This window comes from Oryctolagus cuniculus, chromosome 3 (genome assembly GCF_964237555.1).
Source record: "Oryctolagus cuniculus chromosome 3, mOryCun1.1, whole genome shotgun sequence".
In the NCBI taxonomy this organism is placed as follows: domain Eukaryota; kingdom Metazoa; phylum Chordata; class Mammalia; order Lagomorpha; family Leporidae; genus Oryctolagus; species Oryctolagus cuniculus.
Genome location: NC_091434.1, coordinates 20,264,615 through 20,497,606, shown reverse-complemented (window position 1 = coordinate 20,497,606; position 232,992 = coordinate 20,264,615). Strand labels below are relative to the sequence as shown.

General features: G+C 52.0%; 7 protein-coding genes and 1 non-coding gene across 34 annotated transcripts; 1 reads left to right on the top strand and 7 right to left on the bottom strand.

The window, feature by feature from the left end:
• Positions 1 to 8,251: 8,251 nt before the first annotated feature.
• On the bottom strand, positions 8,252 to 14,229 carry FEV (FEV transcription factor, ETS family member). Its single transcript, XM_051849862.2, has 3 exons — positions 11,760 to 14,229; positions 10,989 to 11,063; positions 8,252 to 9,293 (listed from the first exon to the last, which is right to left on the bottom strand). Exons 1-3 carry the CDS (start codon positions 11,809 to 11,811, stop codon positions 8,707 to 8,709), a joined length of 714 nt encoding a protein of 237 aa, XP_051705822.1. The 5' UTR covers positions 11,812 to 14,229; the 3' UTR covers positions 8,252 to 8,706.
• Positions 14,230 to 16,112: 1,883 nt separating this feature from the next.
• CRYBA2 (crystallin beta A2) lies at positions 16,113 to 18,850 on the bottom strand. The gene is made up of 5 exons (NM_001099970.1): positions 18,819 to 18,850; positions 18,463 to 18,627; positions 17,702 to 17,843; positions 16,737 to 16,879; positions 16,113 to 16,316 (listed from the first exon to the last, which is right to left on the bottom strand). The coding sequence occupies exons 2-5, from the start codon at positions 18,621 to 18,623 to the stop codon at positions 16,169 to 16,171; spliced, it is 594 nt and encodes a 197-aa protein (NP_001093440.1). The 5' UTR covers positions 18,624 to 18,627; positions 18,819 to 18,850; the 3' UTR covers positions 16,113 to 16,168.
• An 8,505-nt stretch (positions 18,851 to 27,355) lies between these two features.
• On the bottom strand, positions 27,356 to 27,412 carry MIR375 (microRNA mir-375). Its single transcript, NR_162622.1, has one exon. It is a non-coding gene; the product is annotated as a microRNA mir-375 (primary transcript).
• Positions 27,413 to 28,476: 1,064 nt separating this feature from the next.
• CFAP65 (cilia and flagella associated protein 65) lies at positions 28,477 to 64,658 on the bottom strand. 9 transcript variants are annotated; one of them, XM_017343133.3, is made up of 35 exons: positions 64,544 to 64,658; positions 63,618 to 63,798; positions 62,537 to 62,669; positions 62,025 to 62,262; positions 59,940 to 60,124; positions 56,562 to 56,664; positions 55,645 to 55,811; positions 55,275 to 55,474; positions 54,876 to 55,021; positions 54,182 to 54,404; positions 53,589 to 53,854; positions 52,628 to 52,828; positions 52,044 to 52,403; positions 49,549 to 49,686; positions 47,142 to 47,387; positions 46,018 to 46,242; positions 45,077 to 45,232; positions 44,695 to 44,845; positions 44,169 to 44,297; positions 41,571 to 41,784; positions 41,123 to 41,251; positions 38,454 to 38,630; positions 38,111 to 38,177; positions 37,816 to 37,926; positions 34,539 to 34,730; positions 34,294 to 34,452; positions 33,065 to 33,208; positions 32,775 to 32,888; positions 32,465 to 32,572; positions 31,422 to 31,466; positions 30,999 to 31,201; positions 30,424 to 30,555; positions 29,493 to 29,978; positions 28,730 to 28,867; positions 28,477 to 28,628 (listed from the first exon to the last, which is right to left on the bottom strand). In XM_017343133.3, the coding sequence occupies exons 4-35, from the start codon at positions 62,187 to 62,189 to the stop codon at positions 28,511 to 28,513; spliced, it is 5,598 nt and encodes a 1,865-aa protein (XP_017198622.3). In that variant the 5' UTR covers positions 62,190 to 62,262; positions 62,537 to 62,669; positions 63,618 to 63,798; positions 64,544 to 64,658; the 3' UTR covers positions 28,477 to 28,510. The 9 variants fall into 9 exon arrangements, with proteins under 9 accessions (XP_017198622.3, XP_008257396.3, XP_051704108.2 ...); XM_008259174.4 differs by having other exon boundaries at positions 62,025 to 62,196; XM_051848148.2 differs by having other exon boundaries at positions 62,537 to 62,584.
• An 11,859-nt stretch (positions 64,659 to 76,517) lies between these two features.
• On the bottom strand, positions 76,518 to 83,222 carry IHH (Indian hedgehog signaling molecule). Its single transcript, XM_008259184.4, has 3 exons — positions 82,271 to 83,222; positions 79,600 to 79,861; positions 76,518 to 78,008 (listed from the first exon to the last, which is right to left on the bottom strand). Exons 1-3 carry the CDS (start codon positions 82,580 to 82,582, stop codon positions 77,350 to 77,352), a joined length of 1,233 nt encoding a protein of 410 aa, XP_008257406.1. The 5' UTR covers positions 82,583 to 83,222; the 3' UTR covers positions 76,518 to 77,349.
• A 15,314-nt stretch (positions 83,223 to 98,536) lies between these two features.
• LOC100353345 (protein CNPPD1) lies at positions 98,537 to 215,828 on the bottom strand. 17 transcript variants are annotated; one of them, XM_070070173.1, is made up of 16 exons: positions 215,698 to 215,828; positions 215,280 to 215,437; positions 214,475 to 214,570; positions 214,003 to 214,111; positions 213,469 to 213,550; positions 213,192 to 213,312; positions 212,980 to 213,108; positions 212,146 to 212,207; positions 211,422 to 211,539; positions 196,728 to 196,904; positions 195,733 to 195,945; positions 182,099 to 182,237; positions 181,433 to 181,491; positions 100,744 to 100,861; positions 99,749 to 99,867; positions 98,537 to 98,995 (listed from the first exon to the last, which is right to left on the bottom strand). In XM_070070173.1, exons 3-16 carry the CDS (start codon positions 214,541 to 214,543, stop codon positions 98,921 to 98,923), a joined length of 1,590 nt encoding a protein of 529 aa, XP_069926274.1. In that variant the 5' UTR covers positions 214,544 to 214,570; positions 215,280 to 215,437; positions 215,698 to 215,828; the 3' UTR covers positions 98,537 to 98,920. The 17 variants fall into 17 exon arrangements, 16 of the variants coding, with proteins under 16 accessions (XP_069926274.1, XP_051704098.2, XP_051704095.2 ...); XM_051848138.2 differs by lacking the exon at positions 215,698 to 215,828 and adding an exon at positions 214,993 to 215,040 and having other exon boundaries at positions 215,280 to 215,691; XM_051848135.2 differs by lacking the exon at positions 215,698 to 215,828 and adding an exon at positions 214,993 to 215,139 and having other exon boundaries at positions 215,280 to 215,430.
• On the bottom strand, positions 203,124 to 208,731 carry SLC23A3 (solute carrier family 23 member 3). Its single transcript, XM_070071453.1, is given in 10 exon segments — positions 203,124 to 203,464; positions 203,690 to 203,833; positions 205,801 to 205,831; positions 205,901 to 205,992; positions 206,067 to 206,357; positions 206,359 to 206,411; positions 207,166 to 207,408; positions 207,411 to 207,483; positions 207,608 to 207,802; positions 208,696 to 208,731. Coding segments are annotated over 10 exon segments (1,362 nt in total). The 3' UTR covers positions 203,124 to 203,260.
• Positions 215,790 to 221,105, top strand: RETREG2 (reticulophagy regulator family member 2). Of its 3 annotated transcripts, XM_017343137.3 has the most exons (9): positions 215,790 to 216,199; positions 216,464 to 216,570; positions 217,231 to 217,261; positions 217,604 to 217,739; positions 218,139 to 218,223; positions 218,467 to 218,610; positions 218,766 to 218,860; positions 218,999 to 219,134; positions 219,369 to 221,105. In XM_017343137.3, exons 1-9 carry the CDS (start codon positions 215,925 to 215,927, stop codon positions 219,989 to 219,991), a joined length of 1,632 nt encoding a protein of 543 aa, XP_017198626.2. In that variant the 5' UTR covers positions 215,790 to 215,924; the 3' UTR covers positions 219,992 to 221,105. The 3 variants fall into 3 exon arrangements, with proteins under 3 accessions (XP_017198626.2, XP_069926273.1, XP_051704094.1); XM_070070172.1 differs by lacking the exon at positions 215,790 to 216,199 and having other exon boundaries at positions 217,692 to 217,739; XM_051848134.2 differs by lacking the exons at positions 215,790 to 216,199; positions 216,464 to 216,570; positions 217,231 to 217,261 and adding an exon at positions 217,280 to 217,411.
• Positions 221,106 to 232,992: the final 11,887 nt, after the last annotated feature.

Sequence of the window (232,992 nt, the reverse complement as noted above, 5' to 3'; positions counted from 1 at the left end):
CTGTTGCTATGGTAGTGAGTGCTATTCAGCAAGATTGACAGGGGAAAGGGGGCGGAGCCAGAGTCTAGAATGAGGCCCTAGGATGCTGTGATGAGCTCTGCTGGTCCCTGAGGCAGTGAGGAGCCCTGGAGGCCTGGGCCTCCCATGAGTTCTCTTGTGACCTGGGTGACACGTGTTTACTCCTGGCTACCATGCCAGGGCCCCGGTGGGACCCACGTGCCTCTCTGTGGAAGGCCAACCAGGGGATTTGCTTCAGCTGCTGGAGTCTACATAGTGGAACCCACCTGGCTCAGCATTCCTGAGGCCAGGCGCCTCCTGTGCCTCCTCCTGTGCTTCCATAACTCACCTACTTGGTGACCTGGGAGAGGAGAGGGGCATCTTGAGACGCTAGAATGACCCCAAGAATAATGCAGGGTGCCAGTGCCTGTGCTAATACCCATGCTACAGGGTGTAGTGGCAGCTTGGAAATACCCTGAGATTTTCGGCAAATCTTCACCATAGGACCTTGAAACTTTGTTTTGTTTGTCTGTCATACAGAAATAGTAACAATCCTCTCATTACTAAAGACTCTGTTGCATGTCAGGGAAAGCAGGTCTGTGGGTGCACCTCATAAGCTGCAGAAAGGAGTAAGTACGAGGTGACCCTGAGTCTGGCCCTCGGGCGCAGGTCAGACATGCCCATCGCACAGGCATGTATACAAGGCAGACCCCTAAAAGTGTCAAAGCTGGAAAACCGAGGGTAAGAGCTGGGGCATCAGGAAGGTGATCCCAGGAAAGGAGGATGGATCCCGGAGGTTGTCACCACAGTCGGACCCTCCCCACTCTCCCCATCCATCTCCCCGCCTGGTGTCACCCTCCATTTCTCAAAGGACACACTGCCTGCAACCTCCCTAAAAGCATCCTGCTGTGTTGCTAGGCAACCTGGCCTCCTCCTCCAGTGAAGGGAACAGCGCTCAGGGCCTGGCCTTCCAGCCTCTCTTAGCTGCTCCCTCCTCCAGGCTCAAGGCTGGAGCTCCTCTGACTTGGAGGGAGCGGGAGCGCTGGGCCGCAGCACTGGAACATCAGAGTGGTGGGAAAAGGTCCTTGGTTGAAGGGCAGATGTCCACTTCCGGGCTGCGCCATGCTGGGGGCGTGGACAGCCGCGGAGCAGCCAACTGTGCTGGGCTCTTTAGGCGCATGCTCTGTCCTTGCAGCCAACCACAAGGTAGGTTGTAACCAGCCCAGAGAGAACCAGTGGCCTTCTGAGCTCCATGGGAAATGGGCTGGGTTTGAAGCCTTGTCCAATGAAGTCAGACTGGATACAGACTCTGCCCTGCCCTTTTCCACTGTGCGACTTTGGACAAGTGCCTCAGTTTTCTCATTTATAAAATAGATTGTTGTAAAGATCAAATGTGATTTGGGGGCGGGTGTTTGGCCCAGCGATTAAGACCCTGCTTGGAACACCCACGTCCCATACCTGGAGGGCCTGGGTTCAAGTCCCAGCTCCGCTTCCGATTCCAGCTCCCTGCTAATGTGCACCCTGGGGAACAGCAGAGATGGCCCAAGAACCTGGATCCCTGCCACCCATATGGTAGACCAGGACTGAGTTTTGGCCTCCTGGCTTCAGCCTGACCCAAATCCAACTGTGTGGACATTTGGGGAGTGAGCCAATGGATGGGAGATTTCTCCCCCTCTCTCTGTCTCTCTGCCTTTTAAGTAGAACAACTTTAAGTTGTAATGCGATTTGAGTATTAGTTATGGTGATGTCAGTTGCTGTAACAAAAAACCTTCTCTTCCAGATTTCATGTAATAGTCCACATGATAACCATGGAAGTAAGCAACAGTACTATTCATACTTTATTTTTATTAGAGATTTTTTTATTTATTTGAAAATCAGAGTTACAGGGAGAGAGAGAGAGGTCGTCCATCCAGTGGTTCACTCCTCAGATGGCTGTAACGGCTAGAGCTGGATCTGAAGCCAGGAGCCGGGAGCCAGGAGCTTCTTCTGGGTCTCCCACGTGGGTGCAGGGGCTCAAGGACTTGGCCCATCTTCCATTACTTTCCCAGGCCATTAGCAGAGAGCTGGATTGGAACTGGAGCAGCTGGATTGGAACTGGCGCCCATATGAGATGCCAGCATTGCAGACAGCAGCTTAACCTGCTGGTCACAGCACTGACCCCATGCTATTCGCATTGTAGAAGCGGAAACTGAGTCTCAGGATGGTGTAGACACAGGAGGCCACTTCAAACATTCGTGGAAAATGGAATTAAAGGCTAAGTTCATTTTGGTACAAGAGGTTTTGAGATGCACACATACTTTTTTACAATATGCATTTTCTATGGACTTTTGGAAGTAGCCTCACATCCCCCAGAGCACCTAAGGAGTACCTGGACGAGATGTAACTCATTCAGCGCATGCTCTTGCTGCCCCACACAGGAGTACAGATGTTCTGGGTTTAGGAGGCCAAGGCAGGTGATGATGAGTGTGGCTCTGTAATCACTCAGCAAACGTGGAGAAGCAGCCATGGGGCCCAGACAAGGTCTGGACTGGCAGAAAAAGTAACTGAGGCCACCCAAGTGCCTCTCCGGGGTGCATGGAGGGGGTCTGGTTGAGACTAAATGGGGAGAGGGAAGGGCAGGTGCTGGATTTTTTTAAAAAAATCTGTTTAATAAAAAAAAATGGGGCAGGCATCTGGTGTAGCAGTTAAGAGGCTATTTGGTACACCTGAATTCTATATCATAGTGTTGGGTTCAAGTCCCACCTCCACTTCCAATCCAGCTTCCTGCTAATGAGCACCCTGGAAAGCAGCAGGCAATGGCTCAAGTAATTGGTTCTACACCATTATATGGGCTACATGGATTGAGTTCTGGGCTCCTGGCTTAGGTCTGGCCCAATGCTGCCTGTTGTGGACATCAGGGAATGAACCAGAGGGGATGAAGATTCTGTCTATCCTTCAAATAAATAAAAATAAATTTTTAAATTAAAATAGAAAACATTTTTATATGCACCAAGGTACTTATATAATCATGTGATCTTTATAGCAACTGTATGAGATAGGTTCTGTTATTAGCATGTCCATTTCACAGATGAGATAATTGAGGCACACTGAAGTAAAGTAAGTTACTTAAGGTCACACAATTGGTGACAGAGCCAGCACTAAAAACCAAAAAGCCCAACTCAGAGACTTTACTCTTTTTTTCATTTTATTTTTCATTTGAAAGGCAGAGTTACAGAGAGAAAAGAGACAGAGATCTTCCATCCGCTGGGTTACTCCTCAAATGGTTGCAATGGCCAGGGCTGGGCCAATCAGCAGGCAGGATCCTGGAACTCCATCCAAGTATCCCACATGTGTGGCAGGGGCCCAAGCACTTGAAGCATCTTCTGCTACTTTCCTAGATGCAGTAGCCTGGAGCTGGATCAGAAAATGAGTGTGGGATGCTGGCATCACAGGTGGTGGCTTAACCCACCCTGCCACAATGCTGGGACCAAGTCCTTGCTCTTAACCATCGTGTCATGCTGGCTTTAGTTACAAAGGATGGAATACCAGGATGGAAGAGATAGCTAACAGGCTCCAGCAGGAGAGACTTCTCAGGGAGAGTGGCAGTCAGCAGGCCATTGAGTCTCTCGCTTGTGCACATGAGATGCAGAGAGAATCCTGCCAAGCACCTTGAGGTGGACATGCCACCAAGTCCAGATACACGAAACTGCCACCGCCTCTCTCCCATTCGGGGCTTACAGGCAGAGAACAAGCTGTAGGGCCACGGTTAGGAAAGCAAAGGCTTGCAAAAGATGATCGGGGCAACAGAACAATCTCTGGTGTGTGTGCTTGTTTAAGTTGATTTTCATTTTCTAAAAATATTTATTTCATTTACTTGAAAGGCAAACTGACGAGAGGGAGGGAGGTAGAGTCGGAGGGAGATAGAGATGAGGTAGAGGTAGAGGTAGAGGTAGAGGGAGAGGTAGAGATAGAGGGAGAGAGAGAGGTTGATCTTGCACCAGCTGGTTTGTTCCCTATATGCCCTCAAAAGCCAGAATTGAGCCAGAGCAAATCCAGCAGCCTAGAACTCCGTCTGGGTTTGCCTGTTCGTGGCAGGAACCTAATTACCGGGCCATCATCTGCTGCCTTCCAGGCTGCACTGGAAAGCTGGATTGGAGGCCAGGACTAAACTGGAACGTTGCTATGGATTGCAGGCATCCCAAGTGACAACTTGAGCCATTGTGCCACAAGGCCCACCCCTGATTTCCTTCCTTCTTTTTTTTTTTTTTTTAAGATTTATTTATTTATTTAAGGGGCATACAGAGATAGGGTGAGATAGAAAGAGAGGTCTTCCATCTGCTGGTTCACTTCCCAAATAGCCACAATGGCTGGAGCTGAGCTGATCCAAAGCCAGGAGCCAGGAGCTTCTTCCAAGTCTCCCACATGGGTACAGGGGCCCAAGAACTTGGGCCGTTCTCTACTGCTTTCCCAGGCCACAGAAGAGAGCTGGATCAGAAGTAGAGCAGCTGGGACTCAAACCTGCATCCATATTGGATGCAGCCACTGCAGGCAGTGGTTTACCCACTACGGCACAGTGCCAGCCACCCCTGATTTGTTTCTTATCAGGCACAATTGCATTTTGTTATCAGACAGGGACTAAGCCAAGAACCCTTACAGGGCAAGCTGTCAATTTGCCCTTTATAACCAGTTGTCTTCTGTCATGAGCAGACCGTTAGGTGTGTGCACTTGCTATGGGCAAGCCCTGGGTCAGACTTCTGTGAGGAAGAAGCTCCCTAGAAGGCCTAGCAAGAGGAGTTATGGTAGGAGGGGAGGACTTGTGCTCTGGGGTCACAGGTGTGCCAGCCTCTAGCTCCTCTGAGCTTCTGCTTCTTTATGTGAAAATAGAGGTGACCACCCTGCCTGTCAAGGTTGTGGCCAAGTCAAAGGAGTTGGATCCTGTAAAACACCAGCATGTGGCAGATGCTGGGACATAGTTGGGTTCGCTGAATAGCTAGGCATATATATTAAATGTTTTTTAAGCATCTTGATTTTGCTCTTTAAAAAATTTTATTTAAAAATCCAGAGAGACACAGAAGACAGAGTAACCTCCTGTGTACCTGTTCATCCTCCAAATGCCTGCAACAGTTAGGGCTGGACCAGGCTGAAGCCAGCAACCAGGAACTCAACCCAGGTCCCCTCTGTGGGTGACAGGGATCCAATTGCTTGAACACTCACTGCTGCCTCCCAGGGTGCACATTAGAGGAAGCTGGACTCGGGAGCAGAGCTGGAACTTGCCCAGGCAATGCAGGCATCCCAAGAACCATCTAAATGCTGGCCAAAGGCTCACTCCTGGTTAGGCAGAATTTTAGTATTAGCAGACCCACTTAACATGAATTATAAAAAGCCCCAAGCAATATGCCGAAGTGAGTTCTGGTGCATTTTAAAGACATGTTGAAGAAAAGATGAAGGCCAGGCAAGCAGCTGGCTTTGAGAAATGACATCACAGCAACCCCCTGGGATGTGTCCACGGCCACTTGAGCTAATGTGAGAAAATGCTCTGCACACTTAGGGCCCCAGGTGGCGCTGTTGCCATGCAACTGTGCAGGGCAGAGTGTGGACAAGGATGTCCTCACGTGGCTTGTAGCAGGACTCCAGGTTCCACCTGCAAGAGATGGCAGGTGGGGCTTAGGGTACATGAGCACCCCCTGTTGGAGGAGACCTGGGTGTGCACAATCTTTAAAAGCGAGGAGACCAAAGGCCACTCAAGGCAAAGAAGTCACTCAGAGCAGTGGGGAAGGGTCTGGCAGAGGACACAGGTCCTAGAACCGGCCACTGAGACTTTGGCCAAAACACGGAACATCTTGGGCCTTGGTTTATTTCTCTTCCAGACAAAGCATGACAAACGGCGGAGGTGAAGGCATTTTGTAAACACTGTGGTGCAAATGTACAGCCAGGGGTGGGAGAGTGAGCTGTATCTTCATCAACGATCAGTACAACAGGGAATGCAAAGGGGCTGGTCCTGGATTGGCGGGGGGGGGGGGGGGCGATGGTGGGATCAGTAACTGGCAGGACAAGGGGTTAAGGGTCCGTGAGGACAGGACTGGAGTACTCAGAAGCTGAGTGCGGGGTGAGAGAGTGGCTTCTCCAGGGACTGTCTGTGAGGCGGCACCATCTCAAGACCACAGTAACTCAGCACTCGGAGGGATCACAGAGCTAGGGGAGGCAGCAGGACTGAGCTGGGCTGCAGCACAGGATGTGCATCTAAAGGAGGCCCAGGCTGGAGTCATAAATCACATTTGATGGGCACTGTCTGGTTACTTGCTTTCGGGGGACAGAGAGAATCTAGTGACTCCTGAGGTCTCACGGAGCAGGGGAGTTGGAGACCCCCGGTTTGGCCTCAGTATTTTAACACACTAAGGACGGAACCCCAGAGGATGCGAGCTCCCAGGTCAGAAGATCCTGCAGTCCAACTTCTCTCCCAGCTGCCAACAGTGGCCGAGTCCCTCCTCCACCAACTCACAAGTCTCAAGGCTGAAGTCGCCTGAGTCTGCCGCCTCCCTCGCAACTCACAGAAGGCTCTGTGGAACACCGCTGAGGGGCAGCTCATCTACCACGCAGAGGCTCTCCCGTGGATCGGGCCACGTCTGTCCTCCGCACGCTTCCCCCACGTGTCCTGCTACTGCCCTGGGTCCCCTCCCTCAGGACAGCTGCCCTGTCCCTTCCCCGCCCGTTTTCCTTTCCAGCCCTTGCACTGTGGGTGTGTTCCCCGCATTCTTCCTCCTTCCTTCCCAGGTTGGCCCCTGCGCGTGTGTGGCCCTGCTCCCTTCTCTCGTCCTAGCTGCCATGACTCCACAGCGCCGCAGGGACCACGCGGCCTGCCACATATCCATGTAGCACTGTGTTGCCCAAGAAAGCGCTGATTTACAATATCTCGACCGGGTCACCCCCCGCCCCTTGCCAAGACTCATACTCTGGCCTCTTGTTTCATTTTACCAACCCACGTGCCTTGCTAGGAAATTTCATTTATTACACTCAGGCTGCAATCCTTAGTGGCCCAGATCATTCTAGAACCTGGCTCTGCCTCCCCAGTGTGTTCTCTCTCCCTCCCAGCTTCCGCCCCCGCCCCCAGCACCACTGTGAAGAGACCCTCCCCATGGTTCATGTATGCTATAAGCAAGGATGGTGACAGTTACCTCCGTGGAGTGGGACTCCAGGTGACGTCACCCCACCCTGCCACCCTTACACTCTTCATCCAATATAAGACGAAGATGTTATGTGTGCTTTCCAATTTTTCTGCCCCAACTGTATGCAGGAAAAATGCGAAAATGAGTTACAAGTCTTTGCCTTGGTGGATTGTTCAGCAAGCAGCCCCACCCCCACCCGTGCCTGGATTCCCGCCTTCCACCTGCTCTTCCCCCCTTACCCAAGGGGCACGGGAAACGGTCAGCTGCCCAGTGGGGGCCCAGGGCACCCCCTTACCCCCAGAAGGAACCTTTGGCCCTTGGGAGAGAAATACCCGGACCACGGGGAAGGGGGAGCGGCTATCACTTCCAGCACCTTGCCCGGGGTTGCTTGCGTGTAGGGGGAGGCGTTTTTGGCAATTTTCCTGCCATGGCGTTTGGGTGAACGCGTGAAGCCATCACCAGGGCCGTGGCCGCGGCATTCAGAAGGGCCTGTAGGTGTGGGCCCTCTCAGCCTCCAGACCTGGGATGCAGGGCAAGGTTCCCTTCTTCGCCCTCTTTGCAGGCCAGAGGAGGTCTGAAGGCGACCAGGTCCTCCCAACCTCAATCTGGTGCCGCCCCGCGGCGGCGCCATAGCCCGCCTGTGTTTAGGATTAAAACCAGGCCCCGGCTTCCCCTCCTTCGGCCAGCAGAGGGCGCGCTCCGCCCGCGATTAGCAGGCGCTGTGGCGAGCCGGGGCTGGGAGCCGCGGCCCGGAGCGCCCTTGGGAAAAAGAAGAGGCAGATGCTGAGAAAAGATAGGGGTGGCGCAGAGTGACAGTACGATGGGGAGGGCTGGGCATGGAGAGGCTGCGGGCAGCTTGAGGTGGGACAGGTGGGCTGGAGCCCGAGAGGAGGGGAGGGGCAGACGGAAGCCCGGGTGCGGCGTGTCTTGCTCAGAGAATGAGCCCACCCGCCCGGCGTCCGGCTTTGTGGCCCGCAGCACCCACCCACCCCCCCCCGCCCTCGCCCCCTCCGCGGCGGGCCTTTCTGCTCTGGCTTGAGCCGAACCCCATCCTCCTTCCCCACGCTGAACGAAGGTTCGGGTGCAGCCAAGAACAGAGGCGGCGGCGGCGGGCAGCGCGGGAGCTTTAATGGGGGCTGGAAGGGAACAGAACCCCGCCGGGCCCTCCTGGGGGGCGGGGAGCGAGTGCCACGGGAATGACCTCTACCGAGCCTGCTCCGTCCCAGGTGGCAGGAGGACAGTGAGAGGCCTCCACGTGCCGGGATGCGGGCAGAAACAGGAAAAGGTCACGAGGCTAGGCGAGGGGCAGGCGGAGGAGGGACAGAGAGTCAAGGGGGCGCGCGGTCGCCTTCCCCAGGGGCCGGGGCGGGTGCAGCAGGGGGCGAGTCTAGAGTCACAGGAAAGTTGGGGAGGCCACCGGGGTCTGCCCCGGGGCTGGGGGCGGCCTGGTGAGGGCCGTCTGGGCTCCAGGATCGCGGAGGGAGGCTCCGGGGCCCCTCCCCGGGCCTGGGTGCGTCGGGCGAGGCTCAGCATGTGGGGGAGGCCGAGTGGCACCCCGCCGCCCCGTCTAGTGGTAATGGCCCCCCAAGTGCGAGGCGGCCGCCACGGCGCCGAAGGGCCCGGGCGGCGGCTGCAAGCCCGGGCTCGGATAGAGAGCGGCGGTGGCGGCGGCGGTGGCGGCGGGGCCCGGACCCGGCCAGTAGGAGAAGCCGGCGGGCGCGACGCCGGCCGAGGCGGCCATGAGGTTGAGTTTGGAGAGGCCGGGGAAGGGCAGCGGCGCGAGGCCGGCGGGCAGCTTGTAGAGCGCGCCGTCCTGGGCGGCGGCGGCCGCGGCGGCTGCGGCGGCCGCGGCGTGGGCGTGCGCGGGCGGCGGCTGGCAGGCCTGCGCCAGGCCCTGGAAGTCGAAGCGGTAGGCGTAGCGCTTGCCGTGCACCTTGCTCATGATGTTCTTGTCGTAGTAGTAGCGCAGCGCGCGGCTCAGCTTGTCGTAGTTCATGTTGGGCTTGCTCTTGCGCTCGCCCCAGCGCCGCGCCACCTCGTCCGGGTCGGTGAGCTTGAACTCGCCGTGGCCGCCCTCCCACGCGATGCAGCCGGCGTTCGCGCGGTCCGCCAGCAGCTCCAGCAGAAACTGCCACAGCTGGATCTGCCCGCTGCCTGTGGGGGACGGGGGAGGGGGGGTCAGCCACAGGTCGCCCGGAGAGGAGGCTGCAACTGGAGGAACAGGTGCCAGGAAACCGACCCAGCCCGGCGGCAGGCGGGAGCGGGCACGGCCAGCCGTGGCCGCTGCAGCTGGAGTCGCTGGCCAGCGAGGGGCCACTGAGGCCATTTCGCACTTCAGCACAATGGACGGACGTTCGGCTTCCACTTAGGAGGACGAAGCCCCCGGGACCCGTGGACAATGGGGAGAGAAGAGGAAGCATCATATTCTCCCCACGAACGCGGCAGCGGCACCACCGTGCGCAGGGGCAGCTACCAGCCCCGAACCGCCACGGAGTACGTGAGCCCTTCTTCAGGTGCCCTGAAGCACAGAGCAGGTCGTTGGCCTGCCCCACCCCTGCTGGACCAGGAGGGAAGAGGCTGGCGAGCACCACTCCTGGAGGAGGACCAGCCATGCCCCAGGCCCTGCCTGAGATGGGGTGGTGACTGTCTTCCCAGGGACACCATGTCAGATAGGAGCCAGGACAGTGGCCCACTATAGGTGAGAAGAGGCCTCCTATGACGTGCGCAGAGCTCTGCACTGGCACTGCTAGGATTCCATCTCTTTTTTCGGATCAGGCGGGACTCCCCCAGTGCTAAGGTGCCCTTAATTGCCAGGGGCTGATGAACTGCTAGGATTGGGAAGCAAGGGTACCTGGCTCTGGCCTCCTCTTCTGCGGGATTTCAGGGTAAGGAGGTTTTTCCTGGTTATGCAGGAGGTGAGAGTGGGAGCCTAGAATTCCTGCTCCCCAAGAAAAATCCTGACACACTCCCCCTTTTGAAATAAAACGGTTTTCCTCAAAGTCATCTGACTATTGCTTCAGATCCTGCGGGGTGAACCTCTCTCCTTTGCATGCGACCCTCCCAGAACCCAGATGCTGCCCTTGCGCCATAATTTCAACTCTGGTCACACCCAGCCAGCTCAGCGAGGACGTTCGGTTTTAGGGTCAGAAGCAAGGGAAGATTCAGATGAAACCGTGCACCTGACAACCATGGCTGACTGCCATCAGCGGTTTGGAAGCCCGTTCTTAAAAGGCATTGTAATTGCTCCTGGATAAAGCAGTTTGCCTATCTCGTTTTTTGTGGTTACTGTAACTTTGTGAAATCTGGGGAACCAGCTGGGGCAGGGGTACCACCTGTGGTGAGGCACGGCCTGCGGAACCAGCCGCCACAGGGTGATGTACTGACCTGGAGCTTGCTAGAGGTGAACGGATCGCGGTCCAGTGCGCTGTCCAGTGCAGCAGGAAACCCTGGCCAGGGTCTAATGGCTGGATAGCCCCGTGTGGTGGAGGAGGGATTTTTTGGGTCCCTTTGCAATCCATGCTGTGGCCATGTACTCCTGCTGCCAGCAGGGACAGGAGCCAAGGGCCTCAGCTGTGGACCCAAAGCCTGGAATACCCTACTCTGCAGAAACACAGTATCCTCTTCACCTGCCCTGGTTCCCAAGTCCAGCGCTGGGACTGGCAAATGCAGGGGCCAAAGGCCGAGTGACTGGCTCCCCAGGGGCCCCTGCCAAGGACCCTATGCTTCCCAGAGCCCAGGGTGCACCTCGCTCCCATCCCCTCTTGGGGTGCCTGGTGGCGCCAGCTCCCCTCTTGTCGGCCCGGCCGCTGCCCTCGCCTCTCCGCGCTCCCAGTGTGCCGTCCAGCTCACCTTTCTGCACCGCGGGGCTCAGCGGCCCCCAGCCGGGGCTCTTCCCTTCCTTGAAGAGGCTGTCTCCGACGGGATCTGAGGAAGCAGGAGAAAAGGTGGGCGGGGGTGAAGGTGACGACTTTGACCTACGGAACCCGCGGCCAAGTCTGGAGGGGAGATGCCATGGTCCCCAGGCTCGAGGCTGGGGGCCCCGGGGCCACCGGGCTCCTCCTCCTGGAGCCGTCCCCGGCGCGCGCCGCGCGGAGCTCCTCTGTGGAGCCCAAGTCAGGAAACGCGTCCAGGAAAAAGGAAATCCGCTTTCCGAAGGGGCCGGCTGGAGCTTTATAAAGCCGGGCGGGTATTGCGCCAGCCGAGCCGCAGCGCGGAGCCCATTCGGGAGAAGAGGAGGGCGCCTGGAGCGCCGGGCCGGCGCGAATGCTCGCAGCACGAAGGTGAGGAGCCGCGAGGGCGCAGGGTCGACGCCCTGCGGACCGCAGCCTCCCGCACGCTCGAGCACGCAGTCCTCTACCACGCCGGAGACCCCAGCTTCCCTTACCAGGCCCCCAGTCTGCTCACTTGGAGTCCTTTGGATCCCAGGCTGACCCCCCCCAACACACCCCCGCAGCTCTCTCCCTGCCCTTTTAGGTTCCCCCGAACGCCCTACATTGTAATCAGACCTCCCAGCAATCTGATTCTGCGGACCGCGTCCCCTTCCCTGGGACCCTGGCACCCCCTTCCCGCGCCCGAGCCCAGGGTCCCGGCGCCTCCAGCCCCGGGCTGCTCCCTGAGTACCTGGCAGGTACATGTTGATCAGCAGGGGCTGGGAGGCGCCGCTCTGTCTCATCGCTGCCGGGGGACTGGGCGGTGGGAGATGGGGGAGGGGAGGGGGGGACCGGGGAGCGTCAGGCTTTGCGCTCCAGGGCACCGGTCCCCGCCCGAGGCGACCGCGGGTGACAGGGAGGAAGAGACGGCGCCGGGTCCAGCAGGGCCTGGCGGGAGGGGGCAGTCCGGGTGTGGCGGGGATGGCGAAGGTGGGGGTGGGGGTCCTCGAGCGGCGCTCCCAGCTACCGGGCCGCTTGGAACCCTCGGGCCCCCGCGCGGGCAGGGGCCGCAATTTCCGTTTTAATTAAAGCACGGCCGCCTCGGCCCCCCGGACCCCGCCCCCGCCCCTCTTATCGTCCCATCGCAATAAAGTCTCCAACGCGCCGCGCCACAGCCAAGCGCACCCGGCAGCCCCCCGCGCCCCGCAGCCGGGGAGACGCGGGGGATGGGCCCCCGGGCCGAGCTCTTCGAAGGGGGCCGAGAGCGCCTTTTTTTTCCGCCTCCGTGATTCTCTGCAAACAGTGATGGGGCGGGGGTGTAGCAGGACCCACCTCGGACCCCCACGGCCGCAGCCCCCTCCCCCAGAGCCCTCCTTCCCTCCTGCTCCCACCCCGTCGCCGCTCACTCTGCTCCCTCTCCCTCCCCTGCCCCCACCCTGCCCGGGTTCCCGTCTCCAGGCTGCGTTATCTGCATCTTCACTTTTAAATTTCCGCTTCCCTCCCTCTCGCCTGTCGCTGCGCTCCGGGCTCGGCAGCCGTTGCTCCCTTTATCTATGCCCACCCCCGCGCCTTCTCCCGCCTCTTCTCCCTCTCTCTGCTCTGCCCTGGAGACTCAGCCCCTTCCCCGTCGTCTCCCCCTCGCTTTCGCCCCGTCTCCAGACTTTCTACAATCCCCGCGCCTCGGCCCCACCCCGGGCAGCTCCCCTGACAGCTGCAGTCCCCCCCCCCACGCACGCCCCTCCTCTCCACGCTCCATCCCCCTCCTGGGGTCCCAGCTCCCCCCTCGGCCCCGCCTCCGTTCTCCCCAGCTGCTGAGTGCCCTCCAGTCTCCTCTCTGCCTCCCCGGTTCTTCTCCCTCCCCTCCATTCAGTCCCCACAACAGATGAGGTGCGACTCTGCAGAGAGGATCCATGCTGGCTTTGCTTGGTGGGCTCCTGACCTCCTGCCAATCCCCTGGCAACTCTTCTTCCACCGTACACACAGCGCATCCGCCCAGTCAGCCTGGTTTTTTCCATTCTGGGCTGGACAGGGAGAAGGATGAAACCGGGCTAGTGTACAGTTAGAGGGCTGAAAGCCCCTTCCAAGAAAGCGAGACCTTTGTCTAACTCATGCAAAGATGCTGACACGGTTCCCAAGGGGGCTAGAGTCTCTAGTGACCTGTGGGGCTTTAACCAACGGACCTGAGCCAGGGGCCCATGCAGCACCCAGGACTACTGTCAGAATTTGTCTTCTCAAGGCCCTCTCTCTCCCGGTTTGAGTCCAGGGACTGCAGGGGCCTGAGAGTGGTCCAGTTCCTGCAGGGTCCCTGCCCCTGGGCGCCCACCCAAGGGAGATGGCTGGAAAATCCTCTTGCGATGCAAAGGAGTCAGGGGGCATTGTGAAGGCAGAGTGTGAGGGTATCCTTGAGGGATGGGGAAGGGAGCTTTAGGAGGTGGCCGTGGAATCTGGTGGGAGCAAAGATGAGAGGTTGGGATGTTCTTTGGGGACCAAACTCAGTGCTCTGTCAGAGGGAAGGACCTTGAAGGTGGGGCTGGGATGCCAGTCTTTCTCCTTTGGGTGCTGTCTTGTTTTTTTCCCCCAACCTCTACTGACAGAAACCGAGAAGGAGCAAGGTGTAAGGGCTGGGACAGCCACTTGGAGACTCGCCCACTGAATGCTGTCAGCAGCAGGCATAAGGGAGAGGTGCTCAGAGAGGGGTGTCCTCCCAGGCATCCCAGATCAGCTGCATAAGCTCTGGGTTCCAACCTCCTGGAGGACCCAGGTGCTGGGAAAACTGGGGTGAGGGGAGGGTGTCCCCCACTGCCTCTGTGTCTCAACATCCCCTGTGCCCTCCTGCTTTGAGTACAGCCAGGGTGGAGGCCAGTGGGAGTCTGGCAGTTTTCCTTCCATCCCCTCCGACCTCTGGCTGGGTGCTGGTCCCTGGGGCCTTGCAGACACCCCACCCCGAGCCTGTCCAGAATGGAAGGACATAAAGGTGAAAATTCTCACTCTCAGACTGGCCTCAGACCCCCGACTCCCTAGCTGCTGATAGATGTGGGGAACAGAGCCTGACTCCTGGATCCAGGAAAACCTAAAACTTTCATGGTGGCAAGGGCTATGGCAACCCAACTCCTTCACTGCACAGAAAGCACACTGAGATCCAGAAGACCACGACCTGTTCAGGGCCATATGGCCACTTCCTGAACCCATCTTTGTAGACTTTTCCTGGTGCCCACAGAGAATCCTGGCAGGAGGACGGCTCAGCCCAGGACCTATACCAGATCTCCCTTTCATCCATTGCCTGGTCCTCAAAGCAGGCAGCAAGGAGATAGGCTGCTGGACTCAAGTCAGTTTGTGTTCCAAGTTCAACTTCTTACTCCCTCATTTCCTAGTTGTGAAACTTGGGGGAGGGGTATATAACCTTTGAACGCTACCTTTGTCTCATTGCTGGTAAAATAGGGATGATGGTATCTCACATCCAGCATTCTGAGGTTTATATAAAATAACACATGCAGTGCTTAGAACAGGTGCTATACATTGAGCTATGCTTACCATCTCCCTTCCACAAAGGGACAAGGAGCCTGTGACCAGCCGTGAATCTCAGGCTCCTCAGGGACCCATAGAAATTTGGGGCTCTTTTGAGGCCTGAGGCTCTTAGCTACAGCTTGTCACCCTCCATTTAGCCTGGATTTGGCTTCAGGAGCCCTGTATTCAAATTCTGGCTTTGTCACAAATTCAGTGGGTGACCTAATCAAAGCTCCTTCCTGGAGCTCTGGTTTTTTAATTGGTTAAATAGATGAAGGGGGGGGGGGAGGTATCAGGATGACCACAGGCAACAGGGGCTATGGATTTCAGAGTCCACTCAGGCTCAGAATTCTTACTCCACCTACAGCTCTGTTCCTTGACCCCCTGACCCAACCCTGTGATCCGTGGAGGGTATGGACACAGGATAAGGAGGGCCCTGCACTGACTGCCTGATTTCCCAATGATTTTCCATAACTCTAGAAGCATCTTCAGGGGTTCTCATTGAATCTCTGCAACTATCCCATGAGGTGGGCAAGGCAGGCCCCCAGTTCCACAGATGAGGGAATGCAGGCTCTGAGATGCTATGTGCTTGGACCCCTGGTCTGACTTATGATCCAGGGGGTCTTCCCAAAGGAACAACCACCTGACTTCATACAGCTGGACCCCAGGAGACTGCCCAGGTCCAATTTTGACAACTCTGCAATATGGCCCTTCCTTGCCTGGACTAGGCCTATGCTGGACCACTCCTCCCAACTGGTGACTTCAAAACACAAGAAGGACAGGATGAGCAGAGTCTCAGTGGCCTTGGGAAGGCTCTCCTTATGGGGGATGAGGGTATCTTTATCTGGGGCAGAGAGGGAACTGGGGAAAATCCATACTGGAGCCAGGGTCTCTGGGCTGCTACCATACTCAGCCCCACCACGGCTGTGGGCCATGAACCCACATTGCCTCAGTGGCTGGGGCTTGCCCATCCTCTGAGGCAGAGGGAGGAGTCCAAGAATGAAGAGGAGTTGTTTGGAGCAGCCAAAAGGAAAATGCTTCATAAATGCTGGAGTCCAACACCTTGCAAGGAACTGTGATTCAGAAAAAGGCTCTGGGGGCTGGGCTCACGGAGAGGAAATCTCCCCCACAGAAGACCCTCGGAGGCAGTGGGACTCCCAACTGATTCTTCCTCTGGGAAAGGAGAGACTTCCCTGGCTGGGTAGGAACCAGGGTGAAAAGTAAGACTGGGAATTAGAGAGGAGCCCAATGGAACTTCTGTGCAGGGTTCAGAAAATTCTGTGTGATGGCAGTAGCTGGCCTGGGGAAGCTCTGAGCCCTGCCGTGGGGGTGTCTGCCTCCACCTCCATCTGAGCTGACAGTACCCACAGCTCAAGTTGGTGGGTCTTTTCCAGAAGAGTCAGGGACTGCTTGTCCTTAACAAGATCCCAGGGATTCTTTCCGATCCCACCAGATCCCACCCACATACAACCCAAGCCAGTTTATGTTTGAGAGTCAAGGGTCCTGGAGCCTGAGGTGGGGGTCTGATGGATCAGGAAAAACCCTCAGAGGGAGGAGGATGGAAGTCACAAACGAGACACCAAGGAGGCAAGAGAGGCAGGCAGGTTCAGAGGCCTTTATTGAGGGTCCCTAGGGAGGCGTCCGGGGCTGGGGAGCCTAGTGCTGGACTCTCCGAATGGACTGCAGCTGCCCAGTGTGGGCCTGCGTGCCGAACTCGCTGTAGTTACGGAACTCGCCGCTGTGCCGGTCCCGCTCTAGGACGTACTGGTAGCCTCGGTAGCCTGGATACTGATAGGCCACCCACCTGGGCCAGTGAGGGAACAAGGGTGATGAGTAGGCCCTCCACCCTCACTCTGTCCTCCCTTTCTCAGCTCCCAACCCCAGCTCCAGAACAACGGCTTTGACCTCCCCTATATGGGTCTCTCCCTGCCCTGCCCACTGTCCCGTCTTCCTGCTGCCCGCCTCATCTCCTCTCACCACCCTCCACTTCCTCTTTACCCATGCTTCCAGTGCCTTCCTCTACTCCTACACTGTTGCCCTGACACCCGTTCTTCTGTTACCCCTTCCCTTCTCTCCCTGTCCATCAGTCTCATCCTCTCTCTTGCCTTGGGCTCCAAATCCTCAGCCTCTGGACCCTGTCCCTCAGTTCCACCCATCACTTCTCACCCTGCTTGGCACTGCCTCCATGCTCTTCCCATCTCCCTGTTCCAGTCCCAGTACTCACGCTCCGGAGCTGACTTTGAGGGAACCCACTTCCTTGCTGGCCCATCCCATGGAGGGCAGGGATGGGTAATCATCACTGAGTTCAAACTTGCAGCCCTGGAAGTTCTCCCCCTCAAACAGTGTCACTCGGCTGTCACTGTGGTTCTGAGGCACAGGAAATTGGGGCCAGAGAGGTCAGACCCCACAGAAGTGTGTCAGTGGATCCATCCTCATGCCTACTCTCCCACCACCCTACTGCCCCAGAAGCTGTGCAGCCACTTAGGCTCCTCAGGCACCCCAGAGCGCCTCATCTGCTCTCTGGCAGTTGGGAAGCTGGGACACTCCAAGGGGCCCCTCTGCTCCTCCTGTGCTGTGGGTTGAGGTGGCAGGTGTGGGGTAGGGTAGGGGAGAGTTCTGGGAGATCCTTTCAGGTCGGAGCTGGAGGGTGTCTTGTGACATAGGCCTGTTTTGCACGAGGAAAATCAGAGGCCCATTAACCAAGAGTTTCCCTAAGGGCCTCAGTAACTATGCAACCCCCTGCCCAGAACCCTGAGTACAGCCAAAGGCCTAAGGGGTACTGGATGCCAGTCAGTATAGACACACACACACACACACACACACACCCTCTTCTCTGCCTCCATCCCTGGATTCAGTTGTAGTCTCCTCTGCATATTAACTCTTGTGGCCTTGGACAAGTCACTTTGACCCTGTGTGTGGGGCTAACGGCAGCCTACCCAGCCTCAAAGGGCTGGGTGGTGATGGAGGACTCCAGGGGCGCCCCACTGGGACGGCCTCGGAGCTGTCCGTGGTGCTGATCTCAGCATGCCGGCCCACTCCCTTCGCTAACTTTGGAGAGCCCTCTGGTGCGGGGAAAGTAGTGCCGCCAGCTCCTAGCCAGGAGTTTGTTTACACCTCCCTTGTAGGGGGCCATGGGGCCAGGGCTTGGAGCTGGGAGGCGGAGGAGGAGGGGAAATGGGCTGTGCTCACCGCGCAGAGCACTGGCCGGAAGGACAGCAGCTGGTTGCTGTGGTGGCCGCTGCTGCCGCTCCAGGCGCTCCAGCGAGGATAGTCTCCCTTCTCCAGGATGAACTGCTGTCCCTGGAAGTCGGGGTACTCAAAGGCCACCCAACTGAAAAAGGAGATGGGGAGCTGGGAGGCATCTACCCCGCCCTGGGGCTTACTGCCATAGAAAAGAGACGCCCCATCTTTTGCTCCAACCACAGCCCCTCCCCGGGCACACCCATTGCCTGGCAATCTGGCCCTTCTCCAGGGCCCAGGCCAGCTGCTGTTCCTGGCATGAGGATCCCAGGATTTCCACTCAGAGCGCCCAGGTGGGGAGGAATTTCCCAGGTTAGGAAGATCACACACCATGCGCTCCTACCCCAAATGTTAAGGGGCAGAGAGGCATGGAGCCCCCAGCCTGTTGCCAAAGCGAGTGGTCTACCTTCACACAAAGAAGTCTGGAAAGGCCAAAGCTGCACTGGACACCCTGTGGGGCCCAGGCTGGCCCCACGGTGACCCGAAGGGGTAGCTTTTTGCCTTTCTTCAGCTAGAATGCGAGCTTTCTCTTTCCTAAGATTATTCTTGCCATCAGTGAGTTTTGAGAAGACCGACGGATTTCTCGCGCTGGGGGTGGGGTCTCCCTCGGGGCTCACAGGGCCGGGGACTGAGGTCCCAGGCTCCGCGCTTGGGCTAGGAGAGCGAGGCGCCCCTGTATCCCCGCCCAGCCGCGGCCGGGAATCACTCACGCTCCGTTTTCCACCTTGACCGAGCGCACCCTGCGCAGGCCTCCGCGCTCGCCGACGTTGGCGCAGTCGCTCAGCAGCCGGCAGCGTCGGCCTTGGAAGTCCTCCTCGTCCCAGAGGGTGAGGCAGGCGGGCGCGGGGCCCGGCGCGGAGGCGCTGCTCATGCCGCTGCGGACAGAAAGGGCGGGACCACGCCGTCAGCGCCTCGCCTGGAACTCCCTTTCTAGCCAAAGCCTGCCCAGCCCGGGTAACGGGGCCCAGGACCCGGGGACTGGACCCAGCCTGGCTCTAGCCCCGGGCTGCCAGGGGCCCCCCCTCATCCCGCCCTTCCCTCCCCGGACCCAGAAGCGGGTGTTCACCGGGTGGGTGAGCGCGGCACACGAGGGAAACGGAGAGGCTGCGCGCGGGTCGGGCGTGCGGGGCTTTATACCCAAGCCTGGCCCCGCGCCCCGTTGGCCTGGGGGGAGCTGAGTCAGCAGGCGGGCTGCGGTCCCCTCTGGCTCCCGTGGGGGCTGCGGCCTTTCCCGAGCTGGCCCCAGCCCGCGGGGATTACAACAGAAAGTGCTGAGCCGCGCGTCCCGCGCCCGCCCAGGCCCAGGCTGACACCGCGCTTTCTTTCTTTCGCGCCTGAGCCCTGCAGGGCGCACCGGGCCTCGGGGCAGGACGCCCCCTCCCTGGCCCAGATCCTCTGGGGCGGAGCTACGAGGCTTCTCTGTGGGCCTTCTGCTGGGGCCGCGGGTTCCTGAAGTTCTTCTCTGGGTTAGCTAAACGCCAAGACCTCTGCAGCCCTAAGTGAAGACTCTTCTTTTGGGCGGAGATCTCCGCAAAAGAGAGACGCTCCCCGCTCCCTCACCCCTACACACACACGCCGCCATTCAGTCCTCTTTTCTCAGCAGGACGGTTCCATCGTGCAGCCTTTCCTCTCAAGGCTGCGCTCCCAGGGCCTGCGCGGGGCTCCGGGATTTTCCAGGCCCCCCAGACCCGAGACGAGGCACAGAGCAGGACTCGCCACCAGGCGGCGCCACAAGGGAGAGCGCGCGGCTGGCGCAGAGCGTTTAGAAGTACCCGAAGGCAAGGCAGCGGGAAGAACGGACCAATCTCGCCTGGTCCGGACCCGCGACGCTGCCAGATCCCCCCTTTACCCGCTCTTCGGGCCCGGGGGCTCAGGTCCTGCCTGCTCAGGCTTTCGCGTGCACCACCTCGGCTCCGGCCGCCGGTATTGTCCTGGACGGCCCTGCTGGAGAAGCGCAGGCTCTGGAAGGTTCTGGAACGTGGTCCAGGTGTCACAGCCGACACGCGGCCCAGCTGACCTGTGGACCTGAGCATCTGTTGTGAGGTCCTGGGCTCTTACACCCCCGCGATCCCAGTGCCAGGGCTGGGAGGGGGCAGGAGGAGCCGAGAGAGCAGGAGAGAAAGGCTTGGAGACCCTAGGGGTTGCACCAGGATGGAAATGTCCTGGCTGCAACAGTTTCCTAACCCCTGAAGCTACCACTGAGACACAAAGATTTCTTGCAGAACTTCGAGTTTCCCTTAATGGTGGTGGTTGGGGGGGGGTGTATTCCAGCTGTGAGGGGTGGGAACGGAGCTGATGTTGCTACCATGAGCCGAGTGCTGGAGTTATAAACTCACAACAGCCAAATGAGTAGATTTTCCACTACAGATACAGACATGGAACAAGGGCAGGGTGTGGTCCAAGCACAGTGTCACAGCAAGAACACAGCCCAGTCTGAACCGGAAGCCAGCCAGCACTCTGATACTACCCATCTCCAAGGGCTCACCGGCCAGACACAGTTCCCCAGCTCCTGGCCCAGTGCCGTTTGCCACGGTGTGCTCCTGTTACACTGGAGTGTCACAGTCACAGGACCTGGTCCTGCCTGGCCCCTCCGCCACCTCCTGGCATGGTCGCTGTCCGTCACACCACCCTGTTTTCTTTCTATCTTCTGTCTCGCTCTGCTGTGGCATCTGTCCATCTTAGGTTGGTGGGGGTGCAGATGTCCCTCTTGCTCTGATGTAAGCTCCATGTCAAGCCTAGCACTGTGCTGGGCATACAGTAGGCACTCAATAAAACTTCTTGAGTGAGTGAACAAGGTGGTCAGATGTGGGCCAGATGTTGGGAGGGAAGAGGTGCCGAAGAGACTCTCCAGGAAGTGTGTGTGTGTGTGGGAAGGTGCTAGTCTAGACGGCTGAGAACAGGTGCTGGGGTCAGACCTCCCTTTGCTGGTGAGGAATTGCTGCGGGGCCCTCGTGTGTGTGAGAGTAAGTCCTCCAGAGCTGGGCAGGGCGGTAAAGGCTAAGCTAGGAGGAACGGGCCCAGACTTGGTTGGGATGGAACCAGAACCGTGCCCAGTTCCCTGCCTCTACCCTGCAGGAGGTTTGGACAAACACAAACAGAACATCGCTTCTCCCCGAGTCACAAGAAGGGAATCTTATGGGGCCAAGAGCCAGTCCCGGACCCTTGGCATGCTGGCCCGTGCCCTTCCAGTTCACAAGCTGGGCCGTGGCGGGGTAAGGAATCAGATCCCACCTTCCCTTCATTTTTCCACCACATCTGCACCCGACAATTGTGGATGGGGGCCACCAGGGGGCGCGAGCAGGCCGGGCTGGCCCGCAGCTGGCGGCGCGGTGGGGCGGGTGGCCACGGGAGTGGAAGGCGAGGTGGGGGGGGGGGTGGCGGGAGGGGCGGAGGGCGCGGGGGCGGGTTCGACAGGACGTGCGTCCTCCCTCCAGTGACGCGGGCCCGGCGGGCTAGTCCGGACGGCGAGCGGTCACGGGCGCTCGGTGTGCGTGCGCCACCGGGGCTGGGGGTGCTGGGGGCCGCTTGGCAGGCTGGGTGCTGGCCAGAGGGCGGTGTTCCCCGGGAGGGGTAGTGGTGGTGTATAGGGTGTATGGGTGTGTGTGTGTGTGTGTGTTTTCCAGGGCTCCGTGTTAGAATGCAGTCCCGCTGGGATTTAGGTGGAGATCCCGTGGGTGGGAAAGACCTGATCGTGGGTGGGAAAGACCTGATCGCCTCCTCCAAGTCCCAAGTTCTGATCTCAGCCCCAGCCAGCGCCTCCCCTTTCCCTCAGTTTCCTTCTCAGGGAAAGGGCCCTCTCCCGATTCTAGCTGCCTGCCCCTAGTCCTCGCCGCGGAGGGGAAGGGGCTGTTGGCCGCCCCCGCCCCTGGCGGAGCAGAATGGAACTCTGGAGTTGCAGGCCGCTGCTGTCCCCAGCAGGCTGGTCCAACTCCGGCCCCTGCTTCCCCCTCTGCCCCCCCCCCCCCCCCCGCCTCCGGCAGCTGTTCCTGTTTGTTTTCCCAGATCAGTGGCGCTCAGAGCTTCCTGAAGGATGCATGCCCAGGTGGCTTTGTTTGCCAGCTCAGCACTGTCACCCCTACCCCCTCCACATGTACGGACCCGGCTTTCAGGCACGGAGCTGGGAGTTAGGGAGATAAACACACACACACACACACACACACACACACACCCCAAAACCCCAGCGTCTGTAGATGTACCCTCAAAGGGACCTGAAGATGGCACGGAGATTTCATCACCCTCGGAGAAAGCTCACTGTGACCCCGTGTGGCTCTGCACATCTTAGAGGGAACTTTGGACCCTCCTGTACGGACTCAGGCCCTCACTCTGCCCCCTGCCCTCTGCCCCTTGCTTTGCGATTCTAGCAAAATAGCATCTTGTACAGACTTGTAGGATCCCAGAGAAACCCTTGTGAAGCCCCTCAGATCCCAAGAGAGCCCTCCTGCGTGGAACACACAGATCCTCTAAAGAAATGCTCACATCCAATCCTGAGTTCCCCGTTGACTGGGCCAGCCAAGAATCCCCAGGGAAGTGACACCTCCCCAATGTGGTGGGACAGTCGGGCTTCTCAGTGCCGCTGGGCAGCCCAGGGATGCTGGTGGCCAGTGCCCGCCTCCCTGTCAGCCTGCCCCCGCCCCGTCCCCTCATTTCCCTTGGAAATCACCCAGGGCTTCAGTGACTCCAGATGCAAATTCTGTGAATGGCGCCTCCTCCACCCTGGCACCGCCAGCCCAGCCCCCTGCAGTCCCCACCCCCACACCAGGTCTGGAACAGGCAGATGAGAGCTTCCCTGGGGCTGTGCAGGGCAGGGCCGGTCTCCGGGGAGACAGAGATAACTGGGAGCAGAGACCAGCCTGCTCAGGGCTCAGGCAGGCTTGGGAGGGTGCCCCACCCGCAAGCACCCATCGTCCTACCTGTTAGAAACAACAGAGCCCCTTTTTCCTGCTCCTCAGTGGGCCTGGAGAACTGGCCAGCATCCAGTGAGACAGGAGGCAGCTCTCGTCACCACGCAGTCCCCGGGTGCACAATGCATGGGGCACAATGCATACAGATGTTCCACCAGCTGGAAACTGTCATCCCGGGTTGCAGGCACGTGGACGCCATCTCGCACTCTCCACACGTGACACTGTGCTCCAGGGATTCAACAGACACCTCCGTCTCCCACTCTTCTATGAGCAAACATTTGCTCATTCACTTATTCCTCCAGTATTTGACGAGATGCACTATGCGCTGGACACCACGCTGCGTGCAGGCTGTGAGCACGAGGGAGCCCTGTGCGCTTGCACACGCACTCATACCCTCTCCGTGGTCACACACGGAGGCATCACCTTAGCCACCTCCCCATGATCAGACATCGATTGGAGGGCTGAGACTGGGCTCCACAGTCCCACTGCTGCCTGCACTCAAATGTAAGTTCCACCTGTATAAATTGGATGAACTTGCTTTTCAAGATTGATTTGTTTTATTTGAAAGACAGAGTTACAGAGTAGGGGGAGATCGTGAGAGACATCTTCCATCCACTGGTTCACACCCCAAATGGCCGAAATGTTTGGAGCTGGAGCAGGCTGAAGCCAGGAGCGGGGAACTTCATTCGGGTCTCCCATGAGGGTGGCAGGGGCCAAAGTACCTAGGCCATTCTCCAGTGCCTTCCCAGGCACACCTGCAAGGAGCTGGATCAGAAGTGGAGGAGCTGGGACTGGAACTGGTGCCCATGTGGGATGCCAGAATCGCAGGCGGTGGCTTAACACATTGTGCCACAGCACCTGCCCCTTAGCTGTTACTATTGTGTTTTTTTTTCATTTTTAACATTTATTTATTTATTTGAATGGCAGAGTTATACAGAGAGGAGGGGGAGGGCGAGGAAGAGAGAGAGAGAGAGAGAGAGAGAGAGAGAGAGAAAGAGAGAGAGAGCACGCTAGTGCTTCCATCTGATGGTTCATTTCTCAAGTGGCCACAGTGGCCAGGGCTAGAGCCAGGCTGAAGCCAGGAACCTGAAACTCCATCCGTAGCATTTGGGTGGCAGGGCCCAAGCACTTGAACCATCGTCCACCACCTTCCCAATCCCATTAGCAGGGAGCTGGAATGGAAGCAGAGTAGCTGGGACTCAAACCAGCGCTCCCATATGGGATGGCACTTTGCTACAACAATGGACTCTTTCACTTTTTAGTTGAAAGGCAGAGAGACAGAGACAGACACCCAGAGATCCTCCACTTGTGAGTTCACCACCCAAGTGCCCACAGTGGCGAGGGCTCGGCCCAGCTGAAGCCAGGAGCCCAGAACTCAGTGCAGGTCTTCCTGTGGGCTGTCATCTGTGGGCTCCCAGGTGCACAGTGGCAGGAAGCTGGAATCAGGAGTGGAATCAGTCAGGACTCAAACCCAGGCGCCCAGAGGTGGGATGTGGGTGTTTAACTGCTGGGCCCGATGTCTGCTAATGTCTGTGGTTCTAACTGGCTTTGTTGTACCGTTCTGCCCACCATCGCTAGGAAGAGGCTGGGCTGGGCTGGGCTGTGTAGAGTGTTGCGGGCAAAGCATGCCTCTGGGATCTGTATCCCGCATCCTGCCCTGGCCCTCGGGGTGAGACCCCTTCCTCCCTCACCCTCTGCAGACGTCAGTTTGGGAGGACCAGAGGGGTGCATTCCATCTGTGCTCTTGCCCAGCCCTCTGCGCTCCAGGAAAGACGGCTTGGGACTTGAACCCAAGAGCTGGCCCCCCATTGGTGCTTTGCCTTTCGCCAGTCACTCCCATCCTGGGGGTCTTAGGTTTTTACCGTCCATTAAGCTGTCTCCTGGGACCCTGTGATATCTTGGGGAGGCTCCCTCTGCTGGCCAGGCTGACTCTGCCTGCCCCACCCGCCACCCCCTTGCCTAGCCAGGCGTGAGGGGGCGAGTTCCCGCGTCTCCATGGGGACTAATCTCCAAGAAGGTCAGCGAGGCTCTGCTACTGCCTTGGCCGGATGGGGATTAGCACCTGACTGTGAGCGCCCCGTCCAGGCTCCCCACTCTCACACAGGTCCTGGATGGCCTCCAAGCCCAGAAGTTCCAAGGCTGGGCCAGAATCAGCCCAGGCGGTGGGGGCAGGACAGCCGCCACAGCTGCTGGGCTATCCAGCTGTGACTGCAAGGGAAAGGTGGAGAGACGGGGTCAGGTCTGTGTTCCTCACTGCTCATGGCAGTCCGTGTCCAGCCAGGGCCTGGCCCGTGCGCCTTTCCACCTCCTGGCTTTTAATAGGGGGAAAGGATCTCCCACGACCAGGGCATCACTCCCCACTCCAATCCTGGCTGTCCCCATTTGCTGCCCACCTGGGAGCCAGGGGCCACCTCTTCATCCTCCGTGGGGTTAATCTACCCCTGGTGGGATGGGGGCTGCTTCCTCAGTTTCCCCTCCCTCTACACAGACTGTGCCCCCCGCCCCCGCCCCGGCTGCCGCACCTCTGACCCCCGGCTTCCAGGTCCTCAGCCTCTCTGCAGTTTCCACGTCTTGCTCTCGCCTTGTCCCTAGGTGTGTGCCTCTCGACCATCTTCTCTGGCTGCCCTCTGGGGATCTCTGCCTCCAGCCTCACTCTCTGGGGGTTCCGCAGCCTCCCTGGGCGTTGAGCTCTCCCCTGTGGCTCTGGGGACCACACCACTGTCTGTCCGTGCGTCCTTCTGCCACTGTTCCGCAGCCTCTTTGCCCATCCTCTTCCCCTCCCCACTGCTCCGAGCCCGTTTCCCAGGCCCCTGGCTGCTGCACCTGCTCCTGCCCTTTCCGTTCCCCCCACTACCTGCCCCCTCCCCCACCCAGGGTGCTGACAGGGACGACAGGAAGCAGGCCAGGGCTTTGGGCAGGAGGGGGAGGGAGCCCTCCTCGCACACCAGCTGCTGAGCACCCCCATTCAGCCCGGCACCTGCAGGCCTGCCAGGCACCCGAGACTCCGCCCCAGCCCGGCAGGGGAGGAGGGACCTGGAAGGGTGACCAGATCCCCAGTAATGGCCAGGAAATGCGGGCCTAGGGGCGGGGTGGGGTCTGAGGGGACCAGGCTCTGGGGGAGGGGAGGGGCAGTGGTTCTGTCACAGGGGCAGACCCCAGCCCACTGGATGGCTTCATGCTTCTCACCACCCGTTCCTCCGAGGACCTGTGTGTGTGCATGGTGGGGGGAATCATCCCGGGAGGAGGTATCTTTGTTGTGCTGCCTTAGGATCTGGAATCCCAGCTGGAGAGGAGCTCTAGCCCCCTTTCCATGATGGGGGGAGGGGCGAGGAAGCCCTCCAAGGCACAGGGAAAGTGTGCCCACGCTAGGTCAAACAGGCAAACAGGAAGGGCTGGGCGGAGGGGACAGAAGCCTGGCCAGGGAGGCCAGGCTGGGGCTGCACCCACCTCCCACCCCCACCCGGGGCTGCTCCCTGCAGAGCCCACCTGCAGCCCACTGTCTACCCAGACCTGCCTGCTTGGGGGGTGTCAGAGCCGTCTCAACCCCTCCCCTCTTTCCATGCCAGGGACTCAGCAGGAGACCCTGGGAGGCCTCTGGAAGGGTGGGGGACAGAGTGGGTGGTGGGAGAGGGTGTGAGGCAGCACCTCCAGGAATATCCAATTTCACGCTACTTTTCCCCTTGTTGCTGTCTCCATGGGGGTGGCCTCAGCCTGGTGTGTGGGACCACAGGTACCCACCGTGCTCACCTAAGGGGAAACTGGGGCTTCTACTGCTATCTAATGAGCCTTCCTCCACCTCCCCACCTCCAACAGGCCCCTCTCTGGGGCTGGCTCAGCACCCTGGGGAAGAAGGAGGACAGCTGGAGTCCCAGGGCAGAGCCCGCCCCAGCTCAGCCATCCCCAAGGCTTGTGTGGAGTCCTCCAAGCAGGAGGCAGTCCCCCATCTCCTCCTCCACCCCTGCACATCTGGAAAGCAGGGGTGATTTGTCCTAGTGGGGTTGTGCCCACCCGGCCAGGGTGGGGATGGAGGCTGGTGAACGAGAGAAGAGAGATGGTGGAGTCTGGGAAGGGAGTGAGCCGCTGTGCCTGGGGACCCTGAGTTTGGCCTTTCCTGTCAGTCTGTGTCAGCCATGGTTACCCTGACACGGGGACCAGGAAGGTGGCAGGGAGTGAAATCCAGGGATTCCAGCAGCATCCAAGAGATGGGGAGGAATGGATTTGGGGCTCGGGGTGGCCCTGCCCCACCCAGATTTTCCACACCTCCCAGCCTCTCTCTTGTCAGGGCAAGGGGCTCAAGAGCATGGCCAGGAGCCCAGGAACCAGGATATGGAGGTGGGGAGGCCCCAGCCCTGTGGGAGGCCAGACCCCTGGTTGAGAGATGGGACAGAGCCCGAGAATCAGGTTTCCACCCCCGGAGCGGCTCCTGTTTCCCTTGGCTCACAGCCCCCCCCTCCCCGGCCATCCGGTGGAGCCTGCTCGGCCCGGTCCGGATCACCCGGGATCCAGCCGGGCAGCCCAGAAGCTGCAGGGCTGGCCAGAGTGGGCGGGCAGGGCCGGATGGCAGCCGGATGTCTCCCGGGAGCGGCGACAGCCTCTCCGACCCGTATGGTAGCGGCAGCGGCGGTGGCGGCGATGGCAGGTGCCTGCGTGGCGACGGGACCGGGCCCTCTCCCCGGGCGGGTGCTGAGAGGCCGCCCCTGCCTCACGCGAGCCGAACGAACAAAACGCTCAGGTCCGGTTTGTGCGAGGGGCTCGTCGCGGGGCGGGAGCGGGCGGCCCGGGGCCTGGCGGTGCCCTCGCTGGTCTCCTGGCTGGTCCCGGTCTTCCGCGAGCGCAGTTCCGCGCGGCGCTCCGCTAGCCGCCGCCCTCACCTGCGCGCCGCTGTAGCTGACACGTCGGCGGCCACCGCAGGTGCGCTTGGGCCCGCCCCTCTTCCAGGCCGCCCTCCACCCGGCCCTCCCGGTCCCTCCGCCCTGCCGGGGCCCTGTTTGGCTTGGTCCCCAGCCCACGCCCCGGAGCTTGTGCAGGAGCTGGGCTCAGCTCACTCTTATACGGCCCGCTCAGTCTCCGCCCCTACACACACGCGCGCGCACGCACACACACACACACACACATACACACACTCACTCACACCTGTCCCGGCGCCCGTTTGCTCGGGGCAAATATTGACTCATGGAGGCGGAGCGCCCCCTCCCCCGCTCAGGCACTGAGACGCAGGCCTTGGCGGAGGGGGTGGAGGGGAGGGTGCTGGGGACCTGGGCGCCTCTGGAACAACACCAGATGTCACTTTTCCACCCACCTGCGGGGGCGGGGGAGGCGGGGAGGAGCCGAGGAGCGGAGGACCAGGCTGCTGGGCGCGGGTGAGGGGGAATGAAGGAGTGGGTGTCCCAGGCAGGACGGGATCGGCGTCACGGTGGGAGTGATGGCCTCGACCGGCGCCCCAGGCCCTCCACTGCGTGCCTCAGTTCCCCTCTTTCCCAAACTCCTGGCAGAGTTTCCGGGAACTGGACAAATGTTGAAAGGCTGGCCGTCGGGAAACAGGCGTGGGATGGCGGTGCGTGTGGAGGTGGGGGGGAACGCCTGCTTCGCCGACCGGTCCTGGCGCTCGATTCCCGTCCCCCAGGGAGCGCCCTCCACCGGCCAGACCACGCCCAATGCCAGGCCGTGAGCGGCGGGAACTCTGGCCCAGCTGCGGGGCGCGATGGACAGGCGCTTTCTCCCAGTTTGGCAGGTACTTGCCGGGCCGCTGCAGCCCACCTGGCCTCGGGAGCGCGCGCGCACGTCTCCGCGTTGGGGAAATCAAGTCAAGAGAGGCGCAGAGGAAGAGCGGGATGCTTTACTGGGGGGCTGAGAAAACCTAGGGCAGCGGGTTAGCGGGGCTGGGGATAGGCGTCGTCAGAGAGTCCACACGAGGTGGCGCCGCCTGGCGGGGTCCCTCCGCTTTGTGCACTGACATCTGGTCCGGGTTCAGATACCTGGAAGACAGAAAGCCCCAGGCAGTTGTGTGGGCGGGGCTCCGGGACGAGCCAGCCCCTCGCGCCCCTCCCACCGCGTGCGCGCATTCGCTGGGCCCCACCTGGGCGCACTGAGCGGCGGCAGGGCGATGATGCGTGGCCGTGAGGTGAGCACCACTTCTCCTCGGCTCGCCTCCACAAGGACGTTCAAGATCATGTTCTCTAGCAGCGCCTCCTGCAGGTTGGCGAAAGCCTGCAGCCTGCCAGAGGCGGGGCGCCGGCGTCAGCACGGCTGCCATTGCACCTCCACCCGGGAGGCCATGCTCCTCGGCGGGGTACAGCGTGCTCCACGTCCATTCTCATTTAACACTCCCCACCCCTCCCGTCAGCACTGTGGGGCATGCTCGTTCCGGTTTCACAGATTCTCCAAGTTCGGCTGAGACAAGCCAGGTTGCCAAATACGCTGCTGGTAGAAGCGGTGGGGTTCAAACCCGAATAACTGTAATCCCCACTCAGCATCAGGCTAGGAGTGGAGACAGGCAGGGGTGAGAGGCTGCGGAAGGGACGTGGGAGTTCCAAGGACAGAACCCATCCATGAAGCAGCCCGGGGCGAAGGGGGTGCGAGAAGCCGCTGCTGAGCTTCTGGCTCTAGAACCCCCTGGAGGAACCAGCCTCCGCGGAGGTGGCTCAGTTTCGCTGGTTCTGGTTCTGGATATATTCCCACCAAGGCCCTAAGCCACTAACATGATGTCGCTGAATGCCAAGTTGGGAAGAGACACATGCATAGGCAGGGGCCAGCCTCCACACAGCGCCTTTCCTGGGCACCTGCACGCATTCCCTCCCCCCCCACCCCCCGCTGAGCCCTGCCTGTGCCCGGCCTCTCACCTCCTGATAGCCTCCTTCTCGTCCTGCTCTTGCTCCTCTTTGATCATGGCCTTCAGCTCCTGCTGCCACTGCTGCAGTAGGGACTGCCCCGACTCGGGCTGCTGCGTGGGCTCATTCCCCAGCGAGGTCAAGTTTTCTTCCTTCTGTGTTTCCTCCTCCTCCATGTCCTCCTTGTACAACTCCTCCTCCTCTTGTACCTCCTCTTCTTCCTCCTCTTCCTCCTCCAACTCCTCCTCTTCCTCTTCACCCTTCTCCTCTTCCTCCCCCCTGGCCTTCCTCCCCAGCCCCGGTTTGTTCTCCTGCTCCTTGCCTTTCCCATCCTCCCCAATGCTGGAGGACACAGACAGGACTGGCATCAAGTATAGGCTGCTCTTCTGGGCCGCGAACCTGGCTGACTGCTCATTCCAGAACTGGCAGAAGTAAGGCACCTGCTCCACCAGGCTCTGGCCAACAGCTTCGTGGAAGTTCTTGTCTTCCAGCAGGCCCCTGGGAGGCAAGGAGGAAGAGGAGGTCTGGGCAGGCCTGGCTCCAGCTCCCCGAAGAGCAGTTCTTGGCTATTTTCACCAGCAGGGGTTCAACTGGGGAGGGGAGCCCCTGGTCAGTAGCTTCTCCCATCTCTTCTCTAGAGGAAGGCGTTGTGGGGCAGCATGGGTTCTCAGAGGTGACCAGGCTAAGGTGGAGGCAGAGCCCACAGGTCAGGTGAGGGACAGGCATTCTGGGAAGACAGGATCTGGTTCCAGCCTCATTGAGCAGCCATGAAATGGGACAGAACTCGGGACCCAACCCTGAGGCTCCCTCCAGCCAGCTCCACTAGACCTGTCCCATCCCGGGCCCCCACCACCCCGAAAGTAAGATCTTGCAGGGAAGTCTGGTATAAAGGATGCCAAAGCGGGGTTTCAAGGGGCTGTGGCCGGACGGGCCGGAGCCGCACCTGATGATGGCGGTGAGACAGTCCTCTAGGAGCTGCCGCTTCTGCTTGGAAACGGGACCCCACTTGGGGCCAGGGGGTTCTTCCTGGAACGTCGTGGACTCCTGCCTGGGGGTCCTCCTCTTTGGCAGCTCCCTGGGGGAGGCCAGGACATCCTGAGTGGCCTGGGCCAGCCACCATGCTGGGGTTGGGGGCACAAGCAATGGTGGTGGCTTCCCAGTGGGGAGGACGTGGATGAGTCTGAGCCCCAGTCTTGGCCCAAAGGCAGTGCTGCCACACTCAGGGAGCCAGGGCCAGCGCTCACGGGCAGTGTAGGGCCCAGGCAGACTCCAGGTTGGAAAGCAAGGAGCAATGAGGGGTGAGGAGACCTCGGCAGGTTCCCTGAGGGGCTCTGGCTGCCTTGTCCCTCTCCTTCTAAGGGCCTATGCAGTGAAGAGGGACATCTAGGCCTGGTGGTTCCACTGCCCCTGCACTTGCTCCAGCCCTCACCAAAGGTTGGGTCCAGGCAGCCCCTGCCCTGGGGTGGGAGAGAGGGGACAGAGAGTAGAGGAAGGACACTCCTGACCCTGAGAGTTCACCTGTGCAAGAAGTGGCAGGGGAAGTCTGAGAAGAAGTTGGCCAGGAAGCAGTGGGTGGCATGGGCCCGGGCGGTGAGGCCCAGGCACAGCATGCCTGGTGGGGGCGGCTTGGGGCACGGCCAGGACAAGTCCTCCTTTGGGATCTGCAGGTTCCAGCTGGCAGGCCGGTTGGGAGACTGCTGGCTCCTGATGGGTGGCAGCGTCTTTGGGAAGGGGAAGACATGGGTGACAGGCATCTGGGGACCGCACTCCTATCACAAACAGGTCCCCTGGCCTGGTCTCCTAACCAGACCCTTTGGGCCACAAAAGGGTACAGCCCCTCCCTCTGTACTTTCACACCTCCTTTCTAGAGGTAACTCTGGGAGGAAGCAAGGACACTCCCGAGTTACCCCAAGAAGGTGGGCCTGGGGCCGACAGCCTCACCTTGTACTTCCTTGCAGGCTCACAGGCTGTGCAATAGAACCTTCTCTGTGGAGGAAGAGAACCAAACTCAGGACGTAAGAGGCATAGAGACCCGCCCCACCTTCCAGCTCTTATTGCTGACCCATGGAGGGCCTGAAACCAATGCCAAGCTTGTTGCCCTCTGGGTTCTGTCCATCTCCTCATCACCTGCTTCCAGAACCTTCCCTAGGTGAGCGTCCCCTTGCAGACAAGGACGGTCTGGTTCCCCAAGAGAAGGAAGCAAAAGGATATGGCACCAAACATGGGCAGGCTATCCGCAGGGGGCTTGTTCCTGTGCCCTGGAGCTTTGGGGCTCAGTGGGATAAGGAAAAGGTCTCTGTTACTGAGACTTTATTTGGAAGTCCCTTCCGCACCTGCTGTTGGGCGGAAGGGAGCAGTGGTTCCCTAAGGATTCAGGGTGGTGGCCACCGCGGTGATGGAGGAGCACGGCCAAGTCCAGTGCCTCCCCACAGCCAAGTCTGGCACCAGGAGGCACTGACATTGGCTGAGGACCGAGGTGGAAGCTCCATCTCGTGTTTGTTGCTGGGGTCCCACCAAGTCCGAGGAGCCCATGTAGAGTGGGTGGCAGGCCCTTTGCCTGTAGTAACTCATTCAATCCTCACAACAATGGTGAGGAGCAGTTATTTTACTTACATTAGGAAAATAGTTTTAACCTTTTTAATAGCATGGAAAATGTCCAATGTGTGGAAAAGGGGAGAGAATGCTCCACTCCAGACAGCCAGCTTCAGGACCTCGGGGCAGTCCTGTCTCATCTGTACCTTAACTCTGGATGATCATGAAGCACATCCCCGATGTCAAGTGACCCTCATTTGACCAGTGAGGGAGCTGAGACCAAGTTAAATAAGGTCACGCAGCTGTGCAGACGGAGCCCAACGAATGGAGTGGTCTCTTAGGACAGGCTGGTCAGTTTTGCACGGACAGCCACATCAGCTCACCACCCTGTCCCCGCCGCTAAGGCCAGTCAGAAAGATCGGAGTGGCCGAGGCCCGCGCAGCCTGGTTCACCTTCAGTTCCCTGTCTGTGATGGTGAACTCCACTTCCTGCCGCAGCTTCTCATCCTTCCACTCCTGTAGCTCCTTGTGGTACCGCTTCATGAGCTTCTGCCGGTACACCTGCAGCCCAGGGCGAGAGGAGACGAGGTCCAGGGCTGGGGGAGCTGCAGGGGAGGCATGCTCTGGCCTGTGCTGTGGGTTCCCCATGCTTCCCAGGGCTAGCTCCTGCACCTCTCTGGGGGTCTGGGAAACTCAGAGCCCACCTCACCCCCAGGACGGAGAGCTGCACCTCCATCCCACGTGGTCTCCGGCTGCCTCCTACCTTGCATACCAGGTCCACGCTGTAGAAGCTGGCGTGCACTGAGGCTTTCAACGTTACCACGAGCGGGACAGTCTCTTCGGGAGCCACCTCTCCTTCCATGGGACTCACGGAGACCTGTTGATTTGGGGTAGAAGACTCTGGGGTTTCACGGGGATGGGACTGGATGGGGTGGTGTGGGATAGGATGGGACCATGTGGGATGGGTTGGGAGAGCACAGGGTGGGATAGATGGGATGGGATGAGTCCACAGCCCTGCTGGAGGTTCTGAACCCACGGGCACAGGGGTCTCACCTCCCCAAAGTCTACAGAACTTGGCTGCCAGGCAAAGACGATTGTCTCGTTCTTGGAGATGTTGTTGAGGAACAGCAAGCGGCTGCACTTGCTCTGCACAGGGATGTTCCCCAGGGAGATGTGAGACTGGGACAGGACGACATTCTGGTGATGGAGACAGCCGAGCAGAAACTTCAGCCGGTGAGGAAAGAGTAGCCACACGGCCACTACAAGTCACTGCGACCTGGTCAGGTGCCTTCCCCGCTTCTGATCCTCACAGCACTATCGCACGGGCACTACTGTTGTCCCCGATTTACAGACAGGCTGCTAAGGTTCAAGGATTGGAAGAATTTTTCCAAAGTTTGTCATGTGCATGGCTGGGCTAAGCCCAGACAGTCTCATGTTAGAGCCCAGGATTTCAACAGTTAACATAGGCTTGTAAAGGTTGAATTAGTATTAGCTTAGGGAAGACAGAGCTAAAGCCAACACAATTGGGGTCTCTGAGGGAGAGTTGTGAATGAATGGGCGGCCAGCCTTTGGCATGCTCACTACCCAGAACAGGAGCTGCTGCAGGGATGTCTGGAAGACCACGCAGAAGCAACACTTTCTGACCACACGCTGTGTGCAGCCGGGGCAGGGATTTTCTCTGGCTCTTCTCTGTGTCCCTCAGGCCTCCGTGGTACTCATCCTGGAGTAGTAGGAGGATTCCAGTGGTAGGTGGACAGGCGGATATGTGGATGGGGGAAGTGAGTGTATGGGCTCATGGGTGAATGGGTGGATGGATGCACTGATGAGTGAATGGGTAGATTCATCAATGGGGAGATGGATGAGTGATGAAAGGGTGGGCTGGTGGGTGAGTGCGTCAGACCTCCCAGCAGTGAGGGGCACATGAACTAAACACAGTGTTATTCACCATAGATATCTTTCATCAACACCCATCTAGGTCCAGGCAGAGACTGTTATGTATGAAGATCACACCTAGAACGGGACCTCGCCATCCTACACCTTCCAACTTCCCTATCCTGATGCCCAGAGCAGAGGGTGGGTGGAAGACAGTGAGGGGAGTGGTTGAGCAGGAGCACCTGTGGGCGCTCGGTGGCAGGAGCTGGTAGTGCCTTCTAAGTCCATGGGAGGGCTGGTTCCAGGCCCCACCTCCGTGTGGGTAGCTCCACAACTCCGTCTCATGTCCTCCCCGGCTCCCCGTGCCTCCCTTCCAAGGCCTAAGGCTTCCCAGCTCCCTGTCTCCTCACCTGCCCGGGAACCAACATCTTAGAGTGTGTGGAACCGCTGTCCCAAGAGGAGATGTTGTAGAACGGAGCTGTGTCACCCATGATCTGGGGGTCATAGCCCACTCCCTGGAAGTGGATGAGGGCCGAGTTCCATCCCAGGATGTGTATGGGCACATCCACCTGGGAAGTTGGGGCCACACAGAGCGACTGGTCAGAGCGAGGCCTGCTGGGGAAGCCAGCTCCGCCCACTACCCTGCAGTGCTCACAGTGTAGGTCTTGGCCTCGATGGGTGAGAATATCCACAGGGTCCGAGCGGTGGTGCCTGGCTGGATCTCCCCTTTGGGGTTGAGGCAACAGAAGATGGGGTGATCGAAATTCTTTTCCTGCACCTGGGACAGGATGTTGGTCTGGATCTCGTACGTCACGGGCACCGAGCCACCGTTATAGAGTTCATAAATCTGCAGGGGACAAAGACAGGCAAAACGCCGCCACAGCTCAGGACCGCAGAGCTGGTTTCCCTTATGGTTTGACCCCAAGAAGTGTGCGGCTACACTGTCAGCCCACTCCACGTCAGGGTGTGCAGTAATCCTGTTTAAGGGGTGGTCTGTTTTATCGGCACTCAATTTACCCCTGTCAAACTCTTAAAAAAAGATTTATTTATTTGAAAGACAGAGTTACAGAGAGAGAAAGAGAGAAAGAGAGAGAGAGGTCTTCCATCTGCTGGTTCACTCCCCCAAATGGCCACAATGATCAGGGCTGAGCCTATCTGAAGTCAGGAGCCAGGAATTTCTTCCAGGTATCCCATGCAGGTGCAGGGGCCCAAGCACTTGGGCCATCTTCTACTGCTTTCCCCGGCCACAGCAGGGAGCTGGATCGGAAGAGGAGCAGCCGAGACTCGGACTGGTGCCCCAAGCACCACAGGCAGTGGCTTTACTAGCTATGCCACAGCGCCGGCCCCCTCTGTGAAGTCCTAAGGGAACCTGGGTCTTGGGTTTGTGTCAGGACTTAGGGTGTATTACAATAGCAAAATACCAGAAGCAGCTAACTTACACAGAGAAAAAAACTTCTTAGCTCACAGTCCTGGAGGCTCAAAGCCACATGGCCTAGAGCAGGCTTTGGTTCTGGCTAGGGGCCTGTGGTCGATGGTGATGTGTGCGGAGCAAGGACCACATGGCAATCCAGGAAGCAGAGAGCCGAGTCAGGCCCAAACTCCGGCTTTCATGGCAATCTTTTTGCAAGCACCACCTGTAGAAGGCACACCCCCAGTGGCCCAAGGACCTCCCACGAGGCCTCATCTCCCCAAGGTCACTTCCCCCAACCTGCACTTTCCAACAGCACCACCCTGGAGGCCTCTGAGGGACATTGAGCCTCCAAACTAACACGAAAGCCATAGCACAGGGAAGTGTCCACGTGTCCACCACCCAGACCCCTCAGCACTTTATAGGCTCCCGTTCTAATCAGTGGCTGCCCCCTTCCATGCCTGCCATCAGAGAGAGGTGGGTATTGGGGCAGAAGGGAAGCTCTGAGGGACTCAAGACTAACTCCCAAAGTTGGGAATCTCAGAGTCACCCTGGACGAAATCCGAGATCTGAGCTAGTCCTCCCTCCCAGCGCTGAGAAAACAAGCCAGAGGCCATGAAGAATTCGCCTGCACTGAGGGCGTCCTTCCCGAGTAAGCAGGCTTGGCTTCTCTATCCTGGCCCAGCCCTCTGAGCTCCAGGCGTGGTGCTGTGGGCTGAGCCACCCCCAAGGCAATAGTGCTAAGAGGTGGGGCCTTTAGGTGGTGGTGAGACTATGAAGGAGGGGCCCTCGGGAATGGGATGAGCGCCTTGACGAGGGGCCCAAGGGAGCTTTGTGCCCCCTCGACCACAGTGAAGAGCCATCTATGAACTGGAAGAGCCCTCACCAAACACTGGATCTGCCACACTTGCTCTTGGACTTCTCCTCATTGGAAAGTAGGAAATAGGGCCTGACATTGGGTGCAGCCATTTAAGATGCCACTTGGGATGCCCACAATCCATAGCAGGTGGCCTGGCTTTGAGTCCTGGCTCTGCGTCTGATTCCAGCTTTCTGCTAATGCAGACCCTGGGAGGCATCAGGTACTTGGGTCCCTGTCCCCCATGTTCAAGACCTGGATTGAGTTTCCAGCTCCTGGTTTTGGTCTGGCCCAGCCCTGGCTGTTGCAGGCATCTGGGAAGTGAGTCAATCAAAGGGAGTTTTCTGTTTATCTGTTTTTCTCTTTCTCTCTGCCTTTCAATAAAAAAATTAAAAGAACAGTAAGAAATAAATTTCTGGGGGCTGGCATTGTGGTGTAGTGTGTTAAGCCACCACCCATGACACTGGCATCCCATACGGGCACCAGTTCTAGTCCTGACTAATCCACTTCCACTCAAGCTCCCTGTTAATGACCTGGAAAAGCAATGAAAGATGGTCCAAGTGGTTGGTCCCCTCCTGGCTCCTGGTTTTGGGGTGGCCCAGCTCCAGCCATTACAGACGTCTGGGGAGTGAACCAGCAGATGGAAGATCTCTCTCTCTCTCTCTCTGTCTCTCCTTTTCCCTCTGTAACTTTGCCTTTCAAATAAACAAATCTTAAAAAAAATTTCTGTTCATTACAGCAGCTGGAATGCACTAAGACACCTTGCATCCAACCTCTACCTGACTACCTGCTTTGTTGTCTCACAAACATCTCAAACTTGGCCAAAACCAAACTTTTCAGTCCAAAATCTATTTCTTTCCCCAGTTCATCTCCTTTCAGCAAATGCCAACTTCACTGTAACAGCCCCTAGTGTGGCCCCTGGAACAGTGCAAATGGTGCATGGAGGTGAACAGAGTTTGGGGCCAGGGACTCATTTCTCAGGCTGGAGGCTGAGTAGCTGGAGACCCCTGCACAGAAACATGCGGATTTTTGGTGTCTGGAAATTTCACAGATCTGAAAGCTTTGGGGAAACATGATGTGTCCTCCTGGACATTTCTGATGGACAATTTCAGAGCAAAGGAGCCGAATTCTGTCTGATCAATAAAGAAAGAAAAGTCTACAGTTTCCTGTGGATTCACATTCCGGTTCTTCACCCTCTAGAAAGACACCCTTCTGGTAGCAGTGCTGTCCACCCTGTGGCTGAGATCTTTTAATGGGAAGTCTATGTCCCTTGAGTGAGTCACGTCTTGTGCTTTGCACGTAGTAGCTGAGCTGTTGATTTGTGACACTTCTGGTGCAGTTGTGTGTGAATGCAGGCATATGTAAAATAAAATATATCAGTGTGGTTCATGGTCAAAGAAGTAGGAAGAAGCTTTTGCTGGGGGAAGAAGTAGCCCACTGTGGTTTGCGAATGGTTCTAGCAAAAGGGCTCAGTACCAAGCATCAAGGAACTTGACATCTCTTGGCTTCAGTGTCCCCAGTTGTCCAACCTGGGGGTTCAGCCTAGCAGCTCCACCTCCTAGGTGCTTCTGGAGGGCAGCGTCTTTGCCTCCCTGTCAAGGGCTGACACAGACAGGCAGGGGTCAAAGCTTATGCCTCCCAGTGCCCAGGACGACACAGACCACTGACCTGCCGTGGAGGCAGCATGTCTCCAATGGGGACGGGGATGAACTGGTGGCTGGTGGAGGTGAAGTGCACGTACTTCTGCTCCAGGCTCACTGTCACACCTACAAAATTTAGCTGGAGAGAAAAAGCTTCATGGGAGGCATCCTTCCCTGGGGGAAAGGGCACAGGCAGCAGACAGAGCTGGACCCCAGCTTCCCAGGGGAGTCTCTGTTCCCTGCTCTTCTCTTGGCTGTCCCATGAGCACCCTCTCCCCCTACACACACACTCCAGCCTGAGACCCAGGGTGCTGGGGCCATACCAGGATCTCCCGGCCGTGGGACACCTTGAAGAGCACCGGGAGGCGGTCAGTGCCAGTGAATACGTGGCTGGAAGAGGGGAGACAAGTCCAGTAGTGAGTGCTTGAGGCCTGGTGAAGTGGGAGAGCAAATAGACATGGCATGCCCATGGCTTTGAGCCGGCTACCCCTTGGGAGCAGCTCAGTGGAGGTGGTACAAGGAACAAAGGGAATTAGACCTCTCCAGGAGATAGGAAGCTGGTCCTCCCAGGGCGCTGGCCATTGGGGTGCTCTGGAGTCATGCAGTGAAAGGCCAGGGGAAGGGTGTCTCCAGGGAGTGCAGGGTGGGGTGGGCGTGGGGGAGCACCTGTATTTGAACTGCACCATCTCCTCCTGCCCAGGACTCAGGCCCCCTGCCTTGGGGCTGATGGAGAAGATGCAGTTGTCCTGCACACGCATTTGGTGGAGCTCAGTGCAGTCAAACTCTGCTTGCTCTGCCCATAGCTCCAGGTCCATCTGCTGGTCGCTTGGGAAGAGGAAGGACCTGGGAGAGGGAGTGCAAAGCAAGGGGCCTGAAGCCGTGCAAGGGATCTGTCAGTCCAAGCAGAGGGGTGGAGCTCTGATCCCTGTTCCTCCTGCACCTCATCCTTCCAATTGGCAAACTGTCTTGCGCATGGCTGAGCCAGTGTGGCTGCTGTTGGTTCTCCTTTCAGAATGGTCCCACAACCAAGAACAGAAGCAGGGCTACAGGCTACTTAGGAAGGACTCCCAGTGGCATGTGCCAGGATCAGAGGCGGTTGCTTGTGTATGTGGGCCACTTAGCGCTGGCCACCAACCCCTCTGCAGCAAAGCTCTGAGGAAGAGGCCATTTGAGGCTCCTAGGATTGCTGGCAGCACCAGCCAGAGGCCCCTCCCTGCGCCGGAAGCTGTCCAGGCCACCCTGGGCACAGGGTGGGAAGCAGGTGCCCCAGCAGGGCTGGTGTTCCTGAGACAGAAGCAAAGCCGGGCACGGAGTGCAGGCCCTGGATGCCTCCGTGCAGATGCCACACTCGGCATCATTGACAAAGGGACCCTGAGTCACAACCGGACAGGAGAGGTGCTCACTCTCAGAGAGCACACAGAGCTGGTCCCTGTGGGGAGCAGCTCGGACTAGACTAAGTTACTGGAATTAAGACTTATTCTATGCATCTGCTCTCCCACAATATGGCGCTGGGAGAGAAGTAAACAGCTTCCGCACAGCTGCCTCCAGTTCAACCAATTAACTGTAGGACTTGTTCCTGATTGGAGAGCAGCGTACTCGGCGTGTGGGCAGCCGAGTTGGGATTGGCGGAGGAGGACTATAAAGGAGGAGAGAGACGGCATGCACCGGGAACATCTATGGGGAACATCTAAGGGAACCCGTGCAGCCACCGAGAAAGCCGGCCGGCGGTGTGCCGCTCCCCTGCGGAAGTGGGGAATGCGGCCAGGGGGAACTGCCCTTCCACGGAGGTGGAGGGGATAGTAGCCAACCCGGGAAGAACCAGCAGCAAACCCGGGGAGGGCCGAGCAGACGAAAGAACAGCGCAGGGTCCTGTGTCGTTCCTCCACGAAGACGGGGAGCGACAGTCCCGGCAGCAGCGGGCAGCGGATGTGAACAGCGAGCACCCAACAAAGGAAAAGAGAACGGCTGCCACCGGCTGATGCGCCACAGCCAGGGAAACAGCGCGAAACTCTCACGGGGAAGCGGTCTGGGAGTTTTCCACACCTGGAGCGTGAAGAAGAGCTACAGCCAGCGCAGCTGGGCCGAGAAAGAACAGACACCTTCAAACACAGGCAGGACGAGAGAGAACTGCTACCACCTTTTAGAAGGAATTTTGGCAGCATCTATTTGAATAAAGAGTGCACAGGTGCCCGGCACTGTGATAATGCCGGCATCCCATATGGGCGTTGGTTGGAGTCCTGGCTGCTCCACTTCCAATCCTGCTCCCTAATAGTGCACCTGGGAAGGCAGCAGAGGATGGCCCAAGTCCTTGGGCCTCTGCCACCACCGTGGGAGACCTGGATGGAGCTCCTGGTTCCATCTCCCTCACTCCATTGCTCTGCCTTTTAAATAAGTAAATCTTTTTTTTCTTTCTTTTTAAATGCATATTGCCAGCACTCTGGCATAGTGGGTAAAGCCGCTGTCACACACCTGATGATGCAGCCCCCACCCCGCCTTCACCCCGCACGCCCCCCGGCTCTCCCGACCACAGATGCCCTTGTGTGCATATTTCACTCTCAGGCCAGGCCCCTGGCGCCCTCTCCCGAGGCTGACCTAGAAGAACATGCTGCTTCCTCACCTCTGTTTAGCCGAGCCAGGCTAGAAGCCGTCAGAAGGACATCTGCTAGGAGATGGAGGCGGCTGGCCCTGGCGGGCAGGTGGGGTTTCCTGGGCCCCAGTGGAAGGAAAGACCACCTCGCCAGGCTCAGCTCTCCAGGCCTGGCCTCCAGGACTCGAGGCGGGCGCCCCACCCCTCAGTGTCCTTGCCCACACAGGCCCAGCCCCCAGGGCATGGGGATCTTCGGGCACCCACTCAGGAGCAACTCAGAGCCTTCTTGCTGCCTAACCATGTCTGCTCCAAAGTTGGACAAACCCGGGTTTGACAGAGCCTGGCTCCTCCTGTTCATAGCCTTGGCGGGTTCTTTAGCCTCGCTGACCCTCAGCCTCCCTAAGAAAGGGCCAGAAGAGGAGGCTTTGTTCACAGGTGGCTGCGGGTGCCTGAGGCTCGTGGGCTTGTAAAGCACGGTGCCTGGTGCCAGCAGATGCTTGGTGACGGCTTCCCATGCATTGCGCTGCTGGCATGGCACCCAGGCTCCATCAGGGCACCTCCAACCCCACGACGCAGCCCAGCCGGAACCAGGTCCTGAGGGCTGTTGGGCAAGCACAGCACCCCTGTGCCCCACCCCACACCCAGGCCCACTCTTCCCAGAGACCCAGCATCCAGGCCTACCCCCGGGGAGAGAAGACGACCCTGCCACCCTTCTGGCCTCATCTCCGGCCCCTTCAGACCAGCCTACCAGTGCACGGGCACCACGCCCCTGTTCTTCAGGGTCAGGAGCACCACAGAGGCGGGGGCATTGATCGGTGCCGCCCCAAAATTGAAGTCAAGCTTCAAAGGAGTGAGGACCGGAGGTGTCTGGCTTGTGCTGCAGAGGGCAGAGGAATGGGCTCAGAGCTGGGGATAGGGACAGGAAGAGGTCCTCCCACGGGGGCTGGCTTGGGTACCTCCTCCCCCCGGCACAGGTGGGTCCAGGGAATCGGGGACTCCATACCGCAGGGGCAGGGATGGGCTGGCTGCATAGACTTCAGGCTGAATCCTGTCTTCCCCAGGCCCCTCCAGGGCTGGGCAAGAACTGGGATGGGGGATGGGAAGCAGCTTGATGGACAGGGCTGGGGCCTGGCTGCACAAAGGCCCCACATAGACCTTGCCCCCCGCCCCTGCGCTGCATGGCCTGCGCAGCTCACCTGTGCCGAGTGGGCACCTTGTAGGTGAGCTCCTGGGGGGTGGGGTCGCGCTCCAAGTAACTGTTGAGCGTGTCCAGGGAGAAGAGGCGCCACAGGTGTTTGCGGGTGATGCCCTCGGCACTGCCCATGGAGCACACGTCCAGGATGGAGAGAAAGGGGTACACAGCCTCCAGGGTGACTCGACTCAGCTCCTGCTGCTCTCCAGCCTTGTTGTCTGAAAGAGAGGAGGAGCAGGGGTGCAGGCAGAGCGTGCAAGACCCTGGTCTGGGGGCAGTGGCTGCCCCTGGGCTCCGAGCCATTTCTAACCACACCGACTCTTTTCTGAAACCTATATGCTCTGAGTGCTTTCCATATTTCCCTGCATTTAATATGCACTGTTAGTTGTTTTCCAATTAATTTAAAAATCTATTTATTTGAGTGACATCGTGGCACAGCCAGTTAAGCCGGCACCTGTACCATCAGCACCCCATGTGGATGTCAAGTATCAGCTGCTCCACTTCTGATTCAAGTCCTGGGAAAGCAGTGGAGAATGGCCCACGTGCTTAGGCCTCTGCACCCACTTGGGAAGAAGCTCCTGGCTCCTGGTTTCAATTTGGTCCAGCCCTGGCCATTGTGGCCATTTGGAAAGTGAACCAGTGGATGGAAGATCTCTGTCTCTGTCTCTCTCTGTCTCTCTCTCCATGTAACTTTGCCTCTTACATAAATAAAATAAACATTTTTTTCTTTCTTTTTTTTTTTTTTTTTTTGACAGGCAGAGTAGACAGTGAGAGAGAGACAGAAAGGTCTTCCTTTGCCGTTGGTTCACCCTCCAATGGCCGCCGCGGCCGGCATGCTGCGGCCGGCGCACCGCACTGATCCGATGGCAGGAGCCAGGTACTTATCCTGGTTTCCCATGGGGTGCAGGGCCCAAGTACTCGGGCCATCCTCCACTGCCTTCCCTGGCCACAGCAGAGAGCTGGCCTGGAAGAGGGGCAACCAGGACAGAATCCGGCGCCCCGACCGGGACTAGAACCCGGTGTGCCGGTGCCGCAAGGCGGAGGATTAGCCTAGTGAACCGCGGCACCAGCCACATTTTTTTCTTTTTTTGAGAGGAGGGAATACCTATTTCATTCACTCCCCAAATGGCCACAACAGCTGGAGCCAGGATGGAACCGGAGCCAGGATGGAACCGGAGCCAGGAACTCCACCAGGTCCCCCACACAGGTGGCAGAAACCCAATCACTGGAGCCATCGCTGCTGCTTCCCAGGAAGCAGCCAGAGCTAGGAACTGAGCCCAGGCACTGCAGTGTGGGACACAAACATCTTTATCACTGGACCAAACACCGGCCCCCAAACTAACTTTTAATAACAGCATTATGTGGATAAAATTTAGGTACCCTAAAACCCAACCTCTGCACATGCAATTCAGCTGTGTATTCACAGAGCTGTGTGCACTTCCTAATGTTTGAAAATTTCCATCATCCCAAAAAAAGAACCCAGCACCAATCGGTCATCACTCTCGGTTCACCCTTCCTTTCCCCTGGAAAGCACGAATCTACCTCTGTCTCCGTGTATGTGTCCATTCTGGACACCTCCTGCAAACACAGTCATTTACTACGTGGCTCTTGGAGACAAGTTTCTTTCACTGAGCAGTGGGTGGCGGCACTGCATTCCCATTTCTGGCCTGTGTGTCACTACGTTTGGCGAGAATGGAATGAAAAGAGAAGTTTAGGGGCAGGCATTTGATACTGTGGTTTACAGACTGCCTGTGTCCTGGACCAGGGCGTCCAGGTTTGAGTCCTGACGTCTGACTCCACCCAATTCCACCTTCTGCTATTTCCAGGACCCTGGGAGACAGCAGGTGATGGCTCAGGTACTTGGGTGCTGGCCTCGCATGGGGGAAACCTGAATTGAGTTCCCAGCTGCCGGCTCTGGCAAGGCCCAGCCCTGGTTGTTGCCAGCCTTTGGTATAGGGTTGAGATATCACTTGTAATGCCTGCACCCCATAGCAGAGTGCCTGGGTTCAAATCTTGGCTCCTGGCTCCATTCTGAATTCCATATTCCTGCTCACGTGTACCCTACAAGGCAGCAGGTGATGGCCCAAGTCCTTGGGTTCCTGCTACCCACTGGGTTTTTCCATTTTCCATGGATGCTCATATTCCTCCCATTTCACACACGAGGAAACCAGGGCACAGGTGCTAAGATCCCACTGTGGACACGCACTGCAGCCCAGCTCGGGCTCACTCCCTGCCACGTGCCTGCCCCCTCTCTGGGGGCAGCTGACAACAGCTCCATTGTACAGAGGGGGAAGTGGAGGCCCAGGATGGCTGAGGATTTGTCTCAGACCCCACAGCTCCCAACTCTTCACGCCAAGCCCTCCACAGCTGAGACACACACACACACACACACACACACACATATGGATACCCATCTGGATGGAGGTGGCCGGTCCCGGCACCTACACCAGCTGCCCAAAGGTTCGGCCTGGCACACCCTGCTGGCTCTGCCGGCTCTGTCTGGATCCCGAGCATCGGCGCCCCCAGCCCATGTCACAGTATAGCTCCCCGCCTTCCCCCTGCCCTTTGCAGGCCCCGCCTCCCCATGCCTGGTCCCTGGTACCTCTGTGGGAGAGCAGGGAATAGCTGAGAGTCCAAGAGTACTGGCCCCGGCGCTTTGGGCAGGCAGTCAGGCAGATGGTGTCCTGGGAGTGGGGAGGCAGGCTGCCCTCCGTCCGGTCCAGCTGCAGAGCTGCTCAGGGATGGCGCACGTGGGGTTGGCGGGCAGCAGAGGCCCTGCAGGTACCTCCCCCTCCCCCCAGGCTGCAGCGTGCAGGCCTGAATCAGCCAGTGGGAGTGCTGCCCCCCCCCCCGCCCCCGCCGTGGGGACAGAGGGTGCCATGCTTCTTTGCATCACGGGCACCTGCTTCACCCTTTCCTCTGCCCTGCAGCCCTGCAGCCCTGCGCGGGGTGGGGGTGGGGGGCCGCTTTCAGCCCCACTTTACTGATGAGGAAGTGGGAGCTCAGAGAGGACCGTGGTTCTCCCGAAGCCACACGGAAGCACCAGGATATACGCAGTCTTTGATGGACCCAACCATGGTGTGGTGGTCACCCAGCCCCCGCCTCCCTGGACCCCGGGCTCTGAGTACCAGGGGGGTCTTCGGCGTCGCCCTCTGGGCTGTGCTGCTCCAGGTGCAGGTGGTAATAGAGGGTGCAGTCGCCATCATTCCCGAACTCCAGGGACCTGTTCTCCTCGCTGCCCACCAGCATGTTCCCAAAGTCCAGCTCCTTCTCCTTTGCCTGAGGCCACGGCCAGGCAGCTGGGGGATGGGCACTCCCCCAGGGCCACAGCCCGCCCTCCCAGCCCACTCCTCACGCACCTCCCGAGCAGGTGCAGGTCCAGGGGAGGCCCAAGGAATGCCCCGCCCTGCCCTCATGGAGCCGCCTACCCCGAGGCCTTCCCGCCCACCTGGGCCTGGAACCCCACCGCCGCCGCCACCGCGTTCCCCTCCCCGGGGCCCTGTCACTCACGGAGATGCTGCCGGAGATGCCCATGCCCACCAGCCGCAGCAGGTAGTGGGTGCTGGGGGGCTTGGCGCCGGGGGGCAGGCCGGCTTCCCAGGCCCACATCCCCACCTGGAACAGGTACTTGGTCTCCTCCAAAGGGCTGAACACCCATGTCAGCGTCTGGGTCCCAGAGCAGACACGTGCGTGAGACCTCCAGAGCCACCCTGCTCCCTCCTCCCCAGCCCGGGCACCTGGCTGCTGGAGGTCCCCCTGCAGGGTGGCCTGAACTGCTCCTCTCCCTGGGGGGGGGTGGGGGTGGGGCTCGGTCCCGCAGCCCCAGGAGGGGTCAGCAGGGTTCTTTTTGGGGCTTGTTTTCCGTTAAGAAACTGGAACTTCAGAGAAGTGGGGTGACATCAGCCAGAGGGGGCAGCAGCGCCAGCCCCCGAGGGCCTGCCTCCTCTCACCTCCCGCTTACTGTCCCCTGGGCTCTTGTCTCACGTCTGGCCTCCCCACCTCGTCTGCGAGGCCCTGGGCTGGGGACAGGATCTGGTGTTTCGGGCTTCTAGCTTGCACCCCCGCCTCAGACTGCCCCTGGGACCTCCGGGGCTCCCCTTCCTCATCCCTTGCTGAGCCGCCCATTCAGCCCAAAATCCAGGGGCTGCAAACCACCTGGCTGGCATTCCCATGGCTTTGGGGACAGGCACGACACAGCGGGCTCACATCCGGGGCCCTGGCACCAGGAACGCTAGCCCGGTGCTCCTGACTTGTGATCTAAGTGTCTTTTCTCTGTAAAATGGGGGTGATGAAGGTGGCACCACTACTAGTAACTACTTGTTACTAGTAGTAACAAGGGGCGGGGCTTGGGAATTGAGTTGGGGGCCCTCAGGGTAGAGCTGGCCCCGAAAGGCATGAGTAAGAGATGAAGATGGAGGTGAGAAGGTGGGCGCCGCGGGGAGACCACTCACCACGTTCTCATTGGGCTGGATGAGCCCCCTGGGCGGCTGGACAGCCAACAGCTTCCGGTGCTGCTGGGAGACCCTCCACTCAAACTCCATGGGCAGACGCGTGGGGTTGTGGAAGGTGAAGGTGCTGGTGGAGGAGCAGCCCACCCAGGTGGGCTTGAAGAACACGCTCTGGGAGGTGTCCAGCTGCAGCTGCCGGGGCTCCTCTCGGCTCTGCAGGATCACCTCCTGGGCCCCGAAGAAGCAGGGCAGTGCCTGTCCTCACCCCGCAGGCGTGGCCGGAAAGCCGGGCGTGGGGCAGCTCCTCCCCTCCCCACCCCCACCCTGGGCGGGAGGGGCGGCAGCAGGTCCTCTGCCAGCCTCAGCAGGGGAGCCAGTGACGGACCCAGGAGATGAGGCCTGAGCAGAACCAGGGGCTGAGAGAGTTAGAGATGGCTTCACGGGGTGGGGCGTGGGCCTATGCCTGGCTCAGCCTCAGGTCCACTTTCTGTGGCTTGTGCGTGGTCTGAGTGTGTCCTACATAGGTTCATGTGGTGGAAGCTTGGTCCCCAGTGGCAGGGGTGGGGGGGAGGGCACCTCTTGGAGCGGGGGCACAGGTCCTGGGGCTCTTCCTCATATGATGCTAATGCAGTCTTGGACTAAGTCTGTTCTCACGAGGCCACTCCACACACTGAGCCCCTCAGCCCGTGGCTTCTCTGCCACGTGGTAACGCGGTCGGAGGCCAAACATTTGGAGCAGCCTGACCTTGAACTTTTCCACCTCCAAAACCGTGAGCTCCGTTACTTAAGTGCCCCGCCTCAAGCCTTTTGTTACCGCAACACAAGTGGCCCGAGACACCTCGCTGCCACCCACAGACCGAGCCTTTGCTGTCCCAGAGCCTCCCTCGGGGACCTCGGCACCCTTTTTTTCTTGATCTCAGACCCCAGGAGTGGGGCAGGCAAGGCCCGGACAGAAGGGAGAGTTGTTCACAGGTGTAACCAGAGGGGTCTTCTCCCTGCGAGGTCACTTCCTGGAGAGCAGTGCCCCCTCCCCCCAGCATAGCTGGGGGGACCTTGAAGGCCGACCTCAGAATGTGACTGGGAGAAGACACACGTGGGGGACCCAGCTCCTGTCCGCCTGCCTCCTACCTTGAGGTACTGAGGGCAGGAATTGAACTGCAGGTAGAGGTGGTGTTGCTTCCAGGTGGTACCCTTGGGGTAGGCACAGAGCAGGAGGATCTGGTGGGCGCCGGGGGCCACGAGGCCTGAGGTGGGCCGCAGGGTGACGTCCGCGCTGCTTCTGGGGGCCAGGGCGAAGGTCAGCAGCATGGGCCCCTTGTTCACCAGCAGCAGGCTGCGGTAGGAGGGCTCGCTGGAGGGTACCGCGGGGAAGAGCTGCGGCGGGGAGGAGAGGACGGAAGGCCCCCAGCTCTGATCTCCACCCCGGCTCGCAAACACTCAGAGCTGTGTGTGCCTGGCCTTGGGGTGGAGCCTCCATGGAGCCCATGCCACACCGGAGGCCGCAGCCTGGCACCAAAGAATTCCCAGGAGCGACTCAGGCCTCTCCGGGAGCTGAGAGAGGAAGTTGTGTCCCTTTCGGGTGCTTGGGAATCGCCCTTCGGAGGAGCCGCCCTTGGAGATCCGAGCCCAGGGGTGTGGGGTGAGCAGCTCCTTCCAGTTCTCACGCAGGTGGCAGTGAGTAACCGGTCCCAACAATCCCAGCTCCCAGACATTCCTTGGGCCTTGGGGACGTGGCCTGCACGAACTTGAATCCTCAGCAGGCTACCAAACACAGGAGCCCAAATCCTGGACCTAAGCCCCCATCCAGCTGGGGCAACAGGTGCACATGTGGGAGGTGGCAAGGGAGCAACGCTGGCCCCGGATCTGCAGCAGAGCATGGCAGGAGGGGGCATTGGCCAGCAGGAAGGGGCCGAGGGAGTTGGCAAGCACCTGGTGAGTCAGGGAGAGCTTCGGGAAGGGGCAGCCCCCAAGCAGGACCCCAGGGGTGGCAGAGGTTTGGTATTGGAACTGCAGCTGGTGGCAGGGAGCAGGGCTGCCACCAGGCACACTGTCCCCAAGTGGCACCTTTCCAGCAACAAGAAGACGAATGAGAAAACTGAGGACTGTGATGGAAACCAGGGACGGCATCGGCAGTGTGAGGCCAGAATCAGCAGCTGGGGGCCGGGCTCAGGGTCTGAGCTTTGCAACCCTGTGTCTTCCAGACAGGCCTCCAAGGGCCCTGGGCGGGGCCTGGGAATTCTGACTCCCGGAGGAAGGGGATGGCTCTGCCTGCAGCAGGGCTGGGAGCTCCCCATGGTGGGGACTCCTGGCACGGCTGCTGTGTCCCTAAGGCCTGGCCCAAACTCGGGACCTACGGGCACTCGGGAAACAGCCCCAACAACTGAAGGAGCTGCAGCTTGAAGCCTAAGGGCAGAGGCCCAGGCGGGCGGGGCGGCCGTCCAACTCCCACGCTTCCCAGTCCCGGGGCCGGGGACCAGGGCAGCTGGCTGCCTCCCTGGGACTGGCTGAGTGTGGGAGACAGCCAGCGAGGGTTCTGTGTGTGTGTGCATATGTGACAGGCATGGAGGGTTCTATGTGTTCGTGTGTGTGTGTCATCCAGAGAGGCTTCTGTATATGTGTGTGTTCATGCGTGTGTGTACAGATGTGTGTGTGACAGCCAGCGAGAGTTTTGTGTGTGTGTGTGTGTATGTGAGACAGCCAGTGATGGTTCTGTGTGTGTGTGTCTGTGGTGTGTGTGACAGCCAGCAAGGGTTCTGAGCGTGTGTGTGTGCATGTGTGTGTGTACAGATGTGTGTGTGACAGCCAGCAAGGGTTTTGTGTATGTGTGTGCGTGGGAGACAGCCAGCGAGGGTTCTGTGTGTGTGTATGCATGTGTGTGTGTGTGAGACAGCCAGCGAGGGTTCTGTGCGTGTGTGTGTGTGTGTGTGTGACAGCCAGCGAGGGTGCTGTGCATGTGTGTGACAGCCAGCGAGGGTTCTGTGCGTGTGTGTGTGACAGCCAGCGAGGGTTCTGTGCATGTGTGTGTGACAGCCAGCGAGGGTTCTATGCGTGTGTGTGTGACAGCCAGCGAGGGTTTTGTGTGTGTGCGTGTGTGTGTGACAGCCAGCGAGGGTTCTGTGTGTGCATGTGTGTGTGTGACAGCCAGCGAGGGTGCTGTGCGTGTGTGTGACAGCCAGCGAGGGTTCTGTGCGTGTGTGTGTGACAGCCAGCGAGGGTTCTGTGCATGTGTGTGTGACAGCCAGCGAGGGTTCTATGCGTGTGTGTGTGACAGCCAGCGAGGGTTCTGTGCGTGTGTGTGTGACAGCCAGAGAGGGTTCTGTGTGTGTGTGCGTGTGTGTGTGACAGTCAGCAAGGGTTCTGTGTGTGTGTGCGTGTGTGTGTGACAGCCAGCGAGGGTTCTGTGCGTGTGTGTATGACAGCCAGCAAGGGTGCTGGCATGTGTTTCTGAGGTCATCAGAGAGGAAGAAGGATCTACAGGCCACGGCAGCAGGCAGAGCTTCCCGGAGCCTTCCCGGGGCTGTGGGACTGCACTCACCTTGGGGGCGTCCAGGGAGTAGTGGGGGACGTGGTGCTCGAAGGCGGCGTGGTAGCTGTGGCCCCGGGCACGCACGGTCAGGCACCAGGACGGGCACACCGTGCAGTCTTCCTCGATATTGTTGTAGCTGCGCAGGACCTGCAGGGGGCGGGCCACAGGCAGGCTCAAGCCAGGGCCCGTGTCGGAGCCTGGGGGGCACTGTCTTGCCCCCTCCCCACCTCTGGGCTACAGGAGGCCTGTGCTGGGCTCCCTGGGACAATGGTGCAGAGAATCGAGCTCCTGGAGCCTGAACCAGGGCCCGGCTCTCCCCAACCTTCCAAGGAGGGTGGGGTGGTCATGGAGGCAGCACCCATTGCTAGGAAGATGCCCAGGCAGTGAGGCCAACAGAAACAGCGTGAGTGGCAAACAGGCGTCATTTTAGATGTCCTGACAGCCATGTCAGAGAAGGAGACACATGAAACTGGTTTTGGTAATGTGTGTTACTTAGCCTAATATTGGAGCCTAAATTGTATCCTTGTAATGTAGCATCAATATAAAAAGTGGTTTTTTTTTTAAATATTTAAGAAGGAAATATATATGAGAAAGAGAAAGAGAAAGAGAGATTTTCCATTTGCTGGTTCATTCCCCAAATGGCCGTGATAGTGAGGTCTGGACCAGGCCTGAAGCCAGGAGCCAGGAACTCCATCCTGGTCTCCCATGTGTATAGCAGGGGCCCAAGTACTTGGCCCATTATCCGATGCCTTCCCAGGCACATTAGCAGGGAGCTGGGTCAGAAGTGGAGCAGCTGTGACTTGAACAAGTGCTCTTGTATGGGAGGCCAGCACTGAAGGCAGCTTAACCCAGGGCGCCCCAGCACCTACCCCTATATAAAAATTACGAATGGGCTTTCACCTTTTCGTACTGAGTCCTCAGAATCTAGCATGTATCAGAGTTCTTCAGAAAGTTCATGGAATGAGGCAAAAAGATAAGTTTATTTTGGTGCCATACTCAGTTTTTGCATCATTTGAATCATGAACTTTCTGAAATATCTCTCCCTTCATTTATTTATTTGTTTAAAGATTTATTTACTTATTTTGAAAGTAAAGATTTTTACTTTCAGATTGGGGGGGGTAGAGAGTTAGAGAGAGAGAGAGAGAGAGAGAGAGAGAGAGAGGTCTTCCATCTACTAGTTTACTCCCTGGATAGCCACAACAGCCAGCACTAGGCCAGGTGAAGCCAGGAGCTTCATGCAGGTCTCCCATGTGAGTGGCAGGGGCCCAAGTACTTGGCCCATCTTCTGCTGCTTTTCCCAGGTCGTTAGCAGGGAGCTGGATCAGAAGTGGAGCAGCTGGCTTCCAATCCAGCTCTCTGCTATGGCCTGGGAAAGCAGTAGAAGATGCCCTGGGTCCTTCAGCCCCTGGACCCACATGGGAGACCCGGAAGAAACTCCTGGCTCCTGGCTTCAGATTGGTGCAGCTCTGGCCATTGCAGCCAATTGGGGAGTGAACCATCAGATGAAAGACACCTCTCTCTCTCTCTCTCTCTCTCTCTTCTCTATCTGTGTAACTCTGACTTCCAAATAAATAAAATAAATCTTTAAAATAAAAAAAGAAATGGAGTAGCCAGGACTCAAACCAGCACCCATACAGGAAGCCGGCATCACAGGTGTGGCTTTTACCTGCTATACCACAATGCCACCGCCTTATTGATACTCACAGCACATCTCAATTCAGCCCCACGTCAGATGCTCAGTAGCACGCGTGGCTGGTAACCGCCCTGTCAGGCACAGCAGGTCCAGAGCCTGCAGCCTACAAATCCGAGGTGTCCAGCCTCAGCGAAGCACCTACGTTTCCCCAAGGCTGAGATGCTGCGATGGAGGCGAATTAAAGACTCGCTTCGGCAAAGCCTCCTGGAAAGCTCTGATGTGGCCCCAAGTTCATGGATGAAATGACCAGGGCTCAGAGACACAAAGGAACCTGCCCAAGCTCACTCAGCTGGTAGGTGACTGTGACCTCGACTGTGGGGCTCCACACCTGCCCCAGCCCCAGCGCTCTGACCGCTGGGGAAGAAGCAGGTGGGGCAGAGCCAAGTGGGAAAGGCAGGGCGGAGTGGGGACACGGTGGGGAGCAGCTCGCACTAAGAGGCCTGGACCGGTGCCGCAGGGCTGACAGTCATCGGGCACCCCTGCGCCTGTCCCCCAGGCCCTGTCTGGCCACAGCTTTAAAGGGACCATTGCCTACTTCAAGGACTAGAAGAGAAGCCAGGGCACCTCTGGCCCTGGGCACCACGTTTTCCCAAAGGGCTTGATCCCAGCTGAGTTCACCCCTAGAGGATGGAGGCCACCATGAGAGCAGCCAAGAAACCCTTCAGCCACGAGTCTGGGAGGGCATGGACTGGCAGGGGCTCCTCCTGTCCAGCCAAGGAGGAAGCGGGAGACACCGGGCACGGACAGGACAGGCTGTGCAGTGCCCTGTGTCATCCCCGGCCACCCCTCCCAGCGTCCAGGCCCCAGGCACCTTATAGACGGCGAAGGCTTCGAGCTCCACGGCATAGAGGCAGTTGGAGTAAGGCGGCTGGAAGTGCAGGCGCATGGCCATGGACTTGAGTGGGGGGACATCGCAGGTGTCCGGGGTCACCCAGAAGGGGCAGTCAGGCCTGTGTGTCCAGACCACGGTGATCTTGCCTTTGGTGTGGTTCATCAGGTACAGGGGCACAGGGTTGGGGGCCTCGGGCCCCGGGCAGGCGCCAAAATCCACTTCAACGGGCTCTATGGTGACAGGCGGGGGAAAGACAGCCATGTTGCCCGTGCCGTCAAGGAAGAACTCGGTCATGGGAGGGACGCTGGGGTACTGCGGCGCTGGCGAATCCTCCAGGTCCTGCACGGAGAGAGACAGGCGTGTGGGGCGGCTGCCGCGGCTTCTGCCCCCGTGCCTCTTCCACACCCGCCTTTCCGGAACTGGCTCCACCCAAGACGCCGTCGGCTGCCTACGGTGCCCACAGGGCTTCTGGGCTCCCAGGCGGCCTCAGAACTGCTAGAGCAGGGGGCAGGCACCTAGGAGGGCAGCCTGTCCCCGCTCCCCCAGGCAGGGGCCCCTGGTACCTCCACGGGCAGCATGAGGGCCCCGTTCTGGTCCTGCTCCAGCTTCTTCTCCTTCAGCATGGTGCACAGGACGTGAGGGGGGTAGAGCGTCAGGCCTCGAGCCAGGTGTGTGCGGTACCAGGTGAGATGCTGCGGCTTCAGGATGGCTGGCTTACTACTGTCCGAGTGGCAGGTCCCAATCAGGTCCAGGAACAGTGGGTCCTGTGATGTTTGTGCACATGGGACAGGGACGGGGGACAGAAGCTGGGCAGAGGTGGCAGTAGCAGGTGAAGGAGCGCCCCGAGAGCTGCCCGGCTGGTGCGGGGGACAGTTGGCGTCCAGGGAGGCCCAGCCCTCAGGATGCTCAGCCGTTGCTCGCTCTCCAGCTACCGCCCACCCCTTGCGAGCATCCTGCAAACACCAGCCCTCAGGCCCACAGCAGGAGAGGAGAGAGAAACGATGGCCTCCCCAGGCCCCATCCTCCTGCTGCTCACCCAGGCCTCCCCGGCACACACAAGAATTAGAAGGCACCCACTCCTCCAGGCAGACAGGCGGGGATTCTAAGCTAGAAGTCAGCCCCCACTTGTCATCTTGGCCGGACCCCCGCTGGTCAGGGCACAGTGTGTATGAGCTTGCCCAGGGGCCCCAGGAGGTGGGGGAGGAGGGTACATGTCTAACTCCAAAGCTCTCTGCCCTGCACCTGCTGTGTGGGGCGATAACCAGAGCTCCCTCTCCCCAGCCCATCAGCCACAGCAGCAGCACAGGCCTTGGCTGGCGGCAGACAGGCAAAGCTTGGCACTCCCACGTTGCTCACGTGCCCCTGGCCAACTCTGGGGCTGCAGCCCTGGAGGGGGTGACAACCCAGGTAGCAACCCCAGAAGTTCCAGAACACGGGACAGTACCCCCCAAGCCTTGTCTGCATCACTGGGTCTCAGAGGGAGCCCCCTCTTGCCCTCAGCCTTGCCCCCTCCCCTGCACCCACCTGGTGGTGGATGAGACAGGCCACCCGCCGGAAGTAGATGATGGGGTGAGTGGGCTGGAAGGTGCAGAGCAGGGTCGCGCGGGCCTTGCCCAGCAGGGTCCCGAAGGCAGGCCTGATGCTGAAGACACTCTCCGGGCAGTCGATGGCGAACTGGAAGTAGGCAGTACAGTCCTCCTGGTTCTCAATCCACAGAGACTGCTCCGAGCGCTCCCCGAGGTTGATCCAGCTGAAGTTGATGCAGTACTGCTGCAGGGACACGGCGGGACCTGGGCACAGGAGACGGGGTCCCTGGGAGGAGCCTGGAGTACCAGCCTCCCGAAGGATGCTTCAGAGGGGTTCCTGTTGACGGGAGGTGCGTCATCTGGGGACAGAAGGCCAGGACGGAATGGCCCAGAGGCCTGCAGCCTGTGCACAACTCCAGTGTCATAGCTCCAGGTGTCTGCAAATGATTCCCCACTGGGCCACCAGGGGGCAGCAAACACCCAGGCTAAGGACCAGGCAACGCCAGCTCTTGGAGCAGTCAGGGAGTGTGCAGAGCTGTAAGTGTGGGGCCGCCACCCAGAGGGAGTGCAGTGTCCTGGGGCTGCCAGTACCTCTACAGAAGCCCACGACCTTGAGCAGGGTTTGGGAGGCACAGCCGGAAGGCGTGATGGAGAAGTAGTCCACAGTTCTGGTGCTCAGGGCCTCGGGGTGGAAGATCACCGACACGCATTTCTTCTCTCCTGGGCGCACGACGCCCTGGGCCGTGGGGCACGAGAAGGCCTGGTCTTGGGCCAGCAGGTCTGGGACAATTTCAATCCTGAAGGGGGCGTTCACCTGCGGGGCAGGAGGCAGAAGTCAGGTGACAAGGTGGGTAAGTCTGTGCACTGTACTGAGGTGCCCAGTGGAGGGGGCAAGGGGCAGCTGGCATCCGCCCAGCGGTGAGTGTGGAGGCAGGAAGGGGCCAAGCCATGTGCCCTGCACTAGGGCTGCCCAGAGAGGGGGGCCTTTTTCTTTTGTCCAAGGTGCCGTGGTGGCTGGTTGTGTCCAGGGGTCCGTACAGGGCAGTCACTCTAGGGACTGTTCCGGGGAGCCAGGGGATGACCCCACGCAGCTGTGTCTGGGAGAGGGGGTGGACACAGGACACCTGTTGACAACTCTTGGTGCAAATGGGTTATGGGAAGCTTGGGACCAAAGGTGTGGACGGCAGGGGGCGTTCTAAAGAGGGCATGGATTTTGGGAGCACCCATTCCTGGGGTCCCAAGCCCTGCCTTGGGCCTTCCCACCTGCCCCTGGCCCTGCGCGTACCACCGACGGGTTATGCAGCCTGATCTGCCGCTCGGCTGTGCAGCCCACAGCCACGGAGCCAAAGTGCAGCACTTTGTGGAAGCCTATGGCATCCTGGTCCTCTGGTTGCTTATGCCTTATGCTCACCAGCAGCTGGGCGCACTTGGCTGTGGCAGAGAGGGGATGGGTTGGTGGGAGCCCGCCAGGGCCTCCGTGGCCCCAGCTGAGCAGCGCCTGGAAGAAGGCAGTGTCCCAGGGAGAAAGCAGCCGGTGATATCATTGGAGGCAAAGAAGGGGTGAAGCCTGTGGGCTGTTGGGAAGGGGGGGCATGCCAGGGTGAAGATGGGGACACACTGCAGCTTGCGACCTAAAGGAGGGGCAGCGGGAGGCTCTGGGGACAGACAGGACGGCGGGCCTCACCCACAGCTTGCAGCTGGATGCTGCACTTCTGCCGGCTGTTCTCCCCGTACCAGCACGTGGCCTCGGCATCGTGGATGACAGCCACGAGGGGCTGAAAAGCCACCTTGATCTGGCAGGCCAGGCCTGGCTCCAGGAGCCCCGTGGCGGGAAACATCTGGAACGGACTGGGGAACTCCCAGGTGAAGAAGGTGGGTAGGTCCCTGGGGGGAGGGGGAGAGGGAGGGGCTCAGGCTCTGGGCTCCTGCCTTGGAAAGGTGGGCACTCCGGCCAGCCTCTGTCCTCTCCCGCTTGCCGCTGCGTACCACTGCTCACCACTATCCCCTCCTAGGGCTGCTGCTCCCCACCTCCGAGTCTCAGCCTCTCCCCTCACCCCACATTGTCCAGGTCGAACCAGGCCTCAACTGTGTCCCCTACGGCACACATGGGCAGCTGCAGTAATGGCAGGCAGGTCAGCTTGTGGCAAGGCAGGGTGGCCCTCAGGTCCACAAAGAATGTCCCCTCGGCTTTCTCAAACCACAGCCTGTCCATGTACTCCTTCTGTAGTGAGCAGAGACAGCCACAGGTCAGTGGGACGTGGATGGCCCCAAGAGAACACCCACTCCACCTGCCTGCAGCAGCCCTCCCAGCCTCTGAGGGAGTCAGCTACCCGCACACCTGCCCCATTTTGGTCTCAGAAATGGCCAAATGGTATTTTCATGTGACTGGCATTGTGGCATGGTGGGTTAAGCTGCCATCTGCAATGCCGGCATCCCATTTGGGCGCCGGTTCAAGTCCTGGATGCTCCAATTCCAATCCCGCTCCCTGCCTGTGCGCCTGGGAAAGCAGCAGAAGATGGCCAAGGAATCCAAGGCTTTTTGAAAGCCAAATTGAGTGGACTCCCCAAAGTTCATAGAAAACGGAATTAAAAGATAAATTTATTTTTGTGTATAAACTTGTTGAAATCCACGCATAGTTTTTCCATGATACACATTTTTCGTAAGCTTTATGAAGACCCCTTGTACAGTTTCAAAATATTTTTGTGCCAGAAGAAACTTATCTTTTAGTTCCGTTTTCCCTCAACTTGTTGAAGTGCCCTTACACAGTGCCCCAGCCTTTATCCTCCAGTATCCAATGGGGAACCCCTCTGCCCACTAAGACTGAGGGGCTTCCCGAGCTGGGCGTGTGCTCCCGTTGACAGCCTGTGTGATGCCTGGGGGAATCGCTGGCCACTCTGTCCTGCTTCCTGCCCCAAGGCCTCTAGGCCTCTGTTTCCGTGTCCCGGCACCACCCCTGGCCTGGGGACCTCACCTCCTCCAGAGGCCGGAAGATGATGGGGAGCGTGAAGCTTATGCCTGGGCTCAGGAAGAGGGGCTGAGGGATGACCGTGAAGAAGAACTTGCTCTTGGGAGGCCTGCGGGAGACAGCCCTGGGATGAGCACCTGGGATCAGGGCTCCTCAACCGGAGGAGGCGGGGAGAGCAGAGGAGCTCCTGTGGAACTGAGGGGCTCGAGAGGCCCAGGGGGTGGCCATGGAGAAGGGGCCATGGGGGCTGGTCACAAACAAAAGGATCCCTTCTCCCTCCTCCTCCTCCTGTTCCTGGAACAAAAAGGAGGAAGCATTTGTGCCTCTGATGAGTGTGAGGACCTGCAGGAACAGGGATAGGGGAGGGCCCCTGCGACACAACAGAATCCCTGAGCACCAAGACATGGACCCCCAGGTCTGAGAGGGGAGAAATGGGGTGCAGGGACCAGGGTGGTGGGGACCATTGATGCTGCAGCCCCTTCACACAGTAAGATGATACCAGAAGTTCTTTTTATTTTTAAAGATTTATTTTATTTATTTGAAAGAGTTGCAGAAAGAAGTAGAGTCAGAGAGAGAGAGAGAGACTTTCATCTGCTAGTTTACTCCCCAGATAACTGCAACAGCCAGAGCAGAGCTGATCTGAAGCCAGGAGCCAGGAGCTTCTTCCAGGTTTCCCATGTGGGTGCAGGGGCCCAAGCACTTGGGCCATCCTCCACTGCTTTCCTAGGCCACTAGCAGGGAGCTGGATCAGAAGTGAAATAGCCGGGACTCAAACCGGCGCCCATATGGGATGCCACACTGCAGGTGGCGGCTTTAACATGCTGAGCCACAGCACCGGCCCCTGACACTAGCAGTTCTGTACCAATGAATGCTTATTTTTAGGTGAAATGAACACATGTCTAAGACACTGTAATTTGCCATAACTGAGAGGTTTATGCACTAGAGCAGGCATTCAGCACGGCTGTTTAGATACCTGCGCTCCCTGAGTGCCTGAGCCCCACCTCGAGCTTCCGGCTCCAGTTCCTGCCAATGCAGACCTGGGAGGTGGCAGTGATGCTCAACCACTGGGTTCCCAACACCCACATGGGAGACCAGGATTGCATGTCCAACCCCCAGCCATCCCAGGCATTTGAGGAGTCAATCAGCAAATGGGAACGCTCTCTCTCTCTTTCTCTCTGCCTCTCAAATAAACAAAATTATGTTTAAAAAGAATTATACACTAAAATTTTTAAAAGATTTACTTATTTATTTGAAAGGCAGAGTTACAGAGGCAGAGGCAAAGAGAGAGAGAGAGAGGCCGGCGCCACGGCTCACTAGGCTAATCCTCCACCTGCGGTGCTGGTACCCCAGGTTCTAGTCCCAGTTTGGGCACCGGATTCTGTGCCGGCTGCTCCTCTTCCAGTCCAGCTCTCTGCTGTAGCCCAGGAGTGCAGTGGAGGATGGCCCAGATCCTTGGGCCCTGCACCCGCACGGGAGACCAGGAGGAAGCACCTGGCTCCTGGCTTCGGATCGGAGCAGCGCACCATGTCTCCCACATTGGTGCAGGGGCCCATCTTGGGCCATCTTCCAATGCTTCCCCAGGCCATAGCAGAGATCTGGATCAGAAATAGAGCAGCCAGGTCTTGAACTGACGCTTATATGGGATGCCAGAACTGCAGGCGGCGGCTTTACCCATTATGCCACAGCGCCAACCCCTATACAATAAATTTTATGTCCACTCTACCTGTAGCCCTCAAAGAAATGGAATATGTAGTCAACAGTCTTCTCACAAAAACACACTAGGGGCCGGCGCCGCGGCTCACTAGGCTAATCCTCCACCTTGCGGTGCCGGCACACCGGGTTCTAGTCCCGGTCGGGGCGCCGGATTCTGTCCCAGTTGCTCCTCTTCCAGGCCAGCTCTCTGCTGTGGCCCGGGAGTGCAGTGGAGGATGGCCCAAGTACTTGGGCCCTGCACCCCACGCGAGACCAGGATAAGTACCTGGCTCCTGCCATCGGATCAGCGCGGTGCGCTGGCCGCAGTGCGCCGGCCGCAGCGGCCATTGGAGGGTGAACCAATGGCAAAGGAAGACTTTTCTCTCTTTCTCTCTCTCTCACTGTCCACTCTACCTGTCAAAAAATTAGAAAAAAAAAAAGACACAATAAAGAGCAGAAAAGACAAGTCACAGGTGTGAGAAGATATTCACAACACATAACTGAGCAAGGATTAGAATCTGGGATGAGAATTTACTAAAAAAAGAAAGAAAGAGACAATCTCATGAAAAACAGGCAAAGATTTGACATGGATTTCACAAATGAAATGCAAATGGTTGTTAACCTATGAAAAGACACTCAACCTCATTAATAGTGGTCAGGGAAATCAGTAATCAAGGAAATGCAGATTAAAACCACAACAAGTTCTCATTGCTGGCAACATTTTTTAAACCTAACAGTAGCAAGTATTGGTAAGAACACTGAGAGACAGGAACTCACATATATTGTAGGTGGGAATATAAACAGACACAGATGTGGGAGAATGGTTTGACCTTATCTACAAAATGGGAACTCATACATCTCCCAGGCCTCGGCAACCGGCTCTGTAAACCTCGGAGAAACTCTTAGACATGTGCAAACAGAGAGGCACACACAGATGCTGCTAACAGTCCCAAATGGGGAACAACCCACGGGTCCCTCAACAGAAGCCTGGATAGACACAGGCATGCACTGGAACACAAGAGCACAGTGAACCATAGTTGCCCACGGATGAGCCAGAGATGGCATAGGCAAAACAGTTACACTGCCACTAGGGATGCCCACATCACACATCAGAATGGCTGGTTTGAGTCCCCAGCTACTCTGTGTCCAGTCCAGTTTCCTGCTAACGTGCACCCTGGGAGGAAGCAGGTGATGGTTCAAGTATTTTGGTCCTGGCCACCCACATGGCATTCCAGGTTCCTGGCTTCAGCCTGGGCCAGCCCTGGTTGTTGTAGCCATTGGGGGAGTGAACCAGTAGATGGAAGATCTCTCTTTCTTTCTCTCTCTCTCTCTCTCAAAAATACAGAGAAAATAAATCAAAATTTTAGACAAGAATTACAAAGTTATACTATATTCTTCCATGCCTGTAAAGTCATCAGAAGACAATATTCAACTGTATCATCTCAGCGTGCAAACACAGGTTAAGTTCATTTGAGAAAGGCAAGAACACTGTGCACAGGAAAGTCAGGACAGTAGGTCTCCTTGGGGTGGGAGGTTCCCACAGAGGAGGGATGCCTACGGGGGAAGGCGAGCCCCAGACAGTTACTCTGTGACTTCATCACACTCTCCTGATTTTCCATGAAATTTTAAGAGGGCTTGTAAAGAGAGCCTGTGTTGGGGGGCTCGAGAGCACAGGGGCTGGGTGCCTGGTACCTGTATTTCATCTTCTGGATTTTCAAGGAGAGGTTTTTCAGGACCAGGTTCCGTGTGGTCTCTTTCCCCAGCTCCCAGTCCTTCCACTGCAGCTCCTCAGCCACCTCAATGCCCCAGATGATCCTCTTCTTCACTCTGTCCTGTTTCTTTGAGATGCACACCTGAGTGTCCATGGGGCTGGCAGGCTGTTCAGGTGGTGAGGAGGAAAGGGAGAAGAAAGGAGACATTGGATGTTAGGAAGCAAGGACCAGGAGGATGGGCAAAGATCTCTCCCCCTCCAGCACACAGTGGCGCTGCCACTTGGTCCGGGGAGAGGTGAGGCATGAGTCAGCCTTACTTCTTCCAAGGTCACTGGAGCCGTTTGCAGCTAGAGCCCCTGCTGCCCCAGATGCCTTCCCAGGTCATCCCACCTGGCATCCAAACGCAGCCTCGGCCGGCCTGTTCAGTGCCTCAGTGCACCTCAGCTGCCTCTCCTGCAGGTGCTTCCCCCTCTTCTTCTTTGCCCCTCTCCAGCTCCTCCCTACAGAAGCCCCTCCCAATGCAAATGGTCCATCCCAGGTGCCTTCCCAGACTACAGGGACACTCCACAGTTCCCTCTGCACCCGTCACCTGGCTGGCAGAGCAGAAAAAGGAGCTAATTTGCCTGCAAGCAACACCCTCGTGTGCTTCTGGGGCCACTCCAATATGGTCCTGGTGACGTCAGACAGGTAGTACACCTACGTTTCCTGTCTCCAGTGGAAAAATGCTTCCACAGGATGATCCATAACTGCTATCTCTCCGAGGAGAGAGATATGGAGAGGCGTGGAAAACCACTCAGGGACAGGAAGACAGAGCGAAAATCAAATAGGTGTCTTTCCCTACCATAGCTCAACTCGTGGCTGTTTTGTCTTTGATCAAGTCTTGCTTTTCCATTGTAACATACACAAGCGTGTAGCCATCCATCCCACAAATATTTGCTGACCATCTATTCTACACTGGATACAGAGCTATGTGCTGGAACCATAATGGCAAGCGTGACAGGTAAACCCTTCCTCTCTCAGTGTGTATACCCTTGATACACACACAGTGTGGGATGGGCAAGATGAGATTTTCTTCCCCCGTTTGCACATGGAGGAGAGGTGACATGATGAGGGAAGGTAATGTTCTGCAAATATCACTTATAGCATCAGTCAGGATCCAGCCAGGAAAACAGAAGCCACTCTGTGGCTTTAAAACAAGGAATTTGGGGGCCAGCGCTGTGGCGCAGTGGGTTAACGTCCTGGCCTGAAGCGCCGGCATCCCATATGGGCGGCGGTTCTAGTTCCAGCTGCTCCTCTTCCAATCCAGCTCTCTGCTGTGGCCTGAAAAAGCAGTAGACGATGGCCCAAGTCCTTGGGCTCCTGCACCCATGTGGGAGACCTAGAAGATCCTGGCTCCTGGCTTCAGATTGGCCCAGCTCCAGCCATTGCGGCCAAGTGGGGAGTGAGCCATTGGATGGAAGACTTCTCTCTCTGCCTCTCCTCTCTCAGTGTGTAATTCTGACTTTCAAATAAATAAATAAATCTTAAAAAAAAAAAACAAGGAATTTAATGCATGACCAAGGAATAGCAAGGTAACCCAAGAGTTAGTGGCATCAAGATGCAGTCACACGCCTTGCTTACGTGGTGGCTACAGACACTTCTGACACGAAGTGGAGGCACAGGAGATGCTGTCAAAAGCAGAGAGAGGAAGAGAAATTCCATGACTTTTCCCTTCTTCTACCGTCCCACGCCACAGCCACCACCTTGAATAACTGCACCATCACACGGCGAGAGAACCAGAAGAGTTGCAAAAAGCCAATATCTACACTTCGGTAAACCCCAAAGTCCGAAGGGTCAAGGCCAGAGGAGCTTTCTGAGGGCAGACAGAAAACACTGGGCACCTGGGCAGCCTCCCACCTGCCCTTCTTCGGGGCTCTCCCTCCCCCCACAGCCCCTCGCGGCTAGCTCCCTGCCATCAGCGCACCAGTCTGCTTGGAGCCGCGTCTGTGCAGCATGGAGCGCTGCGGTGTCGACGGGAGACCCTGAGTTTCCCAGCCCCTGCCCTGGGCACTAGTCAGCCCCTCACCTGGGTACTGCCGCTGCTGCTGCAGGCGCTCATAGCGATGCTGCTGCCATCGAGGGTGGGCATGGCCACCGCGCTGCCACTCAGGCAGGAGCCGCCGGAGTTCCTGGTGCAGTCCCCGCTCTCCCTGGTCCTCATGGTGGGGCCTGGGGATGCCTGGACGAGCATCCGGCTCCTGGAACACAAGTGCAAGAGAAGCACTTGGGCTAAGCCAGCAGTTCCTGCCTGGTCCACGTCTGAGCTTGGAGTTGGGAAGAGAGTGGAAGGGACATGAGAAAGCAGTCGAGGGCAGAGACTCGCTGTGGGCATCACTGACACGGAGGAGGGGGGTCTGTTCCTAGCCATGGCAACGGGGGAAAGGGGGCACCACAAGCAATGAGACTGGATACGGATCTAGGGCTTTGTCCAGGAGTCTTGGGACTTGGGAAAGGCGCTTGAAAGAGGGACTTGGGGTGAGGCCCACGTGGCCACGCCCCTCTGTGGCCACACGCGGCATGGCCCAGCACGCACATTACCTTTATCGGGGTTCTGCTCCCTTGTTTCCTCTGACTGTGTCCTGCCTCCTGGGAGCAGGAATAAGAGGCAAGGAAGAGGCACGTGAGGCAGGCGGGTTCTTGGTTCTCTGGATTCCTTCTACCAGGGCACCACCTGTAATCCAGGTTGAAAGTCAACACTCGCTGAAACATCAGAGCAGTCCAAGGATAAATGAATGCATCTCTAAAGCTGAGGGACCCCCAGATGGACTGCAGCGGGGAGATGGATGCAAATATACGTGGTGCATATGCCACTGCTTAAAAGGCTGCTAGGTTTTGCTTTAGGGAATTCGAAATGTCTCCAACGGGCTCTGGCTCTATCCCCTCAAATCCCTGCTTCCTCCAGCTGACCCCCTCTGTCATCCCCAGCTTGTGTGACTTTGCCTCCTGCAAGGCTACGTGCTTTGGGCCCACAGTGTCCCCCCACCTCAGACATACCAAGGCCAGCCCCGCGCAGGCCGCTCCCAGGAGCCCCCCCCCAAAAAAAAGATACAGCTCTCACTTCCCTTTGCATTCATTTTGGAGCCATCACCCACAAGTCACCACAAATCACCTTCCCCAGATCGAACACGGGCCACAGCTGCAATTTAAAATTTTCTAGTAGCCACCATGAAAAAAACTCAAAAGCAAGAGGTGAAATTAATTATAATAATATATTTTATTGAATCCACCATATCAAAGAATACTATTCATTTACTATATAACCAATCTGGAGTCATTAAGGAACTGTTTCAGATTTTCCCCACTAAGTCTTTGCAATCTGGATACTTCACGCCACAGAACTCAGTTCAGAGTACCTGCATCTCAAGCACACAGAGCTCCATAACTGCTATTCCAGGAAGTACTGTAAGGTCTTTACAACTATTTTAATCCCTACAACGGTTTATGATTTCATGTGACTTGCCCGCCACTTGACCTAAAATGATCTCTTTTCAAGCCTGCGGTTCGGCTCCTTATTAGAAGGCATTCGGATTTAGTCATTATCTTTACAGTGGGAATTCACACACTTCCACTGGACACCTCCGCCCCAGAGGGAGACTCTGTGGGCTCAGTTTTTGCTCACCGGCAGCATTTCCAAACCCTCTGGAGGGGACCATCTCAGATTCACTCGCGCATTCCTTTCACAAAGTGCTTACTGGGCGCCTACTGTGGGGCAGCCCCTGTGCCGGACGCTGGAGAAGACAGGGACGACTCTTACGTTCACATGTGAGGTGGGCGTTCAGAAGGACTCAAAGAAACGCAAGCTGGGGAGACAGGGAGAAGAGTCCCTCACTTTTCCGCCACTGGGCGGCTCTGCAGTCCGGCTGACTGAGGAGTGGCTCTGGCCTCGGGGACTTCTACACACACCCATCCCCCTGTGCTCTGGGCTTCTGAAGAAGCCTCCACTGGACACACGCAACGACCCCAGGGAGATGGGGAACAGCGGGGTGCGAGGCGGGCCCAGTGGGGCTCTGGCATCGGTCCTGGGGCGAGGGAAGCTGGGGTCCAGCATCTCCTCAGACAAGTTTCTCCATCTCCGTCTCACCTGTAAAATGAAGATGACCCCATTTCACAAACTGATGTGACAAACCCACGTCACTACCACTAACCACAGCGTCCACATTAGCCTGCTGCTCTTCCAAAAGGTTTACCCTGCGAGGAGTCACTGGGCAAGTGAGGATGTTTGGGTTTGTTTCGATCCGATTTTTTAATCTCGAGGATTAAATTTTTTCCTATAAATTTCCTTTACTCGCCTGCTCTCTGACAAAAAAAAAAATTCCTAAACTGAGCCGTGGAAAAAGTGACGAGTCGTCCTGCAGAGTTGAGGGAAAAGGTAAGAAAAGGGTAAAATGAAGGGACAGAAAATAGACTTAGAGCCGCGTCTCTTTTCTTTCGGGATCCTCCGTCTGATGGATCTCGCCCACGTCAGTCCCACGGGGCTCTCGGAAGCGCATGCAGGGGACCCCTGACCACGAGTTCCTATAACAGGCTGTCTCCCGGGACCCATACCTTCCCTGGCCACTCGCGCAACTTCTGGGATCCCGGGACCAACGCTCGGAACTCACACCGCCGCCATGTTGCCGTCTCCATAGATACAGGACGCGCAGGACAGAGCGTCTCTTGGTGTCCCAGGGCAACGACGGCAGCCCGAATGAGCCAAGCTTCATAGAAAGCGAATGCCCCACCTACGTTTAGCGCCTACCGTCAGCTTTAATTCTTTGACTTTCCCTGCTAGTAGCCACTCTGGGCTTCTACCAGTCGCAACCCGATATATCCAATCCCCTAGCTGTCGTGAGGCCCCAGCAATGGCGACTTTAGTTCACAACCAAATTCATAGAAAGTTACTGGGCGGACTGGTCACCCAAATGGGAGTCTGTGAATCTTTTCACACACATGCTGGTGATATAGGGTCAGATCCTCAACCGCAGTTGTCGACTTAAAACCAGCCCATGAGTATTGGCGCTGAAGTGCAGTGAGCCGCCGCCTAAATGCGGGAATCCTATATGGCCACCGGTTCAACTCCTGGCTACTCCAAGTCTGATCCAGCTCTCTACTAATGCACCAGGGGAAGCAGAGGAAGATAGCCCAAGTGCTTGGGTCCCTGCACCCACGTGGAGGACCGGGAAGAAGTTCCTGGCATCAGCCTGATCCAGCCCTTTGGAGAGTGAACCAGGGAATGATCTCCCCACCACCAACTCTGCCTTTCAAAGAAATAAATTAATCTTTTAAAAAATGACAGTCCGTGGTAACTTCTAATCTGCATCTTGCTTTGTGGGTGGGAAAGAACGTTGGTGCTTTTGGGCCAGGAGCATTTCTTCATGTTCAACATTGAGACGAGCGGCTCTTTTGAGGAGACCTGAAGATTAATGTATGAAGGAAAAATTGTTACACATAATGTGGACTGGGGGAAGCCCATTTGACCATTTGCCGAGTGTGTGCACCTGCATGTGTGTGTCTGTGGCTGAAGATGTCTAGATATGTGGAGTCTCAAAGTTCCTTCGTGAGCAATTAAAGATGTTTCACTGTCCAGGAAGCGGATGTTTTTCTTCTCAGGTTGGAGGGCTGGGGGTATAGTCAGGGAGAGGGGACATCGGCAGTCTGGAGGTAAACCCAGACAGTAAGGTCTTACTGTGGGGTGCTTGGAGTGGGCTTGCGGACTCTGAAAGACAGCCTGAAGGGGCAAAGTATTCCAAGCTGGCCTGGGAGACCCCGTGGCCAGGGGAGGCCAGGACTAGGGGGAGGGGCAGCCCAGGCACCCCCACTGACTTAACCCCAGCACACCAGGCCTGCAGCTTGCCTGGAATCCAGGACTGTGGAAGTCAGTGCGCTTTCCCAGGTTTTAAAAGGACTCTCAGAATCTGAAACCCATACTTTGGACATGATGATGTTCGTGCTGTTTGTAGTTTCTTTAACAATCTCCTTTTTGTTTTTCCCTAAGTTCTTTTTGAAATGGTCACCCTGACTCAGCTGTCTGGTCTGAGGCTGAAAAAAAATAAGGAGCAAACTCTGCTCTGGGGGTGGAGTTTGGTGGTGGCCTCAGGAATCCCAGCAAGAAAACCCCGAGGTGGAGGAAAACCCATGTGTCCCTGTGTCAGCTTCTAGGGAGTGTTCCTCCTCAGCTCTCAACTGCCCGCACCGTGGTGGATCCTGGGCCTGGGACCATAAAAGTAGATGGTTGCTGCTCTCAGCAGGGCCCCTGTGGGCTCTTCTTCAGTGGATTCTAGCTTCTGCCTGGGAGCCCTGTTGGCCAATGATCTTGGCTGACATGGGGGACTCCCAGGGAAGGCACCGCCTGCTGGACTTTATCCAGGGTGGGGAACAGCATGGAATGAGGCATGGCAGGGAACTGGGCCTGAGGAGGGGCAAGAGGAAGCCAGGATTGCTTTGGAAGTCCCCCTTTCAGGAGCCCAGAACCCACAGGGGATAATAGGTGCTGGGCCCTGATCCTATCCTCCGTGGACCCCAAAAAGGCAATAAGGGAAGGTGCTGTTTGGTTAAGGTGGGTGATGATTTAGGACATTGAGGAGGATCAGGATGTAGAAGAAAGGAAAAAGGATGGGGGGGGGGAGTTGGGAGTGGGGAGAGACAGCCTCAGATCCTCCTAGACTGGAAGCTGGGCTTCCACGTCTGTAAAAGTTACCTTCCTCAGCCTTTTCTCCAAGTGTCTTCCCATACTCCTCATGGCATACAGAGGCTGGGCTGGGAAATCAGACAGACCTGGAATTAATCCTGAGAGTCTTGCTTACTGGTTGTCTGACCTTGGGTAAGTCACATGATCTTTCTGAACTTTAGCTTCCTCATCTGGTGCCTAGGATAATCTTCAAAAGTGGGTGTGAAGAGAGAATGACCAGGCCTGTGCCAAGCAATCAGCAGTCAGATACACAGATCCAGGAAGGTCACCTGCTAAGGGGAAGGTCCCTGCAGATAAGCCATTCACTCACTCTGTGCACCCTCCCCTTCCTGGCCTCTCTGCTGCACCCTGGAGAGGTGGGAAATCCTTCTCTCCACGTCGTTCTCATTTGTTTCACCAAGAAGGAGCCTGCCCTGCTGCTCTCTGAGGCAGAGAAAGATGGAAGGAGATGCCCTGCTGTCCAGGTGGAAAGTCCCCTCAGCCTCAGTCCTTAGTGCTCTGCCACCTTCCTTTGCCCTGGATGCACTCTACTGAGTGCTGCTACAGGTCTGCATCTCAAACGTCCTTGGGGAAAGGAGGTGAGAAGGTGGGGCTTTCCACCGAAGCTCTTGACCTGAAGAATGCCTAGGTCAGGTCATCTCAGCCCAGCTAGTGGGTAGAGAGGGAGACACTGTTGCTAAGCCCCTGGGATAGTTCTGGGCTAGATCTAGGAGCAAGTATGGAGCACTCTGCATTAGAAGGCCATGGTGCCTTGTAACTGTTGGGATGGGAGAGTTTTAACAGATGGGTAGTACCTCCAGGCTGAAGAGGCTCCCAGGGCACAAAACTGGTGAAAATTTTGGAGTAGACTACCACGTGTCAAGAGAGTTCAAAGGAAAAAAATTCCATTCTTTTGGTTTCAGCATAGAATTTCTAACATCCAAATACCAACCTAAGCCATCTAGATAACTTATTGCCTCTATTCATTGTCCCCACCACAGGGGAGAAAACACACAGGCCAACAGTAGGGGAATGGAGGGGAAAGGACATGGAGTTTGCTCTTGAAATACTCAAGTTCAAGTTCTGTTCCAACTTCTAGTAGCTGAGCAATGCTAGGCAATCATTAAACCTCCCCAAATCTCACTTTCCTCACTTGTAAAATGGAGATAAAAGAAAGTGGCACCCAAAATACCTAACAATTATTAAGGTATGGGTGCTGATCTGTGAGAAAGGACACCCTCAGGCCTTTGAGCTGAATCAAGGTCTTGGAAGCCCACATTGCACCAGGCCTTAACCCTTTAATTATTAGGTCATGAGGAAGCCTGGAGATGGAAGGAGTGAACAGCCAAAGTGGAGGGCCCAGTGACTGTTTTTTGTTTGTTTGATTTTGTTGCTTTTTTTGTTTGTTTTTACCCACTGCTACCAATCAGTATAGCTACCTGTACTAGTGGCAAGTCAGACATGAGGACAAATCCCTACCTCACAGGCTACTGTATATATTTACTTATTTCAACTTGAAGTATCTCCATCTCTGGCTTCTTCCTCGTTGGTGGAAGAGTTCTTACCACATCCAACTGCTCATTTCCCTCTAGTCTGATGAGGGTCCCTTCTCTGTGGACGCCCTCCCCTACACCGCTTCCTGCCAGCTCTGCAGCTACATGACTGTCTCTCTGACCAGCACCATGGACAGCGCCAGCTGATCAGCCCATCTTGAGCCATCCCCTTCCTCCTTCCTCCTGCCTCTGTCTCCTGTTCTTTCAGCCAATCCAGTCTAGAAATCCTGAGAGATGAACAGAATGAAGCTACCCCCATGAAGACAGTACAGTGGAGTGGTTAGGAAACAGCTCTGGAGCTAAGAAGATTGGATTTGAATCCCAACCCCAACAACCATGGGCTGTATAATTTGTCTCTTCCCTGCTGTAAGAGCCAGTCTTCACATCTGTAAACAGGGAGAACTCTGACAGCTACCTCAAAGGTGGTGAGGTTTGAATGAGAAAAATTTAAAGAATTTAGCATGACATCTGGCTCATTATAAGTTCCAAATAAATGAAGAATATTGTTATTCTATTGCTTTCCATCCTCTAATTCCTCAGACCCTTTCTGATCAATTTCTGACCACACAGCCCTCTCCTAAGTAAAAGAGTCAGAATACAGCCCCAGACTCAGGGAACGTGGCTTCCTGTGAGTGTGGAAGTTGCTTTGGACTCAAGTATAGTCAGGGAGCCCACTCCTTTGACTAGTTCATGTGATTTTTTTCATTAGATTTTTTTCACATTTTACATTTTTTGAGTTAATACTAAATGTACATCAGAGTCACAAAAATAGTACAGAAAGTCCTAGCTGCCTCCTGGATTCACATCTTACGTGACCCAAAACATTTACCAAAGTCAAAGATTTAAACTTGGTACATTAGGCCCTACTAACAAAAGAGCAGATTGATTTAGATTTTCCAAGTTTGTTCACTGATGTCCTTTTGCTGCTGCAGTATCTACTCTAGAATTGCACCCACCATCTGGCTGGTATGCTTTCTGGTGTCTTCCACTTGGGGCGTTTCCTGAGTCCTTCCTGACCTCTTGTGAGCCTGCTTCTTTTAACAGTTTGTCAATTATTTTGTAAGACACTCCTAGTTTGGTCTCACCATTTCTCAAGGTTTGAGTAAGCTTTGAATACTGGGAAGTAACACAGAGGTGTTACACCCTTCCCAGAGTATCATAGGAGAGAGGATACGGTGTCAGTACACATTTTTGATTATGTTGACCTTGATTGCTTGGCTGAAGTGGTGTCTGCAAGGATTTTCCACTGTAAAGTTGCTATTTTCCCTCTTATCATGCACATCTATTGCTTCTCTAGGATTAAGAGGTTGAACCCAAGAAACCTGTTCCCACACTAACCTTTCCATCTCTCTCCCAACCACTCCTCCAAGTCACAGCCTCTCCCTATTGTCTGCCTCGATGTGTTCCTCTGAGGTTTCCTATGTCTGGCATTCAGAGGTGTGTGCAGAAGCCAGATGCAGGTGCACTTGGAGTTTATTAGTGCAACCAGGTGCTTTCTGGTTCATCTTTATGACCCCATCTTGCTGAGGCCCTGTGCTTTCTGCTTGCAGGGGCCCTCTGTGTACATAAGCCAGCAACCGCCCACAGGAATGTCCAACGCCCTCCCCAGGTCTGGCATCAACCTTTGAGCACTTTCTTCAACATTTAACAGTTGGGGTTTTTAGTCACCAGCGCCCTGTCTCTCCACTTGGCCATGTATAATCCACTAGTGCAGCTCCATGGGCTTCCTTCCAGAACCACTGCAAGAATCTGCTGTCATCAGAGACCCTGCCAGAGGAGCAGACACACGTTTTCTGCAACCGATTTGAGTAGGGAGAGATGTGCTCATCCATACCTGCCCTTTGCCTCCAACTCCATCTGCCCCAGGTGGATGCCATTTCAGTGTCTTCTCATGCTGCCTTTTCAGTTCTTGAAGGACCCTCATCTCTCCCCAAGCTTTACAAAGGTTCCATTTTAAAGTTGATGTGTTTATTTTTATTTTTGTAAAATTTGTTTGTTTATTGAAAGGGAGCACCACAGAAAAAGAGATCTTCCATCTGCTGGTTTCCCTCCCCAAATGCCCACAAAACTCAGAGATGAATCAGGCTGAAGCCAGGAGCCAGAAACTCCATCCAGGTCTCCCACGTGGGTGGCAGGAACCCAAGGACTTGAGCCATCGCTGGCTGCCTCCCAGGGTGTGCATGAGCAGGAAGCTGGATTGGAAGCCCAGGCACTCTGATACAGGATGTGGGTGTCCCAAATACTGACTTGACCCATTGCACTACAAGGCCAATTGCAGGCTCCATTTTTAAAGCCATGTGTCAAAACATGTTAAAGGTTTCTGGAAGTTCTTGGGCGATGGCTTCATCAGTGCCCAGTTCCTTTTTGTTCTTTGTTCTTGTTACCACTGCCAAGGAAGAAGTTACTCCAAAAATGCAAAGTGTTTTATTTCGTTTCTGGTTTTGTGAGTCAGGAATCCATGAAATGTCTGACCAGGCATATTCCAGCTGGGGGCCTCTCACGCAGTTGCATTCAGATGTTTGCTCAACTGGGAAAGAGGTACCCTCCATTGAAAAACAGCAAAAAGTGCTGCTCTGGTCTGGTACCAGGAACAGGAAGTCTGTTTAGAAGAGGTGCATGCTGGGGCCAATGCTGTGGTGTAGCGGATTAAGCTGCTGTCTGCAGGGCCAGCATCCCACATGGGCACTGGTTCGAATCCTGGCTGCTCACTTTCTGAACCAGCTCCCTGCTAATGGCCTGGGAAAGCAGCAGAAGATGGCCTAAATGCTTGGGTCCCTGCACCCACATGGGAGACCCAGAAGAAGCTCCTGGCTCCTGGCTCAGCTCAGCTCTGGCTGTTGTGGCCATTCAGGAGTGAACCTGTGGATGGAAGATCTCTCTCAAACTGTCTCTCCCTCCTTCTCTGTCTGTAACTCTGCCTTCCAAGTAAATAAAAATAAAATCTTAAAAAGAAAAAAAAGACGTGCATTCTGGGGCCCAGAGCATGTCAGAATTTCAGCTTCCCAGTCTGCCTGGCCTAAAACTTTTGTGCAGTGTACAACTTGTACAATAGCAAACTAATCCTGGTGGGCCTCTGGCAGCCCCCTGATTGCTCTGGGGCTGAAGGCTGGGAGGGAAGCTGGGTAGAGTGAGACACTGGAGGAAGAACAGAGCCATCCACAGGGGTTGGGCAGGATACTCAAGGACCAGCTTCTTGGAGGTGGCTTTTGGATTTTCAGGGGGTGTGAAATCCACCAGGAATGGATGGGTGGAGGGCAAGTTCATGACACACTCAGGAACTAGGAGCCTGTGTAGCCTGAGCTAGAAGTGCCAGGAGAGGAAACAAAGAAATGGGAGGTGAGAGGGAAACCCATGCCCATGGCAGGGGCAGAGTGAAGAGGCGGCTGGAAGTGCCCCCGCAGGAAGCCCTCAGAGGTCAGACTCCAGCAACCGGAGCCGCTACCGGATGGTGCGGGAAACCTTCTGACAGGGATTGGGGTGGCAAGTCAGTTTCCCTGTCGGAGACTTCGCTTATCCTTCTGAAGAGGGGGTACCAATTTCCCTGGGCTCTGTCCCCAGGTGCAGGAGAGGAATCTTTAATGGGCTGCAGGGCCAGCCCCAAAATCAAGTCCTGCTGCAGCTCGGGGTGGGGATGAGGGGCAGGCCTGGACAGCTGGGGCAGATGTGTGTGTGCATTCGCGCGTGTGTGCGTGCGAGGTGGCTGGGTGGGACGCAGGGCGGCTGGCCCTCGTAGGAGTGGGGTGGGGCTGCTATCTCCCCAACAAGGCCTTATCAGATCCCAGCTGGCCAGACCCAGCCTGCAGAACAAAGAGGCTTTGAGAACCAGGCTGGGGTGTGTTAAGTTGAGCTTCGGGAGGTACAGCTGCCCTGGGGGGCCATAGGGCACCACCCCACCAACTCCTTCAGCCCTGCCTCTGCCTTAGGACTCAGCCCAGCTCTCCTCAGCCTCCTCTCCTCACACTTCCAACCCAACCACCCAAGCCCTGAGTCTTCCTCACTGGGGGGCACCCGCTATGGCCCATGTGTGCTATTTACATTGTCTTTTTAAAACCCTAACACCTATGAGGGAAGGGTGCTCCTAATTCCTACTTTGTGAGTGAAGAAGCTGAGACCCAGAGAAGGGAAGTCATTTGGCCCAAATCACACGTTGTTAACAGAGTCCTCATTGTTAACAGAGTCCTAGGTCCCATACTGCAGCCAATCCAGGGCAGAGGGAATTGTTGGGTCACCGCCCCAGGAGGTGGGAGGGGAGGTAACCCCTGTCCCCCAACCTAGAGGCTCTGATGGAGCTGAAAGTGGCCGAAACCCTAACAGAAAAGGTAGTCCTGGAGGAAGAATGTTCTAGGTGCTGTGAGGGGACCCAGCTGGGTCAGAGTGGGTAAGATGCGTCCATGCGTTCTTTGGCATCCCCCTATGGAGGAGCCAAGTCAGCCTTGAATCAGGTCAGAAATGGCTGTGCAGCTTCTGTCTGGGCCCACCTAGGCTGCTCCTCACCTGTAGATGGGGTTTCTGGTCCATGGTCCACAGGGTTTCTGGTCCACGGCCAAGGTGAGCTCTAAGCTGACCACCAGCATCAACCATCAGCCACGGGGAGTGCCATCTTGGAAATCTTTAAGCACTTTGTGCTAAGTTTCTCAATGGAGGGCACCTGTTTCCTGTTCTCACACAGGGGTCTCAGATGCTAACAGCAGGCCCCACTGCCTGACGGACTCTTGTGCTTGGCTCAGCCCCTCCCAACACAGGGCCCCTCACTGACAGAAACCATGTGGGTTGTTAGGGGAGGCCCACGTGTTAGGGGAGAGGGGCAAGTGCAGGCCGCTGTGGCTGCTGCAGAGCTGTGCCCAGCAGTGACTGGGGCTCTCCCAGTTCGAGAAGAGGTGGTCAGCACAGCTTGGGGAAGAGTGTCTGTGGAGAGGACCCAGCACCGTCGTGTCAGGGCACCCGGTTGCAGTGGGCTCCTGTGTGAAGGGCAGTTGGCCTTGGCAGTTCTGGAGGTCCCTCCAGCTTTGCCTCCAGGACCCCATCACTCAGTCTCACTTTCTTCAGGTGCCCCTGGGGACCCGTGGACTTGCACTGTAGGCATAGGCCTTGCACTTGGCCTGGGCTGGGCTAACAGGAGCTACTCTGAGTTTCTCCCCATGCATTTTCCAAACTGGGGGAAGGGTGCAGGGGGTACAGGCACAGCATGAATCTGGCTGTGTTTGAGTGGTCTTTAAAAAGCTCATGAAAGGGGTTGGTTTGGTGGTGTAGCAGGTTGAACTACCACCTGCAAGGCTGGCATCCAACACGTGCACCAGTTCTAGTCCCAGCTGCTCCACTTTCAATCCAACTCCTTGCTAATGCACCTGAGACAGGAGTGGAAGATGGCCCAAGTACTTGGGTCCCTGCCACCCACACAGGAGACTCCAAAAGGAGTCCCAGGCTCCTGGCTTTGGCCTGACCTTGTGGCCATTTGGAGAGTGAACCTGTGGATGGAAGGTTCTCTCTCTGTTTCTCCCTCTTTCTTTGTAACTCTGCCTTTCAAATAAATAAAATGAATCTTTTTTATGCATGGGAAATGCATATTATATAAAAACTATGCCTGGATTTCAACATTTTTTGCACCAAAATAAACTTATCTTTTGAGTCCACTTTTCCAACAACTTTTCAAATTACCTGCCTAGATGGGAAAGCCCTGGACAACACCTTTACAAGTGTCGCCACTGGGGCCAAGGAGGGTCCACAGGCCAGGGTGCAGGGTGCAGGGTAGGGGAGTAGTATCTCACGCTTCAAGACCCCCAAGTTGACTTGGGCCCTCTCCTCACCCCCACTGCCCACCCAACCTTGGTTTCTACCCTGTCTGTTCTATTTCCTGAATGCCTACAATATGTCACATTCTTTCTGTCACCCATGGCCAACTCCCCAGTCCAGGTCATCAACTTCTTCCCCCCCAGTAAATGGACTCCCTCATTCTACTATTGCCCCTCTAGCCTGGCCTCCATCCGTAGTAGGCGACTTTCAGAAGTAGTCTGGCCCTGTGCCCCCCACATCCCCAGACCCTTGGGATTGAGGCCAAGCTCAGGGTTACCTGACTCCTCCCATCTCTCCAACTCAGCTTTTGCCAAGTGTACATGCACCCACATTGCTTTGCGGCACTGGCCTGTTGGTTGTTCCTCCAAACCCCCCAGGCTCACTCCAGCCACCAAGCCCTTGACTTACGGGTCCTCAGCCTGGATCCTCTCCTTCTTCCTGCCTGCCAGACAAACACCTTCTTGCCCCAGTTTTAGCACCCTCGCCTTCAGGAGGACGTCCAGGCCACCAGCTGCTCCCCAGTCCTGCCAGAGCCCCTGTGAGACTGTCAGTGGCAGCACTCAGCACGTGGTGTGGAATCCTTGTCCTCCATGCTCCCCTCTCCCCTGCAGGCCGTGCCCAGTGCCCAGCACGAGGACATCTGGTAAACGTGGAGTGAATGAAGACCACGGTTGCAGATTCAGCAGCCTTGGAAGGGCTGAGCTTGGGCCCAAGGGGAGGGGCAGGCATTGGGGTAGTAGGTGCCTGGGTGGTGGGTGACCATCCCTCTCTGCACAGGTCTTGCCGCAGTGCGAGTTGGGGAAGAATCAGAGCCCTCACCTTGAAGCTGTGAAGGATGACTTTCCAGGCCGTCTTCCCTGTCTCCCTTTGGCCCTGTGTCCTCAGATCTGGGCCCAGGATCCCCAGGAAAGCTGAGGGCCCTACCCCCAGCCCAAGGTGGAGCTTTTGAGATGCTGAATTCAGACCAAGTCTTTCGTTCAGTCTTTGTGGTCTCTCTGTCTTGAATCTTTGGCTGAGGCGGGAACAGGAAGGTGTGGGGACACCACATGGCTCTGCTGAACCAAGTGTCCCCAGGCCCATTGGCAGTAGCACTCTCCCCCCTCCCCCCTGCCCCCCACTTCCATGACCTGGAGAATCATCCACTCCACATACCCATACTCATGCCAACTGTTATTAGAATGTCTACAGAGGGAGAATGTGTGAATGAGTGGGTAAGAGTACCTTGACCTTGACTTCACAGTTCTCATTATAAATGAGTGCACGGACACTTGGGACCCTGTGAGCCTGGAGAGTGCCTCAGAGAGATGGGTCCACTCTAGAGATGCTGACCGAGCAGATGTTCGGACCGGAAGTGCTGGGAGTCACCTTCTGAAAAGCCTTGTGGTACAACAGTGGCCCTGACAGCCAGACTGGAAGGACTCAAATCCTGCTTCTGCCACTTGCTGTGCGATCTTGGCTGAGCGACTCAACCTGTGTGTGTGTCTGGAAAATGGTACTATTTAAAGTATCCACCACGTAGGGTTGTTATGAGAACAGAATGAGCGGCTCAGTGTGAAGACCTGGAGTGAGGCCTCGCAGGGGTGAGTCTTCAGCAAGGGACAGCAGTCATCACCATAGCCCCTGGAGGCCTCTTTTCCTCAGGGCACCCTGGCCCCAGAGCCATGAGGGTGTCTCTGGAGTTCTCCTCCCTGGAGATCACCTATCTCCATAGGAGGCTAGAACTGGGGCAGTGGCGTGCTTTAACAATGGACACGGCACTCCAGGTCGACCTTCATTGGGACCATTTGCAATTTTCATGGTGTTCTGTAGCCGCCATGGCCTGTTGCAACAGGCTGAACCTGCAATCTTAGCTCATCCATAGTCAGGACAGAAAATCTCGCCTCGGGATGGAGGGATGGGAGACAGTGAAGGAGCAGCTGGTCTGTCTTGGCCTCCTCCAGACCAAGCAGTGTTTCTCAAAGGGTGGGCCACTGACCACCTGCCATGTTCAGAGGGTTTGTGTAAGTAAGTGCCTGGGCCTGACACGGGACCCATTGGAGCAGAATCTTGCAAGTGGGGGCCAGTGACCCAGATGATTCTGAAGTTTGAGAACCGCAAGGTTAGGGGCCTCTGAGTTGTCCAGAATGAGCTATGAGGCAAATGTGAATTCTCCCAGAATCTTTTCCTACTGTGGCCCACGACCAACAGCGAAGACCCAGAAACTCAGGCTCTGAGAAAGCCCAGAGTTAGCAGCGGAAAGTACCTTGCCTGGGGCGTTCTAGATGAGCGAAATGACCATGAATTCATTACCGCCATTCTCAGTGAACCACGTTAAGGCAAGCTCCAGGGTCAGTGTGTGAGTGTGAATTGTGGCCAGCTTTCCTTTGAGACTTTGCAGAGCCTGTGGGTGAGGGGTCTGCAGAGAGGGGGAGCGCTGGAAGATGTAGGTGAGCAGATGCTCACCAAGCAGGGAGCGAAGCCCTGGTCAGACTTGTTCGTGGCTCCAGACGCTCAGCCTGTTGGCTCCCTTCAGCGTCCTGGACTCTGTGGCTCTACCAACTTAAATAATTTTTATTACAAAAGGAAAAAAAGGCAAAAACAACCCCCCAATATTCCCATGGGCTCCCCCCTCCGTGCCAATAAATAAGGTGGGGGAGACTGACCGGAGGAGGGGGTAGGGGTCATCGTTCAGCAGAAAAGGGAGCTTAGCCTGGGCGAGGGTGGCAAGGACATGTGGACCCCACCCCCACCCCCTTTGCAGGCACTCGGGTCACATCGGCCTGAACACAGAAATTCTGCCGGCTGCCAGCAAGTCTCGGGTTGTGCTTGGAGCAGTGTAGCCAGGGAGGAGGTCCTGCCTCGGGACGGCCAGCCTGGCTGCCCCACCCCCAGGGCCTCCTCGGTTCTGGGCGGCCATGAGTGCAGCCAGCCCCCTGCCGGCTCCCAGGCACTCTAGCAGCATCAACTGGGGTGCAAGCCCACGTGAGGGCAGAACCTCTTCACCTTGCGGTCAGAAACCAGGCCCCAGGAAAGGCCAGAGGGAGCTGGCCTTTGACGGAAGGGCACGAGGCAGGGTGTGAAAAGCCGGAGTGAGAGCTGGCGGGGTTGTGAGCCACCGGGCCAGCCTCAAGGTGTCTGTGATAGGACAGTCGGCCCCCCCTTGCCAGCTCAGCTGACACCTCTATTGCTACACCACATGGAGGGGGGCAGGGCATGCTGGCGGTGTCCAGTCCAGGTCAATGGTGTATCTCGGGGCGGGGGGGCAAGAGATGGCAGGGACCAGTGCCCCCAGCTCAGGTCTCTTCCGGGGCCAGGGCTCTCTCCTGGCAAGGGGGATCTTGGGACCCAGCGTGGCAGTTCCAGAGCGCAGTGGCGGGGTCCTCTCAGCTCCCCGCCCCGGACATGCCCAGTGGGTGGAAGCTGCTCTCTTCCAGCAGGAGGCGCCCCAGGCGGTAGAGGAGCTGGGGGTACCAGTGCACACCCTCCCCCGGGGTCCAGCTGCCCCATGCCAAGCTGTGGAACAGTCGCAAGGGCCAGAAGGCCAACTGAGCCAGCCGGTGGTCAGCCACAGCCGCGAAGCAGGAAGCGACCACATCTTCTACCACCAGCGTCCCGTGCCTCGTGAGGGGGGCGTAGGCCCCGAGGGCCACGTGGGTGGACACAGCCGCCACTCGGGCAGGCTGCAGGCCTGGCACCCCGGCCACCAGCACGTACTGGCCAGGCTGCACGTGGCTGGCGAACGTGGCCCGGAAGCGGGCTGCTGTCTCTGTGCGATTGTCGGCCGTGAAGAGCAGGTGGGCCGGGGTGAGCGCCAGGCGCCGTGGAGGGTCTTGGGTCTCGATGACCTGGAAGGCCCTCAGCCTGTCCGGCTCGCGGTCCAGGAAAATGAGTACGTCGCTGAAGGTGGGGTTTCCGTCCTCCCCCATGGCTAGCACCCGGTCTCCCGGCCTCACGGCTGACATGGCCACGCGTGCGCCACTCTCCAGGCGCACCTGCGCTCCGGCGGGGAAGCAGCCACCAGTCTTGGCTGCAGCCGAGTGCTCTGTGGGAAGAAGGGACAGGAAGGTGTTACTGGTGGGGAGCTTGAGTCCCGCTCCATACCCCTCACCTGGACACCCCCAGCCCAGCACGGCACCTCCTGCTCCCCGGGGACCTCCCCAGGTTCCAGCCCTTTCCTCCCACTTAGGCAGGCTCGAACCCCCAACCTACACCGTGATCTTCTGGCCCCTGCTCCCCAGCCTGATCCTTTGCCAATGAGAGGTCCTACTGGGGCTCAGGACCCCGTGGACGAGAACAGAAGGGTCCTGGCGAGGCCCTGGTGACCCCTGGAGCTGTTCCCATCCTGACAAGACTGATACAGTTGGAGGCCAGAGGCCAGCTGAGCCAGGCGGTGGTCACTTGTGACTTGAACCAGGAAAGCCGCAGTCTCATGGAGAGGGGGTGTCACTTAGCTCCTCTGGGGTCTAGATGTCCTTGCTCAGATGCCCCCCCAATTCGTCTTCTCAGGCTGTCACCCCAAGTTACGCGATGGGGTAGGCCCCTTGACCCCTGGAAGGGAGGGTGGGGCCAGCTCAGGGGGCACAATACAGAGTCCTGGGGCAGACTCAGCATGATGGGCGGGGCAGGGCGGGCAGGGGTGAGGACACGATTGCCATCTTCAGTTCACATACTGGTCTTGTGCGGGGCAGGACACAGTGGCATCAGTGAGGGGGAGGTGCAGAACAGTGCTTGGGGGCAGGAGTCATGAATGGAAGTGGCCACTGGGCCTGGGCCAGGGTCTGCAGGTGAAGGGGGTTGTGACTTGAAGTAGACATAGTTGGTGGGGGAAGAGCCGAGCAGAAGGGGCAGGCTGTGGCTGTGGGATCACCACCGGGAGCTCAGCCAGGACCGACAACGCCAAAAGGCGGGCCCGGTCTCTGTGCCGGGTCTGTGAATGGAACTACTCCTGATGCCAGTGTGGAGCCGGCCTGGGACCCACACAGGAACCAGAGGGAGCACCCACGGCTGGACTTGGTGTAGGAGGGAGCAGGTGAGGCCCCGGTGCCTGCCAATTCTGATCAACAAGGCGGCCAATCTAGAAAAATCCACTTTATTGAGTCCACTTTTATTCCTGGCTCTCGTAGCTGGCTTTGCCCCAGAATTTCCAGCTTTGGGGCTCTGGTGAAGAGGTTGGGTCGCCTGCGCCCCCTCTGACCTGCAGCTGAGTTGCTGGGCTCTGAACCTCTGGGCTCCAGGCCTGGTGTCTGGGCACACCCTGGCCCCTGACCCCACCCCCAGCCTTGTCCTGCACCAGGCTGGGTGGGGAGGCGGTGGTGTCTGACAGCCTGGCTTCCTCCATCCGTCCCGTCCAGCTTGCTCTGTCGTGCACCTGCTGAGGCAGGTTCGGGACTGCAGACGGCCAGTGGCCCTGTCTCCCTAGGATCCTTCCACACTACCAGGCACGGAGCCGGAGGAGCAGGCCGTGGCGAGCAGCCGCGGGGAGCGCCGCCGCCGCCGCCGATGTCCTCTTCCCCCAGGGCCCCGCCTCCTTCCCCGGGCAGGCCTCTTCACCTTCTTGGCCCCAGCGGGCACTGCACTGCCTGCCCACGCCCTGCGGCCCCGACCCCGGGCCCAGCTCCCTGGCAGCAGCTCACCGGACTTGACCGAGCAATGCACGTGGGCCTTGGACTCGTAATACACCCAGTCGAAGCCGGCCTCCACTGCCAAGCGCGCCAGCAGTCCGTACTTATTGCGGTCACGGTCGGACGTGGTGATGTCCACTGCGCGACCCTCATAATGCAAGGACTCCTCCGAGTGGTGGCCGTCCTCGTCCCAGCCTTCAGTCACCCGCAGCTTCACGCCGGGCCACTGGTTCATCACGGAGATGGCCAGCGAGTTCAGGCGGTCCTTGCAGCGCTGCCAGAGGGACCAGGGCCAGGTTAAGGGAGAGGAGCCGGCCCGGGCGCAGGTGCGCTTGCAGCCTCGCCCTGGACTCTCCCACCGAACCCACTGGAGCTGGAAAAACGGAGAGGGTGCTCTTCCCCGCTCCCCTAGGCACAGAGGCCCGCAGCGTGCTCGCTCCCATCCTAGCATCCGCCCCCCACCAGCCCCGCCCCGTGACCTGGACCGCATGGTGGCGCCACCAAGGTGGCGGCACACGGCGCGCCCTAGGGCAGTCCTTCCCTGCTGTGCTTTCTACCCCTCTGCTCTGGGGGATCGGTCACTCCACTGGTGGGGCTGCCCCCTTCTGGCCCCCAGTCCTGTCTGAGGGGGAAGGAGGGCTGCCCGGCGGCCGGGAAGTGCAGGGGTTGCTGCCCAGCCGACCGCCTGCGGCTCGCCTTTGAGGCGTGCAAGGCCCGAGGTGCCCAGTAGGTGTCACCGCAGCCTCAGGGCTGAGGCCCGCGGACCCTGGGCCCTGGAGGCACGGCAGGTGCAGGGCGCCCCGGCAGCGCATGAGCGTGTGTTGGAGGGGGGCTGCAGGGCTTTCTTGGGTCTCTGAGTGCTCAGAGAGCATTCCTGCTGAGCCCCTCTTATGATTCTAAAGCCACCGGCACCCGCACCAGGATGCAGCGGCGGGAGACCCAAAAGTCGGTGGGCTAGTGCTTGGGCTCCCCCTTCCCCCATGGGGGGCGTTGTGAGGCGTCTCCCTCTGTCCAGGAGCACACGGAGTTGCTAATCCCAGAGACCTCAGCACCTTGGCCCAGTGCGCCGCGCCTATAGGAGAGAGAATTCAGTAAACTGAGCTTCTCTCTGATCTCCACGATCCTCCTCCCGTGGAGTGGGTTAGAGCCATGGGCAGGGGGAGGGCTGGAGACACCATCCGACGCTGAGGCCCCATGCGTGGCTGGGTCCAGGGCAGCTGACCGCGGGGAGGGGTGCGGAGGCCAGGGCTTTGGCTTGCTGGGGAAAGCACCCTTCCGCCGGTGCTGGGCTTAAAGGTGTGAGGTGCAGCCACGTGCGGGCAGCCCAGATCTCCGCCTGCCCCACCCCACGGAGCCCGGGGCCCCAGAGACCCTTGGACTCGGCCTCCCGGGAGTCAACAGCAGCTTCAACCCAAAGCCCGCAGGTCCTCCCCAACCCGCAGCCTGGCTAGGGGAGCTCATTGCCCAGGGAGGGAACCCTGGGCGCTCTTTCCGGGTCTTTGTGACAAAGCTTCTAGCCCCCACCTCCGCTCCCCCCCCCCCCCGCCGCCGCCCTGCTTCCCGCCCCTTTCTTCTCCACCGCCACCCTCCCTGGGTCCAGAGCCTGGGCGCTCGCTGTCAATGATTGCCCAGCCCGTGGTCCGGATCCTTATCTGCATTCCTCGGCGCCCGGCCCGGCCCGGCCACCAGCCAACCTTCGGCCCCGACACTGGCCGGCCAGCCCCGGCGCCAGGGCGCATGCTGAAGGCCGTGATCTAGCTGCTCTTCCTAAAAGGTCTAGAAAGCCGGCTGCCCGCTTGCTGGGCAAGCCCGGGGAGACCCCAGAGAAAGGGAGCGGAGGTCTCTCTCAGCGCGCATCGGGCTGCGGGGAAGGAAGTTTGCGCGCCTGCGACTGGCGGAGCGCGGGGTCCTGCTTCGGGAGTGCAGAGCCTGGAGTTGGCTCTGCCCCCAACCTCCCTCGGCATCCCTGCCTTCTCTTCCACTCCTTCCCGTTCCCATACCCAAGCCCAGGGGTCCCCCAAGTTCGGTCCCAGAGCCCGGAGATCCCGGCACCCCACCCTTTAACCGCAGCCTAGCCGCGGCCGCGCCGCTGTGCCCTAGGGACAGACACGTGGGCTCGCCCAGCGGGTTCCCTTCTCCGCCTCCGCCTCCCGCTCAACTCTTCTCGGCTGTTCCTTAACCCAGACCCAGACGGGGACCCTGCTCCAGGAGCCGGCAGCGCAGAGAACCCAGAGCTCGCGGGGGGAGGAAAGTCCACGGGGCCCTCGGCGCCCGGAGCGTCTTCAGCCTCAGGGGTGCCGAGCGGCTTCGACAGCAGAGCCGCACCGCAACGAGGGAGGCTAGGCTGGGAGGGGCCGCGTGGGTCGAGGTGCCTCCGGGAGCAGCGTCCGGCCCGAGCTGCCAGCACTCCGGGGCCGAGGCACGGCCGCCAACCTGCCGGGCTGTGGGGCTTGGCCAGCGGGGCGCTCTCTTCTCACATACTCCGGCGGGCTCCAGGAGGGCGACATTCCCGCCGAGACCCCTGGCCGGCCCGTATGGGACAGGAGGCAGCCGGGTTGGCGAGAGGGGCAGGTGCCAGGGGGGCGTGCCAGGCAGCGGAGAAAAGGTGCCAGGGGGGGCGGGCAGGGCCGGGCAGGTGGCGGTGCTTCGGCGGCGGCGCACTGGGAGGGCGGATCGCGCTCACCTGGGTCATGAGGCGGTCGGCGCCCGTGTTCTCCTCGTCCTTGAAGATGATGTCGGGATTGTAGTTGGGAGTGAGCTCCTTGAAGCGCTCCGAGCTGCGCGCGATCTTGCCTTCATAGCGCCCGCTGGCGCCCAGCGTCTTCTCGGGCACGTTGGGGCTGAACTGCTTGTAGGCGAGCGGCACGAGTTTGCGCGGCGGCCGCCGGCGGCTGCCCACCACCCGGCCCGGCCCGCAGCCCCGTGCCGCCGGCACCAGCAGCAGCAGCAGGAGCAGGCAGAACCGCAGTCGGGGCCGGAGCCGGGCGGGAGACATGGCCGGGGAACCCGGGAGAGCGACGGGCGAGGGCGCCGGGTGGGCTGATGGGTGGGCGGGTCGACGGGAGAGCGCTCCGGGGGCTCAGGCGTCCGGGTGGCTCCGGGGGGCTCCAGGCGGGGGCGCCATGGGCGGCGCGGCGCGGCGCAGGGCCGGCGGGACTCAGGTGCGGGGCGGGGGCCCGGGGCCCTGGCTGGTGGCGGCGCGCTGTCCCCCTCGGCGCCTCGACTCTGAGCTGCCCGGCTCGCCGGACGCCAATAAATAGGCCGGCCCGTTTGTTTTGGCAACGCGGCGGCGGCGGGGGGCGGCGGGCGGCGGGGCTGCGGGCCGCCGGGCTGGGCTGGGCTGGCCGGGCCGGCGGGCTGGAGGGCCCCGCGGTTAGCACCCCGGCCCGGCGGTCAGGCGGCTCGGGCGGAGCGGGAGCTGCTGCCGTCCGTGGCGCAGCCCGGGGCCGAGTGAGAGGGGAAATGGGAGAGATCCGGGCTCGGGCCCCGCGCAGACCGCACCCTGCCCATGTCCCTGCCTCCTGTGCGCTCGACAGCGAACCTGCAGCAGAGGGCAGCGCAGCCTCCTCCCCCTCGGGCGGGCGGCCTCGGCGCTGGCCAGCCCTGGTCCCGCTCGCTCCTCGGCCGCGCGTCCGCCCGCCCGCTGCCCTCTGCACCCCCATGCACTGCCCGAGTCTACCCTCCCCGCCCGGACGCGCCCCACCCCGCCCTGGGGCCTCGCCTCCCCACGCCTCGCGGCTCCGGGGTGCCCCGCCAGGCGCAAACCTCCCGGACAGGAGCTGCCACCCCCACGGAGACCGCAACCCACGGCGCGGCCGGACGCGAGGGGCGGGGGGCAGTGGCCGGACCGCACGGCCGCCCACGGTGTCCCCTGCGGGGAAGCAAACCCAAAAGACAGGAGGCCGCTCCTAACCTGGTGCCCCACCCGGAGGCAGCCGACCTGCCCTCCGCTCGGCGCAGCTGGGTTCAAAATCACCCGGGGCTCACTTCCCACGGCCTGCTGGGTGGGAAACTAGCAGTGGGGAGTGCAGCCTTCCGAGGAGTCAGATGGGGGTGTGTGTGTGAGTCGGTAACAGCATGGAAACACGCGAGATGAAGGGCATGGGGGGCACGGGTCAAGATGCAGACACTGGCTGCTAATGTGGGAGCGCCCACGGAACACCAAGAAGCGTCTCCAAGTGCCCCTGGCACCGGGGCTTGCTGAGAAAGCCAGAAAGCCTTGAAGCCACTGGCACCCAGAACTGCCAAATAATGGCTTTCTTAGTTCTACTCTGCAAGGTAAAGAGGCCGGAGACCAGGTCGAGGCGGCCAGAGATTCAACCAGGGGCCACGTATTTTAATTGAGGAAAATTTTAATTCAGGACGTTCAAGCAAGCTGAGCGAATTAGGACCCCATCTACCAAAGCGAGAAAAAAAGCAGCAGGTTAAAAGCCAACCAAAGCTCCGCCGCGGCATCCACTATCCGCTTTGGCTGTGATCTATTCTACTAAATCAGTAAGGATAGAAACAGAAGAAGGAGAAATGGGGCTTAAAAGTTCTCATTCTTCCAATATCAACACAGCAGGTGCCATTTGGTTGGTGCTTATGCAGCTGGTTTGTGGCCGCTACTTGATTATATGTAGGATTCTACAAGCTTTGTGTCATTTAAAGTCACAACAGTCGAATGAGCTACCATCATTCCCATTTTACAAAGGAGGACATGGAAGCTGAGAGAAGAGAAGCAACCTGCTGGGAGCTGTGGAGCAAGGATTCAAGCCCATGGTCTGCCCTGGGGCCAACCTTTGCCCGTGCAGGTGCACGGACCCTCCCGGTACAGGACTCAGCCACCCGGCGCTACCTGGGTTTGGGCTGCAGTAGCTTTTCACAGACTGGATCAGTTTGGAAGGGATACCAAAAAGTGCTCAATCTAAGCAGGGGCTGTTACAGCAAAGCAAAGCGAGGCCCACAGAAGGGCAGGGCGGGTGGCTCCACCCAGGAGTGGAGGGGTGGCTCATCTCCCCCTGGCCTCCTTGGGGTCCGCTCTTCCTTACCCTAGCGCTCAGGTGCCCTGTTTCCTCGTCCTAGAGTACTGCTGCTGCTTTCCCCTGGAAGTCTTCCAAGTGCTTTAACTTGTCTTTCCCAAGACCTCCCCCTGCACTGTTCTCAGCGGCTTCCCCTCTGCGCCCCACCCCCTTCAGGTTCCTGGGACAGACCATCCAATCCCAGCAGTAGCACCCAAATCCATCAGGCGCTCTCGATGTTGACGGAGCCAAGAGAAAGAAAACGCATCACCTTCCGAGGTCATGTCGCGGAGCCCAACTTCTCTCCTAGAGAAGTCCTGCCTCGGGTTGCATCTGCCTTCCCACCTCCCTCTCTGATGCAAATTCAACTCTGGCCTTAGGGGTTGGGGCCATTGTCCTGTGGTAGCGCCCCTTATGGTGCATGGATTTGAAGAGGTGTTAAATTCGCTTTCAACCTTCTCTTCTCCAAGGGAAAGGAAAACTCTCACAGGGGCTCTCCTTTGTAACCATTGATTAGCTCTGCCACTTTCCTTCTCCTTTCTCCTCCTAGCAGATACGAATGCAGTACAGATCTGACCAGTGTGAACCGGTGTTGCCCACCATGGGATCAGGTGCGCCCCTGCTGCAGTGCCGCCTCCCCCAACCCTTCATGAGACCCTCCTCTGCCAGGCTGACTTGGCAGTGGCGGCCAGTGTGTGTCCACAGGTTGACATGCGCCAAGTCTCTCCTCTGTGCCAGGTGCTTTACACAATTAATGAAAATCCCCACAGGACCACGCTGGGCGTGGCCGCTATTATTCTCACTTGACAAATCCACAAGGCTCAGCTTTAGAAGTAAAGCAATTTGCCTGTGGGCTCAGTTAAAATTGGCACCTGGAGTTTTTATACTCTGAAGTTATACACTAAAAAATAAAAAAAGATTTATTTATTTATTTGAGAGGCAGAGTTACAGACACAGAGAGAGGTTCACTCCCCCAAATAGCTGAAATGGCCAGAGCTGGGCCCATCTGGAGCCAGGAGCCAGGAGCTTCTTCCAGGTTCCCCACGCAGGTGAAAGGACCCAAGCATTTGGACCATCTTCTGCTGCTTTCCCAGGCCATTAACAGGGAGTTGAGTTGGAAGTGGAACAGCCAGGATTCGAACCGGTGCTCACGTGGGATGCAGGTGCTGCAGTTGGAGGCTTAGCCTATTGTACCACAGCACCAGCCCCTGAAGTTACACTCTTTTCTCATGACACCATGGTGCTTCAGAATCTGAATCTCAAATTTAAGGATCAGCTTCAACCCGGTCTCCTGCAGTGGAGGAAGAGAGAGAGGAAGGTGGAGATTGGAGGTATGGTTTCTATAGCAGTGAGCAGAGCTCTTTAAAAAAAAATTGTTTATTTGATATTGAAAAAGAGACAGAGAGACAGACATAGAAAGATCTTCCCCCCAACTGATTCACTCCCCAAATGCCTGCAACAGCCGGGGATAGGACAGTTTGAAGCGATTGTCTCAAGTGGGTCGTATGAACCCAAGTACTTAGGCCATCATCCACTGCCTCCCAGGTGCGTTAGCAGGAAGCTGGATCAGAAGCACACAGGAGCCAGGACTGAACCAGGCACATTGATGGGGATGTGGGCGCCCCAAGTGGCAGCTTAGCCCACTGTACCACAACACCCACTCAAGCACTTGTAACCCAAGTTAGGGCCTCAGACCCTTGTTCATTTCTTGGCTGCCCGTGTCCTTAGCTGTTTGGTACATATGGGGCTAATTTGTTAGACCTGTCGAATGAAGCCCGGCTTTTTGTGGTCATGGCTAGGTTCTGCCAACCCTAACACTGGGGTACTGCAGTGTGCCGCTCTGGAAGTGCCAGGGCCCAGAGCTCCCTGGATCTCCTCATTAGGAGAGAGCTGCAGTGACAGAGCTTCTCAGGGCACCTCACAGCTGAGTCCTGGGCCTGTTGGCAGAATCTCTTCTGTTGCCTTTATTTTATTATTTTTTAAAAGATTTATCCATTTGTCCAAAAGGCAGAGTTCCAGAGAGAGAGAGAGAAGGAGAGGCAGAGAGAGAGAGAAAGAGAGGGAGAGAGAGAGAGGGAGAGAGAGAGAGAGGGAGGTCTTCCATCTGATGGTTCACTCCCCAACTGGCTGCAATGGCCAGAGCTGAGCTGATCTGAAGCCAGGAGCCAGGTGCTTCTTCCAGATCTCCCACATGAGTGCAGGGGCCCAAGGACTTGGGCCATTTTCTTTCTTTCTTTCTTTCTTTCTTTCTTTCTTTCTTTCTTTCTTTCTTTCTTTCTTTCTTTTCTTTTTTTTTTTTTTTTTTGACAGGCAGAGTGGACAATGAGAGAGAGAGAGAGAGACAGAGAGAGAAAGGTCTTCCTTTGCCGTTGGTTCACCCTCCAATGGCCGCCGCGGCCGGCGCGCTGTGGCCGGCGCACCGCGCTGATCCGATGGCAGGAGCCAGGAGCCAGGTGCTTTTCCTGGTCTCCCATGGGGTGCAGGGCCCAAGCACCTGGGCCATCCTCCACTGCACTCCCTGGCCACAGCAGAGGGCTGGGACTTGGGCCATTTTCTACTGCTTTCCCAGGCCATAGCAGATAGCTGGATCAGAAGAGGAGCAGCTGGGACTTGAACCGGCACCCATATGGGATGCCAGCACTGCAGGCAGCGACTTTACCTGCTGCACCACAGCGCCGGCCCCTTCTGTTGCCTTTAGATCCCCACTACTCCTCAGTCAACAGTTTTGAAGAGAACAAGGATCATTCTATTGCTTTGGATAAAATGATTCTTTTTTGCCCCCCTCTCCAAAAGTGAAAGTTGGAAAGATAGGTTGGAAAGGGAGGAAAATACACCATGGAACCTTATAATTTATTTTTTTTAAAGATTTATTTTATTTCTTTGAAAGGAAGAGTTACAGAGAGAAAGAAGTCTTCCATCCACCAGTTCACTCCCCAGATGGCTGCAGTGGCTGGAGCTGTGCCGATCCGAAGCCAAGAGCCAGGAGCCTCCTCCAGGTCTCCCATGCAGGTGCAGGGACCCAAGGACCTGGGCTATCCTCTACTGCCTTCATAGGCCATAGCAGAGAGCTGGATCAGAATTGGAGCGGCTGAGACCCAACCGATACTCAAATGGGATACTGACACCACAGGCAGCAGCTTTACCTGCCACGCCAATGTGCCAGCCCCATGAACCTGATAATTTAAGCATTTGTCAAGTAGACTACTGTGTGAGTGTTTATAGTCGATCTCAGCTTAACGCTATAGTACAACTACGATATACTTGTAGTACATAACCACATCATAGTACATACAAATTATATATTATATATTCATACAGATATAGATCCTTCAAAAAGTTTGTGGAAAAGAAAATGGAATTAAAAGACGGATTTATTTTGGTGCAAAACATTTTGAGATCTATGCTTCGTTTTTTCAGAATACACATTTTTCATGAACTTTTTGAAGATCTTTCATTTGCGTGGCTTTCAAATACCTTCTCCACCAAAACAAACCCATCTCTTCCTTCCCTTTTTTGCTCAGACACATTTGGTGTCGGTCCATACTTCTTCAGTCACTTCGTCTGCTGTCTCCTAACCTCACCACTTGACCAGATCAATCCGGCTCCAAATCCAAGACAAGTCTGAGGAATGCAGTTAGTCCAATGTCCTCCAGGGTGTCAGAGCCGAGCAGCCCTGGCGCGGTGGAACCGCTGGATCTGGAGGTGACAGACCCATGCCTGAACACTGTCTTTGCTACCTTCTACTTGTGTGGCCTTGGGAAAACCACTGCACTTCTCGGAATTTGTTCTTTTCCCCTATAAATAGCAGCTATCTCCTAGGGTTGCTGAGAGGGTTAGCAATACAAGTGGTCGATCGCAAATCCAAGCATGTGTAATTCAGGGCCAGCCTCTGCTGGGTGCACTAGCAGCAGCAGCCGTTCTCTGATTCCATTCACGTGTGTGCCCCTGGGTAGCCGTGGTGATTAGCAGGCCCTTCGTCTTCCCAGTAGGGAGCATCTAGCAGTACATAGCAGTACAACGGTGGGCATAGAAGGACGGAGAATGCAAACAGCAAGGTGGAAGGTCCAGTCGTCCCCCAAAGAATTTCCTGTTCCACCTTGAAGAGGAATCAGGAGACTCCAAGGCCCAAGTGCTGCTCGTGGTTGAGTATGGAATAATTCTTGTAAACCAGATAGGCTAATAGAGAAGGTAAATTTGGTCTAGGAGAATGTGGAATTAATAAATGACCAGCCTGGGCTTAGAGCTCTCGGATGAAATCGGTTTTGAAGGAGCAACAGGAATGACTGACAAGAAGGAGGAGGAGCCTCGGGAAAAGTGGGGGTGGGGGTGGGGTGTGTGTGTGTGCAAGTCAGGGTGATGGCCCTGGCAATGAAGAGCCAAGGGAGCTGATCTAGGGAAGGGGGGAAGCCCACAGCATCTCAGGGAGCCTCACGAAGGAGACACTGTTGTCTTCATTATGCAAACGAGCTAGCTGAGGGTCAGAGCGTGTACGTGCGGGAGTTGGAGCTGGAATCCAGGCCTGTTCCACGGTGCAATAACACTGTTTCTCGGAGAGTGACTCCCAGGGCAGGCATGCTGGGTTGTTGACCTCTGTTCAAGTCAATCATTTTCTCTTCTAAGTCTAGGGAACTGTTTTTCCTCTCTCAAGAGTCGTTACCTTCCTCTCGGGCTTTTTCCATCTCGTACCCTGACCAATTCCCCAACTGGTTGGGATCACCCTGACTTCTAGTCTTGATTTTTTGGAGGAGGTTAGCAACTCTACCAAGTCTGACCCATATGCAGAAACACTTCTCTTTCAAACCAGAGAGCAGTCCAGAACACACTTAGAGATCGAATTAGAGCCACTCAAAATTAACAATGCCTTGAAAGCTACTGTTGATTAGAAATGGGAATGTCAAGTCAACTTTGCCCAGACAATAAGCTCATTACAAGGCACTTCAGAGAGATTCGGCATTAAAGACCTTGCTTTGATGACTTTGAAAAGGTAGGCACAGGCAGTAGAATCACTTACAAAGAGACTAAAGGTTGTGGGAAACTCTTATCTTGTAGACAGACATTTGCAGATAGAAAAGCATACATACAAATGCACTTCTGTGTGTGGATTTAACATGTTTATTAGCTGTTCCACCCCAGCGTCTCTGTTTGGAAGCACAGTTGCTTCAGAGAAAATCTTGGAAAATGCTAGCCCACCGAATGTTCCCTACGGGGATACCACTCTTCTCATACTGGGTGATTCTCCTGACACGCCGGCCAGCTTTCTCTACCCCACACTGTCTCGCCCAGTCCCTCCTGGTAGAGACAGCATCCTAAGGAGGCTGAGGATCTATAGCCAAAGAAAACACTTGATCACTTGTCTTTAAATAACACATGTTCTTAGACTCTGCAAAATTGTGGCTACAGCTAACACAATGGGATTTACTCCCCACTCCCACCCTGCAACAGGTTGTCCCCTCAAAAATGGCTAAAACCACCCCAAGATGCTATGAGTGGGTGTTGTGTGTATGTGTGCCTGTGTGCGATCTTTCTTCATTTATTCACTCACCAAGAACAATCTTGAGCACCTACTAAGTGCCAGACGTTGTTCTAGGTCCCTGGGATGTGAGAGAACAAGAAAACACTCACAGATGCCGGCATTCCTAGAGCTGTATTCTAATGGGGAGGAGTCAGGGAGATGGACCACTAAAAGCAAACAGTAAAATAGATGCCACATGTTGGCAGGGAATAAGGAAGGGCTAGAGTTTATGGCAGGGCTTTAGAAATAAGGATTATGAGCAAAATAGGTAAAACAGGGTAAAAGAACTGGGGGGAGGGGATGCCCAGTCAGAAGGCAGATGGCTGTGCTCCATGAAGGGGCGCGGCCATGGGAAGGTGTGAGAAGGCCAACACAACCCTGCAAGCCATGGTTAGGGGAAGGGCACTGTAAGCAGACAGAACAAGGCACACAGCAAAGGCCCAAGAGGCTAGGCACGCTGCAGAAACAGCCAAGACCATTGTGTTTGAGGGAGATAGAGCTGGGGGCAATGGGAAGAGTGAGCTTGATTTTCTGCCTTCTGATCGCAAGAGCTTTTTCAAATTTTTAAAGAGCTCAGAGTAGAGATAAGTTACCTTTCAAAGATATGTATTTCCATACCGGCATGTAAATAAAGACACAGCACAGTCCAGTAAAAGGAGGCACCAAAATAGCATTTATGCCTAGGCTCCTTTTAAAGAGAGAGAGGGCTGTGTTGACACAGCTCTCGCTTTCTATTTCATACACATGAAAATACCATCCTTTAGACATCAACATTGCATTGCGAGCTTATTGCAAGAGGAGAGTTTGCCTTTGTGGCCATTTGGTAGGTAGCATAACGCCCTTGATGGAATGGATGCTCGCAGGCACTCAATACCTACGTGATTTAATGCTTGTTTAATGGTTCCTGGTTCTTGTGGAATACGGGTATTTCTGTCTCATGCCCAACACTTTCCCTCTAAACCTGTTTCCCATTTGCAGTTCAAGCCTATGAACAACATGAGGTTCAAGCAACCAACCTGGCCTCTTACTTTCCCCTTCCTGGTCAGGAATATAGCACACTCTCTGGCGCTTCCAAGGTGAGTCTTTCTTCCACTGAATTCTTGCCACGGCTCACCCAAGTTGGCTTCACTAATGAAATGCTTTCCACCGTCTTTTTTAAAAAAGAAGTATTATTTATTTTATTTGAAAATCAGAGTTATACAGAAAGAGGAGAGGCAGAGAGAGAGAGAGAGAGAGAGAGAGAGAGAGAGGTCTTCCATCGGCTAGTTCACTCCCCAATTGGCCACGATAGCCAGAGCTGTGCCAATCCGAAGTCAGGAGCCAGGAGCTTCTGCCGGGTCTTCCATGCAGGTGCAGGGGCCCAAGGACTTGGGCCATCTTCTATGCTTTCCCAGGCCATAGCAGAGAGCTGGATCAGAAGTGGAGCAGCCAGGACTTGAACCGGCGCTGGGATGCTGGCACTGCAGGCGGCAGCTTTACCGCTACGCCACAGCGCTGGCTCTGCTTTCCATCATCTTTAGATCACGTTGAGAGCAATTTCTCTACCTGCTTCAATTCCATTGGACGATTACCATTATTTTTGAGATTCCCATCCAGAAGTGTGTATACCTCTCAGGTTCTCACTCCCAGGAACTGTTTCTGGTGGGAAACTCAAAGCCCACCAGACCAGCCCTGTTTCAGAATGGCTTTGAGGAATGACCCGCGGGAGCCACGCCGGTCCCTGAATCATCACACAGCACCTACGTGAGAAACAAGCCGAGTGTTCCTTTTGTCGCCCCACCCCCACCCTATACAGACAGACGAAGGAACTACAGTTTCATTTGGCACAGCTCGCCTATCTTCATTCTTCAGAGCCTAAAAACGCACACACACTTTGATCGTTCAATAGTCCACGGAGCTGCAGCTGGGGCCTCCGTGTACTTTTATCTCACAGGCTGGTGACACTTCCGAAGGCAGTGAGGCTGCGACTTGCGTCCAGGGCATCCTGGGAAAAGCACAGCCAACCCCACACTCTCAACCCCTGCCCCTTTCATGAGCTGGGTGCTTGCAAGAGGAACCCTGCTGGACGTCTCCGTGTGAAACTTCCCCTTCACTCAAGCTGCATCTTCTCTTGTTTGTTGATTCGAACGACCGTTGTACGGCTTATCCTTCTTAAGCGATCTGTTCCTCCTGGTCTATCTTAATTAGGTAGATCAGCCTGCCACATTTAATTCATTCCTATTAATGAGAGCAGCACATTACCAGTGCCAGAGAGCCACAAAGACCCCCTTCTAGGTTCCTGAGTATTATTTTTAATATTGCTATCACATTAGGGGACTAATGAAACAGAAAATCTTTATTACCAGCTCTGCTTCCCCAACCAGTGCCTTCCCCTTCTTCCCACAGGTGACACAGGACCAAGTGGCACTGCCGTGACCTGGAAGCCCCAGAGAGCGACAGCACCGGAAGCTGGCAGCCTTTCCTCGCCCCGTGGCGGTGGTCTGTGTCTCCATCTTGAATGAGGGAATTGTGTGACCAGCAGCCCCGCTCTGAGGGTCCCTGAATGGGGACCCACACCTCCGGGGTTTTCCGCTCACCTTTCAAGGCCTGGGGTGGGAGGGGACGGGCAGGATGGAGTGCCAGTCAAAAGGATGACCCTTCCCTATTCTGCTCTCCTCTCCTGTCACCGATTTCTGACCGGCCCTCGATCCTATCAGGGGTCCATAAAGCTGGGAGGACTCTGGCCCGGGAGAGGGGGGTAGGGGTTAGGCAAACAGGCCAGGGAGGCAGTTGGTTGAAATTTAACCACAATATTCTCGGTCTCTATTGTTTTGAGTGAGGCCCAATACTTCCACAGCAGGATTATAGGATCTGATTAACCATGTTAGACAACAATGCTGGCTGGGATGGGCTTCCCCTTCCAGCTGCCAATATTAAAAAGTAAATACAACACCCAGATTTCAGAAGGGACTCCAGCAGCCCCCGAGGCCCACTCCCCAATTCCAACCCCGCTACTGTGTTTGGCCCCCAGCGCGGGGAGGGAGGAAGAGTGTGGCATGGCATGCTCCTTTAACTACTGGCCCTTGGCCCAGCGAGACAAGTAATCCTGGCACAACCTTCCCAGGTGAGTCAATGGCCGTGTGCTCCCCACACCCTGGAATTCGTCCAGGGCCTCTTCCGGGTTCCCCTGGTCGGCTGGCTCGGATTCTGAAAGCCGGGTGCCGGGAAGCCAGCCTGCATCCAGAGGGTCCCAGGCTGGTAGAGACTCAGTGGGGGTGGGACCAAGTGCTCAGAAGAGCAATGGCGCCTTTGCTGGGATCCTTTGGTGCTGCCATGGGTTTCCCACGTGCTGGGGGAGAGCTATGAGAGCCTCGAGCTTAGGGGCTGCACACACGGCCACCATAGAGAACGGCACAGGAGAGGCAAAGGATCCCTCGGGTGTTCTGCAAGAGACAGAAAGTGGATGCATGGGGGTTTCCCAGGGCCCCTCCTCCTCACACACAGGCAGGCTGCCTTGGATGGGTTCCCCCCAGCATGAGATCCTCTGAGGCCCTGGCCAATAAGAGGAAGACACAGGAAGCAATGAGCCCCCGGACAACCCAACAGCATCTCCCAGGGCATCCGGCGGCCAGGGGAAATCCTCCTCCTCTGGTCCCAGCACTGCCTTCTGCGTCTCAGGGCCTCCTATGATCCCTTCCAGTCCACACGCTGATGGGACGTTGGTTCCACATCTGGGAACCCGGGAACCCAAGGCCTGGAGCTCTGAGTTCGGCAGCTTCCTTGCAGTAAATCAATCCTCCTAACAGTTTCTTCTGCAGAGGAGCTGGAAGATGGAAATCACTTCAGGGAAGAGGCTGGAAAAACACAGCCTGATTGGATCAAAACCCAGTTAAGATAAGGCCAACTTTGTTTTTTTTTTTTTTTTAAGATTTATTTATTTATTTATTTGAAAGGCAGAGTTAGAGAGACAGAGGCAGAGGGGGAGGGAGGGAGGGAGGGAGGGAGGGAGAGAGAGAGAGAGAGAGAGAGAGAGAGAAAGAGCCAGGAACTTCTTCCAGGTCTCCCACATGGGTGCAGGAGCCCAAGGACCTGGGCCATCATTTTTTAAAATTTTTTTATTTATATAAACAGAACAGATTTCATGTATTTCATATACACAATTTTAAAAATTTATTTATTTGATAGAGTTAGACAGTGAGAGAGACAGAGAGAAAGGTCTTCCTTCTGTTGGTTCACCCCCAAAATGGCTGCTACGGCCAGAGCTATGCTGATCCAAAGCCAGGAGCCAAGTGCTTCTTCCTGGTCTCCCACGCGGGTGCAGGCGCCCAAGCACTTGGGCCATCCTCCACTGCCCTCCCGGGCCATAGCAAGAGTTGGACTGGAAGAGGAGCAACCGGGACTAGAACCCAGTGCCCACATGGGATGCTGGTGCTGCAGGCAGAGGATTAACCAAGTGAACCACGGCACCGGCCCCAACTTGGGCCATCTTCCACTGCTTTCCTAGGCCATAGCAGAAAGCTGGATTGGAAGTGGAGCATCCGGGACATGAACCGGCACCCATATGGGATGCCGGCACTGCAGGCGGAGGCCCCAAGCCAACTCTTCTTTAGTAGCGTAATACCACCACGGTGAAATCTTTCAAGTTAGGGCTAAAAACTGACCCTGACCTCCAACAATATAATCAAAGCCGTGGTCAGACAAAAACAAAGTGCCCAGGACTTGTGTCTATTAACACAGATTACACTCCTGGCGCAGGGAGGGCTGAGCACAGCAGGCAGTGTTGTGCTGTACTCCTTGCCACAATCTTTCTACTTTTGTAAGCAGCAGAAAATGAGGGACAGAGTAATGAGAAGAAAATGTCCCTGCCAGCGCTGTGGTATAGAGGGTAAAGCTGCCACCTGTGGTTCAAGTCCCAGCTGCTCCACTTCCGATCCAGCTCTCTGCTATGGCCCAGGAAAGCAGTGGAAGATGGTCCAAGCCCTTGGGCCCCTGCACCCGTAGGTGAGACCAAGAAGAAGCTCCTGGCTCCTGGCTCCGGATCAACCCAGCTCCAGCCATTGTAGCCATTTGGGGAGTGAACCAGTGGATGGAAGACCTCTCTCTCTGCCTCTGCCTGTCTGTAACACTGCCTTTCAAATAAATAAATAAATTTGAAAGAAAGAGTGAGAGAGAGAACACCCCTGGTGACAGTGTCAGGAATGTGCCCGGATCCAGGAGCAGCAAGAGAGGCACAGCCTTCTTGGGTCCCCACTCCTCCATATGCTGTCTTTGCACAGAGAGAACACAGGTGCTAAGAGGAAACCAAGGCTGGGGAGGAGGGAGGAAGCCAAAGAAGACAGAAGTGCCCCGGACAAAAACCAGCAGCAGCGGCGGGGCTGCAGGTCAGGAGACACCGCAGCTCCGTCCCCCGACGCCCCACCCGGGCTCACTGTGGGGACAGGAGGATGGGGCTCTCGCTGCGCCAGATTCTTCCGCAGTCCAGAGCACAGCAGCACCCTAGAAATCCCAGGGCGAGCACCCCAGGACTTGGGGGAAGATGGAGCCCCTCATCAGGGAGGTTCTCCCCTCCCTGCTCCATAATTTCACTGTCCTGTGGGAAAACTCCTTGACCCCGGGAACTGGCTGCTTGGTGACAGGAAAAGCACGGCCCTGGTGGGACTTCAGGACCCAGGGCTGTTGTGAAGGACCCCCGTGAGGCATGAGAAAGGGAGGTGCTCAGGGATAAGAATTCCTTTTGCAGTCCAGAGCGCGCCTGTCCTGGCTGCCTGCGGGCGAAGCGGCCAGTAGGGTGGAGAAGGCCTTGCAACCTAGGTGGCGCTATTTCTCTACTTTTTAGGTCAAGTTCCTGCAGGAACTTCCTCGAGGTCTCCAGTCCTGCTCCTGGTTTGCTGGCTTGCTCGTGTAAACCACCTTATATTATTTTTTTTTCTAAAAATACTCCAAAGCAATTGAAAGAGTCCCTTCTCCCACCAGCCAGCCCTGGCCCCAGCCCCGGCCCCGGGGAGCGGGCGGGTAGGCGGGGAGGTGGGCCACTGCTTTATTAAACACAGGGAAAACTAATATTTACGGAATAAAATTTATGGAGCAGCCACGAGAATTCGACCCTTTTATGTGCACGAGGAGTGGGGGCTGGGCCAGGCTGGGGGCCTCAGGGAGGGGCCCCAGCCCGGGGGCAGGGCTGGAGTAGAGCCTGGCCAGGCTGACTTGTCAACGTGGGGATTGCCCTGGAGGCGCCCTGAGTCTCAGCTGTCACCCCAGCTCTGGGGGTGAGGGATCAGGGCACGAAGGCCCCAGTCAGGGCTCTGGCCGCCGTCTCCAAGGATGCATTTTGGCAGCACCCCCATGGAGGCAGCACCCTCTGGGAGGAGGTCACCAGGCACGCTCTGGCTTAACCTTTCCAAAAGTCGGACATTATTTTAAGGACAGGAACGAAGTTATGCTCCTAGGATTTTCCTTAAGCTGGAGGGGATTCATAGGCCTCTGGTCCCGGCCCTTGAGACTGTACTTTTAGGACACAGAGGGACCCCTCCTGGGTGAGAAACTGTATTTTTCCCAAGCGTCCTGGGGGAGCCTTTCCGTTTCCCACTTGGTCTCGTGCCTTGGAGACACTCAGTGTGGCAGTGACAATGATGCCGACAAGACAGTGGGAACAGATTGAGCCGACTTTGATGACAGCCACCAGCAGCGGCACCCCTGGGGTTCTGGAGTTCACAGCAGCCACTGGGAAGGAGCCCTCAGCCTCTGCGGGCAGGGAAGGCACACGCGGTAAATCCTGGCGTCTTCAGGGAGCCCACAGCGAGCAGAGCAGCCAGGGAAGGAGCGGGGTCACAGGCTAAGGATAGGTGAAGTGGGGACCACGATCCAGCTCTCCGCTAGGGCCCAGGAAGGCAGTGGAGCGCTTGGGACCCTGCACCCATGGGGAGACCCAGAGGAGGCTCCTGGCTCCTGGCTTCAGATCAGCCCAGCTCCGGCCATTGTGGCCATTTGGGGAGTGAACCAGCGGATGAAAGATTGTGCTCTGTCTCTCCCTCTCTGTGTCTGTAACTCTACCTCTCAAATAAATAAATAAAATCTTTAAAAAAAAATAAAGTGGGGGGCCAGAACATCTCTCCTGGGAGATGTTCTCGTGTTATGTAGAGAATACTGTTGATGAGAACTCAGCGGCGAGGGTTCCCATCCTGTCCCTTATTAGCTGCGGGGCCTTTGATAAGTCACTGAGTCAGTTCCAGGCTCTGTCTCCTAGTGGCTGGACAGTATCTCCTCATGTGGTGCTGTGAGGATTCAACACCAGGCACTACCCAGAGGGCACCAAGCCTACATCATTATTATAACACTTGTTTTATTATTGCTCAGATACTCCTCTCCCGTGACCTGACGTCAGCACAGGAGCACGGTCCCCACTGGAGAGGACAGAACAAGGAGGCGTCTGACAGTTCCTAGTAAACATCCGAGCTGCTCGCTGGTCTTCCCTCTCCAGTGTGAAGTTTCAGGTAGTCTTTTGTTTATTTTTCAAGATTTATTTACTGATTGATTTGAAAGGCAAAGTGACAGAAAGAGGGAGAGAGAGACAGAGACAGACACAGAAAGATATCTCTTATCTGCTGGTTCACTCCTCAAATGGTTGAAACAACCAGGGCCAACACAGGTGAAGCCAGGAACCAGGAACTCCATCTGGGTCTCCCGTGCGGGTGGCAGGGTCCCAAGTACTTGGGCTATTTTTGCTGCTTTCCCAGGTGCATTAGCAAGGAGCTGGATAGGAAATGGAGCAGCCAGGACTTAAACAGGCACTCATACGGGATGTCAGAGGTGCAGGTAGCAGCTTAACCTGAGGTGCCACCACTGGCCCCTCGGGTGGCCTTATCGAGAAAGGAAAATCTGGCAGAGAAGGTTAGGGGCGTGGCCAATCCCCTGGTGCCGAAGAACTGACTTCCTACCTGTCTCGGCCTCTGCCTATCTCCCTCGATCTGTCCACTCTTTCCTGCTCGGTACTCTGAGTTCTGCAGACCGAGTGTGTCCTCCCAGGGCACCCTGCAGTCACTTCCTGCTCTTTGTCCCACTAGCTGCACAGTTAAAGTAGAGTGGAGAATGAAAAAGTCAAACTCCTTTTTCTGCCACCCTAGTTGGAACCTCCCGTGGCCCTAGTACTTGAAGCTCTTGGTAATTTTAATCCCACGCTGTGGTTCAACCTGTTGTCTACGTCTTGCAAAGACAGAAAAGTATCCAAGTTTGGCACAGGAGAGCAGCGGCCATCTGTCTGTCCTGTGCCCTCCATGGACAGAGTTCTTGAGATCAGTTTCCAGATGGAGGCTTAAGAGCTCAGGCCACAGCAGAGAAGCTTGAGAGTCTAAAGGACCGGACAGAGGGCATCAGCTTGGGCCTCAGGCAGCAATGGGGTGGGGCCCAGTGAAGCCTTGTGAGGTGTGCGCTCCAGAGACACGCAGCTGCAAGGGCAGGGCGGTACGAGCGAGTGCATTTTATTCCTTGCTGGCGAGAGAAGTGGGTCTCTGGCGAGCACCTGGTGTGTCGCGGACAAGGTTTCCTGAGCAGGCTGTGCTTTTCTGCTGACTTGTTCTCCGCCTGGAGTGCATAGCAGGGTCCTAGGTCGAGAGAAAATCCAGCAGAAGAAAGAATGGGATGCCTAGCGCCTGGCTCCCACTTGAACGGGGAAGGGCAATGCTTGGTTAGCAGCCCCCATTCAGGAAGCTGGGCAACGTGCATTTCCATTCCCTTGACCTAGACTGTGAGACTCTGTGTCAGGGACCCTGCCGCCAGGCTAGCTCCTCCAAGGTGAAGACGGGCAGCTCCTCTCCAATCCATCTCCAGCAGCTGAGACCGCAACGCATTAACTGAAGAGCCCCCGTGGCTTCTTCCTCTTGACCTTCGACAGCTGAGGTCTCTGCAGGGAGGCTGAAATACCCTAGGAAGAAAGGAACTCAAAGTAATAGCATGTTCTACAAAATTTATTATTTTCACTTTATCTGAAAGAGAGACAGATAGAAAAGGATCTTCTACCAGTTCACTCCCCCAAATGCCCACAACAGCCTGGGCTAAGCCAAGCCAAAACCAGGAACCAGGAACTCCATCTGGGTCTCCTACATGAGTGTCACTTGAGCCATCATCATCTGCTGCCTCCCAGGGTGCACATTAGCAGGAAGCTGGATCTGAGGCAGAGGAGCCGGGACTTGAACAGGCATCCCAAGCAGAGTCATAACTGCTGTGCCAAATGTCCGCCCCAATAGGGCTTTTGAAACAGTTCCGCTTGAACTAGGAAAGGAACCTTCCTCTCGGGGCTCCTGCCAAGAGGATGAGGCCTCTGTGCTTGTCTGACATGGGTGTTTTGAAGCCTATGTCAGCAGTGAGCATAAGACCCTGAGTGGAGATGTGTACATCCCTCCTCCCCCAAGGAACAACCCCAAACACTGTCCCTGGAAGTGGGAAAAGGTGACAAAGGTGTCAAGGGCCATCATTCAGGACAAGGGCTGCAGAAAGTAGACAGCAGAGAGGACTCTCCCTGTGCACAGACACACTCCAGAAGCCTGGTTGTAAATATCCCTCAAAGCTGTCGAGGCCCTGTCAATGAGTGGCAATTGCAAGGGCTGCTAGCTTGGGGCTATGGGTGCCAACTCCTCCAGTGCCCAGAATGCCACCCAGGAAGCTGCTCAGGACTTACCACGGGCTCTTTCTCTGGCCCTGAGGGGGCCGGTGCTGAGAAGACCGGCTGTTCTGGCTGAACCACAAGTTGGCTATCAGTTCTTTGTGGGGAAGCACTGCTTGAGGTCTGAGGATCTCCTAAATTCAGAAAGGTCAAGAGAAGATGTTGGTAAATGCCTTCTTCCTATCAGGTAGACATTAGCATTTCTCAAGCACCTGATAAAGGCCAGGCTTTGGTACAAATATACAAATAGCAGAAGGAGCCACAAATCCAATTTTCAGCCGGCTTTTGGAAAGCCCTGTTTGTACCATGAGGATTTCCTAGGCCCACTTTCAGCAGGTAGAATAAGAGTTTCCTCAACTAAAAATAACCAACTGTTCTTCTGTACCTTCCCTGACATGTCACAAGGAGAGACAGGAAACTTTCTCCTGGGATAGTAAGCTTTCTCCTGGTTCTCTTGCTAACCTTTCTTCATGACCTTATTTAGTTATTTGAAAGCCAGAGCAAGAGAGAGAGAGAGAGAGAGAATAAATGCATGCTTGATCTTCCCTCCACTGTTCGCTCCCCAAATACCCACAATAGCCAGGGACCAGCCAGGTGGAAGTCAGGAGCTCCATCTGGGTCTCCCACGTAGGTGGCAGGGACCCAAGCATGTGAGCCATCACCTGCTACCTCCAGGGTGTGGCATCAGCAGGAGGTTGGATCAGAAGTGGAGTAGCCAGGACTCACACCAGACACTCCAATGAGGGATGTAGACAACCCACATGGTGGCTTGACCCGCTAAACCACACCACCTGCCCCTCTTGCTACAGTTGCTAAGCACCCAGAGCAGTGCCTTCTAATAGAACTCCCAGCAATGATGGAAAAGGCCCATATTTGCACTGTCAAACTTGGTAGCTACCAGGCTAAAATCCACATACTTGCAATATAGCTAGTACAAAAGAGAAGTGAATTTAAAATTTCACTTAGTTTCTATTCATGTAAACTTACCAGGGACCTCAGGAGCTACTTACCAGTGCCTTGATGCTTCTGTCCCACCTGGACCTCTTGCTTGGTGACTGCCATATACAGACTCTGCAGATTCAGGACAAAGGGTCTTCCATCGCTGACACTGCAAGCCTCTGGCAGCTTCTACAGAGCAAAGGAGACACTGCTTTGCCCACTGTCTGATCAGGACAGGGATCTGACAGCCTACTGGCAAAACTGTCACGGTTTCCCAATGAGTTTATATAAATGAGTAATATCCAAGATAGAGGATCCATAGCCAAGCCTCTTGGGACCAATATAAAGATTTTCTGGGGGCTCTTCTCTGAAAGACAACCCCAGAATACATTATTTCCCCCAGTCCTTGAGTCCTGTATGCTTTCTTATGAATACTCCATCATTCCTCGGCTCTTTCTCCCAAAGGAATGATCTCTTGGGGGGGTTATTGTACAACGTCATCTTCCCTTGAGCAGTACAGATTACTACTGTAATGAAATTTACTCCTAAATTTCTATACGAGAGAGGAAAGAGATGACATATAAGATAGGGGAAAGAACAAAGTGGGGATGACAGGTGGAGAGACCAGAAGGGAAGCCACAGTGCTGTGCTGACAGTCAGGAGAGGCAGAGGGAGTGAGGCTGACAAAGCTTCTGAGGCTGACCCGCCATTCCCCACTCCCCGCTGCCGACCCATGGTGCTTTTCAGCAATTCACACACGTACAATGGGGGTGAGCTGATTCTCGAGGGATGAAAACACTCACTCTTTCGAAGCCTAGATATACAAACAATACATAAATAGATTTTTGGTGTGTATCTGTGGCATTCAAGTTTCCCGAGAGGGAGTGATTAGGGAAAAAATGTCTTTCCTTAGGGAGGTGATAGCAGAAGTTGACAATCCCTGCTACAACTGCATCATACTTAGGTTTTGCTCACTATGGAATGAGCCGTGGCTCTATAGGCACACAAAAAGCTTTGCCTAGTTTTAGATACTTGGCTGAACAGAGCTGAGTAATGGTTGACGACTGAGCAAAGTGCAACAGAAATGAGAGGGTATGGTATCCAGCAGTCTCAAACCTGGCTGCACTTGAGAATCTTGGAAAGGGCCCAGAATGACTTTGCCTGCCCCTGTGAGGGCCAACTCTCATGGTTCCCTGCCAACTTAGCAGGTCCCCAGGAGCAGCCATGCCAGCAACTCACATGGGACCCAACCCAAGAATCCCTGGCCTATAGCTCATGTCAAGGGCACCTCCCTGTGCAACAGGGCATTCATTCCTGGGAACCCCCTGTGGGAGAAGAGTAGAGAGAGAAAGCGGGAGAAGCAGTAAGGTAGGTGCTGAGCCCTAGTCGGGAGGACAGAGTTCTCCTTCCCTGAGTGTAGCGTAGCTGGAAAACTTACTGACTGCCAGGAAATGTATGTTACACTTCCACCCCAACCCTCCCCTCATAGAGACCGTATCAGGCTTGGACTTTCACTGCAAACCACAGGCAATGACTCACAAGCCTTGAGTTCAAACTTTACCTCCTGCCAGTAATCACGCTAGAAGTATCACAGCCCTTTGGCAGCATTCCCTAAGGAATGACCTGAAACAGAGTAGGTGAACTCTCAGGTCACACCATCTCTTCCCTCCCTCAGTCTCTGTTCTAGGTTCAGTTCTCTAACTCCCAGGCCACCTCTTCCCCCAGAAGAAGGTCCTCTACTCTGTAGCCAGAGAGCCCTACCAGTGGGGGGCAAACAAACTGTTCTCCCTCCCTACAGCTCACGTTTCTAGGGTCTCTCTTCATAGTACGCAAGAAATGTAGCCTTCATATCCAGCTGGGTAGGCACAAATTTGTGCTGTTGGTACAAATAGGGTTGGGCAGAATCAAGGCGGTCCAGGGTCATTTCCTCCTTCCCTCTCTATGGAACTAAACAGGCTCATAAATTTTCCAGAGTGATCTTTACCCAGCTCATGTATTTAACCTCAAAACGAAGTGCCAGAAATGAAAGGCCATTGAAACTGGTGCTGCCCTGGACCTAAGGACAGACCTAGAACCTAATAGTAGCCCTCCTTCTATCCCGTCTTTCTCAGATCTGATTCTGCAGTTGCTGCCAGAGGTGATCCCACCTGAGTGTATGTTGTCAGAAAACGAATATGGATGTATGCTCAGGAATAGAATATTGCTTTATTTGCTTGGTACTTATTACATGCTAGGTACTGCTTTAAGTACTTTAAGTGTATTAACCTATTCTTGTCTTATTCACTACTATTTCCATGATATTTGAAAACTACCCTAGTCTATGAGAGGAACCCAATAGCTATCTGCAAATCAATGAGAATGACAGGCATGAAAATACCCCTATTTGGCTGAGGTCATTAATCTCAGCTAATAAGTGGTAAAGCAGGATTAGAATCCATGCAATCTGGGTCCAAGTACTTAAGCCCCTGACACCCATGGGGAGACCTGGCTGAAGTTCCTGGCTCCTGGCTTGCACCTGGCCCAGCCCTGGCTGTTGTGGGCTTTGCGGGAGTCAACCAGTAGATAGACACTCTCTCTCTCTCTCTCTCTCTCCCTCCCTCCCTCCCCTTTCACTCTCTCACTCTCACTCTGCCTTTCAACTAAATAAATCTTAAAAAAAAAAAAAAAAAAAAAAAAGAAGCCAAGCAGTCTGGCTTCAGGGCCCACACACATAGTCACAACCCTTCTCTCTTCTCTGAACAGTGGATTTTTACTTAAAAGTGCAATCTAGGCTCTCCCATGATCACAACCCACAACCCTTCACATCTCAGATCATCTGCCATCCAACTGAGGAACAAGCTCTCCAAGATGACATGAAAGGAGTGAGCAGATAGAAAGGAGGCAGCTGGTCCAAACTGGAATCCTTAAGGACTGAGAGGCCATACTCTCAGTCCTAGTCCAAGCCATTCCCCATCACCACTGATTCCTTGGGCGTCATTCTCAGAATACGCTGTGGGGAGAGGTGGAGGAGCCTGAGTTTGGGAAGGAGAAACACTGGCTCCCTGGGCAGGACAATGGTAGGGGCCACCTGGGGCGGGCGGCAGAGATCAAAGGGAAAATGTTGGATCAGGACTAAGCAAAGCAAATAGTGCCCCCTGCTCTAAGCACAACTGAGCCAGGATCACTGTGTACCAGCCACAAAGCGGGTCATTGCCCAGAATGGGAGGGGAAGAAGAGGCAGGTCAGCCTACTGTATAATGTGCTCATCTGATTAACCCAGAATCAATTCTAGCCAGCAAATTGTTGTTGGAATTCTCATGTGTGTCAGGCACTCCAGGGCTGGGGGCAGGGGAAATGGATGCATCAATCCTTCCCTAATCATAACAGGGCTGAGCTAATACAAAGAGAAGTCAGTCAGAGTCTCTGCATATTTACATGGGGGGGATGGGCACACGGATGTTGTTTTGTTTTGCTTTTCAAGAGTTTAGCTGCAACAGAGTTATGAACGAGGGAGCAGGAACCCAGAGAAGAAAGGGATGAGTTCTGACTGAGAGTCCTGTGAAAAGTTCAGGAGACGGTGACATCAAGGTAAGCCTTTGAATGTGCTGTTAGTACATAAAGCATAAAGATGTGAAAGACGGGCTCTAGGGACAGACCTCCCAGGCGGTGATACCACAGGGCTGAGTTCACACAGGAGATTGCAAAGCACTTGGTTTTCTGAATTAAGGGTAATGCCCATGGGAATCTCCTTTGGTTTCACAAAGTGACTTCTCCTTGGCTCCGAAAGTGAGGAATCACAAGCTCCACACTAGATTTCCCTCTCCAGGCTCTCTGCTACAGTAACTTCAACTCTTTCAGTACCTCTGCACTACTTACTTCCAGTGCTGTGACTTTGCGACTCTCTGGTTGCCAATTCAAGGGGACTTTTTCCTCTTGCTCTACAGCTGCATCAGAAACGTTAGGACATCCAATATTACCAAAATCCTACAAGGTATTTTATTTCTCTTCTTGCCCCTTCTGTAGCCCATCTTGGTTCCTGGGGCCCAAACTCCCCTTTTTCGTGGTAACTCTCATCTTCATCAAATCTCAAACTCTCTCCAAGGAGTGCAGAAATTCTAAGATTCCCTGTGGATTTGCCGGAGGGACCCCAACTGCCACTTTCAGTGAGAAGTGTCTCTCTCCCTGCTTCGCACTCCTTTTCTCTGAGACTGTTTTAGAAAATGAACCTTTAGAGTGCTGAGTAAGGAGAGACTCAACCCCTAACACACTGCTTACCTTGTAAATACGAGTGCAGGTGTAAGCGAGAAGGGAGAAAGAGAAAATGAGCTAACTGAAGCTCTCCGCATCTGTCTTGGAGCAAGTCACTGGTTCCGGCACCAGCCACAGTAGCTGGTGTAGCCCAAGCTCCTGGCACTGACTCTCACTGTATGTAACCACCAGGGCAGGGCCCCTCACATGTGACTTCTCTGAGGGTAAGGAATCCTCTCCTGCCTCTTGCAATCCAGTGAGCTCTGCTTGTCTAGACGTAACTGCCCTTCTCCAGGAGAACAAGTCTCAGTGGAGGGAGTCAGTGTCCATCATCAGCTTCTCTCAGGGATAAGGGCATGTAAAGAAACTCTTCTAAGAGCTCAACTGCCAGAGTTTGCCAAAATAAATAGAAAGGAATGAGAAAAATGATGTAGGAAGAGGACTCTGATGAGAAAGACTCTTTAAGAAACACACTCTGGGGCAGGCGTTTGGTGCAATGGTTAAGATGCCACTTGGGATGCCTATACCAGAATACCTGGTTCAAGTCCCAGTTACTTCTGAACCAGCTTCCTGCCAATGCACACCCTAGGAGGCAGTGCTGATGGGTCAAGTACTTGGATTTCTCATACTTATGTAGGAGACCTGGATTGAGCTCCAGGCTCCTTGGCTTTGGCCTGGCCCAGCTCTGGCTGTTCTACCCATTTGGAGAGTGAACAGTAGATGGAAGAACTCTTTGTGTCTCTCTCCTTTTCAAATAATGCAAAAATAAATAAACACTTTTTTTAAAAGTAGAAAAAATAAAAAAAATGCAACACTCCCTCTGCCAATCCATTCATATTTAACAAAAATTACTGACCAACTACTGTGGTGTTTGGGATAGCTCAAATGCTGAGGATATGGTGTGGGGCAATGAAAGAGGTGAAAACATCTTGAAGTTTATGTTCTAGGCAGCTCAACACAAACACACAGCTAGTTAAAACATATACCCCATCAGTTGGTGACAGCACCGCAGAGAAAAAGGGATCCACAGAGGCACCGTGGAATGAGGGTAGAAACAGGCTGCAGCTTCCAACAGAGGCCATGGAAGGCATCACTGAGAGGGTGACCTTTCAAAAAGACCTACATGGAGGAGAGAGAATGACTCCCGAGGCTGTCTGGATCAAAGGACTAGGTCCCCAGTCAGCCTGGGCCAGTCCTTACTCACACTTACTACCCCAATTTCACTACGAATAGAGCACCCCTTCTCTCTGAGCAGTGTCTCAACTTGCATGCTAAAGCCACTAGCTGCCTTCTATCAGAGAAACAGCATGGGCAGATATAGGGATGTGTCTGGTTTACCTGAAATCATGAGATAATGTGGCAAATTAGCTTTCATTCTGTAGGATAGGAGGCCACTAGAGCTTAGGGGCAGAAGAATGAAATGATGCTATTTACATTTTTAAAAAGATTTTATTTATTTATTTGAGAAACAGAGTTACAGAGAGGGAGAGACAGAGAAAGAGGTCTTCTATCTGCCAGTTGATTCCCCAAATGGGCACAACGGCTGGAGCTGGGTGGATCCAAAGCCAGGAGTCAAGAGCCTCTTCCGGGTCTCCCACATGGGTGCAGGGGCCCAAGCACCTGGGCCATCTTCCACTGCTTTCGCAGGCACATTAGCAGAGAGCTGGATTGGAAATGGAGCAGCTGGGAGTCGAAACAGCACCCACATGGGACGCTGGTGCCAGAGGCGGAGGCTTAACTTACTATGCCACAGCTCAGGCCCTGCTATTTACATTTTTTAAAAGATCACTTGGATTGAAAAGGGCAAGAAAAGAAGCAGACAGCCCTGTTAGGAGGCTGTTGTAATAACCAGGACGGTGGCAGTGGAGGTGGTGAGAAGTAATGACATTCGGATACACTTGAAGCTACAACCAACATACCTTCAGGCTGATGGACTAGGTGTGAGAGGAGGTGAGGACAACCCCACTCCAGGGCATACCGTAGATTCAAAAACCTAAAAGGAAATTCCTAAACCAAAGATGAGCTGACATGGCCCCTGGGTGCCCAACACAGACCCTGAAAGGGTGAGAATCCGAAGGAAAGGCAAGCCAATGCCCAAGGAATGTGTTGAAGTTTAAAAAAAGAGACTCAAATGGCTTTTCCCTGAAAGAAGAAGGAAAACTATTAAGAATTAAGAAAAAAATTCCTAGGGAAAAGAGAGACAGGGAGAGAGGGAGAGAGGAAGGGGGGAGAGCGAGAAATAGAGGGAGAGAGGGAGAAATAGAGGGAGAGAGGGAGAAATAGAGGGAGAGAGGGAGAAAGGAAGAGAGTGAGAGAGAGAGGAAGGGGGGAGAGAACGCGAGAGAGGGAGAGAGGGAGAGAGAGAGGGGGAGAGGGAGAGGAAGAGAGGGGGAGGGTGAGAGGGAGGGAGGGAGGGAGGGAGAGGAGGAGGGGGGAGAGAAGCAGAAACAAACTTTAAGTTCTGGCTTCAGAGTCTCAAGGACTTGGATTTGTACCTAAGGTCTTTGACTTGCCAGCTGTGACACTCTGAGCAAGTTACTGCATTTTATCACTGTCTTATTTTTTAGAGAGAGAGGGGTGGGCAGAGGGGACTGGAAGTAACGTGTGTATCATGGAGCCCGTGAGATGATTAAATGAACAGAGGAGGCACCCGAGCACTGTGAGCTCCTTCCCTCTGTGAGGCACACGGAGGGAGACAGCTCTCCTGGCCCCACTCCAGTGTCGAGCAGATGAAAGAAATGCCCTAATGATACAGTACTACAGGACCTGAGTCTGATCCAATTATTAACACCCACCCACCCCACCCCACCCCTGGCATCCCAAAGCATAGGATCCTCCAACAATTCAGGGACTAGTTCAGGTCCAGGTCAGGGAGAGAGGCACGGAGCCGCAGCTGGTAACCTGCGGGGCGCTCACGGCCCACCAGCACACACTAGCCTGCTGCTCCCTCTCTTGTGCAGACCAGGGTAGCCTGGCTTTTGCTTCAGAGGTCCTGCTTGAAGCCTGGCTTGCCAGTGACCAAGGACGCTACTGATCTCTCTCGGCCTCTGTCTGCTCTCAGAAGGCAGAGTCCAGTCCCTACGTTGAAGAGGCAGACGAAGGCCGCAGGGGATCACATGTGGCAAGGTGTCTGCTGAGGAGGCCTCACGTCTCCTTGCCTCCCCGGCACAGCCTGGGTTGCTGTGTCCTTTACTCGCCCTGACCTTTGGGCTTCCTGCTTTCTTCTGGGGGGCAGGTACGACACTGGAGAGAACAGCTGCGATTCTGTCCAGAAGCCATCCCCACAGCGTGCCATCAAAATCGCTCTCTGGACAGCACAAATGACCCAACAGTGCTTCAACCAGGAACTGTTTCTCACCGCCACTTCCTGCTTCCAAGCATGCCTTGTGCAAAAGCTTCGGCTAGGCCATTTCTATTTTTAAGCCATATACTCTCAGTAAGGGCTATTTGGAAAATTAAAAAAACATGACCTGCAGACACGTCATCCAAACAGTTAACAAATGATTTTTGATGGGATTAATCTCACAGTTTCCTCAAAGTCTGAGAGGAAAAAACGGCCCTAGTATAGAATGAAGAGAGGTGGTGGTGACGTCCAGGTTTGGAAAGGACAGCCATCCCACCCTGCCTCCTCCCCTCACTTCAGATTCCCCACAGCAGCTCCCTGGGCGAGCCGCTTCTCAGCGTCAGGCAAGATCCGACCCTGAGCTTCCTGTTTTGTCCCTCCCAGAACAGCCGTCTATCAGTCACTGGGCAGGAGCCTTGGTGACTGGGCAGGAGCCTTGGTGGGAGAGAACACAGGACTTTTAGGTACACAAGGCCTGCTGCCCTTGAAGAACTGGTGGGGAAATCAGCGAGACAGCCGACACGGCTCCTGTGTTTGGTCTGACTTAGCTGTGTTTGGGTCTGTGCCTCCAGCAAGGCCTGCCCTGCCCTTTCTGCCCTGCACGGCTGGCTTCACTGTGCCCTGCGTTTAGCTTCTGGCTGCTGAGCATCCACTCAGTGCTGGGCTGAAAGGAGAAAGATCACAGAAAGGCCTGAACTTGAGGTTGATGAAATCACAGTCCAGCTTACTCCCCCACCCAACCTTCTTGAGTTTTTTTTTAATATTTATTTTTTTATTTATTCAAAAGGCAGAGTTAGAGATAGAGATAGAGATGGAGATAGCCGGCGCCGCAGCTCACTAGGCTAATCCTCCGCCTAGCGGCGCCAGCACACCGGGTTCTAGTCCTGGTTGGGGTGCCGGATTCTGTCCCGGTTGCCCCTCTTCCAGGCCAGCTCTCTGCTGTGGCCAGGGAGTGCAGTTGGAGGATGGCCCAGGTGCTTGGGCCCTGCACCCCATGGGAGACCAGGAAAAGCACCCGGCTCCTGGCTCCTGCCATCGGATCAGCGCGGTGCGCCAGCCGCAGCGCGCCGGCCAAGGCGGCCATTGGAGGGTGAACCAACGGCAAAAGGAAGACCTTTCTCTCTGTCTCTCTCTCTCACTGTCCACTCTGCCTGTCAAAAAAAAAAAAAAAAAGAGATGGAGATAGAGATAGAGAGAGAGAGAGAGAGAGATCTTCCATCTGCTACTTCACTCCCCAAATGGCAGCAACAGCCAGGAGCCTGGAGCTTCTTACAGGTCTCCTGTGTGGGTGCGGGACCCAATGCGCCTGGGAAAGCAGCAGAAGATGGCCTAAGTGTCTGGACCCTAGCCACCCACTTAGGAGACCTGGATGGAGTTCCGGCTATTGGCTTCAGCTTGGCCCAGCCCCAGTCACTGTATCCATTCAAGGAGTGAACCAGTAGATGGAAGATCAATCTCTCTCTCTCTCGCTCTCTCTAACTGCCTTTCAGTTAAATAAATCTTTAAAAGAAAAAGATTATGACCCAGGAACCTGAACTCTAGAACCTATCCTTGAACTACTACACTGTAATGCCTCTTAGAATCACCCGATGGGATTCCACTTCTCCCTCCCGCTCCTGCTCTGTAAGGAGGCTGGACCCTGTTCTGAGATCTAGTGGGACTAGAAGCTGACTCTGTCCCTTCCTCCAATCTCCAGATAGCCCCAGCAGCTGACAGAGGAAAAGACAGACAGCCCTCTAGAGAAGGAAACCTTACTTAACCTCTCGTGTATCCTCCAAGGGTACTAGAAAATCAGAAAAATGAGTCTCTGGTTTGGGGGGCTCTAGATCCTGAATCTCCCTTTAATGTAAGTACAGCCCCTCAGAGTCATAGCAGGAAGGCCCCTCAGCGCTGCCCCAAAAGAAAAATAATGGGAAAGGAGTGGAAGTGGGGGTGGGGCAGGGGCAGCCGCTCTCATAAGAGCCCTTTGTGGTGGCTGCCTCTGAAAGGAGGTTTTGCTAGACAAGGTGGAACTTCTCAAGGTGACAGGCAAATGGTACAGACTGAGCTGTGACCCTCTGCTCCCTCCATAACCACCCCCTCCCCTCGGAGGGTCAGAGCCTAAACTGTCCCCGGAGCCCCACCCAGCCTCAGCACAAACCATGGCTTTCTAGTCTGGAGAGCAACTAACGAGCGGCAAACAGGCTCCGGGGACGAAAGTGGTTTCCTGGGGGGGACGAGTCCTCAGAGCCCCTCAGAAAGTGCAACAGCAACTCTCACTCCTTCTTTTCTCTGCTCCCACTCCTCCAAGAACAAGCAGCTCCTGTCCGCCCTGGCTCGGGCAGGGGGCTCCAAGCAGCCTGGCAGGGGGCTAACAGTCTGAACCTGAGTTTAGTACCGCTCTCAAATCCAGCCAGCCCAACATCCTCTTCCAAAATGGAAATGAAACAATGTGGTAGGAATCAGAAAGAAAGGAGCACCAGGTCAAAAGAAAACCAGGGCTCTCAGGCAGGTCAGCCGGCCCTGAAAGTCCTCGATCCGCGCTCGGTGCCACCAGCTCTGCACACAGGGCAGATTTCGTTTCTCTTCCTTCTGTCTGAGTGGAGAAGAGAGGACGGTCAGCTGGGTCTGTGGGCGCAGAGGTGATTTAGAGGATCCAGTAGCGTTCTCTAGGCCCTCTGCCACCAAAGGGATACTCTTTCACTCAGGATTACATGCTTGACAGCTGAGAACACAGCCCAGGAGGCTGCCTTCTGGGGGCTCCCTGCCCCCACTGCGCCTGCTGCCTGCTCTCTGCTCTCTGCTCTGGAGGGTGGCAGTGTCCTTTCTGCCCCGAGAAACCTTACTCTGTAGGGTGACACACCATCTCCTCAGACACAGCACTCACACACACACACCACACAACACTCACACACGTACACACATACATATACATTCAGTCACACACATATACACATATATACACAGCTCACATACACATCCCCATACACACACTACTCTCTCACACACTCACACGTACACATTCACTCATCTCACACACACTCACACACATGATAAGGCCTGATCTTCATGCCCTTGGTAAGGTAAATAAACAGACACAAACCATAAAGGAAAAGCTCAACAAATTGGACATTAAAATTAGGAATTTCTGTTCATTGAGAGAATCAATTAGCAACAAAACAAGCTACAAAGTAGGAGAAAATATTTGCAATCCATGTAACAAAGGATTAATTTCTAAAACATTGAAAAACTCCTTAAACTGAGTAGAAAGACAACTCAATAGAAAATTGGCAAAAGGATTAGTTATATCTAAATGACCAATAATTATATGGAAATGTACAGAACCTATCTAGTTATTAGAGAAATTAGAACCACAATAGGCGGGACCCATGTTGTGGTGCAGCATGTTAAGCCCCCACCTGCAATCCTGGCATTTCACATCAGAGCACCAGTTTGAGTCCAGGTTGCTCCACTTCCAACCCAGCTATGTGCTGAAGCACCTGGGAAGGCACTGAAAGATGGCCCAGTCCTTAGGTCCCTGCCATCCAAGTAGGAGACCCACATGGAGTTCCCGGCTCCTGGCTTCAGGCAGCCCTGACTGTTGCAGTCATTTGGATGCTGAACTGCACATAGAAGATCTCTATCTTTCTCTCTACTCTGCTACTCTGTGTTTCAAATAAGTAAATAAATAAATAGTTGTTTTTTTTTTTTTTTTTAAAAAAAACAACCCACAGGCTGGCGCTGTGGCTCACTTGGTTAATCCTCTGCCTGCGGTGCCGGCATCCCATATGGGTGCTGGGTTCTACTCCCGGTTGCTCCTCTTCCAGTCCAGCTCTCTGCTGTGGCCGGGAAGGCAGTGGAAGATGGCCCAACTGCTTGGGCCCCTGCGCCCACATGGGAGACCAGGAAGAATCACCTGGCTCCTGGCTTCGGATCAGCACAGCACTGGCCATAGCAGCCATTTGGGGAGTGAACCAATGGAAGGAAGACCTTTCTCTCTGTCTCTCTCTTTCTCACTGTCTATAACTCTACCTGTCAAATAAAAAAAAAAACCCCACAATAGAATAGAATATCATTGCATAGTCACCATAATGGCTAAAAGGAAAAAAGCAGATAATATCAAGTGTCGACAAAGATGTGGTACAATCAGAATTCTCAAACACTACTTGTGTGTGAGTGTAAATTAACATAGTCACTCTGGAAAATGGTTTGATAGTATCTGCTAAATCTAAACATATGAATACACATGATACAGTTATTCCACTTGTGTGTACATATCCAATTAAAATGGGTAAATGAAATATTATACAGACATGAAAGTTAACAAAGTATTGCTACATACAGCCATGTGGATGATTTCATAAGCATTTTGTTGAATGAAAGAAGTAATACACAAAAGAGTATATCCCATATGATTCCACTGGAGGAAGCTCCTGCTTCAAGTTCAAAAAACAAGCAAAATCCTTTGGAAGTAGTAGGTACTGGGAGGGAATAGGGGGATGCTTCTAAGCATGGGAAAATTTCTAGGTGTTATTTAGGTACTGGTTACATAACTATGCTCATTTTGTAATAATTCTTCAAGCTGGGCACTTATGAAATGGGTACTTTTCTATATGCATCTTGTATGAAAGGACTTTAAAAGGCTCATGAAAAATGGAATTAAAAATAAATTTATTTTGATGCCAAAAATCTGAAACCTATGCATACAAGGGATTTTCAAAACATTCATAAACTGCATATTATTAAAACAACTATATATGGATTTCAAAAATTTTTGGCACCAAAAAAAGTTAACTCTTAATTTGAATTTCCACAAACTTTTTGAAATATCCCAGTACTTTTAAATGTCTCCTTTATTTTTATTTTATTGGACAGAAATAGAGAAAAGATTGATCTTCCATCCACTGGCTCACCCCACTTTAAAAGGCTACAACAGCTGGGGCTGGGCCAGGCCAAAGCCAGGAGCATAGGACTCAGTCCAGGTCTCCCCTGTGGGTAGAGACCTAACCACCTGAGCCATCACTGCTGCTTCCTGGAGTGCACATTAGCAGGAAGTCAGAACTGGAAGTGGAGCCAGGACTCAAACCCAAGCACTCCTGCCATGGGATACGGGCATCCCAAGTGGCATCTTATCTGCTGCATGAAACACCCACTCCCAGTACACTTGTAATGTGATCTTAAAAACTTCATTAATAAAAGACAAATCATGTGGAAAACAGGCAGTTCTTCAAAAAGTTAAACAAAAAGTTACTATATGACCCAGAAATTCTACTGTTAGGTAAATGCCCAAGAGAACCAAAAACATATGTTCAATAAAATGTGTGTAAGGATGTTCATAGCAACACTATTCTTTTTAAAAAAGATTTATTTTATTTAATGGAAAGGTAGAATTACAGAGAGAGAGAGAGAGAGAGAGAGATATCTCCCACTTACTGGTTCACTCTCCAAATGGCCACCAGGAGCAAGAAGCTTCTTGTGGGTCTCCCACATGGGTGCAGGGACCCAAGCACTTGGGCCATCTTTTGCTGCTTTTCTAAGCATATTAGCAGGGAGCTGGATTGGAAGTAGAAAACTGGGACTCAAATTGGTGCCTATATGGGATGCTGGTGCTGCAGGCGGCAGCTTAACCCACTACACCACAACACTGGCTCCAGCAACATTATTCTGAACAGCTAAAAAGTAAAAACAACCCCAGTGTCCATTGATAGATGAATGGCTAAACAAAAAGTGGGATAGCCATATAATGGCATCTTGTTCTGCTATAAAAAGGAACCACATACTAATACTCGCTTCGATAAATGAAACTTTTTTTTTTTTTTTTTTGACAGGCAGAGTGGACAATGAGAGATAAAGAGACAGAAAGAAAGGTCTTCCTTTTGCCGTTGGTTCACCCTCCAATGGCCGCCGCGGCACACCACGCTGATCCGAAGCCAGGAGCCATAAATGAAACTTAAAAACATGCTGACCTGGCCGGTGCCGCGGCTCACTAGGCTAATCCTCTGCCTTGTGGCGCCGGCACACCGGGTTCTAGTCCCAGTCGGGCTCTGGATTCTGTCCCGGTTGCCCCTCTTCCAGGCCAGCTCTTTGCTGTGGCCAGGGAGTGCAGTGGAGGATGGCCCAAGTCCTTGGGCCCTGCATCCCATGGGAGACCAGGAGAAGTACCTGGCTCCTGCCATCGGATCAGTGCGGTGCGCTGCAGTGGCTGCAGCGGCCATTGGAGGGTGAATCAACGGCAAAAGGCCTTTCTCTCTGTCTCTCTTTCTCTCACTGTCCACTCTGCCTGTCAAAAATAAATAAATAAATAATAAAAAATATATAAATAAATAAAAAATAAACACATGCTGGCCGGCGCCGCGGCTCACTAGGCTAATCTTCCACCTGCGGCGTTGGCACCCCGGGTTCTAGTCCCGGTCGGGGTGCTGGATTCTGTCCCGGTTGGTCCTCTTCCAGGCCAGCTCTCTGCTGTGGCCTGGGAGTGCAGTGGAAGATGGCCCAAGTGCTTGGGCCCTGCACCTGCATGGGAGACCTAGAGGAAGCACCTGGCACCTGGCTTCGGGTCGGTGCAGTGTGCCGGCCGTAGCGGCCATTTGGGGAGTGAACCAACGAAAGGAAGACCTTTCTCTCTGTTTCTCTCTCTCTAACTTTGCCTATCAAAAAAAAAAAATTATGCTTATGCTAAGTGAAAGAGGCCAGGCACAAGACCACAAATTGTACGATTCCATTCATAGAGACAGAAAATAGATCAGTGATTTCCAAGGGCTGGGGGCAAGGGGTAGATGGAGAATGATTGCAAATGAGTACAATGTTTCTTTATGGGGTGATGAAACTGTTCTGGAATTAGATAGTGGTTATGGTTGCACAACCTGAGAATATATGAAGACCGCTGAATTGTATACTTTTAAAAAAGATTTTATTTGTATTTACTTGAAAGACACAGTGACACAGAGAAAGGGAGAGACACGGAGAAAGAGATCTCCCATCTGTTGGGTCACTGACCAAATGGTGATCGGGGCTAGACCAGGCTGAGGCTAGGAGCCATGAATTCCACCCAGGTCTCCCACATGGGTTGCAGGGGTTGAACTATTTGGGCTATCTTCATCTACTTTCCCAGGTGCAGTAGCAGGGAGCAGGACTGGAAGCAGGGCAGCCAGGGCTCAAACCTATGCTCTGGTATGGAACCTGGTGTCACAGGCAGCAGCTTAACTCTCAGTGACACAATACCAGCCCTAAACTATAGACTTTTGGTATACATTTCTCAGTAACAGTTTATGCCATGTAGATTATTGCTCAGTTTTTTTAAAGGAAAAAAAAAGATAAAATCTCTACTACTCATTCTGGTATGCCTATCCTCGACTCTGCTCCCTCTTTCAGGAATAGACTTTCAAGATCCCACAAGGCCTGGGTGATTTTAAAAGGCTGTTAACACCATCAGTGGGGGAGATGCCTGGTCAGTGGCAGAGTGACTGTAGTTACCAAGGGATGTTTAAAGAGCACAGAACCTAGAGCCAGACAGCTGGATTTGAAGATAAGTCCACTACTTCACACTGGTTTTATGATCTTGCCAAGTGACTTAATCTCTCTAAGCCTCAATTTCCTCACTATTTAAAACAAATAAAATAATTCCTACCAATGAGGGTTGTCACAAGGATTGTTAAATGAGATAATATATGTAATATACTAATTCTGTTCCCTTGAGAGTCCCAAGTAATCTCAGCTACTTGACAACAGGGAAAAGCACTTACTGCTTACACTGGAATCCCGGGGCCATACTTCATCTTTCTGAGCCTTAGTTTCTCCAACTGTATAATGGGAATAATAATGCCAGCTGTATTATAGTTGTTGTGAGGATTAAATGAGATAAGGCTCATGTATAGTGCTCACTATACTGTCTGGCACATAGAAGTGTTCGACAAATGTTAACTGTTTTTATTCACCCAATCATTATACAAAACTTCCCGGTATGCCAGGTAGTGTGCTGTGTGCTAAAGGTAGGGATGGGTCACTGCCCTCAAGGAGCTCATAGTCTGTGGAGTCAGACACATAAACAAACAATTGTTCTCCACACACTGGAGCCTTTGATTCCCAGTCAACAGTGTCAGGTTGGAGGCGTTGTGAAACAAAGCTGGACGTGTAGGGAACAGACTAACCCTGGTTCAACAGTAGACCCTTCTCTTTCCACAAACAGCCTACAGAAATCTCAATGAGTAGGCATGAGGATGTCTACCTGGGCAATACACTAACCAGCCAGCACCTTAAGGGCATCTCCTACATTTCTGCCTCCCCTTCTCAAATGGCTGACCCCTCTCCTCTTTCAGGTCTCACTTTTTTTTTTTTTTATTTTTTTATTTTTGACAGGCAGAGTGGACAGTGAGAGAGAGAGACAGAGAGAAAGGTCTTCCTTTGCCGTTGGTTCACCCTCCAATGGCCGCCGCGGCCGGCGCGCTGCGGCCGGCGCACTGCGCTGATCCGATGGCAGGAGCCAGGAGCCAGGTGCTTTTCCTGGTCTCCCATGGGGTGCAGGGCCCAAGCACCTGGGCCATCCTCCACTGCACTCCCTAGCCACAGCAGAGGGCTGGCCTGGAAGAGGGGCAACCGGGACAGAATCCGGCGCCCCGACCGGGACTAGAACCCGGTGTGCCGGCGCCGCTAGGCGGAGGATTAGCCTAGTGAGCCGCGGCGCCGGCCTCAGGTCTCACTTTTAATCTTGGTCCTTCCAGCCTCCAATCATATCACCTAAAACATTTGCTCTTATGACACTCTATCCTTTATCTTCAAAACAATCATCATAATTTTCAATTATTTGTTTGTTTACTTGGTTCCTATCTCCCACACCAGGCTGTGAGCTCCTCCAGTCCAGTACCATTCACCAGCAAATATGTACTGAGTATCTACTACCTGCAGGCCCCGAAGTGTGTGCTAGGAATTCAGTCTGGTCACTGCCCTCACACAGCCTGTGGTCTGTATTTGGGGAAAAGCTTTGAGATGGAGTTTACCCAATCCTGGCTAAGGACTTTCTTTTGACAGAAATAAGCCCTTGGCTGCCAATCTCTCATGAGCACAAATGGAAGCTGGAATTCTAGGGACTTCTCAGTTCTTCCTGCTATAGTCCTGACTCTCCATGCTCACAGACAGTGGAGTTTAAGCTGGGACAAACAACACAACCTCATAGGGTGTGTGTGTGTGTGTGTGTGTGTAAAATTAATAGATTCTTGCTTAACAGCAGGAGATAATGCTCTAAAAGTAGAAGCAAGGACAAAGTCTCAAGCCACAAAACCAAATACATTTATTCACTCAAGAACCACTTACTTGGTACCTTCAATGAGCCAGACTGTTCTGGGTCAAAAGAAATAAATGAATGAGTGCAAATTCAATCAAATATGTTTGGTTCTACGATGCAGGTCTATGTGCAATCTGCTCTAAGGAAAGAGCAGAAGGCAGGCAGAATCTTTCATTCTGGCTCCGTCCTCTAACTCTGCATTCTTAACCTGTACTAAAAGCAAAGGGAAGCAACGCCTTTGGGCTGGCCCTGAAGGGTGAGGCTGGGGCAAAGGTATGTCCATAAAATCAGAACAGCACATGGAGCTGAAAATAGGAGGGGAAAACGCAGGCTCCAGCCAACCAGTTACCCTGGTCCAAATCATTGCTGCCAAGGCGCTCTCAGAATTAATGAAGCAACTGACAGAAAAGCTGGCAAAGCATCACGTGGGGAATGATGTTTTGCAGCTAAAGCTGTATGGGGTTGTCCTAGGGAAATGAGATTCTCTGTAAATCCCTGCACTCAAATTCCTAACTCAACCCCAGGTTAGAAGAATGCATGCTGTAAGCATTAGTGCCCCTTCGCCCTTCTTTGAGCAGAAGGTAAGGATCGTGTTGTTTATCTTGTGTAAGGACTTTGTACATTCCAGATAAATACACTGAACCCATCCATGACAGGTTTATCATGGAACAACTTGTAATTTGGAAAAAATGGGTATAGAAGAATAGTAGCTCTCCCAGGACCCAGTGATTTTTTTGCTTTTATTTTTGTTTTATTCAATGACAAAATTTTGCTATTCTGATTCCTAACTGTTTTTTTCTTACCATACTAATATGGGCTTATTCTGGATTCATTTAGATCCAACCATACTTTATTGCCTGGTTCCTGTCATGACCAATAGCATGTATTTTCTATATGGATGGTCAAATATGAGTACAAAGGAAAACTGTTCTTTACATCAAATACAAGTTAACTGCAAAGTCAACTAAAGTGGCCAGCTCAGTTATATCCACTTCTTTGGAATTATGTCCTAGTCACCCAAAGTCCCCTTGAAAGGGCGAGATGAAGGACAGTCAATGAGTAGCATGTGACACCAATTCTTTGGTTCCAAATAACTGGATCAAGGGTAGACACCTGACCCAAAAGAACTAAGGCCCTTTATCAATAAGCTTTTCTCAAATAGGATGTATCCCAAAAGTCTTAGATTAGGGATGTTTAGCCCTTTTAATGCTGGGCCTATTATGGAAGTCTTGGGAAGGCTAGGGGCCCTTTGAAAATGCATGTAACAAAATACAGAAGATTACAAAAGAAAACAATTAATTGTAATGCTGTTTTCAAAAACAAACTTGTAATATTATGAATATTATGTGTGCTTTTTTACTGACACATTAGATTACTAGCAGTGACTCTAATAAACTACCATCATTTCAAGTTGTAAGTGGTGTACATCTCACAAGTATAAAGTGATATGAAAATGTCTGTGATGTCACTGGTGACAAAGTCCTAAATATTGCTAATACAACAGCAGCTTTTTGTTTACATTTGTAATAGAAGGAAATGCTGTTTCAGTCCATGTTAATGAAAACAAAGATGTAATCTCCCCTCTCCACTCCATTCGGCTCATGAAACCCTGAACTTGAATCACAAATACCCAAGGGATCCATGGATCCAGGGTAAAATCCCCTGTTATGAAGACTCACTAAGAAACAGTGGGTGCTTAGCTAGAAAGATCACGTAGAACAGCTCAGAGTGAGTAAGAAGGCAAGCCAAAGCCCCTCTGCTGATAACGGTTTGTAGGAATAGAAACAAATTGGCTGTGAGGGGCAGCATTAAGAGATGATGACTCGGCTGAAGCAAGGGTAGAAGTCCTGAAACAGGTAGGCGGGTGGGTCTTCCTGTGCCTCTTCTGTAAACCTTCCTTTTCCTCCAGCTAATTAAGGGGGTTTTCTTGCTTGAATTAATTGCTGAGAGAACACTTTCAACAAATGTGCTCACTGAGACCTGTTTATATCTATTTGCCTATATCGGCATCCTACCAGAATAGAAATTCCTTAATACTAGAGAGTATGTTTACTCTCAGTTCTGTAAAGCTCAAAGTGGCTGATGTCCATGACCCACTGTAGAAGATACTAATATGGATCAAGTACCCCTAATCTGAAAACCTGAAACTTTTTGAACACTAACATAAAACCAAGGGACAATTCCATACTTGACCTCATATGACAAGTCACAGCCAAAAGACAAATGCACAAAAAATATTGTATAAAATTACTTTCAATGAAGCTGGTGCTGTGGCATAGCAGGTAAAGCCACTGTCTATGGCACTGGCATCCCATATGGGTTCTGGTTAGAGACCCAGCTGCTTCACTTCCAATCCAGCTCCCTGCTAATGAGCCTAGGAAAGCAGTAGAAGATGGCCCAAGTCCTTGGAACCCTATACCAACATGGGAGACTCAGAAAAGCTGCTGGATCCTGGCTCCTGACTTTGGATTGGCCCAGCTCTGGCCATTTCAGCCATTTGGGGAGTGAACCAGTAGGTGGACAATCTCTCTCTCTGTGTCTCCCCTGCTCTGTAACTCTGCCATTCAAATAAATGAAATAAAAATTTAAAAAATAATTTTTTGACAAGGCAGAGTTAGACAGTGATAGAGAGAGAGATAGAGAGAAAGGTCTTCCTTTTTCCGTTGGTTCACCCCCAAGTGGCCGCTATGGCCGGCACGTTGCGGCCGGCACGCAGCGCTGATCCAAAGCCAGGAGCCAGGTGCTTCCTCCTGGTCTCCCATGTGGGTGCAGGGCCCAAGCACTTGGGCCATCCTCCACTGCCTTCCCGGGATACAGCAGAGAGCTGGACTCCAAGAGGACCAACCAGGACAGAATCCGGTGCCCCAATAGGGACTAGAACCCGGGGTGCTGGCGCTGCAGGCGGAGGATTAGCCTATTGAGCCGCAGCGCCGGCCTAAAAAATAAATTTTAAAAATCATTTTCAGGGCCGGCGCCGCGGCTCACTAGGCTAATCCTCCGCCTAGCGGCACCGGCACACCGGGTTCTAGTCCCGGTCGGGGCGCCGGATTCTGTCCCAGTTGCCCCTCTTCCAGGCCAGCTCTCTGCTGTGGCCAGGGAGTGCAGTGGAGGATGGCCCACGTGCTTGGGCCCTGCACCCCATGGGAGACCAGGAAAAGCACCTGGCTCCTGGCTCCTGCCATCGGATCAGCGCGGTGCGCCGGCCGCAGCGCGCCGACCGCGGCGGCCATTGGAGGGTGAACCAACGGCAAAGGAAGACCCTTCTCTCTGTCTCTCTCTCTCACTGTCCACTCTGCCTGTCAAAAAAAAAAAAATCATTTTCAGTATATGTTTTTAACATACATGAATTTTGTGTTTAGACTTGGGTTCTATTCTCCAAGATATTTCGTTATGCATATGCAAATATTCCAAAATCCAAAACACTTCTAGTCCCAAGCATTTCAGGTAAGGGATACTCAACCTCTAATGTCAAATACCTTATCTGCCTTTCCGCTACCTCTGTGGCTACACCTGGCAAGTAGGGCAGTTTATCTAGATAGCTATGGAGTTCACAGAAGTCAAACAGAACAAAGCAGGGTGAACAACCAATGTAGAAGTCATGGAGCCATCTGAATCCCTGTAGACTTAAGGTTTAGGGAAGGCAAAGGCAAGCGGAAGACCTAAGTGACCAGGAAAAGAAACCAAAGATGTCAGGGGCTTTCTTGGAAAATAAGTCTTAAACAGATTTTGTTTTATTGATGGGGGAAAAACTGAGGAGAATAAACTGTGCCCTGAACAGCTTTTTTGTTACAAAAGAAAAACAGGTAGAAAGTAGGCATTGTGGCACAGTGGGTTAAGCCACTTGGACATCTGCATCCTATATCAGAGTCCCTAATTCAAATCCTGGCTACTTTGCTTTTGATCAAGCTTCCTGCTATTGAGCCTGAGAGGCACTAGATGATGGCTCAAGTGTTTGGATTCCTGCCACCCATGTTGGAGACCCGCATGGAGTTCCAGGCTCCTGGTTAGCTCGGCTTAACCCTGGCTATTGCAGGCATTTGGGGAGTGAACAAGAGGATGAAAGGTCTTGGCCGGCGCCGCGGCTCACTAGGCTAATCCTCTGCCTTGCAGCGTCGGCACACCGGGTTCTAGTCCTGGTCGGGGCACTGGATTCTGTCCCGGTTGTCCCTCTTCCAGGCCAGCTCTCTGCTGTGGCCAGGGAGTGCAGTGGAGGATGGCGCAAGTGCTTGGGCCCTGCACCCCATGGGAGACCAGGAGAAGTACCTGGCTCCTGCCATCGGATCAACGCGGTGCACCGGCCGCAGCGTGCCGGCTGCAGCGGCCATTGGAGGGTGAACCAACGGCAAAGGAGGACCTTTCTCTCTGTCTCTCTCTCTCACTGTCCACTCTGCCTGTCAAAAAAAAAAGAAAGGTCTCTCTCTCTCTGTCTCTCCTTCTCTGTCTCTCTCTCTCTCTCCCTCTCCCTCTCTCTGCTTTTCAAATGAATAAATAAATCTTAAAAAAATAAAATAAAGTAACACAAGTGGCCAAAGCATAAACTCCACTAAGCAGGTGCTAACTTCAGGCCACTTTTGCAGAGAAGGGAGTAGAACGACCCTTAATGCTTCTATAGATGGACTTTCTACTGTTTCTAACCCCACTAAGGGCAAACAGGAAAGGAGAAGAGAAGGAATAAGCCATGAATATAACTGTTAAAATTACATGTTTTAAAATGCAGTCAGTGGTGGGTATATGGTATTTGTTTTATCATTCTTTACACATTATGTATGTCATACATGCCCTTTTACATGTAGTAAATATCTTACAGTAAAAATACTTCATAAGACATGGCAAAGACCAATGCAAGTCAAATAGCCAACTGGAAGAGTGTATGTCCCATAACACAACGTGGGCAGTGACTTCCAAGGTCCAAGTTTGGAAAGTCTGCAGAGGAACACACTCCCAAGACTGGTACTAGTGTCTGGTTCCAGCAGGCACCAAGTGTAAAGCTGAGTGAGGATTCCAAGGAGTCTGAGGTTTTAGGAAAAAAAATTCTGGATACAAATTCACTTTCCAGAAAATCAAGACGACTGGCAGGCTGTGAGGCAGGAAGGTGAAGTGACAGAAAGGCAATTGCAAGGCCTGAGTTATCTGCTACCAGTTGAAATCAAAATACTCATTCTCAACAGGGGACCTGCTAACCCAGTACTGGGGGTTATGCTGGGACTGGCCTGACATTATTCAGTGTCTAACTAGGCATTAAAGAGATTGAAGAAATGGAGTGTGGGAGGAAAAGAAGGTACAATAATATATTGTTTAGTGACAGGGATACAATATAAGAAATGCATTTGTTAGGTGGTTTCATTGTGCAAACATCAGAGAGTATACTCAAACTACAGCTATGACTAGGCAATGTAATTGCACTTGTTATCTGTCATGGACTGAAACACCGTTATGCTGTACAGGATTGTACTTCAGTTCCGACGTCGACTCACAACAGGAATATGGTGGTACTACCAGGGAGTTGGGAGTGGGTCCTGGGGATAAGGCTACTGGAGAGAGAGAGAAGTTTGAATTTTTGGAGGAATCAAGACAAGTCTGATTAGGAGGAAATTCTTCCAAATGGATATGATGAGGCTTGAAGCTAAGAGCTACTTCCTGAGATTTCCAGTTCTTCAGTTTAGAACTTCTGCATCCCTTTTCCTCACCTCTGGCCACAGCCCAGGAACTCTAAAATGCCCAGACCATTTTGAGGTATAGCACATCTTACATTCTTTTGGCTCTAGGTTTCACTGAGGAAGAGAGAATGCTCTGGTTACTTAATTTAGCATTTCCTAACCAATAAACTCTTTGCTTCCTTGCAGGAAGCCAATGCTTGTGGGTGTAGCATTCCCACTAAGTTTGCTAACCTCCATCTCAAGGCTCACTTAGGAGGCAAGAGCAAGCATCCCTGACACGAGGCTGACCCTAGGCAACAGAGCAGCTCTTCCAGGGGTCATCTCCAGGTGAGGGGATGAAGGAAGGACCGAATTTAGTCTCTGGTTACAGGGCATCTTGGACACCTGCTGATAATAAAACATCATCTGTCAAGGCCTTGGCCTTCAATCCGTGCACATAGAGGAAGAGAGTGGGGGAGGAATTTTTCCTTCTGATTTCCACCCCAGGGAACAACCACCCCGCACTGTGCCCCATGCCCCAAAGGCCACTAGCCAGAGCAGAAGAGCACCCAAGGAAGGGCCTACAGGAAAAGCTGACTAAGGATGTAAAAGACCACGTCAGCCCTTCCTAGAATGGAAAGGTGGCGGTGCATAGGGGAGAAAGGCTGAGGAAACACGGAGCCAGATCAGCTCTCCCCCTTTCTACTTTCATTCAGCCTAACTACCAACACAGCATCTGCAAGCTCTGTGGGAGAAAGAAGCAGGGAAGAGAGTGGAAACAAAAGCCTACCATGATAAAAAGAGACCAATACAGTGAGCAGAGCTCCAGCCCACGATGCCAGGTGTCCAGTTTCCCAGCATATATCACTAGGTCTTCCTAAGCCTGGTTGTTGCAGGCATCTGGGGAGTGAACCAGCAGACAGAAGCTTTCTCTGTTTCTCTACCTTTCAATTAGGTAAAAAAAATTTTTTTAAACTGGCAAAAAGTTCAAAACTTAGATTGGAGGAGAGAGATGAAGACTCCCTTATTAAGGAGAGATTGGGAATAAAACATTTGGCTTCATTCAGAAACGTTTCCTAAAACTGAACACAAAAGCCCAAAAATAAAGGAATCAAAGTTAGAAAAGACCACCTGAGAAAGAAGGGAACATGGATTGCTAAGTCTTCCTTCTTTCTAAATAATTCAGGGCAGGAAGAAAGTGAGAGAACCTACTTCTTGCTATTTATGTCTTTCGAAACTCTGAATATTTTATTCTATAAAGTTGATAGAACTTTCTAAGACTAATCCTCCAAGAGGAATCTTGAGGAAGCCAGAGAGCTGGTAGTGACCTGGGAAGAGTCTGCAAACACAAGGTGAGGTAAATCCACATGAAATTACTACTCACCGGACTCAAGCTTCCGGTTACCCGGGCTCTGTAATCGTGTCTAAAGCTAGCTGAGTATTAATTGAACATATATTTATTGAGGGTCAACTATGTTCCAAGTACTGTTCTTAGATACTGAGACACAAAAGTGAACAAAATATATAAAATCCCTTTCCCCCAGGTACTGGCATTGTGGTGCAGCTGGTTAAGCCCTTCCTGTAACACAAGCATCCTGGTTTGAATCCCAGCAGTCCCACTTCTTTTTTATTTTTTTATTATTTTTTTTTAACAGGCAGAGTGGACAGTGAGAGAGAGAGACAGAGAGAAAGGTCTTCCTTTGCCGTTGGTTCACCCTCCAATGGCCGCCGCGGCCGGCGCGCTGCGGCCGGCGCACCGCGCTGATCCGATGGCAGGAGCCAGGAGCCAGGTGCTTTTCCTGGTCTCCCATGGGGTGCAGGGCCCAAGCACCTGGGCCATCCTCCACTGCACTCCCTGGCCACAGCAGAGGGCTGGCCTGGAAGAGGGGCAACCGGGACAGAATCTGGCGCCTCGACCGGGACTAGAACCCGGTGTGCCAGCGCCGCTAAGCGGAGGATTAGCCTAGTGAGCTGCGGCGCTTGCCGAGCAGTCCCACTTCTAATCCAGCTCCTTGCTCATGCACCTTGGAAATAGCAGAATGGCCAAAGAGCCTGGGTCCCTGCCACTCACATGGGAAATCCAGATGGAGTTCCAGGCTCCTGACTGCAACCCAGCACACCCCAGGCTGTTAGGGCCATTTGGGAAGTGAAACAGCAAATGGAAGATCTCTTTTTCTCTGTCTCTCCCTCTCTGTCGCTATGCCTTTCAAATAAATAAAACAAATCTCAAAACAAACAAACGGACAAACAAAAAAACCCTTTCCCTCAACAAGCTTACATTTTGGTGGTGGAATATCATTAATATTAAATAGCATGGAAGGAAATGCTATTTAATATTATGGAAAGAAGAAAAATAGAGTGAGGAGTTGAGAATGTAGGGACAGAGGATGGGTAGTAATTGTAAATAAGGTGGTCAGGGTAGGCTTCAGGGTACACATGTTACCAGCCAACACAAGTGATGATTTAAGTCTGTAAAAAAGTTCATTTCTGACTGGTTCTTATTTTTTACCCCTTAGCAAAACATGAGGTAAGACCATGGTGATGGGGTCTTTTTTTTTTTTTTTTTTTTTTTTTGGACAGGCAGAGTTAGACAGTGAGAGAGAGAGAAAGGTCTTCCTTTTCTGTTGGTTCACCCTCCAATGGCCACTGTGGCTGGCGCACTGTGCTGATCCGAAGCCAGGAGCCAGGTACTTCTCCTGGTCTCCCATGCGGGTACAGGGCCCAAGGAGTTGGGCCATCCTCCACTGCACTCCCAGGCCACAGCAGAGAGCTGGACTGGAAGAGGAGCAACTGGGACAGAATCCAGCACCCCGAATGGGACTAGAACCTGGGGTGCCGGCGCCGCAGGCAGAGGATTAGCCTATTGAGCCACAGCACCAGCCGATGGGGTCTTAAGTAAAGAAAAATAGGTAGGATACAGTCATTTAGAATGATGAATTAGATAAATACAAAATGACTGCTTGGTACAGGATGCTTTGAGAGGTACATTCAAGACTTTAAATTGAAACTAGTCAGTATGGTTTCATGTTCTATTTTTTTACTTTTTAAAGATTTATTTATTTATTTGAAAGGCACAGTTACAGAAAGAGAGAAGGATCTTCCATCTGTTGGTTCACTCCCCAAATGGCCACAATGGTTAGAGCTGGGCCAGGCCAAAGCCAGAAACCTGGAATTCCATCTATGTCTCCCACATGGGTGGCAGGGGCCCAAGTAATTGGGCCATCTTCTGCTGTTTTCCCAGGCACATTATCAGGGAACTGGATCAGAAGTAGAGCAGCTGGGACACGAACCAGCACCCATATAGGATGCCAGTATTGCAGGTGAGGGCTTAACCCACTGTGCTACATTGCCTCCCCAACCCCTTTTTTTCTGACTACATTTGGCTGCATACACAGGGATGGAGGAGGTAAACAGTAGGGTTTAACTGCATACAACAAGAGAGGGCAGTAACAGACTCAAGAGCATATGCAAGGGAGTGACCAGGATGGCTGACCATGGATGCTGGGTCAGGAACGGAGGCAAGACATCAAAGGAGTTGGAACAATGAAAAGGAAAGTCAGGGCCAGCACTGTGGTGTAGCAGGTAAAGCTGCTGCCTGCAGTGCCTGCATCCCATATGGGCACTGGTTTGAGTCCCAGCTACTCTACTTTCAATCCAGCTCTCTGCTATGGCCTGGGAAAGCAGTAGAAGATGGCCCAAGCCCTTGGGGTCCTGTACCCACATGAGAGACCTGGAAGAAACTCCTGGATTCAGATCGGTGCAGCTCTGGCCATTGTGGCCATCTGGGGAGTGAACCAATGGATGAAGACTTCTCTCTCTCTCTGTCTCTCTCTCTCTCTGCCTCTCCTTCTCTCTCTGTGTAAGTCTGACTTTCAAATAACTAAAAAAATAAATCTTTAAAAAAGAAAAGGAAGATAAATCAACAGACTGGAGTTCTTGGTGAGATTAAAGGAATGTAAGTCAAGGTAGAGAGAAGGAGCTGAAAATATGGGAGAAAGTGATCAGAGAAGGCTGGATAAAATTGAGATTATGGAGGAATTGCAATTATTGGTGATGGCAAGGTCTAGAGAAGGATCTAGAGCAGGGTTGCTTAACAGTGGCACTACTGACATTTGGGGTTGGACACTTTCTTGCTCTGGGGGGCTGTTCTTTGTATTCTAGGACATTGAGCAGTGTCCCTGGACTCAAGCCACCATGTGAAATGCCAGCCTCTCTCAAGTTATGACAACCCAAAATGTCTTCAGACATTGCCAACGTTCCCTGAGTACAAAATCCCCCCTTGTTGGAAACCACTGCTCTAGAGCATGTGCAGAGAGGTCAGTGAAAGAGAACAGAGCAGGCATAAAGACAGAGAAGTATTGGAGAAAGTGGCAGTGAGTCAGGAGCCGAAGAGCTCCTGGAATGAGAGGCAATGACTCAGAGACAGTGCATTGCAGCAACAGCAAAGAGTGCTGGGTGATATAATCTGATGACACGAGATTCCAAGCTGAGTTGTTTTTTTTTTTCCCCTTGTGGGGCAGGGGGAAAATGGTCAGAAAGCAGCAATGAAATACAAGGACCTGTATCTCACCTCCATCTCAGTGGTAAGAGGACCATGAGAGAAGAAAGAATGTGAGAGGCAGTAGGTGTCTCTAGGGAAAAGCCAGGTTTCTGAACAAGGAGAAAAGAATGCTTAGAGAAGAAACTTCAGATAAAGACTTTACTGGACTATTAATTCCAAAAGGCATAGTGGAAGGGCTCAGGAATTGGGAAAGGGTTGGAAAAGAGGACAGAATAGGGAAGTGTGAGACACAGCCCTCACTGGAAGCTGGGAGCCAGTGGGAGCTTCCTTGAGGGAAGGGTGGGTTGGGAAGGTAAATCTTTAAAACAAGAGAAGAGGGGGGCTGGTGTTGTTGCGTAACAGGTTAAGCCACTGCCTGTGATGTCGGCACACCATATAGGCACCACTTCCGATCTAGCTCCCTGCTAATGTACCTGGAAAAGCAGTGGAAGATGGTCCAGTCCTTAGGTCCCTGCACCCACGTGGGAGACCCAGATGAAGTCCTGGATCCTGACTTCAGCCTAGCCCAGCCCTGGCCGTTGTGGCTACTTGGGGGGTGAACCAACCAGTAGATGGAAAATTCTCTCTAACTCTGCCTTTGAAATAAATTAATTAATCTTGAAAAAAAATTATGAGAGCACAATTCCTTAAAAAAAAAAAGTGAGAAGGAAGCCTTCTGTTATTTAGTTAAGAAGGGGGACGTAATATAAGAATCTGCTAGAGATATAGCACATATCACTAGGAATCTTATTCTAATTTCCAAGCCTAGGCTAGAACCAGGCTAGAACAAGTGGATAATTTTCTAAGTTCCACCAGTTTTTTTTTTTAATTATTATTTGACAGGTAGAGTTATAGACAATGAGAGAGACAGAGAGAAAGGTCTTGCTTCCGTTGGTTCACTCTCCAAATGGCCGCTATGGCTTATGGATGGCTGTACCGATCCGAAGCCAGGAGCCAGGTGCTTCCTCCTGGTCTCCCATGTGGGTGCAGGCGCCCAAGCACTTGGGCCATCCTCCACTGCCCTCCCGGGCCACAGCAGAGAGCTGGACTGGAAGAGGAGCAGCTGAGACTGGAACCCGGTGCCCACATGGGATGCCGGCGCCGCAGGCGGAGGATTAACCAAGTGAGCCATGGCACCGGCCCCCACCAGTTTTAATATTAGAAAGTCAGCTAAGGCCGGCGCCGCGGCTCAACAGGCTAATCCTCTGCCTTGCGGCACTGGCACACCGGGTTCTAGTCCCGGTGGGGGCGCCGGATTCTGTCCCGGTTGCCCCTCTTCCAGGCCAGCTCTCTGCTGTGGCCCGAGAGTGCAGTGGAGGATGGCCCAAGTCCTTGGGCCCTGCACCCCATGGGAGACCAGGAGAAGCACCTGGCTCCTGCCATCAGATCAGTGCAGTGCGCCGGCCGCAGCACGCCAGCCGCGGTGGCCATTGGAGGGTGAACCAACGGCAAAGGAAGACCTTTCTCTCTGTCTCTCTCTCTCTCAGTGTCCACTCTGCCTGTCAAAAACAAACAAATAAACAAACAAACAAATAAATAAATAAAAGAAAGTCAGCTAAACAGACACAGATCTACCAGGAGGTGAAAAAGTGTTTTCAAGGGTCTAGGAGCTAAGGAAAGCTTCAAGAAGGGTGAGGCTTGTGTGAAGTTAGTACAGATAGGCCTAAAGTACCAAGTAGAATTCATTTGTTAAAGTTTTATTTATTTATTTGAAAGGCAGGGCAAGATCGATCGATCGATCTATCTATCTATCTATCTATCTATCGAGATGGGAGACAGAGGAGAAAGAGTAGTAGTGTGTTTCATCTGCTGGTTCACTCCCCCAAATGCCAGGAATAGCCAGGAGTGGGCCAGGCTGAAACTAGGAAACCTGGAAGTCCACCTGGTCTCTCACAAGGGTGGCAAGGACTCAAGTACTCCAGCCATTATTGGCTGTCTCCCAGGGTGTTCATTAGCAGAAAGCTAAATTAGAAGTAGAGCAGGGACTCAAACCCAGGCACTTTGACACAGGATGTGGGCATCCCAAACAGCACCTTTTATGTTTTAAGATTTATTTTTTATTTATTTGAAAGTCAGAGTTACACAGAGAGAGAAGGAGAGGGAGAGAGAAAGAGGTCTTCCATCTGCTGGTTCACTCCTCAATTGGCCACAACTGCCAGAGCTGTGCTGATCTGAAGCCAGGAGCCAGGAGCTTCCTCTGGGTTTTCTCATGTGGGTACAGGGGCCCAAGGACTTGCGCCATCTTTTACTGCTTTCCCAGGCACATTAGCAAGGAGCTGGATTGGAGGTGGAGCAGCCAGGACTCGAACTGGCGCCCATATGGGATGCCGGCACTGCAGGTGGTGGCTTTACCCGCTACACCTCTGCACTGCCCCCCCCAAACAGCATCTTAACTGCTGCAATAAATGTCCACCTACCTCAGAATTTGGGGGACCAGTTAGGAAAGTGTCTTCCTCATTAGGCTGATCTAAGAGGGGCAGCATAGCTCTACAGAAGCCATGAAATATGGCCAAGTACATGGAGAAACTTATCAAGTGCTTACACACTCTGGAAGAGAATTAGCATAAAGACCCCAGAGGAACTGAGAATCTCACCAAGCCAGACAGGGTTGAGGAAAGGAGCCTGGATTAGTGAGCCCAAGAAGCTAAGAAAAATCGAGCTAAGCTGGATAAATTCATCCATTTATATTTCTTCCTTTATGGGTATTTTAAAAAATTTTTTTAAAAATACCAACTTCAATCTAAATATGATATGAGTATGTAAGTAAAAGTAAAAGACCTCTTCTTTTTACTTCCAATCTATTCTTCAGAGGAAGCCACTAGGAACAACTTGAAGTATATATTCCTAGGCCGGTACCGTGGCTCAATAGGCTAATCCTCCGCCTGCGGCGCCAGCACACCAGGTTCTAGTCCTGGTCGGGGTGGCAGATTCTGTCCCGGTTGCCCCTCTTCCAGGCCAGTTCTCTGCTGTGGCCCGGGAGTGCAGGGAGGATGGCCCAAGTCCTTGGGCCCTGCACCTGCATGGCAGACCAGGAGGAAGCACCTGGCTCCTGCCATCGGATCAGCGCGGTGCACCGGCCACAGCGTACTCACCGCAGCGGCCATTGGAGGATGAACCAATGGTAAAGGAAGACCTTTCTCTCTGTCTCTCTCTCACTGTCCACTCTGCCTGTCAAAAATAAATAAATAAAAAATGAAGTATATACTCCTAGATTTTTTTCTATTCATTTTTCACCTACATGGGATCATATTATATAAATTCCTGTACATCTTACTTTTTTAAATTAACAACGTATCATGGTCATCTTTTTAAGGTACATGTAGGTCTATCTTATTCTTCGTAATGGATTTGTGTGTCTTACATTGTATGAATAAACTATAATTCATTCCTATTTCCATAATGATGGCTATTTCAACTGTTTCCAGCTTTCCCTCTTATAAACAATGCTGCTCTGAACATGCTCGTGCCAATGTCCTTGCATGTTAATAATTCTATAGATTACAGTGCTACACAATGGTTAAGGGATGTGTCTGATACTGCCAAAACACTGCCCTCCAAAAATGTACCAATTTACTTTCTCACCAAAATTATAGAGTGCCCAATTCCCCATTCTGTTGTCAAAGCTATAATATTATTTGCCAATTTGTGAGAAGAGAATTTCATTCTTGTTTTAGTGTGAACTCTTTTTTTGATTTTGTTTGTTTGGAAGGTCAGATACGTAAGTTTAAGAGTAATGAAAATTATTGTCAAATTTGTTTATATGTATAAACACTGAACCAAGAAGATACGATTTTCATCATATAGATTGATTGCTAAATTGCAAGAAACCTGAAAACAGCAGTGTCACACATTAAATGATCATAATGTGTTAGACAACATGAAAAGTGCTGAAGTACATTCTTTCACTGAGTCCTCTCCAACTCCACGGAGTAGACAGCATTTTGCTCATTTCACGCTAAAAGAAACTAAAGCCAGACAGGTTAAGTAACTTTCTCCAAGTCACACAGCTGGTAACTGAATTGAGCAGGGTTTTGGACTCAGACCACTTGACTCTCGAGGCCCCGTTTAGACAAGTTAAGTAGCCTGTTCAACCAAAGTAGAATAGCTGAGAAGAGGCACAGTCGGCATCCAAACCCAGGCTGTCTAACTCTAGAGCACACATATGTAAGGATAATAGAATTTATATTATCTGTATGAATAATGTAATGATAGCGTTTATTCCTATCCAAACTTTTTTTTTCTTTTGGGTCTGGTCTTGGTATTTTTGGTTTTGTTTTGCCAAAGGTTTTTTTTTTTTTTTTTTTTTTTTTTAAATGACTGTTGTTGCCTTGGTTGAACCAGCAGCAGGCCACTGCACTGCATCACTCCAGAAGCATCCAAGTTTGTGTGACTGGGGTTCACTGGAGTCATGAGGTACGTGACCTGCAGAGTCCAGAGCTGAGGCTCCAGGACCCACAACCAGGCCAAGACAACTAAGGAAAACAGAGCGTCCCCCAGTGGTTGAGCACGGTATTGACAACTGTAAAAGTCCATAGAGATCTCCAGAACTGAAGGATGGAAGGAAGGCAGCTGTTGAAGAGAGGCCAGAAAACCTGAAATTTTTAGTTGCTGCAATCTCTATGCATTGTGTTCCTTTGCAAGGAAGTGCAGGATTGACCAATATTACTCTTTGGATAATCAATGGTTCCATAGGAAACAGAGGACAGAGATAAGGATCACCCACAACCCCAGTCTCAAGAATAAGATGCCTACATAGTAAATGAAGAGAGGACAGGAAAATGATTTTTGTTAAGTGGGAGAAGGTGGTGCAGAGGGATATAACAGAAAGACTCAAGACTGGGTAATCAGTCCTGGAAACTTCTTAGTGATCTTCCAAAAGGCACCCCTCCTCCACACCCCCCCCCAAAAAAAAACACTAGAAAATTAGGAGAACCTTGAAAATGTTCTCAAGGGAGAAAATGATGCTAAAAGAAACCCAGATGTGGCGAATATAAAATGAATGGAATTTTGGATTCATTCCTACTGTCAGCCTCTCTTAGAATTGAGGCAAAGGCAATTGCAGACTTGGGAAGAAAGGCTTAACTTGACCAAATTAAAATGGCCGAAAGCCATGAAGAGACCATGGGTAAAACAGAAACACACATCAGCTGGGACAGAAGATAGGCACTGGGAATCACAGCAGTAACTGAGGGAAGGAGAGGGAGAAGATTCAGCCAAGGTAAACATGATTATAGCTGAATGCTGGTCGCTGCTTGATTGAGAAAGGGATATTCTGGTTAATCACATTTTCTAGTTTAATATTTACCATTTGTTCCTTATAAAGATTACCAGTTTACAAAGAATTGGAAAGTATGTTATAAAATAAAAATAACACTATAAGTATCAATCATCACTATTGTCTAAGGTTTGTACAGAATTTGGTCTGTTATTGACTTGTCAAAGGTCTGGCTAAGAAAAAATATCTAGAAAGATGTAGATGGCACCAAGTAAGGGGATGACGATGCCCAGACAGGGAAGAGACATTGTTTTAGTGCAAAAGATTTCGTCCAGTAAGAAGTCTGGTAAACAACAGAGGGAACACAATGCAATATCCATTTTGACAACTCACGAGACTGCAAGCTGTATGACAGGAAGGACTTTGTTTAGGCCACTGCTATATCACTGCTTTAGAACACTGACGGGCACACAGTGAGCCCTCAAAATATTTATCCAAAGAAGGAATAAGTGTTGTTTTATTTAATATGTCTTTTCCCCAGTCTCACAAAAAATATTTCTTGAAATAAAAAGTGAGCACTCTTCACTCTGAGATCCCCTTCTCCTATTCTCTAACTAGGGAAATTCTTATCCTTCAAGGTTCAAGTTTCTTTTCTTCTTCAAAGTCTTTCCTCATCTCTTCCTGCTGCCCACCCACTTCCTCCTTCAAGAAGCTGTAATGAATCCTTCTTTATTCTTTTCTTCATAGCACATTGCTTGAACCCATATCTGCTCTCATTTCATTCTATACACATGGTAATTCAGCATTTACATGTCTGGGTTATAAGCTTCTGGAGGGCAGGGTTCCAGTTTCAGTGCCCCTTAAACTTCATCTTTGAACAAAATGCCTCACAAGCAGTGATTGCTTAAAAGTCTACTAGGTTGAAGAAAATAGAATTAATATTCTTGGTGTCTAGTAAGATGCCAGCATATACTAGGTACTCAACAAATGCTGATTACATGAACAAACAAGAAGATAATACCAACACAACTAAGTTGCCTCAAATCCCAGGGCTTGGAGGCCTCATTCCTGTAAGATAGACCTTGCCAGGTTCCTGTGTCAGGAGTTGGGCATTTTGGCACCAAAACTGTAGAGATAAGTTTGCGGGAGTCCCAGCAAGAGTAACATAACTGACTGGGCTTGGGGGAGGAATGGGTGAAAGACGAACAATTAGGGGGCTCAAGTTAGGCAGATGGCCTAAGTGACGTCCAAGACTAGACACGATAACCTTCTGTAACACTGGCAGAGCATAAACACCCAAGAGGGGAGGCATTGTTTAGCCTGGTCCAGCAAGCTCCAAGTGGGAGAAGGGAGGAGACCAGGGCCAGGAGATCAAAGCCCCAAGACAGGAAAGCCAACCAAGAGAGACACTGCTCTCCTTGGACTCAGAGAAAACAATGCCACATACATTTTCACAGATATCAACAAGGGTTATTATCCTCATCTTCAGACAGAAAGGAAGTCTACAAACAGATGGATTATTGAAACTAGAAAAAGTGAACCCTAATACAAAGAGGCTACACTTGGAACAGCAAGTCCTTTTAACTTTATGCAAAACATAGCCCCATAGCCAGCATTAATAAGTGGTATCCAAAGGCCCACTGACTCAGACTACACCATGAGCGAAAGTCCTCCAAGAGAAGAAGTAGAAAGAGAATTGGCAAAGTCATGAAACTGGCATCCCATGGTTCAGTAAATTGCATGAAATCTCCCATCTATGTTCTCATTTGCTGTTTTCCATTTCACTCTAACAAAGACATTTCCCTTTAAAAACTTTTTCATTTAACAAAGACACTTGTCAAACAAGAGTTAGCTAAAAATGGATTCACTCCTTTCCACTTCCCACTCCACTCCATGTATGCAAGTCTGCCTTCCAGTAAGTGTTAGTGGACTCCAGTGGTGCCTAGAACATTGATACTAAGTGCTGTGAGAGACAGACACATGGAAGATACGGTGCTTCAAAGAACTTGTAATCTACTTGATGAGACAAAACATGTGAAAACAGCAAGAAAAAAAAACTGCAAAGAAACATCTGACATATGCAGAGAAGGTAGGAGGAACTATTTCCGTAGCTGCTCACGGTTTGTGAAATAAGAGGAAGGTAAGAGTGAACTGCTGGTTTAGGGAGGGCTTCCTGGCAAGGGCAAATTTTCTTCCTGAAGACAAAACAATAGAAATTGATTGGTTGAAATCAATTTATGATTTACAAAGGCTAGAAGGAACCTTAGGCTGTATTATATTAAAATTGCTCATTTGACAAATTAAACAGAAGCCCAGAGAGCTTAAATAATATGTCCAATTGACAAATCAAACACATGGAAGAAGTGGAATTCAAATCAAAGTATTCTGACTCCCAATCCAGGGCAGATCATGGGAACAAGTGCAGAGAAGTAAGAAGGCCAGTTTACTCACAAATAATCTCGTGGGCTCCACTTCTCTCCCTCTCTTCAGGAGCACCTATTCTACCCCAAATTAGTGACAAGGGCCCTGTAGGACTTGTGAGCTCCCCATTCACAAGCTGGGACCTGCTCCTGTCTGGGGTCTACGACTCTCACTGCCAGGTGCCTGGCTGGTCCTAGAGCCCTAGAAACGCCAAGATGCACATATGGCAAAACCAACCCAGAAGTTACTTCACATAGGAACTTCTGATTCTGCTCACAACCCCACCCTCCTCCTGTGCCCCCACCAGCACGGAGGAAACCAGATGTACAAATGGTTAACAGAGAAAAGAATCCCACCCAGACCACTTGAAACGCGGCTAGGCTGGCTGTGCTGCCAGTCCTCTCGGAGACTGCTCCATGACTGCTATTTATAGCCTCTGGGTGCCCAGCCCAGCTTCCAGGTCACTAATTGTGGCCCAGCCCTGAGCCAACCCCCACACCTCCTCCCCCGCCCTGCAACACAGGGCACAAGGAGCAAATCCAACTTTGTCCAGTCCAGGAAGAGCAGGAAGACATGAGACCTGAATCCAAGACCCTGTGTGTGTGCCTTGTAGGAAACTGTCCAGGAGGGTCTACTGGGCATCCTGGAGAACTGAGCTGGCCCCGCCTTCTACACAGGATCCTTCCCTGAATTCTCTAAGTTCATCCTAAGTTGGGTCCTGAGTTCACTCTAACCTGCTCACATACCAGACAGGGGAGATGTGGGGTTTGCCATCAAGGACACCTGCTTAGGGTTCAGGAAAGAGCACATCTCTTCGAGTGTCTAAGCATCCATGGCTTTGACATTTTTTGTTTGCCTCTCCTTGGGGCTTGGTTTTTAGAGTATCTGTCCATTTATTCTCCAGTCATGTGGGTGACTCCATTCAACCACAGTAAGAGTACCAGGGAAGGGGCATGCTCAGAATTAAACTACTAACAATTCTTTTCCAGCGCCCAATGAATACAGTTTACATATCCCACACTCTTAGTTTCAGATACAAGCCCTGAATATGACAGTTTTATACCAGTGTTACAAATAATCCCTTCTGATTCTGATTCCCATTTGCTAGTGTTTGACTAATATTCTAGAATATTCTTTCCTCAGATTCTACAGATTACTGAGCTGGGCAATGATCATTTCTTGGTATACGAGGCTTTATTAAGTTACCCTGACTGGAGAAAAAAAATGTATAAGGCACAAGAGTTAATCACAAAAAGACATAGCAAGACGACTTCTGTGAGGCTTTCTGTTAGTTTTGTACCCGTGCTAGACTGGAGCAACCACCAACAGGGCCACATTCTCCACAGTAAATTCTCTATCTGAACTTTTTGTTTCCATCCCAATTAGACTTTACATTCTCAATGATGTTCATATTCCAAACAAAGGACTGGGACTAGAGATACAGGAAAAGTTAAACAGACTGAGAAGTCTCCTTCCTTTTCTAGTGCCCCAGCACCCAAACTTTGGTTAGCATCTTCTCAGATGGCCCAACAGGCTCCCAGCCCTCTATGTCCTGGACTGATGTGGGCCAAGACTGTATACACATCCCAGTGCCACTCTTCTCCTTCTCATTTTGGGGTTCATTTGGGCCGCTGGATAATATGCCAAGGGTTTCGGTTATTGGAGCCAGAACCAGAATGCTGCTGGGTTATCTCATCATCACCCACAAATACCAATTCCCGGCCCCAAATGGTCCCAAATCTTTCCTCCCAAGACCACAAGGGGAAAAAAGTTTCCAAATTAAAAAACTAAAACTGGCAACAAAGGTGCCCCATGGCAGTAACCTTTAAAACTGGCCATTAAAGTTTATAAGTCAGACGGGCACCAACGTGAGTGATCAGGAAGAGAAAAACAGCCCCCTCCCTTGGGGACCCAGAGCCACAGCCTTCCCCCTAAAGCCACAGAGCTGATGTCACAAGAAGCGCGTGCTGCCGTCAAGGGTTCTCTGTGTCCCAACAGCAGCCACTCCCAGTGTAGGCAGCCTGTCTGTGTCTGGCTGAGAATAAGGGAAAGGGAAGGAAAATGAGGCTTGGGTTGGGGTAGACATGGGGACAGGAGGGAAGGGAGTGGAGGGGACAACAAAGTTCCCAGCCATGAGGGGCTGTGTTGCAGGTGAGGAGGGAACAGGCTCTGACAAACTGCTAAGGACAGTGGTTCTTAACCTTTTTTTCCCCCTACACAACTCACACGAGGCATACTGCAGATTTTCATCAGCAACTGTGGTTCATTATGCAATGATTCTTAACTATCCTGGGGTAGAGGGGGCACACATCAGAATTTTTTGGGTAAGGGTATGAAGTTTTTGAAAAGGCCTCCAGATCGCTGTGCCTCCCCTGAGGAGTATGTACCCCCTATGAAGAATCATGAGTTAAGGGAGCTTACTTTTCCTTCCCTCCCTTCCTTCCTTCCATGTATTCAACAAATACATTTTGAGAGCTTGCATGTGCCAGCCATTGTTCTAGGGGCACTGGGGAGACAGCGATGAACACTCGGAGAGAAAGCCCAGCTGTCATGGAGAATCCACGCTATCACGGGGGAAACAACAAGCTGGAAAAGCAGACTCCGTGGTGTATGGGTCACAGTCAATGCTGAGGAGCAACACGGGGGAGGTTATGGAGAGGGCTGGGGGGGTGGGACAAGGAGGCTGACATTTTTAGATAGGAAGGGCAGGAAGTCCTCAATCAGAAGGTAATACGTGGGCCGGCACCGCAGCTCAATAGGCTAATCCTCCACCTGTGGCACCGGCACACTGGGTTCTAGTCCCGGTTGCCCTTCTTCCAGGCCAGCTCTCTGCTATGGCCTGGGAGTGCAGTGGAGGATGGCCCAAGTACTTGGGCCCTGCACCCACATGGGAGACCAGGAGAAGCACCTGGCACCTGGCTTCGGATCAGCGCTATGTGCCGGCCGCAGCGCACCAGCCGCGGTGGCCATTGGAGGGTGAACCAACGGCAAAGGAAGACCTTTCGCTCTGTCTCTCTCTCTCTCTCACTGTGCACTCTGCCTGTCAAAAAAAAAAAAAAAAAAAAAAAACACCTAGAAGGTAATACATGGGCCAGTGCCATGGCTCACTAGGCTAATCCTCCGCCTGTGGCACCGGCACCCCGGGTTCTAGTCCCGGTTGGGGCACCAGATTCTGTCCCGGTTGCTCCTCTTCCAGTCCAGCTCTTTGCTGTGGCCCGGGAGTGCAGTGGAGGATAGCCCAGGTGCTTGAGCCCTGCACCTGCATGGGAGACCAGAAGGAAGCACCTGGCTTCGGATCGGCGCAGCACGCCAGCCGCAATGCGCCAGCCGTAGCAGCCACTTTGGGGGTGAATCAATGGAAAAAGGAAGACTTTTCTCTTTTCTCTCTGTCTCTTTCTCACTGTCTAATTCTGCCTGTAAAAAAAAAAAAAAAAAAAAAAAAAAAAAAAAAAAAAATACGTGAAAAAGCCTCACAGATATCTGGGCAGACAGTATTCTTGGCAGAGGGAACAGCCACGTGTGCTGTCCCAAGGTGGCTCAGACATGTAGACTGCCCAAGGATCAGCAAGGAAGCAGCCACTGCCACTGGAGCCCATATGCCATTGGTCACCACGGAGCTGCTCCCCTCTGAGATCGGATGGCTCTGAGGAGTCAGGGCTGAGTGCCAAGCGGGGGACTGAATAGTCCAGGCCAGGACATGTTCCCAAGCAGAAAGAACTTCATAGTGGGGCCAGCGCTGTGGTGTAGTGGGTAAAGCCACCACCTGCAGTGCCGGCATCCCATTTGGGCACTGATTTGAGACCTGGCTGCTCTACTTCTGATCCAGCTTTCTGCTACGGCCTGGGAAAGCAGTAGAAGATGCCCCAAGTCCTTGGGGCCCTGCACCCATGTGGGAAGACCCAGAGGAAGCTCCTGGCTTCGGATCGGCTCAGCTCCAGCCATTGTAGCCATATGGGGAGTGAATCAGTGGATGGAAGACTTCCATCTCTCTCTCTCTCTCTCTCTCTCTCTCTCTCTCTCTCTCTCTCCCCTCTGCCTCTCTTCTCTCTGTGTTAACTGTGACTTTCAAATAAATAAATAAATCTTAAAAAAAAAAAAAAAGAACTGCAATAGCTTGGTGAAGGGGGGCATGGCTAAGAGGAGTTTGGTATTAAAGTATTTCTCCTTATAAACAGTTCAAAGTTCCCTTCAATAAAATATCATCCATCCTCACAAACTTATAAGGAACGGAAGCCACATCCCTTAACTAAGGCCCAAAGGACAGGGAGGGGGCAAACATCATTATAAAATATGATTTTAAAGCTAGAACTAGAACAGAATCTACTATCAAATTCCATTCCAAGGTTCTCTTATTTTTAAAATCATAGAGTATTAAAAATGGGAAGACAGATTACCTTGTACATTCCTCTCATCTTAAGAAGAAGCTAACAAAAGCAGAACCAAGGTTTCTTGGATAAGGGGTTAAAACTCCTTATAGGGGCCAGGTTAAGCCACTGTCTGCAGTGCTGGGATCCCATGTGGGTACCATTCAAGTCTTGGTCACTCCATTTCTGATCCAGCTCCCTGCTAATGTGCCTGGGAATGCAGTACATGGTGGTCCAAGTACTTGGGTCCCTGCACTCATGCGGCAGACCTGAAGAAGCTCCTGGCCCCTAGCTTCAGATCGGCCCAGCTCTGGCCATTGCAGCCATTTGGGGAGTGAACCAGCAGACAGAGAGCTTTCTCTCTCCCTCTGTCTCTCCTTTTCTCTCTGTAACTCTGCCTTTCAAATAAATGGAATAAATCTTTAAAAAAAAAAAAGAACTCCTTAGAAAGCAAAATAGGGGGATGGTACAGCTTTTAAAAGGGGAGCCAGCTCTTTCAATTCCTGCATTCTAGAAAGTCTCCTGCAAAGGGAAGATATGGTGATGATATTAGGATTGCAGAAGACCAAACTGTGCTCCCTGTCCCTGACCCCCAGAGAAAGTCTGGTTATCTCCACACACTAGGCCCACTGCCGTTTACCTATCTCTCTTCCCTCTGTCCTCCGTGAGACAGTCCGGCCGAGCCAGTGGGCTGCACGTTCTGAAGACCAGAGCTAAGTCTGCAGTGTGAATACACACACACACATACACACACACACACGGGAGGAAGGGGAAGGGAAAGCACACACAACACAACACACCAGGGCAGCTGCAGAAAACAACTGCTTGTTAAGTTAAAATTAAACTCTGCACAAATATTGACCTTTGGAGGGGACAGAAACTGGTCCCATATTTACCAGCTTTATAAATGGGACTGACCACAGCTGCCCCACGCGCTTGGCCAGCATGATGGCAGGATGGGGCGAGGCCACGCTTTGGGGGTGGGGGATGAATGAGAGGGGCAGGAGACATTTTAAACACCCTCTAAAATGTAGTTACTACTGGTAGGTCAAAGTTCCCAAAAGCCTTAAAAGAGGAATTTCTAGGAAAGCAAATAAGGCAGTCTCTGGAAAGGGGGGGGGGGGTGGTCAGAGAAATAGGAAAGGAGAGGAAAAAGAAAGCATCAAAAGGGGAAAAATGCTGAAAAGAATGAGAACTATAACAGAGATTGAAACTGAACAGAGAAAACACTGGGAAGTTTTATCCTTTTGAACCCTGGCCCTTGGTCAAACCAAGAGTCATAAGGTAGAAGACCAGGTGACCAACTTAAGTAGTAACCTAATGGAACAATCTAAACTGACCTGGACTGAATCTTGGCTCTGCTGCTCACTTGCTGGAAAAACTCAGGAACCCCCAGTTTCCTCAACTATAAACTGGGGATGTTAATACAAAAACATTACCTTAATTTACAACGACCAGAACTAAAAGAAGACAATATAAGTGAAAGCACTTTGTCAGCCTCAAAGACCACAAGCTATAAATCAGTAATAATATTGTTATTACTTCTATCCCAGCTAACCATGCACCTTTATGCTCCAAACTGGCCAACAAATGGCTGTCTCCCAAGCAGCACAGTCAAGGGCTAGAAGGGGAGCTTCAGCTTGCCCTGAACTCATTAAAAGCATCCTACAGGAGCTGGCACTGTGGCATACTAGGTTAAAGCTCCGCTGCAGCACTGGCATCCCATATGGACACTGGTTCGACTCCTGGAAGCTCCACTTTTGATCCAGCTCCCTGCTGATGGCCTGGGAAAACAGTAGAGGATGGTCCAAGTGCTTGGGGCCCTGCACCCACGTGGAAGACCCAGAAGAAGCTCCTGGCTCCCAGCTTCAGATATGCCCAGTTCTGGCCATTGTGGCCATTTGGAGAGTAAACCAGAAGATGGAATATCTCTCTGTTTCTCCTTCTCTCTGTAACTCTGCCTCTCAAATAAATAAATATTTAAGAATTTCACTTTATTTAAAAAGAAAAAAAAAGCACCCTACAGAGGCAGGCATTTAGCTTAGTGGTTAGGGAGCCCAGAAAGACATGTGTGTCTCACATCAGAGTGCCTGAGTTCAAGTCCCAGCTCTGGCTCCTAACTCTAGCTTCCTGCTAAAGCAGACCCTAGGAGGAAGTGGTAATGGCTCAAGTTGTTGGATTCTTGCTACCATGGGAGATCTAGATTGAGTTTCCTGGGTTACCCAGCTTCAGCCCCCTGCCCCTTGCAGGCAATTGGGGTGTGAACCAGCTAATGAGGGTGCCATCTCTCTCTGTCTCTCTCTCCCTCTCTCCCTCCCTCCCTCCTTCCCTCCCTCTCTGCCTTCCAAATCAATCAATAATTTCTTTCTTTCTTTTTAAGATTTATTTTATTTATTTGAAAGACAGAGTTACAGAGAGAGAGGTCTTCCATTCACTGGTTCACTCCCCAAATGACCATAACAGCCAGAGCTGAGCTGATTTGAAGCCAGGAGCCAGGAGCTTCTTCCAGTTTCCCAAGTGGGTGCAAGGGCCCAAGGACTAGAGCCATCTTGTACTGCTTTCCCAGGCCATAGCAGATAGCTAGATTGGAAGTGGAGCAGCCAGGATTCAAACTGGCACCCACATTGGATGCCGGCACTGCAGGCCGTGGTTTAAACTTGCTGTGCCACAGGGCTGGCCCCCAATAATTTCTTTTTTTAAAAGATTTTATTTATTTATTTATTTATTTGAGAGATAGAGTTACAGAGAGAGAGAGAGGGAGGGAGGGGGAGGGGGAGAGAGAGAGAGAGAGAGAGAGAGAGAAAGAAAGAAAGAGAGGAATTCCTTCCATTGGTTCACTCCCCAAATGGCCGCAACAGCCAGAGCTGTGCTGATCTGAAGCCAGGAGCTAGGTGCTTCTTCCTGGTCTCCCATGTGGGTACAGGGGCCCAAGGACTTGGGCCGTCTTCTGCTTTCCCAGGCCACAGAAAAGAGCTGGATTGAAAGAGGAGCAGCCGGGACTAGAACTGGCACCCATGTGGGATGCCTGCGCTGAAAGCAGAAGATTAACCTACTGCACCACGGTGCCAGCCCCCCAATAATTTCTTAAGTAAGGGCTACTATAGGCACACAGCTAAGTACCTCCCTAGCTTCAGGATAACAGGAAGGTCAGCCTGCTGAAATAGGCCTCAAAAGCCATGCTCAAGTCTGCAGAAGATCCAGATACAAAGGAGGAGAAAGGTCTCATCAACACCATTTCCCTGAAACCTAATCTCTAGAAATCGAGGTTTTTCAGGAACAAACATCACAGATGCTGAGCCACTTAGTTCTATCCCAAACCTCTGAAGCTTCTTTGATGTTCTCCTTACACTACGACTTTAACAATCAATAATGGTAAGTATGGGGTAGATATTTGGTATAGCAGTTAAGACACAACTTGGGACACCCCTGGGTTCAAGTTTCAGCTCTGCTCCGATTCCAACTTCCTACTCATGCACACTCCAACAGGTGACAGGCGATGGCTCAGGTACCTGGATCACCCACATGGGAGACATGGATTGAGTTCCAGGCTCCTAATTTTGGCCTTGCCCAGTCCTGGTTGTTATGGGCATTTGGGGAGTGAACCAGCAGATGGGAGATAGAGGAGATTTCTCTCTTTATCAGTCTGTCTCTCTTTCTTAATCACTTTGTCTATCTCTCAAGTAAATAAAAGGAAAAAATAAAAAAATTTAAAAATAATTAAAGCGTAAGTAGTCTAGGTCCATTTCCACAGGGTGGGCATGACACACACCTCCCCCTCCATTGTGCCACCAAGACTCACAATCCTGAAAGCATTTCAATAAGACAATAAAAGCACGTGGAGGGATCTTGCCGAAAGTGGCTGCCAGTTTTACAACAAGTTCCTGTGCCTTCATGTGGTGCGCTGTGTATTTTGCACATCTTAAAATCATGGGGCAGACAAGCACCTACCACTCACGGTGGAGGAAAAAGGCAGTAACTTAGGTCCAGTCCTCTACTTCCTCGGTGCTAATCCAGCACAGGTCACAGTATCTTTTGACTCTGCTCACTTGTTCAATGTTTTACCTTAATATATCACAGTTTATATTGTTAAACGTGTGTCATAAAACATAAACAATGTACAGCAGAACCGTGTCAGCAATTCAGGAAGAATTCCCAACGCTGCAGTCTCTGTGGTCACAAGGCAAGAAAACATTTTGCATTTGTTGCATCAAATAGGTGCTGAAGCACAAACCCAACACAAAATGGGGAGAGGGAGATGGACAGGAACAGAAAATAGGGGAAGGAAAGGGGAAACTATTCCAGGTGGGGGACCAGCTTTCTTGAATTCTGACCCAAGAACCTACCTTGCCGTGCAATCATTATTCATGCCCAGACGCTTCTTTCTATGGCTTTACCCTTCTTCAGGGGCTCCAGGTATGGCTAAGCCTCCAGGTCAGCCACATGGAGCCCCCAAAGTCTATTATTCTACTCAGAAAGGAGTCCTTTTCCTCACTCCTTCCCACTCTCAGGAGTAAATGATGCCCCTCCACAGGCGTTACTTCCATGGTCTATAAACTACAGAGAAGCACAGCTTGCTGAGTGTCCTGTGTGGGCCTAGGATTCCTCAGCAGGTCGTTACACTACAGCAAGAACTGATGTGCTCAAGGTATTCCATACTTCCAGAAAAAGGAGAATGAGGGTCCCCATAATTAAGATTGGCACCCACTTAAAAATTCCAAGAAAGTTCATTCCTCTCATTCTCAGCACCAAGGCTCATGGGAGAAGCCCTGAATAGAACTCAGGTGTTACACTTCAGGGTCCTCTTCCCACAGAATTCTTGTCCAAAAAAAATCAGTGACACAGAAGGGGAGGTTTCAGGGGCTGGTATTGTGCCACAACAGGTTAAGCTACTGCTTGCCATGCCTGTATCCCAAATTGGAGTGCTGGTTCACGTCCCGGCTGCTCTACTTTCAATCCAGCTCCTTGCTAATGTACCCAAGAAGGCAGAGAATGATGGCCCAAGTGCTTGGGCCCTCGCCACCCATGTGAGAGACCAAGATGGAGTTCCTGCCTCCTGGCTTCAGCCTGTCCTAGACCTAGCTGTTGCGATCATTTGGGGAGTAAATGAGTAGACAGAAGATATCTCTCCTTCTCTGTCACTCTTTCTTTCAAATAACTGAATAAATAGAAAGAGGGGGAGGGGAGGGAGGGAGGGAGGGAGGGAAATAAGGTGGGGGCTGAAAACAAGCACCTTCAAAAGCAAAATATTCTTAAGGAGTCAAGGCTTTGTGCAAACGAAGTAAATCGCTGAACAAAGGAAAAAGGCTCACAAGACAAGTGATTACTACCCAGCTGTGAGAGGTGACATGTCTCAGGACACTTGGCCTAACAGATGTCTCGTGACTCCACCCACAGCTCCATCAGTGAGCCCCTGCTGACCCCCCCTCTCAGACCTGAACACAACACAATTCAGCAAAATGGAACCCCACACAAGACTTCCAGCTGAATGTTATTTGTGTCAGTGATTTCCTGTTCTCTCCTAGTCAGACTGGTAGATGGGTCTCTGAAAGACGTCCCTAAGCAGATCGCGTGCTGATTCCTGCTTAGCAGGTCTCAGCCAAAGCAAGCAAAGTGTCATTCTTGGGGGCGTCACAAGGGCACTTTAACATCAAAGGTGACAGCAACACAAATACTCCATGGGCCCACAAGAGGTGATGCTTGCACAGGCCTGAGAAATGGCAAATGGGAGCCAGGGTCCCAGGATAATATTCTGATGCAGCCCCACAACATAAGACAAGAAGGGGGGTTCTTACACGGAGAGTGGATGAAGCTGGGAGAGAGCGAAATCACAGAGAAGAGACCCTCTTGGACCCGGAGGACATCACTGCACATCAGGGCCAGTCTGTCTCACACTGGTGGCCCCAACACTGCAGGAGTTTCTCACTGCAAACGAACGAATTCCACAACCCAGAAGCAGGGCGATGCAGGCACACTAGGAAGCATCCTTCCACTGTAATCCTGCAGCCCCTGGAGAAGCAAGGAGGAAACACTGCTACCGGGTACCAGTGAGTGCTGCCGGCTCCCAGCCCTCGGAAACGTCTGAACAGAGTCTTATTCAAGCCAAGGGAAAACGCTGTTAAAACACACAAAACTCCTTTGACTAATGTGAGAGGGGGAAAGAGCCTCTATAATTAACAGAAACTGTCACAGGCATTGGGGGCCTCCGACGTGTTCAACGCAAACCACTTGAAAAGGCCCGGTCTTCTCAGAGAAGGCTGGGGTTTGTGAGCGGGGCTCCGACAGGCTGGGGACAGCTTTTCCAAAAGAATCCCACCATATTTAAAAAAAAAAAAAAAAAAAAAAAAAAAAAAAAAAAAAAAAAGCAGAAAGCGGGGCGGAGCGGGGGGCAAAAGGAAAAACCCAAACCTCAGCTTAATGTTTTTCCACCACTGGAACTAAAAAGCAAAAAAGAAGAAGAAAAGTCCAAATGCAACCAGTTTTCAATTAGGGCCTAATTAGAAAGAAAAGTGGCAGTGCTATTACAGAGCTGGGGAGGAAGAAATGCAGTCAATGACTTTCTTTGGGCTGAGCCATCCACTTGAAAGTTGTGATGATTAGAGGGACAATTTATGGTGAGAGATGGTGGAGGGGAAGAGAGGAATAGAAGACAGCCCAGTGGCTGGCTGATCATGCAACTCAAGGGCCAAAGCAGATTGTCAAAGGCACGATTGATCGGCCACCATTTGTAAAGCACTACACAAAGAGCAGTGAGAGGATGTAAGATCACACACAGACCTCACTCTGACCAGAAGAGGCTCAGAACACTGCCCCTGTGGGAAGCAGCTGCCTCTTAACACGCAGCCACTCTGTACGAATGCACAAGTCTTCCAAGAAAATGTCCCCTTTGACAAAGTCCACTGCGACATCACTGCTTGTGGCTCCTGTCTTCACCTCTCCCATATGTGTCACACATAGACCCCTTGAAAAAGATGCTATTATTAAATATAATTCCTGAATGAGGCGAACAGGGTTTGCCTTAAAAAGAAGTCAGTCAAGGCCCATCCCCTGGCTCAGGCAGGCTGAGACATAGCATCAGGATGGACTCCCAGGATACCTGGAAGGGCATTTTCTGCTTTCTTTATAATCCAAAGGATTCGGGTCCCTTTTTGTTGTAAATGCTATAAATATAAGGAGAAGCAGAAAAGAAGCAGGAATGGACACCCTCACTTACGACGACGGGAACGAAGGGGTCAGCTGCTTTAGTTCCATATTTGCAATAAAAAGCAGTGTGATCGATAGAGGAATGGAATACTTTCTTCCCCAAGCTCTGGGGTACCCTCTCCCTTGTTGATTTAGTTGAGGCAATTTGGAGGAGGGACAGGAAGGGCTGGAGCAAACATGTCACAGCCTGCAGTGAATAGGGCCAACAGAAAGGAGAGGGAAAGGACAGAGCTGAGAGGAGAGGAAAAGAGGAGAGGCCTCTCTTCCCATCCCACAACCTGGGCTCCATCCAACACAAAGTTAATTCCTAACCTCGGCTTCACCACCCTGCCCACTGCTTGCATGATTTATCCCCCTATCTGCCTGCATCGCCTCTACAAGCCTCCCAGCCCTGCACACCATTATAAAAGCTGTCTGTGCTGCTGGCTCGACCTGGCCTGGCCCGGGCTCCTGCCACGGTAACCCTTCCCCACCCCTTCATTTTACAAGCCTTCCGCCATCATGGAAATCTGAAATCCCACGAAAGAACAGTAAACATCGCCGGGGAAAGAAAATACTTCACCAGGCCATTCTGGACAGCAAAGTCACATACGGGCTGATGTCCCTCCGCCAGGGATGAAAGCCTCTAGGCAATAGGGCACTGCCTTCCTGCCCAGGCTCAGCTGGACAATAGCAAAGTGATGCACACAGGGATGTGTCAATCCTCTATGGGGCACTGCCAAGCATACTGGTGCCCCAGGAATCCCCAAGCTCAAAGAACCAGCCAGAATGTCAGGGGGACTCACAAGTCAACCCAGGTGTCAGGTTTAGAGAACCACGTGGAAATGTGAAATTTTTAAATAACGGAAAGAACACAAACTAAGAATCAGCTCTGTTACCTTCTTATGAGCCCCAGGGGGGAGGAAGACGGTGCAGTGGAGAGAGCATGGCTATGCAATTAGTTGACTGATTAGCTCTGAAACTGGCTTCACCACTTCTTTGCTAGCCATGTGACTTTGGATAACTTATATTTTCTGAATCTTGGGTTCACTTCCCCTACCCAGGGGAAAATGTCAACTCATAAAGAGGGTATGAAGATTGACAATAAGATTGACAGCCAGAGTGCCTGGCATTCAACAGGTACCAAGAAATAGGTAGCTGTTAGGATGATTTGAGACTGAGACGTTTGCCATGCTGAAATCGGGGAAAGGGTAGCGAGGTCCCATTCCTTCCTCATGCAAATGTATCCTTTTAAACAGGCTTTCCCTCTCTCCTATGCAAACGTCCCCTTTCTGTAGACCAGATTCCACTGTCTGATCTGGGGGCCAGAGAAAGAGTCAAAGGGAGATCCCTAGGGGAGATTCTTTCTCACCCGCTCTCTCAAGTAACCTGTCCATCATTCTGAACTCATAAAACCCAGTTCCTCTCCTGACCCTCCTCACTATGTCCCCATTGGACCCTCCAGCCTCAGTTTATAAAGACTTTTCTTCCTCTCCCCATATCTCTAGAGAAACTGCCAGTGCCCACGGGTGCCAGGCCTGTCACAAAATGCTGGACTGCCCTGTTCCAGCAGAGTCTAAGCCAGAAGTCAGGGTTAACTTAGAGGGGAATGGACACTGAGGAATTCTCCATGAGTCTCTGGAGGTCCAGAATGCTCTCTTCCCAGGAGGCTGTGCACTCCCCAGAGCTGTGTGATTCACTTGGGGGTAGACAGCCGGGAGATGGAGGGGGAGGGACGCGGAGGGCAGGAAGAGAAGAGAGCCTTGATTCAAGGGGCCAGACTGAGTCCGCTGCAGGCCAGGCTCCGCTGAGGTTTCTCGGGTGAAACACGCCTCTGTGATGGCTGTGTCTGTAAAGCCCATAAAGCCATATCAAACCCTGAGCAGAGAAGGACAGGGATATATATAGAACCAGGAACCAAAGGGGCCACAGGGGATTCGGGCGGACAACTCCGCCCAGCCCTTAAACCCGCCCCAGGGAAGGGGGGAGGCCCAAGGAACAAGCTCAAGGAATGAAGGTTGGAGACAGCCCGGCGGGTTGACGAAGGGAGTGGGGAAATGAGGGGCGTCAGGGACAATGCTAGGGGAGAGCTGCCGGCTAGGCCAAGGGAACCGCGGAGGGCTGGGGGCACCTGGGCCGGCTCCAGCACAAAGGCGCTAAGAAGCCGGTAAGCAGCATTGTGCCTGATCCCGAGGTGGCTGCAACAGCCTGCCTCAGTGTCCCGGGCTTGACAATGCTCTGCCTCCTTCTCCTAACCAAGTACCTCCGATAAAGAGGCTTTCCCTGCCTTCCTCCACTCTCCCAAACAGCACCTCCGGTTTCAATTAGTTCAGGGTCGGCTAAACCCAGCCTCTCAGAGAACTTGGAGCTGGGGGCAGGTGACAAAAAGAAATCTATCCCTAAAGAAATGTCCCAAAACCAGAAAAGAATCCCAAGATGGAAATCTGGCAAGGACACAAAGAGATTCACAGAAAAGAAAAAGCAGCTCACAGAATGAGGCAAGAGCCTCAGAAAGCCCAGCATCTGGGGAAGCAGGTCCTAAAAGTCCATTCACATTGGGAACAGAAAAGTGAACCAGCCCTGATTTGCTGGGATCCCATCTTACTGCCAAAGTATGATTGTTGGGGCCCAGATCCTGGGTGTTGGGGGACCAAAACACTTCTTACCTGAGCAACAGAAAGATAACCTATGCCCCCACTCTTCTATCCTTAACTTCAAAAGAGAATCAAGCCCGATGCTGTGCCCAGTTAGCACCTGTAGGACAATGTTTTGGCGCCACCTGCTGTCCTTTCCTGACAGCTGACGACTTGAATTGGGTGGACCTCAAGTTCACCTTCCCTAATTCATCACAAGCCTTAAAGGAATCCAATCCAGAAGAACAGAAACCATAACATCTACCAAAGGGAATATTCTTGTGTGTTGCACAAGAGAAATGCAGAGCTCCACTTTTCTCTTGTTTCCTGGGACAGAAGTCAGGAACATCAAGTAGCCAGAACCTTCTCACTGGCTTTCTAATTCCTGAGATGAAAGCCATTGGTCTGTGGCTGATTTGAGAAGGGTTACTATACAACAAGCCCTTTCTCTAGTTGTGGAGCCCATTTTTTATTATTTTAAAATTGGAGCCAGGTTAAGCCACTGGCTGTGGCACCAGCATCTCATGTGGGCACTGGTTAGAGTCCTAGCTACTCCACTTCTGATCCAGCCCCCTGCCAGTGCACCTGAGAAATCAGCAGAGGATGGCCCAACTGCTTGTTCCCCTGCACCCACATGGGAGACCCAGAAGAAGCTCCTGGCTCCTGGCTTTGGATTGGCTTAGCTCTGGCAGTTGTAGCCATTTGAGGAGTAAACCAGTAGATGGAAGACCTCTCTCTGTGACTCTGCCTTTCAAATAAATAAATAAATAAATCTTTTAAAAATATTTAAAAAGTATTTCTATATTATTTTTAGGTAGGAATCCAAATTTTGCTCCTAGATGACATGATATATTATTTGCCACTAAATCTTATAATGAAATCAGTGTCAACCGGTAAGCAATGACTTGGATGCTTTATGCTGTATCATTCCTATGCTCTTCATTGGGAAAATAATGTACTCAGCTTGCTAAGGAATTAGTTCATCTAAGACATCTACTCACTCATTTAACAAATATTTCTTTTAAAAAAAGATTTATTTACTTATTTATTTGAAAGGCAGAGTGACAGAGAGAAAGAGATGTCTTCCATCTGCTAGTTCACATCCCAAAGGGCTGCTAGTTCACATCCCAAATAGCTGGGGGTAGGCCACCTCAAAGCCAGGAGCCTGGAATTCCATCCAGGTCTCCCACATGAACGAATGGCAGGGACCCAAGCAGTTGGGCCATCTTTCACTGCCTTTCCAGGTGCATTAGTATGGAGCTGGATGGAAGTAGCTGGGACTTGAACTGGTGCTTTTTTTTGTTAAGATTTATTTATTCATTTACTTGAAAACCAGAGTTACAGAGAGAGAGGAAAAGGAAAGACAGAGAGAGAGAGATCGTCCATTCATTGGTTCACTCCTCAAACAGCAACAATGGCTGGGGCTGGGCCAGGCTGAAGCCAGGAGCCAGGAGCTTTTTCCATGTCCCCCATATGGGGTCAGGGGTCCAAGCACTTGGACCACCCTCTACTGCTTTCCCAGGCAATTAGTAGGGTGCTGGATTGGCAGTGGAGTGAACAGGCACCCATATGGGATGCCAGCATCACAAGCAATGGCTTAACCTGCTACAGTACAACCAAACTGGTGCTCTTAACCCATGGTGCCACAACACCAGCCCTGTAACCAATATTCCTGTAGCATCTATCTACTGTGCAGTGGGCACAACCTGGAGGCACCATGAAGAAGAAGACATACAAGGTTCATTTTCTCATGGAGGCTACATTCTAGCATCATTTTATCTGGCTGAAAGAATAACCCCTGAGTGCACAGCAAAGATCAAGAGAAAAATATAAACAGATTTTGTAAAGAAACCAAATGAAAAAATAAAGGAGGAAGGACAGAGTGGCAGGCAGTGGATGGGCAAATTAAGGAATTGTTACTATTGTTTCCTCTAGCTAACTTCACTTCCTAAAGCCCATTCTTGGAGATAACTCTGGGAAGTGCATGCCAGCTTCCAACGTCAACTTCCTCAGACCTCAGGATTTACAGATATTTAGTAGAAAGAACAAAGGAAAGGTGGTATCTATCCAATATTTAGAAATGGTAACATAAATTATAGGCAACTGTTTTCCCATAGGAAGAATATGAGGCTCCATCAAATGTATCGTCACATTGTAGAAAAGAAAAGTTGTTGTTTTTTTTGTTTGTTTGTTTTGTTTTGACAGGCAGAGTGGACAGTGAGAGAGAGAGACATGTCTTCCTTTTTGCCGTTGGTTCACCCTCCAATGGCCGCTGCAGCCGGCGCGCTGCGGCCGGCACACCGCACTGATCTGAAGCCAGGAGCCAGTACTTTTCCTGGTCTCCCATGCGGGTGCAGGGCCCAAGCACTTGGGCCATCCTCCACTGCACTCCCGGGCCATAGCAGAGAGCTGGCCTGGAAGAGGGGCAACTGGGACAGAATCCGGCGCCCTGACTGGGACTAGAATCCAGTGTGCCGGCACCGCAAGGCGGAGGATTAGCCTATTGAGCCACGGCGCCAGCCAAGAAAAGTTTCTTGACAGGCCCTACTGTGGGCCTGTAACTTCAGGGGAATGGAGCCCACCACGGAGTCTTAGGGCAAGCCAGCCCCTCTCCAAATCCTGCTCCCGTGGTTCCCAAGAAAGATTATTCTACACCAGTCAGTACGGGAAGAATCTTCAAAGTTCTAGGAGAGGAGGGCCCAAAGCCTGCCTTGTAACATTTTACATAGGTAAAAAATTATTCTCTCTACTTCAACCACATCCTGTTGCTACAATCCAAGTTTATTGCTTCTTCACTATCTTGAATGAAACACAGAGAAGCTATTTCCCATACTATATGTGCCAATTTTCATATGTAAAAGAAGGAGCTACCAATCTACTCCCTGAGTTAAGCAATTCTATTGTCTTTGGATTTTTTTTTTTTAAAGAATTACTTTATTTATTTAAAAGAGTTATAGAGAGAGGTAGAGCCAGAAAGAGAGAGGTCTTCCATTCCACTGGTTCAATCCCCAAATGACCGCAATGGCAAGAGCTAAGCTCATCTGAAGCCAGGAGCCAGGAGTTTCTTCTGGGTCTTCCATACAAGTGCAGAGGCCCAAGAACTTGGGCCATCTTCTGTTTTCCCACGCCATAGCAGAGAGCTGGATCGGAAGAGGAGCAGCTGGGACTCAAACCAGCGCCCAGACAGGATGCTGGCACTGCAGGCTTGAGCTTTAACTTGCTGTGCCACAATGCTGTCCCCGGATTTTTTTCTTTTTTATGCAATGTCCATTTTTTAAATTATATTCCTGATTTTCTTTTTTTAAAGATATTTCTTCTTTTATTCTTAATTTTTATTGATTTTCTTTCTTTGAAGGATAGAGAGAGAGAGAGACAGGGAGAGATATTTTCCATCTTCTGGTTCACTCCCAAATGCCCACAGCAGCCAAGGCTGGGCCAGCCTGAAGCCAGGAGACAGAAATTCAATCCCGGTCTCCACAGGAGTGGCACAATCACAGCCAAATGAACCTTCACCTGCTGCCTCTCAGGATGTGCACTAGCAGGAAGCTGGAATGGAAACCAGGTCAGGACCAGAACCCAGGAATGGGCTGCCCCAAGCAGTACTTTAACCACTGCACCAAATGCCTGCCACCATCCTGGTGTTTTTTTTCCTTAAGTCCCCTCCCCTGCCCCCATGCAAGAGCTCTGTGAAAATCAGTCACTCATTTTCCTACAGAGTCCTAGTTTAGCACTTTGCTTTTCTCCATTAGAGCACTCTTATCTCGGATTCCGAATGTATGCACACCTGTCCCCCTTTCTGAGACAGGTACTTCTTGGAATAGGAATTGTGTGTCATCTTCCTATCCCTAGAAAAATGCTAGTTTTCCACCCCTACTAGTGCTAGAACCCAAACTCAGTGGTATCAATAAACACTGGATAACAGCCATCCAGCACGACTCCACTAAGTTGTCAAACCAGTTTGGGATATTTTTCTCTTGGCCCAGACATTTACTCTTAAGGCTTGCCTCCTCCTTAAGAGACTCCAGGAAATAGGGTTAGTTTTAAGTTCTAGAAACTCTAATCACTCCTGTTTTCTCCAAGCTAAGGGCCTGAAGGAAGACGACAGATACTTCATGAATATTGATGAGGCCCTGCGGTCACATGAATATTAACAACACCCTGTGGCTTTCGGGAATAGCAGCCCAGCCAGAAGGTCTAATATTACCCTTGGCTAGGCTCAAAAGGTGGAAAGAGCATATGCCCATGCATCGCCATGGGGAGTGAAGAGTGGACAGCAGAGTGCAGTGTGGGGATTGGCCCCTATGCAAACACCAGGCACGTGGGCAGTTGAGAAAGGACTCATCGTGGTGCCCCACATCGCTGGCACTGGGGGCTCTGTCAGCTGCTGCCCAGGCAGGAATCCCCAATTTCTAAGTTTTGCATAAGTTAGGATGTAGAAATTAAATGACACTCAATTTAGAAAAACACTGGTAGGGATGTAATGACCTAGTTCAACCGCTACAGCAGAGAGGGAGGGGAAGACTCAAAGTCACATCACATTGGACAAAAGCCAGAACCAAATCGTACAACTCAATTAAGCCGCAAAATACATATTTTGTAGGTCACACATTACCAGTAATGAGAGATCTCCAGACTGGAGTTTCCAGCCCCACACCCTCCATGAGACTAGTAGACCAGCAACTCAGGTTTACAAGAAACAATGTTCCAGGCTTGCAGCGCTGAGAAATGGAAGGGGTTGGGTTATTTTTCCCATCTATAGAATCTGAACCCAGGAGACAACAGGAAAAATGATGATCCTTACTGAATAAACAAGCAAACAACAACAAAACCCAGCATGAAGTACTGTGAATCAGTGTCAGCCAAAGAAAACCACATAGCCCAGCTCTGGGTATAAGATGAAACCTACTTCCATGCCACACGACAGTACTGTTAGAAGGAAAGGCAGATTACATGGTCTCCTGCAGTGGCTGGAATTAATACTAATAACAAGACCCTTGTTGTACTCACACAAGAGAACAGACTACACTTAAAACTAGAAAGAGTCCGCTTTACCCCTCTCACCTGATTGTACTCAAAGGTCTTGACCCCTTAGCTGTGCTCAACAAACTGACCCAACCCCCTTCACCCACACTTAGGGGAACAGAGAGGCCTGTGGGCCTGGCCCATGCTGAGGTGGTGAGAGGCCACACCTAGGAAGAGGGTGGGGGCTGCTCACGGGAGCTGTGTTCTGTCGCACAATTACCATATTATGTAGCTCTAATAAAAAGAAATACTTGAAGTTTTACTAGTGCCATATAATAAAGTATTTATAGAATCCAGAAGGGGGGCAGGCAGAGGTAGAGAGAAGGGGAGGGAACAGGAAGAATCAGAATTGTCAGCAACAAACTCCCAGGAGTCACTGCGGCAGGCAGACTCCAGAGTGTTGTGCCTGGGACATCGTGCTGTGCTCTCTAACCTAGATCCACATGGCTTACTGTCCACTCCCCCTCTGTCATCGTCTACCTTTGACTGATAAAGAAAGAGATGAGGAACTGGGAGGAACAGGCTAGAGGAACAGGGATGCCAGCAGCTTGGTGGAGCCTCAGAGCAAAGGGGCATCCTCAGAAGAATGAATGGAATGCGAGCTTGCAGAAGTTCCATCCTGGAGCTAACACTAGCTCTCACTCTCCTACACACTGGACAGGTTGGAAATTTGCCGAAACAGGGTTTTCCATCATTGCTCTGGCCTTTTTCTGCACACCTCTCACGCTCCCCCTAAGAACCACACTCTCCACTGCCAGCCCCCCACAGACCAGCGTGCCCCACACCTACTGCAGCCACACAGCACACACCCCCAGTTTCCCCCGTGCCACCCCTCCGCCCGCGGCCCTCACCACCACAGCGCGCGCGCACACAACACGCTCGCCACAACACACTCTTTCCTAAAGCATGGGCTGCTGTATTTCCTGGGCATCTTCCCAACTGAAGACGCAGCCAAGATAAAAACATTTTCTGCGTCTACAACCCTCTTTAGCATTTCAAAATTTTCTATTACCCAGAAAGTCTCCCCAAAGAGAGAGAGGAGTGAGGGCTGTGGCATTATTACAGAGGAGACTATAAACAGAACAAATATAGAGCGGCTTTATTACAAGGCAGTGTGGGGTTGGTGGCTGGCTGATTACAGGGACACTCCCGAGAGCTCTCTGCAGTCCCAGACCTCAATAAAGGCCAGACTTGAACTGCCTGCAACTCAGGGCCCCCGAGACTCCCTTCAGATTCCAGTCCAGGATGTGATACCTGCCTCAGTTGAAGATAAAGAGGAAAGCAAACACAACCTAAGAATGACCAGGCCTGGCAGAGCGCCACCAGGCCATCCTCTCAAAGGCAAACACAATTAGTAAGGTTTGGGTTTCTTGAAATCGATGGATTCCAAACTTCAGGAAGAGGAAGCAAAACTAGAAAAATCAAGAACAAAATCAATAGATGTAAAGCACATACACATTGGGGCTAGTGCAGAGGAAGGAACAGAATGGATTGGAGGACAGAGAGAAGCAGCACAGCTTGAGTGACTAAAGCCACCCATATCATGCATGAACTCATAGAAGGAAAGAGTGGGCAATCCACAAGTGCTCTCTGCTGGGCTCCGGGCACACAGCGTCCCTTCCCGGGTGACTCATGGTGGGATCACCTTCACCCCCTGCTTCATGTGGCGAGGGCCACTGTATAAGGAGACACAGCACCAGCCTTCTCCTCCTCCATGCCTGTAAGCCAGGGCAACTGCGTCACTGACCTCCACACACACTCCCTCTCGCCTCTTTCCAGCCGGCCACCACACAAGGGATCTTGTCTTGTGGTCCCTGCGATCCTTTCATCTGGGCTCCAAACCCACTGTCACCTTGGCCCTGAATCACTCCCCAGGAGACACTGGGAAAACACAGCTGGACAAAGGGTGTCTGGGTCCTAGACGGCCAGAAGTGACTGATCCGTGCTGGTGAGAGAACCTGGGCCATGCTCTTTTCTGCCCAAAGGCAGGGCACAGCAATAATTCTGAACCTGACCTTGTGGCCAGCCCAGCCTATAGACTAGGCTTCTGCTGATTTGGGCATCACCAGTTCACTTCAACTCCTAGGAACTGAGGGATAAAGCAGCCTGAGAGAGAGCCCTGCAGGTTCTAGCTCTTCCACCTTACTTGCTCAGTGGCAGAGAAGTTGCTAGAGGTGGACGAGGGCCAGCAAGTACCACCCCCACCCCAGGTCAGTTCCATGCCTTGGCTATTCTGTTCTTAGGATAGCCCCAAGGAAAACACTTGTGGCAGCTGAAAATGTCAGTGTTTCTCAGATCCTTCTTCAAGATAGAATCAGCTCCTTTCCATGCCTCTTGGTCCCCAGATTTTCCCTTGACCTTCTGTGTGATGATACTCCACTGTGGTACTTGGCCATATCTCTGTTTGTAGAGCCTGTGTTTCAGTGGGAAGATTTTAGATGAGTTAGAGGAATGCTTTTTTACGCTCTGAGTTTTCTTCCTCTCAAACACATTTCATGAGGACATAGCCTCTGAGACAGTGTGGGACAGTGGAAAAAAGCTCTGTACTAGAAAGTCAAAGGTTCCACCACAATTACTTGTGGGACTTGGGGTCATTCAATTTCTCTGAGCTAACCTATCACATCTCTTTATCCTTAAGTGGCCCCAGTGGGCTTTAAAACACACACACACACACACACACACACACACACACAAACAAACAGGGGCCAGCGTTGTGGCATAGTGGGTAAAGTTGCTGCCTGCAACGCTGCCATCCCATATAGGTGCCTGTTTGTGTCCTCAATGTCCCACTTTCAATCCAGCTCCCTGCTGATGGCCTAAGAAAGCAGTGGAAGATGGCCCAAGTGTTTAGGCCCTGCTACCCACATGGGAGATCCATAAGAAGCTCCTGGCTCTTGGCTTTGGCCTGGCCCAGCCCTGCCCATTGTAGCCTTCTAGAGAATGAACCAGTGGATAGAAGATCTCTCTTCTCTCTCTTTCTCTCTCTCCCTCTCTGTGTAACGCTTTCAAATAAATCTTCTTTTCTGACTTTCAAATAAATAAAAAATTTATTTTATTTATTTGAAAGTCAGAGTTAGAGAGAGAGAAGGAGAAATTAGAGAGAGAGAGAGAGAGAGAGAGAGAGAGAGATCTTCTATCTGCTTGTTCACTCACCAAATGGCTGCAACAGCAAGAGCTGGGCCAGGCCGAAGCCAGGAGCCAGGAGCTTCATCTGGGTCTCCCACTTAGGTGCAGGGGCTCAAGCACTTGGGCCATCCTCTGCTGTTTTCCCAGGCACATAAGCAGGGAGCTGGACTGGAAGTAGAGGAGCTGGGACTCAAAACAGTGTCCACATGGAACGCTACAGCTTAACCAGCTGTGCCACAGCACATGCCCCATAAAAAAATCTTTAAAAAAAAATAAAATAATAGCAACTATGCAAATCTGTTCTTTATTTTTATTTTTATTCTTCTTTTTAACTGAGTGGTGATCAATATATTTGCATTGAATTTTACTCAAGGAAGCCTGCTCATTTCACCAGATAGCTAGGAGACTCATTACCAAAGCAAAAGTTCTCTGCAGAATACAGAAAAATACAAAAATGTACCGAGTACTTACAACGGATCAGACCAAGGCACAATATGCCTGCCCTTGGGGAACTTCCCATCTAGTGGGAAGAAAAGCAGCAATTACAGCGAAGTGTTGTTATGGCCAGGTGTTGGTCTACCCTCTGTTTGAATGAGCAAATCCAGCAGCACAGAAGGGCAAGTCAACTGGACTCAGAGGGCCAGGGAAATCCTCTGCCAGGGAACCCTAATGAGGAACGGGTGAAATCCAAGAGGAAGGGTTTGCTGGTGGTAGCAGAGGGTTTCTGGAGGGAACAGCGTGTGCCAAAGACTAGAGAGAAGAGAATGATGGGCTGGCTCCAGGAACCATAGCAGCTCGCAGTGACTGAAGTGTAGATTTGGGACAGATGATGGGGGGCTGGGGTGCTAGAGTGGGGCCACCAGAAAGTTGTAGGTGAAGTGTGAGAGGTAAGTAGAGGTCAGATCACAATGGTTTTATTAAAGAGTTTGGACTTTATGCCAGGATCAATAGGAAGCCATCAGTTTTAAGTAGGGACACTTGACCAGACTTACTTTGATCAGAAGCTTCTATCTGGTTTCTTTTCCTGATTGCAGATCCCTGAGCTTAGTGGAATATTTCAAAAAAGAAGAGAAGCAGAGGTTCAGACTGGGCCCATTTCTTTTCTTTGCATTCTGCAGCAAGGGTAGAACTCAGCCCACTCCCTTCCTCAGAGACTCTCCAGTCCTGTAAATTCTCGGATCACTTTCCAGTCTTCCCTCCCAGTGTCCTTACTCCTCTCCCCTTCTTTTCTTTTCTCTCTCTCTCCCTCCACTCCACTCCCCCACCTTTGGCTGTATAGCCAGTCCTCTCCAATCAGGGCTTTTTCCTCCTTTCTTGAATATTCCCCATCACTATTATCACCCTCCAAACAGGGCTATCAAGGAACCCTGCCAGTAATCCACATTTCTAATCCAAAACCCATTTCTTATCTCTTACTTGAATTCCACCAACTTTGCCAATATTTACTTTTCTCCTCAATCCTAGATCGCTCAACCTCTAGAAACAATTTGGTAGCCTCCTAACAGAAGGCTAAGATACTGCTGACCAAACATGTGATCAATCTGCGTAAGAAAGACCTCATATCAGACTAGTAACTGAACTCTGTGAAAACATCCACTCCTTTCCTTTCTTCCTTACCTCATTAAGTCACCTAAAGCTGCAGTGCAAGGTTTAAAATCAATAACCTAGAGGAAAATCTTTATATTCATTAACTTTATCTCTCGGCTTCATCACTTAACCTTAGAACCACAGAACCTTGGCACTGGGGAAGTCACCTTTAGTCCCACCTTCCACGTTAGTGTCAGAGTTCTTTGGCATGACTTGGCAGCCAGGATCAGGTTACTTCTCGCTGCCTGACATTTTCCTAAGAATTTCTTTTTTGTGAATCCTACTGAATGGATTTAGAGTAGGACCTCTATATCTAATAGAGACCCACAAACCTATCAACTCATTGGATCTTAAGGTTCTAGAATAATGCTATTCCAAGTAGGAGCAGCAAACTGCTGCTGGTCCTTGTACTCTCTGTAACTAGCCCACTCAAGTACAGAACTTGAGTGCAGGCATTAAAAACTCTGACAGTGATCAGACATTGGCATGACATCCAAATACTTGTTCGGAGGATGCATCTCAAAGAATGGTAAGTCATATATGGGACATGCTGCATGTTAGTTAAGCACAGTGAGACCATATGTCAGATTACTTTAGAAAATACTGTTCTAAGGTTTCCATGGGAAGAGAAGCAGATGGGTCCTGAGGTAAGAAGGCTAGCTCTTCTCTTTTTCCCGCCTTCTGGGTTCAATAAAGAGTGAATCTGCTGCCTGGGATGAGGAACAGGAAGCTGCTCCCACTAAGCCACTGGCTGTATGGGGTGAAGAGGAGGGCAGGAGTTGGTGGCCAGGTTATCAGGCAATAACAAACTCAGCAACCAAGCACGCGACTTCCAGCAATGCAAGGAGCTTCCTTTGTTTTGGGAAAACAAGAGCTGCAAGAAGCTTCTCCTTGACACGTTCTTGCCTGGCCTTGGGAGGAGCCTACCACCCCTCCACCCCCCCCGACACACAAACAGGACAATCCTGGCCAGTGATGGACAAGCCAGTACCCTGCCCACAACCCCTGTTTGCTTTTCTTTTTCCACCACTTCCTCAGTTGGAGGGCCACCGTGGGGCCATAGGTAGCTGCCAGCCTAGGTCACCAGTCAAGAACTTCACTCACAACGACCCAGTATCTAGTCCACACAACTCTTCTAATGCTCTTTCAACAGCCTGTATGGTACTTTCCTCTCTCTAGGATGGTACTTTTGGTCCCTTCCCTAGAGCTGTCAGTAAAACAAAGCCTCTGGGTACCACTCTGATGGAGGCCAAGGTGCACTCTTGCCAAATACCCTCAACAAGATCTGCTTCTATCCAACTATCCCCAAAAGACTGATATTCGAGGCTTGAACAGCATATTCTGGAAAAGTATGTTAACCTGACCATTAGACCCTCATCTTTCAAGGACCCAGTTATCATCAAGATTAAAATAAATGCAGCACCTCTTCATGACGCAGAATGTCATCAAAAGTAAACTTCCAAAGAGTTAGCCAGGGAGCTTAGGACCAAAGACTGAAAAATCCAACACCACCAGGGCCCAGGGTGCCTAGCTCTTGGGAGCATTGATAGAGTAGGAGGCTCAACCTCTCAGACTCACGTGACAGTGCCATCTAGGATCTTTTCTCCAAGAGCTCTGAGAAGCAGGGCAGGCAAGTCCCACTTAGCAACCTGACTTTGATAAATCCAGAGCCTTGGGGACCAGCAAACTTTCCTCCCTGTCTGATTCATCAAGGGAGATTTACTCTTTACCCTGATGGCCCACAAGCCCAAGTTTCTATGAAGACTCATTTGTCCAGTAAGGGGAGGGATGTGGGGGCGGGACTCCCCCCACTCCAGGCCTCCTTCATGCCAAAGAAGGAGGAAACAGAATAAGCAAAATAAAATTCATAAAGCGAAGCAGTAATTATGGTGTGGTCAACAAGAGGCTGCTCCTCAGGCCCATCATTATGTGGCTAAATTTAACGCCCTGCACGGCCAGGAGAGCCGTGCGCCCGGGGCACCGTGTGTCCACACAGACGCCAGCTCCGCCACCTTCACCCGCTCGCCAGCCGCCAGGGCTGCCAGAAAGCAGGTCACAATTTTTTTATAGTCTGTTTACCAAGATGCTGTTTTTACTGCCGAGGTTTCTCTCATTTTATCTCTTTTTCCCTTTTCCCCAAACAGACTGGCCTGTATTTTCTGTCCTGTTTTTTTTTTTTTCTTTCTCCCTCTCTCAGTACTATTTTCAGAACTCTAATTTTATATGGTATGTCCCTTTTTTTTTTTTTTTTGGTAAATATTTGCCATAACTAAGCCAGGCACATCCAGTTTAAAAGGCTCCATCCCACAAAACATCAGGTCTTTAATGATATGCATCTCATTAGTTTGCCCCATGAAAGGAGGTATAGAAAAAAAAAAGCAACTTACAGACTCACTCACTTTTTATATCTAGAGAGACCTATATTTATGTATGAGCACAAGCTGAAAACTGACATAGTGAGCCCCAATACAAGGCCAGTACAATGGTCATTTGATTCGCGCTTTGAGCGCTCACAAGCAGTTTCAGGAGGGAGAGGCCACTGATCTGTATATCACTGGGGACCATCCAGGGGGTTCTGACCAGGTCAGTCCAGCTAGAACCAGTCAATAGGCTCCTAGGGGTCGGTGCTGGCCTGTTGAGGGGAGCAAAACTTGGGGAAGTCCTCTGACACTAAATTTCCTAAAATGGCTAGAAGAAAACAAAGAGAGGCAAAGAGGCAAAGAGAGGCAAAGGCTCTGAGTTAAGAGAATGCTTAGAGAGATCCCTTCCACGTTAGAACTTCTGCGTCACGCACTCACCATCTGAAGGACTACTCCAGCCAGACAAGTCCCCAAATTAAAGGATTTCTTATTGTGCGTGTTAGATTCCATGAGTGGGGATTATATGGTTAAGTGTGCTGGTGGCAAAAAGGCCCAGCATCCAATAAGTAGTCTCCAGACACTTGTCTGTGGTGCTTATAAGCCCAGTTTGCTCCTCTAAGAGTATTAGAGGAGCCCCAGCACTCAGTGTTTTCACAGAGAAGTGTGCGGGAGGGCACGTGGACAGGAAGACCCTGTGGGGCTGCTCGGGCAGCACCTCATGAGTCGTCGCTACTTTGCAGAGGGCACTGGTCCAGATTCTCACACTCGGTTTTCATTAGCTCATTTAGGGATGATCAGGCTCTAGAGGATTGACAGACACTAAATACAAGTCATAATAGGCTAATTTAGAAATTAAAATACTAGATCACCCCGGTCACTGAAATATCTTTAGCTGCTTTTTCCTGGGAATAAACACTGAACAGAGTGCTACATGTTAAACACAGGAAAAAAGGCCAAAAACAGCCAATGGCTCTATGAGAGAATTCACATATAATATGCAAGCCAGACATTCATCTCGTCCTACTCTACCATTGTTTTGATGCTGGGCCAGATAAACTGATAAACTCCTTGGTTTTCTTTTTGTTGGAGTCTACATACTCTGTTGCTCTGTTAGTATATTTCCTCAGAAGTCACATAACCATTTTTCTAAAATTGCAAATAAAGGTCTAGAGGTATACAAGACGACGAGACATGAAGAGAGAGAGAAGGCAGTACATAGAGCAGGGTTCTCTAACCTTAGATCACTTTTCTGTCTTTTAATAAAGTTAGGTCTCTAGTACTGCTCCTTGATTTTTCCTACTCTTTTCTACTGCGCACAAAAAGTTCCAAGGATGGCTGTGTAACACGTGGCAAGGCAATGGAGAACACTACACTGGCCATTCAGAGCCCTGGGTCTTGGTACCAAATTCTATAACTGTCTATATGAGTTCTTTTTCCTTTTAAATAAAGCCTTATTTTTCTCATAAGTAAAACAAAGTGGCTTGGCAAACCTTTAGATTGATAAAGTCCCTTCAAGATCATGAAATTCTATGGCTCTAATCGTCTCTGCTAGATACTTTTTAAAAGATCTATTTATTTATTTTGAAAGTGTGATTTACAGAGAGAGGGAGAGACGGAGAGAGATTAGAGATTTTCCATCTGTTGGATCACTCCCCAGATGGTGGCAAAGGCCAGTGCTGGGCCAGACCGAAACCAGGAGCCAGGAGCTTCTTCTGAGTCTCCCATGTGGGAGGCAAGGGCGTGAACACTTGGGCCATTTCTGCTGCTTTTCCCAGGCCATTAGCAGGGAGCCAGTTCAGAACTGGAGCATCTGGGGCTTGAATGGGTGCTCATATTAGATGCCAGTGTCACAGGCAGCAGCTTTGGCTGCTATGCTACAACACTGGCCTCTATGCAAGATATTTGAGATGTCACAACTTCCTTCACTGAGGTATCAGCCCAGGAGTTTGGGATTTAAAACCCAGCCTCATACACTATATATTTAGAAAGCATGGGCTAGGTTACTTCTGTAGATGGTCTCATCCATTTTATTTTGATCCTCATTTACCTCAGTCAACATGAGAGGGTACCCCAAACTGGAGGGTGCTGGGAGAGACTGGCATCTCCTTCGGAACTCATGACATTTGGCACTTTCACTCTGCTTGTCCCCAGTTTCTGGAGGCTGCAGCAAATGGCATGTAGTTCCCATCAACGACTCCTATAAATCAGACAACACCATCATCCTGTCTCCAAGCGCTGCCTCGTTCCCAGCTTTCTCCGCAACAAACTGCAAGGAGTTCTTTGGAGTAAACGATGCTCAGAGGAGGATGGACAGCATTAGAATTGCTCAGGCTTCCAGCCTAAGATTAACAGAAGCCAAAGAGCTTTTGAAGGATTCCCTCAAACCACCACGCGGAGGGAGAGCCCCTGAGACTGTGTAACTGAATAAAATACTTAGTGTGTCTTCTCCCTTGGCAGCCGTTCACCACACAAAATCCCTCTGAATGCTGAGGGATCCCTTATCCCAGCTAGCCTGGTGTGAACCCCAAGCCCCATCCAGATGGATCTGTATCCTCTCTCTCTGTTAACATACTAGACTACTTCAAAGAGGTCACAGAGAAATAGAATCAAAAGATGTTTATTCTGATGCAAAAAATTTAGACCCACACAAAGACTTTTAAATAATATATTTCCTATAAACTTTTAAAATTACTCTTTTATTTTATGTATTTTAATACTTTTGTAGACATGTAGATTCTAGAGGTCTAACCTCCTTTAAAAGTTCATCTTTCAAGGGCAGAAAACGTGTTTTAACTTTTCAGTATGATTCCACCATGTTTAATATTTTCAGTGGTACCTAATAGCACCATCCACATAGAGTTTAAACCTCTAAATAGAGGGGCTGGCACCATAGCGCTGACATACCATATGGATGCCGGTTCTGGTCCTGGCTGCTCTTCTTCCAATATGGGGCTCTCTGCTGTGGCCTGGGAAAGCAGTAGAAGATGGCCCACGTGCTTGGGCCCTTGCACCCGCATGGGAGACCCGGAAGAGGCACCTGACTCCTGGCTTCAGACTGGCACAGCTCCAGCCATTGCGGCTATTTGGGGATTGAACCAACGGAAGGAAGACCTTTCTCTCTGTCTCTCCCTCTCACTGGCTGTAACTCTACCTCTCAAATAAATAAATAAATTTAAAAAAAAAAAAACATTCTAAATAGAAAAACAAATAGAACAAAGATCTCCCACGTGAAATTGACTTCTGGCAATTTCTCCCTTGACTATTCCCTTATGAGAGATAACTACGATGCCCATAAATCATTCCCCAAACATGGAACAGATAACCTACCAACCTGCAGGAGTCATCTCTACAGGACTCACTTTCCAATGTGGGTTGCTATCCAAAACAAGTATTATCTACAAGTGAAGGGTATAGGAGAAGATTTTAACACAGTCTAATTACTTACTCAGACATAGATGTGAAAATTTTAGGCAACCTTCCAAATCTTTTTCACCATAGATGAAAACTATGGTGTAAACAGAATAATACTTAGGAGGATTAATTGGAAATCAGAGAGTTTGAAATAAAACTTGGACCACTTTGCATACACTCTTCACTTGACATTTTAGCTACATAACATGTACTTTGAGTATAATATCAAGTTTTAACAAATATTTAAAGACAAAGTCACATCAATAAGATACTAAAAGGCTCATTTTTATATTTGTTTTAGATGTTTTAAATAGTTGCAATGGCTTAAAAATGGTGATATAAAATGTTGCTTGTAATACAGGTTTGCCTGCAAAACTCTCCACATTTTGCAACCTGTTTTATTTCTTTGGGTGCAAAGTGTTTTTGCTTAGTATTGTGATATTGTATATGTTTTGTCCTAGTTGTGTAGTAATGTTTCAGTCCACCATCCAGCTTTGGCCACTGAAACTGTACAGTTGTGAAGACCTCTCCCTTGTTTCTGTTAGACTGCTTTTCAGTTTTGTATTAAGTATCTTAAGTCCTGTAGAAAAAACGTCACTCCTTCCTTTAAGGCTGTTTTGTAATACATATAAGGACTGGAATTGTGTCTGTAAAGAAAAATATTCAAATATGACAATACACTATCTGTGTTTTCACCCTTCAAAGTGCTGTTTAGTAGTTGAATTTAAAACTACTTAATGTCATTTAGTAAAGTGACCAAAATGTGTAAAAAAAAAAAAAGAGAGAGAGAGAGAAAGAAAATATTTTAGGTATAAGGCTATGTTTATGAAGCCAACAGACCAGGTAAAGCTTAAAGGTAAGTTACTTGATACTTTTGTTTTCTCTCTTAATTTTTATAACCAGAGACAGGTACCAGTATTAGAAAAACCTCCAATGCCAAGAGCTCTAATCTACAACCACTCACTGTGTGCCTCTATCTATAAGGCACCACAGTAGGTTCAGAAGAAACAAAATGAGCAAGACTACCCTGCCCTTTAGGACTGGATAAGCTCACAGGGGACATAAGTACAGAAATTCTCATAATACAAAGTAAAAATGGTGACATAGGAAAGACACAAAGCACTATTTGGAAGAGAAGAGGAAAAGAATGTAGCTTATATTTTATTTGTTTCAGTATTTCTGTCATAGCAGAAAAGCTTTGTAATCATCTAACTCTATTTTTAAAAAATTTATTTATTTAAGTATTTATTCATTTGAAAGGGAGAAAGAGAGAGAGAGAGAATCTCCCATCAGCTGGTTCACTTCCCAAATGCCAGCAACTACTTCGGCCATCACTGGCTGTCTCCCGGAGTACATGTAAGCAGGAAGCTGGAGTCAAGAGTAGAGCTGGGACTTGAAAGCAGGGACTCAGTCATGAGACGCAGGTATCTCAAGTAGTGACTTCACCACAGTGCCAACAGGTCCTTGCACTCACACCGCCCTCTTGCTTCCACCAACATAAATTTCTTTTCCACTGGCTTCCCTCTGCCTTCAAACACACAAGTATGAGTCTTCCCATCTTGTTTTTGCCTGAGCCACTTCTGGCTCCCCAGCTCTCTCTCATTTCCTCTTCCTTGTCACACTTTTCTGATGACAGTCCAATACTCATTGTCTCCATTGCCTTATCAACTGATCCTTCTTTAACTGTCTGATATTTAACCTTCTGATACTGCCCAAGATTACTAATTGCCTAATGATCTTTCCTTTGTCCGTCACCCATTCTCCTGGGTCTCTCCTGCATGTGCTACCAGTGGATCACCCTCCTCAGGTCGGAAAGAGCACAGGATTTGAGACAAGACAAACATGGGTCAATCAGCTGAGTGACTTTAAGAAAATTACTTCACCTCTGATTGTTTTTTTTTTTTTTTATCTTTGAAATGGAGATACTGTTACCTAACTCCTAGGTGAGTTGTAAGGATTGAGTTATAACAGAGATAAAGCATTACTGTGTCTGGCACACAACGTGCGTTTTACGTCTGTTAGATCCCCTTTCTTGGCTAATCCATGGTATCTGGCTCTCTTCCTGTCTGCATTTCCTTCACTGCTTCACTGGTTCCTACTACTCCTTCCAATGATTGGTTCCCAAACCTCAATCACTGGGCCTTTGTCCTTTTCTCCGTTTTTCTCAGCAAAAGGTGCATCCATTCTCATGGCTTCCAATATTGCTCCTTTGCAGGAGGTTCCCAAATCCGTTTCTCTAGGTCCCTTTTTTCAACCTAAGCTTCATTCAGCCCAATGTTTTCAACTTTGGCCTTAGTGTTCTCACCTGTATGTCCTCTAATTAACTTAAAGTAAACATGCTTGTGAAAAATATCGTATGGTTTTTAATGAACTCTAATTATAAATAAGCCAGATTTTCCTTTGAATGGACTAAGACATTGTTAAATGGCCATTATGTAATGAGTGCATATTTATGAAACCCTTCCTCTACAAAGGGAAAGAGGAAGGAGACTCTATTGTGTGTCATCACAAAGTGCTCCAGACATACATGATGTTTAGAGGTTAGGCCTGAAAGAGTTAAATATCTGCCCGAAATAAGACATCAATAATCACTGCCTCAAAAATTAACTCTGGGGGGAGGGGCAGTGTTATGGTATAGTGAGTAAAGTTACTGCCTGCAGCACTACCATCCCATATGGTACCAGTTCACGCTTGGCTGCTCCACTTCCAATTCAGCTCCCTGTTGATGCACCTAGGAAAGTGGCAGAGGATGGCCCAAGTGTCTGGGCCGCTGCCACCCATGTAGGAGATCCAGATGGAGCACCTTGCTTCAGCCTGGCCCAGCACTAGCTGTTGAGGCCATTTAAGGGGTGAACCAGCAGATGGTAGATCTCTCTCTCTCTCTCTCTCTCTCTCTCTCCCCTCTCTGTTTCTCTCTTTCTGACGTTCACATATATCAATCTTTTTTTAAAAAATAAAATTTGGACTAAATAGATTTCTTTTTAAAATATTTTATTTATTTTTTTGAAAGTCAGTTACAGAGAGGCAGAGGCAGAGAGAGAGAGAGAGACAGAGAAAGTCTTCCATCTGCTGGTTCACTCCCCAGATGGCTGCAACGGCCGGAGCTGAGTCAATCTGAAACCAGGAGCCAGAAGCTTCTTCCCAGTCTCCCATGCAAGTGCAGGTGCCCAATGATTTGGGCCATCTTCTACTGCTTTCCCAAGCCATTATCAGGGAGCGGGATGGGAAGTGAAGCAGCTGAGACTCGAACCGGCACCCATATGGGATGCCGGCACTACAGGCAGCACCAGCCTCTGCACAAAATAAATTTCTTTTTTTTCTTTTAAGATTTATTTATTTGAAAGGCAGAGTTACAGAGAAGTGGAGGCAGAGAGAGAGAGAGAGAGAGAGGTCTTCCATCCGCTGGTTCACTCCCCAGATAGTGGCAATGGCTAGAGCTGTGCCAATCCAAAGCCAGAAGCCAGGAGCCTCCTCCAGGTCTCCTATGCGGGTGCAGGGACCCAAGGACTTGGGCCATCTTCCACTGCTTTCCTAGGCCATAGCAGAGAGCTGAATCAGAAGTAGAGTAGCCAGGACTCAAACCAGTGCCCATTTGGATGCTGGCACTGCAGGTGGTGGCTTTACCTGCTATGCCACAGTGCCAGCCCTCTAAATAGATTTTTAAAATTGGAGATTTAAACCAAACATGAGGGGCTGGCACTGTGTTCCCAACTCCCAGTTTTGGCCTGGTTAAGTCCTGGCATTGCAGGCATTTGGGAAGCTTGCTTGCTCTCTCTCTGCCTCTCAAACAAAATTAATTAACTAATTCTTAAAAGTAAAAAGCAACAGGAGAATTTAATTTTCATAATACATTTCAAAAAGCATAAGCCTTGGGGCAGGTGTTGTGGCATAGAGGGTAAAGCCACTACCTGCAACAATGGCACCCCATACAGGTGCCGGTTGAAGTTCTGGCTGCTCCACTTCCAATCCAACTCCCTACTAATGGCTGGGGAAAAGTAGCAAAAGATGGCTCAAGTACTTGGGCCCCTGCCATTCATGTGAGAGACCCAGATGAAATGCCCGGCTCCTGGCTTTTGCCTAGCCCAATGCTGGCCATTGAAGCCATCTGGAGAGTGAACCGGCAGATGGAAGATCTCTGTCTCTATTTCTCCCTCTCTCTCTGTAACTCTGCTTTCAAAATAAATAAAAAGACTTCTTTTTTTAAAAAAAAAAAGTATAAGTCTTTATAAAGCTTTGTAAAAGAAAAGTTAAGAATGGGGCTCTTTGGGGCTGGCACAGCAGGTTAGGCTGCCACCTGCAAAGTCATCATCCGGTGCCAGCTCCCATCATGGCTGGTCCACTTCCAGTCCAGCTCCCTGTTGATACACCTATGAAAGTGCAGAGGACTGCCTGAGTGTTTGGAACATCTTCCATGTGGGAGACCTGGATGGAGCACCTGGTTTCAGCCTTGGCTGGCCCCAAGTTGTTGCAGCCCTATGGGGACTGAGCCAACGGATGGAAGAGCTCTTTTTCTCTCTGTCTCTCCCTCTCTCTCTGTAACTCTGCCTTTCAAAATAAACAAATAAATCTTGAGAGAGAGAGAGAGAGAGAGAGAGCAAGAAAGAAGTCACAACAAAAGAATGAGACCTTTTATCCATTCTTGCACCAAGATGAAAAGACATGGTGACCCCTAGTAGCAGGGCTCACTGGTTACTGCAGTAATCACAGTGAGAAAACCCCAAGAGAAGGCAAAAGTTAGGAGCCAGTGTTGTGATGCCCAACATCCCATGAGTGCCTCCCAGCTGCTACCCTTCTGATCCAGCTCCCTGCTAATACACTTGGGAAAGCAGTGGAAGATGGCCCATGTCCCTGGGCCCCTGAACCCATGTGGGAGACACAGATGAAGCTCCTGGCTCCTGGCTTTAGCCTGGCCCATTCCTGGCGGTTACAGACATTTGGGAAGTGAGCAAGAGGATGGAAGATCTCTCCCTTATCTCTCATTCTTTCTCTCTGTAACTATGCCTTTCAAATAAATACAATAAATCTTTAAAAAATAAAATTAAAAGGCAAGTTAGAAAAAAGGTCATATATTGAAAAACCTGTGGCCATCCTCTCTCTCTGAAGACAGCAAATACTGGTGGGTTTGTGTTTTAAGCAAGGAAGGCCACTTCCTTACATGCCCAAGATTAGATTTAATGAGCCCAGCCATGATTTTCTCAGTCTGTCAATGGCACCGTGGTTCTCCAGATTCCACAGCTATACCACCAACAGCCTGACCCTCCTAAAGACCACCTCCATATGTCAATTCTCCAGCCAAAACTTTGAATGGCTTCCCATGAAACACAACACTAAGTAATAACTGAAAGGAGGAAGTGCTCTATCTTCTCCCTATGAGATGTGCTCCCACTTGAGAATCACTGCACATAATGGTAGATGTCAATAACTGGACTGAGATGGGTATTTCCTCCCATGTGTTACAGGAAGGAAAAAACTAGAAGCACCTTCAACAACACACTGATCCTCCAGCCCAGAATTTTTAATGCCCTCACCCGTTAGCCTCAAGTTATTACTTGGCTATTCTTACTTTATACTAATCCTCACCAACTCTTACTTTTATTTTGTCTCCTTTGTCCGTGTGCTTCCCACACAAAATGCCTTCCACCTAGCTCACTGTGGAAACCAGAACTAACCACCCAAGTGTAATTCAAGTCCTGCCTTTTACAGGAAGCTTCTGTGGGTAACTCCCCTACCTGCCCCCTATTATATCACTCGTTAAGCAATGTGAGAGCTTTGATGACGATATTATCAAACTTTGTATGCTCACAGAACCTGGTACAGCACATGTGCATTATATGGAATACTCAAAGGACAAACTAACTGCAAGTTTCTCCAGGCCAGGGAACTGACACACACAACAGTAAGAAGCATATTCTTATGCACCCAAATTGCATGCAGAGGATATTGAAAAAACACCCTCTGGAACTTATGCCTTTCCCAACATACTGAACAACAGGTATATGATAAAGGGGCAGCCCATCTAACAGTAAACTAGAGCGCTTGTTTCTTTCCAGGATTTTGTTAACTTCTTATTCCTTACCCTTCTGTGCTATTAAACACTTAACTGGCTATAAGGAGAGAGGCTCTTGGATTTCTCAGTAATAGAAGATTCAAGGTTTATACCAAAATTGAGACTACCTCCCAGAAAACATAAGCGTCAAAGAAATGAGGCAGGTAACTGAATGGCAACGTAACAGTGAGTTTCTCCCTTGGGTGTTCCTCTAGTTACATGTACATCTGTCTAGGTCTGAGGCTACCAACAGGTCATCAATTCATGGCTTAGTCCTAAGATGGGGAAAAATAAAGGACAATGGGGAGATAGGATTCCTTCACCCATACAATAAATATTTATTGAGTCCCTATTATGTGCAGAGGCACTAATCTAGACATTTGGGATAAACAAATGCATAAAAAAAATTCTTGTACTTGTTGAGCTTACATTCTAGCAGAGAGAGACACACAATAAGCATAATAAAATGAGTAAAATTTCTGGTAATATTTGGAGAGATAAGTGTTATGGAAAAAAAAGTAATTTTTTTTAAAAAAGAAAATATCTTGAGGAGAATGGATTGACAAGTACTATAATGGAAAATCCTGAGTAAGAAAGGATCAGCCAACTTAATTATCTCTACCTCCCTCCTCTTCCTTTTCCTGTCAGCATCCTCCATCCTTATGACAGATGCTACAGTACAGGTATGGACAGGGGGCTGTGGGAATAGTGGGGAGGTACACCTGTGCCTGGAAGAAGAGCAGAGACAGAAGAAAAATTGTCATGGAAGATTCACAAAAGTGATGATGCTCATGTAGGTTGAAATGTTGGATAGGAGTTTGCGATGAGGACAAGAGAGAAACACACACTGGGCACATGGATCAAGCAGGAAAATATCAACACTGCAGTAGGAGAAGAGAGAAGAGTGCTAGGGTGGAGAAACCAACAAAGCCAGCAGGACCAAATGATGCATGACCTTGTATGGCATGCAAGGAGTTTGAATTTCACCCCATAGGCCACTGCAGGCAACTGAGAACCACTGGAAGACTTTCAGCAAGAAAATGAAAAATCAAGTTCCTGTTTCAGAGAGACTGCTTTGACATAACTGCAAATTCAGTTGGAGAAGAATAAGGATTGTCTAGAAGGCATGTTAGGAAGCTACAACATGGACAAGTCAAAACAGGGGAGTGGCAATGGCTAACTGAAGGCAATGGAAGCTGGAAAACAGAGAGCAGATCCAAAAGACAGTTGATCAATTAGTGTTTGGAAGTAAGTGTTGGGAAACTCCCATGTTTCCAGCTTAGAAAACTGAATGGATGATAATACCATTCCCAAGATAAGGGATACAAGAAGAAAAATAGGTTTGGAGGAGTAGACTGTTTTGGACATGTATAGGTGTGGTATATGTGGGAATACAGTGGAAATGACATAGTGAAGATCTTAGAGTGGTATAACCATGTTAGAATGGCTGACAGGGGGTCTGAATGAGACAACCCAGAGAGGAGAGCAAAGGGTGAGAAGATCAAGGACATAATCCCAGGAAACACTAAAGGGATGGAGAGCCGCCCAAGGAAACAAAATAGAGCATTCTATGAACGAACTTTACAGAACTTTATAGAACAGCAATTTTCATGTTAAAGGTCTCCCCATCCTCCCCGTGTGTCTTTGGTATAACCTCTAGCTTCATTAGAACAGCAATGAATGTCTTCAGAGCTTGAAGTATCTGCTCTAGCATCAAGCTACAACCAGACAGGGGATGAAGATAGTAACTAAAACTAGACAGGATACAAAAACCATGGCTACATTTAGGATGTTGAGTCAAATCATTGTTAACTATAGCCCCCAAATTCCTTGGTTAAGGTATTATACTGAGCAGATTGCTTAAGTCTTGCAAGGCATTTAGAACACAGCAATGGGACCGATGGCTACGCTGAACACCTTCCTGTGCAGATGGAGGAGAGAATTACAAAACCTCCATCTCTGCTAAGGGCCTCCTCCCAAAGGAAGACAACTTCACACAACTGCCCAGGTTTTGGTGTCAACGGCTGATTCCTACTCAGGAGTTGCCAGCTGTGGAGGGCGGGGCTCTATTTTGGGCTGCCTGCTATCCCTGAGCCTGGCCACATCTGGTTTGAGCAGCATGCAGCCCCAGTGACTCACACACCCATGCAAACCGCCTGTGGCTCAGTGGCATGCCCTCAGAATGCCAGCCTTAGCCCAGCTCCCTCCTCACCCCATTACACTGGGATAAATAAATAAAAAGTCCGCCAGCAGCCACACAGCCTGATAGCAACCAGATGGAGAGAGAGAGAGAGGCATGGCTACAGCCAGGAGAAGGAACTCCTTCCAGTGGACTAGACCGAGACTGGGCTATGCCGGCCATGCATCCTAAACTTTCTCTTTAATGCGTTCCTATGGCCATGCAACTACAGTTCCCAATTCTCTGATCTTCTACTCTGAATGGTGCCTCACAGTCCCTAGTCCTAGGAAGTGCCCTCCATGGGGACTGCACCCTGTAAGAGGATCATGGCAACAGCTACCCCACCCAGCCCTGACTTGACCAGAGATTGCCAGCACTCTCCCAATAGTTAGCTCTCTACCAGCTGGCCCCTTTGGATTTTCTATAGATGAAACATCAGAGGCTGTTAGGGGAGAGGAAAAACAGACTGAATATGAGAAAATAATCTCTGTTCAGTCCTTAATTGTTTTTCTAATATTAGGACTCCAGAAGCCTCCCTGCGCTACTGCCCTGTGTGCTCTGTGTCTATGGCCTCTTGCTCAGCAATATTCCCAGGGAGCACAGCCGCTGACCCCAAGCACTGACCGCATGGCCCTCTGACATTGGCCCTGGCCCCCCTGCATCTTCATCCCAAGCTCTCTCCCTGGTTTATTTATCTTCCTATTCCATGTTGCTTATTTTGATGGCACATCCTTTCAGTTCAGTCTTGGGTGACCCCATGACCCTTCTGTGTCCTGTTTGTAAGACCTCGGGCAAGCAGAGTAACTGAAAAGATGCAGTAGCCTTGAGGAGTTCTACAGCCCCAGGAGGAAACACTTCAGTTCCAGCAGCTACGCAGGACATGCTGAGGACAGAGCAATGACCCCAGAGGTCACAACAATTCCATCTTACCTGAGTCCAAATGTCTCCCCCAGCTGGCATGGACAAACAGCTAAAGCAGAAAAAAAAAATGGGGATCAGCCTAGACTGAGTCAAGAAATAGAGATTCAAGGCAGGCATTTGGCACAGCAGTTAAGACACTGCTTAGGATGCCCACATTCTCTTTCAGAAGCCTGGGTTTGAGTCCTGGTTCCATTTTCTATTCTGATAAATCTATACCCTGGGAGGCAATAGATGATAGTTCAAGCATTTAGGTCTCTGACACTCATGTGGGAGACCTACACTAAGTGCCTGGCTCCTGGCTTCTGGATGGTTCTGCCCTGGCAATTGCAGGCATTTAAGCAGTAAACCAGTAGACAGAAGATCTCTCTCTCTCTCTCTCTCTCTCTCTCTTTCAAATAAAAATAGATAAATATTTTTAAAAATCAAATGCATGGCAGGCGCCATGGCTCAATAGGCTAATCCTCTGCCTGCAGTGCCGGCACACCGGGTTCTAGTCCCGGTCAGGGCACCAGATTGTGTCCTGGTTGCCCCTCTTCCAGGCCAGCTCTCTGCTGTGGCCCGGGAGTGCAGTGGAGAATGGCCCAAGTCCTTGGGTCCTGCACCTGCATGGGAGACCAGGAGAAACATCTGGCTCCTGGCTTCGGAGAAGCACAGTGCGCCGGCCACAGCGCACCAGCCGCAGCGGCCATTGGAGGGTGAACCAATGGTAATGAAAGACTTTTCTCTCTGTCTCTCTCTCACTGTCCACTCTGCCTGTCAAAAAATAAAAATAAAAAATAAAAATAAATCAAAAGCATGTTATTATAAAATCATGCCTGGGGCCAATGTTGTGGTACAGTACATTAAGCCATCACTTGGGATGCCCATAACCCATACCTGAGTGCCTGGATATGTGCTTCTCACCCAACTTCCACTAATAGGCAGCAGATAATGGCTCAAGTGCTAAGTCCTTGCCACCCACATGGGAGACTTGGATAGAGTTCCAGGCTCTTTGGCCTTGCCTAGCCCTGGCTGTTATGGGCAATTAGAGTGTGAACTAGCAGATGGAAGATCTCTTATGCCTGCCTCTCAATCTCTCAATCTCTCTCTCTCTCGCTCTCTCCCCCTTTCAAATAAAAAATGAATAAATAAACTTAAAATCATGCATGGATTTTAAAATTAAAAATAAATAAAAAGAAATGGAGCAGTCCTAGGTGTATGATTTTGGGCCAGTTACTTAACCTCTTTGGGGCTCAATTTCTTCATCTATAAAATGGAATGTAGGGTCAGACATGCGGCCTAGCTGTTAAGCTACCTATTAACAATGACACCCACAACCTATATCAAGTTCAGTACCCACCTCCAATTTCCTGCTAATGCAGATCCTCAGAGGCAGCATTAATGGCCCAAGTGACCAGGCTCCTGCCACCCCCGTTGGAGGTCTATATTGAAGTCCCAGATCCCAGCTTTGGCCTGGCTCAGTCCTGGCCATTGCAGACATTTGGGGAATAAACTAGCACATGAGAGCTCTTCCCTCTCTTTGCCTCTCAAATAAATTAATAAATACACAAATAAATAAATTGAAGGAATGCTACATCTCTCAAATCCTTTCCACATATAATAAAATGCCATATATTTATGAGGCTTGGCTGTGTTCCATCTAGAACCTATAGGATCAATACATTTTATTTTATTTTATTTTATTTTATTTTGACAGGCAGAGTGGACAATGAGAGAGAGAAAGACAGAGAGAAAGGTCTTCCTTTTACCATTGGTTCACCCCCTAATGGCTGCTGTGGCCGGCATGCTGTGGCCGGCGCACCGTGCTGATCCGAAGCCAGGTGCCAGGTACTTCTCCTGGTCTCCCATGCGGGTGCAGGGCCCAAGGACCTGGGCCATCCTCCACTGCACTCCCAGGCCACAGCAGAGAGCTGGACTGGAAGAGGAGCAACTGGGACAGAATCCGGTGCCCTGACCAGGACTAGAACCCGGTGTGCCGGCGCTGCAGGCGGAGGAGTAGCCACGGCGCCGGCCAGGATCAATACTCTTTTTTTTTTTTTTTTTTTTTTTGACAGGCAGAGTGGACAGTGAGAGAGAGAGAGACAGAGAGAAAGGTCTTCCTTTGCCGTTGGTTCACCCTCCAATGGCCGCCGCGGCCGGCGCGCTGCAGCCGGTGCACCGCGCTGATCCGATGGCAGGAGCCAGGAGCCAGGTGCTTTTCCTGGTCTCCCATGGGGTGCAGGGCCCAAGCACCTGGGCCATCCTCCACTGCACTCCCTGGCCACAGCAGAGGGCTGGCCTGGAAGAGGGGCAACCGGGACAGAATCCGGCGCCCCAACCGGGACTAGAACCCGGTGTGCCGGCGCCGCTAGGCGGAGGATTAGCCTAGTGAGCCGCGGCGCCGGCCCTCAATACTCTTTTAAAAATATATTTATTTTCCCGGTTGCCCCTCTTCCAGGCCAGCCCTCTGCTGTGGCCAGGGAGTGCAGTGGAGGATGGCCCAGGTGCTTGGGCCCTGCACCCCATGGGAGACCAGGAAAAGCACCTGGCTCCTGGCTCCTGCCATCGGATCAGCGCGGTGCGCCGGCCGCAGCGCGCCAGCCGCGGCGGCCATTGGAGGGTGAACCAACGGCAAAGGAAGACCTTTCTCTCTGTCTCTCTCTCTCACTGTCCACTCTGCCTGTCAAAAAAAAAAAAACAAAAAACAACAACAACAACAAAAAAAAAACAAAACAAAAAAAAATATATATTTATTTTATTTGGAAGGCAGAGTTACAGAGAGACAGAAGGAGAGAGGGAGAGAGAGAGATCTTCCATCTGTTGGTTCACTCCCCAAATGACTACAAAGACAGGAGCTGGGCCAAACCAAAAACAGGAACCAGGAGCTTCTTCCAGGTCTCCCACATGGGTGCAGGGGCCCAACTACTTGAGCCACCTTCCGCTGCTTTCCTAGGCACATTAGCAGGAAGTTGGATCAGAAGTGGAGCAGCCGGGCATTGAACCGATGCCCATATAGGATGTCGGCGTTGCAGGAGGCGGTTTAACTCACTATACTACAGCACTGGTCCCTGATCAATACTCTTGAAAGTATTGCAGCTCAATTCACAATAGCTAAGATATGAAATCAACCCAGATGTCCATCAACTGAAAACTGGATAAAGAAATTATGGGATATGTATATCATGCAATACTATAGTGGAAAAAAAATCCTGTCATTTGCAACAAAACAGGTACAACTGGAAACCATTATACTTAGTGAAATTATCCAGTCCCCAAAAGACAAATATATATTCTCCCTTATCTGTAGTAACTAATAGAGTACCTAAAAGGTACTCTATAGAAGTGATATTGACACTTTGAGATGCAATGATTTTGAACAGCCCTTGTCTTGACTGTTGAGGAATAGTTCTTTTTTTCCCCCATACTATTTGTTGAACTCTTTACTTAGTGTGGGATTACTCTTATGAGTATAAAGTTAATTGAAATTAGCTTTTTGAAAAAAAATAAGAATGAGAATAGGAGATGGAGGAGGAAGAAGGGTGGGAAGAATCAGTATGTTCCTAAATGTGTATATATGAGATGCATGAAGCTTGTATATCTTTAATAAAAGATCTCTAGGTAAAACAGAAAAAAAAAAAGTAGTTGTTTCCAAAACCAGTATTCTTCCTAGGCTAGCACCTGGATTCTATGTTTTCTCACTCAGTTTTACTGGGTTCCCCTCTTTCCAACAGTATGAAAGAGATGAGCCTCCAACCTTACAAATGAGATAACAGCACTCTGAGAGAAGTTGTTGATCCAAAGTTGCAAATGAACCATGAGAATAAATGAAGACATCAAATAGAGCTCTCTAACAAGCAACACTGTAACCACAGGCTGTCACATCACCACAGTTCTTAAAATCCTCTGGCACAAATTTGTCAAAATATTCACCCAAGGGGCCAGCGCTGTGGCGAAGAGGGTAAAGCCGTGCCTGTGATGCCAGCATCCCACATGGGTACTGGTTCAGGACCCAGATACCACACTTCCAATATAGCTCTCTGCTAATGTGCCTGGGAAAGCAGTGGAAAAACGGTTCAAGGGCTTGGGACCCTGCACCCACGTGGGAGATGGGGAAGAAGCTCTGGGCTTCTGCCTGGTCCAGCCGCAGCCATCACAGCCATTTGGAGAGTGAACCAGCAGATGGAAGATCTCTCTGTCTCTCTCTCTGTATGTAATGCTGCCTTTCAAATAAGTGAATAAATCTTTAAAAAAATATTCATCCAAAAATTTATCAAGAATCCACTACTTCCAGGCACTACAGTCAGAGCTGGGGATACAGGAATGCATTCAACAAGGTCTTTGCCTTCAAAGAGTTCACTGATCAGTGTAAGAGAATGCTATACTCTTGCAGACATATCAACATGTTGATATTGCCATGCTATACATTATAAAATAGAGGCATATGTAACAAAGAAATATTGTCTTTATAAGGAGAGGCCAAAACATATCTCTGAAAGAAGCTGAAGCTGACATATAAAAAGATGAATAGAAGGGGCTGGAGCTATGGAGCAGCGAGTTAAACCACTGCCTGCCGTGCCAGCATTCCATTTGGGCACTGGTTTGAGACCTGGCTGCTCCGCATCTGATCCAGCTCTCTGCTAATGTGCCTGTAGAAGAGGGCCTGAGCCCCTGGGCCCCTGCACCCACATGGGAGGCCTGGAAGAAGCTCCTGGCTCCTGGCTTCAGACTGGCCCTGCTCCACCCATCGTGGCCATTTGGGGAGTGAACTAGTGGGTGGAAGACCGATCTCTCTCTCTCTCTATCTCTCTCTCTCTGTCTCTCTCTTTCCCTCTGCCTCTCCTCTCCCTCTCTGTAACTCCGCCTTTCAAGTAAAAAAAATAAATCTTTTTTTAAAAATTACTAGAAGTTTACAAGACAGTTATGACCAGGGCACTGGGCATTCTGAGATTAAAAAAAGGGGGGGGGGCATTTGGGGAAATAAGAAGTCATTCCATATGGCTAAAGCATAAAGGATAGAGAGGAAAATGTCAGAAAGTCAAGCTGCATAGGTAGGCAGACCCTGGATCAGGAAGGGGCCTCCCTGCTGCTCTAAGAATAAGCTTTGCATTGTTTAACGACAGCACCGAAGCACGGAACTCTTATGTCATCCTCAGCCTATGTTAATCTCCCTTATACCCAAATGTATACAGATAGAGAGATCTGTATCTGAGAGACAGATGCCTAGGACATTCCCATCACAATGGCCTCTCTTTTCCCATACAGACTTGAAATCTATTCTGCCTCAAGACTTACAGCACATACCTTCCTTCCTCTACAGTTATAATCGCTGCAGTATAGGAATTAACCCCAAGGACTATGGGGCCATTCTCAGTCAAATGTAGAGAGACAGACCTGATGGTTCTAAGCCAAGAATGCCTGGTTTATGCCTAGCCCTATGAAAAATGCTAATTTGGGGTTCCAAAGAGGTGTGAGATACTGATCTTGTCCACAAAGAGCTTAAATATTAGCCTAGAAGACATGACAGGAATATGGATATCTCCACATAATACAAGTTGAGCATCCCTAATTTGAAAATCTGAAATGCTCCAAAACCCAAAACTATTTGCGCACCAACCATGTTACCACAAGTGGAAAATTCCACACCTGACCTCATGTGATGAGTCACAGTCAAAACGCAGGTGCACTAAAAATACTGTATAAAATTACCTACAGGCCATGTGTATAAGATATATGTGAAACGTAAATGAGCTTCATGTTTACACTTGAATCCCATCCCCAACACATCTCATTGCAACTATCCCCAAATCTGAAAAAAACCCAAAGTCTGCAACACTTCTGCTCCCAGGCTTTTTGGATAAAGGATACTCAATGTGTACTATAATAGCATGATTTACTTTCAAAACACAGTACCAACTTGGGTAACATGTATAATTAGAAAATGGGGCAATAATACTAAGGTGCCAACTATACAACCAACAAGTCCCAAAAGAGTTAGGGAAGCAGAAGAGCAATGTTGACTGTTATTATCAAAGGTCACTATTATTAATACTCCCCCTGTCTGGCATTTAATAGATGTTTCTTTTGGCCAAGTTCAGTCCTTAGAAGGGAAATCTAGGCAGGAGCTTCTGACAGGCCACAATTATCTACTCCCCATTCATTCCTTTGCCAGTCCCCTTGTATAAACACTGTGATTTTCCAGAGCCTACTGTGCCCACAAGACAGTCCCCAAATGGTAGCCCTGAGCTTTTTACCTTCCTCTACTGCTGGAAGGGGCTTGGACAACTAATAACCACTACCCTTCACTCCACATCTAAACCTTGCGACCAGCTTTCAGCAACCAACAAGTTAACAACTTGTCAACCAATCTTTCCAAGGTTAGAGAATTCCAAGTGAGGTTCCTGGGTACTTTCACAGAGATGTGTTTTGTAAATGTTATTCATGGAGTGGCACTGTGGTACAGTGGGCTGTCACCAGAGATGCTGGCATCCCTTATGATTGTTCAAATCCTGGCTACTCCAATTCTAATCCTGCTCCCTGCTGTGCCTGGGAAAGCAGAGGAATACAACCCAAATACTTGGGCCCCTGCCACCCAGTTCCAGGCTCCTGGATTCAGCCTGGCCCAGGCCCAGAAGTTGTGGCCATTTGGGGAGTGAACCAGCGGATGGAAGAATGATTCTCTCTCTCTCTCTCTCTCTCTCTCTCTATCTCCCTGCCCCCCTCCCTCCCTCCCTCCCTCCCTCGTTTCTTCTCCTTCTCTCTCTGTAACTCTGCCTTTCAAATATATAAATCTTTAATATTTATTTATTTGAGAGGTAGAGACAGAGACAGAGAGATCTTCCATCTGCTGGTTCACTCTCCAAATGGCTGCAACAGCCAGGGCTGGGCCAATCAGAAGGCAGGAGCCAGGAGCTTCTTCTGGGTCTCCCATGTGGGTGCAGGGGCCCAAGGACTTGGGCCATTTTCCCCCTGCTTTCCCAGGCCATCTGCATGGAGCTGGATCACAAGTGGAGCAGCCGGGATTAGAACCAGCACCCATATGGGATGTCAGCACTATAGGTGGAGGCTTAGCCTACTACACCAGCCCCTCAAATCAATAAATCTTAAAGAAAAAAATCTAATCAGCCTGCTTTCATCCCCCCTTCTTCCCTGCATTTCCCTCTGAATCTCAAGCTTTATCAGACTTTCCACAAACAATTTTTTCGAAGAAAGGACTTTCCAACCATACAAGCTGCCCAAAATGCAAGTTGTCACTCAGGCACCTGGAAACGGGAAGTAAAGCAAAGTTGCACAAGTAAGAAGGAAATAATTACCCTACCTCTACCATAAATTGTTCTAAGAAGGAGTTTTCTTCAAATGGCTCTGTCTTCAGTCGACCTGTATCAGAAGGGATACAGAAAAGAAATTTGAGTCTTAGGACAAGTTTCCTATCTGTGAGATGGAAAGAAAACAGAGCACAAGACTCCTTAGGAAAAAACGAGAAAGATGCAGCATCCAGAGACATCCATCCCGAGGGAAAAGAAGGGTTGAGAGCATGTGAGCCAATAGGCGGAGAGGGGGTGATTAACAGCAAAGGGCAGGTTCAGCGGCAACATCTGCTCTAGGGGCTTTCCTGCCACGAAAACAAAGCTGAAACGGAATTTTTATTCTGAAGTGGGAGCCACGCAGCTTCCTAAACTCCCAAGTTCATGTTGCCCTAGTACAGTTTTGCATAGCTGTTGGCTTCCTTCCAAAGTCTTTCCTTGCCATTGCCTAGGACATGTCTGGACTTGGTTGTATTCATAGCTTCTATTAGCCACTTGAGTCCCAGTCAGGGACTCGAGGCAGAGGGATGTGTCACCTGGTATCAAGTCTCTAGTACCTGGTCAGTACCCAGCAGCACTAGGGAAAGCACTTCTCCAATGCAAATGGTTCTCCCCCTTTTCTATGACCTTAGCCTACCTGTACCATTCTCCACCTAACTCCTCCGAGAATGTCCTCTTACCTCGGCTCAGTGTGGCCCCACTCTCCCGGTACTCCTGGATCTCGAGATCTTTCATCCGAAGCAATGTTGCTAGCTCCCTCACTTGGTTCTGCAATGCCAGACTCATACCCATTAGAGGACGAATCAAATGTTGGGAGACCTTTAATGGAGAAGAGAGATCATCAATTAGTCAACAGATGTTTAACAAAGTGCTCCCTAAAACTGTATCAGGTGTAGGGGTATTCAGTACTGTACAACTGTATTCAGCACAGTGGGGTAAACTGCTGCCTGCAGCACCAGCATCCCATATAGACAACCGTCCCAGGGCTGGCTGCTCCACTTCCAATCCAGCTCCCTGCTGATGCACATGGGAAGAGCAACAGGAAGATGGCCCAAATTCCTGGGCCCCTGCACCCATGTGGGAGACCTGGATGAAGCTCCTGGCTCCTGGCTTTGGCCTGGCCCAGCCCAGCCATTGTGGCCATTTGGGGAGTGAACCAGCAGATAAAAGATTTCTTTCTGTCTCTTCCTCTCTTTCTCTCTATAACTCTGCCTTTCAAATAAAATAAATAAATCTTTTAAAAAAAGTATTAGATGCTAGAAAAATACTGAAAAATAAGTGTTTTTGTAGGCATTTACAGTTTCATAGGCAAGCCATCCATTTACATGAATATAAGCACATATGTATTAAATAAATACGTTAAAGAGGTTCACAGATTTTCTACACCAAGACAGGAAAAAATAAAGGAGAACACATTACATTGCTAATCTAAAGTTGCAGGTTAAGTTGCCACTTGGGACACCTAGAGATACAAGTGCCTATTTAAGTTCCAGCTCCTCTGCTTCCAATCCAGCTTCCTATTAATGCATCCTGGGAGGCAGCAGACAATGGGCCAAGTGCTTGGGCCTCTGCCACCTGCATGAGAGACCTGGATGCAGTTCTGGGCTCCTGACTTCAGCCTGACCTGGCTCTGGTTGTTGCCAACATCGGAGGAGTAAACCAGCAGATGGAAGATCTTTCTTGTTCTATCTCACGCTCTCTCTTTCTCTCTCTGCCTCTGTGTGTGTGTGTCACTCTGCCTTTCAAATACATGAAAAATAAATAAATAAACACTTAAAAAAGAGTAGGATATGATAAAGTTGTTAAGAGGAAAGTGTTGGTCAATTCTCAACAGAGCCTGAGAGACAAAAGCAGAAATCCAAGCAACTCTCAAGAAAGTAAGTGTGGAAAAAAATGTGAGAGATGGAGCCGGTGTTATAGCACAGCAACTTAGGCTGCCACCTACAGCAGTTCCAGATCTGGCTGCTCCACCTCCAATCCAGCTCCTTCCTAATGTGCCTGGGAAAGTAGCAGAAGATGGGCTCTTCCACTCCTGACACCCATGGGGGAGACCTGAATGGAGTTTGGGGCTCCTGGTTTTGGACTAGCCCTGGTCGCTGTGGCCATGTGGGGAGTGAACCAGCAAATGAAAGATCTCTTTCTTTATGTCTCTCTCTTTCTGTATAACTTTTCCTTTGAGTTAAATAAATCTTAAAAAAAAAAAAAAAGTGAAAGTGAAAGTGGACATGGCTAAAACAGAGCATGGTAGTTGGAGAATATGAGCAAACACAAATTAACAGAGAAACAGAGAGCTTTGAAGGTCAGATTAGATCAAGAAACAAATTAAGAGCCATATCAGGGCTGATGATAGCCCAAGATGAACCCAGAGTTTTCATCTGCTCCCACAAAACAGCAGACTCTAAAGCTACTGTAACAGAAGCAAGCCAGTCATCAAGAGCTTAGCCTAGGGGCTGAAGCTATGGTGCAGCGGGTTAAGCCTTGGCCTACAGTGCTGGCGTCTTATATGGGCGCTGGTTTATGTCTGGCTGCTCCACCTCAGATCCAGCTCTCTGCAAGGTGCCTGGGAAAGCAGTGGAGGATGGCCCAAGTGCTTGGGCCCCTGTGTCCACATGGGAAACCTGGATAAAGCTCCTGGCTCCTGGCTACGGCCTGGCCCGGCCCTGAACATTGTGGCCATTTGGGGAGTAAACCAGCAGATGGAGGACTTCTGTCCCTGCCTCTTCCCCTCTCTCTGTAACTCCACCTTTCAAATAAATAAATATTTAAGAGAGAGCAAGAGGCCGGCGCCGCGGCTCAATAGGCTAATCCTCCACCTGTGGCGCCAGCACACCGGGTTCTAGTCCCAGTCTGAGTGCTAGATTCTGTTCCGGTTGCTCCTCTTCCAGTCCAACTCTCTGCTGTGGCCTGGAAATGCAGTGGAGGATGGCCCAAGTCCTTGGGCCCTGCACCCCATGGGAGACCAGGAGAAGCACCTGGCTCCTGGCTTCGGATCAGCGCGGTGCGCCGGCCACAGCGGCCATTGGAGGGTGAACCAACGGTAAAAGGAAGACCTTTCTCCCTGTCTCTCTCTCTCACTGTCCACTCTGTCTGTCAAAAAAAAAAAAAAAAGAGAGAGAGAGAGAGAGACACTAGCCCTCTAGTCTCTCTAGAAGGAATAAATCAAGTCCCCTCCACACTTCTTTCTTTTCTTTTTTTTCTTTTAAGATTTGTTTATTTGAAAGGCACAGTAACAGAGAGAGAGACAGATCTTCCATCTACTGATTCACTTCCTAAATGGCCATATCAGACAGATCTGGGTCAGGCCAAAGCCAGGAGCCCAGAACTCCATCGAGATCTCCCACGTGGTTGGCAGGGACTTAAGTACTTAGCCATCATCTGGTGCCTTCCAGGGTATGCAGTAGCAGAAACCTGGAACTGGAAGTGGAGCCGGCACTCAAATCCAGGCACTCCAATATGGGATGCGGGTGTCCTAAGCAGTGCTTTAATCTCGGTGCCAAATGCCTGGCCCCAAATCTTGCTTTTAACAAGAGGCAATAAGGACACAAGCACAGCCACACGGCAGTACGGCCTGGGTGATGCTCTCATATGATAATGTAGAGCTATGTAGAACAATCTTCAGTTCACCTACACAGGGTGTCCACTGGTCTGTCAAGGAAAATAATGAAAATCAATAATCTATTTGTGGCCGGGGAATGTCATCAGAATTCCTTTCACTTCTCTCAAGGTGAACTAAAGGAAGCACCAAGAAGAAATGGCCTAGATCAGAGGTCAGCAAACGTTTTCGGGAAAGGGCCGGATGGTCAATATTTTCAGCTTTGTGGCCATGAAGTCCCTGTTGCAACTATTCAGCTTTGCTGTTGTAGCACGAAAGCAGCCTCAGACAACATGTAAATAAATGAGGTGGCTGTGTTCCAACTGAACTTTACAAAAGCGGCCAGCCAGCCAGATTTGGCCCACTGTGCCCCATGCCAACCCCTGCCCTAGACCTACAAAGGAACACTTTCAGACAAGATACCCACATGCTGGCTTGAAGGGAGGAACAGGTTCTGGGGGGTCCTGGAAGACATAAAGCCAGACCCAAGTCAATCAAGATCAGAAGTCTGCACTCTTCAGACTTTTGTGTTTTCATGTTCCATGAATTTTCCAGGTAAATTTACCACTAACAAAAAGTTCAACCGTGTTACAGCTGGAATTAAGAGGAAAACACTTTTTTCCCACATTTTAAGGGCAGATTAGAAAAGATGGGATCTGGGGAAGACTTAGGGGGTCAGTGGCAGCAGCTTCTGTACTAGCCCCGGGCCCAGGAAATGCAGGGCACTGGCACACAGCAGAAGGCTGGACACTGCGTGGGTCTACAGATGCAGTCACTTCTTCCCATCAAATAGCACATCCCCACCTGGCACTGTCTCCTGGCTCAGGCCTTAGGATAAACCTAAGCCTCCAGGAAGTACTGGTCCAAACATGCACTTCTCTAGATCCAGCCCTAATTTGGTCTTATTCAAGGTGCCTTCCTTTGTAACTATTGAGGTCCCAACAAATTCTACTCCTGGACCCACCAATGAGACAACTTTTCCATTACTTACTAATCTCCCTCACCCAAAAAACCTACACCAGTGCATCAGTCTAACCTTGTCATTATCTCCTGACCCACTATCCCCCAACCCTTTTTTCAACTCCACTCTCTGTAATTCCATGACCCCTATAAAGCCGGGAGATTGCTTAATTGGAGGTCACTTCCTCCTGTGTGGGAGCTCCCTATTCCACTCTCTACCGCCTAATGCAACTGATATCTGTATTCCTGTAATTGTCCTCCCAGAGGGCTCTGTGGTGCCCCAAAACCAGTCTCTCCCGATACCGGTGCTGCAAAACGCCCATGCTAAAAGGGACATAATTATCCTTCCCTTTCTAGCGGCACTAGGTGTTCTTACAGGAGTGGGGACAGGAGTAGCTAGCCTGGCATATGGTACTACCCAGATACAGCAAATGGCAAACACCTTAAATACGGAGCTACAAAATGTTGCAGCCTCCTTTATAAACCTGCAAGACCAGATTGACTCCCTGGCTGATGTGGCCCTTCAAAACAGAAGGGCACTAGACCTCTTACTAGCAGAAAAAGGGGGAACATGCGTATTTCTGGGGGAACAGTGCTGCTTTTTTACTAACAAATCTGGAGTAGTCAGAAACATGGCACAACAACTTAAGGAACGCATTGCCAAACAGCAACAGGAGTACCAGGGACAACAAGGATGGGATCTATTTTCCTCTTTTCTCCCTTGTTTCTCCCTTGGGTACTGCCAACCCTGGGACCCATAATAACTGTAAGGATAATTGTAATGATCGCTCCTTGTGCTCTCAGGCTCATAAAAGATCGAATCCAGGAAGCCTCCAGAGTAGCAGTCAACCAGATGCTTCTCCATACATACATGCCTGTCCCTGCGGAGCCCCAAGATACCCCAGTGGGCCCCTGTAAACGACATCCCCAATCAGCAGGAAGTAGCCAGAGAGATTCATCATCGCTCCCTTTCCTATCATCAAAAGGTCAGGATGATAGCTTTGGGATCTGCAAGGAGGGAAGGCCTATACTTCCAGGAATGGAGAGTCCCTACCTGTACTTCCGGGCAAGAAAAGTCCTTGTCAAGGTCCCTGAGGGTGCCTAAAGGTCAGCCAATGAGGATCAGACCCGCCTCAACCTTTAACCCCCATGACCTGAATCTATAAAAGGAGCACGCCCAATCTTTGACACTTGACTTCCCCAGCCCCCCACCCCCACCCCACCCCCCACCCCCCCACCCCACCCCCGCTCTGCTGCTCTGTTGGGACTGGTGAACCTCGCCCACCCAGGAGTGGAATCCCAATAAAAGCTTGTGAATTAATTGATTCGTCTGCCTGGGAAGATTTGTTATGCACCGGACACCTTGCAGACTTGAACCCAGGTACTCTGATGTGGGATGCACACATCTTGATCACTAGGCTAGACAACTAACTGTTCCTCGGAAAGCTGAATTTAAAAGTAATGAACTGGATATTTGGCAGAGGAAATAACTAAGCAACAAAACATTGACAGTGCCGCTTGGCTGCTTTTAACTGCACACAGTAGGACTCAGGAGCAGCAGCCCGGGCATGGGCACGACCTACATACAGGTGACATGCGCAATTAAAAGGGAATGAAGGTCGGCTCAATAGGCTAATCCTCCACCTAGCAGCGCTGTCACACTGGGTTCTAGTCCCGGTTGCCCCTCTTCCAGGCCAGCTCTCTGCTGTGGCCCGGGAAGGCAGTGGAGGATGGCCCAAGTGCTTGGGCCCTCCACCCCATGGGAGACCAGGAGAAGTACCTGGCTCCTGCCTTCGAATCAGCGCGGTGCACTGGCTGTGCAGCGTGCCAGCCGTGGCGGCCATTGGAGGGTGAACCAAAGGCAAAAGGAAGACCTTTCTCTCTGTCTCTCTCTGTCTCTCTCTGTCTCTCACTATCTACTCTGCCTGTCAAAAAAAAAAGGGGGGGGGGGGGGAATGAAAAGATTTTTTAAATTCACAGCCTAGACAGGGAGAGAGAAAGGAAAAGAGAAAAGTGCCTTCAGGGCAGAAGGATGAGGTGGAGAAACCACTTGCTAAAAAGATTATTGCAGATAAAAAGAAGCTTTGTGCTAATCAGCAAGACAATGGAGAAAAGACATGGAAGAGTATCTCAGAAATCTTTGAGCTGCCCCTCCCATCACAGGCCCAGAGCAAGGACACAACCGGCTCAGGGAACCACATGGCACTTTCCACAGGGTTGCCCGAGACCACCGTGGGATTGGCTTCTCAGCCAGCTAAGTGCTCCATGGTTCATGAGGACTCAGGTGTGGCCCATGCTGGCAGCTGACTTTGGTGTCGGCCTGGTTTTGCAGGCACATAAAAGACAAGAATTTCCACAGAGCTTTTGAAAGGAAAGCCTGGGGAGCCAGACAAAAGTTTGCTGGAGGGTCAGATCCTCTGCAGGGAACTCCTGATGGGGTGGTATCTAGTGGAACTACAGGAATGAGCTAAAGTGGAGACACCAGAAAGGTAGAACAACCAGCGGTGAGCAATGCCTGCTCAGGAAATCCACAGATATCATGAGCAGCCCAGGAAAGTAGCAACGAGGACCAACAAACCACTACCACTGAGACCCCAGAAACAAAGCTACCAGCATGCAATGCCACCTGGGAGAGCTATAAACACAGGACTTCAACCTGTGAGAACTGAAGCATGGGCCGAGCCCAGGAAAACCACAGGGGTAGGTCCCTAAGGTTCCCCTAGTCACTCCCCAGTGATGCCAGACATGGGGCTGTGGGATGTAAAATCTGCCCAGATAGGTTTTAGCCTTGCTTTGGCTGATTACTCCTTTCTAATTGCTCTGGTTTTGGGGGGAAAAATATACGTACTCTATGCTGTCCTGTCCTATCTTGGAAGTATGTAACTTGTTTTTTTTTGTTGTTGTTTCACAGGGGCTCACAGATAGAAGAGTTTGCCCCAAGTCTCAGATGAGACTTTGGATTTCTGAATTAATGCTAGACTGAGTTAAGACTAACACTGGGGCCAGTGTTGTGTCACAGTGCTGCCGACTGCCAACAATGCCGGCGTCCCATACCACAGCACCATTTCTAGTCCTGGCTGTTCTGCTTTTGATCCAGCTCTCTGCAAATGTGCCTGGAAAAGCAGTGGAGGATGATCCAAGTGCTTGGGCCCCTGTCACCTATGTGGGAGACTTGGATGGAATTCCAAGCTCTTGGCTTTGGCCATAGCTGTTGTGATTATTTGGGGAGTGAACCAGGGATGGAGGATCTCTTTCTCTCTCTATCACTCTGCCTTTCAAATAATCAAATACTTAAAAAAAAAAAAAAAAAAGACTTTAAGGGACCAGCGCTGTGATGTAGCAGGTAAAGCTGCCACCTTCAATGCTGGCATCCCATATGGGTGCTGGTTCGAGTCCTGACTGCTTCACTTCCGATACAGCTCCCTGTTAATGGCCTGGGAAAGCAGCAGAAGATGGCCCAAGTGCTTGGGCCCCTGCACCCACGTGGGAGAACTAGAAGAATCCCCTGGTCCTGGCTTCAGATTATCCCAACTCCAGTCATTGAGCCATCTGGGGAGTGAACCAGTGAATGGAAGAGCTCTCTGTGTGTCTCTCCCTCGGTCTATAACTCTGCTTCTCAAATAAATAAATAAATACATAAATCTTTAAAAAAAATCTTTACATTAAAAAAAAAAGAATGATTGCATGTTGTACATAAAAAGGACATGACAAGAGTTTTGGGTGACCAGAGGCAGATGCTGTGGCTTGAAGATCTGTTCACTTATGCAGGAGCTTGGTCCCCAGTGTCTGACAATAGAGGTACTGAAGGTGGAAACTTAATTCAGGATAGTGTTTAGAGATGGGGCTTTGGAAAGTGATTAGTTGGGATTTGTTTGTTAGGGTGGAACCCCCTAATTGAGTCCTGGTGGTTTTATAAGGAGAGAAAAACTATAAATGCATAGAGAGGTCCACACACCTCCACCACAACTCCACCACAATGTGACATGGCAAAGGAGGTCCCTCTCCTAACCCTGTGTCATGCTGTGCTGACCTGGTGCCTCCAAAATCATGACCCAAAGCACTTGTAAATCTCTTTTCTTTAAAAGCAATATCTTGAAAATATCTGTTCATATTACAAGAAAAAAATACCTGTTCATATACAAGAAAGACAGATGAAAATGTGTAACTAGATTAAAAAAAAATCCAGACACTGCAAAAAAATGCCGAGGTGCTTTAGATCAGGACACTCCCTTGTGTTGACAGAGAGCAATGAATGAAGAGATGCCACTCAACAAGTCAACTCAATAAACACCTGCTGGGTGTCTGAGGCCTCACAAGGGTTAAGGATGTCAGGAAGTATGGTGGAGCCAGAAGCAGGAGATGCCAATCTTCTTCCTAGGGAAAAGCCTCCTTATAATTTTCCCTAAAGTCTTCAGATTTCCCATAGAAATGTCCACAAGTCATAGGCAGGAGAGAAAGAAAAGTGACTGGATGAATCCCATCAGGTGATACAGTGAAAGCGTAATAGACCCAGAACTAGGAGACCTTGATTTTCGTCTTGCTTTGATATCAACTAGATGTGAAAATGACTTAATCTCAACTTCTCTCTTGGTCTCTCTTTTCTAAAAAGAAAAGCTATGGAGCTGGAATATTTGCTCTCACGGGTCCATTCTAAAGCTAAAGTTAAGTCATATCACATATGTTCTATTCCTCCCACAGTGAGGTTGGAATTGGTATCTCTACTTTACAGCTAAAAAATAATGAAGCATAAAAATTCAGAACTCGGTGCAGGTGTTTAGCCCAGCGGTCAAGATGGAACTTGGGACACTGGCACTCCATTGTGAAGTGCCTGGGTTCAAGTCGCAGCTCTACTTCTGACCCAGCTTCCTGTTAATGTGCACCCTGGAAACCAGCAGGCGATGACTCAAGTTCTTGAGTCCCTGTCTCCCACATGGGAGACCCAGACTGAGTTCCAACTTTCTGGCTTCAGCTCGACACAGCCCAGTGGTTGTACGCATTTAGGGAGTAAACTAGTGGGTAGAAGCTCTCTTCCATCTGTCTCTCTGTCTTTCAAATAAAAATAAAGGTGTTTTGTTTTGTTTTAGAATTCAGAACTTATTCAAGGTCATGTAAGTAGTCTGAAAGTGATGGAGCTGAATGACAAATTCAAGTCTGCTGGTTCCAAAGCATGTACTTTTTCCTACCACTAAGAAACCTTTGGAGGTGATTCCTAGGAATCATAAAATGACCATAGAAATGGCAAATTTGAAAGTCAGAGTATGGAAGATCAGGAATTATTGGAGCTGGCATTGTAGCACCCAGTGGGTTAAATGGCCACCTGCAACACCAGCATCCCATACTAGAGTGCTGTTCGGAAGTCTGGATACCCTGCTTCAATTTCATTTCCCTGCTAATGCACCTGGGGAATCAGCAGGAGACAGCTCAAGTACTTGGGCCCCTGCCACCTTGTGGGAGACTGGATGGAGTATGGGCTCCTGGCTTGATCCACCCTGGCATTTGTGGCCATTTGGGGAATGAACCAGAGGATGAAAGGTTTCTCTCTCTCTCTCTTTTACTCTTTCTGTCTGTCCTTAGATCATTCTGTCACTCTGCCTTGAAAATAAATAAATCCTAAAAAAAAAAAAAAAAAAAAAAAAGAATTACATTAGATTCTAGAAAGAATAGACAACAGGATAGAGGAAGCATGAAGTTTTCCACAAGCAGAGATGGGCTCAATGTCAGAAAGCAAAAACTCCAGGCCATATGTATTCCATAATGTCCTGCAGAAATTTAAGAACTACTGAATACTCATAAACCATATAAGTATATTATGTCGAAGAAGAAACAGGGAAACAGGTAGTCTCTTGTCTGTGGCTGGTAGGAATGAGACTATACAATGTCTCTGGGAGAAAAACCGGCATCATGTTGGCAAGACTAAAGATAAAAATATTCCTTGACCCAGCTATTCCACTTCTAGGAATTTACTCACACATTTGCACACAGAAGGAAACACAAGGATATTCGCTGTATGGAACAACAAAGGACTACAAATAACTAAGTGCCTACCAGTAGCAGCTCAATTCCACATCTATTAAATAAAGTGCTGTGTTGCCATTAAAAACACTAAGGAAGTTCTTCCAGATGCTTCCATGTGAACAATCTTGGAGTTCTATACTTAAGTGAAAAAAACAAGGTCTAAACAGTGAGGACAGCATGCTACCATCTGTGAACACACATGCATGTGCACAGGAATGTGTGGCATATCCATACAGTCTTGCATATATAGCTTTCTTTAAGAACTCTCAAGCAGCTGCTAACAGTGGTTGCTTTAGAGAACGAAAACCAGGGACTGCAGAAGGGGACAGAAAGGAGACCTATTTTTTCACTGTACACCCTTCAATGCTGCTTGAAATGTTTGCCTTTTGCATGAATTGCCCATTCAAAAACCTATCACAAGAATGAGCAACAAACAAAAATTAGAACTGTGTGACCTCACAGACTCACACACAGCCTGAAATAGCATCCACCTACATACTTGCCAGTGTCTGTTGGCTGTCACTTTTTCCCTATAAAGCTCCCTGAGGCTCAGGGGTTTCCCTGGGATGGCCTTCTTCTCCTTTTAATGGTAAGTATTTTATTTTAATTTAAAGCATAATTGTTAACCAATTCTTCAAATCTCACTTCTCCCCAGGGCCAACCAGAGCCACCCCCTTTTACACACTATTGCCTCTTAACTTAGTGTCTGTCCTCCATTCGAGGAATCTGCCTAGAATAGTGAGTTTTTGTTTACATTTTTTCAGCTATAGTATCATTATGCAAGAGTTCTATATGGCATTCTTTTGAGAGAAGAAAATACTCGAGCTCATCAGCTTCCCAGGAGAACTGCCTCCTCCAGTTATGTTATTCTGAATTTCTAGGGTTTGTAATGTAAAATGAGACTAGCTATTAACTTGGGATTCCCAAAAACTGCCGAAATGTTTGAGTCTCGGAAAAAGCATCACTGAGGAAACAGTGCCCCCTGGTGTCGATTAGAAAAAGCTAAAGGAGTTTTGAATGAACTAGGTATATTCTTGACCGAAAGCTGGATGGAAAATTACACAAGAAATTAAATTAAAATCAACAAATGTGGGGCTGGCACTGTGGCTTAATGGGTTAAGCCATGGCCTGCAGCACTGGCATCCCATATGGGGGCCAGTTCAAGTCCCAGCTGCTCCACTTCTGATCCAGCTCCCAGCTGATGTGCCTGGGAAAGTAGTGGAGGATGGCCCAAATGCTTGGGCCCCTGTACCCATGTGGGAAACCTGAAAGAAGTTCCTGGCTCCTAGCTTCAGCCTGGCACAGCCCAGGCTATTGTGGCCATTTGAGGAGTGAGCCAGCAGATGGAAGATCTTTATATCTCTCTCTCTGTCTCTCCTCTCTCTGTAATTCTACCCTTCAAATAAATAAATATTTAAATAAATCTTTGAAAAGCAGAGTTACAGAGAAAGAGAGATCCTCCATCTACTGATTCACTCCCCAAATGGCCACAATAGCCAAAGCTGGGCTGATCCAAAGCCAGGAGCCAGGAGCTTCTTCCAGGTCTCCCACATGGGTGCAGGGGCCCAAGCATTTGGGCCATAATCTGCTGCTTTTCCAGGCACATTAGCAGGGAGCTGGATTGGAAGTGGAGCAGTCGGGACTTGAACCAGTGCCCATATGGGATGCCAGCACTGCAGGCAGCTGCTTTACCCGCTACACCACAGCACTGGCCCCAATAAATAAGCCTTTTTAAAAAAATCAACAAATGTGAATGCCTACTATATGCTAAGCACTATTTATAGACCTTAGAAATTCAGAAATGAAGGAGAAATAGTTCTTCTAGCACACAAAGCTAGCTTTACTGGGTTCTGGATTTAAAATAAGTATCAGCAAGCAGTTTTTCAAAAAGTCCTTGCAGCCATCCAGTCATCTGTGGATGCCAGAGCATCACAACACCTATGGGAAGCTAAAGAAGGATGATAGAAAATGATGCTCACTTACCTTCAGATCCTCTGCTGGCTCTCACCTTCAAGTCTTCCCAAAAAGACTCTGTCCTCTAAGAGCTATTGACTGAAACAAGCCATTTGTTACTCTTGCAAACTAGTCCTCAATGTCCACCTTTAATTTGTCTGCTTTTTAATCTATTTATTTATTTGAAAGGCACTGACAGAGAGGGGGACATACACACACAGAGTGAGAGAAACAGAGAGATCTTCCATCCCCTGGTTCATTCCTAACCAAGGCTGGGCTAGACTGAAGCCAGGAGCCTGGAACTGCAACCAGGTGTCCCAGGTGGGTGGCAGGGACCCAAGTGCTTGGGACATCTGCTGCTTTTCTGCACAGGGAGCGGGATTGAAAGCAGAACACTGAATCTCAAACTAGTGCTCCAACATGGGATGCTGGTGTCACAGCAGCAGCTTAACTGTACCACAATGCCAGCCCAATGTCCACCTCTAATTTTTAATAGAAGCTCTTAGGGCAAATAAAGGCTACAAGTGAACAGAGAACAATATATTCCTCGTCTCTGAAAATGGGCTTTCAGATCAGACTAATCTGGGTTCAAATTTCAGCTCATTCATTCATTTTTAAGCTGACAGACTGGACAAGTTGCCTTCTATCTCAGTTCCCTAATCTGAAGAATGGGAATACTACACTTATCTCACAGGAAAATCATGAGGATTAAAAGAAAAGATAACATTTAGACAGCTACCTAGCTCTGCCTTGTTCTCAGAGCGATCTTGATAAATCATAAATTGGATCATGTTAAACCCTGCTTAAAGTTTTTCAGTGAATTCCTGTTGCCTTTGGGATACAAGCTAAACTCACTCGAATGTTTTATTTATTTTCCCCAGAAACCTTTTATTTAAAGACTATAAACTTCACTAGAATCCTTTAAACTCTGGCCACTGCCTACTCAGTTTCTTAGGTCTTTGTGTCCACACTGCAGGCATGAAGTTCCTGACTCACCCCGTGTCTCCATGCCTCTTGCTTACAATGATATTTCTCTTTCTTTCCTCCCAACTAGTTCCTGCTCATCTTTAAACTCGGCTCAGAACCTCTCTCTTCAAAGATTCTTTTTCCTCTGATTCTCAAGCCATCATAGACCTTCATCAATCAGATATGATAAATTTCTGTCTGCCCATGTCCCCTCACTAGGTTATAAACTCTAGGAAAAGACTATATTGTTTCAAGTCTGGATATCCAATAATTAGCACATAGTAGGTGCTTCATGAAAGTTGAAAGAATTTATAAAGCTACCCAATAAAGCATGTAGATACAAAATCTGCTCCCTTTGCAAGGAAAGGATTCTTTTCACCTACAGGCTAGTCAAGAAAGGTCTTCTTTCATTGTTGTTGCTGTTGTTATTTATTGATGCAGATGCTGATAAACAGGGGAGGGAGAGGGAGCTTCCATCCACTGGGTCACTCATCAAATGCCCTTAATGCTCCCTGGCTGGGACCAAAGCCAGGAGTAGGGAACTCAAGCCAGGTCTCCCATGCAGGTGCAGGAATACAACTACTCGAGCCATCACCACTGCATCCCAGGGTCTGCATTAGTGGGAAGCTGGAGTCAAGGGTGGCACATGGGATCAAACCCAGGCACTCAGACGTGGGACACAGGCATCTTAACCTACTGGCCAACATCCATCCCAAGAATGTTTTCTAAGTGGAGAAGTTCAAGAGGAGTTTGCACAACAAGCAAAAACACCCAAAGCTTCAACTCCGTCAGCTGGCCCTCCCTGTCCCACACCTGAATCGTACTTACCAGGAAAGGACTAGCTGGGGTGCAGTGGAAATGCCAACAGAAGGGGAGACCAGAGAGCTCACTCCGCACCCGCAGAATCAGTGCCTCTGCCGCACGATCGCTGGAGAAGGTCGCTTCGCTAGGGTGAGCCGCGTCCTTCAACAACGGGTGAAGCAGATTTTCCAAATGACAGAGAAGAGCCGCAGGTGGGGCAGTCAGGCGCTTGTTCAACTCCTAGAGAGACAGAAGCCACACAGAGTGAAGGCGTTAAAAGGAAACTGACTCCCTCACAAGCAAAGGTGATGGAAAACTCTGGGTAACATGAAGACAATGCGTAGGAGAGGAAGAGGAGAGAGGATAAAAACTTCAGCATAGGAACATCATGCACACAGAACAGAAATTCTCCCCCACACCCCCCCCCCCAACCACACACACACAGATCCCAGGCTTCTAGCAGAAGTATAAAACGTTAATTGAAATTGTCTCAGGGATGGCACTGTGGCATAGTAGGTAAAGCTGCTGCCTGCAGTGCCCGAATCCCATATGGGCGCCATTCTAGTCCCGGCTGCTCCTCTTCTGATCCAGCTCTCTGCTATGGTCTGGGAAAGCAGTAGAAGATGGCCCAAGTCCTTGGGCCCCTGGACCCATTGGGGAGACCAAGAAGAAGCTCCTGGCTTCAGATCGGCGCAGCTCCAGCCTTTGCAGCCATCTGGGGAGTGAACCAGCAGGTGAAAGGCCTATTTCTGTCTCTCTCTCTCTCTCTCTCTCTCTCTGGCTTTCTTTAACTCTGCCTTTCAAATAAATAAATCAATCAAGAAAGAAAGAAGAGAGAGAGAGAAAGAAAAGAGAGAGAGAAAAAAAGAGAGAGAGAGAGGAAGGAAGGAAGGAAGGAAGGAAGGAAGGAAGGAAGGAAGGAAGGAAGGAAGGAATGAATTGTCTCAATTAACTCAACCTTCCCTGGCAACCTGCAGTAGGTAAGTTGGTTGATGTGAATGTCTCCTTCTCTTCACACTTACCTTGGCTCGCTGGATGACCACATTAGTGTTCACCTGTTCATGCCACACCTGCTGAAGATCTGAAACCAGCAAGGCATAGCCCTGCTTAGTGATATAGGCCTTGGCCATGAGGGAGTTCTCAGCAAGCTGTAGCCATGCCCATGGCTGCATCAACAGGCCTTGCTCCAATTCCTCCATCTGCAAGAAAGCCCAAATTTAGCAAAAGGCTTCTAGGGTAAGGTGAGGTCTAGGGAGGGCAGCACTCAAACAACTCTAAACTGACTTAGCAGCTGTGACAATCCTCCCAGCTAAAACAGAAGGCAAGGGGCCAGGGCAGGAGTGCAGTGGGTAAGCTGCACCCTGCAGTGCCGCATCCCATGTGGGCACCAGTTTGAGTCCTAGCTGCTCCACTTCCAATCCAGCTCCCTGCTAATGCACCTGGGAAAGCAGCAGGAGATGGCCTGAGTCCTTGGGCCCTTGCACCCAGAAGAAGCTCCTGGCTCCTGGCTTCAGATTGGTGCAGCTCCAGCCATTGCAGCCATTTGGGGAGTGAACCAGCAGATGGAAGATATCTCTGTCTCTCCTTCTCTCTCTCTGTAAATCTACCTTTCAAATCGATAAATAAATTTCTTTATATAAAAAAAAGTAAGGCTTTACATTCTTCCCTGAATATAACCAGCAAAACACCAACCTTACTACCTCTTGGCCAATAAAAATCTATTTAAAATCTTGTGAAGTTTTTATTCATATTAAGTTCCTAGAAGATAAAAATATCTTTCTTTCTTGGTATTTAAGCTTCAGCATATTGATATTAGCATTTCTGCTTTCTAATAATGTAACAATGTGGAAACCACACCATGCTTATTGCATCTTTATCACATTCCTAATAAATACGTCAACATTGCTCTTCCCCAGGACATGTAGAAGAGAATGAATAGTTCCTGTCTTATGAAGCATCATCTATTATAAATGCCTGAGACAGGAAATTCAAATTATTTGATCATTATCTAAAAACAAAGCTCTTGGAGCAGGCGTTTGGTGCCATAACTAAGATGCCATCTGAGAGCCCCCCCCCCCCACCAGAGTGCCTGGGTTGGAGTCCTAGTTCTGTGCCCAATTCCAGTTTCCTGTGAATGTGCACCCACGGAGGCAGCCGGTGGGGACTCAGGTGGGTGCCACGTGGAAAACACAGATCGGGGTTCGGGCTCCTCACTTCCATCTGGCCCATTCTCAGCTCTTGTGGGCACTTGGGGGAGTAAACCGGTAGAAAGGAGCTCTCTCCCTCTCTAACTTTCAAATAAATAATTTTTTAAAATAACAACAAACTCTGGAAGCTCTCAGGATTAAAACAAAAATTCCTGAGTGTTAGGCCTAGCAGCTAAGACATCACTTGGGCCACCCACATTCCATATTGGAGTACCTGGGTTCCATCTCAGCTCGTCTCCGAATTCCAGCTTCTTGCTACTGCATACTCTGTGATGGCTCAAGCAGTGGGGTTCCTTCCACTCATGTGGGAAATCCGGATTCATTCCTGGCTCATGGCTTCAGCTTGCCTAGCCCTAGCAACTGCAGGTGCTTGGAGGGTGAACTGCTGGATGGGAGCTCTCTCTCTTTTTTTTCTGACTCTCAAATAAATAAAATACATAAAAATGGTTTTTCAATTTTATTTCTATGTATTTGAGAGTCAGAGGCAGAGAGAGAGAGAAAGAGAAATCTTCCATCTGCTGGTTCACTCTGCAAATGGTTACAATAGCCAGGGCTAGGCCAGGCCAAAATCAGAAGCCTGAAACTCCATCCAGGTCTTCCACATGGGTGGCAGGGCCTGAGCACTTGAGCCATCATCTGCTGCCTTCCCAGGTGCATTAGCAGGAACCTGGGTGGGACGTGGAGCAGCCAGAATTCAAACCAGCGCTACTACGGGATGCCTGCATTACAGGTGGGAGCTTAACCCACTGTGCCACAACACCAACCCCAATAAAATATTTTTTAAAGTCTCTGATATGGAGGTTCATAATAGAATCTGTGCATGTGACTCCTCTGGGAGTAAATGAAAACTGTGTGCATGCATATCTGCTGACCAGAGGGGGCAAGATCCACAGCTAAGGCCCAATTCTTAAAGGGACAATGGCACATATGAAAAGAAGTAATAAGTTCTGTGTCCAAGAGCAACAGAGAAGATTAAAATTCAACAAGAATCGAAATGACCTAGAAGTCATGAATATGAAGAACATCACAGGTGCAGACACTGAATTAAATTCCACATACGCCCACCAGGAGGCACTGCCATCAATGACATCCTGTCCTGCCGCACTCCCTGGATCTCCTGGAAACTAATTTTCAACCTCAACAGCTACAGCGGTAGCCTTAACCTAGTACTCAGTAACCTGGGCTGCTTGACAGAGAGTTTGATTATTTTTCCTGTGTTGGAAAAAAGGGTGATATAATTTCCTTCATTATTCCAGTATATGCATACAAAATAAAGAGAAGTGCTGGAAGTGGGACATGACTTTTAAATATAAAGAAAACAATGCAATTCCTTGTTCAGTATGATTCACAGAATTATTTCTATCTCAGCCTAAGCCATCATTTTTTCAACCATAGCCTAGTTTTTGAAGCATGACCTTGTAACATAACTTGCACAGTAACTACACGGGTGAAACATATGCAAGTGCTCCAAAAAAGCTCATGGAAAATAAGCATTATGAAAAAACTATCTGAATTTCAAAAATGTTTTGAACCAAAATGCTAACTTGTTCTACTATTTCTGAATAGGGTCTAGTTTGAGGCACTAAGAAAGGTAAGACATCAATTTAAAATGAGTCTCTATCAGAGCAAAGTGAGATCTGCTAAAATTGAAGCAAAAACAAACATCAAATCGATGGTAAAGCTTGGGTGAAATCACTAATGCTGTGCAAAATGTTTGTGGGGACAATGCCCCAAAGGAATCCACAATTCACAAAATGCCTCAGTTGTTTTAAGAAGCGATGACTCAATGTTGAAGATGAAGCCTACAGTAGTAGACTACCCATATCAATTTGCAAGGAAAAGGGCCAGTGCTGTGGCATAGTGGATAAAGCCACCGCCTGCAGTGCCGGCATTCCAAATGGGTGCTGGTTTGAGTCCCGGCTGCTCCTCTTCCGATCCAGCTCTCTGCTATGGCCTGGGAAAGCAGTAGAAGATGGCCCAAGACCTTGGGCCCCAGCACCGATGGGGGAGCCCTGGAGGAAGCTCCAGGTTCCTGGCTTCAGATGGGCGCAGCTCCAGCCAATTTGGGGAGTGAACCTAACCTCTTCTCTCCCCACCTCTCCCCTCCCCTCCCCTCTTCTCTCTCTCTCCCTCCTTCTCTCTCTCCCTGCCTCTGCTTCTTCTGCCTCTCTGTAACTTGGCCTTTCAAATAGATAAATAAATCTTTTTTTAAAAATTTGCAAGGAAAAAAAAATTGTGTGCTAATTGAAGAAGATCAACAATTAACAACAGACACAATAGCAAACACCACAGATTTCCCAACTGGCTCAACTTAGACAGTCTGACTGAAAAATTAAAGTTGAGCAAACTTTCCACCCAAAAGGTGCCAAAACGTTTACCCATACTAGCTGCAGACAAGAGAAGGGCTTTCAATAGAAATTTTAAGCACATAGGATAAGCCTTTGAAGCACTTCTTCAAAGGACTGTAATGGGAGAGGAAATACGAGTTTACCGGTATGATCAGGAAAACAAAGTGCAATCAAAGCAATGGGCCACAAAGACATGGAAGTAGGCAGTCTAGAGCAAATGTCACAGCAATCGTTTTTGGGGATGTTCAGGGCACTTCGCTTGTTGATTTTCTGGAGGCCCAAAGTATGGGAACATCTGCTCACCATGAGATGTGACAAAGTTTGCAAAAACTTTAGCAGAAAAATGCCAGGGAAAGCTTTAGGAGAGAGTCCTTCTCCACCAGGGCAGTGTTCTTACTTGTTTCTCGCATCCAACGACAATTTTGTGAGTTTCAATGGGAAATCATTACCCATCACCTTAGTCTTGATTTGATTTCTTCTGACTTTGTTTTCTAATTAAAAAAAAAAAAATCTCTAAAGGGCACTGATTTTTCTTCAGTTGATAATGTGAAAGACCTTATTGCCATGGTTAGATTCTCAAGACCCTCGGTTCCTTAGGGACGCAGTAAACGGCTGATATCACCATTTACAACTGTGTCTTCAAGTTGATAAAGCTTATGTTGAGAAATGAAGTTTCTATATCTTTTAATTCCAGTTTTCTACCGGCTGGTGAAGCCCCCTTGTATGCGGTGACTAATTTGCAGCAGGCTCAACACCTCAAGTTTGGAGGCCATGAGGACATGTGTGTCACGTTTCCCACAAGCTCTTCCTAGAGGCAGAGGTAATGACTCAGCTGGGCTCTGGACAAGAGTTCCATGGTGCCAAAGGTCGCAAACGCAAATGAGGTCACCAAATTCTTTTATCTCCTTTATAGGCACTCCCCCATGAGCGAAGAGTCATCAAGATGGTTTTTATTATTCTAGCCCGGCCCTTCGGAACGCCCAGCAGCTCAGAACCCTCATATTGACAGATTTTGTTCCCTGTTGCAGAGGTGGGGCGGTGTTGAAATGTGGCTCTATAAACACGTCTGACACACCCTGCACCCGACCTCGCTAGCTATTGCCGCCATTAGTCTCCTGAAGCTGCGGTCTCTAAACTTCACCTTGTTCTTTTTTCCTTCAAGGAAGCCTAACTCGGGAACGCAGAGGGAACGGTGCTGCAGGGAATCAGCGGGGATGGGGGGGTCCCCTCAGCCCAGGTATGCGCCCCAAGTTCCGCCCTCAGCTGTGGGGCCCCTCTGGGCATTCCCTGTGTCGCCTATAGAGGGCAGCACGGCCCAAGAGACCATTCACGCCAGGCCACGCCTGCCCACAGCCTCGCCCCAGAGCCCAGTTTCCATCCACTCTAGCTGTAAGACTGTCCGCTTTCCCATTTCTACAGCACTGCTGGTATCTCTCTCTAAAAAAAAAAAAAAAAAGCCGACCACGCGCAGCTCCGACGCAGCAACCACCAGCCAAAGAACCACCTCAGTCGAGCGCCACAAACCCCGCCAAGCGGCGGGAGGCGGATCGCGCACGCGCGGCTCCGCCCACTCGCGAAGGCCTGCCCCAGGGTCCCGGCTGCGCGCGGTCCCTGCTGGGAGAAGGCACCCGTGCCAGGCCCAGCCAGCAAGTTCTCTGCAGCCTGTGGCGGGCCGTACCCGACCCTGGCCCTGGCCCCGGGCCCTGCCCCGGCCCAGACGAGAGCCAGAGCCTACCTACCGTCAGCTGCCGGAACAGCTCCCGCCCTTCTCGGAGCAGGCCCGCCCGCGCAAGCCGAAAGGCTTAGTGGCAGATCCTCCCCCCCACCCTCACGGGGAGGCAGGGCCTTAGGGCACAGGGGGCGGTGCCCAGGTCCGACGTGGGCGTGGCTTCCGGGCCCTCGATGCTGGTGGAAGGAGCGCCCCGTGGCTGGGCCGATCTCAGTGACAGCCGTCCATTCCTGGAGGACCCGTTTTCCCAGGAAAACCAGCAGTGGTGCGGCGGCCCCTCGTGGAGTCACGCTGGCAGAGTAGTAAGAGTATCGGACAAGGTGCAGGAGAAGGGCGCTGGATTTTGCATTTGTCAAACTCAAGCTACCTCTTTTCCCTCCCTGACCTGTCCAGCCTTTTTCTAAAATTTAAAGCGAGGGGACTGACCGTCCGGAACCTCCCAGGTCCTCACCAGCGATAGCGTTGTTTAGGAGTGGAACCTCCCGGCCTGAGTCTCTTGGTCTGACCTACACTGTCCTCGTCCACGCGTTTTTCTTTTCCCCTTCAGCCACCCCTGTACTTGGGGTCCTTCACCCCTGTGGAACCTGAAACTCCTCCACTCACCGTGTACCTTCTGTGACTCGTGCTTTTGCCCCAACTGGGTCCCCTCGCCTGCAAATTTCTCCCCATCCGCTTCCCAAAACCAAGAATTCTCTTCATTTGTCTGGGCCATTGGTGCTTCCATAGAGCCTTTCCCACAATCCCCCATAAGAATGAACTGTCCCTTCCTCTTTGCACTCACATTATTTTATTCATTACAGGCTACCTTCTGCTTTCCGTTTTAACTAGAATTATATGATTCTTTTAAAATAGTAAATACCTTAAGAGTGCAGGCACCCAGTCATATCCATAACTTTAATTTTGGGGTCTTGCATATGGGGGAGGGGCATTCAATAAATATTAAGTGAATGCTAGGGTTCAAGTGGCATTGATAGTTCAAAGGCAAAAATCTCATTCATGGCTCGCTAAACCATGGCCCCTACTCTGGAACCGGGCAAATTTAAGAGAAGAAAAGGCAGCCCACCTTGTTGGGAAGTGAGGCCTCTCGCTGGGGCAATGGTAAACACATACAAACATGCACACCCTCTCCCTAGGACAGAGTAGGCCTCGGGAGCTGACTCCCCAGCGATTTGGGAATTAGAGCTAAACTAACCAGGGCCGAAGTAAGAGTCCTGGCGATGACTAGGACCTTACAACCGCTCTGCTAGATGCAAATCTCACCCCCGAGGTCTTCAGGCAGTGGGCAGAGGCAGTGGAGGGGCTGGGGGATGCAGGAACACAGGTTCCTGAAGCCATCTTGGCAGCAGCAGAGCCATGAAGACGGCCAAGCCCAAAATGAAGCTGTTACTCCTGGAGTCAATGTCAGCCAGGGAGAAGCTGGAGAGTCCAGCAGGCGGCACCACAGCCTGGGTCTCCCCCAGCACTCCACCTGGCGCCTACAGAAGAAATCGAGGGGTCGGGAGAGGGCTGGCACAGCACACTACAGGCAGAGCAGGTTGTGATGGGAAATGAGAACCCAAAGGCTTGTTACTGCTCCTGCAAGAAACTCAGAAGCCGGGTCAGGAGTCCGGGATGTCAGGCTGAGAAAATGAGAGCAGCTGCCACAAGTTCATATCCGCTTATCTAGAGAGGCCCAGAGAGAGGGTGCCAGCCTAAACAACTGGGGTGGGGGTCCTGATCCAAGAGCAGCCCTGCTGATGCATCCACTCATGGTGGATGGTGGGGAGGAGCAGAGCCAGCCTTGGGGAGAGCCCAAGCCCCACGCAGAGGAGCCCCACTAAGTGGCCCACTCGCCAAGATCCAGACTACGTGAAGAAGAGACACTGGGCAGTGCAGCTGTCTCCATAACAGTCTGACTCTACCTGGCCGGCTCCCTCGTCATCTGAATCCCAACTCAGATGGTACCTTTCCAAGGTACCTGACCACTGTATCTGAAGTCGCCTCCTCTCTCCACCACACTTTGTTTTCTTCATAGTACTTGTCCCTCTCTGAAATGACCCCTTTGCCTCCTTCAATTGTCTGCCTCTCCTTCTATGAAGTCCTCAAGACAGCAGGACTTTTTCTGGCTTTTTCCTTTACCCCAGCCCAGGCACTTGCCTAAGGCACAGGAGTTCAGTGGTGTTCTGTTGTCTGCCCCACATTCCCACCCTCTCCCCTCCTCTAAGCACCTCCCTAAGTGATGTCACCGATATGAGTGCTGACCTAGTGCTGGCCACAGCTGGAAACTATCGGTGCAAGCTCCCTTCCTTCTCCCACACCTGCAGCTCTCCTGGTTGGCACACCTGGAAAAGGCTCACTGTGCCCATGTTGGGGAAGCTGGAAGCCGTGTCCCTGGGATTCCCCAGCAGCCCAGCCAACACACCACCCAGCCCCTCCAAGCTCAGCGCTCAACTGCATGTGTGTAGAGGGGGAGGAGGCAAATGCAGCATCTGGCCACACAGGGCATAGCAGCCTAGGAAGCTGGTGGAAGCTGCCAAGGCCTTGGAGCTGCCTGCAGCCAGAGCTCTGGGTGTCAACAAGGGTCAATCCCAATCACTTGAGGAAGAAGAAGGAGCCTCCTTGGACTAGCCTGAAGCCTGCAGCACCCCTCTGCCTCCAGTGGTGTGTATGATGCAAAGCATGGACACCCCCATTGTCTTTGCAGATAATATCTCAGGCCCAAACCACTGAACTCTAAGGAGAAAGGCCCATCCTTTCCCAGGGTCTACAGGCCTACTGTGGTCTGCCCCCACCTCTTTCTCCAGCTTCATCTTGCACCGCACGCCACCTCTCTTCCCTGGGTCTGGACACACTGCCCTTGTTTTGGGCCCTTGGACTTGGCAGTGCTTCAGGACAACACACGGTGTTGCATATGCTGTTCTCTCTGCCTAGAACACACTTCTCTCCTGCCTCCTGCCTGCTTAGCTCCCTCTCACCTCTTACACCTCAGCCATCTCTCCCCCAAGACCTGGTCCCAACTTCCCTGATGTAGCCAAGTTCCCCATTAGGAGCCCTCATCACACAATGTATCTCCCCTTGGCTACACTTACTGCTGGGGCAATTTCACATTCCCTTGAGTGGCTACTTAATAGCGCGTGTTTTCTGGCATAGACTGGGCTCTGCAAAGGCGGCTCTGTGCCTGTTCATCAGGAAGGCCCCTGCCACGTGCTTAGCATATGATCAACTCTTAACAGACCCTTATTCAATTGATGAATGAGCAAACTTCACACATAAGCCTCACGAACCATCTTTCTTTTCTGTGCTAGGGGACCACCACAAATGCTCACAAGGACTGGTGATACGAACCTGAAAAGTGGGCAAGCCAAGTCAGTTGGGAGCCATGGGGCTTCTAGAAACTGGTTATGTCTGTCTCCAACACTGCCCAAATGAAACACCTGTGGTGAGGGGCTGCCATGCCCCTCAGATGAACACTTTCTCTCTGCTGTGTGTTTCGGGCAAATACGGGATTGACCTCAGACATGAAATCTTGAGTCCAAAGAAATAGATACCTTGATGGGAGCAGGCCAACGAGGAGCTGGGAGAAAACTTACCCGGGTGAGACAGCCAAAACCAGGGTGCCGTCAAGGGCATAGACGCCTCCCAGGGAAGAGCTCTGAGACTCAGAAGGGCAGCCATGACCCACATGCAGGCCACAGGGACCAGCACCTGAGGGGCAAGACTGAGACAGAGGAGAAGAGCCCCTCCCCCAGAACCTTTGGAGCCAACCTTGGAGGGTGGACAGAAGCCAAAAAGTGGAGGCCCTGAACGAGCCCTCCCTACCAGTCCTTCTCACCTCGACTTCCTCTGCCCAGTCCCCCACCTTCCTAGAGGAGCCAGAGAGCAGGGGTGTGAGTTGAAGGGGTTGAAGCTGGCCTCCAGGGGCATGGGGGTACCTGGAGGGGCCCAGGTGCTGAGAACACACCACCGCGAGCAGGATCAGCCCAGGAGAGAGAAGGAGCTTCATGGGCGAGAGGCAGTGGGCACCCTGCGGGGTGGAAATGGGGATGGGAGGGAGCAGAATGCCAGAAAAGGGGGCCTCAGAGAAAGTCCCGTCCCCTAGAAGAGGCAGGAAGCACCCTGGGCATGGGTCACGGAAAAGTCTTGGATCCCAGATCTAAAGCGTGTTGCCCTGTTCAGGTCACTGCTGGATCTGACATGGCCAGCAGCTCTGCCCATCACCACCCCAGTGAACTGACACCCCTCAGGACTCAGGTACAGCAAGGTCAGTTCCCAGTGAGCAGAGCAGAACTGAGCCAACTCCCTGTGGGCACAGCGCCCTGCCACAACCGGGCTGGAGGCCAGCACCAGGGGTCCACAGTGGGGGAACATGCAGCCAGGACCCCCCCACACCCAGCAATCCCAGTGCACCCTACAGCAGCCCGGATACCACCACTGCCCCTGACACTTGGTGGAGTGGAGGGGGAGAAGAGTTTCTGCTCAGCCAAGTTCACCTCAGCTGAGACTTCCTAACTAAACCCCGGGAGGGGTCCTTCCTGTGACCCCTTCCCCCAGAGCATCTCAATCCCTGCCTGATGAAAATAGCCTCCTCAGGGCCGTCCACCTGCAGTGTCGGCATCCCATATGGGCGCTGGTTTGAGTCCTGGCTGCTCCACTTCCAATCCAGCTCTCTGCTATGGCCTGGGAAAGCAGTAGAAGATGGCCCAAGTCCTTGGGCCCCTGCACCCATGTGGGAGGCCTAGAAGAAGCTCCTGGCTCCTGGCTTCAGATCAGTGCAGCTCCAGCCATTGCAACCAATTGGGGAGTGAACCAGCAGATGGAAGACCTTGCTCTCTCTCTCTCTCTCTCTCTGCCTCCCCTTCTCTCTGTGTGTAACTCTGACTTCCAAATAAAGAAATCTTTTTTTAAAATCTAAATATTTGAAAAAAAAAAGAAGAAAAGAAAATAGCCTCCCCTGGCCCAGCACCACCTTTAACTCTCCTGCTTCCACTCCCCAGAGCTCCAGACCATGGCCACCAGGGCCCCTACATAGGTGCAGCGCAAAGCAGGCTGGGAGGAGTTAGGAGCATGGAGAACAAAGGAAATGGGATGGAGACCTATTGCTCTTTCATGCTAGCTGGTGCCTGGCCACCACTGTCCAACGTCTATCCTGCACCCACTTATACCTGTATGCTCAGATGAGCACCAAAGCCCACCCTACCCCTTGTCCTTGCTCTATGCACTCAGTTTCCACGTGTCTGGATGACCAGAGGTAGCTTCTGTCTGGTCAGCAGCAGAGCAGGGATAAGGAACTCTAAGGAAACATGTGGCAGCTAACAGGACCCCAGGCCTCTCCTCCACCCCAGGATCCCGGCCCCTCACCTACTGTCCAGCCAAGCTTGCAGAATGGTCAACACCCCACATGAAAAGAAGCTGGAGGCCAGGAGCTGAGAAGGGGAGTAGGGAGTCCTCCAGGAAGGAGACTGTGAAGCAGGAGCAGGTGGGAGGCACAGGGCAGAGAAGCCAGGACCAAGATATGCTGCGGATAGAGGAACGGGGAGGAGCAGTCTTCAGAAAAGGGCAGAGGCACCTGATTCCAGAGGGGATCACGTGCCACACCTGCTTTGGCCAGCAGCACCACCTCCTGCACCTCTACCTCCTACCTGCAGAGCCAGAAGCCAGCTGAGACGACAGGGGCAAGGCCCACTCCAGGAGACCCAAGAGTGCAAGGAGGGATTCTGGGGAGGAGGCAATGTCAGGGGAGCCAGGGCACCCCGGGAGTCTGTGGATTGGACTTGGGTGAGATGGGGGTGGGGGGGTGATCGGCTCAGGCTGCCCTGTCTGTGGTCTTGTCTTGGCTATCTGGGGCCAGAGTTAGGAAGAGTAAGAAGAGTTTAGCATTTGGGTGAATTTAGCTCCCTGAGGGTGTAGAGAGGGTAGGGGTGTCAACAAAGCGGAGCAGCATAAGGATGAGGCATTTGGGGCAGGACAGGGCCCTCTCACCTTTGCCCAGCTCTTGTGCAAATCCCATCAGCCATTAACCCGGGAGCTGCGCTCTGGACCCCTCCCCCAAGAATCTTTATCCAGATTCTCTGCTCTTAGACCAGTCTCTGGGAAGGGGGTGCAGTGTGGAGGGGACAGGGGAGGAGAGGTGCCCTGGGGAGGTTTTGTACTCTGTTTCCTCCCACCACCAGAACCATCATTGCTACATCCACAATTCTTAACCCTTTTGGGACCAGGCCCCACGGGCTGGCTCAAAATGAAACTCAACGGTGGGGGGAAGTGGGCTGGCATTGTGGCATAGTAGGTAAAGCCGCTGCCTGCCGTGCCAGCATCCCATATGGGCGCTGGTTCGAGTCCCAGCTGCTCCACTTCCGAACCAGCTCTTTGCTATGGCCTGGGAAAACAGAAGATGGCCCAACTCTTTGGGATCCTGCACCTGCGTGGGAGACCTGGCAGAAGCTCCTGGCTCCTGGCTTTGGATCGGTGCAGCTCTATTCGTTGTGGCCAACTGGGGAGTGAACCAGTGGATGAGGAAAACCTCTCTGTCTCTATCTCTGCCTCTCTCTGTATAACTCTTTCAAATAATTAATGTTAAAAAGAATACACTGCATCACACCGCATCAGTGTGACCATCACAGCTGTGACTCTGTAAATGTTTTCATTGTAACATGCAGAAATAGAATTTTTAGTAACTTGTATTGCAAAATGTGAAAGTTTGAGCACAAACCAGAAGACAATGTAGCAGTACAATCGCCACAGCGAAATGCAGAATGACCATGGACATGACAGCAGCGATGCCAGTGGACACTGGTGCTTGACTGGGGACTCAGCTGCCGGGAGCAGTGCTGACGCTGGTGGGCAGATTTTCCAAACCAGTGAGCAAAGTGCTGATCAAAATGAGTAGTTTTGATTTCCAGGGAGGTATGTATGTGGTAACCGCAGTCCTTTTCAGAAGGTACAAAGATGACTTGACATGTGGAAATTCTAGGCTCAGACAAACCTGTACAGGGTTTTCACATACATGGTGACCGGCCAGTCATTTGAAAGTTGTCTTCATAGAAAGCTGTGAACTTATCATAAAGACGGGGTTCCTGAGCACCTCGGGCTATCCAGCATCCTGCTCAGGCTGACCACACGACCCCACCACCAATCCTTGTGACAATCAAACAATGGCCAAAATGCCCCCTAGAGGGCAGTGCCACCTCTGCAGTGGACGACCATTGGCAGCCCCAGACGCCCAGTTTTCCTTCCTCCAGCGAGCACCAGCTTCGGAGTTCCTCTAACACCACCACCTTCTACCATGTGTCAGATCAGTGAGGACGTCAGGATACAAGGTGGCCTGCCCCTAAGGAGCCCAGGGCACTCTGCTGGATACAGGGCTTGGCTCCCTAAGGATCCAAGGATGGTGCTATCCAGAACATTCAACAAGGCCAGCCCCAGGCATGGGACAGTCACCACTTATGTTCCATGGCATCCCAAGTGGAACAGCACTGGGGCCCCAGGGTGGCGGAAGCAGGGACGAGAGCAAGTTTGAAATAGGAACCTCTGGGGGCCGGTGTTGTGGTGCCACCATCCCATATCGATGCCGGTTACAGTCCCCAATGCTCCACCTTTGATCCAGCTTCCTGCTAATGCACCTGGGAAAACTGGAAGATGGCCCAAGTGCTTGGACCCCTGTAACCACACAGGAGACCCAGAAGAAGCTCCTGGCTCCTGGCTTCAGTCTGGCCCAGCCCTGGCTGTTACAGCCATTTGGGCAGTGAACCAGTGGATGGAAGATCTCTCCCTCTCCCTCTCAGGATAACTCTTTCAGAGAAATAAAAATAGAATGCTAAAAAAGAGGGAAAAAAATGGGAACCTCTGACTGATGTCAGACAATAGAGGGGTTCTGAAAGGGGCTCAGGGAAAAGGATTTGCAAGGTGACGAGATCAGGAAGTGGAGGGGTGAGGGGTGGGGAAGGCAGGTACGGGCAGGAAAATTCTTCAAGGGCTGCTGCAGAAGGAAAAGGCAGGCCATGCAACTCAGACTGTTTATTGAAACCTCAGTTCTACAAAAGCGTGAAAAACCCAGATAAAAAGCGGCAGCCAGAGACGGCTGTGGACAGATCACCCCGGAAAAGACCAGAAGAGAGGGAAGCCTAGGAGTGCGGCAATAAGGTTGGAAGACAAAAGGTCAAGATTAAAGGTCCCAGCAGTCCTTGGCTCCCTTAGACTACACCCAAGGGGCGGGTATAGCGAGGGGCCCACCTCACTCAGACCTCCCCTAGCAGCTCCCACCCTGGCCCCATCAGTCCCCGGCTCTCCTGCCTTCGGGACATCACACAGGCTCAGGTCAATGTTTCCTTCCTCCCCTCACCCCACCTCCCCCATTTCCCACACTGCTCCTTTCATCCTAGGGAACTCAAAAGCAGACTTCTAGAAGAGCCCGGGGTGGGGGGGCAGAAACTGCAGCGTCTCCTCTGTCCATCTGTGACGTGCCTGTGGTCACCGAGCCGAAGCTTTCCCTGGCACAACACTGGCTGGCCAAGCAGCCAGCCTCTGAGGTCTAGGAGCGAACAACCTAACGACCTTTAGTCCTTCTGCCCAACAACCCCTTAAGCTCCTACCCAGGAGGACAGGGGACCAGCCAAGGACCCAGAGAGGTAGAGAGCGTGTAAATCAAGCTTTGCTGCTCCAGGTTCTCAGAGACTCCCAAATCCTCTTTAGGCATTCCTCGGAGCCCTTCCTAGCCTGGGAAAATGAAAGATTTGAGGCGGGCCAGCTCCATGACACTGAAAAGCGAACACTGCTGGGGCTGGGGGAGTGGAGGAGGGACTGGGCTCCAGGGCCAGGATGGAGCCAGGCCATGAGTGTGGTACCAAGTGCTGGGTGGCCCAGTGGGGACCGTATGGTTGGGATCGTGGCAGGCATGGCAAGTGGGGGAGTCTTTCTGGAGCTTCTGGCAAAGGGGGCAATTATGGAGAAGAGTGGGAGGGGCAGGGGGGTCAGGGGGAGGCAGCGGCGGAGGAGCCAGTGGGGCCAGAAGACTGCCCCAGAGTGAACGCAGCCCCATGTCGCCTCCCAGGCAGCTGGAGATGTTAGCAGGTGACGGCAGGCACTGTGGCACAGGAGAAGGGATGCAGGGCTCCAAAAGGCATCTGGAGGTCAATCCAAGGTCAGGAGGACCAGGTGAGGGGCTGCAGGACAGCCCCAACGACTGGTGTATTACAGCCACTGATGCCACAGCCAAGGCCACACTGCTCACATACGCCATGGCTAACAGGCAGGACAGCTACAAGAGAGGAAGTTAAGAAGCAGGTTTCTGACTGTCTTTAACACACTCTCCCATCTCCAGAAATGTGTATTCAAGTTGTAGCTCTCTTTGGCCTTTTACACCCCACCCTACCCATCTGCTTCCAAACCCCACCTCCTCAGCCTATCCCACCCTACACTCCAGCCCCCTCATGCCCCTGATCCATCCTAACCCCGCCTCACCTTTACCAGGCGCTGGCAGAGGGAGCCCAGGGCCAGCTGCCACGTCGGCTGCTCCAGCAGCACGCACAGGTCTGTGTAGGTGTACCAGCCCCGCCGCCGTCCCTGCTGCTCGGCCACGCTGGTGGAAGATGAGAAGACACCATGAGTCTGTGACTCTCCCAAGGCCAGCCTGCAGCCTTCCTACCCCTCAGGGCCCGCCGGAAAATACTGGGGAGCCTGCTACAGAGTCCAGCTGCTGAGGCAGAGCCTGAGGATGAGAGTAAAGCCTGCATCTCTTCTTGTTTTTCTGAGAGGCAAGGAAGAGACAGAGGAAGTTCCCATCCACTGGTTCAGTTCTCAGATGCCCCAGTAGCCAGGGCTGGGCTCCAAAGCTGGGAGCCAGGAACTCAATCCAGGTATCCCACATGAGTGGCAGGACCCAACTACTGGAGCCACCAGCACCGCCTCCCAGGGTCTGTGCTGGCAAAAATCTGTAGTCAACAGTAGCAGGAGGAACCAAACCCAGGAACTCCAACGACAAGGGAATCTTCACTGCTGGGCTACATGTCTGCCCCAAACCAGTATCTTTAAATGTATTGCTCCTACTCTCCTGAAGTGGCGCAGACAGCTCTGGGCAATTCTCTTTCCTGTCTTTCCCTCCTCGTTATCCCTCATGTCCAGCTCGTATGACTTAGGTCTCAGGCCCCAAATCCCTCGAGCCCTCCTCCCAATCTGCAGAACATACCAGCTCTCCAGCCAGCTCAGCACCTCAAAGATCTCCCGAGGGTCCGTGTAGAGACGCCAGTCCTGTGGGCGAGAAGAGACTCTGACATGAGCTGCAGCAGCTACTGCAGCTACCATCGCCACCGTGGCTAACACTCCCTTGGCACTTCCTACAAGCCGGAAACTACTGCGAAAGCTAAAGTTTTCACACATTACTTCGTTTAACCACCACCTACCTGGCTTCTCAATACACCTTCCACTAAGGGCGAAGGAAGAAAATAACCCTGAGAGTGTCTGTAGGGAGATCAGGGAAAGTCTGGAAGCAAATAATCAGAACCCGACATGGTAAGGCCTAACTCATGACCTCACCACTCCAGGGACCACCAAAAGTTGTGGTGTAGCAGGTTAAGCCACCACCTGCAATGCCAGCATCACACGTGTGCTGGATCAAGTCTTGGCTGCTCCACTCCTGATTCCACGTGGGAATGCAGCAGAAGATGGCTGCAAGTGCTTGGGCTCCTGCCCCCACACAGGAGACCAGAAAAAGCTCCTGACTCCTAGTTTCAGCCTGGCACAGCCTGGGCCATTACAGCCATTTGGGGAGCGAACTAGCAGATGGAAGATCGATCTCTCGCTCTCTCTGCCTCTCTAAGTCTGACTTCCAAATAACTAAAATAAAACTTATATATATAAACTGTGGTTACTCCTGAAGGAATAGGAAGAAAAAACACGGACAGACGGACAGGAGGATGAGACAGGGAGAGATGACAAAGAAACAGAACACAGTGAGAACAAAGGATGCAACGAAGGGGCTGAGGGGCGGAGAAACAGAGCAAGACGAAGGACAGCTGCTCACCATGGCCCTCAGGAAGCCCCGCTCCAGGGCATTCAGGGTGGGCACGGCCACACCCCCAGCAGCTCCCCATTCGTCATTGAACACCTCCTCCTCCTCCCCTTCGTCATACAGGTACTTGCTGGCCACCATCTGCAGAGGCACCACAAGTGATGTCAGCAGAGCTCACTCCGGGCTTCAGGCGCACCAGGGAGTTAAGGGGCGGGGCATCTCACCATGGAGATCAGGAACAAATCAGAGGACGACACGTGCTGCAGGTAGTCTGGGTTTCGGTGCCGGAGGCGCTCAATGTACACCAGAGCCAGCATCATAGCGCATGGGGAGATGCACGCCTCCCTGGGTGGTGGAAAGGCCCAGTAATTAAACCCAAGGGTCCTTCTGCTCCTGCAGTTTTAAGATGCTCAACGCTATGTCTACATCTTCAGAGATAAACATTCGCCTCTCTCCAGGGCCCAACCCTCTCAACCTCTGCCCCCTCACTTCCAGGCTCACCGGGACACATGTGCTACGTATTTCTTCTGGAGCCGGCGAATAGGGCTGGGGGCCGCCTTCTGCAGCAGTTCCACAGCAATGTCTGCAAGGGACAGAGGCAGGCAGACTGACAAACAGCCCCCTCCCAGCCCCCACTGCTCTCGGAGGCCAGGACTGCATGAGGCCTTACAGACAGGACCGCAGTAACAAAACAGAGGTCCTCCCACGCTGTGCGACCAAAGGTCTATTCCAAGTTTGATTTTCGGCTCCTTGCATCAGGAAGGAGCTCCATTTCCCATCATTTGAAATTATTCAAGTCGCTCATTTCAGGAGTAAACACAGCTTGTTTACTTGGGAAACGCATGGTGGACCTCTTTGGAAAATCAAATGTTTCTGGTATACAAAATCAAAAATGATGTAGATTTGTTTTCATCAAAGTATTTTTTTTAATTCACTTGGGCTAAAAGAACGTGAAGCATAAACTGTCTTCCTAAACCAAGCACCACCAAGGAAAGCTGCAGTCACTGCCGACACCCCCATCTCCTCACTTCTCACCTGCCACAGGGCTGGAGAGCTCCTCCAGGCTGCAGTCCGTCTCCCAGTCCCAGCCATAGTAGAGTCTCCTTCGGATCCTGGCACTCAGCTTCTGGTGTCCTGGGAGGAACTGAAACAGGGCGGTGAGGTGGTGGAGGGTGCAGGGCAGGGCAGGGAGATCCCGGCTCCGGGCTGGAGCTCCGGGCCGTGGGGACCCACCCGGCCTGATCCTCGGATTGTTTGCCAATGGCAGCCTGGCCCACGGGGCGCACAGCCACCCTGGGCTCCCCGGGACAGGGTTCAATGTCGCCAGCCTTACCCCCTATTGCTACACCCACGGCTCTCCCTCAGGGCCCCAGCGGCCGCGGCCTGGAGTAGGCACGGCTCAAGCAGCTGCCGCCCCGGACCCAGCACGGCAGCCAGGCGAGCTCGAGGCTCCACGCGGCCCGGAGGGGAGCGCAGGAGCCTGGGAAGGGGCGGGCCGCGTGCTCACCGAGAAGTCCTGGAAGCCAGTGAGGGAGAAGGTGCCTTCTTCGTCCAGTAGGAGCCCGGCCAGGTCCATCGCGTCGCCAGCCACCGCCCTGCCAAGCTGGAAGGGAAGGAGTCGTAAGGGGCCCCCGGAGCGGTCCTCGCCCGCCGGCCCACCTGCCCCAAGCCTCCCGGGTGCGGGCCGCCGCCCTCGCCCGCGCAGCCCCCTCCCCTCGCGGAGGCAGTGACAGGCGGGGCCCCGGGAGGCGGGTGCCTCTTCCTGTTCCGCCCGGGGCGCGGCGCTCACCTCCCCGGGTAAGCGGAGACCCGACTCTGCCGGTGCCCGCGTCCGCCCCGCGTTTACAAGTCGCGGGGGCGTCGCCGGCGAGTCAGCGCGCCCGGCACTTCCTGCCGCCCGCCCGGCCTCCCGATCTGCCCCAGCCGGGCCAAGTCCCAGAGCAGAGCCCCAGGGGCCCTCGCCTGAGAAACGGGGACAGTTCCTAGGGGACCACGCCGCACGGAGGTTGAACGAGCGAGGCAGACCTTGCCGTGGAGACGTGGATACAACAGCGAGTTGTGCCCGGGTGTTTTCTAGAAGGCGCGATGCACACGCTCAGCCACGAGGCTGAAACGGTGCCCGAGAGACAGGGCGGGAGAAGAACCCTTTGGGTACCGTTCCGAAGTTTAAACCTAAGTAAATGCTGTATTTTGGAGTGTTGCTGCCGAAGAGGAAATGATCCCAAGGAAACACGGAAGGCCACACAAAAGGCTGACACGTCCCCCCCCCCCCCGAAAGTAAACATTGAACAAGGTTTTATTCTTAAACTCACCCTCCCGCCCCCAATTTCACTCTTCCGGGGTGGGGGGGGGCGGGGAGGAAGCCGCTCCGAAAGTTTACGGAAGGAAGCTACGTTTCCGAGTGGGTGAAGCTGTTTTCGAGTCCGACGAGTGACGCGCTGCTGTTTGTTTACCCGCTGAGGGGAGGGACCTGGGAGGACCCGGGCGCCCCGAGTTGAGCAATGGGACGGCCGCCGCCCTTTCCGAACAGAAACGGACCCTCCCGGGGATCCCGGCCTCGTCTGGAAGCCCACTTCCTGGCCTCCCGCGCGGACTGCACCGCGGACACGGAGCGAGCGCCAGACAGCCCCCCCACACACACACCACGCCGCCCTGTCTACACTGCCAGAACAGAATGGTGCCCACAGGCCCGGACCCTGACCCCGGGTCAGGACTTCAGCAAACACCCACCCGCGTAGGCGCGGGGGTCACGGCGGCCGCCGGCGCGCACGCGCGGCCCGCCCTATCCCGCCGGTTAGCCAGCGTCACGTGACGGGTTCGTCGCTCCGCCGTCACGTGACGCCCGTCCGCCAGCCTCTGGCCTCCTCGGCGTGCGCCCCCTTCCGCCTGACGCGCCCCCGGCGGCGGCCGCGCAGCCCTGGCTCCTCGCGGGCTCGGGCGGCGGCTGCGGCGGGGCTATGGCGAGCGGCGGTGGAGGCGGTAACACCGGCGCGGCCGGAGGCCAGGGGCTGGGCCTGAGCCTCGGCCTGGGCCTGAGCCTAGGCATGGGTGAGGCCACTGGCGAGGCGGAGGAGGAGGCGGCCGCGGCCGAGGCGGTGGGACGCCTGGCTACGACGCTGTGGCTGCGGCTCCGCGGCTGGGAGGCGGTGCTGGCGGCGGCGCAGCGGCTGCTGGTGTGGGAGAAGCCGCTGCACAGTCTGGTCACAGCGGCCGCGCTCAACGGCCTCTTCTGGTAACGGCCGCGGAGGAGGGGGCGGGGCCGGGCTGCGCGGGAGAGCGGGGGCGGGAGGGGCCTGGGTTGTCACTTGGCCTGGGGGGAGGTCCTGTGCCCCGGTTTGGGGGAGGCTGACGTCCGCCCGGCTTGCGCCGGCCCTCTGCGTCCGGGGCGCGAGCGAGGCCTGCAGGTGCGGTTCCCCCGTCCGTTGGCGCCCCTCCGCCTTTAGCGATGGGTGCAGGAGCCTGTGGCACCCGCTCACCGCTGGGCTCTCCCCCTAAGGCTGCTGTCTTCGTCGTCCCTCCGGCCCTTCTTCCTGCTCAGCATCTCACTGCTGGCCTATTTTCTCCTGGATCTTTGGCAGCCTCGCTTTCTCCCGGAGGTTTCAGGTACGCGTTTCTTTATGCATTCGTCAAGCAGCCATTGTGTACTTGGATGGAGTTGGCTGGTGAGGGGAACCCTGCCCCTCCCCGCTCCTCCGTTATAGGAAATTGCCTGTGATGAGAGTTGTCCCTTTCCCAGAATTGATGTTACCGTGGGTGTAGTGGTTACCAGTGTGGACTCCACAACAAAATTGCCTGCCTTGCTTTCTGGGAGCTGCCGCTTACTACGGGTGTAAGGTTGTAACTCGAAAGGCTGTTCAGTATCTGTTTAACTCCCTTTCCTTATCCATAAAGCAGGGATAACAGACTTTGCTTCGTACAGAAGCGAGGATTTAAATGAGAGAACACGTGTTAGGTGTTTGCGGTGTTGCTTCCTATAAGATAGAAGTCAGGTTAATGTCAGCTGGTTGCTTGGTCGTTGTGGCTCTCCGGATAGCAATAGGTGTTTTTGGAGCATTTAGGTGCCAGGCTGTGTGTGAGATACCTGGGATAGAAGCGTGAGTGGGATGAAAAGGGTAAGAAGTCTGAAGGAGCCATAAACCGGGGCACGTAGTTCCTCCCACCGGAAACGTGCTGTGAGACTCCAGGCCGCAGGCAGCTGTTCCTGCCTTGGGGATGCCTCCCAGACCCCCACCACTCAATAATGTGTCCCCCTCCTCTCTCTAGCGTCATCCCCAGAGGAGCCACACTCTGACAGGTGAGTGCAGGCCCCAACCCCCAAATCCTGCCTTGCTTGCCCGTGCCCCATTTCACCACAGAGGGCGATGCTGCAGCCCCTGCAGTCACAGCCCCACCGCAGCGAACGGACTGGTAGCGAGCTGCAGTTTGCTGGGTCCCACGCTCCTGTGTAGGTGTTTTCCTGCCTGCTCCTCTTGGGATGGAGGGTTGGGTGCTCTGGGCTTTGCCTCGCTGGACCAGGACAGCCTCCCTTTGCGAGGTGGGGTTGTCCGCTTCCTTAAAGATTGATATGCTTGGAGGGATTTGAGTGCTCAGGAAGCTGGTGTCTGAGGCCTCCAGGGGTTGTGTCGTGTCTCCCCAGTGAGGGTGCGGGGTCAGGCGCCCGGCCGCACCTGCTGAGTGTGCCCGAGTTGTGCAGATACCTGGCTGAGAGCTGGCTCACCTTCCAGATTCACCTGCAGGAGCTGCTGCAGTACAAGAGGCAGAACCCAGCTCAGGTAAGCTCTCCCATGTTACACAGCGGTTTCCTGCGCCGGGGGGGCATGGGGGAGTGGTGTGAACCCCAGAGTTGGAGACACAGAACGAAAAGGCCTGGGTGCCTCCTTAGGGCAGCGCGCACAGCTCGTCTGTGGTACAGCAGGCAGGCTCAGGCACAGAATAGCTGATACGTGGACACTGCCTCTGCCAGGGCCGACCAGTGTGAATGATGGGTGTTGGGTGGTTTCTGTGGCAACCTTCCTGACTGGTGGCGTCAGGCATCCTCTTGAGTAGAGCAGCTCACTGCGTCCCTAGATGGACTCCCATCCGTCTACCTGCTGAGCAGTGGCTCCCACCCAGAGGAGTGGCCCGCACCCTTCGCTCACCGTTCCTCAAGGCCCCCGTGCTCTTCCCTGCAGTTCTGTGCCCGCGTCTGCTCTGGCTGCGCTGTGCTGGCCGTGCTGGGACACTATGTTCCAGGGATAATGATCTCCTACATCGTCTGTGAGTAGTCTACCCTGGACTAGCCCCGAGGGAGTACTGTGTGCGTGCTCTGCTCGGTGCCTCATTGGTGGAGGTCTCCAGGGATGCAGGAGTGTTACTAACAGTAGAAGAACCTGCAGGGAGGGGGCCGTAGGAATGGAGGGGAGACACCAGCGCAGCTTCGGGAAAGACCTTGGGGACAGTTGAATGAGGGCCCCTCGGAAGCAGGTGTAGGGAGCGCTGAGTGGACCCTCTGACCCGCAGTGCTGAGCATCCTGCTGTGGCCCCTGGTGGTTTATCATGAGCTGATCCAGAGGATGTACACTCGCCTCGAGCCGCTGCTCATGCAGCTGGACTACAGCATGAAGGCAGAAGCCGACGCCCTGCATCACAAACACGACAAGAGGAGTAAGCGGCTCCTTCGACCTGGGACGGTGAACGTGGGGGCGGGGCTCGGGTGGAGAACCGGCCTGGACTTCAGGTCTCTGGTTCCTTGGCCCTGTGCGTCCCCTCCCCCCGTTGGGCCTGCTTGCTGAGTGCCCTTGCTGCTCTTGCTTCCCTAGAGCGCCAGGGGAAGAACACTCCCCCAGGAGGCGATGAGCCGCTGGCAGAGACAGAGAGTGAAAGCGAGGCGGAGCTGGCCGGCTTCTCCCCAGTGGTGAGGCCCGCGGGAGACGGGGTGTCAAGTAGAAGGCTGGGGAAGAGTTGTCCGCGTCGGCGCTGCCACCTCTCAAGGCCTGGAGGAAAGGTCGCTTCTCCTGTGCCCTCACCTGTTGTGTCCGTCCTGGGTCTGCAGGTGGACGTGAAGAAAACAGCACTGGCCTTGGCCATCACGGACTCGGAGCTTTCAGATGAGGAGGCGTCTATCTTGGAGAGTGGCGGCTTCTCTGTGTCCCGGGCCACAACTCCGCAACTGACCGATGTCTCTGAAGGTACAGGGAACGCTTTACCCCTCCTGATCTTCCTGGGCCCTGTTACGGGACGTGGGTTATACTCCCTCCATGAACATCTTATCTGGACAAGTGACTAATTCAACTCCAAGTTTCTGGAAGACCTTTTACCTGAGACCTGGCTCAGCTCCATGCGTTGAGTTCTCCTTGAGCTGTTCTGTTCTTGTGGCCAATCAGAGCAGGACTCCCATTCTTAACCCTTTGTTCTCTGTACAGATTTGGACCAGCAGAGCCTGCCAAGTGAGCCCGAGGAGGCCCTGAGCCGGGAGCTGGGAGAGGGAGAGGAGGCAGAGCTGGCCCCTCCCGAAGACATGCTGGGCCCTCCTCAGGCCCTCTCGGGGCAAACCCTGGACTCGGAGGAGGAGGAAGACATGGCCGCCAAGGACACCTTGCTTCGGCTCTCATCCCCCCTTCACTTTGTGAACACGCACTTCAATGGGGCAGGGTCTCCCCCAGATGGAGTGCCGTGCTCCCCTGGAGGACCAGTGGAGACGCTGAGCCCCAAGGCAGTGAGTGGTGACCTCACTGATGCACCCAGCACCCTGTCGCCCCCACTTTGCCTTGCTGAGAGTGACCCAGTCCCCTCTCCCGCCATGCTCCCACCTCCTCCCCAGGACTCTCCCCAGCCCCTGCCTGCCCCTGAGGAAGAGGAGGCACTCACCACTGAGGACTTTGAGTTGCTGGATCAGGGGGAGCTGGAGCAGCTGAATGCAGAGCTGGGCTTGGGGCCAGAAACACCCCCAGAGCCCCCTGATGCTCCACCCCCTGCATCCGTGGGGCCTGATGCCCATTCCCTGGTACAGTCAGACCAAGAGGCTCAGGCCGTGGCAGAGCCATGAGCCCCAGGGGAAGGAGCTGCAGGCACAGCAGGGCTTCCTGGCTGGAGGTGCCACTGTTTCCTCCTGTCCCTGAAGCTCTGAGGAGGGCCAGCGTGGGGCAGCTGGCTGTCAGATGGTAGCCAGTCCACCCTCTGCCTGCCTGCCTGCTGTCCTGTGCCTGGGATTGGTTTTAAGTCTGTAAATAATTTTCCATTTGGATTTGTGGATGTGAACAGGGCTAGGGAAGTCCTTCCCACAGCCTGCACTTGCCTCCCTGCCTCATCTCTATTCTCATTCCACGAAGCCCCAAGCCCTGGTGGTCTAGCCCTTTTTTTTTTTTCCTCCTATCCTCAGGGACCTGTGCTGCTCTGCCTTCATGTCCCACTTGGTTGTTTAGTTCAGGCACTTTATAATTTTTCTCTCTTGTCCCTTACTCCTCTCTGCTTTATTTTCCTGCTGTGTCATGTCCTTAGCAGCTCAACAACCCCTCCCCCCACCACCACCTTTGCCAGCTCCACTTTCCCAGCAGGCACTGCGAAGCTTTAGGGAGGCTCCTGGTCTGGGGGGGTAAAGAATAAACCCAGGGTGGTGGGTCAGACCAGGAGTTCTGCAATTAGGTCTCTAACCTCCCCTGCACCCTTGCGCCAGTTCAGCCCAGCACTTCATGGTGCAGGAGAGCAGGAAACTTACGGCACACGCGCCAGTGCTGGGATTGGTGAGCGTGCACTCCGCCACTGAGATGAGGGGTCTCCTTACTGCCGTAGAGGGGAAACAGGAAACCTCTTCTGGGCCATGGATGGCCCCAGTGTGGTGGGAGCCCCGTCCCAGGGCCAGGAAATAGTAACATCTGTGCAGGTGTCAACTAGAAAAATAAAAGTGTTGATTGGCTGGAACCGCCGCCTGCCTGCTTGCCTGCCTGCCTGCCGCCTCACTGCTCTGCTTTCCACACACTCTGCGCTTTGTCCGCTCTTCACCTTACCCCCTTTCACCCCAGTCTTGCTTCTGGCTGTTTATTTACCTTGGTGCAAAACAAGGCCAGAGGCAAGGCTTAGCCTGACCAGCCTAACTTCCCCTTATGGCAGCGTGGTGTGTTAGTGAGATTTAGCATGTGTGAATAAAGTGTATGCAGGAGGAACTGGCTCTGTCTTCCCAATCACTAGGAATCTGGGATCATAACAATTGTTTCTGCCTTAGTGCCAGCAAGCCTAACCCTGTGTTCCATGCAGTTTTTCACCCGTCCACCTGCTAACAGTTGACTTGTCCAGCCCTGGTTTGTCTACACATGGAGTTCTTACACCTGTATCAGAACTAAAGTCAGGCCAAGGAACACTGAGAAATAGTTTCTAACACTTAGTGAATGCATAGTATGCCCCTGCTCTATTCTGAGTGATTTGTGTGTGTATTAACATTTTTCTCACAACATTGGGGCACACACTGCGATTGACTTCCCAGAGGCCATGAGGCCCAGTGAACAGCCAGGATCCAGACCCAGGCAGTTAGGTTCCAACAAGCACACAGTAAGCCCTGTCCCTTAGTAGGGCACGACTGTGAAGACGCTCAGGGAGGCAGGGAGTGTGGAGTGGACTCCTGGCGGTCCTTCCTCTACGGGGAGCAGAGCCCGGAACAGAGCAGATGGCCGCCTTTGGAGTTCATGTCCACAGCCTTCAGCTGCAGCTACCATATGGCAATGCTCCCTGTCTTTTGGGTTGATTCCTACGCCACATAGTTCGTGTGTGAGAATTTTCCATCGTCAACCATTTGCCAGAGAGACAATCTCTCAGGGATACCTGAGGCTCCGTCCTCTGCCACTGAAAGAACGTGAGCTTTTAATCATCTAGAAAACGGAAAAATAGTTCTGTTCGACAAACAGGCATTCAAGAAAAAATAGAACTAAACAATCAGGCAGCCACGTGCCTTGTCAGACTTGCTGTTTGAGGACAGAAGCAGAAGCCTGTATTGGGTCAAAACATTCCTCTTAGGTTTGGAGTTCCATAGGAATCTCTTCTTGACATTGCTTTTGGTCTGATGGTTGCTGCAGAGTTGTTTATGATTTTCTTACTATCAGGTGTCCTAGTCATTTTGTGCCATATAGTGAGAGACAAGAAGAAATCTTTTCATATGAGTGAAAAAAAACCAGAAATATGAAACCTACAATTAGACTAAATAAAAATCAATTGTAGAAATCCAGGCTAGGGGAAGAAGAGTTGGTTGCATGTTCATGCTGGGGGTGGGGACAGTGCCCTCGAGTTAACTGTGTAGTCAGACAGCAGGTAGTGTAATGTGGCTGCTCATAAATTCAACTTTCGTAGCCTGCAGACAAGGAGGGTAATACTCTAATGTGCTGCCAGTGGGTGGCTTGCTACGCTTGTGGACAAACTGACAAACTGCCGTGTGCCCGGGAAGAGGCCACCAGAGACGGCTGAAAGTCCTCATGTGAGGAACCATTGAAGGGACTGTAGATGTTCAATCCACGGAGAGTTGGGTTGAGCCATGTCAGCTGCCCCGAACTTTGAAGGCCGTAGGGCTTCAGAGAGCAGAAATTAAATCTGTGGGTACAGGTTGATAACAATGCTGGATAGAAAGTTTTCTGGTCAAAGGATATGGCAAAACAGTAGATTTAAAGGATCTTTAAAAGTACAGTGACCAGGGGGCCGGCGCTGTGGCACAGTGGGTTAAAGTTCTGGCCTGAAGCACTGGCATCCCATATGGGTGCTGGCTCTAGTCACAGTTGCTCCTTTTTCAATCCAGCTTTCTGCTATGGCCTGGGATAGCAGTAGAGGATGGCCCAAGTTCTTGGGTCCCTGCACCCACGTGGGAGACCCAAAAGAAGCTCCTGGCTTCAGATTGGCCCAGCTCTGGCCGTTGTGGCCATCTGGAGAGTGAACCAGTGGATGGAAGACCTCTCTCTCTGTGCCTCTACCTCTCTCTGTAACTCTGTCTTTCAAATAAATAAATTTAAAAAAAAATGTACAGTGACCAGGGCCAGTGTTGTGGTATAACTGGAATGCTGACATCCCATATGGGTGCTGGTTCATGTCCAGCTACTCCACTTCTGATTCAGTTCCCTGTTTTTGTTTTTAAGATTTATTTACTTATTTGAAAGGCAGAGATACAGAGAGAAGTAGTTCATCTGCGGGTTCATTCCCCAAATGGTTGCAATGGCCGGGGCTGGGCCAGACCGAAGCCAGGAGTCAGGAGATTCATCTGGGTCTCCCACATGGGTGCAGGGGCCCAAATACTTGGGCTTTCTTCCACTGCTTTCACAGGGGCATTAGCAAGGAGCTGGATCAGAAGTGGAGAAGCCAGGACTTGAACCGGAGCCCATATGGGGTGCTGACACTGTAGGTGGAGGCTCTGGCCCCTCGGTTCCCTGTTACTGGCCTAGGAAAAAGCAGCAGGAAATGGCCTAAGTGCTAGGGCCCCTGCCACTCACGTAGGAAACCTGGATGAAGCTCCTGGTTCCTGGCTCCTGGCTTCAGCCTAGCCAAGTGCTAGCTCTTGCGGCCATCTGGGGAGTGAGCCAGTGGATGGAAGATCTCTCTCTCACTCTGTGTCTCTCCCTCTCTCTCTTTTAAGATAAGTAAGTCTATATATATATATATATATATATATATATATATATATATATATATATATAAAGTAGAGTGACCAAGGACAGTGGTTCTAAAAATTGCTAATTCTGTATGGGAAGACAAGTCTCGTATATACCATGTTTTGTTTTTTATCATCCAGCTGGATTCTCTCCTTCCATCTGCTCCCTGAAATGTTGGGACTTTGTTGGGTGGTACTGGCTCGCTTTTCTTGGCACTCTGTTCAGCCATCCTGGGCAATTTCACGTAGTCACTTATGTAGTTCCCACTTGTGCTGTTGTGTGTCTCCGTACAGCTTCTTTCCCACAACTTCCAGTGAGGCATCTCCTCTTGAATGTCTCATGGGAACCTTCTGCTCAACAAATCAAAACCTGAATGCATCCTCTTACCACCCTCTGTCTAGTCCACTCCCACCTCCCCCAAACCGAAGGCTTTGTATCTTCCATCTTGCTTGCCTGCACCAAAAGCCACAAAGATGTTCCCCTCATTCCACATCCAACTGATCACCAGTTACTACTGATCTGGTGTCATAATCATTTCTCAACTCGGCTGCCATCATCATAGCTGTGATTCACTTTCCTCATCTCTCACCTGCCCACATTCTTGTTCCCCACCCAAAATTCACCCCCAACAACATACCTAGATTATTTTAAAGTACAAGTTAGATGATTTTCTGCTGATTTACTATTCACCAAAGGCTCTCCTCCTAACAAGATATAAATGCAAGAGCCCTAATATGGCTAAGAATCCTTCTGAAATTGGAGCCTGGCCTGCTCAGCCATCTGCCCTCCCCCAGCCTCCAGCCCCACACACCTTAGGCCTCCACTTAGCAAATGCTTCATCTGTCTTTTAAGATGCACTACAGGGGACTGGCAGTATGGCGCAGGGGGTTAACCTGCTGCTTGCCTCACCGGCATCCCATGTTGGAGCACTGGTTTGAATTCTGCAGCTGTGCTTCTGATCCAGCTCCCTGCTAATATGCCTGGGAAGGCAGCAGAGGGTGGCCCAAGTCCTGGGATCCCTGCCACCCATGTGGGAGACAAGGAGGCAGTTCCATGCTCCTGGCATTGGCCTGGCCCAAATCTGGCTGGCTGGTTCAGCCATTTGGAGAGTGAATTGGTAGATGGAAGGTCTTTCTTTTTTTGCCTCTCTCTCCTTCTTCTCCTTCTCTCTCTGTTGTTTTGCCTTTTTTTTTTTTTTTTTTTTTTTTACAGGCAGAGTGGACAGTGAGAGAGAGAGAGAGAGAGAGACAGAGAGAAAGGTCTTCCTTTTGCCATCGGTTCACCCTCCAATGGCCGCCGCGGCCGGCGCGCTGCGGCTGGTGCACCGCGCTGATCCGAAGGCAGGAGCCAGGTACTTATCCTGGTCTCCCATGTGGGTGCAGGGCCCAAGGACTTGGGCCATCCTCCACTGCACTCCCTGGCCACAGCAGAGAGCTGGCCTGGAAGAGGGGCAACCAGGACAGAATCCGGTGTCCCGACAGGGACTAGAACCCGGTGTGCCGGCGCCGCAAGGCAGAGGATTAACCTATTGAGCCGCGGCGCCGGCCTGTTTTGCCTTTTAAAAATGATGTACCTCAGACCACACCTCATCTGTGACCCTCCCCGATAGCCTCCATCACTGCCCCTCATCAGTCCAGCTCTCCAAGATGAGACGAGATCTGGCGCGTTCAGGGTGGTATGGCCATAGACTCCAGCTGTCCTAATGCCCTCACAGTTCTTGGGCACACTTCCATTCTCCTGCACACCACGTGAAACCCCTATACTTGCTCTACAAGTCTGTATCTGTGTAGCCTCTACTGTATGGCATATTCTTAAGGGTAAAGACTATGTCTTATTCATCGGAATGGAAAAGTTGGCATGTGCTAGATGTTCAATAAATGTATGTGAGACTAAATTGAACTATTTTATATTTAAAAAAAAATGATTTATTTGAAAGGCAGAGCATCAGAGAGAGAAGGCCCAAATCAGGAGCCGTGAACTCACTCTGGGGTTTTCCACGTTGGTGACAGGGATCCAAGCACTTAGACCATCATCTACTGGCTCCCATGGTGTACATCTGCAGGAAGCTAGATCAGAAGTTGGAAGTAGGGAATTGGCGTGACACTGCAGGTTAAGCAGGATTCTTAGCCATATTAGGGCTCTTGCATTTATATCTTGTTAGGAGGAGAGCCTTTGGTGAATAGTAAATCAGCAGAAAGATCATCTAACTTGTACTTTAAAATAATCTAGGTATGTTGTTGGGGGTGAATTTTGGGTGGGGAACAAGAACGTGGGCAGGTGAGAGATGAGGAAAGTGAATCACAGCTATGATGATGGCAGCGAGTTGAGAAATGATTATGACACCAGATCAGTAGTGACTGGTGATCAGCTGGATGCAGAATGAGGGAAACGTGGGTCTTTGTGGCTTGTGGTGCAGTTAAACTGCCTGCAATGCCAGCATCCCATATGAGCTCCGGTTCAAGTCCTGGCTGCTCTACTTCCCACCCAGCTCCCTGTTCATGTTCCTGAGGACAGGGGGCAGATGGCCCAAAAACCTGGGACTCTGTTATCCATGTGGGAGACATGGATAGAACTCCAGGCTTCTGGCTCTGGCCCAGCCCCAGTCATTGGCAGCCATTTGGGGAGTAAACCAGTGCGTGGAAGATTCTCTCTCTCTCTCTCTCTCTATATATATATATATATATTTTTTTTTTATTATTATTTTTACAGGTTTATTTATTTATTTGAAAGAGTTACACATAGAGAGAGGGAGAGGCAGAGAGAGAGAGAGAGGTCTTCCATCCACTAGTTCACTCTCCAGTTGGCTGCATTGGCCGGAGCTGTACCGATCCAAAGCCAGAAGCCTCTTCTGGGTCTCCCACGTGGGTGCAGGGGCCCAAGGACTTGGGCCATCTTGTGCTGCTTTCCCAGGCCATAATTAAATGAATCTTTAAAAGTAGAAGAACATGTCACTATCCCAACTGGTGGCTTAACCTGCTGCATCACAGTGCCCACTACAGTCAGTCGTTTAAAAAAAATTTTTTTTGGGGTGGGTGTTTAGTTTATTGGGGAAGCAGACACACACATGCACACACACAGTATGCACTCCCATATACTGCTTCACTCTGCAAGTGGTAGGGATTCAGGCTGTGCATTAGCAGAAAGTTGGAATCCCGAGAGAGAGTGGAGCCAGGACGTCACCCAGGCACTCCAGTAAGGAATGCAGGCATCCAAGCAGTGGCTTAGCCACCACAGGAACCCCTGCCTGGATCCATTTCCACCTTATAGATAAGGAAAAGGAGGCTTAGTGAAGTGAGTTAACATGCTCACAGCCACGTGACTGGTTGGAGTTACAATCCTGGGATTCCTATGTGCCCTCATTTTTTAAAAAATTACTTATTTATTTTAAAGATTTATTTATGTGTTTGAAACATTGAGAGAGAGAGAGAGAGAGAGAGAGAGAGAGAGAGAGAGCTCTTCTAGCCACTGGAAATCATCTCCAAATGACCACGAGGGCCAGGTTGGGCTCAGGCTGCAGCCAAGAGTCCTGAATCTCATCTGTGTCTCCCCTAAGGGTGGCAGGGACTCAAGAACTTGAGCTATCGTCTGCTGCTTCCCTGCAGCAAGAGCAGGGAGCAGGATTGGAAGCAGAGTAGCTAGGAAACAAAGCAGCACTCGATATGGGATACAGGTGTCCCAAGCAGTGGCTCAACCCACTGTGCCACAGTGCCCAGCCCCACCCCTCCTATTTTAAAGTACCAAAATATAATTTTAGCTAAGATAAAATCATGCTTTCCATGTTAAAACAAGAGATCTGAATTCTGGGTCCTTTATAAATGCAATATAGCAGCATAGAAAATTTGAACACCAAAAGATTTGTTCAGAAAGTGTTGTTGCATTGCACCAACTTCAAGAGGAGGGGAAAATGTTAGTGGACAAAACAAGCATGCATTGCAAGAATAATTATTCTGGGGTGGGTGTCATGGTGCAGACAGCTTCTCTTAACGAAAATGATCACCTGATTCTCCCAGGGGGGACTTTCTGCTGGTTTGTCGACTACACATGGTACTGGCTGTGGTGGAACCTGGAGTGATTCTTGAGCTCCTCATCAGCCCTGGAGACCTGCCCCTTGCAGCTCTGGAAAGACTCCTGACATGGTGTCTTTATTTTAAATCGCTTCTTGGACTTTAGAAATGCTTTGGTTTTAATTTTAAATAACTTAGAGTAATTACTAAAGATGGTGAAGAATTCTTTTAGAGTCAAACTATAATCATTTGGTGTCAGCAATTTTATTCGCTTTCTTCTGTCTCCATGCATCATCAGTGGCTTTGGAGCTGTGGGCTTCTGATTTGAGGAACCTTGTCTGGTTCCTTGTCTGTGTGGTCTGGAGCAGACCACACAAAGATAAATGCTGCCTCTCTGCCCGCCCCCGCTGCAGTGAGTCTCAGCTAACCAAAGGGAATCTCTCTTGAGTAGGAGCTGATGTGGGAGAGGCAGGAGTGCTGGAAGGGATAAAGAACTAAGCACTGCCAACACCCAAGCCCTGTGCATTCTCCAGATCCCATCACCTTCCATGCTGATCAATCATGCAGCTAAGCCTGGCTTTCTCTCAGGCTCCAGACACTGGGACACCTTCCTGGAGACCACCACGTGTGCTGCATTCCCACCCCAAGTCCTGTCTCCTTTGGGTCTTCAATCAAGCCCTGCCCTGAGCCACCACCCAATCCTGAAAAAGGATGACAGCCTGCTGGGTGGACACAGCTCTATCTCTCGAGGTTCCCCACACTCATGTCCAGGGTGTGCACTGCCAGCCAGGTTTAGGGTGAGGGTCAGAAGAAGGATCGAAAATGAATCTTGATGTGAATGGAAGGGGAGAGGGAGTGGGAAAGGGGAGGGTTGTGGGTGGGAGGGACGGTATGGGGGGGAAAGCCATTGTAACCCATGAGTCGTACTTTGGAAATTTATATTCATTAAATAAAAGATTAAAAAAAAAAAAAAAAAAAAAAAAGAAGAAGGTGCAGGGGTGAGCAATCAAGGCAGAAAAGATGTTTTGTTTAGAAAGGACAGCACATGGGGTTCAATGTAAGGATTCTGCCTGCCAGGCAGCAGGTGGGGCCCTTGGAAGCTACTTCTCCGGAGGGGGTCCTATTGGATGGGCAGAAAGCTACTCATTGCAATGTATCGTTCTGGTAGTTTGCCATGTCCCAGATTTGGATTTAACTATTTTCCAGAGTAACCAAAAATAAAATAGTTGTGGGTGGGGATAGAGGGTTAGGTACTTGCACACAATGGCCTGAAAGATCGTAACTCTTTCAGTAAATCCTGCTGTTGTGATCACCCCTGCCTATGTCTCTTGGTTGCATCCTTACACAGGGGAAGACAGGAACTTGGACTAAGTCTAGCCGGGGGGTCTCTCTGGGCCCAGCCAGGGCTCTTGATCTTCACAACATAACTTGGGGTCCCATTTCCCCAAACAGAGCAAGGATGTCCTGTGTGTGTGTGTGTGTGTATTTGTGTCTGTGTCTCTCCATCAATTCCAAAGACAGAGACAGACAGAAAGTGAGAACGAGATGTTCCATCTGCTGCTTCACACCCCAAGTGCCCACAACAGCCAGGAACTCCATCCGAGTTTCCCACACAGGTGGCAGGGACACGAGTACTTGGGCCATCATCTGCTACATCCCAAGATGGCCTTAGCAGGAAGCTGGACTGGAAGCAAAACAGGACTTGAACCAGGCACTTGGATATGGGATCCAGGTATCTCAAGCAGGGGCTTAACTGCAGTCCAGCCCAACCCAGAGTGTTTTAACTGCCATGGCAGACCTACCTGAGACTCCAGTGACTCCAAGAGTGAGTGAGGCCCCCACAGGGTTTCTTTATAAGCCAGACCCAGAGACTCGTAGTGACTGAGAACTCAAGGGCTTTCTCCTAAGGTGGTACTGTTCTCCCAAGATCGAAACAGGAGAACGCTCCGGCCAAAGCACCATTCTCTACTACAGAGTTCCGACAGAGCTGCCTTGCTTTCTGAATAAAGGAGAACACAGAGAAATCCAATTACATTTTGCAACCTGAATAAGCTGCTACAGAAGAGATCAATAAATAAGTGGGCTTGGCTTAAATCCCCTTGACTGTAGAGCGACAGAGCATGCTCAGCTTGGCCAAGTGACTCTGCTTCCTTTGTGGGGCTGCAACCCATCAACGGAACAGCAGCCACTACCCCTCTACAAATTAGGAGACATAGTCATGGCCAGACACCTCTCATTTCAGCTTCAGCAGGTTGAAACCAGACGAGGTGGAAGTGAGGATGTCAAGGGCGTCGCCGCCCGATTTCTCCTTGAATATTGGTTCAGTGTCTTCTGTCTTGGTGGCTTCCCTCTACCTCCTGAGCCTTTGGAGAAACGGCGGGTACACAGAGGGCGAGGAAAACTAACGTCCGTTAGGTGTCCTGCCCTTCTCCATGTGTCAGCTGGCTTCATCTCCATGGAAACCTTTTTGGGGTAGGTATTGTATAGTCCCCGCATGTACCTAAGAAAACTGAGGATGGCTACTGGAGGCTGCGGAGAGTGGGTGGTGCTCTGCCAACCTGTTTGCACAAGATCTGTTTCTCTTATTTTCTGAGTCTTCCTGGTTGCTTTTTTCTGTCCCCCTAAGGAGCCTCCCTTTCAGTGAAGTTGATGTCATGCCTTGACAAGGAAACCAAGGCCCTTGTAAGCTGTCTCCCGCTCACTTTGAGCTTGCCTGACATTGGCCTTAAAGAGTGACTCAGAGGTGGCCAGGCGGCAAGTGGAGAAACATGTTCCCGAGAGAAGCACGTGTGGAGAGAGTGAGCATGGAGAATGACGCTACTTGTTATTCTGCAGGTGGGTACCCAATTAGACGGTGCAGGGCGGAGACAGGAAGCTGAACAGCCAGGCAATTGTTTGGACATTATTCGGAAATGTGTATTTATAAACATCTACCTGCAGGTAGTGGAAGTTAGGATTCAAGTTCACCACTGATGCCATTTTTAGTATCCCTTTCATGTAGCCAGAGGGCAGATTAATTTATATCCGTGACCAGGGACAATTTTGCCTCCAGGGGCCATTTGGCAGTGTGTGGAGACATTTTGGTTGTCATAACCGGTTTCTTGAAAGTAGTAGGGTGGGGTGGAAGGTGCTGTCCTTATGTAATGAGTGGCAAGCAGCCAATGAGGCTGGTAAACATTTTACAAGGAGCAGGACAGACCCCATCCCCCAAAGAAGTCACTGCTCAGAACATCAATAGTACTGACCTTGAGAAACCCTGATGTAGATGAAGACTGGAAGTGGAGCTATTCTGAGTTCAAGACCTGTGCCAATAATTACCAGCCACTGGAGAAAGAGAAGATCAGAGCACAATGACTTTGCTGGCATTTCAGTACTTATTTTACATTAGCAAGTTCGTTTAAAATTTTTTCATTTATTTATTTTCATTTGACTTGAAAGGCAGAGGGAAAGAAACAGAGACAGAGAGCGCTTCTACCTGCTGGTTCACTCCCTAAATGCTTATTTTTATTATTATTTTTTGACAGGCAGAGTGGACAGTGAGAGAGAGACAGAGAGAAAGGTCTTCTTTTTCTGTTGGTTCACCCCCCAGCGGCCGCTGGGGCCGGCACACCGCGCTGATCTGAAGCCAGGAGGCAGGTGCTTCTCCTGGTCTCCCATGTGGGTGCATGGCCCAAGGACTTGGGCCATCCTCCACTGCCCTCCTGGGCCACAGCAGAGAGCTGGACTGGAAGAGGGGCAACCGGGACATAATCCGGCACCCCAACTGGGACTAGAACCCAGGGTGCCAGCGCTGCAGGCGGAGGATTAGCCTAGTGAGCCGTGGCGCCAGCCCACTCCCTAAATGCTTAAACAGCCAGGGCTGAGCCAGGTTAAAACCAGGAGGCTGGAGGCCGGCTCCTGGCTTCAGATCAGCGCGGTGCGCCGGCCGCAGCGGCCATTGCAGGGTGAACCAACGGAAAAGGAAGACCTTTCTCTCTCTCTCTCTCTCTCTCTCTCTCTCACTGTCCACTCTGCTTGTCAAAAAAAAAAAAAAAACAACAACAAAAAAAAAACAGGAGGCTGGAACTCAATCAGGGTCTTCTTTCTTTCTTTCTTTCTTTTCTTTTCTTTTCTTTTTTTTTTTTTTTTTTTTTTTTTTTTTTTTTTTTTACAGGCAGAGTGGACAGTGAGAGAGAGAGAAACAGAGAGACAGAGAGAAAGATCTTCCTTTTTGCCATTGGTTCACCCTCCAATGGCTGCCACAGCCGGTGCCCTGTGGCCGGCACATCGCGCTGATCCGAAGCCAGGAGCCAGGTGCTTCTCCTGGTCTCCCAAGGGGTGCAGGGCCCAAGCACTTGGGCCATCCTCCACTGCACTCCCGGGCCACAGCAGAGAGCTGGCCTGAAGAGGGGCAACCGGGACAGAATCTGGTGCCCGGACTGGGACTAGAACCTGGGGTGCCGGCACCTCAGGTGGAGGATTACCCTATGCCGGCCCATACCCTACTTTCTGATTGCAAGTCAACTTCCCCAGATTGATACCATCTTGATGGTCTGTCTCATGGAGGGGGTGAGGGGGATTCTTTTCCAAGAACTCTAGACCTGGGGCAAAAATTAACTACCACCTGCATACAGAGGCCCCAGACCGACTGCGGCCCAATTCGCTATCAAAATTCCCTAAAGGACATGCGATCGTCAACCAATGAAAGAGGGTCATGAGCACTGCATGCCAGCTGGGAACTTGAACGTGAGCTGTAGGTGCAGTTCTCATCCCCAACCTCAATCTTTAAGAATCTTTACTCCAGGGGCTGGACGCTGTGGCACAGCGGGTTAAAGCCCTGCCCTGCAGCACCGACATTCTGTCTTTCAAATAAATAAAAGAAATCTTTAAAACAACAATGGTGCCCACATTGGATGCTGGCTTCTCACTTGGCAGCTTTGCCTGCTCTGCCACAGTGCTGGCCTCTAGACCTGAATTCTGAGAGGAAGGAAGTGAAGACCAAGCATGTCTCCAACCACTCTCATATGGGATGCTGGTATCATAGGCAGCAGCTTGACTGAGTTCCTGACTCCTGGCTTTGGCCTAGGCCAGACCTGGCTGTTGGGGTGTATAGGGAGTGAGCCACTAAATAGAAGACCACTGTCTATCTTTCTGTGTCTCTCTCTCAAATTAAAAAAAAAAAAAATTCAGGCTGGTGCCACAGCTTAATAGGCTAATCCTCTGCCTAGCAGCACCGGCAAACCAGGTTCTAGTCCCAGTTGGGGTGCCGGATTATGTCTCGGTTGCCCCTCTTCCAGGCCAACTCTCTGCTATGGCCCGGGAGTGCAGTGGAGGATGGCCCAAGTACTTGGGCCCTGCACCCACATGGGAGACCAGGAGAAGCACCTGGCTCCTGCCTTCGGATCAGCGCGATGCGACGGCTGCAGAGTGCCGGCCACGGTGGCCAT

Bases quoted from the DNA above. Each gene is read 5' to 3' on its own strand.
- RETREG2 (XM_017343137.3), top strand. From the start codon at position 215,925: ATGGCGAGCGGCGGTGGAGGCGGTAACACCGGCGCGGCCGGAGGCCAG. The intron at 216,571-217,230 runs GTACGCGTTTCT...TCCTCTCTCTAG, and splicing joins CTTTCTCCCGGAGGTTTCAG to CGTCATCCCCAGAGGAGCCA. The intron at 219,135-219,368 runs GTACAGGGAACG...TTCTCTGTACAG, and splicing joins ACTGACCGATGTCTCTGAAG to ATTTGGACCAGCAGAGCCTG.
- LOC100353345 (XM_070070173.1), bottom strand. From the start codon at position 214,543: ATGGACCTGGCCGGGCTCCTACTGGACGAAGAAGGCACCTTCTCCCTC. The intron at 181,492-182,098 runs GTAAGAGGACAT...CTTCTGATACAG, and splicing joins TGGGGCCACACTGAGCCGAG to GTCGACTGAAGACAGAGCCA. The intron at 100,862-181,432 runs GTAGGGTAATTA...TTTGCTCTGTAG, and splicing joins TAGAACAATTTATGGTAGAG to AAGCTGCCAGAGGCTTGCAG.
- IHH (XM_008259184.4), bottom strand. From the start codon at position 82,582: ATGTCTCCCGCCCGGCTCCGGCCCCGACTGCGGTTCTGCCTGCTCCTG. The intron at 79,862-82,270 runs GTGAGCGCGATC...TCCCTCTGGCAG, and splicing joins CCGACCGCCTCATGACCCAG to CGCTGCAAGGACCGCCTGAA. The intron at 78,009-79,599 runs GTGAGCTGCTGC...TTCTTCCCACAG, and splicing joins GCATTGCTCGGTCAAGTCCG to AGCACTCGGCTGCAGCCAAG.
- CFAP65 (XM_017343133.3), bottom strand. From the start codon at position 62,189: ATGCTCGTCCAGGCATCCCCAGGCCCCACCATGAGGACCAGGGAGAGC. The intron at 45,233-46,017 runs GTGAGTGGTCTC...TCTGGGACCCAG, and splicing joins TCCAGCCCAATGAGAACGTG to ACGCTGACATGGGTGTTCAG. The intron at 38,631-41,122 runs GTAGGCTGGTCT...TCCCTCTCCCAG, and splicing joins GGCGTGGTGCCCGTGCACTG to GTCCTTCCTCTTCCCAAGCG.
- FEV (XM_051849862.2), bottom strand. From the start codon at position 11,811: ATGAGACAGAGCGGCGCCTCCCAGCCCCTGCTGATCAACATGTACCTG. The intron at 11,064-11,759 runs GTACTCAGGGAG...CTGCTTCCTCAG, and splicing joins GATCAACATGTACCTGCCAG to ATCCCGTCGGAGACAGCCTC. The intron at 9,294-10,988 runs GTGAGCTGGACG...CGTCCCCCACAG, and splicing joins GAGCCCCGCGGTGCAGAAAG to GCAGCGGGCAGATCCAGCTG.
- CRYBA2 (NM_001099970.1), bottom strand. From the start codon at position 18,623: ATGAGCAGCGCCTCCGCGCCGGGCCCCGCGCCCGCCTGCCTCACCCTC. The intron at 17,844-18,462 runs GTGAGTGATTCC...CTCCTTTTTCAG, and splicing joins GTCAAGGTGGAAAACGGAGC to TTGGGTGGCCTTTGAGTACC. The intron at 16,880-17,701 runs GTGAGCACAGCC...CCTGTGCCTCAG, and splicing joins TCCGGCCAGTGCTCTGCGCG to AACCACAGTGACAGCCGAGT.